Source organism: Coregonus lavaretus, assembly GCF_964263955.1.
Source record: "Coregonus lavaretus genome assembly, chromosome: 22".
In the NCBI taxonomy this organism is placed as follows: domain Eukaryota; kingdom Metazoa; phylum Chordata; class Actinopteri; order Salmoniformes; family Salmonidae; genus Coregonus; species Coregonus lavaretus.
In genome coordinates this window covers 29,268,012-29,555,516 of record NC_140009.1, presented here as the reverse complement: position 1 = coordinate 29,555,516, position 287,505 = coordinate 29,268,012, and the positions used below count along the sequence as shown (strand labels likewise).

The 287,505-nt window shown below is 42.3% G+C and overlaps 15 protein-coding genes across 20 annotated transcripts; 8 read left to right on the top strand and 7 right to left on the bottom strand.

The window, feature by feature from the left end:
* Window positions 1–34,042: 34,042 nt before the first annotated feature.
* Window positions 34,043–44,070, bottom strand: LOC311149976 (cysteine/serine-rich nuclear protein 2-like). The gene is made up of 5 exons (XM_084187196.1): window positions 43,389–44,070; window positions 41,509–41,681; window positions 39,567–39,829; window positions 39,093–39,389; window positions 34,043–36,678 (listed from the first exon to the last, which is right to left on the bottom strand). Exons 2-5 carry the CDS (start codon window positions 41,666–41,668, stop codon window positions 35,692–35,694), a joined length of 1,707 nt encoding a protein of 568 aa, XP_084043322.1. The 5' UTR covers window positions 41,669–41,681; window positions 43,389–44,070; the 3' UTR covers window positions 34,043–35,691.
* Window positions 44,071–45,114: 1,044 nt separating this feature from the next.
* On the bottom strand, window positions 45,115–60,434 carry LOC311149429 (transcription factor CP2). Of its 3 annotated transcripts, XM_084186624.1 has the most exons (18): window positions 60,156–60,434; window positions 59,482–59,715; window positions 55,773–55,924; window positions 53,409–53,485; window positions 53,158–53,263; window positions 52,830–52,936; window positions 52,451–52,603; window positions 52,233–52,343; window positions 51,860–51,948; window positions 51,595–51,643; window positions 50,596–50,622; window positions 49,520–49,564; window positions 48,461–48,554; window positions 48,265–48,355; window positions 48,047–48,153; window positions 47,005–47,147; window positions 46,740–46,791; window positions 45,115–46,619 (listed from the first exon to the last, which is right to left on the bottom strand). In XM_084186624.1, exons 2-18 carry the CDS (start codon window positions 59,601–59,603, stop codon window positions 46,582–46,584), a joined length of 1,563 nt encoding a protein of 520 aa, XP_084042750.1. In that variant the 5' UTR covers window positions 59,604–59,715; window positions 60,156–60,434; the 3' UTR covers window positions 45,115–46,581. The 3 variants fall into 3 exon arrangements, with proteins under 3 accessions (XP_084042750.1, XP_084042751.1, XP_084042752.1); XM_084186625.1 differs by lacking the exon at window positions 50,596–50,622; XM_084186626.1 differs by lacking the exons at window positions 55,773–55,924; window positions 60,156–60,434 and having other exon boundaries at window positions 59,482–59,559.
* Window positions 60,435–63,702: 3,268 nt separating this feature from the next.
* LOC311150038 (POU domain, class 6, transcription factor 1-like) lies at window positions 63,703–74,300 on the bottom strand. The gene is made up of 11 exons (XM_084187282.1): window positions 74,055–74,300; window positions 72,856–72,951; window positions 70,367–70,580; window positions 70,079–70,224; window positions 69,721–69,952; window positions 69,368–69,579; window positions 67,707–67,826; window positions 67,212–67,454; window positions 66,900–67,035; window positions 66,333–66,501; window positions 63,703–66,063 (listed from the first exon to the last, which is right to left on the bottom strand). The coding sequence occupies exons 2-11, from the start codon at window positions 72,907–72,909 to the stop codon at window positions 65,715–65,717; spliced, it is 1,875 nt and encodes a 624-aa protein (XP_084043408.1). The 5' UTR covers window positions 72,910–72,951; window positions 74,055–74,300; the 3' UTR covers window positions 63,703–65,714.
* A 1,163-nt stretch (window positions 74,301–75,463) lies between these two features.
* Window positions 75,464–79,848, top strand: LOC311149336 (DAZ-associated protein 2-like). Its single transcript, XM_084186492.1, has 4 exons — window positions 75,464–75,662; window positions 76,305–76,423; window positions 76,554–76,796; window positions 77,171–79,848. Exons 1-4 carry the CDS (start codon window positions 75,650–75,652, stop codon window positions 77,297–77,299), a joined length of 504 nt encoding a protein of 167 aa, XP_084042618.1. The 5' UTR covers window positions 75,464–75,649; the 3' UTR covers window positions 77,300–79,848.
* A 4,549-nt stretch (window positions 79,849–84,397) lies between these two features.
* Window positions 84,398–94,236, bottom strand: LOC311149795 (bridging integrator 2-like). Its single transcript, XM_084187022.1, has 13 exons — window positions 94,178–94,236; window positions 88,234–88,369; window positions 88,013–88,093; window positions 87,806–87,860; window positions 87,274–87,368; window positions 87,065–87,160; window positions 86,861–86,968; window positions 86,674–86,759; window positions 86,466–86,541; window positions 86,196–86,278; window positions 85,356–86,004; window positions 85,081–85,155; window positions 84,398–84,974 (listed from the first exon to the last, which is right to left on the bottom strand). The coding sequence occupies exons 2-12, from the start codon at window positions 88,315–88,317 to the stop codon at window positions 85,102–85,104; spliced, it is 1,467 nt and encodes a 488-aa protein (XP_084043148.1). The 5' UTR covers window positions 88,318–88,369; window positions 94,178–94,236; the 3' UTR covers window positions 84,398–84,974; window positions 85,081–85,101.
* LOC311149797 (uncharacterized protein) lies at window positions 93,153–96,724 on the top strand. The gene is made up of 5 exons (XM_084187024.1): window positions 93,153–93,331; window positions 94,473–94,578; window positions 94,881–94,987; window positions 95,380–95,552; window positions 95,777–96,724. The coding sequence occupies exons 1-5, from the start codon at window positions 93,184–93,186 to the stop codon at window positions 96,053–96,055; spliced, it is 813 nt and encodes a 270-aa protein (XP_084043150.1). The 5' UTR covers window positions 93,153–93,183; the 3' UTR covers window positions 96,056–96,724.
* Window positions 96,725–99,282: 2,558 nt separating this feature from the next.
* Window positions 99,283–107,025, bottom strand: LOC311149777 (rac GTPase-activating protein 1-like). The gene is made up of 15 exons (XM_084187005.1): window positions 106,829–107,025; window positions 106,541–106,686; window positions 106,342–106,411; window positions 106,127–106,180; window positions 105,956–106,036; window positions 103,576–103,693; window positions 103,205–103,353; window positions 102,833–102,997; window positions 102,592–102,690; window positions 102,229–102,427; window positions 101,809–101,914; window positions 101,540–101,672; window positions 101,232–101,358; window positions 100,752–100,863; window positions 99,283–100,491 (listed from the first exon to the last, which is right to left on the bottom strand). The coding sequence occupies exons 1-15, from the start codon at window positions 107,018–107,020 to the stop codon at window positions 100,407–100,409; spliced, it is 1,836 nt and encodes a 611-aa protein (XP_084043131.1). The 5' UTR covers window positions 107,021–107,025; the 3' UTR covers window positions 99,283–100,406.
* A 19-nt stretch (window positions 107,026–107,044) lies between these two features.
* On the top strand, window positions 107,045–148,457 carry LOC311149919 (inactive dipeptidyl peptidase 10-like; the record flags this gene model as incomplete). The annotated part of the gene is made up of 26 exons (XM_084187148.1): window positions 107,045–107,056; window positions 111,359–111,442; window positions 121,094–121,208; window positions 121,940–122,035; window positions 122,334–122,428; window positions 123,142–123,213; window positions 130,736–130,788; window positions 131,405–131,486; window positions 131,873–131,993; window positions 134,194–134,348; window positions 134,475–134,572; window positions 134,701–134,824; window positions 135,141–135,182; window positions 135,293–135,397; window positions 135,709–135,800; window positions 139,691–139,738; window positions 140,770–140,888; window positions 141,006–141,053; window positions 141,252–141,350; window positions 143,774–143,840; window positions 144,141–144,335; window positions 146,005–146,059; window positions 146,195–146,294; window positions 146,383–146,441; window positions 147,200–147,272; window positions 147,416–148,457. 26 exons carry the CDS (start codon window positions 107,045–107,047, stop codon window positions 147,637–147,639), a joined length of 2,433 nt encoding a protein of 810 aa, XP_084043274.1. The 3' UTR covers window positions 147,640–148,457.
* A 565-nt stretch (window positions 148,458–149,022) lies between these two features.
* On the top strand, window positions 149,023–163,780 carry LOC311149975 (citrate synthase, mitochondrial-like). Its single transcript, XM_084187195.1, has 11 exons — window positions 149,023–149,168; window positions 153,105–153,152; window positions 153,446–153,553; window positions 155,640–155,705; window positions 156,092–156,223; window positions 156,674–156,862; window positions 157,509–157,711; window positions 159,272–159,401; window positions 159,641–159,742; window positions 160,006–160,215; window positions 160,480–163,780. Exons 1-11 carry the CDS (start codon window positions 149,112–149,114, stop codon window positions 160,651–160,653), a joined length of 1,419 nt encoding a protein of 472 aa, XP_084043321.1. The 5' UTR covers window positions 149,023–149,111; the 3' UTR covers window positions 160,654–163,780.
* A 2,564-nt stretch (window positions 163,781–166,344) lies between these two features.
* Window positions 166,345–172,008, bottom strand: LOC311149813 (coenzyme Q-binding protein COQ10 homolog A, mitochondrial-like). The gene is made up of 5 exons (XM_084187038.1): window positions 171,589–172,008; window positions 169,987–170,139; window positions 169,408–169,600; window positions 169,056–169,157; window positions 166,345–167,680 (listed from the first exon to the last, which is right to left on the bottom strand). Exons 1-5 carry the CDS (start codon window positions 171,723–171,725, stop codon window positions 167,513–167,515), a joined length of 753 nt encoding a protein of 250 aa, XP_084043164.1. The 5' UTR covers window positions 171,726–172,008; the 3' UTR covers window positions 166,345–167,512.
* A 792-nt stretch (window positions 172,009–172,800) lies between these two features.
* Window positions 172,801–195,097, top strand: LOC311149831 (serine/threonine-protein phosphatase 6 regulatory ankyrin repeat subunit C-like). 2 transcript variants are annotated; one of them, XM_084187064.1, is made up of 26 exons: window positions 172,801–172,988; window positions 173,317–173,403; window positions 175,295–175,373; window positions 175,602–175,672; window positions 175,808–176,008; window positions 176,271–176,358; window positions 178,394–178,536; window positions 178,748–178,960; window positions 179,220–179,298; window positions 179,405–179,602; window positions 179,738–179,855; window positions 179,974–180,042; window positions 180,253–180,393; window positions 180,510–180,572; window positions 180,738–180,849; window positions 180,961–181,032; window positions 181,172–181,373; window positions 184,209–184,296; window positions 184,526–184,643; window positions 184,918–185,137; window positions 186,211–186,298; window positions 187,418–187,501; window positions 187,676–187,821; window positions 187,977–188,059; window positions 188,176–188,350; window positions 189,151–195,097. In XM_084187064.1, exons 1-26 carry the CDS (start codon window positions 172,962–172,964, stop codon window positions 189,423–189,425), a joined length of 3,240 nt encoding a protein of 1,079 aa, XP_084043190.1. In that variant the 5' UTR covers window positions 172,801–172,961; the 3' UTR covers window positions 189,426–195,097. The 2 variants fall into 2 exon arrangements, with proteins under 2 accessions (XP_084043190.1, XP_084043189.1); XM_084187063.1 differs by having other exon boundaries at window positions 180,735–180,849.
* Window positions 195,098–201,606: 6,509 nt separating this feature from the next.
* LOC311149918 (zinc transporter ZIP5-like) lies at window positions 201,607–206,118 on the bottom strand (the record flags this gene model as incomplete). The annotated part of the gene is made up of 11 exons (XM_084187147.1): window positions 201,607–201,756; window positions 202,210–202,400; window positions 202,626–202,862; window positions 202,978–203,053; window positions 203,390–203,518; window positions 203,656–203,825; window positions 204,049–204,226; window positions 204,452–204,641; window positions 204,796–205,058; window positions 205,395–205,595; window positions 206,101–206,118. 11 exons carry the CDS (start codon window positions 206,116–206,118, stop codon window positions 201,607–201,609), a joined length of 1,803 nt encoding a protein of 600 aa, XP_084043273.1.
* A 3,952-nt stretch (window positions 206,119–210,070) lies between these two features.
* Window positions 210,071–217,507, top strand: LOC311149983 (E3 ubiquitin-protein ligase NRDP1-like). 3 transcript variants are annotated; one of them, XM_084187205.1, is made up of 7 exons: window positions 210,310–210,399; window positions 214,154–214,216; window positions 214,485–214,600; window positions 214,825–215,096; window positions 215,285–215,420; window positions 215,538–215,641; window positions 215,906–217,507. In XM_084187205.1, exons 3-7 carry the CDS (start codon window positions 214,511–214,513, stop codon window positions 216,258–216,260), a joined length of 957 nt encoding a protein of 318 aa, XP_084043331.1. In that variant the 5' UTR covers window positions 210,310–210,399; window positions 214,154–214,216; window positions 214,485–214,510; the 3' UTR covers window positions 216,261–217,507. The 3 variants fall into 3 exon arrangements, with proteins under 3 accessions (XP_084043332.1, XP_084043331.1, XP_084043333.1); XM_084187207.1 differs by having other exon boundaries at window positions 210,366–210,399; window positions 214,177–214,216; XM_084187206.1 differs by lacking the exon at window positions 214,154–214,216 and having other exon boundaries at window positions 210,071–210,399.
* Window positions 217,508–232,221: 14,714 nt separating this feature from the next.
* Window positions 232,222–262,517, top strand: LOC311149427 (diacylglycerol kinase alpha-like). Its single transcript, XM_084186622.1, has 23 exons — window positions 232,222–232,318; window positions 234,405–234,481; window positions 236,144–236,276; window positions 236,435–236,509; window positions 236,630–236,679; window positions 236,879–236,953; window positions 237,102–237,218; window positions 244,308–244,425; window positions 244,804–244,892; window positions 245,075–245,194; window positions 254,160–254,258; window positions 257,004–257,090; window positions 257,317–257,390; window positions 257,495–257,569; window positions 259,867–259,952; window positions 260,138–260,227; window positions 260,442–260,602; window positions 260,789–260,853; window positions 260,980–261,070; window positions 261,303–261,492; window positions 261,777–261,894; window positions 262,009–262,069; window positions 262,233–262,517. The coding sequence occupies exons 1-23, from the start codon at window positions 232,243–232,245 to the stop codon at window positions 262,308–262,310; spliced, it is 2,205 nt and encodes a 734-aa protein (XP_084042748.1). The 5' UTR covers window positions 232,222–232,242; the 3' UTR covers window positions 262,311–262,517.
* Window positions 262,518–266,288: 3,771 nt separating this feature from the next.
* Window positions 266,289–285,569, top strand: LOC311150302 (general receptor for phosphoinositides 1-associated scaffold protein-like). The gene is made up of 8 exons (XM_084187702.1): window positions 266,289–266,616; window positions 271,011–271,063; window positions 272,928–272,982; window positions 281,227–281,329; window positions 282,484–282,577; window positions 283,798–283,864; window positions 284,410–284,476; window positions 284,571–285,569. Exons 1-8 carry the CDS (start codon window positions 266,413–266,415, stop codon window positions 285,104–285,106), a joined length of 1,179 nt encoding a protein of 392 aa, XP_084043828.1. The 5' UTR covers window positions 266,289–266,412; the 3' UTR covers window positions 285,107–285,569.
* Window positions 285,570–287,505: the final 1,936 nt, after the last annotated feature.

The following is a 287,505-nucleotide window of genomic DNA, read 5'->3' as shown; positions in this document are numbered from 1 at the left end:
CCCGTCGATGAGAATGGGGGCGTACTCAGTCCTCTTTTTTTCCCTGTAGTCCACAATCATCTCCTTTGTCTTGATCACGTTAAGGGAGAGGTTGTTATCCTGGCCAGGTCTCTGACCTCCTCCCTATAGGCTGTCTCTTCATTGTCGGTGATCAGGCCTACCACTGTTGTGTCATCTGCAAACTTAATGATGGTGTTGGAGTCGTGCCTGGCCATGCGGTCATGGGTGAACAGGGAGCACAGGAAGGGACTGAGCACGCACCCCTGAGGGGCCCCCGTGTTGAGGATCAGCGTGGCAGATGTGTTGTTACCTACCCTTACCACCTGGGGGCGGCCCGTCAGGAAGTCCAGGATCCAGTTGCTGAGGGAGGTGTTTAGTCCCAGGGTCCATAGCTTAGTTATGAGCTTTGAGGGCACTACGGTGGAACGGGCACGGGCCGAGCCGGACTGGACCACTGGCTCGGCCCGTGCCCGTTCCACCACTGATCTGGTGCGAGGAGCAGGCACAGGCCGGACCGGACTAGGAACACGCACCACTGGCCTGGCGCGAGGAGCAGGAACAGGCCGGGCCGGACTGGCGACGCGCACCACAGGCTTGGTGCGAGGAGCAGGAACAGGCCGCGCCGGACTGGCAATGCGCACCACATGCTTGGTGCGAGGAGCAGGAACAGGCCGGGCCGGACTGGCGACGCGCACCACAGGCTTGGTGCGAGGAGCAGGAACGGGCAGGGCCGGACTGGCGATGCGTATCACAGGCTTGGTGCGAGGAGCAGGAACGGGCCGGGCCGGACTGGCGACGCGCACCACAGGCTTGGTGCGAGGAGCAAGAACGGGCCGGAATGGCGACGCGCACCACTGGCTTGGTGCGAGGAGCACGAACGGGCCGGGCCGGACTGGGAACACGCACCACTGGCTTGGTGCGGGGAGCAGGAACGGGCCGGACCGGACTGGCGACACGCACCACTTGCTTGGTGCGAGGAGCAGGACTGGGTTCCTTAATTAACCCCCGCTCCTTTTGCTGCCTAACCAGCTCCTCTCGCCGTGCCTCTACTTTTTCCTTCTCCCTTTTAGCCTCCTGTAGCGCCTCCCTCTGACCGAATAACTCCTGCTCCCTCTGAGCCAACAGCCCCCGTAACATGGTGGCCTCCTCTCCTAGCCTGCAGATCCGCCCTTTCACGGCCTCCTGCTGCCTCGTCGTCCACACCGTGTGCCCCCCAATTTTTTTTTCTTGGGGTTGCCTCTCGGGTCTCCGTTGTCGGCACTGTTGGTGCCGTTTCTCCTCTCCTACCTGGGCATCCTCCTTCATCGCCTTCCGATAACGGACGGCCTCCTCCTCTGTAATTCTCCCCCAACCGAGGAGGACATCTACTAATGTTACCTCCTGTTGAGTCCCAGGCGTTTGCTCCTTCTCGGCACGCTGCTTGGTCCTTGTTTGGTGGGATCTTCTGTCACGTTCGTTGAATGACGGGTCAGACCAAGGCGCAGCGTGATATGCGTACATGTTTATTGAACTATAAACACACGACAAAATAACAAAGGAAACGAAACGTGAAGTCCTAAGGTAGACACACAACTAACCTTATCAGGAACAAGATCCCACAACACACTAGTGCCAATAGGCTGCCTAAGTATGATCCCCAATCAGAGACAACGAGCGACAGCTGCCTCTGATTGGGAACCACACCGGCCAACATAGATATACACATACTAGAATAACACCACATAGAATATACGCAACAAAGAATATACACACCCTGACTCAACATATACGAGTCCCTTGAGTCAGGGCGTGACAGTCCACCACTGTTGTCCTCCGGTGCATTCAGAACCTCAACCTCTGTTTAGGGTGTCATGTTTTATTTGGCCTATTTGTCTCTCAGAATAATATGCGCTTACTGTTTTCTTATTGGGCCGGGTGTGCTGTTGGACCGGCGTGCTGTGGGACCAGGCTGGCCGTGAGGCCCTGCAGTGAAGGAATGTGGCTCTAAAGTAGTGGATGGATCTGGAGGTAGTGGGGATACAGGGAGGGAGCAGAGCAGAGCAGTGAATCAGTGACCACTGGGGAGCTAGCTAAAGGGGAATTGTTTTTCTTTCACACACACACACACACACACACACACACACACACACACACACACACACACAGGATAAACCCCTTCTCCTGGTACTGCTGTGGCTGGCAGGTAGCCTGGCGGTTAGAGCGTTGGGCCAGTAACCGAAGGATTGCTAGTTCAGAGCCAACAACGTGAAAAATCTGCCAATCTGCCCTTGAGCAAGGCACTTAACCCTAATTGCTCCAGGTTTGCCGTCAATAATGGCTGATCCCTGGCTGTGACCTCACTCACTCTCTTGTACAGGTACACACTGTGTGAAACAATACATATATAAGCACCCCTGATTTGATTTGACCTTTACCATGGCCTTAGCCAAAAACACACAGTTACACTAGGCATCACAACAAAATGTATTACATTGAGACATTTCATATATGTATATATAAACATTACTGTTGACGGAATACATGGAAAGGTATGTTTTAGTCACATATTCACAGAATATGTGTTTGTTATTCTTCTAATCTGACAAATCATTGACGTTTCTCTAGATTTGTTTTTTTAATGCCTAACAGGCATGGGAACAGGGTTTTCAATAAACCCTCAACAGCACTCTACAGCTCTCTTTCCTGTGTTGGGTAATTGCCATGTCTCCTTCTAACAAATGGCTAATGGCACTAGTAAAGCAAACAGTGTTGTGAGGAGTTGGACTCTATAAAATGATATAGTAAATACTACAAATGATCGAGGGATACTACAGTGTGTAGTATAGTATTCTAGTGTTTTTGCAGACATTACTGTACTACAGTTGGTAGTACAGGATTCTACAGTATACTACAGTTTACTACAGAATTCTATAGTAAGTACTGTAGTATTCTATAGTAAACTGTACTATTTTTTTCATGTGGGCTCTCAGTGCTTCCTTCCTGTTCATGTAGCCATGTTTATCAGCCTGTTCCATCAGCTCTGGGTATAAATCTGTCATTCAGAGGAAGTGTTTGTACATCACATACGGTAGATGCATCTACTTTGGCAGACCTTTGCAGATCTATCTACAGTGCCTTCGGAAAGTATTCAGACCCCTTGACTTTTTCCACATTTTGTTAGGTTACAGACTTATTCTAAAATTGTTTTTTCCCTCATCAATATACACACAATACCCCATAATAACAAAGCAAAAACAGGTTGTTCGAAATTGTAACAGATTTATTAAAAAAACAAAACGGAAATATCACATTTACATAAGTATTCAGACCCTTTACTCAGGTTGGATGGGGAGCGTTGCTGCACAGCTATTTTCAGGTCTCTCCAGAGATGTTTGATCGGGTTCAAGTCCAGCCTCTGGCTGGGCCACTCAAGGACATTCAGAGACTTGTCCCGAAGCCACTCCTGCGTTGTCTTGGCTGTGTGCTTAGGGTCGTGGTCCTGTTGGAAGGTGAACCTTCGCCCCAGTCTGAGGTCCTGAGCACTCTGGAGCAGGTTTTCATCAAGGATCTCTCTGTACTTTGCTCCGTTCATCTTTGCCTCGATCCTGACTAGTCTCCCAGTCCCTGCCGCTGAAAAACATCCCCACAGCATGATGCTGCCACCACCATGCTTCACCGTAGGGATGGTGCTATGTTTCCTCCAGGCTTGACACTTGACATTCAGGCAAAAGAGTTCAATCTTGGTTTCATCAGACCAGAGAATCTAGTTTCTCATGGTCTGTAAGTCTTTAAGTGCCTTTTGGCAAACTCCAAGCGAACTGTCATGTGCCTTTTACTGAGGAGTGGCTTCCATCTGGTCACTCTACCACAAAGGCCTGATTGGTGGAGTGCTGCAGAGATGGTTGTCCTTCTGGAAGGTTCTCCCATCTCCACAGAGGAATTCTAGAGTTCTGTCAGAGTGACCATCAGGTTCTTGGTCACCTCCCTGACCCGAGACCCTTCTCCACCAATTGCTCAGTTTGGCCGGGCGGCCAGCTATAGGAAGAGTCTTGGTGGTTTCAAACTTCTTCCATTTAAGAATGATGGAGGCCACTGTGTTCTTGGGGACATTCAATGCTGCAGACATTTTTTGGTACCCTTCCCCAGATCTGTGCCTCGACACAATCCTGTCTCGGAGCTCTACGGACAATTCATTCGACCTCATGGTTTGGTTTTTGCTCTGACATGCACTGTCAACTGTGGGACCTTATATAGACAGATGTGTGCCTTTCCAAATCATGTAATATCAATTGAATTTACCACAAGTGGACTCCAATCAAGTTGTAGAAACATCTCAAGGATGATCAATGGAAACAGGATGCACCTGAGCTAAATTTCGAGTCTCATAGCAAAGGGTCTGAATACTTATGTAAATAAAGTATTTCAGTTTTTTATTTTTAATACATTTGTAAACATTTGTAAAAACCTGTTTTATTTTTGTCATTATGGGGTATTGTGTGTAGATTGCTGAGGATTTTTAAAAAATGTAATCCATTTTAGAATACGGCTGTAACGTAACAAAATGTGGAAAAGGTCAAGGGGTCTGAATACTTTCCTAAGGCACTGTATCTACGTTCAGCTGAGTGTGTGATTTCAACCACAGATTTACACAGCTAAATGTATGTATACCAAGTAAGTATGAGAACAGTCTTTTAAGGTTGTCTGTGCATGATGAACAGTGGTTGCAGATACAATTGCTGCCATTTTTACATTGTTACAATAAAAAACATTAATGACTGTCCCTGCTTTGTCATCTGTAGCCTTAGTTCCCGACCAGAACACAACCCCCCATGTCTTTGACCAGAGTCTTTCTGATTGTTCAAACCTCGCTCCTATCACACATCTAACCGTCTGCAGCATTGTTTTCTACATCCTGTCCAGACTGTGTTTACCCCTGGCTGATGGATGACAGTATGGCTAGAAGAATGCTCCAGAATGAAGTATGCAGGGGTTTGTTCTAAGAATGTACTCCATCATCTGAGTCCACACGTGTCACAATGACTATGTCACAATGACTGTCCCCAGGCCTCTAAGTGAAAAACAATGTTTAGGATGGTGAGTCATGATACTTCCCATTAAAACAAGGTTACATGTACTGCCTCTAATCCCAGCAACAGGCTCCTCCTTATAAGCTAATGTTGATGTTCATGCTCTTCAGACCACCAAGGTGTCACACTGAGCCACACAGCCTTATATAGAAGCCATATTGAATGCTTCTTCTGTGATCAGTGCATTAGGGTAACTAACACTGATAGGGTATGGGTTAGCTGACTGTATGAGCTTATATAGAGAGTGGCTGGTGAGTTCAGTTCAGTCATCCTGTCTGAGTGTGCCTGAGACTAATGCTGGAGTCACTGGAGGGTCTGAGAAGTTTAGAAACTGATAGCCTTTAGTGTGAGTGTCTTTCGATTCCCATAAAGCCACGACAGGGGGGCCTGAATGATTGCCGTTGTAATATCAGTTTGTGTGGTGCAGGGGTATAGAGAACAGGAAACTTTACATGTCCCATGTCCTGTCTGAAGGTACAGTTACATCTCAAACAAACTGGTGCATTGTTTCACAAGCAAACAGCAGAGGGGATGAAATGTATGTTCCAATAAAGAGGAAGAGAGACGGCAGATCTATTATGGTTCAAGTTTTTTTTCTCTCTTTTTTTCTTTCTCCGGTTGAAATTCGACACACCCTGGTCCTAATAACGTTTATCAAACCTCCCATATCCCAGGCCCACACAGAGACCTCCTCTACCTGCTCTCAGGGCTTGCCTGGGCCTGGACACCTTCTGGTCAGAGAGGGGTGAGATTACAATATCATCACAGTTTTGAACAGTTGAGAGTGAGATGGGAAGAGAGAGAGAGAGAGAGAGAGAGAGAGAGAGAGAGAGAGAGAGAGAGAGAGAGAGAGAGAGAGAGAGAGAGAGAGAGAGAGAGAGAGAGAGAGAGAGAGAGAGAGAGAGAGAGAGAGAGAGAGAGAGAGAGAGAGAGAGAGAGAGAGAGAGAGAGAGAGAGAGATTAAAGCGGGGGAGAAGAGGACAGGTGACTGAAGTGAGGAGTACTTTTGGGCTCATTCAGCTCCAACCGGCTCTGTGTGAGAATCAAACAGCCAATGCGTAGAAAGAAAGAAGTCAGTCAGGCCTTTTTACTAGGGAGCTGGGACTTGCTCTGGGACCTGGGACATGTTTGTGGAAAATGTTTCGCTTGGCCTGTTAGCTTTTGGACAATACTTAATGCTGAAATGGTGACAGCTTATAAGACTTCTCTGCTGGCTTTCAGAACGCCATAATTCAAACAGCCTGTTCCAAACTAAAAACATTCAATCACTCTTTTTTATTAAACTATTAATTTTTCTCAGGAAAGACAGGGCAGGTTCACGTATCCACTCTCAAGTGACAAAAACATTATGGAAAAAGCATGTGGTTTTAACATTAACAGACGCATGTTGTATAGACAGACACACGCACATAGAAAAGACAGATGAGATGTTGCAAACATATGCAGTAAATCTATAACACCATTATTGCCAGATAGTTTTGGTCACTTGTTTAAGAACTTGGCATCACAGTTTGTTGAATATAACTATCCCGCTCCAACAGGAAGGACACCGAGTCCAAAGCATACCCCTTCTGCACAGATGCCCCCTTGATTGAATAACTTTAGCATGTGATAATGGGGTAGATCAACAAAAAAAATGGGATTGTGCCATGTCTTCTCAGCCAAAGCACTGTGGTGTGTAAGTTACCACGTGAGGGAAGCAAACAAGCCCTTTCTTCCTGTCTTTGTCCCTTTGGAACGTGGTGTGTTTCAGCCTGGCCTCAGAGCCATACGAAATATACTTTATGTATTTATGAGCACCTCCAAGACGTATGATATCTACTAATGGTCTAGTTACTTTAGACAGAAACAAAGTAGGGAGGTTAGTCGGGGAGGATGAGAGAGAGCATCGTTTCACTGCTGACTTACTGGCACTTGTTATTGAGACAATTGTGTTGACAACTCTGAAGCCGACACGACAAGCTTGTGTGGTGCGGAATGAAGTGTGCTAGTTAGAGTCCATGCCATATGGCTGCTTTAGAATGTGTCAATGATGAATAATGTTTAATTCGCAATGTTTGAATGCTCTTTGTGGGTTAGGAAAAGTTATCCCACACAAGATCTTTTGTACTTTCTCTCTGCTTTCTCTGTCTCTCAGGTCGTTTCAGGGCGACGGATACCATATGTGGGGATATCAAATGGATCAAACATCTGTCAATGGGAATAGGACTTCTTTCACCTATTTTTGCACTCACAGACAGGTCCTTATGCTCACCTGTTACAGCCGTATTGCACTGGTCACTCAAACAATACCACTATGAGGAAGATAAACATAATAATGTACTGGCTTACGTTATAGAGCTGAAGGACCACCTGGACACTTGTGAAACAGTTGCAGTTATTCTGCAGGGAAAACAAGGAAGAGAGAACCATGTTTACCCAATGAGAGACAGCTCTTCTTTCAGCAGGTGTTCTAAAAATACACACTTTGGACCAATCCTACCTCATCTGTTCCTTTTCTAATGATCGAGACATAGTGGAACACCCAGGTAGACAATTGGTATAGCTAATCATAAAACCACCACAGGGAGTAAAGGAGGTGTCAGCCACACATATATTACTGGTTCTAAGGAGACAAGGACACAGATGGTTCCTCTCTGAAGCCAGGGGATGTGTGTTCACCTGTCTTCATCCTGAATCCTAATGGCCAAATCCCCTTCCTTTTGATTGTGTCCAGTCTGCTGTGACCCAGCTGTTTCTGGCTGAAATGATAAACACTATGTTCTTCCCAATTTCAAGTGGTGAATAAAGTTAGTTTAGACAAATTTAGTAAATTGTTAGTACCTTTTCCTCAGACTCATGCGTTGGTGAGTGGACCTTCAGGAAATGATACAGCTTGCTGTGTAGACTAATGAGTGATTCATACCTCTGTTTACCATCATATGAATATCTTCACTCCAAACAAACAGAACGGACCATTAAAGGCGATAACTACAGTATCATGACAAATCCCCAAAGATAAACAGTGATATTAGATTGTTCGTACCAAGACCTTGATTCATACCACTATTAACGTTCTCCTAAAAGAGTCTTAGTGATGACGTACATTATGACTCACCATGTTCTCCTCTCTGTCTATGATTCTAAAAAAAGGCAGGGAATTTCTCAATACGGTTTATCAGCGCCCTGCCCTTCCCAGTCACTAGCACTAAGTGTTCCTGCTGCTATCCCGTGCTCTGAGCTCTGGCACAAGGGCGTGTAGAGCCTAACATGGACCCTCTGTTCCCCCTCTGGATGCCTCACACATGACCACCATCAAACTCTTCCAGGAGAGGAGGGGAGGAGAGGGGGAGGAACTGCCCTGAGGTCTCTTGGAAACATCATGAGTCACATAATTATGTTTATGAATCATCTGATCCTATGTCCCAAAGTCCCAAACTACATTTGGACTCCAACTTCTCTCAACTCCAACTCTCTCTCTCTCTCTCTCTCTCTCTCTCTCTCTCTCTCTCTCTCTCTCTCTCTCTCTCTCTCTCTCTCTCTCTCTCTCACTACCTCTATTCCATATGCGCTCAGGTTCACGCACCAACACCTAGACATCATTTTCGCACATTCTCACTTTCTCCTGTTTTCCCTTTTACATCCCCTCTGTTGCCTTCCTAACAGTACGTTTACATGCACACTAATATTTTGATATTAAACTGATCATGGCAGTAGGCCGAGTATGGCATTAGTCATGTGAACATTTTACTCTGCTTATCTTAATTGGCGTAAGGTAAAAATCGAAGTAAGCGTACAGCAATTGAAACACCTGGTTTTCTGAACAATCGTTAGAAATTATTAGGAGATGCAAACAGCTTAATCGGCGTTCCAGCTGTGTGTTTGATCTGCGCGTGTGCCAGCGTGTGGTAGCGCAAACCTCCCTCTTATGCGCAAATGAACTGAGTTCTGAAAAACGGAATATGCATCTTAGAAATTGTTTTCACATACAAACTTTATGTCCGAATTCCCAATAATTACATGTTCGCTGTGGTAGAACGTTTATTTTTATTGTCCTATCATGTAGCCTGATTTCAGATGTGTCCATGTAAACAGGATTATTAGGGAAATCATTATTCTTGCAGAGCATGTAAACGTTTTAAACGGAATATTATATGAATCTGACTATCCACAATAATCATATTATTGTGCGCATGTAACCGTGCTCAGTAGTCACTATAGATTTAGGAAGTGATTAAACAGTGTGTGTGTGTGTGTCTGTGTGTGTGTGTGTGCTTGTGTGTGTGCGTGTGCATGTGTACTTGTTTCTTCATAAGCCAGTGATAGTGATAAGGTTGAAATAGAGTTCAATCGGGATATGCACAGAGCACCATCTAACACTATCTAACACCATCTAACCAGCCACATAGGCAGTGGGCCTACTTCCAAAGAGATACCTCACTGTGTTATGTTGGCTGACGTTCTATCAATCTGCTTTAACTCATCTTGACAGGGGAGAGGACTTTCCTCTCTGAAACCTCTATGGACCATGTCCCAGTCAAACAACTAGAGGGCAGAGGAACATACTAAAAATGACGGGCAGGCAGCAACTGTTCCAAATGTTGTGATCCAGTCTCTCTGAATGGGGCAAAGTAACAACCAGCAGTAAAGGTTGCCTGAGCCCTGACACTGTGACATCTGATAGAACTGGTGAGAGAGGCGTTGCTGTCACGTTCGTTGATAGACGGGTCAGACCAAGGCGCAGCGTGATATGCATACATGTTTATTTAAAGGTAAATAAACAACCAACAAAACAACAAAACGAAACGTGAAGTCCAAGGCAGCACAACACAACATACCTTAACTGGAACAAAATTCCACAACCCACTAGTGCCAATAGGCTGCCTAAGTATGGTCCCCAATCAGAGACAACGAGCGACAGATGCCTCTGATTGGTAACCACACAGGCCAACATAGATCTATACATACTAGAATGTACAACATAAAACAAACACAGCAAGGAAAATACACACCCTGACTCAACATACAAGCGTCCTCTGAGTCAGGGAGTGACAGTTGCGACCTGAAACGTCCTCCTTCCTCTCCTCCTCTACTTTCCCCCACTATTCTTCTATTTCTCCTCCTAAATTCTCCACCAACGATCCCCTCTGGAGTTGTGTTGTGCAGTGAAAACCACTCTCCTCATTTGCTACAACTCTGGTTTCTTTTAACGAATTGGCACGGGCCTCTGCATGTGTTTTGCCTGGCCACGGGAGCTGTCATTGCCTAGTCCCCAACCCTCCCCCCATCACAACCCCCCCACCCACCCCTGCTCTACCCAGGGATTGGAACAGCCCGGAACATCTGAGTGAGTCCACCAAGAGGCTTGTGGTGTGTATGTGCGAGCAATCTGGGTTGCCATGGGTAACAAAGCATGGTGTTGGAATCTCAGAGGATCTGTCACCATGGGTACGTCCGGGTGTGTGTGGACCCAGGAACTCATCATGTTCTGGCTCTGCAGACAGGGCCAAGTCGGTCCAATACCCAGGGAGTTAGGTAACTCTGGGTCTCTCGGAAGCACATGCCTTGTAATAACCCCTCTAACGTGAGTTGAGATGAGAGCTGGAGTGGTTACCTCAGCCTGCCTGGGCCCAGGGCCAGATGGAGGGATCTATGTACTGTATGATGTGACCGCCCAGGGAGGATCAGAGAGAGAGAGAGAGAGAGAGAGAGAGAGAGGTGAAGAGTCATGAGATCTCATCATCTGGATGGAGAAATGAAGATGGATTTAGATTTAGAAAGTGGGTTCACATCCAAGTACAATAGCTATATCTTCTTCAATATAGCCACAAATATTTTTCTTCCACCATAATACTGTCGCGGATTGCTGCCTCCATAATTCGAATTCCCAGTTCTACAGAACTCCCCTGCTCTGAATGTTCTAGAAGAAATCACTGATCAAATAAATAATTGATCAATGTCCTGGCAGTCAGACTGAGAAAGCAGAGAGAGCTTTGATTCCCATGGTGTGCTCTGATTTGACTTCAGCCTCCTTAAACGTTCACGTGCATCTCTTCCTTCAAATGTAATTGCTTCCATCTCTCTCAGTTTTGGTGCAGGCCATGCTTACTGTGTCGGAATGGGATGAGAAGAGAAGGCTTAGGATGAGGGCTGGGTAAGGAGAGGAGAGGAGAGGAGAGGAGAGGAGGGAGAGGAGAGGAGAGGAGAGGAGAGGAGAGGAGAGGAGAGGAGAGGAGAGGAGAGGAGAGGAGAGGAGAGGAGAGGAGAGGAGAGGAGAGGAGAGGAGAGGAGAGGAGAGGAGAGGAGAGGAGAGGAGAGGAGAGGAGAGGAGAGGAGAGGAGCGAGGGAGGGGTCACTTCTCTCTTTTTTGTGGATATGTCCCCCTACCAGCTCTCAAAGCACATGAATGAGACTGCTGTGGAGAGAGACCTCATACTGTGAACTGAAAACGCCCTCTCTCTCACTGTGAGTATGAGTAAGGCTTTCCTTTTGGTTCCCTTAAGGAAATACACTTCTCTATTTCCATGGCTACACCAACAGAGTTGAGGGATGTCCCAAGCACGTTATATACCACAACCTTTTTAAATGCAGTGAAACTAACCGCCAAATACTGAGGTTGACAAAAAATAAATATACAAAGTAAATGAAACGTGTGAGAAGAGAAGCTGAGACAGTTTCTCAAATGTTCTGTAAGGGGCCTTCAGATGTGAAAGGGAGAGTGTTTGATTCAAAACATATTGCAGGGGATTACGTAAATCATGCTCTCTGCTATAAAATGTTTGGGGAGGTTCTTCCTCATCTTGATCTGGAGAAACATTCTGTGAACATTTGCGGGGGCATATGAAAATGATATATACAGTGCCTTGCAAAGGTATTAATCCCCCTTCGCGTTTTTCCTATTTTGTTGCATTACAACCTGTAATTTAAATTGATTTTTATTTGGATTTCATGTAATGGACATACACAAAATAGTCCAAATTGGTGAAGTGAAATGAAAAAAAGAACTTTATAAAAAAAATTTTGCCATATGTATTCACCCCCTTTGCTATGAAGCCCCTAAATAAGATCTGGTGTAACCAATTACCTTCAGAAGTCACATAATTAGTTAAATAAAGTCCATGTGTGCAATCTAAGTGTCACATGATCTCAGTATATATACACCTGTTCTGAAAGGCCCCAGAGTCTGCAACACCACTAAGCAAGTGGCACCACCAAGCAAGCGGCACCATGAAGACCAAGGAGCTCTCCAAACAGGTCAGGGACAAAGTTGTGGAGAAGTACAGATCAGGGTTGGGTTATAAAAAAATATCTGAAACTTTGAACATCCCACGGAGCATCATTAAATCCATTATTAAAAAATGGAAAGAATATGGCACCACAACAAACCTGCCAAGAGAGGGCCGCCCACCGCCCAACTCACGGACCAGGCAAGGAGGGCATTAATCAGAGAGGCAATAAAGAGACCAAAGATAACCCTGAAGGAGCTGCAAAGCTCCACAGCGGAGATTGGAGTATCTGTCCATAGGACCACTTTAAGCCATACACTCCACAGAGCTGGGCTTTAAGGAAGAGGGGCCAGAAAAAAGCCATCGCTTAAAGAAAAAAATTGGCAAATATATTTGGTGTTCACCAAAAGGCATGTGGGAGACTCCCCAAACATATGGAAGAAGGCACTCTGGTCAGATGAGACTAAAATTGAGCTTTTTGGCCATCAAGGAAAACACTATGTCTGGCGCAAACCCAACACCTCTCATCACCCTGAGAACACCATCCCCACAGTGAAGCATGGTGGTGGCAGCATCATGCTGTGGGGACTGGGAAACTGGTCAGAATTGAAGGAATGATGGATGGTGCTAAATACAGGGAAATTCTTGAGGGAAACCTGTTTCAGTCTTCCAGAGATTTGAGACTGGGACGGAGGTTCACCTTCCAGCAGGACAATGATCCTAAGCATACTGCTAAAGCAACACTTGAGTGGTTTAAGGGGAAACATTTAAATGTCTTGGAATGGCCTAGTCAAAGGCCAGACCACAATCCAATTGAGAATCTGTGGTATGACTTAAAGATTGCTGTACACCAGCGGAACCCATCCAACTTGAAGGAGCTGGAGCAGTTTTGCCTTGAAGAATGGGCAAAGATCCCAGTGGCTAGATGTGCCAAGCTTATAGAGACATACCCCAAGAGACTTGCAGCTGTAATTGCTGCAAAAGTTGGCTCTACAAAGTATTGACTTGGAGGGGGGGGGGGAAAGTTATACATGCTCAAGTTTTCTGTTTTTTTGTCTTATTTGTTGTTTGTTTCACCCCAAAAAATATTTTGCATCTTCAAAGTGGTAGGCATGTTGTGTCAATCAAATGATACAATCCCCCCAAAAATCTATTTTAATTAATGGTTGTAAGGCAACAAAATAGGAAAAATGCCAAGTGGGTTGAATACTTTCACAAGCCACTGTATTTTTGCTCTAATTCTTTAACACTTGTCCACTCTTAGAAAAAAGGGTTCCAAAAAGGTTATTTGCGGAGGGATAGGGTTCTACCAAGAACCGCTTTCATCTGAAGAACCCTTTTTGGTTCTTTGTAAGGCAAAGTGTTCTACCTAGAATCTGAATAAGCTTTTTTCTTGTAATTTGTTTTAATAATCTGATCAATTTAAAAATATGTTTTAAAATGTACCAACTGTATATTGTGCAACGATTCTCTTAATCATTCTTAATCATTCTACATACACAGTACGACGTCAACCACGAAGATTCCATCTGCTAGCCCCGGCCCGCTAGCACACGCTAGCCGTGGCCTCTTGCTCGCTAGTGCTTTAGCAGCCCCCGAACTACCTCCGAACTATCCTATTGCTGTTCACCGGACTTTATGATAACTCAGCTATACAGTTGATGTCTGCTGGACTGTTCCTTTTTACGGTACTGCATCCTGTTTATGTTTAGCCTCAGCCCAAACTGTGTCGTCATTACAAGCTGTTGTCTTAGCTGCAAAATCTGGACCCCTACAAATCAGCTGGGCTAGACAATCTGGACCCTTTCTTTCTAAAACTAGCCGCCGAAATTGTCGCAACCCCTATTACTAGCCTGTTCAACCTCTCTTTCGTAACGTCTGAGATCCCCAGAGATTGGAAAGCTGCCGCGGTCATCCCCCTCTTCAAAGGGGGTGACACTCTAGATCCAAACTGTTACAGACCTATATCCATCCTGCCCTGCCTTTCGAAAGTATTTGAAAGCCAAGTTAACAAACAGATCACCGACCATTTCTAATCCCACCGTACCTTCTCCGCTGTGCAATCCGGTTTCCGAGCTGGTCATGGGTGCACTTCAGCCACGCTCAAGGTCCTATACGATATTATAACCGCGATCGATAATAGACAGTACTGTGCAGCCGTCTTCATCGACCTGGCCAAGGCTTTCGACTCTGTCAACCACCGCATTCTTATTGGCAGACTAAATAGCCTTGGTTTCTCAAATGACTGCCTCGCCTGGTTCACCAACTACTTCTCAGATAGAGTTCAATGTGTCAAATTGGAGGGCCTGTTGTCTGGACCTATGGCAGTCTCTATGGGGGTGCCACAGGGTTCAATTATTGGGCCGACTCTTTTCTCCGTGTATATCAATGATGTCGCTCTTGCTGCTGGTGACTCTCAGATCCACCTCTACGCAGACGACACCATTTTGTATACATCTGGCCCTTCATTGGACACTGTGTTAACAATCCTCCAAACGAGCTTCAATGCCATACAACACTCCTTCAGTAGCCTCCAACTGCTCTTAAACACTAGTAAAACTAAATGCATGCTCTTCAATCGAACGCTGCTGGCACCCGCCCACCCGACTAGAATCACCACTCTCGACGGGTCTGACCTAGAGTATGTGGACAACTACAAATACCTAGGTGTCTGGTTAGACTGTAAACTCTCCTTCCAGACTCACATTAAGAATCTCCAATCCAAAGTTAAATCTAGAATCAGCTTCCTATTTCGCAACAAAGCCTCCTTCACTCATGCTGCCAAACATGCCCTCGTAAAACGGACTATCCTACCGATCCTTGACTTTGGCGATGTCATTTACAAAATAGCCTCCAACACTCTACTCAGCAAATTGGATGTAGTCTATCACAGTGCCATCCGTTTTGTCTCCAAAGCCCCATACACTACCCACCACTGTGACCTGTACGCTCTTGTTGGCTGGTCCTCACTACATGTTCGCCGTCAAACCCACTGGTTCCAGGCCATCTATAAATCACTGCTAGGCAAATCCCCGCCTTATCTTAGCTCATTGGTCACCATAGCAGCACCCACCCGTAGTCTGCGCTCCAGCAGGTATATCTCACTGGTCATTCCCAAAGCCAACACCTCCTTTGGCCGCCATTCCTTCCAGTTCTCTGCTGCCAATGACTGGAACGAATTGCAAAAATCTCTGAAGCTGGAGACTCTTATCTCCCTCACTAACTTTAAGCATCAGTTGTCAGAGCACCTTACCGATCACTGCACCTGTACACAGCCCATCTGAAATTAGCCCACCCAACTACCTCATCCCTATATTGTTATTTATTTTGCTCTTTTGCACCCCAGTATCTCTATTTGCACATAATCTCTTGCACATCTAGCATTCCAGTGTTAATACTATTTGTAATTACTTTGCACTATAGCCTATTTATTGCCTTACCTCCATAACTTGCTACATTTGCACACACTGTATATATATTTTCTGTTGTATTTTTTGACTTTATGTTTTTTTACCCCATATGTAACTCTGTGTTGTTGTTTTTATCGCACTGCTTTGCTTTATCTTGGCCAGGTCGCAGTTGTAAATGAGAACTTGTTCTCAACTGGCTTACCTGGTTAAATAAAGGTGAAATAAAAAATAAAAAATAAATAAATAGTTGATATCTTTGCCATGATTTCTGTCTTTCAAATAAGTATAGAAGGGAGTATGAGTGAACATCAGTGTTGGTGTTAATAACCCGAGTTGAGTGTGATTGTGTCATTTTTACTCTATGTAGAGTAAAACACTCAAAACCACGCCCATCATTTCCAAACTAATCTAATCTGTTAGGAGTTGGCCTAATTGCACCCGTTACTGAGATAGCTGTTCCAGTTTAGATGATTTAGGCAGTCTCATTTGTCATTCTGAATGCAGGTTGCAGGTTATTCAAGTTCCAATTGCAGGCCTGATGTGGCCTGTAAACCAGGAGTTTCCTAACACCACTGTGTTAGGGTATAACTAGGCCCTCAAACAAAGGCCTTATGATATATTAATGTATTGTCATAAAGAGTTTAATTTTAAAGGCTAATAAGGCTGGTGCGACCATTCATTGAGGGTTCTAGGAAGAACCTTTCAAAGATAAAAGGGTTATTGGTAGAACCATTCATAGAGGGTTCTAGGTAGAACCATTTACAGGGGGTTCTATGAAGAACCCTACATAGAGGGTTCTAGGTAGCTAGAACCCTCTGCAAAGGGTTCTACCTAGCACCAAAAAGGGTTCCCCTGTGGAGACAAACTGAAGAGCCCTGGTTCTAAATAGCACCTTTTTTTCTAAGAGTATAGTGCTGAAGCCTCAAATGTAATGAAATAATAAGTAGTCAGAACTACAGTATCTCACAAAAGTGAGTACACCCTTCACATTTTTGTAAATATTTGAGTATATCTTTTCATGTGACAACACTGAAGAAATGACACTTTGCTACAATGTAAAGTAGTGAGTGTACAGCTTCTATAACAGTGTACATTTGCTGTCCCCTCAAAATAACACAACACACAGCCATTAATGTCTAAACCGCTGGCAACAAAAGTGAGTACACCCCTAAGTGAAAATGTCCAAATTGGGCCCAAAGTGTCAATATTTTGTGTGGCCACCATCATTTTCCAGCACTGACTTAACCCTTTTGGGCATGGAGTTCACCAGAGCTTCACAGGTTGCCACTGGAGTCCTCTTCCACTCCTCCATGACAACATCACGGAGCTGGTGAATGTTAAAGACCTTGCACTCCTCCACCTTCCGTTTGAGGATGCCCCACAGATGCTCAATAGGGTTTAGGTCTGGAGACATGCTTGGCCAGTCCATCACCTTTACCCTCAGCTTCTTTAGCAAGGCAGTGGTCGTCTTGGAGGTGTGTTTGGGGTCGTTATCATGTTGGAATACTGCCCTGCGGCCCAGCCTCCGAAGGGAGGGGATCATGCTCTGCTTCAGTATGTCACAGTATGTTGGCATTCATGGTTCCCTCAATGAACTGTAGCTCCCCAGTGCCGGCAGCACTCATGCAGCCCGAGACCATGACACTCCCACCACCATGCTTGACTGTAGGCAAGACACACCTGGTTGCCGCCACACACGCTTGACACCATCTGAACCAAATAAGTTTATCTTGGTCTCATCAAACCACAGGACATGGTTCCAGTAATCCATGTCCTTAGTCTGCTTGTCTTCAGCAAACTGTTTGCAGGCTTTCTTGTGCATCATCTTTAGAAGAGACTTCCTTCTGGGACGACAGCCATGCAGACCAATTTGATGCAGTGTGCGGCGTATGGTCTGAGCACTGACAGGCTGACCCCCCACCCCTTCAACCTCTGCAGCAATGCTGGCCGCACTCATACGTCTATTTCCCAAAGACAACCTCTGGATATGATGCTGAGCACGTGCACTCAACTTCTTTGGTCGACCATGGCGAGGCCTGTTCTGAGTGGAACCTGTCCTGGCCACCATGCTGCAACTCAGTTTCAGGGTCTTGGCAATCTTCTTATAGCCCAGGCCATCTTTATGTAGAGCAACAATTCTTTTTTTCAGATCCTCAGAGAGTTCTCTGCCATGAGGTGCCATGTTGAACTTCCAGTGACCAGTATGAGGGAGTGTGAGAGCGATGACACCAAATTTAACAAACCTGCTCCCCATTCACACCTGAGACCTTGTAACACTAACGAGTCACATGACACCGGGGAGGGAAAATGGCTAACTGGGCCCAATTTGGAAATGTTCACTTAGGGGTGTACTCACTTTTGTTGCCAGCGGTTTAGACATTAATGGCTGTGTGTTGAGTTATTTTGAGGGGACAGCAAATTTACACTGTTATACAAGCTGTACACACACTACTTTACATTGTAGCAAAGTGTCATTTCTTCAGTGTTGTCACATGAAAAGATATACTCAAATATTTACAAAAATACTTGTATGTCAAAGAGAAGATGACAGACAGACAGAGAGAGGGGAAGGGACAAACAGACAGAACATAATGGTATGCCGTTTAGCAGACATTTTTATCCAAAGTAACTTACAGTCATGCATGCACATCTTTTACGTACAGGTGGTCCCGGGACTCGAACCCACTTTCCTGGCTCCATGCTCTACCAACAAAGCTACAGACAGACAGACAGACATAGATGGAGAGAGTGAAAGAGAGTACTCTGTGTACAGACTATCAGGTGCTCTTAAACCTCCATTCACCAACAGCAGACAGGTGAGAAGTCTCAGTCTGAATTCCACAGGTGCTCTGTACTGACTGTGCTGACCTCTGTCTGTCTGTCTGTCTGTCTGTCTGTCTGTCTGTCTGTCTGTGTACCAGGTGTTCCTGCCCATCCCTCAGATCAAATCAGATCTCTTTGATATGGCAGAGAAGAGGTGATACAAGGACGGCCATGGAGAAGGAATCCATGTGGAGAATTTATTCTTGAGGAGCAAAGTAAAAACCTACTGACAGCCGCTATGATTTACATAGTCTCTAACCCCAGTATGATACGAGTTATCATGCACTCGTTGACTGGGTTTGATCCCGACTGAGCTAGGCCTACCTCCGAGTCACATGACTGACTGGTGACTGGCACAAAATTCCTACCTCTTGGTGAAAAGTAGAGCGTTTGTTTGTGAGCAGACCACATGAATTTCACCATGGATGTCTGGTGTTGGTTGCATTGTTACAGTAAAGGGTTTGAGTCATAGAGAGGATGCACAGAGTTCTTCTTCCAATGTCTGGGGGGGGGGGGGGGGGGGTGATGGCTACTTATTTAACTATACTCAAGGACATATTGTATCAGTGATCATACAACTCGTAGTAGTCTCCATGTGTATGTCCACTGTAATCAGCAGCCAGAGAAACCACACTGTTGCTGAAAATATTTACAGCTCTCACAGCTTTCACAGCTGTCCAGCTGCAGTGACTCATGGGAGAGGAGAACCACTACTTACACAGCTCTGCAGTGAGACAAGACAGGAAAAGCCATGTTGTAGATGCCTAGAGACAAGCTGCATTGCAACACCTTCACTCACAAAAATAGTTTTGAGAAACAAGCAAGACCTCCACCTCTTTTGTTTTATGATGAAACTCCACAACATTTGAGGTGGTACGGTAAAGTGACAAAAAAGCCATTCACTATTCAGAGAGTAACATGTTTGGGTTAAACTGTGAAATACCTCAGCTGACCCCTTGGCATCTTATGTGAATTGATATCTTTGCAATTGTCAATCTTGGTCATTATGACATTGTTTATATTGGGAGGCGGGCTCTGAGGAGGATAAAAGAGTAGAAGATGAAGAGTTCTGGATGAATGGAATCCCCCACTTCCGTGATGTATGGTAAACACACATAGACAAATGTAGGAAATAAGAGAGAGACCTCTAACTCACTAACACATCATTGAATCATGTGTAGGCTACATTGTCTCCAACAAAGACCAGGCCCAGGATGAAACGATTTCATTACTTAGGACCAGAACCACCATTCAACTACCAAGGGTTCCCGCCACATGCTCCACGAGAGAGCACCCATGCTGTGGAGAGGCTATGCCTATGCCCCACTCATTAACACAGCATGTGTCTGTAACTGTATTCCCCTCCATTATTCTCCAATAAAAGACACACCCTGCCCCCTAGACTACCTACAATTCCACCACTACCCCCTCCTCACCCTGACCTCTTTGTGATATCTTTATTCCACCTTTTACTAACTTTTAAATGAGTTTTGGTCAAATATAGAACAACCAGACTGAAGCAAAAAGGTAAAGCGTTTTCCCTTTTTCAACAGAAAACATGAGTATCTGATTACACAACAACAGCACACACACGACCACTCCAACTACCACAATAACATATACAAAAAACGTTCCTTAGAGTAGTATTCTCTCCACGATGGCAAAGAAAACAGTGAGGAGGTAACGAATGAGAGGCAGCTGCTACCTCCAGCCCTCCACACTAACAAAGAGAAGCTCTGAATCACTGGTGTCTCCATTGGGAAAGCAAGCCACTAATCAGTAAATGAGGGATCCAGGGGGGAAAGACTTCAGGTGGCTCAACAAAGAGTGCGTTGATTCACCTGCCTGTGGAGGTCAGTTAGGTGGGGTGGGGAGGGGGCTGCTTGCTGGGTCGGGGTGGCTAGGGAGGGAGGGAGGGATGGGGAGAGAGGAAGGCTGTTAGAGAGAGAGGGTCTGTGATTAGAGAGGGCTGTGAGATGACCTCTCCTCCCTGGGTGAGTGGACACACTCTGCAGGGGCCTAATGAAGGGCCAGAAACACAGGAGGGAGAACACCCAACACCCTCAGGGGCAGACACCTGTATCTAAGTATCTAAGAGTCCTCTAATCTGGTGATCCGGTGACACCCTACACAAGGTGCACTGGCCCTGGACGTGTATTATCTGAAAAAGTGGACTCACATTCAGCACACTCCCCTGTCCCCATTTAAATCACAGAGCATGATTTACTATTCCACAATTACCCTACTAGCATGCTCTTTCTAGCCTAAGTGAATATTAGAGGGACCTCTTCAAGCACACATGAATGATGTCATCATTTTGAATGCAAGGCAACTGAGGTCTGCTGGTCTAATGGAAAAGGTGTCTGGCCATTAGAGACCTGAGGTATGGTGGAATACAGGAATTACCCATGAACTAACTGGACCTTCTGCCATCCCGGCTGTTGAGAGAAACGGGTGGGAGTGGGGCGAGAGTGCATCCGCTCTCATAGCCAAAACATCCCCAAGAGGTCTGTGGTGCCCACCTCCTCCTAAACCGTCTTAATTAAGTCCTCCACCAGTAAATGGAAGCAGGAGGCACCAAAGACAATGCTTTTCCTGACTGCTAATTGAATCCATTTTTAACCTATGCACCTCAACAAGAAACAATAACTTTCATCATTAATGTTGTCCAGCCTCTGGGAATCAGGTTGTGCCTGCAGTGTGGACTTCATAACAGACGTGGTGTAGGGGAGAGAGAGAGAGAAACAGAGAGAGCGAGAAAGAGAGGGAGAGTGAGAAAGAGAAAGAGAGAGAGAGAGGGGTGCCGTACATGCCCAAGAATGTATGGCACTTTGGATCCCCCACCACTCCCTCTAATCTGAGATTGATCCCAGGGACAGGAGTATAGGGTTACACTTCAAATTATTTTATCAGCGGCCCTGGAAATAATCCAAGAAGGGATTGATGTAAAATGAGTGAGATATGAGATCTGTCCTCTCCGAAGTTCTCAGAAATTCCTTGTCAGACATAGTTTTTAAAATCCAGATAAATGAAGACCCTGTACTATGTGATCTCCTCCCTTTGAGGCTCATTGGGAAAACCGCGGCACCACGGGATGGGAAGTGCTGAGCCGGAAACGCTCTAGACAGCTCTGGAACGCTCTGGAACGAAACAGCTGGTACAGACTGGCAGTTAAAAGAAGAGAAGAAGAGGGGGATCAAGAAGAAGGAGACAGGGCAGCGTGACACCCTAAATCTCCACCAGAATGCGGCAGTAAATCACCCAGTCCCAGATCAGTGGGCTCAGATGACCCCAGAGTCCAGTACATCCATCCTCAACCCCTCAACCCTGTCTCCTACTGTTACTGAGAATGGGGTACCGCTTGATTAACAGAGCAATGCAAGACAAATATGATACATACTGTACATACATGCACCAGACAGATTATTTACAGCGGTAATAGTTTCCTTATGGAAAACACATTTATTTAATTTTTTATCTTTATGACTGATTTGCTTTACTCTACATTCTCTAAATTCTACACATTACTCTACAACTCTACATGCCAGAGTACTGTATCTCTCTTTTTAGTGGCTGGATTGACCTCTTGTCATCTGGTGATTAATAATAGAGGAAAACAACTCTGAAATGTAGACCCACACACTGATACACAAGAGGAAGCCTAAAGGCAGCTAAACAGGGCATGCACACATCTCACATCGCTTGGCAGTAAAATATCAGTTTAGAAGAAGAATTGTTACTCACTTTTCTTCTTAGAGTGGAGAAGAGTTCTGGATACTTCAATTCTCAATGAGGAGATCCCCTTTCTCTCTTAAGTGAGACCCAAGCTTTTTTTCTAAGAGATACATCTGGGTTTTAAGGAGATTAACTATGTAGTGTTTGACATGGGTTTAGGACCTGTTGCATTTTTACACAGGGTTAAAGCCCCTGGAACCCTGGAAAGGAGATATAAATAACCCAGTGATGTCATCACAAATGGTCATTAATGTGAGTCGTAGTTCCCTGGTGAAGAGGAGCCTGGGGTATTATGACAGCTAGCCCCCTCCTTCCATCTCTCCTTCCACCCCTCCATCACCTGTTGGACTCCTGCTAGTTCTGTTTTCCCAGCAGTAATCTGAGATAGGGTTTTAGGGGAGTAGAGTGCGTGGCCAGGAATAACAGAGATACCAGACAAAACAGTGCTTTAAAGGAAGATAAAAGGCATCTGGTGTCTTACTTTCGTCCATCTTATGAACCTGTTTATGTCAAAGTTCCTTTGAATGAATTCCCCTCATTAGCTGTACATTATCTCCCCACCCAAGCAGATCACTCCAAAACAGGAACCACATTTTATTATGACATCAGACCCCTGTGGTGACACCGCCCAAGCAGATCATTCAGAAACAAGTTAACGGATGGGAAATTGAATCAGTCTACTACTGACAGGATGGGCTGATTTACAACCTCCTATGTACAAGCTCACAGTGGGAGCAATTACACAAGAAACAAATGACATGGGGGAACTCCCTCCCTCTAAAAAGGTATCCTACAAGAGATAATTATCAAGTGGAATCTTTCCAATAAATAGTCAAAACACATAAACAAGGTAGTCCTCATTGACATACAGCAGCTTACAGTATATGCTCTTATCCAAACATATGATAAAGAAAAACAACCTTCTACATTGCCCTGCTTCAACCCTACCCCTCCCCGATTATTCCACTAGTGGAAAGAACCCCCTCTTATACCAAAAGGCCTGCATCAAGATACACATTTCCATGACACCAACAGAGAAAAAAGCCAAGCACAGTGTGTGGAAACTCAGTGGAGGAGAAAGACAGGGCAAAGCTTTGTTTACACAGGTAGCCTCTTGTGCCACTGTGTAACACGAAATTGTGTTATCAAAAAGTAGAAACAGGGATCAATAAATGTGACTGCTACTGAAACCTCCATAAACAGGATTTCAGTTTGTCCCCTGCTGGGTCACATTAGTCCTTTCAAATGTGCAAGACAGAAATATAAATAAATAAAATAATGAACAACAGTAAATGGTTTCAATGAACTTGTGAATTCAACTGGCCAGCAGGCGCAAAGTTTGAGATTAGCCATAAACAGGAACTTTTGCATCTGATGATGATTGACTTATTCAGTAGGGAATAGGATACTCAGAAAGGAAGTGTTCGTCCTTCCTTTCCCAGCTTTACAATCACATACGCCCCCTCAGATTTCCACCACTGTGTAATAAAATGTAAACCTCTTCCTCCTCCTCACTCACGCTCTCAAGAGTCCCTCTTGACTTTTCGGGGTCCAGGGCAGGGTCAAGGTCAGGAACAATATGAAGTGGCAAAATATGCAGTGGGAGCGAAGCAGCAGTGTAGAGGGTATAGAAAGTTGTGGGAGAAAGTGGGAAAAAGCAGCTGGCAAGAGTCTAGAGAGGCCAGTAAATGGCAGTGTTGGCAAGAGAAGGCAGCATCCAGTGGCAATGGCCACAAGAGGCACATGGAGAGAAGAGGCAAGAGTAGTGTAAGGATAGGAATTGGATGTTAGTGATTGATTAGTAATGCCTTACGAGTCCCTATAAATTGGTGTGTGTCACGTGAGATAATTGAGATGCTGGTTGCCTGTCAAGAATGAAGTCACGTCTTGTAGAGCTCCTGTATACTGCCTCTGTCTGGTCTTAACTTTCATTATAGTTGATGTTCCACTCTCTGAACATTCTGAACGTGTGGAGCACAGCACAGTCCAGCAGCAATGGACACAACAGGAGATGCAGAAAGAGCATGGTTTTGAAAGAAAACAAGGAGAAACCAAAATTGGGTAACTCCTTTGCACATCACAGCAGCCAATTCTGAAGGCAGTGGTACATCATAGAGATTAAGAACCTTTTACAGAATGAGTCATTTGTCTCACCAGTTCAATAGTTCAAGGTTTTCCTCATCTGATGAGTGTGACTGACATGAGACCAGGTTGCGAAAATGTGAATGACTTCTTTTTTGGTTTTGAGTCTGTTTCTCGTCATGGATTCACACCCTTCAAAAAAGTCCAGATACAGAATCAGAGTGATGACCTGAATGAGTGAGAGATCAGTCTCAGTCATACCTTGAATACCTTGAGAACACTTGCATACTGTGTCGGAATCCTCTGTGGAATTGGTAGATAATTATATTACAGTAATAATACTGTGCTTTTCATGTACATCTCAAATTCGCTGTGGGTTCTTTCTATTTCACGTTCGAATGCTCGATGTGATTATTAAGATTGAGGTCATTGTTATGACTTCAGTAACTCTGTCATTATAATGCAATGGCATAATGCTACAATATGAGGGTGATGATTTTACCAGCCAACCATTAGCATCAGCATCACCAGCCCACATTACATTACCATTATCTGGTATAAGTCATCCCAGACATGACCTTTGATACTGAAGAGCCCTTTGTCTGGATCCGCCGTGTCCAATCACAGCAAAGGAAACATGGGAATATCCCAAAACCATGTAAATCGTAATTTTACACCAAAGGTCAATTTTGTTAAAGTAAAGTCTGAAGTGAAATTCTACTTGTTCACATTCAGCAAATGTATCAGCATATAATGGCTTTAGACCAAACAGTCAATGTACAAACCATTGCCACATGCCCCCACATCCACTTTCCCCAGACAACTGTGGTATTAAGTCACTTGTCTTGTGTACGATAGAGGTGATCCCTGATTGTTGTAAAGAAACTACGTAAGCCTATAGACATTCAAACATCCACCTTCTTAGAGGGAACTTGGCATAGAGCCAACTGCTTAGCTAATGGTCTGGATGGTCATATTGCAGAAGCAGACACTTACTTGATAGAAACAAGAACTGAGTAGTAACAATATGTATGATTAAAAAACACAGGAAAAACAACAGGGACATTTCTATCCGAACAGTTTTTCTATGTTGTGTATGTTCCAGAAACAGACTGCATGGCGACTGCAGCCCGTTGTTAGGGAAGTTGGATGTTAGAGTTGACGAAGTTCCCCATAGGGACAGAGTCAGAACAGGGAAAGCAGCTCCCCAGGACATAGCTTGGCAACGCTGTCATGTTTTTGCTTTTGTTTAGTTCCCTTCTTTTCACTTATTTTTGCATCGTCGTTCCTTATACCTTGAGTAGATGACATAGTCGAAATCATCTGGTTTTGGCCCAGTTGTGACAAAATAGCAGCCCCTAACTGTCAGAAGAGTTATAGATCGAATAATGGAAGAGTGGGAGGGTGGATGGGTGAGTGAGTGGGTGGGTGATTGTGGGTGTGGGTGGGTGGAGAGGGGGGGGGGGGGGGGGGGTTATTATACTGGCCTAAAAAGGCAAAACGCAGTAACTACACTTTTGGTCAAAATGTAGTTAAGACTGAAATCAGACGTTGTAGTATCTGTTTTATCTTGTGACAAAGTGTCCTGGTTCAATTAAAAATCAAGGCAAACAGCAGTAACTGAAGTTACTGCACTTTGGCTTTGTTCCACCATGTTATGACTGCAGCTACCCGCTCTGCCTTACATAGGCAAAAAGCAGTGACTACGCAAACAGTGAAACTGACAAAAATTGATTTAAAGTTTATTTGCTGTTGTAGGTAGATAAATGATAATGGACTGATGTATCATCTTATTATGAAGTAATTTTTTATGCATATCAACCATGACCACTGATTTGACCTATGACCCCTAAGTCAAATAAATGACTATACAAAGTCAGACAGAAAAACAACAAGAAAGTTGTATAAACACATTTAGATTGTAGATACTGCACAAAGTCAAATATTATTTTTAAGTAAAAACATTCTGTGAGATGGCGAAGAAATGCTTGAGGGTTACTACAATACAACATTCAATACATGAAAACATTACTATATAAAACCATTAAATACAGTTGGAATGTAGTTAGAACTCTCAAATGTTACATCAAACAGAAAAACAACAATACATTTGGATAAACACATTAAGATTGGAGATACTGCACTTTGCCTTTGCATTACCCATATACAGTGAGGGAAAAAAGTATTTGATCCCCTGCTGATTTTGTACGTTTGCCCACTGACAAAGACATGATCAGTCTATAATATTTTTTTTTTTTTTTGAACAGTGAGAGACAGAATAACAACAAAAAAATCCAGAAAAACCCATTTCAAAAATGTCATAGTACTTGGTGGCAAAACCCTTGTTGGCAATCACAGAGGTCAGACGTTTCTTGTAGTTGGCCACGAGGTTTGCACACATCTCAGGAGGGATTTTGTCCCACTCCTCTTTGCAGATCTTCTCCAAGTCATTAAGGTTTCGAGGCTGACGTTTGGCAACTAGAGCCTTCAGCTCCCTCCACAGATTTTCTATGGGATTAAGGTCTGGAGACTGGCTAGGCCACTCCAGGACCTTCATGTGCTTCTTCTTGAGCCACTCCTTTGTTGCCTTGGCCATGTGTTTTAGGTCATTGTCAAGCTGGAATACCCATCCACAACCCATTTTCAATGCCCTGGCTGAGGTTCTCACCCAAGATTTGACGGTACATGGCCCCGTCCATCGTCCCTTTGATGCGGTGAAGTTGTCCTGTCCCCTTAGCAGAAAAACACCACCAAAGCATAATGTTTCCACCTCCATGTTTGACGGTGGGGATGGTGTACTTGGGGTCATAGGCAGCATTCCTCCTCCTCCAAACACGGCGAGTTGAGTTGATGCCAAAGAGCTCGATTTTGGTCTCATCTGACCACAACACTTTCACCCAGTTCTCCTCTGAATCATTCAGATGTTCATTGGCAAACTTCAGACGGGCCTGTATATGTGCTTTCTTGAGCAGGGGGATCTTGCGGGCGCTGTAGGATTACAGTCCTTCACGGCGTAGTGTGTTACCAATTGTTTTCTTGGTGACTATGGTCCCAGCTGCCTTGAGATCATTGACAAGATCCTCCCGTGTAGTTCTGGGCTGATTCCTCACTGTTCTCATGATCATTGCAACTCCACAAGGTGAGATCTTGCATGGAGCCCCAGGCCGAGGGAGATTGACAGTTATTTTGTGTTTCTTCCATTTGCGAATAATCGCACCAACTGTTGTCACCTTCTCACCAAGCTGCTTGGCAATGGTCTTGTAGCCCATTCCAGCCTTGTGTAGGTCTACAATCTTGTCCCTGACATCCTTGGAGAGCTCTTTGGTCTTGGCCATGGTGGAGAGTTTGAAATCTGATTGATTGATTGCTTCTGTGGACAGGTGTCTTTTATACTGGTAACAAACTGAGATTAGGAGCACTCCCTTTAAGAGTGTGCTCCTAATCTCAGCTCGTTACCTGTATAAAAGACACCTGGGAGCCATACATCTTTCTGATTGAGAAGGGGTCAAATACTTATTTCCCTCATTAAAATGCAAATCAATTTATAACATTTTTGACATGCGTTTTTCTGGATTTTTTTGTTGTTATTCTGTCTCTCACTGTTCAAATAAACCTACCATAAAAATTATAGACTGATAATTTCTTTGTCAGTGGGCAAACCTACGAAATCATCAGGGGATCAAATATTTTTTTCCCTCACTGTAGTTGTTGAAGGTCAAACAAAGACAGACTGCAGTATCTGCATTTTAGGGATCATAGGTCAAATCAGTGGTCATGGTTGATATGCATAAACATTCATTCATAATAAGATGATACATCAGTGGATTATCACTTATCTACCTACAACATATTTGGCTAGCTAGCAAAAATACTTTCAAGCCATTTTTCTCAGTTTGTAGGGCAGTATAGTTTAATGCTATTGCTCAACAGAGTTTGTGAGCAATGGAAAATGGGTTATCCTCGGTTGAAGTTAAGTGTGTGTTATTAAACTGGAACCCAAGATACTGTACCTACAGCAGTCTGACTCTGAGTATCACTGAAAGGGGACTGTATTGTGAAATGTAGGGCCCAGGCAGAAAAAAAGTCAATGGACTTTTTGAGTATGTTTGAGGTACTTGAATGGTATATCTATGGCTTTTGGCTCACTCACTTTTGGCACAGGGGAAATAGCTGCTGTCATACAAATAGAATGATGTCCAACATTAACACACACACACACACAGAGAGAGAGAAACATACAGTATGTTTTCTCTGATGTTATTTGTTTTTTCAGCTGCTGTAGAAGGCAGTGGCGTACCACAGTTTCACAGGGCCCCTGCAAGGTCCAAGCAAAGCATTTTGAAAATTCCAATAACAAATATTTTCCCTTATAAAATTCCCCTAAATGTACATTTTAAGCTCAAATAATGCAACAAAATATTTTTTCTTTACTATAAAAATACAGTTTTCCTGCTGGACAAGGATTGTCCCGACTTTCAAGAATCTCTGAACTAATTTCCTGCTATTCTACATATTTTGCCATGAGGCTGAGAGAAAATGGTGCCTTTTTAAAGCACATTTCCTGTCATTCTAAACATTTTTTTAATGGGTTATGATGTGTTCATACGCTATCTGGGGGGACCGACCTCCGGGGGGACCCCAAAGCTTGTGGGTTGGGGGCCCCCAAAACGTGTGGGCCCCCCACCTTGGGGGGGGGGGGGGGGGGGGGGGGGGGGGTGTTACGCCAGTGGTAGAAGGTCCATGTTGTTCTCTTCTCACTGTATTCCCCATTGTTCTGGGTATGACTGGCAGATGAGTGAGTGTGATATGAAAACCAATTACTTTTAACCTTTTAAAGTGACTAAAGACTCTTTATTCCCTAGGTTGTGGTTTACACACTAATCATATTCTCCACGTCAGATATCGTCACCACATTGCCTCATTGTCTTTCTTTCTTCCAGGCCTCTTGGGAGGCATCTGAGTCTGCTGCTGTCAACTGAACTACCAGAGTCTTAACTCAATGGTGGAGGGTCTGGATATTATTCTATAACTCTCAGTTCCACCAGCATGTGAGAGAGGACGGAAATAGCCATGGGCAACTTTTATGAATAGTACCATTTAAGAGGGATTGAGCTCAATGAAACCCTAATGATGGCATAGCACTGACGTCACTCACAGAGGGAGCACATTCTTTCCAGGCCCTGAAGCACAGTTTGCAGATTGGTGGAATGGAGCTATGTGGTGTGGCACCCCTCCACTCAGTTCTCTCCAGCTCTCTGACCATTACAGTTTCTTCAGAAAGTATTCACACCCATTTTTACATTTACATTTTAGTCATTTAGCAGACGCTCTTATCCAGAGCGACTTACAGTTAGTGAGTGCATACATTTTCATACTGGCCCCCCGTGGGAAACGAACCCACAACCCTGGCGTTGCAAGCGCCATGCTCTACCAACTGAGCTATACAGGGCCCCTTGACCTTTTCCACATTTTGTTGTGTTACAGCCTGAATTTAAAATGGATTCAATTGAGATTTTGTGTCACTGGCCTACACACAATACCCCATAATGTCAAAGTGGAATTATGTTTTTAGACATTTTTACAAATTAATAAAAAATGAAAAGCTAGAATATCCTTGGTCAATAAGTATTCAACCCCTTTGTTATGGTAAGCCTAAATAAGTTTAGGAGTAAAGATTTGCTTAACAAGTCACACAATAAGTTGCATGGACTCACTCTGTGTGCAATAATAGTGTTTTACATGATTTTTGAATGACTACCTCATATCTGCACCCCACACATAAAATTATATGTAAGGTCCCTATGTCGAGCAGTGAATTTCAAACACAGATTCAACCACAAAGACCAGGGAGGTTTTCCAATGCCTCGCAAAGAAGGGCACCTATTGGTGGATGGGTTAAAAAAAAAATCCCTTTGAGCATGGTGAAGTTATTAATTACACTTTGGATGGTGTATCAATAAACCCAGTCATTACAAAGATACAGGCGTCCTTCCTAACTCAGTTGCCGGAGAGGAAGAAAACCACTCAGGGATTTCACCATGAGGCCAATGGTGGCTTTAAACAGTTACATAGTTTAATGGCTGTGATAGGAGAAAACTGAGGATGGATCAACAACATTGTAGTTACTCCACAATACTAACCTAAATGACAGAGTGAAAAGAAGGAAGGCTGTATATAATAAAAATATTACAAAACATGCTTCCTGTTCGCAATAAGGCACTAAAGTACAACTGCAAAAAATGTGGCAAAGAAATGAACTTTATGTCCTGAATACAAAGCGTTATGTTTGGGGCAAATCCAACACAACACATCACTGAGTACTACTCTTCGCTTTTCAAGCATGGTGGTGGCTGCATCATGTTATGGCTATGATCGTCATCAGCAAGGACTAGGATTTTTTTTAGGATACAAATAAACAGAATAGAGCTAAGCACAGGCTAAATCCTAGAGGAAAACCTGGTTCAGTCTGCTTTCAAACATGGCTGTTTAGCAATGATCAACAACCAACTTGACAGAGCTTGAAGAATTTAAAAAATAATAATGTGCAAATATTGTACAATCCAGGTGTGCAAAGCTCTTAGAAACGTACCTAGAAGACTCTCCACTGTAATCGCTGCCAAAGGTGATTCTAACAAGTATTGACTCAGGGGTGTGAATATTGTACTTACGTAAATTAGATATTTCTGTATTTAATTTTCAATACATTTGTTAACATTTCAAAAAAATATGTTTTCACTTTGTTATTATGGGGTATTGTGTGTAGATGGGTGAGATTTATTTAATTTTTCATCAATTTTGAATTCAAGCTGTAACTAAATGTGGAATAAGTCAACGGGTATGAATACTTTCTGAAGTCACTGTACTTACAGTACACTGTAAAAAAAGGCTGCCAGTAAGTTACTGTCAAAATTTTACAAATACAGTGTGTTACCGTAAATTCCAGAAAAACTTTGGTTTAACAGTACATTACTGATTGTCCTTCCTGACCACCTTCGGAGGTAGTCAGGCACTCCTTGTGTCTGGATATCAATCAATTGTAAATAGATCTGGATGGTCAAACCATTTAAATTAATATACCAGCCTCTAAAATCATTGACAGGTAGGTAGCACCATTGATTTATGGCATCAGTAATTGTCTTTAAAATAAATAAATATTATTTTTAATTTGCATACAGAGAGGCACAAGCTAATCTGGTCAAAATGCATACACAGTGGATGGATAAGAGACACATGTGACACAATGTGTAGACGGCACAAACCTTGATCAGATAGTGATTGGATGACGAAACTCACATGTTAGCGCATAGTGTAAACAAGGCTTCTGTTTGCATCCTGATCCTGGAACTCATTGCAAGCTGAGAACGCCAATGTCTGTTATTTGCCTGCATTGGCAGCAAGCGTCAACTGACAGAAAGTCACTTCTACCCAGTGGCACTCATGGGAAAGAGAGGAGAGACATTGTGTGACTTTTCCCAGCAAGTAGCTTCCTGCCATTGAAGTGAAAGGGAAAATATGATGAGTTTCCCAAGCAAAAGCATTTAGCCTAAGTATTTGGCATTACTGAAGGGTAGAACTTCTGTCGAATTGTTCTTAGAAAAGGGAAAGAGTAGGAGTATGTGCTTGTCCAGAGATAGACATAAGATGGTTGAAGTTGACATAGTTAATTGCCTTATGATGAGTTTATGTTAGAGAGGGTGAGTTATCAGCCAGGGCTTTGGTCTGATGGTAGCTGAGGGTTGTTCTCCCAGTGTGTCTGATGTATAAGTAAACTATAGGGAGGTCCTGTTGCAGTAGACTGTATCAATATACCTAGTCTTTTTGGTACTCCATCAAATTGCGAAGGAGACCCTTGGAAGAGAAGTGGCTTCACAGCACATACTGATGATAAACACAGAGAAAGGTAGGGCTTTCTCAAATCTGCAGATTTATCTCTGGGTCCAAAGGAAAATAGGGGTGAGAGGAGAGAGACTTGTAAAAACAAAAACATAGATATAATATGTATAAATTGTCGGTTCAAAACAAAAGGTTGTGTTCAACCCAAAATATAGACTGCCTTTTGACATGGGCAGCCAGGGGTAGTCCACACTGCAGAGCGACACTTTAAAACTGAATCAATGCTGCATTCTAGTGGCCATATAATATAAGGTGGTAACCCATGATTATAATGACGATGACTTGTACAAGTGGTAGAACTCTCTTCTCACATATGGGGTCAGTTTAGAGCTGAAATGGCATTGAGTGAACCTACTCATTTTTGGAAAGAATTGGTCGTACTTAACTTTATCCAAATTCAGATGTGTCCCTTTGGCACTGGAGAGATCATCAATAGATTAAACTAACTTTTTCCAAAAGTATCATCTACATTTCAGTTTATATGTGGCAGTGCTTCTTAACTCTCCAATTTGGTGCTAGCCAGCCACTGCACAAAGTCTTCAGCCTGGATGTTATCCAGGTCACAGAGTGAAATCTCTAGTGAATGGCTTCGGAAGTTGTTGATGACATTTTGTCCTTTTTACAGCTCATGTACGCCACCTGGGAAAGACAAGGAGTGAGTAATGTTAACCACACAACAAATAGAGTCAAGGAGAAAAGTAGTACATCATAGAATCAAAACAGGAGTTTGTGTTTTATTTTTTTAATGTATGTTTTAATTGACTTTTTGTTGTTGTATAAAACATTTTTGTCCACTTTAGGCAACAGTTAGCATAAGAGTAATTATCACAGCTTTGAGATGAAGTCCAACCAAACCTCAGTCCATCTTTTCAGTCACACACACACCTCTGCTCTCACACACAGACACATACAAACATAATAATCATATAATCACATAGTGGGTTGGAGCTCATTTAGTGCAGTGGTCCCAAACCTAAATCTATTCATAGGAAGCCAAAGACGAAGACTCAACAATAGGCAGCTATTCAGTTTCACTCACCAATTACTTAGAGGCTGGAACTGTGTCAAGGTAAGCAATGGTGGAAAATACATCTATTTGAATGAGAAGATCACCACAAGTCTTCAGAATGAATCAGAGCTGGGGTCTCCTATAAAATCTTCTAGAAACTGGTGGATGAAGACAGCAACGAATCAGGTTTGAAACCACTGCTTTGGTGCAACTCTTAAGCATTATTATATTGTTAATACAACAAATGAAGGCAAAAAGACATATCAGAAACCTCATGCACAGCATCTCATCCTGTGTTAGTTAGGCCCATATACAGTACATGATACACTGGGCAAGATGTCTACAAGCTTTAAAATAGATCAGTCAAGCGAAGATGAAGACTGTGCATGATGAGTCAGCACACTCACATACATAGGCCAGCACAAACACACAGCACAAAAATACATTTAAAAGACCAAAATATGTTATAGGATGTTATAGGATTGCATTTACATATACTGACAACCTATACAGTATGTCATTCAAAGCAATTATCATAATTCGCAGACAGTGCAATAGTCATTGCATCCCTGTGTCAGAGGGTTTAATGTAATGCTTCCCTCGCCACAGAAATGGTTGGTTACAATGCCATTTCTGTGGATTTCAGATCAAACTTTCAATCAGAAACGTTCATGATTCAACGTCCATCAAGATACATGTAGTTCTTGAAATTATATATTTCTCATAATGTCAGGAAAAAGTAAAAAATGTTTTAACCTATAACAGCACCTTTTAGGAAATATGACTAATTGTATGCACCCCCCCCCCCCCCCCAACACACTCAAAGACACAATCGAACAACGTGCACACACATTCATACACACCCAACAAAACGAATGCAATTCAGGTTTTGTCATATCCTCTTTACATAATTTAGCAACATCATATAATTATTCTGTATTTCTGTATTACTACTTCAAACAGCTTTAGGCTTTCAGTTTCTTTTAACTCGTTAAATAAAAAATAACGTCGTATAACGTAAAATAGCTGTGTTTCATAGAGAATCCTGGAACTCTCCCCCTATAGACTCATTATATGAGGTGAAGATGTGACGGCTAAGGGAGGTCTATTTTGTCCCTTCAGCATTACATGGTCACAGCTTCACATGGACTCTGACCACCTGTAGAATGATCTGACATGCTAACTAAAAAACAAAGACAGGTTTCTTTCATTCATTGATTAAACAGAGATCACAGAGACTTCTGTTGTTGCTCAATATCAACAGCATCCCAATTTTACAAAGACACATTGTTAAAAGAAGTGTAATAACGTCATAACATTGTAATGGTCACTATTATAGGTAAACTTGTCTTTTAATAAATAAACTGTGTTTGCATGAGAGGTCTAAGGTAGGTAGATCTGGAGAGACGCTATTTAGAAAGAGGAGCCGGTGCAAACCTTCTGATCTTTACAAATGTTTTACCATTTTGCCCCAATGCAGCGAGGGGCACATCCCACCCTGTCCTTAGACAGACCACAACATACACATAGATCAAACAAGCAGCTCTTTCAGCTCTGCCATGCCCATTTCAAACACTTATACAGTACACCAAAAACAAGTATTTCCAGGATTGTTTGTTAGGTCTATTCTCAGTCGGGGGGGGGGGGGGGGGGGGGGGGGGGGGAGATGATTAGTACTGCCAGTGGCCCTAATTTGGCTTCAAAGTTTACAGCTAAACAGCTGGAAAATGTGTACCAGACCAGTGTGACATTTACAATGCTAGCCAATTAGTCAAACTTATTCAACTGGTGTTTATTATATCGCTCTACGGTATACAACAGGGCACATATTCTTCTTAACCCCACCGTCCTGTTTTAATCAAGCCATTGGAATCCACTGAATGATTCTGAAATGCTCCCTTGACCAATGTCTCCAAGAGCAAATGTTAACACTCACACCACCACATCATCTCTTTGTGGTGCCGGGAACTAAAAACAATAATACTTAGTTCTCAATTACTGAGTTACACCTCCCACAGAAATATGCGTGCTTCTGGAGTCATTTCTTTCGTTAAGGCCAACAAGGCTTCGTCCCAAATGGCACCGTATTCCCTACATAGTGCACTACTTTTGACCAGAGTCCTATGGGCCTTGGACAAAAGTAGTGCACTATATAGGGAATAGGGTGCCATTTGGGGCAGGTCCCATTATCTCCACCCCCGTTAGAATAAGAGCATTTCATTGACTTACAACTGAACTGACAGTTCTACTGCAGGGGAAAGATCTGTGTGTGCTTTCAGGATGATTTCCCCTCCTTCACTTTATTTTAATGGACATGCTCATTTCTTCCAAATAGATTTTTGTAGTAATGACAGTTACTAATATGAATTCTAACCTGTAACATCATAGTCATTGTCTATCCATGTAGTGTAGGCTTTATTCAGCGCAAAATGAAGCTATTGTGCAAAACATCTGCAGAGGTGCTAGTACTAAACCTCAGGGGGCAGTGGTGGGTACAACTCTCCTTCTGTGGCCAGACAGGCCTCCTCCTGACACTGCCCTTCTAAGGAGCTTTGCTGGGGGCTGAATGGTAACTCCTTAGCCCCCATGCCATTCTCTGAGCACAGAGCCACCGGTGGCGAAAACTCGGCCTCATCCTGCCCGCAGGTATTACCTCTATCCTCATCCCTCCCTCGCTGCTCTCCTCCCCCTGGTTCTCTCTCTACACACGCCTCCTCCTGCCCAGGCAGAGACTTGTGAAATGTCTCGTTCTCCATGGGACCTATCTGGTAGTAGAGCAGGGAGGAGGCCGGGTCTTTGAGGCCACCACAGGGGTTGTCCCCTTCCCCCTCCCCATCTCCCTCCTGGTTCTCTGTGATGCAGAGCAGGGTAGCCCCAGTGGGGAACGGGCCCTGGAGGAGGGAGATCGGGACCCCCTCCACCCCAACCCCCACCCCTGTGTCCCCACACATCTCCCCCTGCAGGGCCCCAGGCAGGAGGCACAAAGCCTGCTCCCCCAGGCCCCCTCCTCCCCCCCTGCCCCGCTTTGCCTCCTCCTCCTCCTCTTCCTCCCTCATCCTCTCCTGCTCCTCTGCACTTTGCAGGTGGAGCACAGCGGTCTCGTTCTCCCGCTCCAGGCAGGCCTGGTCAGTCAGGAGGTCCTGAGCCTCTAAGACCATCTGGACCTCTCTCTCCTCTGTCTCTAACTCAGAGTCCAGGCCATGGGCCCCTGTGGACAGGTGAAGGTCTGGGGAGGGAGGCCTGGTGGAGGAGGGGGAGGAGAGCAGGTCAGACTCTGCATACTGTTCCCCCCCGACCCCCGCCTTCTGCCCCATCAGCCTCCTCTTCTCCAGGTCCAGCTTCATGATGGTATGCATGTAGTGTGTTCGCACGCGGAGAGGATTGAACTCGATGCGGCCTGCCGAGTTCCCACAGCCATCCCGAGAGCAGCCACAGGGAAAAGACATCCTGTCCACCTAGAAAGAGAACAACATTTGAGAGAATATACACAGTCATAAAATATTCAGCAAAGGCAATTTGTCTGTAAGACATTGATTTGCTGTTTATCTTTATACTAATTCTGCCAAATGTTTTAGGGAAGGGACGCAATACTCGTTAGTATCGTGGTTAAGGAAACAAAACACGAAGCGGATGTAACCTCTTTAGGAAAACAGCCCTAATGTTGGAAACATCCAGAGTCACAGTTATTTATTTTCCAAGCTATAGCACACAATATTTTACATACAGCAGGTTTTTAAAGGACCAAAGAGTTTGGTCTTCTTCGTGTTTTCATTTTTGCCATGGAAAAAAATATTGTGATACTGGTATCATTACAGCCCTAATATGTACTGAGTGCTGCACGGATACAGTACCTCTCAACTCTATAGCCTTCTGTTATAATCTCCTTATTACGCACAAACACACACTACATTGACACTCCCACACAAAACCCACACACATTCACATACACTATATATGCACACAAACACACACACATACAGTACCAGTCAAAGGTTTGGACACATCTACTCATTCCAGGGTTTTTCTTTATTTTTACTATTTTCTACATTGTAGAATAATAGTGAAGACATCAAAACTATGAAATAACACATATGGAATCATGTAGTAACCAAAAAAAGTGTTAAACAAATCAAAATATATTTTATATTTGAGATTCTTCAAATAGCCACCCTTTGCCTTGATTACAGCTTTGCACACTCTTGGCATTCTCTCAACCAGCTTCACCTGGAATGCTTTTCCAACTGTCTTGAAGGAGTTCCCACATATGCTGAGCACTTGTTGGCTGCTTTTCCTTCACTCTGCAGTCCAACTCATCCCAAACCATCTCAATTGGGTTGAGGTCGTGGGGTTGTGGAGGCCAGGTCATCTGATGCAGCATTCCAATCACTCTCCTTCTTGGTAAAATAACCCTTACACAGCCTGGAGGTGTGTTGGGTCATTGTCCTGTTGAAAAACAAATGATAGTTCCACTAAGCCCAAACCAGATGGGATGGCATATCGCTGCAGAATGCTGTGGTAGCCATGCAGGTTAAGTGTGCCTTGAATTCTAAATGAATCACAGACAGTGTAAACAGCAAAGCACCCCCACACCATAACACCTCCTCCTCCATGATTTACGGTGGGAACCACACATGCAGAGATCCTCCGTTCACCCACACCGCATCTCGCAAAAAACACGGCGGTTGTAACCAAAAATCTCCAATTTGGACTCCAGACCAAAGGACACATTTCCACCAGTCTAATGTCCATTGCTCGTGTTTCTTGGCCCGAGCAAGTCTCTTCTTCTTGATGTTCTTTAGTAGTGTTTTCTTTGCAGCAATTCGACCATGAAGTCCTGATTCACACAGTCTCCTATGAACAGTTGATGTTGAGATGTGTCTGTTACTTGAACTCTGTGAAGCATTTATTTGGGCTGCAATTTCTGAGGCTGGTAAGTCTAATGAACTTATCCTCTGCAGAGGTAACTCTGGGTCTTCCATTCCTGTGGCGGTCCTCATGAGAGCCAGTTTCATCATAGCGCTTGATGGTTTTTGCGACTGCACCTGAAGAAACTTTCAAAGTTCTTTACATTTTCCGTATTGACTGATCTTCATGTCTTAAAGTAATGATGGACTGTCATTTCACTTTGCTTATTTGCGCTGTTCTTGCCATAATATGGACTTGGTCTTTTATCAAATAGGGCTGTCTTCTGTATACCCCACCTACCTTGTCACAACACAACTGATTGGCTCAAACGCATTAAGAAGGAAAGAAATTCCACAAATTAACTTTTAACAAGGCACACCTGTTAATTGAAATGCATTCCAGGTGACTACCTCGTGAAGCTGGTTGAGAGAATGCCAAGAGTGTGCAAAGCTGTCATCAAGGCAAAGGGTGGCTACTTTGAAGAATCTCAAATATAAAATATATTTGGATTTGTATAACACTTTTTTAGTTACTACATGATTCCATATGTGTTATTTCATAGTTTTTATGTCTTCACTATTATTCTACAATGTAGAAAATAGTAAAAATAAAGAAAAACCCTTGAATGAGTAGGTGTGTCCAAACTTTTGACTGGTAGTGTACATATTACACACACACGCACACTCACACACATACACTTTTACACTCATAATTTGCTGCTGCTACTCTGTTCTTTATTTTACTCTTATTATTATCTATCCTGATGCCTAGTCACTTTACCCTGCCTTCTTGTACATATCTACCTCAAATACCTCATACCTCTGCACATTGATCTGGTATTGATACTCCCTGTATATAGCTCCATTCTTGTGTATTTTATTTTGTGTGTTACTATTTATTTATTTGTTTACTCTGCATCGTTGGGAAGGGCTCATTTGCAAGCATTTCATTTGATTTAACACACCTGGCACTTGATGCCAGCCTGGCTGCAGCCACAGTGGCGGGGGTCACAGTAGAAGCGGCAGTCGCAGCCACACTCCTCCCTGGAAAGCCTGATGGTCCGTAACTCAGCCTTCTCCCGGGCATCTATACGGGCGATGCCAGAGGCCCTGAGCAGTGCCCGACGCCGTTTGGTGGGCAGCGGCTGCAGGAAGAAGCAGTCGTCCACCTCCACCCCCTCTATGTCCAGGTCGTCGTCTGACACGTCCTCCAGGGTCAGCAGGTCGGCCTGGGCACACTCCACCGTACCGTTACGCGTCAGCTAGAGAGGAGGGGTGGAAGTTAGACGTATATGTTCCTCACTAAAACCTGAATATTAACTTAAGATATGCTTGTGTAACTAGTGCAGAACATGGATTCCCCTATTTAAACCTCAGGAGGTCCTTAAATTAAAACCATAACTTTCAGGTCTCTCTGAATGACCAATGCTTGACCTCACCTTTATTTTGCGAGCGTTGAGCTTCTCCTGGCGGAGGTGTTGGCGCAGGGCGTGGCGGTGACTGGTCTCCTGCTCGAGGACGAACTCTCCCAGTGTGTATCGACGGATGGAGCAGTGGTGGCGTGCCATGCCTAGGGAGCTGCCCCCCTGGCTGGGCACGCTGGTAAAGCCCTGCCGCCTGGGGAAGTAGTACACCGTCACCACATCGAACCGCACCTGCTTCCGGCCTGGAGAGGGCTTGTGCCGTCTTAGGATGGAGGTCGCTGGAGAGGGAGGTGGAGGAAAGAGCGGGGAAGAGAAAGGGGTAAGAATGGGTGAACAGTTTCCATAGACTGGTTATTACCACAGATAATATAAGGGTTATTATAGAGTAATAATCCATCATACACTTTAAAACCAAGCCTATTTTTTGACGGACTTGAAATTGTCCTTTTATTTCACTAACGATCTGCCTAGAGTAGTCATGCATCAGTCTAATTGGTGAGAACCTTAGCCAACAAGTAATGCCGGTTGTACTGTACACTCTTAAAAATAAAGGTGCAAATTGGAACCAAATAAGGTTCTTGAGAGCGATCTGAAGAACCAAAAATGGTATGGTTCTTTGAAGAACCATACAAAAATGCCAAACCAGAAATGTTTCGGGCCTCCAGAACAGGAATTGAAAAGCCCTGCTGTAAGGTTTTAAGCATTATTTGCATATTTCACGGGGTTCCTTTCGAGATAATTTTAGAGTTACCAGTACCACCCATGACTGTGTTTGCTAGTGACAGAGACATGGTTGTTGCATTCATCCATTTTCTGTCCTGTGGCATTCACCAAGTGAGATCCTATGTGATCCTAAGTATGTTGTCATAAGGTAAATATTTTAACTCTGGCGGCAAGTCCCGTCTACCTTGGCAGCTGACGGCATTCACCGCCAGCCTCAACAGCATTTTACCGCCGTGCTCTCATTGAAAACAATGACACCCGGTTTGCCGTCTACCGTCTACCTCGTACCATCTAAACACAGCATAAGATACAGTATGAGACTACCTTAAACATCTAAACTGGAACAACCATTTCAGTAACGGTGGCAATAAGTCCAAGTAACAGATTGGAATAGTTTAGAAAATGTATGTTATTTATATTTGAGTAGCATAAGCTTTATTAATCAATTAAACATTGATATTGAAACAAACAATTCTAAAAAACTACTTGCATTAGAGCATGCTGAGAAATATGGCACTGATGGGCGTGGTTTTGGTTCAACTCTGGTTATTAACACCAACACTGGAGTTATTTTACAACACTGAGTGTTAATTTAACTCTTTACAGTGTTAATTTAACTCATGAATCAACAATATAAATTTTACATTGAAATATCAACACTAGTTAACACTGGGCAATTTGCTGTGTGCTATGAAAGGGACACATCTGCAGGCTTCCAAACATTTCAAGAACCTTTTAGAATTCTGAAGAACTTTAGATGCCACGTCAAGAACCCTCCACTCAGTATTTATGCATAGTCACTTTAACTCTACCCACATGTACATATTACCTCAACTACCTCAACTAGCCGGTGCCCCCGCACATTGACTATGCAACGGTACCCCCCTGTATATATAGCCTCCCTACTGTCACTTTATTCTATTGTATATATAGCCTCCCTACTGTCACTTTATTTTTTACTTCTGCTCTTTTTTTCTCAACACTTTTTTGTTGTTGTTTTATTCTTACTTTTTTGTTTAAAATGAATGCACTGTTGGTTAAGGGCTGTAAGTAAGCATTTCACTGTAATGTCTGCACCTGTTGTATTCGGCGCATGTGACCAATAAAATTTGATTTGATTTGATTTGATTTGATCAAAGGTTCTTTATCAGGCAAGAGTTCTCCAAGGAACCTTAAGAGCTGAGGAAGAACCATTTAAAAACTTTCAATTTTTTCAGTGTAGCTAAGCCCTTACGTGTTAGTGCAGTGCTGGAGGGGGGGTTGAGGCTATCACAGCTGTCAGCACTGTCACTGCTGGAGATTTCATCGTCCGAGTCCTTTGGTGTAGAGTATGGAGAGCCACTGTCCACCTCCTCAAATCTTCGCTTGAGGCTGAGAGACGAAACTGCCTCCATGGAAACTTGGTGTCTGAAGGTGGAGAATCAGACAAATTATGTTCAGAGACAGACAGATGGTCGGCAGTCGTCACAGACAGAGATAGAGTATCAGTCTGGCACAAATGCGTAGGTACACAATTGGAATTAATTAATTAATACAGAAGGCCAGGGAAGCATATCTAGACATTTTACATAAAAATGAACTTTCATCAAGCCAAGGTATGAGAATAAAACACAGTAGGCATAGTAATAATAAATATATCTTATGCTCCCATCTGAATAACAAAACATTATATTATTCCACTGTAACTGTTTATAAACATATCTTCATTAAATCAAATCTGGACCGATTCCTGATACCACAATGAGTTGACATCACCTTTTTGCTATAGCCTTACTCTCCTTTCATCAGTATTCCTAACCCATCACTCCCTCTCCTTCTGTCTCGCATGAAAATCCTGCTCCAAAATCATCGAGTCTGGGAAACGTCACCATGGCAACTAGGAAAGCAGCCAGGGGTTTATATGAATGGCTTAGGAAAAACAAACTGTTCTGTAGATAGATAGCCTTATGTCCCTTTAGCTTTTCCTTTCAAAACAAAGAGCAGGACCCTTCAATAACAGGGGATTTGGATGCCAGAGACAGGTCAAATAAGGGCCAAGCTGAGACATTTGAATAGACTCCCTCTCCATACCCCTGTGTAGGCCTACTGTAGGCCATATTTGTGCCCCTTCATGGTTTCAATGAACTTCACATCCATATAAATAGCATCCCATCCCACGATGTGAAACCAACCTTCAGAATTCAAATGTGATCCTATAGCCCTATGGAAAATAAGGGACTGCAACTTATTGCTTCTCTGTTGAAGTTTCACTAGAATCTAGCCTATTTATTATTACTATAGAGATTGCATAGCAAGTAAATATGTCTCCATTTGTTTTTTACAGTGGAAAAGTATGATATGCATGATGCACATTACGTATGACACTTGTTACAGAATGACCTTTCATGAGGCAGCACCAATCTCTTACACAAAACATAGTGGAGTTATTGCAGAAAGTTCCTAAACATCACTAAAAGATTTGACTGACACGATTACAAGCATGCAGGTTCATCATGTGATACTGTCCACAACCAACAGGCCCAGACAGCCAAAATCAGTTAATGACTAGCCTATTACATACAAAGGACAATGTATCAGACCTTGATTCTCATACTGTGAGCTGGTAGGCTTTGTAGAATACAAAATCTGTTACATTTCTATATTCTTCAGCAAGGCATTAGACATTACAAATGGCTATCAGAAGAACCCAATGAAACACATCCCATGATGATGACCTAATTCAGTTGAAACAAATGAGAGTAGCCAGTATCCTATACTATGTTATTAGAATGGCAATACTGTACATAGGCTGGACTCTATATTATACATTTACAATAGAGTAAAGGAGGACAATACTGTATGGCAATCAGAGGAGCAGTCCTAAAACTACGCAGAGTGTAGGCTTCTTGCTTATAATAAACCTTTCAACGACGGAGTGCCTCAAACCGCCGCAAACGACAACAAACTAGATTTCGTGAAAGGATCGAATGACTGGGTGCAGTAGGAAATGATGTAAATCTAACTGCCAGACACAGGAGCCTCGACCGGCCCCGTCTCTCAAGCGTACCATGTCACCCCCCTTGACAATGGCAAACTGCCATGTTAAACGTTAATAAACCCCCAAGGGCCCCTTACCTTCGGCAGAAAAAGGACCCTCTTCTCACGATCAAATCGCTGAACGTTCCTTTTATTCACCGAGGATTGTTCATGGATCTTGTAACGCCCTATTTAGATTTTTGCCGATTATTTTTTTTTACAGTAAAACTGATTGTTCATTTGTTCAGTATGAATACCTATTTCTGTAATAGTCAGCCTACTAATGCAGAAATAGTGTAAGGAACTAACTGTTACACCGACTTCAAGCAGATCTGCTTGGACTACATGAAGGAAATGTATTTTATGGTCGCTTCCAGGAGTGCATGTTCCATTTAACTTTGACGTAGCAATCCTAAAGCCGGGGCAGGCGGTGGGAAAGAAGGACGTCAAACAGTTTAGTTGAAATTTATTAGGCTACTGACATTATCCGTTTCGGCTAAGATGTTAAAATTTGAGATAACTGCTGGATGACTTATCTTCCTGGTTTGAGCGTTTAAATGCTTGTATTGGAAGAGCAATCCGCTGACGTCTGTTTCGTTTATCCTTTCTTTGCAATGGTGGTTTCAATCGGCTCAATGTCGTTTTTCTTCAAGTATAATGACCGTTATGTTCTTCGCCTTGTTTGCTACAGTAATATCAAAATGTTACGGAATTGTAGGCAGATTGACGTCCTCCTTTTCCTAGCCTCTGCCCCGGTTTGTTACAAAGTAACAATAGAGTAAGGAATGCTACAGTGTAACCGTATACTCATTGTGACATCACAAACGTACCATGCGCCACGTATGCTGGGAAGTGTAGTCATTATGAGCTCTTTGTCCATTCTCTGCGATCATGCATTCCATAAATCCAATTCACATTTTGTAATGATAAGCAATACACAATATTACGGATAACGCGCGAATGACTAGATTTTTTAGATCATAGTTTAAGAGTTTGAAATATATGCCTTATATTTCACACCTTCCTCTCAAGGTGTTTCTAATATAAAGAGGCATTCAAGGGAATCTGCCTTTGAATCTTGCCATCATCCATTTTTAGACTTTTAATTTAATATATACCCATTGATTCTTGAAGAATATAGGCTACTGGTAACTTCTAGATGCCTCATGAGCGTAGTTTAACTGTCTTACCCCATCAGAACCCAAAATATAAGCTTCTTTTACACATTTGTAAACAAAGTAAATGTAAAACAATGTATATCATGATATCATGGATGGTCAGTCCCTGTATGCACAGCTCTGTCCATGAGTGGTCACATTTCTCCAGCCCCATCCCTCAACTGTTTAACAACTCCGTAATATCTTGTGGAAACATTACCTAAATCAAGCATCTGACCAAATGATGTGAGATTTTAGTTCTGGGTTAACCAAGATTACCAAATCAGTGGCAGGGCCATTGATTTGTTAATGTTCGAAGCACAGATTGCCTCTAACTCTGCAATTCTTTACAGGCTGAAAATAACTGCTTATAGAGAACAGTAAAGCTTTAGGGATAAAGGAATACAAAACATTCTAAAACATTTTCTCAAAGCTAGGCATCAGAGGAAAATACAAACGGGCAATGTTTGGGTAAGTAGTTTAATCGTTCTGATGACTTGGACAAGGGGCAAAGGTGGGCAACATCTAGCGTTCAGTAGAACCTTATTGAATGAGAACCAACTCTAGCTTTCCACATGCAGCTTCGGCATACAGTAAACAACCCACTACTATATTATATATATATATATATATATATATATATATATATATATATATATATATATATATATATATATATATATATATTTCATAGTGGTAATATCCCAAAACAATGCAGACTGCTTTTCCCTAAATAAGGTAGGAACACAAGTCTGTTTATGTTTATAAAACAGTCAAAGTAAAACATGATTCAAAATTCATACCTTCTAAACAACTATCTACTCAAAAGTTTGTGAACTGTCCAAATCCATCGTAATGACACTGTAAACTGATACAGTACAATGATAAATAGGGATAGCGGGCAAGACAGAGACTAGTAGGTTGTTGGGGTTGCCACGGTGTGTGGTCAAAGTGTGTCAATCAGATTAATGAATAAGGGGAGGGCCATATCATGATGAACAGAACAGTATACTGATGCGGTCTTGACAGTGTTGAAAGGCCTAGAAAAGCTGCACAGATGGACAGAGGATGACACAGGTACAACTTGACAGACTGTGGGCTTTCACAGGAGCACAGCACTCACTGGGAGAACAGAGGGGTTTTCATAGATGCTGCTGGTGTCCCTTTCATTATCCATTATGACATCATTAAGATTTTAGGTTGAAGATATCCAGGTTAGGACAATGTAATAATTCCAAATAAACAAATTCATGGGACCAGCGCCATTGTTGGATTCCACAGTATTAGCATTGAAAACTTGACCAGCGGTCAGGTAATCAAGTAATGGCTGTAGATAATTTGTAAAACCTATAAATGAATAAAACGGCAGTAAAACAGTTATGCTATGTGCTTGCTGAGTAGTTAGCCTAAATTCCCTACGATTGTGTTTATTTTCCACTTTAATGGCGAACTTTCTGTACTGCCGCCAGTCATTTTCGCTCACAATTGCTGGTCCCGTTGTCTAGAATGCTTCCGCATTTATGCAAAGAGTTACGGGATATTAGAACCCTTTTGTCTTAACCTAGGTTATCTTTAACCCAGTTAAGATTGTATTTCCTGTGCAAGCTTCGTTGCTGTAGCTACTTAACCATGACCACGGTCCTCACCACGGTCCTCACAAAATGGCTCCTTGGTGTCCAGCAGCCTAGTAGTAGGAGATGAAGACTGGAGACCACTGGCACCCTGTATACGCACTCTGCATCGCTTGTTGTGTATCCCTTTCCATGCAAGACTGAATTCTAAAAACAGTACAGCAAAGTCGTTGATTCTGAAGCAGTGGCAGGGTGTCTTCCATTCTCTTTTTCAAACACATGAGCAACAAAGCAGGAAAATTCAACCATTTAAAAGGGTTTCTATTAGGGGAGGAGTCTGGAGAGTTGCATCAATATGGCAGCTGAAAGTGTCAATCCTTTAAAATAAAGACAATAAGGTATCGAGGATGGGCAAGGTGCTTCAGTCAAATGTTCCCCGTAGCGAGCAGCCCCTAGAGAATCGTTGAGTGAAACGATCGGGTCATCTTCAGCATGGTCCAGGAACATCAGGGGCTGGCAGGGTGTAAGGAGAGAGCGGGGGCTAGGCAATCCCCCAGAGAGTCTTCATTTCAGGATGATGTGGTAGCCGTCGTTTGTCTCGGCTGACGATAAAGAAAGAGCCTATGTCATGAAGGGTGATTTTACAAGCGTAGCTACAACACACACACACTTCTCCACCCTACAATATTTATGGTAAAAGAAAATGATTGAATGGCACTCACCTTTCATTGTGTCCAAAACAAAACATACTTCATCCTGGAAGTTCTGAATCATCTGTGAGAAACGAGATATTCCATCTTAGAGGCCAGGAACGTTGTATACATTAGGAGAGCCTTAAGGCAGACTGAGCCTGAGACAAAGGCTGCGTCTCAAATTAGACCCTATTGTGTAGTGCACCACTTTTGGGAGTCTGAGCAAAACTAGGGCACAACATAGGAATAGGGTGCCTTTTCGGACACACAAAAGGTAGACTAAAGACAGCCTTACCTCATCACTGACCAGGACATGTATACCAGTGGGTCCCTGTTTAAAGATCTGACTGATCTGTCTGGATGAGATGTTGAATAGCTGAGCGATCTTCTCGGTCAGCTCAACTGCTGTCAAGTCCTCCAGGTAGATGGCATGGTACACTGCAGAAGACGACAGGTGTACAGGAATATATTGTCAATAATTATCATAGCACCTTGCCCCCCAATCCCCCCTTCCCCAAAACATGTAAATATTGGACTATAAATTGTGCCTGTATTATACTTATGCTAAAATGTTTATTCTATTCTACTGAGCCATTTACTTTATGTTCGTATTCTTATCTTTTATTATTTCTTATTGTTGCATTGTCGAGAAGGAACCTGCAAGTATGCAGTTAGTTGGACGGTGTATACCATGTGTATTCTGTACATATAACTAATACAACTTGAAACAGTGTGGTATGCCCTAACAGAGAGCTAGCATTATGCCAAATGACACATTGCACCGCCATCAGCAAGTAGGTAAGCATGCGTTATGAATGCTTTATACACTGAGTATACAAAACATTAAGAACACCTGCTCTTTCCATGACAGACTGACCAGGTGAAAGATATGACCCCTTATTGATGTCCACTTCAAATCAGTGTAGATGAAGGGGAGGAGACAGGTTAAATAATGATTTTTAAGCCTTGAGACAATTGAGACATGGATTTTGTATGTGTGCCATTCAGTGGGTCAATGGGCAAGACATAATATTTAAGTGACTTTGAACGGAGTATGGTAGTAGGTGCCAGGCGCACCAGTTTGTGTCAAGAACTGCAACACTGCTGGGTTTTTCACGCTCAACAGTTTCCCGTGTGTACCAAGAAAGGTCCAACCCCCAAAGGACATCCAGACAACTTGACACAACTGTGGGAAGCATTGAGTCAACATAGGCCAGCATCCCTGTGGAATGCATTCAATACAGTGTCGAGTCCATGCCCCAACAAATTGAGGCTCAATATTAGGAAGGTGTTCTTAATGTTTAGTATACTCAGATAACACACACACACACGCATACCGAAAAAAGTGCTGCTAGCTGCGTCTCTGTTCTCGTGTTTCTGCTGCTGTTCCCGAGCCTGCTGGGATTCCTGGCACACATACACTGTCAGCCTGGGACGTACCACCCTGCACACACACACACACACACACACCGAAATAAGAAACAACAGTATTTATTAAATTCAATAGGCATTTGAATGCTGCAATACGGAAGTAGTGGTAAGGAAGAAGACTTACCGTCCTTTCAATGCGTTGAAGAGCCTAATACCATCTGCCGGCCCACAGATCTGAATGACATCTTCCCTGGTCAGCTTCAACAGATCAGCCCCTGGAACACAGAACAATCAGCATACTTTTAGACTGACTTCCATGACATGACAACAATGTTGAGAATATAAATTCACTGCAATAAATTACATATTGACCTTCCTACCAGAGAAATTTGTGAAGAGCCGACAGAACGGTGAAAAGCGGCTTCTATGGAGCCACTGCTGTGCATCCTGTGGTGTTGCCGCGGGTAACAGGTTCTGTTTATTCCAAAAGAGAGAGACAGGTGGAGCAAAAACCATCAAAATGATGTGAATTCACTTTAGATTGGTTTTAAAAGTGTACAATCAATTCCACTTTAAGGTCAGATATATACAGCCAGGTATGAGCAGTTTCTCTAAGCTAACCCATCCCAGAACATGCTACATGGAGGAATACAGACCCATTACAATGTCAGAGTAGATAGAATACAACTTCAAAGAAGTTTACAGTACACACTCAAATTCTCATAGACCACGGTAGGAGTCATCCACTTTTGCACAAAAACACACAAAGATGATATTGTTTTGTCGTTGTTCAATTGTTCTACACACACACAAACATATATGCTGGGAGCCTGTTCAGAGAAGATGTATGTGCAATGTACAGGTAACTGCCAAAATACCGGAAACACGTGAGTAAATGAGGGATAGAAAGTATATTGAATGCAGGTGCTTCCACACAGGTGTGGTTCCTGAGTTAATTACGCAATTAACATCCCATCATGCTTAGGGTGATGTATAAAAATGCCCAGATGTCCATTACTTTGGCTACCATGTCTAGAAGAAGAGATCTCACTATGAAAGAGGGGTCTCAAAGGAATATAAGGGGTTTAAAGGGTGTGTGTGCGTGTCTCAGTCACCAGATTTGAACTCAATTGAACACTTATGGGAGATTCAGGAGCGGCGCCTGAGAGCGTTTTCCACCACCATCAACAAAACGCATCACATGATGAAATTTCTCATGGAAGAAGTGTCGCATCCCTCCAATAGAGTTCCAGACACTTGTAGAAACTATGCCAAGGTGCACTGAAGCTGTTCTAGCTTGTGGTGGCACAATGCCCTATTAAGACGCTGTAGGTTGGCGTTTCCTTTATTTTGGCAGTTACCTGAATATCCCACTTTTGCTTTGAAAGGCAAAAAAAATGACATTCAAACTAGAAACCATCAAATAAATTAATATATACCTGATGGATACTGTCACCGTCTCTTGTAAGTAGATGGGACGACAACTGTAAGGCAGAATGTCTCAATTTTAAAATTGTATTGTATCATCATATTTCAAAACCTCCCCAAACCCCCCCAAAAACGTTGCTAATGTATTTCTGTCTATAATGGGGGTAAAACACAAGGGGTGATATTTGGACAGTGCAAACAGCGACATTATTGTCAAAATACAGTGCATTCAGAAAGTATTCAGACCCCTTGACTTACACCACATTTTGTTATGTTACAGCTTTATTCTAAAATTGATTAAATATAATAATTTTTTCCCTCATCAATCTACACACAATACCCCATAATGACAAAGCAAAAACATTACACAACTGAAATATCACATTTACATAAGTATTCAGACCCTTTAGTCAGTACTTTGTTAAAGCACCTTTGGCAGGGATTCCAGCCCTGAGTCTGTGCCCTGTGTGTAGATTGATGAGGGGAAAAACCATTTAGAATAAGGCTGTAACGTAACAAAATGTGGAAATGGTCTGAATACTTTCCGAATGCACTGCACATCCTATCGCTATATACACTTGGCGCTGCATTTATTTCAAAACTACTTTGAAATGCAATGGTTACATGACTATTACGTACATCATGTAGAGGCATTGTAATAAATGCTGGTACAAGTATTGGGAGTATTACAGCAGCCTGGTTCCAGATCTGTTTGTGCTCTAGCCAACTGAATGAATGACTAGGAGTTTGCATGATGGCACAAACAGACTGGCACTCAGGCAAATATTACATTCGTTTGACACAAACACCACTTATTTATGTAAAAAATTCAAGCAGGCCTTAGGGAGAGTTAAGGTAGATGTTGCTGCCTACAAATTATTACAAACTACCCAAAACAACTGGATACATACTTATCATATTATCAGACGGCAAGTAATAGGGTTAATAAGTGCAATCAATAATTTAAAGTTGATATATTATACATCAGTGAATATTGCACATTCCCACATTCTGTTTGAGTCGGTCTAAACCGTGAAGTCTGCATCTTAAATCAGAGTCAGACGTTTAGAAAATGTTGGAAACTTACAATTGTATCAGTCAGACAGCTTTCAATCTATATTGGATAATAATGCAGGAAAAAGAAGGGAGAAAAGGTGCACACACCCTTTATAAAACTGAACCGATATGTCCAGGGACATGGCTATCTAGGCTTATTTCAAGGTCTGTTTCCATCCATCCACCATATTAATAATTGGGGATGCATGTGATACAGATTATGGAGGACAGTCTACTACAGTAGTTGAATGGTTGCTTTGATGGACCCCCCAAAAAAAGGGCATGTTTTATCCATGTATTAATAACTGGGTTTCTATGTATCCATTAATGGGAAAACAGAGGGAGTCACAAGAGAAGAACAATTCAATAAGAGCACTGCACTAATTCACAATGTTTGCACTAAATAATATAACTGTTGAAAGCAAATGGACCTATCCACATTTCTTTTAAATGACATTTCTCATTCTGCAGGTTCTTATACATTTGTCAGGTATTCTAAATCAAATCTTCTTATCAATGCATAGCCTTTGCTTTTCCCAACTGTTGTCAATCATTTCAGACAGAAAACCAATTAAGCAAAGTACAAAACAGTTTTGTCATATATATTCATTATTTTGTTAATGTTATGTTCGACTACATGCAAATGTGATCAATGGTGAACGAGTAAAATAAATGACACCTATCATGTGAAAACAGGATGATGTAAAGTGTGTGCTGCTTTGAAAATAAAATAACGTACTGATTGCAAAGTAAGTTACACAGCCAGTCTTCCTCAGCCCTCATTCTTTCACTTTAGTTTAAATAGCCCACTAGATATTTTCCTACAGTATTTCACTAGTGCTGCTGCCAAAAGCAAAGGCCAAATGTGAACTTAAAGCATGACCACAATGTGCCAACTTCAGTTATGTGAAAAAAGCTGGACTTTAAACATGTAGATGTGGGGGTTGATGACAAGGGAAGGGATGGCGTAGGAGACTATGATCCATAGGTGGGTTTAGGACACACAAAGGGAAGGGACACAGGTAATTACATCTGCCACCTGAACAACTGGCTCTGGCTGGTGACTGGGGGATCCATTCCTGGGAGGGACAGAGAACAGGAATGAGAAAAGGTTGGGATGGACATTCTGGGAATAGAAGGAAAACCGACAGAAATTCCCAAAGAGAACAAAGAACAGGTGTATTAGACATTGCATCCTCCATCTTTTATAAATGTACATATAAAACAAAATAAACTATTTGTAATGCAAGCAGTGTGGTTCAGTGCAGGCTGAATGTTTATGTCCTGATCCCTACCCCTCTGCCACTGGAAAACTGTTGTGTGGGCTGTTGAAGCCAGGCGATGGAGAGTTATTTACATAGGTGACCTCTGGCCAGGGAGAGCACTGCAAGAGAACATTTATGTTATTCTAGTAGGGAGGGAACTAGGCTCTTTACATAATCCAGCTCTCCAGACGTAAGTTTTTACTTCAGAAAGAAATCCTGTGTTGTACAGAATTTCTATGCATTATGATGGAATTACTGACACAAATATTAAATTAAGCATAATTTTTGTTCATGTTTCTTCATTCCTTAGACTTCATACTGACTGCTGCCACATCTTTCTCTCCATATCCTCTTATATCCAACATTTTCCTCCATCCCATTCACTCAACACACTGACTCTAACCTCTGTTAGGATGGTGGTTTCGTACGAGGGCTGGTATTTCTCCTTCTCCTGAGGCGCTCTCTTTTCCATCTTCTCTCGGTCTGTCTTCTGCTTCCTGTCTGCACCTTTAGGCTGCCACAGGTGAGGTAAAGATATGTTTATAATAGATAGTACCGTGACCAGGATCAAATGACTTTTTATGGCAACAGTAAATGTCTTTGGTCAGACTTTCCTCTCACCTTGAAGACTTTGACCTGACAGCTGGCAGAATGCAGGTGCTCTGTATACTCTTCGCCATCGTTCTCTTTGAAAGTGTCAATCTGGATGCGGAAAGGCACGCCCTTCTCTCCCCCGTGCTTCCGCATGGTGAACTCTGTGCTGATGCAGTGAACCTAAAACAAGGAATTGGCAGGACTATTTGAAAACTGGAGGATTTTGCTAAAGTTGTCATATAGTACAACACTATTAATTGTTTTATTCAGTACAAACACAGAGCGAACTCTATTTGGCTTGAAAACCATTTGTTTCCATTCCATTCAGATAGCCTTGGACTGATGTTAGAAGATAAGCTACGACCAGCATTATGAAAAAACCATGTGGTTGTGTTTATCATGCTACCTGGATAAAAACCGAGGTTCTTTTTGAAGGGTCCCACAGGAACTCCACAGTGTTAAGCTGAGTAGGGTTAGCCCTGGGGTCGACCATGCCAACTGACATGGGGATATCTACAATGGAGCAACATAAGACAAGTTATCAGAAGGATTGTGTGAGCACTCAGTCTATGTTATGCAGCCTGTTGTCAACCATCATTTCTTTCACTTAAGATCCAACTCAGTGTTAAATTTAAGCTATGTCAGTGCCACAGCAGATAAAGTCTTAAAAGCAGCCCCATCCTATCCTTCTTCATTCAGAGAAGGCCACCACCCATCCCAGACAGAGAGCTTACCCAGGTCGAGGATGCGGTCCCCAGGCCTGTTCCAGCGCCAGCCCTCCAGCTGCTGGTGCTCTGTGTACTGAAGACGCCGGTCATGGAAGACTACTCGGATTATGCTCTGGGGACACACAGAAACATCACTGAGGAACCAGGAAGTACCTGCACTACTGATAGACCACATGGGAAATTGTCATTGGAACAGGCCAATGCAATCACTCACTCTCATGCCTATGGTCATGACTCAGTGTTCTTGTTAATCTTACCTTCACCATTTTGCCAGTGATTTCTGGGAGTTCACCCAATTTCCGATTGTCAAGCATTCGAATTTCATAAGACTGTCCTGAAATCGAAACATAATCTTTAGATAGATAGGATAGGACACACACAGTGCCTTCAGAAAGTATTCACACCCTTTGACTTCCCACATTTTGTTGTGTTACAGCCTGAATTTAAAATGGATTCAATTTAGATTTTGTCGTCACTGGCCTACACACAATACCACATCATGTCAAAGTGAAATTAAACATTTTTACAAATTAATTTAAAATGAAAAGCTGAAATGTCTTGAGTCAATAAGTATTCAACCCCTTTGTTATGGCAAGCCTAAATAAGTTCAGGAGTAAACATGTGCTTAACAAGTCACATAAGTTGCATAGACTCACTGTGTGTGCAATAATAGTGTTTAACATGATTTCTTTTATGACTACCGCATCTCTGTACCCCACACATACAATTATCTGTAAGGTCCCTCAGTCGAGCAGTGAATTTCAAGCAAAGATTAAACCACAAAGACCAGGGAGGTTTTCCAATGCCTCGCAAAGAAGGGCACCTATTGGTAGATGGGTAAAAAAAAAAGCAGACACTGAAAATCCCTTTGAGCATGGTGAAGTTATTACACTTTGGATGGGGTATCAATACACCCTGTCACTACAAGGATACAGGCATCCTTCATAACTGTAACTGTTGCCACAACCCAACTGATTGGCTCAAACGCATTAAGAAGGAAAGAAATTCCACAAATTAACTTTTAATTGAAATGCATTCCAGGTAACTACCTCATGAAGCTGGTTGAGAGAATGCCAAGAGTGTGCAAAGCCATCATCAAGACAAACGGTGGCTATTTGAAGAATCTCAAATATATTTTGATTTGTTTAACACTTTTTTGGTTACTACATGAGTCCATATTGGCATTCTCTCAACCAGCTTCATGAGGTAGTCACCTGGAATGCATTTCAATTAACTAGTGTTCCTACTTAAAAGTTCATTTGTGGAATTTCTTTCCTTCTTAATGCGTTTGAGCCAATCAGTTGTGTTGTGACAAGGTAGGGGTGGAATACAGAAGATAGCCCTATTTGGTAAAAGACCAAGTCCATATTATGGCAAGAACAGCTCAAATAAGCAAAGTGAAACGACAGTCCATCATTACTTTAAGACATGAAGGTCAGTCAATCTGGAAAATTTCAAGAACTTTGAAAGTTTCTTCAAGTGCAGTCGCAAAAACCATCAAGCGCTATGATGAAACTAATAGACCCAGAGTTACCTCTGCTGCAGAGGATAAGTTAATTAGAGTTAACTGCACCTCAGATTGCAGCCCAAATAAATGTTTCACAGAGTTAAAGTAACAGACACATCTCAACATCAACTGTTCAGAGGAGACTGCGTGAATCAGGCCTTCATGGTGAAATTGCTGCAAAGAAACCACTACTAAAGGACACCAATAAGAAGAGACTTGCTTGGGCCAAGAAACATGAGCAAAGGACATTAGGCCGCTGGAAATGTGTCCTTTGGTCTGATGAGTCCAAATTTGACATTTCTGGTTCCAACTGCTGTGTCTTTGTGAGACGCAGAGTAGGTGAACGGATGATCTCCGCATGTGTGGTTCCCACCGTGAATCATGGAGGAGGAGGTGTGATGGTGTGGGGGTGCTTTGCTGGTGACACTGTCTGTGATTTATTTAGAATTCAAGGCACACTTAACCAGCATGGCTACCACAGCATTCTGCAGTGATACGCCATCCCATCTGGTTTGCGCTTAGTGGGACTATCATTTGTTTTTCAACAGGACAATGACCCAAAACACACCCCCAGTCTGTGTAAGGGCTATTTGACCAAGAAGGAGAGTGATGGAGTACTGCATCAGATGACCTGGCCTCCACAATCACCCAACCTCAACCCAATTGAGATGGTTTGGGATGAGTCAGACCGCAGAGTGAAGGAAAAGCAGCGAACAAGTGCTCAGCATATGTGGGAACTCCTTCAAGACTGTTAGAAAAGCATTCCGGGTGAAGCTTGTTGAGAGAATGCCAAGAGTGTGCAAAGCTGTCATCAAGGCAAAGGGTGGCTACTTTGAAGAATCTAAAATATATTTTGATTTGTTTAACACTTTTTTGGTTACTACATGATTCCATATGTGTTATTTCATAGTTTCATTGTCTTCACTATTATTCTACAAATGTAGAAAATAGTAAAAATAAAGAAAAACCCTTGAATGAGTAGGTGTGTCCAAACTTGACTGGTACTGTATGTACATACACATATACACACAATCGTCTGGCTATTTCTTTTAAATTAGCATCAAATTCACAAGAAAAGCATGTAATGGAAATGGAAAAACAGACAGATGCTAACCTTGGTTGAGGTAGGTAAGTGTTTCATCATGCAGTTTGATAGCAGGCGAGGTAGCTGCACACAGAACATACTGGAAAGGAAGAATCTTGTTCTCACTGTCAGGCGGCAGGTTAGACTCCTCCTGCTTAAAAATAGGGAGGGCCAGCACGTCGCTGGAGAAAGAACCGCAAGACAACATGGTCAATGAACTGGCAAGCCACGGTCCTTTACAAGCACCTGACATTGGCATAGTATCAAGAACTGTCTGAAACAACAACTCAACAGAACGTGTACCTCCAGAATACAAGACAGACTGAGAAGGTGAGCTCAACTCATAAAATAGAAAAAAAAAATCCAAATCAAATTAAAACGTGAGGAAATTCTGTACCCACCCAATAAATGTAATGAAATTAATATTTCACTAGGAGCCACTGGAAAAGGACAAGTGATTTATAACACTCTTTCTTCACAGTTCATTACAAATGATAGTAAAAACCTGTGCCAAACAATCAACTACCTTGGTACAGTGCCTTGCAAAAGTATTCACCCCCCTTGGCGTTTTTCCTATTTTGTTGCATTACAACCTGTAATTTAAATTGATTTTTATTTGGATTTCATGTAATGGACATACACAAAATAGTCCAAATTGGTGAAGTGGAATGAAAAAAATAACTTGTTTAAAAAAAGTCTAAAGAATAAATAACGGAAAAGTGGTGCGTGCATATGTATTCACCCCCTTTGCTATGAAGCCCCTAAATAAGATCTGGTGCAACCAATTACCTTTAGAAGTCACATAATTAGTTAAATAAAGTCCACCTGTGTGCAATCTAAGTGTCACATGATCTGTCACATGAGCTCAGTATATATACACACCTGTTCTGAAAGGCCCCAGAGTCTACAACACCACTAAGCAAAGGGCACCACCAAGCAAGCGGCACCATGAAGACCAAGGAGCTCTCCAAACAGGTCAGGGACAAAGTTGTGGAGAAGTACAGATCAGGGTTGGGTTATAAAAAAAATATCTGAAACTTTGAACATCCCACAGAGCACCATTAAATCCATTATTAAAAAATTGAAAGAATATGGCACCACAACAAACCTGCCAAGAGATGGCCGCCCACCAAAACTCACGGACCAGGCAAGGAGGGCATTAATCAGAGAGGCAACAAAGAGACCAAAGATAACCCTGAAGGAGCTGCAAAGCTCCACAGCGGAGATTGGAGAATCTGTCCATAGGACCACTTTAAGCCATACACTCCACAGAACTGGGCTTTACGGAAGAGGGGCCAGAAAAAAGCCATTGCTTAAAGACAAAAATAAGCAAACACGTTTGGCATTTGCCAAAAGGCATGTGGGAGACTCCCGAAACATATGGAAGAAGGTACTCTGGTCAGATGAGACTAAAATTGAGCTTTTTGGCCATCAAGGAAAACACTGTCTGGCGTAAACCCAACACCTCTCATCACCCCGAGAACACCATCCTGTGGTCCTCTGTAGCTCAATTGGTAGAGCATGGCGCTTGTAACGCCAGGGTAGTGGGTTCGATCCCCGGGACCACCCATACGTAAAAAATGTATGCACACATGACTAAGTCGCTTTGAATAAAAGCGTCTGCTAAATGGCATATTATTATTAATATTATCATCCCCACAGTGAAGCATGGTGGTGGCAGCATCATGCTGTGGGAATGTTTTTCCATCGGCAGGGACTGGGAAACTGGTCAGAATTGAAGGAATGATGGATGCCGCTAAATACAGGGAAATTCTTGAGGGAAACCTGTTTCAGTCTTCCAGAGATTTGAGACTGGGACGGAGGTTCACCTTCCAGCAGGACCCTAAGCATACTGCTAAAGCAACACTTGAGTGGTTTAAGGGGAAACATTTAAATGTCTTGGAATGGCCTAGTCAAAGCCCAGACCACAATCCAATTGAGAATCTGTGGTATGACTTAAAGATTTCTGTACACCAGCGGAACCCATCCAACTTGAAGGAGCTGGAGCAGTTTTGCCTTGAAGAATGGGCAAAAGTCCCAGTGGCTAGATGTGCCAAGCTTATAGAGACATACCCCAAGAGACTTGCAGCTGTAATTGCTGCAAAAGGTGGCTCTACAAAGTATTGACTTTGGGGGGGGGGGGGGGGTGAATAGTTATGCATGCTCAAGTTCTGTTTTTTTGTCTTATTTCACAATAAAAAAATATTTTGCGTCTTCAAAGTGGTAGGCATGTTGTGTAAATCAAATGATACAAACCCCCCAAAAAATCCATTTTAATTCCAGGTTGTAAGGCAACAAAATAGGAAAAATGCCAAGGGGGATGAATACTTATGCAGCCTGGGTATCTCATCCTCCCTCAACATAAGAATTACACTGACAATGAGGCACTTTTCAGGCACTTTAGTATCATGTAACAGAACACTTACAATACTGACAAAAGAGCAGTCTGAAAGAGAGGGATGTATCCCTTACACAAAAACTGTTCCTGACGCAGGAAGAATCCCAAGACTGACAGATTAAGGCCTCCTCTTTTCTGGCATAAGAACAACCCTCAAGAGAGAACTGATGGAAGGTTAGGCCTATGCTAGCCCAATAATGGACTAAAGGAGCCTAACTTTACAGATTATAGTCCAAGGACCTTGTTCTGTTTAGAGGCGAATTGGGTCTGGCAACCAAAACAGGCAAATACTACATCTAAACGTGAATCGAAGCTCAATTGCAGTACGGTTTTAGAACCATAAAGCCCTTTACTTTCATATCACATCAAAATTATTTACACTTACTGTCCAGTGTTTTAACCGGTTTTAACACTTAAAGCCAACAGTATTTTCCAGTGACAACACGTTCATGGTGTCCGTCTTCTGTTTACACACAGGTGTTCGGAGACAGATGGCTAATTAGCACAGGTAGTCGACTGTCTTCCGTCTGTTCTCCGTTAAAAAAACACTAACATGAAAATATGGCCGTGTGGGAACCCTAACCCTACAAAGGTGTGTAGTAATTGAATATTTTTAAAATGTTTAGTCTTATTTCTCCCTGATATGAAAGATTGATTCCTTATGTTCCTTATGTACAAGCGATGCGTGTTAACGTTTAGAGCAAGCGTCGGGGCTCTTAATAAAACTCCCCCGGCCAGAAGATACTATCGTCAATAGGTGCTAATGGTAGTCTATGAACGGGCAAACTCATGAATTTGTGGCAAAAAAAAAGCTTTTTCTGTAAAACACTACAAAATGTGTGTGTGATGTGTTTAAAAAAAACAAACACAAAAAACTAACTGCATTTGACATACACAGTATTTTGAGATGCTGTCCTATCCACCAACACAAATAGTAGGCAAACGGTAAACTATAGTGTAGGAGAGACAATTTAGCAACATTGAGAATAGGATCAATTCTAAATGCATTCCATGTGTTCTATAACACACAGTACTTTACAGCTTCACTATTCATAGGTTCCTTTGCTGACGCTCTCGCTGAACTGAAAACACACACTCCTGACAATTAAAGCAGCACCACCCGACACCATGCAAAATGCCAAATTACTAGAGAGCAACGGCCACCAACTCATTATAGGCTAACTGATACAGATGATAGGGTCTACTCTTGAATAGGCTACTCCTCAAGACAAATAATGCAGTTTTTTTTTTTTTTCACTGACAGACAGATTTCTATGAAAGTTCAAAGTAGTATGTCTTGCCATTTTAACATTTCAATAGACTTCCAATTATGATTCATACCTCATACTGTACGCGCCAGCTCCAAGCTCTTGTCCAATGCCAGAGAGACTGGCATCAAAGTCCTGGACCAGACCTGATTCAATCACCTCATCAGTGAGCGGCAACTTCAGAGCCCAAGCCATGACGAAGCGTGGATCTGATTGCAGTCGAACTTGTCTCAAATTCTAGATCCCTAGCCTCAAAATTCCAAACTGCAAATTTCTTACAGCCTGGCAGATGTCTTCTGCTACCAAACTGGAAGAGAAACGCCATGAGACATACACAGTTCAGTATCAGTGTAAAGACTATTGGTTTAACATAGGCCTAGCAAACGAATTGACAGATATAGAGATTCCAGATTGTATGGACCACAAAATGTCATCACACAGCTGGCAGGTATTGCACTATACCACATTAAAGATATTGAAGCTAGAATGACTGCTAACTTATATGTTGTGTGTAACGTTAGTTGCTAGCGAATGTACAAAATGAAAAGTTTTGCTATGCACATATGGCATAATGTTACTGTCCTAACGTTAACTACTTGCTAACTCACTACTGTAACGTAGCTACCTGGCGAACTTGACTGATTGTGAATGAATGTTTTAGCTAGTTAACGTTACAGCTCAACGGAGTTCGTCGTGTTAAATTATGAACGCACTTCTAGCTAGTACTTAGATAGCTATCGAACTTACCTTTGAAACCAAGTAAGTTGGCTAGCTAACCCTGCGACCATTGCATGCCATGTTGCTCCCTCGTTCTCGCCATATCGAGATAACCAACGTTAGCTAGCTAGCTATCTCCAACATGAGCTAACTACTCTTCGGGGAAACAGCGCTGTGGACACTGATTATTTGAATTTAACAACATGAGCACTAATTGAGTCGTATATGGTAGTTAATTAAATCTGCATTAATCGTTATACAAACCAAATAATATGTTTGTTTATCTACTCGGCTAGAAAAGCTGCTGCTACTTCGTCTTCTTCTTCTATGAAATTATGGCGGTCCGCAAACAAACGTTTAAGGTGTATGCCGCCACCTACTGTGCTAGTCTGCCTAATTCTATACCACTAAGAATTTAAATAAGAATAATAATTAATATAATAATAATTAATATTTGTTATAAATAAAAACCCTTCCAAGCCCCCCAACCCATTAAACTGTATCTATACTGAACAAAATTATAAATGCAACATGCTACAATTTCTATGATTTTACTGAGTTACAGTTCGTATAAGGAAATCAGTCAATTTAAATAAATAAATTAGGGCCTAATCTATAGATTTCCACTGGGGAGCTCAGTTTCATCAGCTGTCGGGGTGGCTGGTCTCAGACCATCCCGCAGGTGAAGAAGCCGGATGTGGAGGTCCTGGGCTGGCGTGGTTACACGTGGTCTGCGGTTGTGAGGCTGGTTGGACGTACTGCCAAATTCTCTAAAACGACATTGGAGGCAGCTTATGGTAGAGAAATGAACATTCAATTCTCTGCCAACAGCTCTGGTGGACATTCCTGCAGTCAGCATCCTATTTGCACACTCCCTCAAAACAGACATCTGTGGCATTGTGTTGTGAGACAAAACTGCACATTCTAGTGGCCTTTTATTGTCCCCAACACAAGGTGCACCTGTGTAATGATCATGCTCTTTAATCAGCTTCTTGATATGCCATACCTGTCAGGTGGATGGATTACCTTGGCAAAGGAGAAATGCTCACTCACAGGGATGTAAACTAATTTGTGCACAAAATTTGAAAGAAATAAGCTTTTTGTGCATATGGAACATTTCTGGGATATTTTATTTCAGCTCATGAAACATGGGACCAACACTTTACATGTTGCATTTATATTTTTGTTGAGTGAATCATTGGTTTATACACATAATTGGCGCTCACAGACGCCATAATTGGACGTCTATGCGGACGACACCATTTTGTATACATCTGGCCCTTCATTGGACACTGTGTTAACAAACCTCCAAACGAGCTTCAACGCCATACAACACTCCTTCCGTAGCCTCCAACTGCTCTTAAACACTAGTAAAACTAAATGCATGCTCTTCAACCGAACGCTGCTTGCACCCGCCCACCCGACTAGAATCACTACTCTCGGCGGGTCTGACCTAGAGTATGTGGACAACTACAAATACATAGGTGTCTGGTTAGACTGTAAACTCTCCTTCCATACTCACATTAAGCATCTCCAATCAAAAGTTAGATCTAGAATCGGCTTCCTATTTCGCAACAAAGCCTCCTTCACTCATGCTGCCAAACATGCCCTCGTAAAACTGACTATCCTACCGATCCTTGACTTCGGCGATGTCATTTACAAAATAGCCTCCAACACTCTACTCAGCAAATTGGATGTAGTCTATCACAGTGCCATCCGTTTTGTCACCAAAGCCCCATATACTACCCACCATTGTGACCTGTACGCTCTTGTTGGCTGGCCCTCACTACATATTCGTCGCCAAACCCACTGGCTCCAGGTCATCTATAAATCACTGCTAGGCAAATCCCCGTCTTATTTTAGCTCACTGGTCACCATAGCAACACCCACCCGTAGTCTGCGCTCCAGCAGGTACAGTGCTATGAAAAAGTATTTGCCCCCTTTCTAATTTTCTCTACTTTTGCATATTTGTGATACTGAATGTTATCAGATCTTCAACCAAAACCTAATGTTAGATAAAGGGAACATAAGTGAACAAATAACAGAAAAATTACATGGTTCCAGTAATGCCTGGCGAAAACCAAACTCTGCATTCCACAGTAAGAACATCATACCAAAGGTCAAGCATGGTGGTGGTGGTGTGATGGTTTGGGGATGCTTTGCTGCCTCAGGACCTGGACGACTTGCCTTAATAGAAGGAACCATTAATTCTGCTCTGTATCAGAAAATTCTACAGGAGAATGTCAGACCATCCGTCTGTGAGCTGAAGCTGAAGCGCAGCTGGGTCATGCAGCAAGACAATGATCCAAAACACACGATCAAGTCTACATGAAAATTGCTAAAAAGCAACAAATTGGAAGTTTTGGAATGGCCTAGTCAAAGTCCAGACCTAATCCCAATTGAGATGTTGTGGCAGGACTTGAAACGAGCAGTTCCTGCTTGAAAACCCACACGTCACTGAGTTAAAGCAGTTCTGCATGGAAGAGTGGGCCAAAATTCCTCCACAGCGACGTGAGAGACTGATCAACAACTACAGGAAGCATTTGGTTGGAGTCATTGCAGCTAAAGGTGGCACAACCAGTTATTGAGTGTAAGGTGGCAATTACTTTTTCACACAGGGGAATTGGGTGTTGCATAACTTTGTTTATGAAATAAATGAAATAAATATGTAATTGTTGTGTTATTTGTCCACTTATGTTCCCTTTATCTAATATTATGTTTTGGTTGAAGATCTGATAACATTCAGTATCACAAATATGCAAAAGTAGAGAAAATTAGAAAGGGGCAAATACTTTTTCATAGCACTGTATATCTCATTGGTCATCCCCAAAGCCAACACCTCCTTTGGCTGCCATTCCTTCCAGTTCTCTGCTGCCAATGACTGGAACGAACTGCAAAAATCTCTGAAGCTGGAGACTCTTATCTCCCTCACTAACTTTAGGCATCAGTTGTCAGAGCAGCTTACCGATCACTGCACCTGTACACAGCCCATCTGTAATTAGCCCATCCAACTACCTCATCCCATATTGTTATTTATTTTGCTCATTTGCACCCCAGTATCTCTATTTGCACATCATCTTTTGCACATCTATCATTCCAGTGTTAATACGAAATTGTAACTATTTTGCACTATGGCCTATTTATTGCCTTACCTCCATAATTTACTACATTCGCACACTGTATATATATATATTTTCTGTTGTATTTTTGACTTTATGTTTTGTTTACCCCATATGTAACTCTGTGTTGTTGTTTTTATCGCACTGCTTTGCTTTATCTTGGCCAGGTCGCAGTTGTAAATGAGAACTTGTTCTCAACTGGCTTACCTGGTTAAATAAAGGTTAAATAAAAAATAAAAAAAATAAAAAGAAGAGTCCTTTATCATTCTCTATGGCATTTGTGGATCTGAAGAGACTGGATATGTGTGAAATATGACAGAATCCCTTTGGAAGCCACAAATAATCTTTACTAGAGATGTCATAAGCAAGGGGTTAAGGTCTAGAGAAAGGACAAGGGATTGTTAGTGTGATTTAGACCTATTTTTTAAGTCAGAAGTCAAGACAATAAAAGACTCAGGCAGTGTTCAGTAAGCCTTTATTTGGCAGAGAATGTCCAGATACAAAATAACATAATAGTCACTCTCATGACCTCATCTCACACATAATCTATTCAGATGTATTACTGGTTTTATACTGCACACCTTATACAACAAGTGTAAATAATATTTGTTATGCCCAACATCAACAAAATGTGTGATATAATTAGTTAAAATCGGAAAACAACACTATTAAACTGTGTTCACCTTGGATTTTCATTTGCATTCTGTCATCTCAAAATTATTCAGACAAAAGACAATTCACTGGGGAGAATCCTAAAAAAGTTTTAGGTTATAGATACCTCTGAAATGGCAGTTGTGTAACATAACACATGATTCATATAGCAATTATTTTCTTCCTTTCTGAAAACATATTATCAATCTTAAAAGGCAATTATGGGGAACAAATTAAATTAATTACACGGTTCAGCATGGCATATCACAGACATAGACAAACATCAGAATATGAATTATATCAATTTGGGACCACAAACGACCAAGTATTGTAGTTTATTCTCATTCAGTCATGTACCACACTGGCTAAAGATAACCTTACAAAATTGATGCTCATTAGGCATTGAAGTCTGACCATTAAAAAATGTTTGCGTCTGTATGTCAAGCAAAACATGATCAACCACTTAAATATGCTGGGTAACCAGTTGTCATTTGCTACATTTTCAAATATGTTGGATAGACCAGACATAAAAACCAATGAAGATTCAACATTTTCTAGAACAATAAAAATGATAGATTTCCAAATATAATAAACTTAATTTAGCGTTCGCCAACCTACAAAGCTGCATCCCTCTTCATCTGCAATCAAGGCTTTTCAGAAGTTATCTCTAAAGTGCAAACAATTACGAGGTTATAGAAAAGGGCGGGGAAGCCATTAGGTACTTCAATTTTGTTTGTCCCTAAAATACCATTCCTTTTAGCTGAGAATCTGTATTTCATATACATTAATAATAACAATCAATTCATTCACATAGTCAAGTTGTTTTATTCAATCAATTTGATTAATTAGATAATTCTTTATGTCACGTAAGTATTCTCAATATACAGTACACATTAAACCGCACTGACGCCTGACTCACTTGAGACAGGCTGTGTTTTAAACTCTTGACTCTGTGATATCTGCGGATGGACCATGCAAGGCTGACATCTGTTAACTATTTGAAATAATGTACAAGTGGCTTTTACAGATGAACTAATCCAAAATGACAACCTTTACCATGGTAAACAAAGGGGCATTGCTTTTGGATGCATTTGCTGTTTGTGTTGTGTTTGTGTGTTGTGGTTGTGTTTCAAATTATTTTGTGCCGAATAGAAATTAATGCTAAAAAATGTATTGTGTCATTTTGGAGTCATTTTTATTGTAAATAAGAATATAATATGTTTCTAAACACTTCTACATTAATGTGGATGCTACCATGATTACTGATAATCCTGAATGAATCGTGAATAATGATGAGTGAGAAAGTTAGACGCACAAATATTGTACATACCAGTTCCAAACCTATTTTGGTGGCACCAGCATAATATCAGAACAGATTGATCAGATGTTGTACAACTGTAACCAAATATCTTTAGAGGCTATTGCCACAAAATTCATAGACAGCCACTTGCAAAACTGTATTGTATGTGTATAAAACCAGGTGTATCAAAATTCCAGCCATTGCTTTACAAACGGCATTATATCAATAAATGAAAGAGGTTGTCAAACTGACAATAGAGGGTCTGTGAACATTAACCCAATCACGTTTCACATGCAATGTCTTTCTTTCTCTCCCACACACACACATCAAAACATATGGAGATAACTGAGTATTCTATGTCCATATAGTAAGACTCAGTTCGTGTCATTCAGTGTCCATATAATTTTTTACTTACTAAGGTTGACTGTGTTACGGTCTTTACAAAATGTTTTTCTTTAGCTGATTATGCGGTCCTTCCAACTTACCTACTAGTCAATGGCCAATTACTACTGCACAGGCTTACGGCTGCACTTGAAACACATTGATCTTGCTGGTGTTTTTCAGTGTCTGCCGCCTGTTGCAGAACCATACACGCACAACCTCACGGTCGTAGTTGAGCTCCTTAGCGATTTCCGTAATCTCCTGGCCCGTTGGCAGGGCATTCTTCTCAAAGTAGGTGTTGAGCACTTCGATGGCCTGCGGGGTGAAGCTGGTGCGACGCTTGCGTTTCTTGGATGGCTCACCACCCACAAACTCCATCAAATTCTGCTGACCCTTCTGGTTCCACAGCTCTGCTTCAGCCAGCCACCGCTCCAGCACAGGCTTCAGCTTCTGAGCACTCTTGGGTGTAATGTCCAGCTTCTCAAACCTGCAAGAAGCAACAACTTATAAACTAATAACACAATAGCCTCTGATCAACCAGAGTACCTGACCCCATTTAATCTTTATTTAACTGTCAGAGCTACTATCCTGTGACATTCCTACTATAGTATCAAGACTTCCAAAATATAACCCTAGAACTACAATGTCCATAGCATACAAACATACACTATTTATCATATTTGATAGAAAGGATTTCAGAAACCTTGTACTGTGCTGCCTGCAACCACCCCCACCCAGTAGGCCAGAGGAGTTTACCTGCAGATGGCAGACTGGCTGTAGGCCGGTCCCTCTGTAGCCGTAAGGGCCTGTCCCACTTGTGTCTGCGTCAGCCCCAGGGACAGCCGGCGGATCTTGAAGTTCTTGGCAAACTCTCGAATCTCTTCCAGATTAATGCCCTCCTCATCTGTGCACCCTTGCTGTGGCTCTAAAGAGGGGAATAGACGAACCAGATATAAATATCTACCTACTTGTAAAAATATCTCTGATTGTAGAGAAGATGGGGATGTAGCTCAGTTGGTAGAGCATGGCGTTTGCAACGCCAGGGTTGTGGGTTCGATTCCCACAGGGGGCCAGTATGAAAATAAAAAAATATATATATATAAAAAAATATAAATAATAATAATAATAATGTATGCACTCACTAACTGTAAGTCGCTCTGGATAAGAGCGTCTGCTAAATGACTAAAATGTAAAAAAATGTAAGATGCTGCTTTTTCTTGGCCCGGCTACCTTGAAAAATATGTAAATCTCAAATGTGACTTCCCTGGTTAAATATACGATCAAATTAAATTAATAATAAATAAATAAAAGTGAACCACGTACTGCTGACGAGCTGGCCCACAGTGGGTGTCTCCCCACAGGTGATAGGGACTGAGGAGGAGATTGGAGTGACTGTCTTCATTGCAGACGGTTGTGGGGCGATGACCACAGGTGACTGCGTAACAGTTGTTACCTGAGCCTGAGGGGAAATTTCTGTCAGCAATGGATTAATGGTAACATCCAAAAGGCAATAACAAAGACTCACCATTCTCACTTTAAACCAATTTCGACCAACACCCCATAAAAACAGCATTTACAATTTTTCTGAAATTCTGATGGAGCACTCATAAGGACAAAATTGGTGGAGAAGGGTACCTGGGTGCTGGGCTTCGAGAATGTCACAGGAACATTAGGCTTGGGAATAACCGCAGCAGAAGTGGGGACTGTAGCAGGTCCATTCCCTATGGTGGCAATGATCTGGCCCTGGTTGTTCAGAACCAGCTGTGGCTGGACTGTCTGGACCTGCAGGCCTTGAAATCCCTGGAGATTCAGAGCCTGAGTAGCAGCCCCTCCTGTCAGTGAGGCAGGGTTCAGCATCAGGGGGATGGTTCCAATCACCTGGATGCCACATTTAAAGAATTAGGGCATATACTTATTAGTAACACTATACAAAAGGATTTATAAATAGTTTATAAGTTGTTTATTAACTGATTATCATAATACTATAACCTTTATAGATAAATACAAGTTTATAAATCTATAATAACAACATAGTCATAAGACATTAGTTGAAATTGTGTGATTCTTACTATGATCCTTGAAAAATAGTGAGCATGTTTGCTTGGTGGTTATGTTTGTCCTGTAACCCACCTGTCCCTGTGCGTTGGTGATGATCTGGCTGGTGATTCCAGACATGGCACTGGTGATGATGGGAGTGGATGTAAGGGAGCTGATGAACTGAGGCTGAGCCCCTAGAGATGCAGCACTGATCTGAGAGGATTGAAACGGAGGCATCCAGAACATATTGTTCTACTATCGATAATGTCATCATTTTGAATATAAGGTACACTATATTCAAGAGTGTGGATGAACAACAAGGCAATGTTAAACCATCTGCTCAAGTTATGCAGACTTATGTCCAAACTTTAAAGTTAAAAACATGAAAAACAAATACACGCACATCACATTAACCCTTTACACTCGTACCTGTATACAGGTTGGAAATGGCAGATTTGAAATTAGAACGCAGTAGCTGTACAGTAATATGCTATACATTAAGTCAGAGTTCAGGCTCTGCGCTTCACAGCTCTCTATGGGTTTTGACTGATAGCCATTCTGAACTTGAGCACCGCATGCGACAAGAAGTTTATTTATTTATTTTTTATTTAACTAGGCAAGTCAGTTAAGAACAAATTCTTATTTACAATGACGGCCTACCGTTGCCCCGATCCACCCGCTAATTGGGCAACTTTTGCAATTTTTTTGTTGTCAGAGTGAGAGAAACGCTGTGAATTAAGAGGACTCAATGTATTTTGAAAGATGAGACGTTGAGGATTATAATAAATACCACTTTGATGTCATACAAGCAAGCCAAACACCCATGAGTCCAAATGAGCACTTCACATTTCCATATCATACACTCCTAGAAAAGGGTTCCAAAAGGGTTCATCGGCTGTCCCCATAGAACACTTTTTGGTTCCAGGTAGAAGCATTTTGGGTTGCATGTAGAACCCTCTGTAGAAAGGGATCTACATGGAACCAAAAAGGTTATACCTGCAACCAAAAAGGGTTCTTCAAAGGGTTTTCTTCCAAGCACCTTTTCTTCTAAGAGTGTAAAACTCATGTCATATACAGTGTCAACTGTTATGTTTGATGTACAGTCACAAGATGACATGGCGTCATACCCTGGGTTCTTCTGAACAGAATGAGCCTGTTTGTCTATTGTGAAGAAAATTTGCTGCAGAACACACACCTGAATGCACACGACTCCTTTCTATGAGCACCAAAATTACGATCCGTTTCTCTGAATTGCCCTGTGAAAGCCTTACACTGTAAGATCGTATTTTATAACTTAGTCATGTTGGCAATAGAACAAGCTTTCGAATGATGCCCACCTGACCCAGATTGCGATTTATAATGGTCTGTCTTTGGATTGTGTAAAGAACAACGGTGATGGCGGGGATGCAGGGTTGTGTTCCAAACAAAACAAGTATGCTTGCTCTAGTTCCTCAACGGCACAGCTAGGAACGATTTTTAAAAAGCACCTTATAGTTGAAGACTATGTCCTGAAAGTGCATTGAAATTACTTAGGAAATGCACATAAAATCAACAGTGTAGTGTTTGAATTCAGTCTTGTGTCAGGTGAACTGTTGTGTCCTCAACTTTGGTCTACAAATTGTCCCATGCTTATGCTTTTCATATTTATTCTTGAAGAAACATTTAAATGTAGCCCTATCCATATACTGTAGGCCAATTTCCACGAGTGTAAAAGGTTAACTCACATACACGACAATACAGAAACACATTCTTACAATGGCAGGGTTGATGGAGAGGCCTGCAGAATGGAGTGTTGCCACAGACACACTGGGCTGAGAGACGGCTGGCATGGCCCGGGCCAGTTGGGCTGCGGTCACCTGCGTGTTCTGCTGAGCCTGCTGCATAGCTGCCTGGACCTGCTGTAGTGATGCTGTCTGAGACTGGAAAACCGTCTGCTGGGCCTGGACAGGGTTTAGCACAGTGGCTGCTGGGAAAGAAGAGCACAAACACATACAGATAAAGCCTCACTGTCCCCATGTGGTAGCCAAAAAACGATTGACTGTTGATTCAATGTGGATTAATGCAGAGATACATATTCTGTGAGGTGTGTATCTCTGCCATGTCTTACTTTGCAAGCCTTGTAAGCCGGCAAAGGGTAGTTTGAGGAGGCCTCCGGACTGGCTGGCAGCTGAAAGGCCAGGGAGTGTGGCTACGTTGCTGGTGGGGAAGGTGAGGACAGCCAGGCCTTGGCCCCCCATGGACCCTGCCATGCTGAGGGGGATGAGCAGGGGCTGGCCCAGGGAGCCTGTCTGGGCCATCATCCCTGTCATCAGAGTGGCCAGACCATCCTGGGTCAGGACCTACAGGGAAGGAGGAGGGGGTTATTAGGAAGAGGGGTGACAAATAAACAGGATAAAAATTATTGGCAGATGAAGGAACCACACATTACACAAAAAAAGTATGTATTTTAGTTTAATTGTTCTCACCTGTTGACAGCCCTGCAAGCTCTGCACAGTGATGGGCATGGTGGCCTGTGGCTGCGACAGGGATACACTGATGGGAACTGCAGTCTGAGCAAGATTCTGGACAGCAGAGGCTGCAGAATCCACAGCCACCACCTGCTCCCCCAGCACTGACAGCACAGAGAGAGAACACACTGTTTGTCTACCATCAGCACACACCCCACATCACTCTTAAAACATTTGTGAAACATTTTTACACTGCAGCATTAAACAAGATGCAGTTTAACCTGTATTGCATGGAGTCTAACCTACCGTATCGGTATCCTACAAAGGGCTCACCTACTCCCCCAGTGTTGTGGGGTGCTGGCGGGCTGTCCTGTGTTCCTGCCTCAGGTTGCATAGCCTGATTACTCACATCCTCACCCCCCAAACCAGTCCTCCCATCAGGCACTGAGGATGGAAGAGAGGCTTGATCTACCTCCACTTCCAAGACACGGATGGTCTCATGACCAGACATCACTATCACCTGTGCAGCAGTGGGGAGCACAAGACAAGGGCTCATATTCAAAAAGTGTCTCAGAGTAGGGGTGCTGATCTAGGATCCGTTTTGCCTTTTAGATCATATGAATAAGACTACATGGAAATGAGAGACCTGGTCCTAGACCAGCACTCCTACTGAGAGAAGCTTAATTGGAATACAAGCACAAGTCACGCAACTACACAATAAATGACTCATCATCTATTCTCAGCAGCGTAAATGTTTTTGTTCCGAGCCATGACCAGGAATATAGGTCATCATGTAGTAATTATATAATTATAAGGCATATACATCCAGGCTAGGCTCAGTGTTACTCCATTAAAATTATCTAAATGTTGCCATACCATTCGGTCTCGATCTACTGAGACAACCCAGGTAGAGGACAATGTCTATTGGTTACTTGTGGAACAGAGTAACAGCAGTAATTAGCCTTATCCTAATTATCCTATTTGTATATTATTAGTAAATATAACAAAGCAAAGACATGATGCATGCGTGGATGCAGCCATGAAAGGTGTAAAGGAGAGGCACAGAAAACCTGAGCTGGAGGGCAAGGTGCAGACAGAGAGACAGTGCAATGCAGGAAAGACTGAAAGCATACCTGGTTGTTTTTGGTAGGGAATTTCAAAGTGCAGGAACCTAATGGCTGAAAAAATATGTCTGCAGTCAGACAGTGAATGGCTAAGGAGAACAACAGAGAGGCCAAGCACACACGTTAGGACACAATGAACCAAAACAAAAGCACACAAATGAAAAAAAAACATTAGTTCAACAAAACTACAACAAAGAGTGTCAGCCAACAAGCAGCTCAAGCGATGCTTTCTGAGAGCTCCTCTCATAATTCAAGAAATAAATTGCTTTAGTTTGCTGACTATGAGTGTAAAGGACACAGCCGGAGTGAACATACACAATTAATCAATAAGCATGAAAGAGTATAGCGCAAACTCAGAAGTGTTACGGAAGCGGTATTAATTGATGACATATTAAGTGGCAAACTACACTACATGGCCAAAAGTATGTGGACACCTGCTCGTCAAACATCTAATTCCAAAATCATGGGCATTCATATGGAGTTGGTCCCCACTTTGCTGCTATAACAGCCTCCACTCTTCTGGGAAGGCTTTCCACTAGATGTTGGAACATTGCTGCGGGGACTTGCTTCTATTCAGCCACGAGAGCATTACTGAGGTCGGGCACTGATGTTGGGCGATTAGGCCTGGCTCGCAGTCGGTTTTCCAATTCATCCCAAAGGTGTTCGATGGGGTTGAGGTCAGGGCTCTGTGCAGGCCAGTCAAGTTCATCCACACTGATCTCGACAAACCATTTCGGTATGGACCTCGCTTTGTGCACGGGGGCATTGTCATGCTGAAACAGGAAAGGGCCTTCCCCAAATTGCCACAATGTTGGAAGCACAGAATCGTCTAGAATGTCATTGTATGCTGTAGCGTTAAGATTTCCCTTCACTGGAACTAAGGGGCCTAGCCCGAACCATGAAAAACAGACCCAGACCATTATTCCTCCTCCACCAAAATGTAAGGTTGGCACCATGCATTCGGGCAGGTAGCGTTCTCCTGGCATCCGCCAAACCCAAATTAATCAGTCGGACTGCCAGATGGTGAAGCGTGATTCATCACCCCAGAGAATGCTTTCTACTGCTCCAGAGTCCAATGGCGGCGAGCTTTACACCACTCCAGCTGACGCTTGGCATTGCGCATGGTGATCTTAGGCTTGCGCTTTAGCACTCGGTGGTCCCGTTCTGTGAGTTTGTGTGGCCTACCACTTCGCGGCTGAGCCGTTGTTGTCCCTAGACGTTTCCACTTCACAATAACAGCACTTACAGTTGACCGAGGCAGCTCTAGCATGGCAGAAATCTGATGAACTGACTTGTTGGAAAGGTGGCATCCTATGCCGGTGCCACGTTGAAAGTCACTGAGCTCTTCAGTAAGGCCATTCTACTGCCAATGTTTGTCTATGGAGATTGCATGGCTGTGTGCTCGACTTTATACACCTGTCAGCAACGGGTGTGGCTGAAATAGCCAAATCCACTCATTTGAAGGGGTGTCCACATACTTTTTATATAGTGTGTATGTCAACCTCAAGATGACTGTGTGGGGTTAATCATTCCAAATATATGGTGACATGGAGGTGGCAACAGTTCATGACAGAAGACTATAAAGCAGAGGCAACATAGATTTTGGAAAGTTGGGCAGGGGTGTGTTACTAACATGATATCAGGTAGTGTTGACAGAGAGGTTAGTGGTACCTGTTCATTGACAGTGAGGGGTGTGTCAGCAGCAGGGAGATCCTGAGGGTCCATGGTTCAGTGCTCTCACCACCAAGCAGTCACTGTCTTGATATTCTAAGTAAGGCGGGAGAATACTGTACCATCAAAACTACCAGGTATTAAGCTAGCCTATGTGAATTGTGTTTTCCATCTATGTGGTGTGCTGATACTTTTTCTATATACTCTATGAAATAAAGGTTGTAGACATTAGTGCTACTAAAAACGACTGTTCAATAGCAAATAGTTCAAATAACCCTCCTACATTTAGTGTCTGATAGGCTTATCTAATAAAATGGTGGTCAGATGTGCAGGCAGGCAGCTGTAGCCATGACAATTTGGTTTATAGTAGTAGTTAAAGCAGGGATGGGCAACTGGCGGACCCCTTTTGTAGGCCCGCGGATAAATTTCCACAAGAACCAAAATATATATGTATCTTTTAGTGGCCCACACTCCCATCAAAGTTGCCCATCACTAAGTTAAAGGGTATAAAAACAACTAATCAAATGATGGCTCAAAAGTGAGAGCACTAGAAATAGAAGTCACAACTAGGAGATTTAGTCCGGACAGTGTAGGCCTACTTGTACTGGGGACTACAGGGGTGCACGCTCACACACAGTAATAATAGACTGTATGACTTGATTTTTCATAAAGGCAAAGTCTTTATGTCAAATTAAACATATGAATAATGCACCATGAATAGGCAGCTTCTTGATCATAAGTGGCCTAGCCCTAGAAAATAGGCCCGCCTGCGTCTCCCCAAACATCTAGCTTTCTAGAACGATAACAGCTGAAAAAAACTATTCGAGATTCTAATATTTTAACGTAACGTCAAAAAGATAAGTGGCGCGCAGCACACCCCAACACAGAAATTATAGATCTGTCAAAACTTCGGCAGGTGTTGATCCCCATACACCACCCCCAACCTAGCCGCAATAAAAGTATCGCCGTGTACTTATTTGAGGACACGATGTTACCCATTAAACATGCTGCGACCAAAATCACCCGCCATTCCATGCCTGGGGACTGTATTTTATGTGTTTCCCTCTCTTTATCATAAATATATAAATTATGCTAATTAAGAGCATTGCATATTAACAAAAAAACGAATTTCCTCTCGCCATTTCGTCGCGCTATAGCGGATGGGAGTCTTAAACTGAAAGCAAAGCAAAGCAACTTACCGTAAATGTGTCTTATTTTCTGAGGTTCTCCCCTTTTTTTAAATCTTTGCCACAGTTTGTTTTAGTCACACATAATTAAAAATCCATCTCACCGCTCCAGACAGGAGCTGTGGCTGCACACAAAAGAGTCATTTGCATTGATAAGGAGGGTTGGGATCCTTTTTTTCTTAATATTTAATGACGGTCCCTTCGGTACTACAATTCAGATTACCTATATTCCTCAAGATACCATCTAAAATCGATTTCTGCTGTAAAGACCAATGGAAAATACCACTAAAATTACAACAAATCTGGCCTTTTGCACTACGTCATGAGCATAATTTATGCAAGTAAAATCTTGCATTGAAAAATGTCTGCCTCGACTTGAGAGGAGCCATGGCTGCCTTAAAGGGAAAGTGCATCTTTAAAAGGACAGTTTAGCACTTTGGCAAAGGTGAATAGGGATCAGTTGCTTATTATCTTTTAAAAAAATATATGTGGTACAGAATAGAATGTAGCAGCAAAGAGACTCCGTGGAACTTTTCCCTCTGGAGGTCAAAAGGGGTCCTCTGGCCTAGAAATACTGTCCAGAAGTAATTACTTCATTGGACAGATAGGGCACACCCATGAGCATAAATTGTTTCCCTAAATACTAAGGATTTGTGTTTTCATTACATAATTGTAACATGTTGTCACATTTCACATGCACCGTTGGTACAGAGTATTGATTGATTATATATGACCTACTAGCACCATATTTCACTGCATTTCTCTTGGAGGAATAGTCCTTGGTGTGTTTTCTCTCCATTTTCTTGCCAGCTGGCAGACACTGGCATTTGCATGCATTTGTAGTGTATTGCCATGGAGCTCAAAGGGAGAGCTGAGATGTTTGAATCTTTAATTAGCCCCATGGCAAGTGCTCTCTACTGTCTGTTCAATCACAATGTCCTCTATCATCGAAGCTGAAATATTCCTGCCAAGAATTTACTAACTGTCACTTAATGATCAGAATAGTGTATTAAAATATTTTGAATAAAATTGCTATATCATCCTCCATATCATCACCCTGATGGGCATTAGTGATGATGTGGTGATGTACCCCCAATTGTTTTCTTATGGATCAAAAAAGTAACCAATAATTTTTTTATAATGATCAACGTCAAATAGGTTTTTAGACTAGGAAGTATTTGAAGACTAGCAGAATAAATAGCAGGAAACGTAAAGCAAATATATATATATACATTTTAATTATCTTGAATGTTATCCAACAGTTTATGTCTAGGTCTGGTTGAGCACCTTCAGTGCCCACTTTTCCCATGCCATGGAACATTTATTAAATATAAAGAAAACTACAAAGTAAATTGAGCCAGTTAGGTAATGTAAAATAATTTACACAGCGCACGCACTTTCACCCGTAGAATGGGAGTGGCGAAGCACATATGACGTAACTGCATCCACCGTCACAACACAAATCTAGAGAAAAACAAGGAAGTGAACGGTCACGTAACTCTGAACTGTTATCTCAATTTTTAGTTTTCAAACGGTCCTTATATAAAATACTTTTAGCTTCAGAATAATCGTATTCGACGCATTAAACCGCACACCAATTCAGGACAATGAACAACAAAGGTAATTTAGCTAACGTCCACAACCATTGTATTAGCTCACATGCTAGCTATCTAACAACAGCGGCTAAGGGTTAGTTAGCTAGATAGCTAACAATCGAGACTAAAAGGTCTACTTGACCGAAGTCTTTTCTGTTTCCATTATAAATTAGCCCAACCACTAAGGTAGATACTGGTGTCTAAATCGTAATAGAGTCGACATGTAAGTAGCCAGCTAGCTTTCTAGGTAGCTAACGTTAATGTTGCCCAATACGTAACATTAGAAAGCTTGCTGTAGTTACTACATGCTAATTAGCTTGTAGCCGCATACTCTGACCTCAATATCACTATCCAGCTAGCTTTTGCAGTTAGCTCTAGGACCTGTCATAGTCACTATTATGTCAGTTGGGTAAGTGTTTTGTTGTGACAATATTAACTTAGCTAGCTAACGTTAACTAATTATTATTGATGAAAGAAGTATTTTCTGCATGTTATGTTAGCTAGCTATACGTTTCTTAAATTAGACCGGTTGGTAGTAGATTCCAAACTACGTTAGCCCTGAATAATGTTTTGCTATTGTGTGAAGATTGAGTAAAACAGAGAAATGTGGGTATTGATAATAGTATAATATTATGTATCAATAATAGTATAATATTGTGTATCACAGGTTCCTATCCCCAGCAAGCTGTGTACCCTCAGCAGAGTAGTGCACCCATCTACCCACCTGCGATGCAAGTGTCTCCCCAGGCACCCCCTTACTCAGACGCACCACCTGCATACTCTGAGGTAACAAGTTTATTCCAAATATAAATGTCTATCTACTTTTGTGAAGAGTATTACCAATCATATCAATACAAACACACTGACCGACTGACTCTAACTCTCCCCTTTTCATATTTTCTCCATTACGCCAAAGATCTATCAGCCCAGGTATGTGCACCCATCTCAGGCTGGCCAGCTACAGCAAATGTCCCAGTACCCTGGCACTCAGATGTACATGCAACTGCCCCAGTCCATGGCTGTTGGACCAATGGGCCACAACGTCCCAATGGCATACTACCCCATGGGAGCCATGTATCCCCCTGGCTCCACTGTGCTAGTGGAGGGAGGATATGATGCTGGTGCTCGCTTTGGTCAAAGCAACAGTGCTTCCATCCCGGTGAGTATCCTCAAAACGCCTAGGATATATCCTGGGTGTCAAACTCAATACCTGGATGACTGTGAATTTGCTGTTTTTTGTTATTTCCTTTTAACAAGTGTCCAATTAAAGACCTAGACAACCTGATGAGGGGAAGTAATCAATTACCTTAATAAGTACAAGGGAGGAGTGAAAGCCTGACAACACTCGGCCTCCCAGTAATTGAGTTTGACACCCCAGGCTTATATGTTACTCAACGTCATGTGGTTCTATCATAAATCAATGTTCATATTGTACTGGAGCCAAATATATATCCTGTGTAATTGATAACAGATATTGGTAAAGTTACTCATGTATGTGACTATTTCTTTCCCCCTCACCTAAACACATCACAGCCCCCACCTCCTGGCCACATGCCTAATGCAGCTCAGCTGGCCGCCATGCAGGGTGCCAACGTCATGATGACACAGCGCAAGAACAACTTCTTCGTGGGTGGCTCCAATGGCGGGTACACCATCTGGTAACAGCCAGTGTTTTCCGCAACCTCTCCCCATTCTCCTCTCCCTCATTCAAAATGATGACTCCTTCTCCTGGCCCATCCGCCAACCCCTTCCGGGATACTGATATCACCTAACGGAATGTAATATTTTAGAGCCCTGATAAAAGGTACAGTACTCCACTTCCGATCCCAAAGCAAAACAGTCCTAATTACTGATTCATAATTTGGGCTGCTGAACTGGTTCCCTGACCTTACAATGATAGTGCTGCTGTCTTAAGTCAAAACACATCTCACTGGTTATATTTTCTTTTTTTAATGCATGACATCAATCTACACTCTTAACACTGTCATCATTTTGTACTTGATAACTTCTGTTCATGTTTATAAACACTCATTGGACTTGGCCTAATGTCTTCCTCACAAAGAGTGCTACTGATCCAAGTAGAGCATCATATGTACTTTAGTTTTCACTGTTGCATGGCATGTTGAATATGCCCAGTAGGCCTATCTAAAATCAGTTCCTGCGACCACTGGATTAATTTGAATCTGATCAAATAGATGTGTGTTGTAGTATAATAAATACTAGTATGTTAAACAAGAACCCAAACAAGAATGGATTACAAAATGATTACCAGATTATAACATGCCATGGTGGTTTACTGTACCTTCTTGGGCAACTGTAGATTAACATCATCGGGTGCCAAAGAGCACCGTGACTTAAATAAAAGTAAATTGACTTAAAATACTTCAAGAATGAAGTTGAGATTTGGATAATCGAAAGGGTTGGTTGGCTTTACATTTGCGCAGTTATTGGTTTTAATTTTTGCCGGGGTTTTTTCTTCCCTAAATTGGATACCCAGAGTTGTACAGCATCCCAGTGTTTGGTTTCCTTAAGTAAAACAATGGCACCCACCTGTTCTTAAACACTTAAAAGCACTGTCATGTAAACTAGAATAATCTACTAAAATCAGGGGGTTATTAAGAGTTAAACACTTTTTACTTTAATCCTTCGTTATAAGGACTGTGAGGGTTCAATTACAATGTAACCAGTTTGTTTCTTTTCAGTATTTATCACTTTCGGGCACATCTTAAAGTGATTTGTTATAATTAATTATTAGTTAATGTTAGTATAACCAATTAGCTGGTTGTACCAAAGAAATGGTCTAGACTGCACTAGTAAATATTTGGTTGTGACTTATAATTATAGTAATTGAAATATGGCACATTTTGAAAAGCAAACATCAGATTTAAGGAACAGTGATGAGTTTGATGGTACTTAAGACCTTCGATCTGGCATTGCTGTTGCTGTATTTTTTAATGGGGTGCTTAAATGTTTAATGTAATTGTGACTAGGTGGTTCTGCATGCTTTTTTGCACTTTTGCTTTGTACAATTTTGATTTTTGTAAAGATGTATCATTGCTAATTTTTTATAGAAATACCACAAGCATTGATTTATGTGCACTGCTGGAAATTAGATTTTGCTACTTGTTTTTAGTACAAATGCTAATAACCTGCAAATACAGTGCTATGCATGTTACTCTTTCCTGTCCAACTTTTTTAGAATTAATTTAAATGTACTTTCACTCCAAAAGGGGTGTTGGGTGTTCCTAAATGTTTTAGGACTGCAGAAAATCACGTGCATATGGTTCCCGATTTGTTTAATATAGTGTTAAGCCACATTATTTCTGAATACATTTTCTTATAAATAAAAATATGCATTGCATCAGTGGAGCTTACAACTGTTGACAACTGTTTATTTTCCAATACACTTCTGTGCTGCTAATTAAACTACTGGATAAACTTTAAGTAATAAATATCTAACACTAGGTTTGATCTAGTTTGTGAGACCATGTCTGCATTCAAGAATTTGATATTTTGGTTGAAACATAACATGGTTCCTTGCTGTTTTTATTTTTCCTCATGTAACGTCTTGCATGTTCTGATAAGTCACTGGGGTTTCCGACATAATAGCCTAGATTTGATAGCTGTAGACCTCATGGAAACAGAAGTAGTCTTCACTGAAATGTGAATTCCAGGTCACTTTGGTCAGTAAGTTGTCTGGTAACCTACTAGCCTAGCATGCAACCTATTTGCACATGTATTATCAGACTGCAGCTGTTCTTGGTAACACTGATCACATGACCAGCTTCCATTCCAAACATGGTTATCATGTCACTCATATTTAGCGCGGCTGTAAATGTGTATCCCATTCCCAAACACACATTGATGCTTCATACCGTTTAAAAAGGGGTCACAGCTTTCAAAATGTAAACAAAAAATCTATTCCTTCAAACACTGTGTAATTTTTTGTTTTCTTTCTGTCCAAGGCCTGACAATATTGTTTAATGCAGCAAAATAATCGTGGCTTAGACCTAGCAATATGATGTACTGTAATGCAGCAACATAATGGTGGCTTAGACCCAGCAATATGATTTACTGTAATGCTTACCAGTAGATGCCATGCCAACCACAGCCAGTGTGGAGTAAACATTGAAGGATTTATGGACATTTATAGTTCAGGGATTCTCTAACATTTTTATAATATGGATATGTATTAAAGTGATTTGATGGACTATGGTACACTTTATTTTAAGATTAAGGAGATGAGTTACTTTGGTTTGCTGAAACATGCATCTGGAAGAAAGAACTCTGCAAAGGAACTTTGGAGCACAACGTTTTTTTATAAACGTAAAATATAACAACAATTTAGAATAAAGGATATTTTGGACAATTGAAATGCTACCTGTTCCGAGTTCTTTTCCGTCATTTTGAAAAATGTTTGTGACATGCATCAGGACTCTCAAGCAGCTCAAGTGGCCCTGTATGAATCGTAAGAGTTGAGGAAATGTTTACAGTGCATAGATGCCTTCCCTGTGATGAAAATGAACAACTCCAGCCTTATATGAAATACACATTGCGGGGTGCGAGAATGATTCTCTTCAATGTTCTGTCCACCTATCACTTATAGCTGTAAGGACATTCAACAATGAGTGAAAAAAGGAAAAAGCTTTATTGCCATATCTGACCTGCCGTCTTGAGGTCTGTCATGTCACTTACTACCTTTGGCAGATACTTCAATAAGATCATACAATCTCTAGCTGGTAATAGTAACAGATACAATACATTTTCCATTTAGCTGCCCAGATAGACAATAGTAAAATCCTTATCGTTTTGCCCAACTTGTAAAGTATGGATAATGGCATAAGAATAATACAATTTAATCAGTGCCTTCTACTGATCACCAAATCAAATTCCCCATTTAGCACCCCAGGATACTCATTCATTAAATACAGAAAATGTTAAAGTAAAACATAAAATTAAAAGCCTTCAGAGCTGACATGGGGAGCAGATATATAACTGAATTGTGATGACACTGAAATGGAGGCATATTTATGATGTCATCTTAAGACATTTACCCGCAAGAATCTCATAAAGTCTTCCATCCACCAGTGTTTCACAACGATCTTTTATGTGCACACAACTGTTACGTTGCAAGTCCCTTCAGTGTGCGCACACACACACACCTCTTTTACTAATGCATCTCATCTCCTGCCCAGCTTATGTGCCTATAAGTGAGTGTTTTCTTGGGTTAAATCTATGTAGGTCTTCCCCAAAACCGTGGAAATCCCGTAGATGGCCATCAAAGATGGTTGTCATTTTCCTGTTTCCTCTCAGTTTGGCAGATAACATTTTGTTAACACCCACCCACAGTTCTCCTCGCATTCCTCCTTTTCATCCTTCCATCATGTTCAAATGAAGTACTCCTTCTTTTCGTCAGTTACAATGTTACCGTGGGCCTGATCAGGGTCTTCCACCGGGGAAGGTTCTCCTGTGGTTGTGTAGGCACCCTTGTTGTGGCACAAGTACCGGTACAGAAGGAAACCCAGGCCAGCTAGCATCAGCAGTACAACTACGATGACCACTGGGGAGAGAGAGAGTCAACTGCTTTTAGAATAGGGACTGTGAAGTTTAGCTAATGATAGATAACTGGCAAAACACAGTTTTAAGGTATCTATTTTTATTTTCTTTGTCATAGTGAAGTAAAAAGAAAATAGTCCAAATAAATTAGGCCTACCTCCAATGACAGTAGAGGAGTCTGTATGTGTGGGAAGTGGCGTTGTAGTACTCATCTCTGTCGCTGAAGACAAAGCATTGACACAAACAATCCGTTTAATACTGTAGGCTGTGCTAGTATAAACTTGTGAAACTGCAATCTGAACTGTGTTATAACACAGTAATATGTTTATGAACGGCTACACTGAAACATGCCAGAACCTCAGGTCATGCTGAAGTTTAATTTCTGAATCTATATGACATTACGCAATGTCTTAATAATCAGAGGTAAACAACAGAGCCATCATGAAAAGGGTTGGGCATCATCAACTCTAAAGGAAAATATGGCTACAGTATTTTATTGACAAGCTGACTTTAAATAACATCAAACGTATTTTGTCTTTGAGAAATAAGTGCCACATAAAAGGGCAAATCTCTAGCACAAAAATGACATGTCCCACTTACCTGTCATGGGTGGAATAGTCATGGTGATTGATGTCAGATTCACAAGCTATAGAACAAATGAAAAGTATACTGATTAGTACAGTCATTGTTTACACAACACACAAACTCATAAGTAAAAAGCCCTTTATTCCCAACCAACAGTACTAAATGCAGGTAACATTACAATAATTCAGGGTAGAGAGTTGTAGAAAAAAGTAATCATGTTTGAATCCTGTAGGCTATTTACAGTGGTAGAGGTTATAGCTGAGGCCAGAAATTGGGCTACTTTGAAAACGATGTTGTGGGTGAAAGTGTATTGGTTGCAGGTTTTTGGGCTACTTCTAAATTGCACCACATCTCTTTAAAAAATGTTTTATTAATTTCACTGTGACCTGCTACTGCTGACTATCAGTCAGTGATGCAGGCTGTTGCTGAGTGAGTGGTGGGGAGGGCAGAAGGTGTGTGTGTGTGTGTGTTGAGCACAGTCAGTGGTGTTGAGAGAGCGCTGCAGCAGGCAGTCATGACAAGTGATGTGAGAACAATGAACTAATTAAGTAGCACTAACTAGCTACAACATTTAGCTTTTGGGTGGAGTTTCCCTTTAAGAATGGGAAGCATAGAAATAGAGCACATAGAACATATCTACCGCTTCTTAAAATTTCTTTCAATGAGAATGAGATCTATAACACACATTTCTATGTGAATTTGTCAGGTTGGCCAAAAATGTAAATATTGCCACTTTAAATATTATTCCAATGTTGGCTTTTTTTAGAGGCAAGAAATGTTTTATGTGAATTTCTGGCTCAGTTGAGAGCCCCATTTATCTATTTCAGTAGTAGGCTACTCTTATTAGACTTTTAAATCACTGTGAATGACCTAGGTCCTATGAGTAGACCCATGTTGGCATATCAAAACATATATATATTAATTTGGGACGGTTCATCTTCACTTTGGGACGATTCTGGACGGTGATGAAAAAAGTTAGTCTCGAGCCCTGTATGCAGCACGCTAGCTAGCTAACATTGGCCAGAAAGTTGAAGTCAGAGGAGAGAGAGCGGCGCGCAGTGGCACAGAGAGGAACCGATTAACTCCATTACTGACTATCAAATTATAATAATAATAATAGTAGCAATTGATTGATTAACAGTAGAATAAAACTATTGATGTACTGGACTCATGATGGATCTCCTTTCTCTGTCATTTCCATCTTGCTCCAGAGGGATGGATTACTGGGACATCAGGCTGCAACATGAATTTACATTTTTGTGAAATAAAATAAGCAAAAAAAGTAAACTTTCGGGGCTTTTCGATTTTTATACTCCAGTTGAAAATATGATTATTTTAGAGCAATGTGACTTCTATTAACACTGTTTCAAAATGTTTAACATTGTGTTAACACCATTTCACAATAATGTTGTGGGCAGGTTTTGAATGGGCATTGGGCTAGAAATGTACTTAGACCTGGCAAGCGTGGAAACCAGTCTCCCTAAATATCTAGTCCCCACTCACTTCCTCATAATAACAGGCTTCACTGAAACCTATTTTGTCTTTTATTATGTAAATTAGTAAAATATAAAACCAAAGTTTATTGCAAAGATTAGAAACTCATTCAATGATCCTGGGTTATCAGGACATATGAATAATGGATGCAAATACAGAAATGCAATGAGAGTCATCTAGTGATGTAGTAAATTGATTTAGCTACCGCCGTAGCTGGGCAATAAAAAATACAATAAAGGGTAGTAAATTCGTATCATTTCTGAATATCAATCATTGAGGTATTTAATCAAGATGTCGCCTGGAATAGCATGTTTACTGGCTAGGTGGGTACATCACACTTTCAATGCTGCCATTGTTCATCACGCAGCTGCGTACTTAAACTAGGATTCAATTGGGTCCGTGTTATCCAGAATGCTTGGGACATCCCTACCCTAAACCTTAGCTAACCCGTAACCATTTAAATGGTCAACTTCAATGGGGTAGACATCAAAAGGATCCTTCATAGCATGAACCCAATTGAATCTGTTTACATAGTACGAGCAAAAAGTCGGTTTTATTCGCTTAATTATTTTTATTTTTTAAATGATTTTCAGCAACCCGTGGAATGACCGCTATTGTACAGGACACACATAGGCACAGGAAAGCGTTTTCAGATGTGAAATTTTTACAAGAATCGACTGATAGCGACACAATGTTCTTTCTAGCATATCCCTCGACCAGTCATCAAAACTCAACTCTGCCTCGATATAAGACAAAGGAGTTGAGGGTTCCCCAACTACTTTACCTGAGGAAGTAGAGATATCTGCTGAGAGCGATATTTGCTTGCTGGTCACCTTGCTTCAGACACAACTTTTCTTATAACAACAACAACAAAAAAGGTTCGAAATACAGTATTTTAAGCGAGCTAGCTTTAGTAAGCCAGCAACGAACAAGAAAACACAAAAAATAGACAGGTGTGCTCACTGCTCAAACTTTCCTGTAATGCCTTGAACGCTGCGTTCATGAGACGCATGTGTGCTCGCTCCCGTGAAATTGCAACAATAGCTATTGGGAGGTTTGATGTTGCAGCAACATTGTTGCAGATCTAAAATATTTACAGTACTGACAAATAAAGACACTAGGGGCAGAGATGTTATCACTTTAATGAGAAATTGTATAGAAATACAAAATTCATCAAAAGATACCTCTAGGTTTCCTTTGATTTACATTCAGTCATTTGAGATTTTCAATTACAGCAGTATCACTCAACAAGCCATTATAAAAATACATTAGTTTAATCAATAACCAAGTTCTTCATGTACAATTTAGCACACACAGAAAATAAATTGTTGTTTTCTATGGATTTTTATTACATTTTCTATACAATTTTGCAAAGCTGAATTTCAATTCAAGTCAATTACAGTTTAGTGAACTTGCTGTTTCTCTACAATTAAATTAAAAGAGAATTGGGTGACACAGTTATTGGATTATTGGCACAAACCTATGCAAAGCACAAACACGCATACCATTCATTTTATTAATAAAAACAAAACAGCTATATTGAAAATATATTGTCCACAAGCAAGAGCTTTCAGATCTTAGGCAGCTGGTGGAAACAGCAGATATTCTTATTTCCCGACTGTAATATTGAGAAGGCTCTTCATTTTTATCCTATTTCCCTTGTGCAGTATTCAGCCCCTCTCCCTTATTACTACAACTAGTTCTGTGAACAAACACAAAACATTTTGACAGTTAACAAATAAGAAAAGCAGCCTTATCCATAACTCATAACTTATCCATAATTATAGTTACTTCAAACAGGAACCAACCTTTTCTTCAGAGATCCTTCATTAAACCACAGTGTTTTTCACATCCTCTGGCTCCTGGATATATAATTTTTCTGCCTAAAAGTAAAAGAAAATACCAAAGTAACAAGTTATAGACCAGTAGATCAAAAGGTCTAGCAGCAGTCGATGGCATCCCGTTATTATACTGCCTGTCTTGATTAGAGTAGACCGGCATGTAAATCAAATGTACCACATACGAAAGGCCATAAAAGGTTGCGTCTGTATTTTTACAGTGAGATCTCATCCTGACAACTCACCTTTTGGACAAGCCCAGTGGCCTCTATGTCAGAATCAGAGCCATCAGTAGCCGCTCCGTTCTGCACACCATGGGCCCCAGAGTCCTCACGGGCCACAGAGCTCTCTAAGGTCAGCTGGGGGGTGTCTATGGCCGAGAGCTGGAGCTCAACACTCTCTGAGTCATGTGAGTTTGTCACTTCGGAGGTACTCTCAGTTAATGCAGCAGGGCGTTCTACTTCTCCTTTCTTATCTGTGGTGGAGTGCTGGTCGGAAGAAGGCTCAGACGCTCTCTTTTTAACGCCTTTTTCTTCCTCCGCCAGTTTCTCTTCCCCTGACTTTTGACCACTGCCGGAGGCCCCTTCTTTGGTGGTGTCATCCCTGCTTTCAGACCCAGGTTTCTTCTCTGCAGTAGGACCCTCACTACGGGTGGAGTCTGCATCCAGGTCTCTGGCCTCTGAGGAGGGCTCTTCAATAGGTAGGGGCCGTGAGGAGACTGCAGGGGTGCTGGTGAGTGACTCATCATAGCGAGGACTACTAGGGGATCTGAAGCTGGACCTGTCTCTAGTCAGGGTGCCTGACTTGCCTGGACTATAACTCTGATGGAAGTCAGAGAAGCTGGCCTTCCATGACTTGGGGGACATGAGAGATCGCCTATTCAGAGAGCCAGTCCTGAAAGATATGTGAGAGGGGGGATATGACTACATGTTGATACACTTACTTTTGCTTTGATTACTGTTATGCTTTATAATACACTCTCTGTTTAGTTCATCCCAAACCACAACCCATTGATAGACTCAAATGGATGGAAAGTTAATAAAGAAAGAATAAAATGTTCTGGTGAGAGATCCTTACCAACTTACCGATTCAACCCCTTGATGACAAATACCTTGTCTGGATGCTGATCCTTCAGATCCTTCATCACATTCTGCAAATCACTGTTGAACTGAAAGAGAGGAAGTTACACCAGTTCAAGAATAGATATAAACCGAAAGAGCTACGACTTTTGTTACCTAAATGCAGACAAAACAGTTCCGTTCATTTGTATAAACCAAAGCAAAGCCCCACATGACTGTTATTTTTGGATGTGTATTCCCACCCCAGTTATTGAGCATAATATGAACTGCACATACCGTTGTCATTTCCTTAAAGAAGGTGTCCCGCAAATTTGTGATGGCTGTGAAGACTGACACATAGCATCCAATTCGGCTTCAGGAACAAAAGAAAAGAAAAAAACATTATTCATATAAATAGTTTATTAGACACTTGACCTGATTATGTATGTATTTGAATGGTATATCATTCTGCTATCTGGTTCTGTGCTAACTTCTGACTCCTTACCTGTCATAGAGAGCAGGGAGCTCATCCCTCAGCTCTCTGTTGATGCACTCAAATACACTCTGGGCTATGTTCACCTCATCAGCTGCCTGTACAGAGAGAACCACCATGATAAGATGAGTTTTGCAGCTTAGCTTAAATGATAATTGCTGTGCAAATTAAGTAGACAGGGGTATTTTGTCTGTCTGACCTTGGCTATTTTGACATCATCTTTCTTTTTAGCATTCTGCATCGCCTCCAAGTGGTGACGGGAGGAATCATAGTCAACCAGCTTCCTGCCTCGTTTGGCCACCCTCTCCTGGGGATTTAGAGGAGAGGAAGGATGCACTTGAAAGATAACATACTGTATTTAGGAAGTGTGTGTGTGTGCCGCCCGTGCATTTTCCACCCTTACCCTGATATCTGGGAACTGGCTCATATAAGACTCCATGGTACGAAGTGCCTGGTCTAACAGCTTCGCCTCATAATCATTCCACAAGAGGTCTTCACCCTGTTGGCACAGGATCATGTTTATTTTAATTTTTTTACAAAAATGTGCATTATAATAACCAACGGAGAGGTCATGCATGTCATCCTTAATAATACAGCGGAGCTATGACTGACCTCTACAATGGCCCCCAGGTCCTCTTCTCCATCCCAGTCCGGCTCATAGACATCATACAGAGACTGGGAAAGCCGTTTTGAAGCTTCCCGCATTTCTGTGAAAAAGTGGACAACATGGATCACATTTTATCAGGCTCTGGGCACCACTGATGGTAAAGCTATAGAAAACCATGCAATTAAGGGACAACATCATACATGTCACATCATCATACATCATGTTTTTAAATGTATGTCAACTGTAAAGTATTTTGTCTGTAATGTCTTTTTCGTTATGTGTCGGACTCCAGTAAGACTGACGGTTGCCATATGCGGCAGGTAGCTTAGTGGTTAAGAGCATTGTGCCAGTAACCGAAAGGTTGCTGGTTCTAATCCCAGAGCCGACTAGGTGAAAAATCTGTCGATGTGCCCTTGAGCAAGGCACTTAAGCTCTGGATAAGAGCGTCTGCTAAATGACCTATTTATTTATTTATATGCGTCGGCTAATGGGGATCCTAATTAATCAAATAAAATATCAGACAGAACAAATGTTTACCTTTGACAGAACTAAGGTAATGCTTTAGATCTTTGTATAACCGGTTCCCATCAATCTGCAAAACAGAGGTTATAGAGTCGTCTGTAGGCTATACATACATTTGGGGCATTTACAGGCGCAGATTTACATGCCTTTGCTAAATCATAAAATATCTGTTAATATTTGTTATTGGTTCATGCATGGAGACTGACTGCCCATGGAGACTACCTGTTGGTCAGTGAGATTTAGGAGGCATTGCTCAAATCTTTCATCTTTGGTCTCCACTGTCTTTCCAAACTTCTGCAAGACCTAAAACGTTGGGAACAAAATACATGTACACATGTCAAGCTACCTCTAATGGCTTGAACCTTTATTCTTTTCTTCTAAAGTTAGATTGAGAGGCATTGGGAGATCATGCTGTGCATTTTATTGAGAAAGTTAAAGCATACTTTCTCCTTGCCCCTGCTCAGTTGCCTTTGGACTTTTTTGGCAAAGACCCCAGCACCTCCTTTTGGACTGTGGCCTTCTGACATACTTTCCCCTTTTCTTTTCTTGCTTTTCCCTGTTGAGTTTTTTTCTTTATCCCTGGGAATGTAGAGATAGGTGAAAGAACAGATTACAAACATGAATCTGTCTGTATAGAATTGAGAGTTCTCATTTGGCAACCTAAAAGTAGTTGATTAGAATATGGTGGGACATATATACTGTCATCAAGTTTGCAGTCATTTACAAAGGGTTCAGTAAGTGCATCATGTCAAAAGTGCATCATGTCTAAAGTGTATTACTTCTTTCACATAGGATTCACGGTATGTTGCCTGTAAAAACATCACTACATTTAAACAGCACTATCTTTACATCGCATTCACCTTTTATATAGCCATTACTTATGCGGCAACTGAGCAAAAATAAGGAATAACGAGGAATAACCTGACGAAGATCCTTGCAGGGCAGATCGAAACGTTGTTTGTGTATAAAGGTACGTGTTGGCGCTTATGAGTGTGCGGGCTCTATTTATTTTATGGCAACTGAGCAAGAAACATTCAACTTTGACCTTTGTTGTTACGACCGTTGTCATGGTAACAGACCTTCTAAATTCCTCCAATTGGACAGATTGCAATGCACTGCTTCCATTTCTTCACATTCACAAACAGTAAGTTGGCAGCTCGCCATACTTGTAGAAAATTGGTAAATAATGACCATGTAATGTGATAATTTTCCTGTTATGGTGAATAAAAAGTTGGCTACAGTTCAACTCGAAACGTTGTCAGATATGTTCTCGTAATAATGAGCTGGCTAGCCAGCTACAGCTATTTAAATTAGCTAGCTTACAAGCTAGCAACAAACCAAAACTTAATTGGCTAGAAAGTAGCTTTTAGTTGCCTGGCTTTCTAGATTTACATATCCCAAATAGCCAGATTTACATATCCTAAATAGCCACATTTTAAAACGAATGGGTTTTTTGGTGCAAAGAATTTAGCAGGTAATATTTGCCGGACCAGGATGTTGGCTGCATGCAGACTACTGTTTTGTTTATACTTTTTCATATGAATGACAATTACACATTTTTTGATGTCGGAGAACAATAATAGATTGTTGATGAGTGCCAAAGCCAGTAAGATGATGAGGTTATACTGTCTGAGGGGTTGGCGGGACTTTTAAACATTACAGCAATCGTGAGTCATGACCAATGATGTGTGCATATACGTCATTGGTCATGGCGAGGGTCGGACGGCGGAAATAAAAGTACAGGCTCGTGTCGCGTACAAACCAACTGGGAACTCGGAAAAATACGACGTCAAATCATGACGTCAGTGATCGTTAGGTCGGAAAATCGGAGCTCTAGAAAGAGGCCTTCCCGAGTTGGAATTCCTAGTTGGATGACAGTTGAAATTGATGTTTCCCAGTAGGAGCTCGTTTTTTTCCCGAGTCCCCAGTTGTTTTGAATGCGGCATTTGTTGCCGGCAATACCTTTCAGATATATCTATATTGTAATGGAGCAGGTCTCGAACCCTCAACCTTCTAGCCCGAAGTCCCAACGCGTCATCGACTGTGCCCCAAAAGCATGCTCGCGTGGCAGAGTCGATATCCGCGTTTATAAACCCAGGGTCGTTACAATATATATACAAAAAGTTGGCGGCATGCTAAAGTGTAGCTAGGTAAGACAGTTTTATGACTACAATTCCCAGTCTTCTTAGCGCGCCTATCAGGTCTTTCCAAGTCAAGCCACTCCTAAATACTATTATGGAATTATATAGTCAAGAAGGTACAGGAAGCAATTGATGAGGTAGAGCGGTGAGCATTAATGTGGTTATTCAGGTTCTCTGTAGAGAAAATTCAAACAGTGTTCTTTACCAGGAGGAAGGTGGGAGATGAGGTACACTTGAGGTTATATGGGAGAAACTTGGAGAGGGTGGGGGCCATCAGGTTCCTTGGGGTGTACTTTGACACTAGGCTGACCTGGGCAGAACACATGGAGAGAGTGGTGGGAAAGTGTAAGAAGGTGCTAAATGTGATGCGCTGTCTGACAGGGAATGAGTGGGTGGCGTTCCTCATTGAGGACCATGTATGTTGCATTGATCCAATCTGTAATAGACAATGGTATTATAGCGTATGGTTCGGCAGCCCGGACCTCATTGGAAAGTCTAGATGTCATACAGGGGCAAGGACTCAGAATATGTAGTGGGGCGTTTCAGACCTCCCCAGTGTCTGCACTACAGGTGGAGATGGGGGATATGCCACTGCACATTAGGAGACAGCAGCTGGCAATTAATTATTGGGTCAACCTACAGGGACATGGGGTGTCTCATCCTGCGAAAGGGATTTTACAGGCATGCTGGGAACATGAGCGAGGACAGAACACAAGCTTTGGGTGGGTGGGGAATACCCAGGCGATGGGACTGTATGGAAGAGAGTTTATTCCAACAGTAGCTATTCCTGTAAACCCACCATGGCTACTCCCGCCTCCAGTAGTTGATCTAGAAGTGTTGGAGAGACTACGGAAAGATAGGCAGTGTGTTGATCCATCTGATTTGTTTAAAAGACGTCTGGATACTGTGTATCAGGATTTTGTAGCCATTTACACAGATGGTTCAAAAGATCCAAGGACAGGACGTGCTGGGTCAGCATTTTTGCAGTGCAGGAATGTGGGGTGGCAGTCAGGAAACGTATTACAGATAATCTGGCTGTATATACGGCGGAGCTGATGGCCATACTGTCGGCCTTGCAGTGGGTGGAGGAAGTCAAGCCAGACAGAGTAGTTACAGTATTTGCTCTGATTCATGTGCAGTGTTAATGAGTCTGCAGTCCTTTAGCTCACGTAGCAGACAAGACCTGCTTTATGAGGTGCTACAAACCCATGGCAGGATTAGACAGATGGGTATACAGATAAGATTTACTTGGGTCCCAGCCCATGTGGGGGTGGAGGGGAACGAAGCAGTTGATGTTCTGGCTAAACAAGCACTTAGTAGTGGGGATGTTGATGTTGTAGTTTCAATGAGCAAGGCAGAGGTTTGGACAGTGATGGTGCAGAGATGGCAGGAGCAGTGGAATAGAGATACTAAGGGCAGGCATTTATTTCAAGTACAGAGGAAAGTCGGGGAGGGGAGGACGACAGGAAGAGACAGAAGAGAGGAGGCTATTTTTACAAGATTAAGGGTGGGACACAGCCAGTTGAATAAGACCTTAAATGTGATAGGAAAGCATCCATCAGGAAAGTGTGATTATTGCCAGGAAACAGAGACAGTGGAGCATGTATTGATACAGTGTGGGCAGTATGAGAGGGAAAGAGAGAGGCTGAGGTCTAGTATGATGGAGAAGGGGATACAGGACATTTGTTTAAATAGTATATTAAGTAGAACATCGTTAGATATAGTCTCAAATATATATATTTTTTTTAAAAAGAGAAACGAGGCTGGCAGGTAGGATTTAGTTTCTCCCAGTCTCTGGCCCACACTACAGTACAGTAGGTGGCGGTAATGCACCATAACGTTGGATGCCAACCGCCGATAAACCCCACCGAATAAGAAGTACTGTAATGGAAGAAGTTAACTTTAGCTGGAAGCGGAAAAAGATGGCGGAAGCGGACGATGAATTGTATTCTGAATCCAATGGCGGTAGAATCAAGGAGAAATTGAGTATTGTCCAAAATAATGAAAAACGGATCAAAGTAGTGTACAGTGATGAGAATGTCCCTTCGTATCTAGGAGGAGTATGGTTTGTTAATGAGGAGCAGCTGAGCAGAGTACCAATCTTGAAGAAACCATTTGAGATATCCAAACTGGTGTAGAGAGCGCTGGGTAAAGTGAAGGCTGTGAGGATCACGAGAGGCGGGCTTGTTTAGATTTTTTGTGCTTCTGCGGATCAGAAGGAACGTGCGTTGCGTCTCACCCAATTTTATACGTTTGAAGTGTTGTGTGTGTCTCTTCGGAACAGGGCACCCCTCAAGGGGGTTACATCTGGCGTCTCGTGGGAAGTCGATTTTGAAGAGATTAAAAATATTCCTGGAGTGATTGATGCACGTCGGATGAATCGTGTGGTCAATGGTGTAAAAGTGAAGAGTCTATCTGTTATTTTGTTTTCTGATATGGAGTCTCTCCCTACTCAAGTGCAGTTGGGGTATATAAACTACAGAGTCAGAGCATTTATCCCAAGACCAATGCAGTGTGATCATTGTAAAGCTTTTGGTCATGTTTCAAGTGAGGAAAACGTGACATGTTGCAATTGTGGTAGGAACCATGAACCTACATCTTTCGATTGCCCGACCAGGTGAAAGAGAATGAGGTGGCCAAAGTCAGGGCTGGCCAGAGCATTTCATATGCAGCAGCTGTTAAAAGGGTTGAGGGTTTGGATGGTGCTCCTGAGAGTCCATGGTGGTGGATAGACCTTCACTGCAGGCTGCAGGGGTTGCCTTTCACCAGCAGGATCCTAACATTTTAAAGGTTAAGAAGGTGGACTTTGTGGCCTTTATAGCTATGGTGATGAATGGCACTGCCAAGGTGGAGAGAAGGTCCAGGAAGATAGATATCATTGTGGATGCGGCGGAGCGGTTCCTGGGTCTGAAAGATTTCTCGGCGGAGGAGTTACAGCCTGAGAAGGGAGATGTGGAGATTTTAAAGAAGGAAGAGGTGGGAGTTTTGTTTTGGTCAATGTACTTTTTATTTTATTTAACTAGGCAAGTCAGTTAAGAACAAATTCTTATTTACAATGACGGCCAATTTGGGTTGATTAAGTTAGTTTCCCTATCACATATGGATTTTCTTTTTACCTTGTTTTGGTTTTTCAACACGTCCAGTTGGTGGCGGCAATACACCTTTTTGGGTTGTAGTCCGCCATAAAACCCACAGAAGAAGAAGAAGTGACCTTTATACAGGATTGTTTTTGAAAAAAGTGGGGGTGGTCCGATGTTGGAATACCAGTTGTTTCAGATTTTACTGGACATGATCATGGGCAGTACGATAGTGAAATGTGCAGCTACAGACCTGGGAATCCAGTGGGCTGGATGGGCCATAGCAGCAGCTCTCAAAACCGAGAAGTTCTATGACTTAGCAGGTAATAACACTTGATTTAAGCCTACAGGTATGTTAATTCTCGCCGAAGCGTTTTGTTTGTTTTGTGAATCGCTGTGATTTCATATTGTAAATGGTTGATTAAATCACCCAGTGTATTCGGTTTTGTCATAAAATGTAAACATTCGTTCGGTCAAACCAAACGTATGCATTGGAATCAGGCAGTGTTTTTCATTAAAGTATAGCATGTATCTGATGAATATCAATGTTACAAAACCACTGTTATCTAAATGGCTGTGTTGTAAAACAACTCGAGGACTCCTCCCTCATTCATAGTTAAGCTTGTTAGTAGCCTCCGGAAATCGGCTTAGTTCATCATTACGACCAACTGACTTCAGTTTTACAAGCCTCCACAAAAGGGTTACAATAAGGCCAGATAATGCTGAAACAATCATCGATTAACTGAGCTTCGAGCGCACCAGATGATTTGACACATGTTCACATTTTAGCGCGAGATTGGTGTTAATTGTGTAGGACTATCGCGAGATGTTTGTCACATTGTTAGGTTGTAGTTCGCGCGACTGCAATTGGTGCAGTAGTCCCAACTCCGGTCCTCGAGTACCCCGTTTTATTGTAGCCCGTCTTTGTCGATCTTCCGACAATAGCAATGGTAAACCAAATAAAGCATTAGTTATGTAAGTCCATGCATTTGAAGCATTGAGTGAGGTAATTGTTGTAGGGTTTTGCATTAGTACAGTATAATAGTGTCGACATCTATATATGAACTGTCAAAGTTCAATGGGCAAGTCAAAACTTATTGGACAGTATGTGCCATTCAGAAATAACATTATTTACTTCACCGTTAGTTATGTAAAACACTGCAACTTACCTGTAGACACTGATGAATGGGCATTCCTTGTCAATGCAACAAATTCAGTACATTTCTTGACAAGCTTCTTAACTTGCCTTCTTGTGCCGCTCCTCTGTGATCTGTCTGTGCTCTTGGAAAGTTTTACCCTTGTACTTTGGAGCCGATTGTCACTCCATCTGTAGGCTCCTGGGTAAAATATTCATTGAACACGCCTTACTGTGCAACTTATGTGTGATAGGGGTGGGCAGAGCCATGTACCATGCCCAAAGGGACAAGTATTGTGCTGATGAACCTTGATGATTGTATTTTTTAGGGTCTGGCACATTTATATTACTCGCCCACCTGAGTCGCTATTGGGGAGGGACTCATCATTTGAGGCAAAATGTGCAGACTGGATTGGTGACAGCATGGGGAGTAAGGTAAGCTTGACAGGGTGACAGCAGGGTCTCCAATCTAATGATACCTGCTATGCCCAACAATGTATTCCCATCCTAACAATGGAGAAGAACAAAAAGCTATAAACACCTGCAGAGCTTTAGTGTTCTCTAACCATTTACTTTTCATTCAACAAAGTGTTGTATCAGTTTAGTAGTCTTATCCAAGGCTGAGGTTTGGCCCTTCCCAGTTGCAGAACCCTCTAAGGATGTGACTCATTAAAGTTGAGTTAATGAATAATGGCAGGGTTAATGTGAAACTAATGCCTATGTTCTAACTTCTGCAGGCTTGGAACATTCCTCTTCATGCGGATCTTGAAGGACGGCCAGGATCGCAGGTTTAACAATGTCAGAGACAGCCCAGGGACATTCTTTGTGTACTGGAGTGTTCAAGGTACTTTGAGTCATTATGGTCGCCGGCTTTTCTTTTTCTCACTCAGCCACCACAGCAGTTATTTTCTATCATCCTTGAGCAATCCACTTTAATTCACTGCTCAGTCTTTTCGCTCTTTAGAAATGTATGAAACCAGATTAGAAAAGCCACTGATATCAGGGTATTGTGCCCAAAGGGAGAAAACATAAATGAGGGTTACCATTGGACACTGACCGTACAGTACTCTTTTGAAAATGTTTTCAATTTTGGACCCAGGTGAATGTCTTCTTGAGAGTAGGAGCATTATCTTGACAACATGTATGCAAGTATTATTTATAGATTGGTAGAATAGGCCATTTCTGTGGACTATTCTACCATTGGTTCAGTACATAATTTCTTCCTCTTTATTTCAGCTGTTTGGGTGTTCATGACCCTCCTGCCTACCCTCATCCTGAACAGTGAGCAGCGAGATGAGCCATTGGGCCTGAGGGACTACCTGGGCTGGGGGATATGGGGCCTTGGCTTTGCCACGGAAGCCATTGCTGACCAGCAGAAGTGGTTCTTCAAAGGAGACCCAGATAATGCTGTGAGTGAGCTTGGTGGGCTTCTTTGTTTAGGGGACGTTGAACTTTTATAATTGTCATGGACGCAGTTGGGTAGTTGCAAAGTATTCATCACTACAACATGCTGTCATGCAAACACGACCACTCTCAAACCATTGAAAATAAACGTCCTGTATTTGCATATTAGTTTAAAGTATATTTATTTACCCAGAGAATAGCCTCAACCCAGCCTTTCCATTCTCTCCAGGGAAAGTTCATCCAGAGCGGGCTGTGGGGCTACAGCCGTCACCCTAACTACCTTGGCGAGATACTGCAGTGGTCTGGACTCTTCCTCTCCGCCTCGTCAGTGATGAAGGGTCCCCAGTATGCCAGTGTGCTATCTCCTCTGTTTGTCTGGTTCCTGCTGCGTCACGTCAGTGGCATTCCCATCTTGGAGAAGCAGGCCATGAAGAAGTGGGGCTCAGACCCTGCTTTCCAAAACTACGTCAAGAACACTCCTCTCCTTTGGCCAATTCCCAAGTTCTGATGTGTTACATACTTTCTAATAGGGTGTTCTGGCACAAGGGGAACTTACTGAACAGGACCACTGTAATCATCAAGTACCCAATTTGCTGGTTGTCTTTGATATTCTCATATCGAAGTACACATACACACACAGAAACTTCAAGTTTTAACTTTATGGTGTGACACAAGTCACCCAGATAAAACACCCAGAAATTCTGACAGACATGAATGTTGTACTTGCACAAATGTTTTGATAAACAGGTTTATTTATATGCAATTGCTGCCATACTGTTGCATATGTTTACATCTGATACATTTGTGCTCTTCTGTTTCTCAAATCCACGATTTTAACTACCCCACCCTTTTCAGTTATGTCAAAAGTCCAGTGGTGTAAAGTACTACATAGTTTTTTTGGGTATTTGTACTTTACTATTTATATTTTTGACAACTTTTACTTCACTACATCCCTAAAGAATGTACTTTTTACTCACATTTTCCCTGACACCCAAAAGTACCTGCTTAGCAGGACAGGAAAATGGTCCAATTCACACACTTATCAAGAGAACATCCCTGGTCATCCCTGCTGCCTCTGATCTGGAGGACTCACTAAACACAAATGCTTTGTTTGTAAATGATGTCTGAGTGTTGGAGTGTGCCCCTGCCTATCCGTAAAAAAAATAACTAGAAAATCGTGCCGTCTGGTTTTCTTAATAAGGAATGTGAAATTATTTATACTTTTACTTTTGATACTTAAGTATATTTCAGCAATTACATTTACTTTTGATACTTAAGTACACTGCTCAAAAAAATAAAGGGAACACTAAAATAACACATCCTAGATCTGAATGAATGAAATAATCTTATTAAATACTTTTTTCTTTACATAGTTGAATGTGCTGACAACAAAATCACACAAAAATTATCAATGGAAATCAAATTTATCAACCCATGGAGGTCTGGATTTGGAGTCACCCTCAAAATTAAAGTGGAAAACCACACTACAGGCTGATTCAACTTTGATATAATGTCCTTAAAACAAGTCAAAATGAGGCTCAGTAGTGTGTGTGGCCTCCACGTGCCTGTATGACCTCCCTACAACGCCTGAGCATGCTCCTGATGAGGTGGCGGATGGTCTCCTGAGGGATCTCCTCCCAGACGTGGACTAAAGCATCCGCCAACTCCTGGACAGTCTGTGGTGCAACTTTGGTGGATGGAGCGAGACATGATGTCCCAGATGTGCTCAATTGGATTCAGGTCTGGGGAACAGGCGGGCCAGTCCATAGCATCAATGCCTTCCTCTTGCAGGAACTGCTGACACACTCCATCCACATGAGGTCTAGCATTGTCTTGCATTAGGAGGAACCCAGGGCCAACCGCACCAGCATATGGTCTCACAAGGGGTCTGAGGATCTCATCTCGGTACCTAATGGCAGTCAGGCTACCTCTGGCGAGAACATGGAGGGCTGTGCAGCCCCCCAAAGAAATGCCACCCCACACCATGACTGACCCACCACCAAACCGGTCATGCTGGAGGATGTTGCAGGCAGCAGAACGTTCTCCACGGCGTCTCCAGACTCTGTCACGTATGTCACGTGCTCAGTGTGAGCCTGCTTTCATCTGTGAAGAGCACAGGGCGCCAGTGGCGAATTTGCCAATCTTGGTGTTCTCTGGCAAATGCCAAATGTCCTGCACGGTGTTGGGCTGTAAGCACAACCCCCACCTGTGGACGTCGGGCCCTCATACCACCCTCATGGAGTCTGTTTCTGACCGTTTGAGCAGACACATGCACATTTGTGGCCTGCTGGAGGCCACAATGCAGGGCTCTGGCAGTGCTCCTCCTGCTCCTCCTTGCACAAAGGCGGAGGTAGCAGTCCTGCTGCTGGGTTGTTGCCCTCCTACGGCCTCCTCCACGTCTCCTGATGTACTGGCCTGTCTCCTGGTAGCGCCTCCAAGCTCTGGACACTACGCTGACAGACACAGCAAACCTTCTTGCCACAGCTCGCATTGATGTGCCATCCTGGATGAGCTGCACTACCTGAGCCACTTGTGTGGGTTGTAGACTACGTCTCATGCTACCACTAGTGTGAAAGCACCGCCAGCATTCGAAAGTGACCAAAACATCAGCCAGGAAGCATAGGAACTGAGAAGTGGTCTGTGGTCACCACCTGCATAACCACTCCTTTATTGGGGGTGTCTTGCTAATTGCCTATAATTTCCACCTGTTGTCTATTCCATTTGCACAACAGCATGTGAAATTTGTCAATCAGTGTTGCTTCCTAAGTGGACAGTTTGATTTCACAGAAGTGTGATTGACTTGGAGTTACATTGTGTTGTTTAAGTGTTCCCTTTATTTTTTTTGAGCAGTGTATATTTAAAACCAGACTTAAGTAGTATTTTACTGAGTCACTTTTACTTGAGTCATTTTCTATTAAGGTATCTTTACTTTTACTCAAGTATGACGATTGGGTATTTTTCCACTGCAAAAGTCAGTTGATGTAGTAGACCTACTTGTATCAGTGCTATTCTCTCTAGTCTGCTTTGGATGATATGCAAGGACTGTTATTCCTTACACCATTGGAAGTTTTTTACATTTCTGAGTAAAAATGCAAAATAAACCATGTAGAGAGGAATAGTGAGAACACGGAAACTGTGGAGTAATGACCTGACCGACTGCAGTAGCATTCTGAATTATCTACATTCTGCTACATGTAACTGCCAAAATAAAGGAAACACCAACATAGTGTCTTTAAAAAAATAGGGTGTTGTGCCACCACAGCTTCAATACAGCTTGGCATAGATTCTACAAGTGTCTGGAACTCTATTGGAGGGAGGCGACGCCATTCTTCCACGAGAAATTCCCTAATTTGGTGTGTCATTGATGGTGGTGGAAAGCGCCGTCTCAGGCACTGCTCCAGAATCTCCCATAAATGGGTAGATATCTGCTGGCTGATATGGCTATGGCATATGGGTTACATTGTTTTCATACTCATCAAACTATTCAGTGACCACTCGTGCCCTGTGGATGAGGGCATTGTCATCCTATAGGGGCATAGCCATGGTAGCCAAAATAACAGCATGCCCAGCATTTTTATACATGATGGGATATTAATTGCTTAATTAACTCAAGAACCACACCTATCTGGAAGCACCTGCTTTCAATACCTTGTATCCCTCATTTGAGCAAGCGTTTCCATTATTTTGGCAGTTACCTGTATTTTCTCAAGTTAGTACCGCAACACAACAAAAGGCAATGAGAAAGACCAGTTTAAATGTACTGTATACCGTTTTTACAAATCACAGATCATACAGCATGTACTTGAACAAAACAACTGGACCAGAAAGCGCTTTGATCAAAGCAAATTTGACATTCTTGTGGAAATGCCACCATTTCTACACACGGGTTCTCTGATGCAGCATTCTATGCCGTTAGGCGTGCAGAACATTATAGCCAGAACCAACCTTCCATTGTGCAAACAAAATGGTCATAAAGAGAAAGTCAAACTGAAGTAATCAATGTCCGAGGACCACTTGGAGTGTAAGCTATATTATACAACACTCAGGAAAGGAAACAGGTGAAGTTTTGTAAGTAAGATGAATATGATTCTTCAATGGCAAAATGTACTGGACTCACCACGCATACAGCTACTTGGTTATCTCTATGTTAGATAATTATAGCTAAAGAACACTGTAGACTTATGATGCTGCATCTTATCGTATTAAGAGTATGTAAAAAAAGAAAAGAAATGGAGTTAAACATGTACGATCAAACTGCTAAAGCATGTAGACATTTCAAAGGTGATTATACAAAGAGACAGGAAAATATATCAAAACAGAAATATAATGCCACCCGCAATAACTCAGTTCAAGCCCGTCTTAAAAAGCTCTATGCAAAGTTGTTTTCTAACCGGTGATGCGCAAATTGCATGTTAGATATATTAATATAAGATCAATCTTTTTTCACCTGCCTAAATTCAGACACGCACATTCTCAACCAATGTTCAAATGTTTCTTTGTAAATATATCACAGGAGGATACTGAAGAAAACCTTAAATTGTATCTACAAACCTAGTACATATCACTGCCTGAGGTTATGAGAAGTCAATGGAAAGCATCTTGATTCGGAGCCAACTTTTAAAAAACATCTGAGCTCCAAAAGAGACCTTCCCTTTTGATTAGAAATATATATTTTTTTTTACACACGTAAAAACACTAATCTTACCATTTAGATATATAAAAACACATAACAAAGCATCTGTGGATGCATTACTGTCTCAGTCTTGTGTAAAATTGTGTAAAATAAAACAAGTAAAAATCTATCTATTGCTAGGTATTGAACATTAGTTAACAGAGAGATGCTCTGCAGCTGCTTTGGATTACTTGAGGAGCGGAGACGCAAAGAAGTTTCCCGGGCGACTGTTGAATCCCACTCCCACGACAGACTTGCTCTTACTCCCAAATCTGAAAATTACAACACAAAAAACAGATTAGCATTAGTCAATAGAAGCCAAAGTTAAAAGGGAGCAAATTAAGAACTTGGTGAAAGTACTTATTCAGAGGTCATCTACATGAACTCAAGTCTGTCTGTTTTGTTGAACAATGGCGTTTGCATTGAGACTAGTGACAACCCAAGTCCTTCAGGCAGGATCTACATACACATTGCAGTGACCTACAACACAAATGCTGAATAAGTAAAATGCATGACAGGACAGAGTGCTTACTTGGGTGTAGTCTTACTCAGGGTGGACCTCATGCGTTGACCCAGAGAGCTGGAGGACGGGGTTTTGTTCATCTGGTGGTGCTCTGGAGTGGTGAGAGGACCCAGCATGCTCACTGGAACAATATCAATACACAGTCAACATTAGTCAGATAATATAATAATAATAATAATAATAATAATATGCCATTTAGCAGACGCTTTTATCCAAAGTGACTTACAGTCATGTGTGCATACATTTTTACGTATGGGTGGTCCCGGGGATCGAACCCACTACCCTGGCGTTACAAGCGCCATGCTCTACCAATTGAGCTACAGAGGACCAGATTACCAACCTGTACATTTGCATTCGTTTTTAAATATAACATATTTTCATAAATCTTCAATATAATAACACATGAACCTAATCGAGGAGCTGGCCAGAGGCCAGCACTCACATGAGATTTGGTACTGGGTTGCTGAGATAAGGCTTGACTAGGCTCACCTTTGTGGTCAGGGGTATAACAGTTATTGTTCTCGATAATCATGTGATCAGGGTGCGGCTGGTCATGGTCCACCATCATGAACTGGCTCCAGTATTCCACCGGCAGGCCCAGCAGACGCTCAATAACCTGGGTAATAATAGATAACCATTAGCTTCTATTTTTTCCTTAGGAATTACAGCATATGTCTCATCTTCTGCAGGGGCTAGACAGATCAAACAACTTCCAAGACTTAAAATAATTACACATTAATTGTAACCATGGTATTTTTACTGCAAGTTAAACCAAGACTGTTGTTGTAATGAGTTACCTTGGGCTGGCGTTTGGTGTCCTGCAGTATTGCCATGGGCTCTGGGTCAGGCACTGCATGGCCAACGATGGTTGGCCCAAACACCCGAGCCAGGTTGGTGATGTCCATCTTAGTGTCCAGGCTTTGTGCAACCCTGAAAGAGAATGAATGTTGTTCAATAAGGAGACCATTTATGGAGGGGGAACACAGGCAATAGAGCTCAAAGGGTCAGATAGGGAGCAACAATTAAATATAAAATGAATAAGGAGAGCTTCACAGCAGATGCTAACCTCTGAAGATGAATGGCCAAGAAGGCCAGGGTGTCCCTGTTAGCCTGTGGCAGGTCACTGATGGTCTGGTACATCAGGGCAATGCTGTTATCCTCATCCGCAAGCTCTGAGGACAAAGTGAAATGTCAGTAGAGAGCACAGAAGTTGAGTTGTAGACATTTTGATTATTATTTGTTTTACTCCAGAGGAAGAATTGAACATTGCAGGGACTTAGTAACTACATTTATTGGTGACTAAGAATATCATGAAGGAACACAACCACATTTGACTGTATTACTAACCAAAACATTCAGTGTGCCCAAGGACAAAATGGCTATGCAAAGAAACTAAGACACATTTATCCAGTCTACTAGTCAACCACTGGCCGAACCAACCACAGATAAAGTTGTATTGTTTTATCCCAATAGGGCCAACACCCACCTGCAGCCTCCATGAAGGTGCGGTTGAGGCGGAAGGTGAGGAGGGGCTCTTTGAGGTTTCTGAGGAAGTCCTTGAGGAGCCCAGTGATGCAGTTGATATCATCCACCTTGCTGAGCAGCGGGACAGTCTTCCCACGCAGGAACTTCTCCTTCAGTTCCTTGACCGTGCGGTCAGAACCGGACAGCCGATAGAGGCCGGTCTGGGAGAGAAAAGAGCACGGGGAAACTGGGTTCAATCATAGATAAAGCGTTCTCGAAGCTATATTACTACTGTATAAACTAAGCTGTAAAAAACACAGACTTATTCAGCCCAGTGGGAGGCGGTCTGGACAAAAATGTTGACAGACTGGAGACAACAACTCACCTCATGTAGGCCTCTCTGCTCAATCTCATTGACGCAGTGCACCACTAAAGAGGGAATCATTGGAGATTGGACTTGGGAGACGTAGTCTGTAAGCGTGCCCTGGGATGGTCATAAATGTAAGAGAGAGAATGGTTATCCCATTAGAGGACACTGAAATCATGAGATATTGCATGTATCAGAATTAACGTATTGTTTAAGTATTAAAATACAAGTCGAGAATTTATAAGAAACACCCCCGTACCTGTCCAATTTTGACAGGAGTGCCACCCAGGCATGGGATGCATGGCAGGGGACAGCGTTCACGACACTCTGGATGGGTGACCACTCTGCAGTCACGGCACTTCAGGGAGATTTTTCCAAACTTGATCCTCTTGCCACAAGGCACACACGACTCTGGCTTGATTACCTGAGCATGAGGTAAAACAAAGCTTGGTTGATACAATTTCACACAAACCATAAATGTGTTGTCATTTTAACCCAAAAATAAGAACCAAAGCAACATACATTTTTATCACAAAAGCTAATTCAATAAAAGCTTTTTCTGCCTTGCTAAATTCATCTCAAGTCACCCATGTAATAACCCCCTCTGCCTGAAAACAAATGACATTTCTACCGTTTTGGAGACAAACTCGTGAAGACGGACACCCCCGTTGCCCTGGGGCGTGCTGGGTTCCTGGGGCCTGCTGTCTCTCTCTGGCCGGCTGGACTGTTTGAACATGACATCCTCAGACTTTACTGACTCAGAGTCCCACTCCTGTGTAGCTGAACAGGAGGAAGAGAGAAAGAGGTCAAATACTGCTCTGACAATGCAGCTATGATGAGTTATGAACATTTGTCACATTGTCAAGGATAAACTAATGTAGTCCAGCTGCATTCTGCTTCCCAAATAAATATCCTAACATGCTTCAACATAAAAACACAAAAAAATACCATCTTCTATTTTAAAGCTGATCAAATCCACAGTAAATGAGTAAGAGCTGTTACCAGTCTTTCTCCTGCTCCGAGTCCAGTAGGGAACAGCCTCAATAGTAGAGACGGCTTCGATGGGTCCTCCGTCAGCAGGCACGGTCACTGTAGTCTTGGCCACAAGAGACTCATTTCCCTACGACCATTAAACATAACATCAGTCAAGTCACTGTAAACCTCAACAGTATATTGAGTAACCGCTCACAGTTATCTATATTTTAGTCATTTAGCAGATGCTCTTATCCAGAGTGACTTACAGTTAGTGCACTCATCTTAATGGGAAATGTCATCATTTTTCAACTTCATATTAATAATCTCTATCACTACCCCAACATCAACTTATGTGAAAATGGCACATTTCTATGTTTTGTAGTAAAAAAATAGTTTACAATTACATCATGTGATTTTAACCAATGAGTAAGCATTGCCTTATAAATTGCCTACTAATTGGTTGATGTCATTGGAAACACATTTTTTAATACAAAACATAGAAACGCGCCATTTTCACATATGTTGATGCTCGGGTGGTGCTAGAGATTATTAATATGAAGTTGAAAATGATGTCATTTCCCTTTAAGATGGCTAGGTGAGACAACCACAGTCGTAGTAAGTGCATTTTTTCTCAAAAAATAATTTATCAGCAAAGTCAAGACAAGGAAAAGACAAGTGCATTAAAAGTGTGTGGGGATACAGTGGGGAAAAAAAGTATTTAGTCAGCCACCAATTGTGCAAGTTCTCCCACTTAAAAAGATGAGAGAGGCCTGTAATTTTCCTCATGGGTACACGTCAACTATGACAGACAAATTGAGAAAAAAAAATCCAGAAAATCACATTGTAGGATTTTTAATGAATTTATTTGCAAATTATGGTGGAAAATAAGTATTTGGTCAATAACAAAAGTTTCTCAATACTTTGTTATATACCCTTTGTTGGTAATGACACAGGCCAAACGTTTTCTGTAAGTCTTCACAAGGTTTTCACACACTGTTGCTGGTATTTTGGCCCATTCCTCCATGCAGATCTCCTCTAGAGCAGTGATGTTTTGGGGCTGTCGCTGGGCAACACGGACTTTCAACTCCCTCCAAAGATTTTCTATGGGGTTGAGATCTGGAGACTGGCTAGGCCACTCCAGGACCTTGAAATGCTTCTCTCGAAGCCACTCCTTCGTTGCCCGGGCGGTGTGTTTGGGATCATTGTCATGCTGAAAGACCCAGCCACGTTTCATCTTCAATGCCCTTGCTGATGGAAGGAGGTTTTCACTCAAAATCTCACGATACATGGCCCCATTCATTCTTTCCTTTACACGGATCAGTCGTCCTGGTCCCTTTGCAGAAAAACAGCCCCAAAGCATGATGTTTCCACCCCCATGCTTCACAGTAGGTATGGTGTTCTTTGGATGCAACTCAGCATTCTTTGTCCTCCAAACACGACGAGTTGAGTTTTTACCAAAAAGTTATATTTTGGTTTCATCTGACCATATGACATTCTCCCAATCCTCTTCTGGATCATCCAAATGCACTCTAGCAAACTTCAGACGGGCCTGGACATGTACTGGCTTAAGCAGGGGGACACGTCTGCACTGCAGGATTTGAGTCCCTGGCGGCGTAGTGTGTTACTGATGGTAGGCTTTGTTACTTTGGTCCCAGCTCTCTGCAGGTCATTCACTAGTTCCCCCCGTGTGGTTCTGGGATTTTTGCTCACCGTTCTTGTGATCATTTTGACCCCATGGGGTGAGATCTTGCGTGGAGCCCCAGATCGAGGGAGATTACCAGTGGTCTTGTATGTCTTCCATTTCCTAATAATTGCTCCCACAGTTGATTTCTTCAAACCAAGCTGCTTACCTATTGCAGATTCAGTCTTCCCAGCCTGGTGCAGGTCTACAATTTTGTTTCTGGTGTCCTTTGACAGCTCTTTGGTCTTGGCCATAGTGGAGTTTGGAGTGTGACTGTTTGAGGTTGTGGACAGGTGTCTTTTATACCGATAACAAGTTCAAACAGGTGCCATTAATACAGGTAACGAGTGGAGGACAGAGGAGCCTCTTAAAGAAGAAGTTACAGGTCTGTGAGAGCCAGAAATCATGCTTGTTTGTAGGTGACCAAATACTTATTTTCCACCATAATTTGCAAATAAATTCATAAAAAATCCTACAATGTGATTTTCTGGATATTTTTTTCTAAATTTGTCTGTCATAGTTGACGTGTACCTATGATGAAAATTACAGGCCTCTCTCATCTTTTTAAGTGGGAGAACTTGCACAATTGGTGGATGACTAAATACTTTTTTTCCCCACTGTATAAGACAGATGTCTTATTTAAGATACCCTTTAAAGAGGTAGGGTTTCAGATTTTTTCGGACGATGGGCATATTTATAGAAATTAAATGAAACTAAAACCTTTACCTTCTCAGAAGTTCTGCCTGTTGATCGTGACCTTTTGGAAGCACATGGGGGACCATCAATGAAATTCCTGGATGCAGAGCGCTGTAATGAAGATGCCAAACATGTTAATAACAAATACAATCCCCCCCCTTCATTCACACATTCAATAAATAATTCCAATGAACTGCTTACCCTCTTTTCACGTTTCTTCAGTCGCACAGTTCTCACGATGGATGAATCCCAGTCCTGGAATGGTTTATCAAACTAACATTATTGCAAAATATTCCAACTTATCATCTCAATGATATTATGTATTGGTTGCTTTAGCTCCATACTAATGGTTTGGATATGAGTGATATACTTGATTCAGAGGCTTAAGCATTTAGACATGACAAAGATAAACTTACCAGAGAGTCATCCGTTTTGTCATAGCTGATGTCTGATAAAATGGAGGCAGACTCATCTATGGTCTTCAATCTATGGAAAATAGCTAAATTAAATGCTGTAACTTCAGTAACCCTTCAGATGTTGATATGTTAATAGAAAAGGCGTTGGTAAGCTTTCCAACTCATGATCAGGAGCAAGGCACTAGCAGTGGGTCCTTACCTTCGGCTGGTGTTAAGGTTGGCTCGTGCCGCCTGAGAACGAGCGTTAAGGAAGGCCAGAGCTGAACGCTGCTCTTCATTCAGCTGGATGCTGTTGCTGGAGCCCTCAGTGATTAGAAGCTCCCGAATCAACTGGATCTGGCGGTCCTGTAACACAGCAGAACACAGGGAGAGGAGTTGTATGAAGCCATTCAACAGTTTATTGGGAGAAGAGTGAACCAGTCTGAGGGTGCCAGTGAAGAGAAGAAAATCAAATATTAAGATATAGACTTTGTCTGTGCATACACACCAACTTATCACAGTCAGCTTCTGCCTTCTGGCGGCGGCGGATCTCCACGTCGACTTGATTTCGAGCATGCTTGAGTTTGACTTCCAGGGCTCCCCTCTCCGTTTCTGCCTTGGCAAGCACTTCCTTGCAGGATCCCAGGTCCTGCTCAACCCTGAGCCATTTACGACGGCAGTTCTCAAAGTTGAGGGCCATCTGGATGAACTCTGATAAGAGAAGATGGACAATAAGGTGTGATAGCTTTAAATACATCTTGTCCATCGTCTATATTATTAATCTCCATGTCAAATCAAATTAAACCGAATGACTTACGGGGCTCAATGCTCTCATTGAGTATGTCTACATGAGACCGCAGATTGCCAAACAAGCTGTGTAGGTTCAGCACAGCAGTGTCCATCTTCTGAAAAAAAATAAAGGCCACATAGAAACCAATACTGATAATGAACTTCTATGAGGCTTTTAAAAATAAGTTTGCTAAATGTCAATATTGAATAACATCCCCAGGCTAATTGCTAGGGCAGAAGTGTCTGGTGGCGAACCCTAATCATAGAGCTCGCCACCTTGTAGTCCTATAAACCGGAAATGAGTTACTTCTGGTTCGTTCAGCCATTCTTATGGGGAAAGAATAGGGTTTTGGATAATCTCCTAAAATAAGGTTAACACAGGTTTAGAGGATCTTATACGTTTTGTTTTATGAGATAATATCAGTCAGTTAAAATGACCTTTATGAATTATGAAGCCTTTGTGCTTTTTTTTATTACATAAAATCTTCAAAATTCACAAAAAGTGAGGTTAGATTAAGATAATATCAAAACAAAACGTATAAAATCTCCTAAACCTGTGTTTACCACAGACCTTATTTTCGGCGTTTATCCAAAAACTCCATTAATTTTCTCATAGGCTTTGTCCAACGAACCATGGCGGAGTTAGTGCCTACAAAAAGACGACATTACTCTGTACTCTATTTATTATAGTAATCTAACTAACGTTCAAGATGTGACTAAACAGTCTGATTGTCCTAACGCTGATAAAAATAAATGTTAACTTGCACATACAAAACATTTAGCTAGTTCCTAAGCAACAGTAGATTTAGCTAGGCTAGCTAGCCAACATTGTTGGTGATGTAGCTATGATTCAAAAAACTACAGCTAGCCAACAGTTAACGTTAGCTAGCTAGCATGCTAACTGCTAACGTTAATAGAAGAACTAACGTTACATTTACATACCGTTTATTGAAGCCACCACTCTGAGTAATGAAATAAGGCAGGCAAAACCTTTTCACAATCAAATGTTTTGGCACTGGATGAGCAAGTGTGTTGTGTTATTCATTTGTTTGGGTCACCTCACGCTCAGCTCCTGGAAGTGTGTATTCAAGCAAAACAGGCGCGTTCCATTTCAAATTTACACACTAACCAATGATTATCAACTGACGTTCTTTACGCAACTGTACGTCAACGCGCACAGGGGCCAGCCGCCCCATAAAAAAGGGTGCCTCTTAGCTCTGATCCAGGATCAGACAGTCCTGTCAAAATCTAATTAAATTGTATTTGTCACATACACGTTTAGCAGATGTTATTGCGGGTGTAGCGAAATGCTTGTGTTACTAGCTCCAACAGTGTAGTATATCTAACAATTCACAACAATACACACAATACACACAACCTAAAAGTAAAATAATGGAATTAAGGAATATATAAATATTAGAAATATTAGGATGAGCAATGTCGGAGTGGCATAGACTAAAATACATTATAATAGAATACAGTATATACATATGAGATGAGTAAAGCAAAAATATGTAAACATTATTAGAGTGACTAGTGTTCCATTATTAAAGTGGCCAGTGTCCTCCACATAGAGCAGTTTTATAAGAAAAATCAGTTCATACTGAATACATTAATTCCCTCCAGTGGAATTTTTTTTTTTTGGGGGGGGCTTGCCTGTTTTGCATGTTATTTTTCCATTAATACTTGTCACATATCAGTTTGCAAACAATGTAAAAAATAAAAAGAGATATCATTGAGTTAATAAAGCTGCATACAAACATGGTGTTTCAGCCTAGCTCAGTGCTTTCTGTGGTGGTGGGGCAAACCAGCAGAAAATACGGAGCGTTGCGCCGTGATTGCCTTAGTGTTCTGTCATCGCCAAGTCTAAGGGTAGACTTAGAAAATTCAAGCCCCTTGGTTGCTGCCATAGAGTTACAGTAGAAGTGCCCTTCCAAGAAGGTTCAAGGTCATTGGCCATAGATATAATGACGTCAAATCACGTTATATGTACAGTAGCTTTGATTGGATTGATCATGTCAACATCTTACTTTCAAAATCTTAGCTAGCAGTCATCATCATGAATCAAGTCGACAATCTACTGGCAAATCCTTTTTAATCCTTGTCATTTGAAGAGAAATAATGAAGAGAAATTATAAATAAAACGTATCGGTGCTCATCAGCCATTGTACATAAACATTACACAACAAGTTGGAAATCGCAAATTCAACAATGAGTGGTTTGGAAGTAATCGCTGACAGTGGCTAACTGCAAGCATTGCAACTGGGAAGTTGGGAATAAACGAGCTCCAACTGGGAAAATACGTTTTGAACGGTCATCCAACTCGGAATTGTAAATCCGGCCTCATTCTCTTTCTTTGATGACAAAATTTGCCCACGAAGGACCACCCTGCCATCTTCCTGTTCAAGTGAGCACAGTACAACAAGGTGAATCCAAAAATGTATTGTATGCTGCTGCATAAATGATGTAATATGCCAGGGAGATATGTATGCTGTAACTAAGAAAGTAAACATAAGTGTATGTTGTGTAGTAAGATGTTAGTAGCCCATGTGCCTCACCCTAATAATTTGGTCTATTTACCCCTCTTAATTTTGCCTACTGTTATGACTTGGTGGTGCACATGTAGCCTATAACCTGTTATAGAGAAATGTAATAATTTAATATTGTAAGAGCTTTCATTGTCTGCTTATATGCCCTCTTTATTTATCCTTCGGTTCTGACTTGGTGTACAGGGAGAACACTAAGAACGGCCCATGTTCTGAATTCTGTCCCTTTACATTTAAAAAGTGCTAAACAAATAGTTATATTGACTACGTCTGTCCTAGCTCGCTCATTAATATCTTATTCGAAATTACGCTGGTTGTCTCCTTATGCCATAGTTTGTACATCTCAATTGTCATTAGAAACCGCATTTGTTTAAGCAAGTCAGCCATATCAGCTATGTTTTTTTATAAGGCAGTAAATGAGGCTGAATGAACTGTTTCGCTGCCAAACTAGGCTCCGCTGATAGCCAGGTGTAGCAGTGGTAAGCTGTTGGGACAGCTGTTGGGACAGCTTTATGTAGGCCCTAACAGTTTGTGGGCACCGTTTATCACCGTTATAGTGCAATTAATGTATTGTTTAGTGTTGTGTTGTGTTGTGGCTTTGCTGGCATGCATCCCACTTTTTTTTTGCCCCACCAAGATTTACATGCTAAAATCTCCACTGATCCCCTCTATATCGGCTCCCGAGTGGCGCAGCGGTCTAAGGCACTGCATCTCAGTGCTTGAGGCGTCACTACAGAATTCGATTCCAGGCTGTATCACAACCGGCCATGATTGGGAGTCCCATAGGGCGGCGCACAATTGGCCCAGCGTCGTCCGGGTTTGGCCGGTGTAGGCCGTCATTGTAAATAAGAATTTGTTCTTAACTGACTTGCCTAGTTAAATAACGGTACAATTAAAATAAACACAAAATATGCATTATTGTAAATTGGTGCAATTGATTCCCCCAATATTTGAATAATCAGGCGATGCCAGCACAAATCAGCTCAAAATGCAGCATGCAACAGTAGCCTAAATAAAATGGGGGAAAATATGAATGCACAGTTGGGAAAATCTAGAATAATCCATATTACGTTTTAATGGTGATTATTATTATGATAGTTATTAAGTGTTAGTATTAATTAACATACATTCGTATTTATTCTTCTTATTATATCATATTGATTATTGTGATGTTATATTTATTTTGTCATCATTATTAGGCTATTTGAATTCAGTAGCTGTTTAGTGCTGATGTGTTGCCCCAGTAAGACCAGCAGCCCAGCCTTCAGCCCCACAACTACTTACCCACTGGGCACAGACGTCAATTCAACGTCTATTCCACGTTGATTTAACATAATTTCATTGAAATGAGGTGGAAACAATGTTGATTCAACCAGTGTGTGCCCAGTGGGTATGACCATGAAACGTTGCTGAGACAGAGGTAATGACCCGTGTCTTGATTAATTTCTGAGCTAATCAGTGGTATGGATTGAAAAGCAATGAAGAATTGACAAATGACCATATACAGAACAACACACACACACACACACACACACACACACACACACATAAAATCTCCATCCCGCAGAGACAGAGGATAGAGAGAGAGAGAGAGAGAGAGAGAGAGAGAGAGAGAGAGAGAGAGAGAGAGAGAGAGAGAGAGATCAATGTTTTCACTTGGACAACTTGCGAACAACGCATGCTTGCAAACCAGGTGCTAAAAGGAGCACGTTTTAATTATAGGAAGACGCTTGTTGAAGACAGCAAAGATGATTGCCACTACTCAACAGAACATGACCACGGACCTGGTAAATGGCTTGCTGAATAGTTTAATTATTTTAACGTTGCTTCCACGATTTGTTTTTGTTGTAAAATATAATTGAGCTGTATCTGCGTAAATATTATTGATGCAGCTCTCTGATAAGCATGCATAAACATTGAAGTCGCAGAGGTTTGTGTTTGTGTGTTTGTGCGGGTGTGCGTGAATATGCGCATATGCGCTTGTAGGCTACTGTTGTAAATGCGCCTGTATGTATTTCTCTGTTGTGACCAGTCAGCATTTTTTTCATTTAAATCAACATGATTTGATTATCGATAAGTATCTATCTTTACGTTGTACTCTTTCATTCTTACTTTATATATCTAATTAATACAGCCATTTCTTGAACAAGCTTCTGTGTTCTGACTGCACTGACTGCGGTGGTCGTGCATTGTAGCCCCAGTAACATATCAGCATTCGTCTCTTCAACCACAAACTGATTTAATGTGGTGACTTTTTGTTCAACTGACTCAGTCAAATTTTGTAGATTTGAATACACCTCATGCATTCCCGTTGCTGTTATCACAATTGAAAAATGTCTCTTTGTTTTATGAATAGATCTGACATGCCTGTTCAGTTGTAGCATAATCTGTAGTGAAATCATGGCCAGATTACCAATGCCAAAGGGGCTGATCTTACTTTATTATATATTTATACAGCATGCTGATAGAGAGGGATCTGCAATCACATAGTGTGAATAAGCAGGTGATGGATGGACAATCCATTTTATTCTGTTGCCTAATTGTATAAAGTGTATAAGCAATCTACCCACTCAATTAAGTTGATGTCAAATCTGAATATCAAAATAGCCAATTATTTAACACCAGACTTAATTTTTTCCAGCATTTTACACTTCACACTTTTTTGCCACAGATTTGAATGTCATATTTCTTTGCCCCCTTGTAATGAATTATGCCCACTGCATACTCATTCAGCAGTTCTGTGAGCCTATCCAAACAGAGAAGTAAGAAGTTGCAACAGTGTTTTCATGTTATGTACAGTAGCTCTACTTACAGGCTGTCAATAGGTTGCAGAATTGCTGACACCAAGAAATGTCTTAGTGACTAAATGTGACTGTAGTTGGTTGCATCTTTGTGGACAGTTGCTGATCGCTGCAAACATTGTTTTTAAATGAATTCTCTGAGAATTACATTTCCCCTGGAGATGAGTTAGTTTGTTGCTATATGCTTTCCATATCCAGTACAGCAATACTTTACAGCCTTTCCAAATGATCTAATTAAGAATACACATCACCCATCACCTTCTCAGTAACAGCAACAATTCAACCATGGCAGCATTTCAGTTCAGAGCTGCACTAATGCATGGCTGACAAAACATGTGTCAGTGCTGTATTAGGTTGCATTGGTATTTTTTATAGTGTGCGAAATTGTAAATAACTGAAAATAGATTATATGTCTTTAATGTCTGAAGTGGCCAGTTGGGAATGTTTTACATATCCCCTCAATTTAGAATGAATCTCTTCAATTTTGTAGGTTAAACAAGGAAGCCACAAACACTAGTCAGCGTATCCGTATCCCTTATCGTTTCCCAGGCAAATGTCTCTCTGTGTTATGGCCCAGTCCCAATCAATGCCTTTTATTTTACACAGCCAAGCAATTCATGTAGCTACTGCACCTCAGTGCTTGGTTATGTCTCCACAGATTTCAAGCTTCTGTAGACTGATAGGGAGCTCTTATATGTGATGGGGTTGGTGAACCAGAAGAGTCTGTGCTTTAAAAGGCTGTATTTATCAGTCGTGTGTGCCTGTATCTGAAAGGACGTGTACATCTCTCTCATATCTCATGTACCTCTCCTCTCCCCCATGCTTTACAGTGGCATCACACCCCATTCTCCCCAAGGCATACACGACTATGAGGGGAGTGGGAAAGGTTAAGGAGGACTGGATGTGTGGCGGGGGCAGCAGTCATACAATACCCACCCAGAGCCCTTTTGTAAAGTCATTTGCTAATGCTTGGTGGGATGCATGAAAGGGAAAGGAAAATGCCTTGCAGCAGAGAAGGCTAAAGCTGTGGGTCTGTTCCATGTGACTGAGGCAAGTGCTACATTATGTGGCCCGCCAGAAAGCATATGATAGCAAAATGTGTAGAATTGCAGGAAATTAGCTATAAAACAGCGAATCTTTCTCTATGACCCACCAACATGTGTTGGGAATAATCTGTCCCCCCCTCTACTCACTGTACTGTATTGTACTGTATTCTACTGTGCTCTACTCACTGTACTGTACTGAACTGTACTGTGCTATCCAAACTATGATAGGTTCAGATTTGGTCAAGTCCAGTCCGTTTGTGGACGTTAACATGAAGGCCAGGGTGCAATGACCAAATTTCAACTCTCCCAGTAAGAGCTGGGAGAGTTGACATTAACTGGAGAGTGAGAGGCAGAGAGAGAGTGAGAGGGGAAGAGAGAGGGAGGGGTTTTCCAGATATCAGAAAGACAAAGAAAACAGTTCTGAGCTGAACATAACAGTGTGCCAGTGGAAGGGAGGGCAGTAGCAGGTGACCCAACTGTGGTTTGTGACTATTATGATTTCCCATTGTAGCCAATTCAGTTGCAATAATTTAGTTACTGATATTTTGGTAATTCTGTTACCAATTTCATTTAATAATTCATAAAGAAATTAATATCAGTGAAAAAACTATAACTAATTGGTAGGTCTACAATTAGTTGTTACTTCTGTGAACTTTCATTATCCTCCCTGTCACGACTTCCGCCGAAGCTGCCTCATCTCCTTGTTCGGGCAGGCTTCGGCGTTTGTCGTCACCGGCCTTCTAGCCACTGCCACTCCTCTTTTCATCATTCCATTTGTTTTGTCTTGTTTTCACACACACCTGGTACATATCCCCACATCAGTGTCTGTATAAGTATTCCCTCTGCTCCCCATGTCTTTGTGTGTTATTGTTTCCAGGTGGAGGTTTCGCTAGCTCAGTGGAGCATATTGTACTTCATCGCTGGGATATTCACCCGTGTGTTTTGTTTTTTCCTAGTGCGCCATTAAGTCGCACTGTAGTTGTTTTACGCATTGCTGCGAACCGCTGTATTGGCCGAATAAACCATTATTCTGTGATTTACACCTCCTGTGCCTGACTCCGTCCAAATCACCCACTACACACTCTCTTCATGAGAAAGTGAAATGTGAAAATATCTTAAAGATATGAGGGGTTTTGGTAATGGAATTACAAGGCACAAGGCACTATTTGTTAAACTTACAGAAGGTAAACAATTTCTCCAAAACGAAATATAAGCATCTTTACGTCAATATTATTGTGTTTTGATGTATTTCTTATACCTTTTAAGACTTTTCCTGGTAGATGTTTTCTAAGGCCCCTTTTCCATCTGTTTATCCAGAAACCAAAGCCTTTACTTATGCCTATTTTTGGAGGGATGGAAAATGGTTGAAAAATGAATCTATGCCTTAATTTCCCCAAAATATACATTCTTAGCTTCCATTTTACACCCAATTTGATATGCTAGTATGAACTTCACATGTTGGTGCTCATGGGTCCTTTTCAATGGAAATGCCCATATGTAGATGAGAGTCAGCACGTGTCAACAGTAGCTTCACTAGCGGTGTGATTCTGCTTCAGATGATTTATTGTGGTATTTCCACCGCCTGTTCCAAAGACAGACAGACAAGGAGTTAAGGAGATCCCCAGAGTCTAATTTATGAATTGTTAACAGCCCTATGGAATCTCTCACCAGCTAGCTCTGGTGCATTGGGAGCAAATTGAGTAATTCATTGTATTTTGTGTGGTTTCCCTTATTGTGTCTGTAGCCAATCAATACAATTAATTTGATTACAGTGTACATACAGCATGTGTTTAATTTAAAGAAGAGGCTGTTATCTGTACTCGTTAGTTGAGTTTCTCAGTGAAGAAGGGGTCAGGGTATAGGTCCAGGGATTCCACAAGGTGTCATATTTTGCGGGGAGGGACGCTCTCCAGTGGCCCGTCCATCTAAAAGTCCCCTTTACGGGCTGCTCTCCTTCTATGAATTGCTTCCCACTGGACCTTATTCAGCTGCACACTGTATCAATCATCTCATTTTGTTGAGGCGTTTTGTATCTTTGCCATGTTGGGAGTGGAGCTCTGTTACCTCTTACTGATGCAATGAACTCAGTGAGCACTGCAAATGTTTGTGGAGGTCTCTCACAAGGTGCTCTCCCCAAGAGATCCATGGTTGGTTGCCCATACAAATCTCAATTTTGCATAGCTATAGACTGCCTGTGTGTTGGTTTGACTGACAGCTTCATCAAAGCTTTATCATAGGCTCCTCTCAACTCTCTTTTGGATGGATGGCTCACTGAGGAGTGTATTACACATTATTGATTTTATTTTCATTTTATGATGATCTTTTCTGGGTCAGCAGAACGTGTGCGCTAACATCAAACTCCTAGAAGCAGGTTTCTCACTGACAGGACCTAATCCCTCATCTGTCCACCTCTTCTGGCAGCCAGTGCTGTGTTGGGGTCTCAATTCCTCAGATGTAGTGTCACCATCACTGAAACCCACCCAGACTGTGGTGGCTTTGTGTATCCACACTTGGGATTCTCTTCCTGTCTCCTGTCTCCTGTATCTGTGTCTCTTTTGCAACTTTGACAAAACTCCCTCTTCTCCCAGCCAGCATGCACAGTGTTCACCCTCTCTATCTTCTTACAACGGTGCATGCGACCTTAATTGGAAGTGTAGTCTAATTTCTGTTCTCTGGGGAGCGGTGGAATCTGATTTTAGCAGAGTGTTGTATGCAGTAATTAGGGAAGGACTTTGAAATCAAAACATTGTCTATGGTAGATTCATCAGAGCAAAGGAATTAGATGAACCATGTGTCTCTGCTAGGTTCTACACGTGTTTGTGTGTGTGTGTGCGTGTGTGTCTGCTTTAGATTAGATTCATTTTTTTGTCACATGCACAGGGTCGCAGATGTAATCGTAGGGTACAGTGACATTCTTATGCTCTGAGCTCCAAAAGTGCAGGTAAAAAGAACTGAAGGGAATGAGATAACAATAGTAATAATAATATATACACATTTACAACTGTAGCAATGATAAATGTCCATTTGGGGGGTGGGGACAGGGTAAATGTAGAATACCCATGGGGGAGCAGCAATGGGGGAGGGGTAGGAAGTCCAGGGGGCAAGAGGGGGACAGAGGTAGCAGTTAGCTGCCTAGTGGCTATTCAACAGCCTGATGGTCTGGGGGTAGAAGCTATTGGCCAGTCTGACAGTTTTTGCCATGATGCTCCTATACTGCCCGGAAGAAGCAAGGCAAGCACAGTAGATGAGGTTGGGAGGATCTTGCCTGCACATCAATTGGTTTGGTATCTCTCTGGACCGCGGTGGGGGTGAAACATAACTTTGTGGTTGTCCCTACTGGCCCAGCAGGATGATCTAATAAAGATAAGACATTGGCTGTGTGTCCATGTATGCTGATGATTCAACCCTATACGTGTCAGCAACCACAGCTAGTGAAATCACTGCAACCATAAACAAAGAGTTGCAGTCAGTTTTAGAATGGGGAGCCAGTAATAAACATTAATAAACTGGTCCTGAACATCTGTAAAACTAAGAGCATTTTATTTAGTACAAATCATTTCCTAAGTTCCAGACTTAGGAAATTATTTGAATCTGGCATTGAATGGTGTCGCTGTTGAACAAGTTGAGGAAAGTAAATTACTTGGTCTTACCTTAGATTGCAAACTGTCATGGTCAAAACATATTGATTTAAATGCTTGTAAAGATGGGGAGAGGTCTGTCCGTGTTAATGAGATGCTTGCTTTTTTGACAGCACACTCCACAAAGCAAGTCCTGCAGGCTCTAGCTTTATCTTATCTTGATTATTGTCCAGTCATATGGTCAAGTGCTGCAAAGAAAAACCTAGTTAAGCTGCAGCTGGCCCAGAACAGAGCAGCACATCTGTCACACCCTGGCTCTGGGGACTCTATATGTTGAGCCAGGGTGTGTAGTTTCTATGTGTTCTTGTTCTATGTCAGTATTCTATGTGTTCTATTTCTATGTTGGCCAGTGTGGTTCTCAATCAGAGGCAACGAGTGTCAGCTGTGGCTGGTTGTCTCTGATTGGGAACCACATTTAAACAGGCTGTTTTCCCACAGTAGTGGTGGGATCTTGTTCCGTTTGGTTTGTTCCGTGTTGGTTGTTTAACCTAGGACGTCACGTTGTTCGTTTATTGTTTTGTTCTTGTTATCACTAAAGATAATAAAGTATGTTCGCTCATCACGCTGCGCCTTGGTCTACTCCGTTCAACGATCGTGACAGAAGATCCCACCATACCAGGACCAAGCAGCGTGTCCAGGAGCAGGCAGCCTGGACATGGGAGGAAGCGCCGGGTAAGGAGCTGGAGAGGTTGGCGATGGCCCAGGTGGGCCAGTTGTGGTCCTGGGAGGACATGCTCGGGGGAAAAGGGCCATGGGCTAAGGTTAAGGCCCTGGCGAGAGAGGAGCAACGGCGTCAACAGTGTCGTCGTCGGACGGACGAGAGGCAACCCCAAAAAAATGTTAGGGGGGGGCACACGGCATGGGCGACTGGGCAGCAGGAGGCTGCCACAGGGCGAATCGGGAGATTAGGAGAGGAGGCCACCGGGTTTGGGGGGCCAGAAGGCAGGTTGGCGGAGCCTGGATGGAGAGCAGAGCCAACTCCCCGTACTCAGGCATGGCAGCATGAGACTGGGCAGGTTCCGGGGTATGCGGAGCTGCGTACTGTGCCACGAGTGGTCCGGCATAGTCCGGTATGTCCTGTGCGAGCACCCCGCACGTGTCGTGCGAAGGTGGGCATGCAGCCAGGACGGAGTGTGCCGGCTCAGCGCTCGTGGCCTCCAGTGCCTCTCCTCGGTCCCGGATATCCTGCGCCAGTGTCACATGCTGTTATGCCAGTACGGGTACACAGCCCTGTACGTCCTGTGCTGATGCCTCACACAGAGTGTGTGAAGGTAGGCATTCAGCCAGGACGGGTTGTGGCAGCTCTTCACTCCAGGCCTCCTATCCGTCTCCACAGCCCGGCCCGGCCTGTTCCTGCTCCTCGCACCAAGCCTACGGTGCGCGTCGCCAGCCCGGCCCGGCCTGTTCCTGCCACTCGCACCAAGCCTACGGTGCGCGTCGCCAGCCCGGCCCGGCCTGTTCCTGCCACTCGCACCAAGCCTACGGTGCGCGTCGCCAGCCCGGTACGGCCCGTTCCTGCTCCACGCACCAAGCCAGGGGTGCACATCGTCAGCCCGGTCCGGCCCGTTCCTGCTCCACGCACCAAGCCAGGGGTGCGCATCGTCAGCCCGGTCCGGCCCGTTGCTGCTCCACGCACCAAGCCAGGGGTGCGCGTCGTCAGTCCGGCACAACCCGTGCCTGGGTCACCGGTGCCTGGTCAGGTACCGGTCAGCTGCTCCACACCGGAGCTTAAGCAATCCGCTCCTACGATGTCCAGTCCAGCTCCAGCCAGCGGGGCCAGACCGGACCAGGGGCGCTACGGGGGGATTATTGGAGGGTGGTGGGCAAGCACGGAGCCGGAACCACCTCCGAGGAGGAATGCCCACCCAGCCCTCCCCTGTTTGGTTTATGTTAAGGCGCTGTCGCAGTCCGCGCCTTTGGGGGGGGTACTGTCACACCCTGGCTCTGGGGACTCTATATGTTGAGCCAGGGTGTGTAGTTTCTATGTGTTCTTGTTCTATGTCAGTATTCTATGTGTTCTATTTCTATGTTGGCCAGTGTGGTTCTCAATCAGAGGCAACGAGTTTCAGCTGTGGCTGGTTGTCTCTGATTGGGAACCACATTTAAACAGGCTGTTTTCCCACAGTAGTGGTGGGATCTTGTTCCGTTTGGTTTGTTCCGTGTTGGTTGTTTAACCTAGGACGTCACGTTGTTCGTTTATTGTTTTGTTCTTGTTATCACTAAAGATAATAAAGTATGTTCGCTCATCACGCTGCGCCTTGGTCTACTCCGTTCAACGATCGTGACAACATCTTGCTCTTCATTGTAATCAGAGGGCTAATATTAATACTATGCATGCCAGTCTCTCTTGGCTAAGACTTGAGGAAAGACTGATTACATCACTTCTTGTTTTTATAAGAAACATTAATGTGTTGGAAATTCCAAATTGTTTGCATAGTCAACTTACCCACAGCCCTGACACACACACTTACCCCACCAGACATGCCACCAGGGGTCTTTTCACAGTCCCCAGGTCCAGAACAAATTCAAGGTAATGTACAGAGCCATGATTGCATGGAACTCCCTTCCATCTCATATAGCGCAAGTGAAAAGCAAACCTGGTATAAAAAAACAAATAAAGCAACACCTCACGGCACAAAGCCTCTCCCCCATGTGACCTACTTGTTGTGTGTATGTACTGACATGTACTGTATGTGTAACTGATAGATGCACACAGACTACATGTTAATGTTTTTTCGTTATGTGTCAGACCCCAGTAAGACTAGCTGTCGCCATTGGCATCGGCTAATGGGTATCCTAATAAAATTAAATCTATGCTGGCAACCAGTCAAGATATAGGAGTTGTCTCCTCGTTGCCTCCCCATGGGGAGACATTTCACACAAGTTTTGAGTATGCGGACAGGTTCTGAGTATGTTTGACCAAGATTGGGGATTGAGAAATTAGTGTGTGTGTGTGAGTGCAACAGTGGCTGTATAGTGGCGGTTCAGAGACGGGGCTGGATGGAGGATCAGCAATCTGTCAACCAGCGATCCGCATGGCTGTTTCCAGGCCCCATCAAGGCCTGGAGGAAGGTGATGGTGATGGGAGACAGCAGCCCGGCCGTGGCTCTGTGGCTCCGAGGACAAGGCCAGGCTACAGAGGCAAGCGGCCATAATGAAGGCTGAGCTTTATGGCTGCTCTGTGATTGAGCTCTCACACATCATTGAGCATGGGGCTCCAGCGTCCTGTCAAAGACAGCCAGACACTCTGAGGGATCACAGAGCAGCTCATCTGCCATTGTCTTTAATTGTGACTGATACTGTGGCTCCCTCTTTCCATCAGAGCTCTGAGGAGCATCTGAGGAGAATATACAGACATAATATTCATACGGCAGCTGTTTCTTGTACTGTAATGCCCCATCTTATTTATGTTTTGCCTTGTGTTCTTAAACTTTGTGTTCAACTCCCGTCAAGTCTGTTTGATTTATCATGTTGCTCCACAGACTTCTATGCAGATGTTTCCAACAAATGCTTTTCTTGCAGAATGTCTTCTGGTCTTCTAGTTTTCATGGAAAGTGCGCCTCTCCCCCTCCCAACCCCTACCATATGCCCCATTAAAGCTGTAACAGGTGAAATGAGGCGACAGTAGCGAGAAATTATACCATGACAGAAAATAGTAGTCTGCAATTAATTTCAAGGTTTTCACAGGCAAACTCTTTAGCTCTGCTTTAAGGAGAATCACTCTAAATCACACAGATTGCTGTCATAGTGAGAGGCTGTGAGTAGCTATTATTCCCCCAGAGTCTCAATGTAGCCTGAAACCACCGATCCGCCTGTCTGAGAGAGAAACCCCCACTGTGAGGCTGTGGAAATGAAGCAGCACTAATGTTCTCTCCCTCAGCTGTGTGTGTGGACACAACGTTCATCACTGTGTATGTGCGTGTGTGTGTATGTGTGTGTGTTTCTCTTGGCAGGACATGCATGGTTCGACTGGTCCACCACGGAATTGGAAGGGCATTGCGATCGCCATGGTGGTGATTGTGGGTGTTCTTTCACTGGTCATCCTCTCAGTCATCATGCTCACACCTGGTAAGAAGAAACACGGAGAGAGAGAGGGAAGAGAAGGAATGGGGAGGGAAAGAAAGGTGTAGAGGTAAAAAAGAAAGAGAGAAAATGAACGCAGGAGGGTTAGAGGAAGGGAATAAAGGCAAGGGATGGAGTGAAGGGGGAGAGTGGAAGAATAGAGGAAGTAAGCGAGAGGGAGGGAGAGAGAGAGAAGGAGAGAGGATGCAGTGGGAGGAGGAGTGGGAACGGATACACAAGACTTTCCATCAGACAAACATATTAACAATAACATTACCAATAGGACAAAACAAACCAACACTGACAAATACAAAGTTCCCCTACATTGAAAAGATACTCAGACAAAAGCGGAGACTCCAGTGCTATGCTAAGAACAGGCTGAGCCCCAGCAACAGCTGTGCCTTGGCTCTGTGTGAATAGAGCAAGCTTCATGTTCATTCCTGGGTGGAAATGGTGTACACAAACAGAGTGTTTATACCTATTTGCTTTCTCCCACTTTCCCATTCCTTCTCTCTCTCTCTCTCTCTCTCTCTCTCTCAATTCAATTCAAAGGGCTTTATTGCCATGGGAAACATATGTTTACATTGCCAAAGCAAGTGAAATAGATAATAAACAAAAGTGAAATAAATCAACAGTAAATATTACACTCACACAAGTTAAAGATTTCACTGTCATATTATGTCTCTCTCTCTCTCTCTCTCTCTCTCTCTCTCTCTCTCTCTCTCTCTCTCTGGAAGATGAGTCTCACTTGTTACTGCAATCCCATCTCACCATGGAGGATCTAGTGAGCGAGAAGTATACAATTCACAACCCCTGTGTGACCTGGTTGAATGGTAAGAGCTTCTAGCTCTAGCTGAGCTAACCCAGATTAGCCTGCTGCCTCTGTTTGATATCTGATAGTATAGCTGGTTCATGTCAGTATCAGGAGATTTAGTGAGGTATTACTGAGTCCATGTCAAACGTAAGAACAAATAACCGACAGTTATGTACCGGATAAACCTTGATACCCCGAAGGAGGGGAACAAGATACAACATGTATGGGGAAGCCTATGCAAACTTCCATTCATGTGGTAATCGAGTGAACCAACTGAAAGGTTCACATTTCCCTTGGACCTGTGTTGTCTCTTCCAGAGAATGAGGTTGCTCTCAGAACCAGAGAGGGTCACGTCCTGTCTTACAACCTCCACTCCAACCTCACAGCTACACTGCTGGACAACAGCTCCCTGGTGAGTAACGGCCCCGTAACGGCCCCGGGGCCCCACAGGAGAGGAGACTCATTCCATTATTGATTGGCTCATTTACAGAGACAGCCAAACAAATGGACCGTTCAATAGAGACTGAGAGGGCCTCCCAGATGGAGAGAGAATATAGAATGACTGTTAAAACTTTTGTAGTTTTAGAAAAAATTGAGAGCAGTAGTAACTTTCACTGGAATATAGCTATGCAGAGGAGGTGACAGTTTAAGCTTTTTGGGGTCTATTTGGTTCCATCACTGTTCAACTGAAGCCCTCAACATATGGCTTCAAAGAGATTTTTCTAGCAATGGCCTAATTTTGAAGAGTGCCTGGTTTGGCAAAGCGACACTGGAAAACGTATCTGGGTCATTGCCTAGGAGCTAAGCGGGGTTCTGTTGTCAAGATGGGAAGATGTCTCCTCTGGCTCTCACCAGTTTATCATCTCTGTTGCTATATCAATCCCACACTGTAGCTGTTAGCCTACAACATTATTTAGCATTTGGTGGATGATATAGGCAGGGATACTGTACCTAGGGCCATGGCTTTCCAAGTGCCATCCCTGACTTTATCCATATAAGCCCCTAGGCGATGTTGTTCTTGAAGGTTAAGGCTCTTATGAGATCTAAGTAATTTGCTGACATGTGTCTCTTGTAATGTTAGGAGATAAGCATGTTGTTGATATGTTGTTCATTCCATGTTTTCAGGACCTGACTACCACAAAGTTCCATGTGTCTGCAGACAAGAGGTTTGTCCTGTTGGCATACAACATTCAGCCGGTGAGTGATGCTTGTTCTGACCAAGTAACATGCTCATAGCTTGCTCTTTCCATCTTCTTTACTGTGTCAATCATTCTGATCAATTATCATACTCACAGCCATAGCAATCCCCAATGACACCAAAGATGACTTGAATGCAATGTGGTTTCCTACTCACTCACACACCGTTTTGCACAGCAGCGCCACAAACTTATTCCAGACCATCATAGAAAATCAGTTGAGTCAAATCTGTTTCTGTTTGCGACTAACGACAGGTCTATTTCCACACTGCATTGTGGCTGTAGTACAACAATGCCATGCATTCTAATCCAGCCTTTACAGTCAGTGGAATGAACGAGGGGGAGGAAAGTCCCTTATGAAACAGTTAGAGAGACACAGAAAGAGAGCGTGAGAGAGAGCGTGAGAGAGAGAGCGTGAGAGAGAGAGAGAGAGAGAGAGAGAGAGAGAGAGAGAGAGAGAGAGAGAGAGAGAGAGAGAGAGAGAGAGAGAGAGAGAGAGAGAGAGAGAGAGAGAGAGAGAGAGAGAGAGAGAGAGAGAGAGAGAGAGAGAGAGAGAGAAAACTAGTGATGCTACTACAGTACTGCAGCAGTCTGCATGCTATTCAGACACAGCCAATAGTCACATCACTGGCAAAATGTATGGGGTATATTCAGACTGGGTGATTATGGGGGAAGGGGTGTAGAAGGATGGAGGGAATTGGATGGCTGAGAGAGATGGATCAGTTTGATGTAGATAGCAGTGTGTGGGGAGGGGGAGGCAGAGATGTGATGAGGGAGATGGGGTGGTAAAGTTGGAGCTGCATGCAGTAATGAAATCGCCCTGCTGGTTTGGTGGGGAATGTTAATGAGGAGCTTATACGAGAGTCTAATGTATAATGCACAATTGCAGGTGGTTCGAGGCAAACCCCAGCATAACAAACAACTCTAATAACACATGTATTTTCCCATCTCTCTTTCCCTTGTAATAGCTTTCCCTGTTTCCCCCGCTGACCCTCTCCTTCTGTAAATAACCGCTCGCTTAATAAATAGCTTCCTGTGTCCCCAAAGGAGGGAGCAAGAGGTGTAATATACGGGTAATGGGGGGGGGGGGGGGGGTGCCTTCAGCACAATTTTCACCTTATTAAAGAGCCCAGAACAGATATGTGAATAGGATCTGCTCTCTCTCTCCCTCTCTCCCTCTCTCTCTCTCTCTCTCTCTCTCTCTCTCTCTCTCTCTCTCTCTCTCTCCCTCCCTCTCCCTCCTCCTTTCTCTCTGCTCTAGGATCTGCTCTCCTAATTTTTCTCATTTAGTAGTTGATGATCATATACCTTTGTAGGGCGGCCCAGCTCCCGAAGTGACTCTTTACACTGTATGCAAGGATTTCCTTTGTGTTGTCTTAGGAATTCAGCCTTCTTTGTGTTGCTCTCCAACCCTCTCTTGTGTCACCTTTAAGAAGCAGATGTTCTATTGTCTTTACGTCCTGTAGGTCTGATATCTGATTGGAGGTTCACTTTACAGTAATACTATTGGTCAACCACTCAGATTTTGAATCCGAACAACTCAGATGTTATAAAGCGGTCTCAGATTCATTGTTTTTGTCTTCTTTGTTCCTGACCAGCACTGGTGAGATACTCTCTCCGCCCCATGGACTCTTGAGGCATGGCCTTTCAGGCTATGACTTCCCTCTCTCCCTCTTTGAGCATGCTTAGAATAATGCCTTGTAATGCTTTGTAACTTAAGCATTATGCCTTGTATAATGTTATCATTCATTTTACAAAAGTATTAAATAATACTTTTTGCGTTCGCTTCTCGTTACCATTTCTTGATCTTAGTCAGCTAAACGCATAATATTTGATTGCACATGGTTTTACTCTAATATTAAATGGAGTAAGATCAGTCTTTCCCTCTCGTTTGCTCTCTTTCTGCTTTGCCTGTCTCTCACTCCCTCACTCTTTCTATATATCTCTACCTCACTTTTTTTTCTCTCTATCTCTGGGGGTTTTCTGCTGACAATAGCCTTTTGCCGCAAGCACCGGCTTTCTTATTGGGGAGAGGAGCGGTGTGCTGCTGAGAATGGCAGAGTGAGACAGAGAGGCAGAGTGAGACAGAGAGGTAGAGGGAGAGATGCAATAGCAATAGGGGGAGAACAAATATCTGATACACACCATTTGCCTTTAGATCACCCTGTCCAATCGAAATCAATCAGAAGGGGTGTAAAAGAATGAGTGGGATGCATGCTTAGAGGAGAGGGCTGCACTGGTGGGAAATGGATGAGTGGGCTGTATGGTAAGTTGAAAGGCTTATCCCCTGGATTTCATATTAGCTGTGAGGCTTTGGGGAGGTTTGTGCCTAGTGGGCGAAGATAAATGGATTTTGGGGGGGGGATAGTTAGATGTAGGGGTGGCGGGGGGAGGCGGGGGGAGGGGGGGGGGCATATGGGAGAGAAGGAATTCACACCTCCTTTGTAGCAGAGGTTTCAATCTCTCCTCAAAATCCCCAATAGTCTGATAAGTGTGTGTGTTTGCGTGCGTGGGTGCGTGCGTGTGTGTGTGTGTGTGTGCGTCAGTGCTTGTGAGAGTTGTTCCGTTTGTTTGACACAAAAAGAGGGGAAGGAGAAGATGGATGGAGATAGAGTGGAAAAGATGAGGAAATGCAGCCAGAGCCAGACAGGTGGAAACTGCCAAGACTGTGCCATTTAGAAAGAAACAAATCACAAATGGAGAGTTGGGTCTGCTCTGCAGTTACAGACAATGAGGTGCTTGAATCAAAGACAGCATATTGAGGCACTACCAGAGAGAAATGCAGGTTTAGCACTAACAATGGGCTGGGGGAAGAAATCTAGTATCCTTATATTGTGTGTACTGGGTCGTTCCACGAAATGAGTCCCTTTTGCTTCCCTTTGATGTTTAAAGTAGAAATTGTGCACCAATATTGCATTTTAAAAGCCTGTTATATTAAATGAATTCCCCTTTTAATATAGACCACATGGAGAATTCAATAAATCTTTTTTTATGAATGCAGCATTTTGACATGACCCTCTGTGAACCCTCTGTGACTTCTAGGAAGATTTTAACCCACTTAACCCCAAGATTTCTCCAAGTTTTCACCATCATTGTAAAGCCCTATTATTCTGTTGTTTTAAGAAAGTCATTTCTGAAGATTATTATTTATTTAATGTGATAAGTGATTCACTTACGTCTATCTGTCACGATCGTCGTAAGAGACGGACCAAGGCGCAGCGTGATATGCGTACATCTTTTAATGAGTACTTTAAACAATTAACAAAACAATACGTGAAGTCCTAAGGTTAACAAAACACAAACCTCTCCGGAACAAGATCCCACAAATGACAAGTGCAAAACATGCTGCCTAAGTATGGTTCCCAATCAGAGACAACAAGCCACAGCTGCCTCTGATTGGGAACCACCCCGGCCAACATAGAAACACATGAACTAGAACATGAACATAGAACACTAAACATAGAAACTAACACCCTGGCTCAACATATAATAGTCCCCAGAGCCAGGGCGTGACAGTACCCCCCCCCCCCCCCCCCCCCCCAAAGGCGCGGACTGCGACCACCAAACACCACAGGGGAGGGGCCGGGTGGGCATTCCGCCTCGGAGGCGGATCCGGCTCCGGGCGTGACCACCCCTCTCTCTCTCGCCCTCGTGGTCTGGCCCTGCTGACCGGAGCTGGACTGAACACCGGTGGAGCGGATTGATCTGGCTCCGGCGTGGAGCAGCTGACCGGTGCCGGACCAGGCACTGGTGGAACAGGCACGGACCGTCCCTGACTGACGACGCGCACCACTGGCTTGGTGCGGGGAGCGGGAACGGGCCGGACCGGGCTGACGACGCGCACCACTGGCTTGGTGCGGGGAGCAGGAACGGGCCGGACCGGGCTGACGACGCGCACCACTGGCTTGGTGCGGGGAGCAGGAACGGGCCGGACCGGGCTGACGACGCGCACCACTGGCTTGGTGCGGGGAGCAGGAACGGGCCGGACCGGGCTGACGACGCGCACCACTGGCTTGGTGCGGGGAGCAGGAACGGGCCGGACCGGGCTGACGACGCGCACCACTGGCTTGGTGCGGGGAGCAGGAACGGGCCGGGCCGGGCTGGCGACGCGCACCACAGGCTTGGTGCGGGGAGCAGTACCTCTCGCTGTGCCTCTACACTCTCCTTCCCCCTCATGACCAATAGCCCCTGTAACCTGGTGGCCTCCTCTCGTAGTCCACAAACTCGCCCTGTAGCTGCCTCCAGCAGCCCCGTCGTCCATGCCGTGTGCCCCCCCAACATTTTTTATTGGGGTTGCCTCTCGCCTGTCCGACGACGGCACGGTTGGCGCCGTACCTCCTCTCTCGCCAGGGCTTTAACTTTTGCACATGGCCCTTTGCCCACGAACATGTCCTCCCAAGACCACCATTCGCCCACCTGGGACATCGCCAACTTCTCCAGTTCCTTTCCCGGTGTTTGCTCCTGAACACGCTGCTTGGTCCTTCTTTGGTGGGATCTTCTGTCATGATCGTCATAAGAGACGGACCAAGGCGCAGCGTGATATGCGTACATCTTTTAATGAGTACTTTACAAATATACAAAACAACAAAATGATACATGAAGTCCTAAGGTTAACAAAACACAAACCTCTCCGGAACAAGATCCCACAAATGACAAGTGCAAAACAGGCTGCCTAAGTATGGTTCCCAATCAGAGACAACAAGCCACATTTGCCTCTGATTGGGAACCACCCCGGCCAACATAGAAACACATGAACTAGAACATGAACATAGAACACTAAACATAGAAACTAACACCCTGGCTCAACATATAATAGTCCCCAGAGCCAGGGCGTGACACTATCCCTCATTTAAATCCTGTTATGTGAACTGAATTCTCATTTTAATATGGTGAAACTATTCCTTCAACAACAAAAAACATCTAAAGAAACATTGAACATCTAATAGTCAAATCATATTGTAAAAGCAGGTGAGCTAGTTCTGCTCTTTTTGGTCATTTTCATTTTTGTGGTGGAAAACTGAGTGGGTCGAGCATAACACGTCAACCCTGTTACCAATAGATAGACAGGCTAGAAATGTTTTAACAATCATATTTTGGGGTGAAGCTTGCATTCAATGTTCACACCCTGTTGCACACAACAAGCTTCCATTCCCCATCACAAGGGGATTTATGGTTGATCTAAGATGAAATTCTCTACCCTGTAATGGTCAACCCTGTTATGGTCAACCCTGTTACTTTATTTGGCACTTAATAGGCACTTACTATACTATAGTATTTTTTTTGTCCCACGGTAATGCCAGCACGTTTTGGAATTCTAACCCCATTTAAACATTGTGCGTTTGAGCAACAGACCGCTGGGTTGCATTGGATTCGTCTATATCTGCTGCATCCGCTGATACATTGCGCTACACCCGCAATAACATCTGCTAAATACGTGTATTTAACATGTTATTTTATTTGATTAGTTGGTGTGATTAACGGGTGCTGAGATAGAGCGCTGTTTATGAGACAAGGGCAGATCCCGAAAACGGGTTTTCTCACAAAAATGTCTGTAAAGTGAGAACAGTTTGAGCTACAAACTATTATGACCTATCTATGAAAAGCTGCGACTCTCACGAACATGCACATATTTTGCTCTATGACGATCCAAAGCAACACAAGAGTCGTTAGAAGGTAAAGTGCTTCTTCTACATAGAAAATCATAGGAAATCGCTGTACATAGTGTCTATAATACTGTAATAAGCTCACATAGTTGCTGTCACAAACTCCAAACTCCACACAGTTGACACTGACTAGTTGGATATTAATTTCCCACTGAGCAAACATTGTTCTACTTACAGCATTCATATAAATTCATTTTCTATCAGGTTTTTGCTTGTCAGACATTTATCAATAAAACGTTTGCATGCACTGTTTATGTCAAATTGTTTTGTGTTCTACTTGCAGCCCTGGTTGTCCTGAAAACACTTCAGTGTGAGGCTAAATATGAGGGCAGAGCAAACTTGTTTTGCTGTGGGATGCCTGGTTCCCATGGAGTTAAAAGGGGGGAAATGTGTTTTTCATGGCTGCACATGTGCTCTCCATGACAAAATGTTAAAATTAGGTAAAATTGAACTTTTTTAAAATCAAGTTACACTTCTCAAAAGGCACCTAATTTGTGGAACGACCCTACTGCACCGCAACAACACCTACCAATATCTCGCCTCATACACGGACTGTTGTAATCTTATTACTGTCCCATTGTCGCCAGGTCCCACGTGAGCACACACACACTGGTCTGGTCTGTTTACAGTGTTGCTCCTCCATTTGGGGTAAAGTCATGGGGAGGAAGCAGAACAATCTGGTGGAACACTGGGGAAAGATTTATGACTTAAGTACTTAGCGGCCACATTAGAATTAATTCCCTTTCTCTTAGACACGCATACAAGGGTGAGCACAGATACATGCACGCATGCACGCACGCACACACACACCCACGAACACACACAGAAACTGTAACACACACGCATGCATGCTACGCACGCTCTCAGACATGCACACATACACATAGTTATGCGCACACACACACACACACACACACACACACACACACACACACACACACACACACACACACACACACACACACACACACACACACACACATACTGAGACTCGTTACTCTGCCACCACACTGCTCACTCTGTGACCTGTTAAATAGCCGTGAACTCCTCTGGCTCAGACCCTCATCCTTTACCCTGGTGCCTCAGTTTTCTTCAGATCTAACTGTTTTCTGTTGTTATTGTGTTTTGTTTTGGGTGCAGTGCCCTTTTCCTCAGAAGCAATGTCCCGCTGGTAAGAAAGTGACCTTTCTCTCTCAGGGTGACATTTTCTGGTGTGAAACATAGCCCTTCTTTTTATAGTCCTGCTCCTTTGCCTCTCTGTATTTCTCAGTTTAGAGGACTAACAACATGGGAAGAAATCCAATTGTACTGTTAAGTATGCTATTGGAAACTTGACATTCAATTACATTAGGGACACGCTTTCCAAAGCTTTTCCTTTGGCTTCTTTAAGAAGCTAGTGGGCAAACAAAACACTTCAAGTCTTTGTTTTAGAAATGGAGTGTCCTCTTCAACATGCCTAGCTGATCACTGGTCAGGATGAGTTGCCACTCTGGATCTTTTTCAATCTGAGGGATATTGGCTGTAATTATGTTACTTACGGAGTATGTCTTTCTCTAACCCCTCTCTCTCAAATCCACACATGACATCATTCCTCTAATGTCTCCTATTCTCTGTTAGGAGAGACTGGGTTATCATTGTTTGAGCTGTTTGATTGGATAATTGGAATTTATGTTTACGACAATGCAATGTGATTGATTGAATTGCTGGCTGTTCATTTGCTTAATTGGATTGTCCTATGGTCTAATTGTAGTGCGTGTGTCTGTGCGTGCGTACGTGTGTGTGTGTGTGTATGTTTGAGATTGAGTGTGTTCTTGAGTAACTCTGGACCACTGTGCCCATCATGTCCTCTACCTCCTACAGGTGTTCTCTCAGTCCTTTACAGCATCCTATGCCATCTACAATGTAGCTAATGGGTAGGTACTGTAGATCCATGAATGCTAATGCATGGGCTGCACTGGGCATGTACATTGCCAACGCAAGCGGGCCCTGGCCTCGACTGACCAAGCACCTCCAAGTGTGTCTCTTTTCATCTGAACGTTATCTGTTATGTCAGACATATTCATTACTCTTAACATTGTCCTCTCTGACTATAGTTAACTATCAGAGTAAGTTGGGAAATTGACAGCCAGAGATTCCTACTACCTGCTGGCCCACCAGTAAAGAAGAGCTCCCCTGTATCTTTGGATGAAAGCCTGGGCTTTGTGAGGAGCATCAATGCCTCTCAGAGAAATTCAGAAGGATCTGCTCGTCTTACAAAAAATGAAATGTCTGGTTTTGTCTTGTAGCAAGATGCCTGCCTGTGTTTAGGAGGAACATAGTGTTGTTCCAATGCATTAAGAGGTACTGATCCATTGCATGAACCGACCTCAATCTCTGTATGGTTTTGCATTTGCATCTTGTATTTTTACGATATCTCTCAAGTGCTTATGAACAGGTATGGACGGATCTACTTTCTACTCCGTTAACCACTAGTGGCTTTAGAGAGGCCATTTGTTCCTAATGGAGGGATTCTGTCTGTGTTTGTCTCAGGGATCTGCTGGAGCTGAACTCTCCAGCGGGGGAGAAGGCAGTGATACAGTACGCAGCCTGGGGACCACAGGGGAACCAGCTGGTAAAAGGCAGCAGCTCTCACTCATTCTGCATTCCACCTCAACAGTGTCTGGTGGGCTAGAAATGCATTTAAGACCACAAATCTATAATGCCTCTATTTAGCTGAGTTATAATGATAAAAATAAAAATAATAATTTGAGTGTTTGTTGCAGATTAATATTGGATTATGTGTTTTGAATGCAAAGTGTTTTCAGTGCAATGTTTGTGTTCCAATGGCACTTCAACACATTCAGTCAGTGGCAAGTTGAGATGTAATGGGCTGTAACTTGGCTGGCTGATGCATTCCCACTTGGAGCCAATAGAACGTTTGATTCAGCCAGCCAACACTGAGCTCTCTATCTGCCTTGCTTTGATAATGGATTAGTACCGTCTCTCTGTTGCTGCCAGGCCTATGTGTTTGAAGGAGATATCTACTACCAGCCAGCCATGACCAGTAAGCCCCTACGCCTTACATCCACAGGCAGAGAGGGGCTGGTGGTCAATGGGCTATCTGACTGGATGTATGAGGGTAAGAGATACTGTAGCTACATCCACTAACGTCTTAGAGGAAAATTCCACACAAAAACTATATTTTGGTATTCGTTTCATTAGTCCATTGTTGACATAGTTTCAAAATGTTTTGCTTGCCAGCACTCAAGTTTTCAAGATATGTAACTTTCAAAATACAGAAATCATCCCCGTATGATACATTTTGCATCATATGATGCTGCGTTTTGCATCATATGATGCAACATACAGAAATTATTTCTGTATTTTGAAAGTTACATATCTTAAAAATTGAGTGCTGACCATTAAAACATTTTGGGACTATGACAACAATGGACAAATACCAAAATATAGTTTTTGGGTGAGTTTTCCTTTAACATATCTCTATCACATAGCCATTGATTGCCAACTGTTGCCAACTGTTCCAAAATTGCCAACTGTTTGCAAAATTAGGTCTGTCATATTGAAAGCTGTTCCCTGAGATGTATGGTATTGCAGATAGTATACAGTGGGGAAAAAAAGTATTTAGTCAGCCACCAATTGTGCAAGTTCTCCCACTTAAAAAGATGAGAGAGGCCTGTAATGTTAATCATAGGTACACGTCAACTATGACAGACAAAATGAGAAAAAAAAATCCAGAAAATCACATTGTAGGATTTTTAATGAATTTATTTGCAAATTATGGTGGAAAATAAGTATTTGGTCAATAACAAAAGTTTCTCAATACTTTGTTATATACCCTTTGTTGGCAATGACACAGGTCAAACGTTTTCTGTAAGTCTTCACAAGGTTTTCACACACTGTTGCTGGTATTTTGGCCCATTCCTGCATGCAGATCTCCTCTAGAGCAGTGATGTTTTGGGGCTGTCGCTGGGCAACACGGACTTTCAACTCCCTCCAAAGATTTTCTATGGGGTTGAGATCTGGAGACTGGCTAGGCCACTCCAGGACCTTGAAATGCTTCTTACGAAGCCACTCCTTCGTTGCCCGGGCGGTGTGTTTGGGATCATTGTCATGCTGAAAGACCCAACCACGTTTCATCTTCAATGCCCTTGCTGATGGAAGGAGGTTTTCACTCAAAATCTCATGATACATGGCCCCATTCATTCTTTCCTTTACACGGATCAGTCGTCCTGGTCCCTTTGCAGAAAAACAGCCCCAAAGCATGATGTTTCCACCCCCATGCTTCACAGTAGGTATGGTGTTCTTTGGATGCAACTCAGCATTCTTTGTCCTCCAAACACGACGAGTTGAGTTTTTACCAAAAAGTTCTATTTTGGTTTCATCTGACCATATGACATTCTCCCAATCCTCTTCTGGATCATCCAAATGCACTCTAGCAAACTTTACACAGGCCTGGACATGTACTGGCTTAAGCAGGGGGACACGTCTGGCACTGCAGGATTTGAGTCCCTGGCGGCGTAGTGGGTTACTGATGGTAGGCTTTGTTACTTTGGTCCCAGCTCTCTGCAGGTCATTCACTAGGTCCCCCTGTGTGGTTCTGGGATTTTTGCTCACCGTTCTTGTGATCATTTTGACCCCACGGGGTGAGATCTTGCGTAGAGCCCCAGATCGAGGGAGATTATCAGTGGTCTTGTATGTCTTCCATTTCCTAATAATTGCTCCCACAGTTGATTTCTTAAAACCAAGCTGCTTACCTATTGCAGATTCAGTCTTCCCAGCCTGGTGCAGGTCTACAATTTTGTTTCTGGTGTCCTTTGACAGCTCTTTGGTCTTGGCCATAGTGGAGTTTGGAGTGTGACTGTTTGAGGTTGTGGACAGGTGTCTTTTATACTGATAACAAGTTCAAACAGGTGCCATTAATACAGGTAACGAGTGGAGGACAGAGGAGCCTCTTAAATAAGAAGTTACAGGTCTGTGAGAGCCAGAAATCTTGCTTGTTTGTAGGTGACCAAATACTTATTTTCCACCATAATTTGCAAATAAATTCATTAAAAATCTTACAATGTGATTTTCTGGAGAAAAAAAATCTCAATTTGTCTGTCATAGTTGACGTGTACCTATGATGAAAATTACAGGCCTCTCTCATTTTTTTAAGTGGGAGAACTTGCACAATTGGTGGCTGACTAAATACTTTTTTCCCCCACTGTATGACTTTGATACATTGTTTGCACTATTGGCAATGTGTAACAATTGGAACACCATGAATAACAAATGTGTATTGAAATTGATTGCGTTGTTCTCTTGTCAAATGTTTACAGAGGAAGTGCTCTTGACTTACCCTGCCCACTGGTGGTCCAAAGATGGCGCTCGCTTGGCATACTTCACCATCAACAACTCTGCCACACCCCTAATGGAGATACCTTATTTCCTGGGTGGAGTCTATCCCTCCAATGTTTTCTTTCCTTACCCCAAAGTAAACACTGATTTTAAAATATATAATTAACCAATAATGTAATGTGTAAAAGCTCCAAGACTGTCATGTCATCTAACTAATGTAATACTAATGTAATAGTCTGAACCTGTGTGTCTGTGTGAATAGGCTGGCTCTACTATCCCCACAGTCAGCCTGTTTGTGGTGAATCTCTATGGTCCAGCTCACACTCTAGAGATGATCCCTCCAGACTCTCTCAGGGCCAGGTACTACCTCCAAAATATAACTTCATACTGTAGCTCAACTAAGGACTAATGTTGTTAACGTTGATATTTTATTTTACTGTCCAAGAAACCTTCTCTTTCTATCTTTTTTTCTTCAAACGTCTCCCTAGAGACAGCTACATCTCCATGGTGAAGTGGATCAGCAGCACTCGTCTGGTGGTGCGTTGGTTGAACCGGGCCCAGAACCAATCAGAGCTCTGTGTGTGTGAGGCCACCACAGGGGCATGCTCAGAGGTGAGAGGTAAAAGGTTATTTCAAAGTAATCCAATAGGATCTCCTCGCTCTGCTGCCATGCATTACTTTTATAGCATTTTCATCTCCTTTACACTCTGGTGGATTTGGATTGATTTCCTTAAGCCACCATATATGTTCCTTCCAGTTTAAATAAGGTCAATTATACTGCCTGTGATGAATTTCCAATGATCTGCTGCAGCATTTCTCTGCCATCTCTCTCCAACCAGTCCTTATGGATTCATTACAATATTAACTTTGGCTGCTTAATTATGTTGATATATTTTCTTTATTTTGTATCTCTGTTTTAATTCTACAGAAACACACAATGGTCATGGACTTAATGCAAAACCAACGACAGGTAGGCATCACTCATTTCCCCAAATCTGCTACTCATTGAAACTGGTATACCCACCTGTGATATTTCCTGGATTGTAATTGTTGACCACGCCTGTCTCATTTGTCCAACAGGAGGTGCCATTGTTTTCATCCGATGGCTCTTGGTTTTATTTGACACTGCCAGCGAAGCAGGGTGCCCGAGGGGAGTTCCGCCACATTGCCAGTCTCCCTGCCCAGGTCAGTGTGAGGGCAATAATGTTTTATACCCCTGCGTCATCCTCCAATGGTTTAATGCCAGACTGCTTGTTAAGTCTTCAACAGGGTGACATGCAACAGTATATGATTATACAGATCTTAATAGCAGAGACCTGAAGTCTTGTCTTGGCAGTGATTATTTTAGGTATCTGTGACTGTGTATCTGAATTGTATGTGTCTGAATAACTCTACATTTCTCTGACAATGTTATTCTCTGCATCTCCTCTCCACTGGCAGTCTGTCTGTTTCTGTATTCATCCCCCTCTCTTTCTCTCTCATTCAATGTGACACAGCCTGCCATCCCCACTGTCCCTCCTCGTTTTCTGACATCCGGTAATTGGGATGTCACTGTGCTGTGTGCCCTGGACGAGGACAACGGGAAAATGTATGTGAGAGCCTCTGTGTTTGATGCTATATAGAATAAAATGTATGCAAGAGCCTCTGTGTGTGATGCTAGAATCCCCCCACAGCTCTTTAAGATTTTATACAGGCATAGTTAAAGGCTGGGGCAAAGTATTCCAGCAGGAGAAATTATCATTAAAATGATCATGGGCTTATATTTATTTGCTTTGCATGATGAGAAGTGAGAAGTAGGCAGGGTTGGGGAGTAACTGATTGCATGTTGTCAGTTACAGTAATCCTATAAATAAATAAATGTAACTGTAATCAGTTACGTTACCAGCAAATATGTTGGTTAGGTAACTAGCTAGTAACTGTAATGGATTACATTTAGAAAGTAACCTACCCAACCCTGCAAGTAGGCTACTGTCGTAGAACGATGATTAGGACAGAAAAACACATACAGGTATTATTGCCCTTTTAAATAACTAGCCCATGATCCCTAACAGTTCATGGATCTAAATTAAAGAGAACATGTAGTATTCACTTAAAACAGATCTGGCTTTGACTTCGCTCAGGGCAAGTCAGCTGAAACGGAACAAGACAGAATTAGATGCTCTTAGACTGAGCAGTCCACTGTTTTATTCTGTCAGTACCAGGCTCGAGGCACAAGTCCTTCATGCTTAGACAAATTGATGTGTACTGTGTGTGTGTGTGTGTGTGTGTGCGCTAGCATCATCCTCATAGAGCATGATGGGAACCGGAGGTGTAGCCAGATGGTTGCACAATGTCCCAACCCAGCTAGCACATAACATTCTGAGAACCATTTGTTTCTTAGAGCTTGGTGAGAGCATGGTTGTCCTATGGTTATTTAGCATACAACCTTCCCACAACTTTCTGTGAATGGTGCATAATAGTTGCTTGACTGTAGAACATTTCCTGCACATTTAATGAACTTTATATTTTGGTATTTCATTTACTTTAACAGAATGTTTCCTAAAAGTTCAAACATGATTACATTTCATTTCAATTTTGGTAATGTTCATAGAACTTTAAGAAACAACGTTCTTCTGTGGAAATTTCAGTATTTCAGCATAACTTTTCCTACAGATTTCCTAATGGTTCTATTAAAGTAATGTTCTCAATTTGTTCCGGGAACGTTATACATTCTGGGAAGGTACATAAAAAAAATATATATATCTACACTACAGTTCAAAGGTTTGGGATCACTTAGAAATGTCCTTGTTTTTGAAAGAAAAGCTATTTTGTAGTCCATTAAAATAACATCACATTTATCAGAAATACAGTGTAGACATTGTTAATGTTGTAAATGGCTATTGTAGCTGGAAACGGCAGATTTTTTATGGAATATCTACATAGGCATACAGAGGCCCATTATCAGCAACCATCAGTCCTGTGTTCCAATGGCACGTTGTGTTTGCTAATCCAAGTTGATCATTTTAAAAGGCTAATTGATCATTAGAAAACCCTTTTGCAATTATTTTAGCACAGCTGAAAACTGTTGTGCTGATTAAAGAAGCAATAAAACTGGCCTTCTTGAGACTAGTTGAGTATCTGGAGCATCAGCAATTGTGGGTTCGAATACAGGCTCAAAATGGCCAGAAACAAATAACTTTCCTCTGAAACTCGTCAGTCTATTTTTGTTCTGAGAAATTAAGGCTATTCCATGCGAGAAATTGCAAAGAAACTGAAGATCTCGTACAACGCTGTGTACTACTCCCTTCACAGAACAGTGCAAACTGGCTCTAACCAGAATAGAAAGAGGAGTGGGAGGCCCCGGTGCACAACTGAGCAAGAGGACAAATACATTAGAGTGTCTAGTTTGAGAAAGAGATGCCTCACAGGTCCTCAACTGGCAGCTTCATTAAATGGTACCCGCAAAACACCAGTCTCAACGTCAACAGTGAAGAGGCAACTCCGGGATGCTGACCTTCTAGGCAAAAAAAAAAAAAAGCCAGATCTCAGACTGGCCAATAAAAAGAAAAGATTAAGATGGGCAAAAGAACACAGACACTGGACAGAGGAAGATTGGAAAAAAGTGTTATGGACAGACGAATCGAAGTTTGAGGTGTTCGGATCACAAAGAAGAACATTTGTGAGACACAGACCAAATTAAAAGATGCTGGAGGAGTGCTTGATGCCATCTGTTAAGCATGGTGGAGGCAATGTGAAGGTCTGGGGTGCTTTGGTGGTGGTAAAGTGGGAGATTTGTACAGGGTAAAAGGGATCTTGAAGAGGAAGGCTATCACTCCATTTTGCAACGCCATGCCATACCCTGTGCACAGCGCTTGATTGGAGCCAATTTCGTCCTACAACAGGACAATGACCCAAAGCACAGCTCCAAACTATGCAAGAACTATTTAGGGAAGAAGCAGTCAGCTGGTATTCTGTCTATAATGGAGTGGCCAGCACAGTCACCAGATCTCAACCCTATTGAGCTGTTGTGGGAGCAGCTTGACCGTATGGTACGTAAGAAGTGCCCATCAAGCCAATCCAACTTGTGGGAGGTGCTTCAAGAAGCATGGGGTGAAATCGCTTCAGATTACCTCAACAAAGGTTGTAATTGCTGCAAATGGAGGATTCATTGACGAAAGGAAAGTTTGAAGGGCACAAGTATTATTTCAATTAAAAAATCATTATTTCTAACCTTGTCAATGACTACATTTCATATGCATTTTGCTATATTTCCTATTCAAACTAATTTCATGTATGTTTTCATGGAAAACAAGGAAATGTCTAAGTGACCCCAAACTTTTGAACGGTAGTGTATATATTGTACACATTCACGTTCATAAGCTCTAAATTCCGTTCTCATAACATGAAGAAAAATGTCCATAAAAACCACAAGAAAACTTTAGTAACATTCAGAGAACGTTCTAAGAATGTAATTAAAAAACATAAACATTCCATTCTCAGCATCAACAAAATTCTCTCTATCCTCTATCTTGTTAAGTGTGTTCAGGTGTGTTGGCTACGCCCACTAATTGGCCACACCTGATCTTAATGAGTGCTTGTTTCCTTTGAAAAGGGGTCTGTTTGAATAGACTAAAATGAACAGCTTTGTATACGTTAAAAAAAATGGCACACTAGCTCCATTCTGGTGGTGCGGTGGACTAATTCCATGCATAGAGAACATAAGATCATAGGTTCAAATCTCACTGATGCTGTGTCACAATAAAAAATAAATGTGTTTGCATGATTAATGCCTAAGGAAATGAATTTCCATATGTGCTTGGAGTTCAAAAAGTTAATGCAAATAAGCTAGCAGTGTTATTAAAAGTCTTATTGAAATAGTTTTAAGGAAGTAATTCGAAAACCACCAAATAACCTATAATTTCCATTCTTATAGCATTAATAAAACCTCCCAGGAAGACTTTCAGGGAGCCAGAGTAAAACATTCTCAGAACCTCCCTGCAACCTAAAAATATATGTTCCCAGAACAGGCGAAAGGTTCACTTCTCTTCTCAGAACATTTTTAAAATGTTCAGTTTTACCGGTCAGGAAACTCATAGCTTCGTTCCCACAACCAATGTGAAACCAAAAACATACGTTCCCACAACTTCCAAGGAATCAAATGTGCTAGCCGGGAATTGCCCGTGTGGTGGCTGGCACGGCTGTTTGCCTCCAAGCAAGACACTCATACTGCATAGCATTCATATACTATACTTTCTGCTGTATAGACAATGGATTCAAAGTCAGACTCAAATCACTGGGCATGTTCTGTAATTCACCCTTATCGAGAGTGTCTGCGAATCAACTGATACTAGGAAGTTGTTGAGTGAAGTGTGTAAATCATAAATATCATAGAGTCCAGATGGACTAACATACAGTATCTCCACATTCAGCGGTCCTGGAATGTGGGAGTTGATTGACTGTCTCCTATTGACTGCATCACTATGTCCTCTCTGTTTGCAGCTACTTCCTCAGCACAGAAGAATCCAGACAGAGCAGACACCTGTACAGGTGAGGCCATCCCCTGTCAAAAACTACTTGATCCAGAATTTCCTCCTTCGAAGGCGTGCTGGCTTTGACTGATTAAGTGAAATTTGTTTATATCCCAAATCAATACATTTTAGTTATTAAAACATGCCCTTGTTTTACTGAATGTAATTTCTTATTTTTAAGACAAAATATATTAGTTTAGCAGCCAATGAAACAAAACTAGTTACTTGAAATTCAAGTCAAAGTAATGGTGGCTCAACAACTTTTGGGTTTCATGAGAAGGTAGATGGTGAGAGAAGTGAGCTTTGAGCTGAAGGGTTATATTGTGCAGCAGCTGAAGCCATTCCTCTCCAGTGCGCTTTAGGCAGACTGCCCACCTAACACATTTATCAGAGAGGGGACCAAGCCAACTCAGTGGATGGGATGGTGCTGTGGTAGAGAATGCATCACTAGGACGTAAAGGCTGCGTCCCAAAGTCCCAAATGGCTCCTTATTCCCTATATAGTGCACTACTTTTGACCAGGGCCCTGGTCAAAAGTAGTGTGCTATATAGGGAATAGGGTGCCATTTGGGACGCAGACGTAAAGACTGATCCACAACCTGTGATTAATGTACTCAGCCCCCCAGGTCATTCACCTTATATGTTTTATATAGTTTTTGTATTACTCTGCTTTGGGCCTCGCCAGATGATAGAGTAGAGGGAGAGAAAGGTGTCTGGTTTAAAGTGGGTTTTCTGGGGAAGGTGTATGCATTCTTTTTTGGTACTTCCCTTGGAGAGAGATAGTTATTGAGAGGTTTGAAATATAGTTTTTATTTAAAAAGTTGCCTTTATTTTCAACCTTGAAGAGTCGTATTCTTGTTTGAGAAGTCAGTCGTATTCTTGTTTGAGAAGTCAACTCAGTAATTCATTTTAGCATTGCTATCATTGTATTATTGTTTAATGAAGGTGTAATTTACAACCTTAATAAGGTATTGATTGGGACAGCTGAATAGTTTCAGATCCACTAGTTCTTTAAGGTGTGTTTGGTCACTGTTCTCTTCCTCTCTCTCAGTGCGGACCTCGAAGGGATCTTTCAACGGCAGTGTCTGACCTGCTACCTTCTAGATGGTTGCAGCTTTTTCAAAGCAGAGTTCAGCCCCAATCAGAAATATTTCACACTTTATTGCCTAGGTAGGTGCTCCACACACACATGCGTGCACACGCACACCCTCCTGCTTGAATTAAAACCGCATTTCAAGGATAATCAAATATGTACATTTTCTTTGTCTTTGATCCATGTTTCCCCAGGCCCCGGAGTCCCCAAGGTGACAGTTCACAGCACGAAGGACCCTTCCAGTGAGTTAGAGTCTGGTTCCTCTGACTAGCCTGCGCCACTTTTTCTACCATCAGACACTTTTGACAGTGGCCAGTAAAGGGCAGTATGTGCAAACAAACATAACCTATAGTTTAAAGCAGTTTCAGAAACTGGGTAGTAGGGAGTAGCTATGAATAGACTGTATAAATGTCAATATATTTTTGTATGATCTCCTTTAGGATACATAGTTCTGGAGGACAACACACCACTCTCTGAGGCCCTACATGGGAAGAGACTCCCAGAGACTGTCTTTAAGACCCTCACAGCAGACAACCATGGTAGGCATGTGATACCACTCTGGGCCCATACTCACAGAGTCTAAAATGATCATTCACATGAACTGACATAACAAAACAGACTGTTTTAGGTTCAAATGGTCACAGAACAGACTGGTTCCACTTATCTCAGGCCTCTAAATAACAAGCCAAATATAGCAGCATACCCATCAAGAAAATACTTTATTTAATTAGCTGATTAGGTATCCATGGGAGCGAGAGCCTGATTCATGCTCTCCCTTTGCGGTGAGGACAGTGTGTGCGTGTGCGGATGTGTGTGTGTGTGTGGGTGTGTGCACTGTAAACATACTCAATTAACTAACTCATTGTTATAATGACACACAGGACTCAGGGGTGTTCATTTACTGGTGCTTTAGTTTAGTGCCCATAGGTTTCAGGGGGAGAATACTGATGAGCTCTGCTACAATGTTCCGTAAAACTTCAGTTAAACGCTGAGTCTTGAATAGCAGCCTGTCCCTTTTGATTGCCAGGCATCACCACACATTTCAGCAAATAAACGCTGGGTCTAAATGAATTGTTTATGAGTACCATAAACATTTTACAATAGAAGATAAAGGAGAGCAACATCATTGCCATGCATGAAACAGCAGTGTGGCTTGGCATGGTCGGCTCATATGCCAACAAGATTTCACGGTCTCACTTCAGTATTCAATGTTTGGGTGAAGTGAAAATAGGTTAGAGTTAATGTTGTTAAAAAAGAAAAAAATTGGATGGTTATGAATAAAGTAATACGTGCTCACATTGCCCCTAGTGGACGGTATTGAAGGCGTCTCCCGACAGGATAAGTGTTGAATACTGAAGTCTATCTGCTGTGATCTCACTGCAACTACAGGGGATACAAAGCACAACAAGGTGCAACAAGTGAAAGTATGGTGCTGAAGCATGAAATTGGGGGTGAATGATGGGCAGCCTTTGCAAGTCTGATCTGCGACTGCTATGGATTTGTTATAATGTTTATACTGGTCATACTGGTCACAATAAAGTGTGGTAGTCTTTTTATTGAGCAAAAGCTTTGTGCATTAAGGAAACAGACGCCTGACTCAAATAGAAGCCTGTCTCTAATAAGCACCGATTGTGTTCAGTGATTGAAGCATAAAAACGCCCGGGCTATTAATTGAAGTTTTACCAAATATCTCTGTATACACTACTTGTCCAAAACTATGTGGACACCTTCTCATTGAACATCTCATTCCAAAATCATGGGCATTAATATTGAGTTGGTCCCCCCTTTGCTGCTATAACAGCCTCCACTCATCTGGGAAGGCTTTTACTAGAACATTTCTGCGGGGACTTGCTTCCATTCAGCCACAAGAGCATTAGTGAGTTTGGGCACTGATGTTGGGCGATTAGGCCTGGCTCGCGGTCGGCTTTCCAATTCATCCCAAAGGTGTTTGATGGGGTTGAGGTCAGGGCTCTGTGCAGGCCAGTCAAGTTCTTCCACACCGATCTCGACAAACCATTTCTGTATGGACCTTGCTTTGTGCACGGGGACAATGTCATGCTGAAACAGGAAAGGGCTTTCCCCAAACTGTTGCCACAAAGTTGGAAGCACAGAATCTTCTAAAATCTCATTGTATGCTGTAGTGTTAAGATTACCCTTCACTGAAGCTAAAGGGCCTAGCCCGAACCATGAAAAACAGCCCCAGACCATTATTCCTCCTCCACCCAACTTTACAGTTGACACTAAGCATTGGGGCAGGTAGCGTTCTCCTGGCATTTGCCAAACCCAGATTAGTCTGTGGGATGCCAGATGGTGAAGCATGACTCATCACTCCAGAGAATGCGTTTCTACTGCTCCAGAGTCCAATGGCGGTGAGCTTTACACCACTCCAGCCGACACTTGGCATTGCGCATGGTGATCTTAGGCTTGTGTGCAGCTGCTCGGCCATGGAAACCCATTTCATGAAGCTCCCGACAAACAGTTATTGGGCTGACGTTGCTTCCAGAGGCAGTTTGGAACTCGGTAATGAGTGTTGCAACTGAGGACAGACAATTTTTATGTGCTGCGTGCTTCAGCACTCGGCAGTCCCATTCTGTGAGCTTGTGTTGCCTACCACTTCACCGCTGAGCAGTTGTTGCTCTGAGACGTTTCAATAACAGCACTTACTGTTGACCGGGGCAGCTCTAGCAGGACAGAAATTTGATGAACAGACATGTTTGGAAGGTGGTATCCTATAACGGTTCCACATTGAAAGTCACTGAGCTCTTCAGTAAGGCCATTCTACTGTCAGTGTTTGTCTATTGAGATTGCATGGCTGTGTGCTCGATTTCATACACCTGTCAGCAACGGGTGTGGCTGAAATATCAGAATCCACTAATTTGAAGGGGTGTCCACATACTTTTGTATATATAGTGTATCTCAGCTGAGACTGTGTGTGGGCCCACCTTTGTTTATTTTCATTTAGATCTGCACCTGAAGCTGTCTATGCCCCAGAGGTATGAGGCCAAGCTGCTCCCTCTCCTCATCATTGTGTAAGTTAGAATGCATTATACACTAAGCTCATCAATGGTGTTATAACATGCTAATGACATTGTATTAAGCCTCATAACATGAGCCAATATCAAGGATTCACTTTTATAGTTTTACGGCCTATTACATAACATTTAACAGACATTGATTTCCCCATAGTTGACCAACAGGCTAAAGCACAAGTTCACTTGTTTGGCTTCCACATCCCATTTACAACCTCTAACCCCTGCCCTTTGCTCAGTCCCTCCAAATTGACATTTTTGTCCAAACCGGCTCACCCTGTTCCTCTTGTTGTGACGCAGGGACGGAGTTCCAGGCAGTCAGTCGGTGACAGAGGAGTTTGCTATGGGATGGCCTGAGGTGCTCGCTAGTACTCATGACGTGGCCTTAGCCTGGGTGGATGGAAGGAGTGGGGTCGGCTGGGGGCAGAAGATCAGTAGTGTGGATCCCCGCAAGCTCAGCTCCCTCAGAGTCAAAGATCAACTAGGAGTTGTGGAGTTAGTTTCCAACCTACAATGTTATGGGCCATGATTACATAGACTAAAAAAGTTTCCATAATGTACAGTCGTGGTCAAAAGTTTTGAGAATGACACAAATATTAATTTTCACAAAGTCTGCTGCCTCAGTTTTTATGATGGCAATTTGCGTATACTCCAGAATGTTATGAAGAGTGATCAGATGAATTGCAATTAATTCCAAAGTCCCTCTTTGCCATGAAAATGAACTTAATCCCAAAAAACATTTCCACTGCATTTCAGCCCTGCCACAAAAGGACCAGCTGACATCATGTCAGTGATTCTCTCGTTAACACAGGTGAGAGTGTTGACGAGGACAAGGCTGGAGATCACTCTGTCATGCTGATTGAGTTAGAATAACATACTGGAAGCTTTAAAAGGAGGGTGGTGCTTGAAATCATTGTTCTTCCTCTGTTAACCATGGTTACCTGCAAGGAAACACGTGCCGTCATCATTGCTTTGCACAAAAAGTGCTTCACAGGCAAGGATATTGCTGCTAGTAAGATTGCAGCTAAATCAACCATTTATCGGATCATCAAGAACTTCAAGAAGAGAGGTTCAAATGTTGTGAAGAAGGCTTCAGGGCGCCCAAGAAAGTCCAGCAAGCGCCAGGACCGTCTCCTAAAGTTGATTCAGCTGCGGGATCGGGGCACCACCAGTGCAGCACTTGCTCAGGAATGGCAGCAGGCAGGTGTGAGTGCATCTGCACGCACAGTGAGGTGAAGACTTTTGGAGGATGGCCTGGTGTCAAGAAGGGCAGCGAGGAAGCCACTTCTCTCCAGGAAAAACATCAGGGACAGATTGATATTCTGCAAAAGGTATAGGGATTGGACTGCTGAGGACTGAGGTAAAGTCATTTTCTCTGATGAATCCCCTTTCCGATTGTTTGGGGCATCCGGAAAAAAGCTTGTCCGGAGAAGACAAGGTGAGTGCTACCATCAGTCCTGTGTCATGCCAACAGTAAAGCATCCTGAGACCATTCATGTGTGGGGTTGCTTCTCAGCCAAGGGAGTGGGCTCACTCACAATTTTGCCTAAGAACACAGCCATGAATAAAGAATGGTACCAACACATCCTCCGAGAGCAACTTCTCCCACCATCCAAGAACAGTTTGGTGATGAACAATGCCTTTTCCAGCATGATGGAGCACCTTGCCATAAGGCAAAGGTGATAACTAAGTGGCTCGGGGAACAAAACATCGAAATTGTGGGTCCATGGCCAGGAATCTCCCCAGACCTTAATCCCATTGAGAACTTGTGGTCAATCCTCAAGAGGTGGGTGGACAAACAAAAACCCACAAATTCTGACAAACTCCAAGCATTGGTTATGCAAGAATGGGCTGCCATCAGTCAGGATGTGGCCCATAAGTTAATTGACAGCATGCCAGGGTGGATTGCAGAGGTCTTGAAAAAGAAGGGTCAACACTGCAAATATTGACCCTTTGCATAAACTTAATGTAATTGTCAATAAAAGCCTTTGACACTTATGGAATGCTTGTAATTATACTTCAGTATACCATAGTAACATCTGACAAATAAATCTAAAAACACTGAAGCAGCAAACTTTGTGAAGACCAATACTTGTGTCATTCTCAAAACTTTTGACCACGACTGTATATATTAACTATGATGTATTTTGTTTGGCCCCCACAGGTGGTTGATGCAATTGCCTTACATTGATGATCGGCGGATTGCCCTGTATGGCAAGGTTACTTTGTTTACTAAGAAAACGTTTAACCAATATTATCTGGTCATCTGGACACATGAGTTCCAAATACATCATGTTGCAAAAGCATAAATCATAAATATTTTTGTTTTATGTCGCTCATGTCTTTCTCTACAGGCATTTGGTGGTTATTTATCCCTCAAGATGCTAGCTGCGACTAACCGGCTGTTTAAATGTGCAGCCGCTGTGGCTCCCATAACAGACTTCAAACTTTACAGTAAGTGAAGACCATATCATTAATAGTGTCAAACTTACTAGGACACAACAGCCATTAAGTCTTATCACAATTGTTCTACCATTTATAGGTGCTGCCTTCTCAGAGAGGTATCTAGGTCCCCCAGCTAAGGAGGAGCACACATACTTGGTGAGGATCATCTTTACCCACAAACACCATATGTTCAAATCAAATCAGATTGCATTTGTCACATGCGCCGAATACAACAGGTGTAGACCTTACCATGAAATGCTTACTTACAAGCCCTTAACCAACAATGCAGTTTTAAGAAAATAGAGTTAAGAAAATATTTACTAAATAAACTAAAGTAAAACGTATAAAATTTAAAATAATAACACAATAAAATAACATTAATGAGGCTATATACAGGGGGTACCGGTACCGAGTCAGTCACATGTTAGTCGAGTTAATTTGTACATGTAGGTAGGGGTAAAGTGACTATGCATAGATAATAAACAACGAGTAGCAGTAGTGTAAAAACAAAGGGGGGTGGCAGGAAGCTTGGCCCCAGTTATATACTGGGACGTACGCACTACCCTCTGTAGCACCTTACGGTCAGATGCAGAGCAGTTGCCATACCAGGCGTTGATGCAACCGGTCAGGATGCTCTCGATGGTGCAGCTGTAGAACTTTTCGAGGATCTGGGGGACCCATTCCAAATCTTTTCAGTCTCCTGAGGGGAAAAGGGCGTTGTCATGCCCTCTTCACGACTTTCTTGGTGTGTTTGGACCATGATAGTTTGTTGGTGATGTGGACACCAAGGAACTTGAAACTCTCAACCCGCTCCACTACAGCCCCATCGATGTGAATGGGGGCGTGTTCTTCCCTCCGTTATGATATCTATTATATGTTATAATGTCCTTCCTGTCTCTGTTGTGACCCCTCAGACGGCCTCTGTATTGGAAGATGTTCACAAGCTTAAAGATGAGAACTTCCTCTTACTACATGGGACTGCAGACGGTGAGACTTTGCTTTGCTTTTAACATCTACATTTGTCCATGTTTTTTCAGAAATATGAAATTCTACTGATGAATAACTGAATGCTTACTTGATCATTTGTGTTATTGTGTCTTGTGTGTTTGTTTGTGGCTTTGGGCATGCAGCACGGGTTCACTTCCAGCACAGTGCGGAGCTCCTGAGCCGTCTGGTGAAGGTGGAGGCCAACTACTCCCTGCAGCTGTACCCAGACGAGGGCCACACCCTGAGGGAGCAGCGCAGCATCCAGCACTTTCAAAAGACCCTGGTGCACTACCTCCAGACCTGCCTGAGACACAACCCCCTCCTGGCCTCCATAGAGGAGCCAGATGAGGATGAGGAGGACGACTGAGAACTCCCACCTCTGAGGAGATACAGAGAAGTGAGGACTACCCTCCTATGCATTGCCCCAAGTCAGACTACTACTAGACACTAGTCTCTTCCCATAGCAAGATCACCAGAGTGGGAACGGACCAAGAATATCAGATCACAGCCTTTCCTACTGTACCACTTCAGAGTAACTTTGGGATCTATACCATTTATTTTGTTTGTGCTGTTTGAATTGAGTCTGCCCTGATTTTTTACACTGTGTGGATCTATTATCAAAGAAGTGACCGTGGCCAGGTCTTAATGTTGATTCTACGTAATGTTTACAAAATAGTCTAAACATGCATGTCGTAATGGCTGCATGAAGTCATAAAGTGGTTTACCATTCTTCAATGTTTTGTAATCAGGCAGATCCTAATTTGGTTCAATTTATTATAGTTAAAATCAGCCTGTTATGCTGTTATGTAATGTACATACAGAATGGGCCTACTGTCAGTCTGCTTTTTGCATGATTCTTTTCAACAGTTCCATGTGGTATTTGATCACTTTGGATGGATACAATCAGAATGAACAAACCCAACAAAATATAACTTGATAAAAGCACATTTCTTGGAAGTCTATTTCAGAATTTAGTTATGTTTTTCTTTATTTCATTTGATAGTCATGTATACTTTGTTGTTCATTGTAATGTGAACTGCAAATGTTTAACACCTCCCAATCAAAGCCATGGAACATCCATGGTGCACTGCATGTAGTCTGTTTGCAATTGAATGCCCAACTTGAAATGTTTCCTTTTTTTTGTTTTACTAAATCCTTACAATAAAGAATAAAGTCCTTGTTTGCAATATTATTTAGTGTGTTCCCTGGAAAAGCTCCCCATCACTGGCTGCTTTGGAGAACACAAGTGGAGCCTCAGCCAAAGTACCAGGTTTGAAATACTGAATGAATAACTAACTGTCTGTTGTGTCAAGCAGAATTTCTTGAAACTGTCTCATTGGGGTCAGGTGCTTTTACCCTACTCTCCCTAGACCCCAACAGCCGGAACCCATAGATTTGGCAAGAATATGGCTGTGTATTTTCACCATATTGCTGATATGTATCCAATTCTTTCAGATCTACACCTGGACGTTATATGGTCCTGTCCAGAAACATCCCCTGACCATACTTGAATGATAGTTTTACCACAGAGTTTCTCTACCATCTTTGGTTTTACTCTGACTCAATTAATTTCAATTGCGTGACAGACTGAAACGGAAACGTGTTCTTAAATATACCCCAGTTGTCCGTCTGCCTTAGCCAATCGTTTCGATTGATAGAGACACACGAGTCTCAACTGGCCAATCAGGTTAGATTTCGCTGCAACCACCATCCAATCAACGATACGTCTACTTGCGGGCCCCAATCCCTCTTCAACCTTCAGTAGTGCTTTTTCTGTAGGGGCACCTTCAACCAGAGACTTTCACAAATAGAATAAACTATATTTTCTCCACAGACACCATGTCCTTTCTGACTACCGGTATCAGCAGGCTAGTGCCAAGACTCCTTAATTCAAAGGTAAGCCGAAGCAAAGAACATCTCCCAAGTAGAGTGGATGTCAGTGTTAGCTGTAGCTAAATAGTTTGCTAGCAAGTAAACTTCTACTAACGTTAGATAGCTAAAAGTTACAGGCTTGCACGCTCGCCAGGAAAAATGTAGGTTGTTGTTTTCAAGCACATTCATGTACGCTACACATCGCCAAACAGTTTTGGAACTTGGCAACGATGGTCCTCTTTCTTGTAAACTATTTTTGTGTTGGCACTGGCGCGTTTCGTAAGTTTGTTAAGGTTAACTGCGAGCTAGTCATCTGACATAGGAGATGGCAGGCTAGTTAGTTACTGTTAGATAGCCAGAGGAGGGTGATGTTTGACTGTTAGGTATCCATCCTCTCACGTGGAATTAAGTTAAACTGGTTGCTTGAATAATCAAAATCGTTCCTATTTCTTATAGCTAGCTATTATTACTGTCAGCAGTAGCAAGTTAACATGCTCGTCCACATCTCCTTATTCCCCTCATTTGACCTTCAGTGCTAACATTTCCTTCATAGCTAAATGCCATAGCTACTAGCCAACACAACAGCAACTATCTAGGTTTGTTCATTTTCAGGTGTTGTGTTGTTGCCAAGTCTCTCCATCTTGCTAGCTATGTAGCAAGAATGGCAAAAATGGTATCCACGAGTTCATCCGATTCTGGGGAAGTAGATTAAGGGCCTCATGGCCAAAATCATGTAGTGTCCCTTTAATTTAGCGATCCAATTATGTAATAGGTCAATGCATATGTCATACTTAAGAACACACATTGATTTGCATTCTGTCTTGTGTCTATCTATTTCAAGCGTTTCATATAGGTCAGTATTGATTCCAGGGTGCCACTGCTACCTTCCTGGTCAGGAGTCAGACTGTAACTAGATTGTAACCTACAGTACTGACTAATCAATTAGCCTCCTGCGCAGATCATTCTATTTCTATTGACCAGACAGCTGACACATCACAATAATCATTTTATTTGTGCCATCTTCTTTGAAGGACTGTGCACCTTCAACTTCTCAGACAGAGATGAAGGCACAGGGGTTTGCTTCTCTGAACTTTGTACAAAGTGGTAATTCCTTGTCAGTTCTCTGAGCATTGCAGTTAGGAATCTGTGAAATGTCTTTGTTTTACCAGAACTACCAACCTTACACAATTATATCAGCTAGAATTTGATGTTCAGGGACTGTCATTTTTGAGGGAATTTGTAGAATATTTCAGTATGCCTCCCTGTAGGCCTATCCAAGGGGATATATCATCCATTAAAACAGACTACTTCAAATGTGACATGTTGAATTAGACGGATGCATAGTGATTTAGGACAGTGCTTGCCCATTCAGAAACTTGGTTGCATTTCTTCCTAGTTCCTTTATGTCAGCATTGTCTTGCAAGAAACCTTCTATACATATTTGCCCATTGTAGAAGAGTTCATGAAGTAACTTTTTGGACCTGAATGCCAAAACATTCGAGATAAAGGTGCTCAAAGTTTAGCTACCTATTTTGCATACTCCTCCATACCATGTACATCCTTGTATTCATCACTTGAAAAGATAAATGGTTGAGATTGGTATGATTCAAAAGCATACAAACAGGGTTGTCAAACGGTTTAGGGTTTTTTTGTGTAAAAAAAAAAAAAAAGACGACAACCTCAGATGATGTAAAATAGGGTCTAAGCTACAATGTGAGAATATGAAGAAAAAAATCTGAGTTGACGCATTTTGAGAGAAATTATGTTAACCTCTTAAGGATCGGACCCTTTTTTTCAATTTTCGCCTAAAATGACATACCCAAATCTAACTGCCTGTAGCTCAGGACCTGAAGCAAGGATATGCATATTCTTGATACCATTTGAAAGGAAACACTTAGAAGTTTGTGGAAATGTGAAATTAATGTAGGAGAATATAACACATTAGATCTGGTGAAAGATAATACAAACAAAAAAACATTCGTTTTCTATTTATTTTTTTGTTCCATCATCTTTGAAATGCAAGAGAAAGGCCGCAATATAATATTGCAGTTTAGGCGCAATTTAGATGTTGGCCACTAGATGGAAGCAGTGTGTGCAAAGTTTCAGATTGATCCAGTGAAACATTGCAATACTGGTCTATTTTGTACAAAGTCTGCCCAAATGTGCTGAATTGGTCAATTGATACATTTTCAAGTACATAACTATAGAGAACATACAAAAATGATATGGTAAAGTATGAAAAATGTATGCACTCACTAATTGTAAGTCGCTCTGGATAAGAGCGTCTGCTAAATGACTAAAATGTAATACAAAATGTAAGTTTACTCACTCCCAGGAATGTCATACATGATGGATCATTAACTTATACACTAACTTTCACATCTAGATGGCCGGGCGGGGTGTGTGTGGAGCCAGAGACAGCAGGGGTTCAAACTATAACCCAGTTCCTACATTTGAAAATAAAAATTGATTTTATCAAACAAAACTATGCTACATTTTATCTCTGGGACCCTTAGGATGACAAATCAGAGCAAGATTACTGAATGTAATTACATTATTTACCTTCAGAGGTGAATGTATGAAACCAGTTGCCATGATAAGTTTTTTGTTGTTGTGCACTCTCCTCAAACAATAGCATGGTATTTTTTTCACTGTAATAGTCACTGTAAATTGGACAGTGCAGTTAGATTAACAAGAATTTAAGCTTTCTGTCCATATAAGACATGTCTATGTCCTGGAAAGTTTGCTGTTACTTACAACAGTCTTACTAATCACATTAGCACACGTTAGCTCAACCATCCCGTATACGGGTCACTGATCCATAGGGGGTTAAAGGTAAAAAAAAATAATCCGTAATTGTCATTAAAAAAAAATTTAAATCAAGAAATTATTACATTGTTTGACAACCCTGTTTGTAAGCTTTTAAATGGGATCAAACTCAACTGTTTATCTTTCCAGCGATGAAGATATTGATGTCTCATGGTATGGTGGGGTGTGCAAAATGGGTCAATTTTGAGCACCTTTATCTCCTGAATGTTTTGGCATTCAGGTCCAAAGTCACTTTCTGACCACTTCTTCAATGGGCAAACATGTATGGAAGGTTTGTTTAAATCAAAAGGGATGCTGTCAAAAAGTGATTTAATTAAAATTGATTATACCCAGAATTAACTGGGTTTGCCTTTGCAGTCTGTCTGCACTACAGCAGTAGTGTCAGGTTTATTTGTTCTTGGTGGAATGAAAATGACATACATTATGGTTCATTGAAATTGTGAGAAATATTGCTATGTTTTTGCTCTAAGCCCTGTAGGCTCATTCTCATTCATTATTAGAAGCTGGTATCCTGTCTCATTATATCAGCTGCCCCCCATTTACCTCTGACAACATAATGGTCTCCCTCTGTCAACTCTGTCGTGGATGTTGTGAGTCTGTGGGGTTGGATACCTAGGCCAGGGATCATCAACTACATTCAGTGGCAGGCCGATTTATTATTGTTCTCGAGAGGATGGTCAGGGGGCCGGAACATAATTACATATATCTCTCTATTATACGTGGAAATACTTTGGAACAGATTTCCCTAATTAAAATAACTTGGAGCTGATTAGCAGGTGTTTTTACAGTCTTTTATGTCCAACAATAAAAATATTAAAAAAATTGGCTCTGAACTTGGAGGGGCCAAATAAAATCACTTGCGACCCAAATTCGGCCCATGGGCCGACAGTTGGAGAACCCTGATCATGGCTAACTGAGGAGCAGCAAGCAATCAGGAGTTCATGATACTGTCAGCTCAATGATTCAATTAGGCCTAGTTCTAGTAGTTGCAAGTATTACAGTTTAGAAATTGGAAAGCAGAGTGCAGTTGTGCTTTGAAGCTTCTCTAATTCCTCGTTTACACTCGGGGCTAAACAACGCTGGTTTTCGACCACATACACTGTTTTCTGATACTTGCATTTTCCTCTGCAGAATGCCACCTGCGTTCTTGTGGCGTCCAGACATGCCAGCTCCTCAACAGTAAGTACTCTGACTACCTCATCAAGGGAACTCATCAATTTGCTCTTTATTATCATCATTGTTAGTTAAACATAATGTTAATAGGAATTGACAAAAATAGATGGTTTCCCTCTCTGTTCTCTCTGCCATTATGGACCATGCCAGTGTTTTTCAAGCTATTGTTTTGGATCTAATGTTTGTTTGACTAACACAGAGGTTCACTAGGTTCTCTGTAGTTGTCTTTTATATAGGCTGTTTTTGAATTGATGTGATTTCGACTGAGCTTTTAGTGAGACATGGCTGTGTTTTTGCAGAATCTAAAGGATGTTCTATCAGACCTTATTCCAAAAGAACAAAGTAGGATCAAGAGCTTCAAACAGCAGTTTGGAAAAACCAAGATTGGATCGATCACTGTTGATATGGTAAGTAACTGACCCATATTCAGTAACTCAGAACCTGATGTTAGTAAAACCATACAAGAGAATCAGAAAGGCTTTTGATGTAGAAATAAACCACATATACAGTACCAGTCAAACGTTTGGACACACCTACTCATTCAAGGGTTTTTCTTTATTTGTATATATTTTTTTTTACATTGTAGAATAATAAAGACATCAAAACTATGAAATAACACACATGGAATCATGTAGTAACCAAAAAAGTGTTCAACAAATCAAAATATATTTGAGATTCTTCGAATAGCCACCCTTTGCCTTGATGACAGCTTTGCACACTCTTGGCATTCTCTCAACCAGCTTCACCTGGAATGCTTTTCCAACTGTCTTGAAGGAGTTCCCACATATGCTGAGCACTTGTTGGCTGCTTTTCCTTCACTCTGCGATCTGACTCCTCCCAAACCATCTCAATTGGGTTGAGGTCGGGGGATTGTGGAGGCCAGGTCATCTGATGCAGCACTCCATCACTCTCCTTCTTGGTAAATAGCCCTTACACAGCCTGGAGGTGTGTTGGGTCATTGTCCTTTTGAAAAACAAATGACAGTCCCACTAAGCCCAAACCAGATGGGATGGCGTATCGCTGCAGAATGCTGTGGTAGCCATGCTGGTTAAGTGTGCCTTGAATTCGAAATAAATCACAGACAGTGTCGCCAGCAAAGCACCCCACACCATAACACCACCTCCTCCATGCTTTACGGTGGGATCATCCGTTCACCTGCACCGCGTCTCACAAAGACACAGCGGTTTGAACCAAAAATCTCAAATTTGGACTCCAGACCAAAGGACAGATTGCCACCGGTCTAATGTCCATTGCTTGTGTTTCTTGGCCCAAGCAGGTCTCTTCTTATTATTGGTGTCCTTTAGTAGTGGCTTCTTTGCAACAATTCAACCATGAAGGCCTGATTCACACAGTCCCCTCTGAACAGTTGATGTTGAGATGTGTCTGTTACTTGCACTCTGTGAAGCATTTATTTGGGCTGCAATTTCTGAGGCTGGTAACTCTAATGAACTTATCCTCTGCAGCAGAGGTAACTCTGGGTCTTCCATTCCTGTGGCGGTCCTCATGAGAGCCAGTTTCATCATAGCACTTAATGGTTTTTGCAGCTGCACTTGAAGAAACTTTCAAAGTTCTTGAAATGTTCCGTATTGACTGACCTTCATGTCTTAAAGTAATGATGGACTGTCGTTTCTCTTTGCTTATTTGAGCTGTTCTTGCCATAATATGGACTTGGTCTTTTACTAAATAGGGCTGTCTTCTGTATACCCCCCCTATCTTGTCACAACACAACTGATTGGCTCAAACGCATTAAGAAGGAAATAAATTCCACAAATTAACTTTTAAGAAGGCACACCTATTAATTGAAATGCATTCCAGGTGACTACCTCATGAGGCTGGTTGAGAGAATGCCAAGAGTGTGCAAAGCTGTCATCAAGGCAAAAGGTGGCAATTTGAAGAACATCAAATATATTTTGATTTAACACTTTTTTTCCCATTGCTACGTGATTCCATATGTTTTATTTCATAGTTTTGATGTCTTCACTATTATTCTATAATGTAAAGATTAAGAAAAACCCTTGAATGAGTAGGTGTGTCCAAACTTTTGACTGGTAGTGTAGATCAGAGAAACCATGGTAAAATATTTTTCTAAATTCCACCAAATTGGGTCTGATGTTGCCTTGAAGCCATCTCCCTTTTAGTATACTAGAGGTAATGTGATGTCACATGTCTAAGCCAGTTCCCTGCCAGCTGAGCACAGTCATAGCTGAGTCACAGCTCTTGCCTCACACCATTTATCACAGCAGGCTCACTCCAGGGTCACACACACACCTCAGCTTTGACTGTGTCATCCACACATGTTTATCATTCACATGATCTCTTCACCCTTATTATGGCTATGAATAATGCAGATGGATTAGGGTCATGGTTCATCTGATTCCTTACGCATTTGATTTTAGACACACATGCTATTTCTGGACTGATCAAAGAGCAAATGAGTCTAGCCTTAATTGAGCTTTCTGTTCAGAATGTAATTTGTGTTTGTGTGTTTCACAGGTCTATGGTGGGATGAGGGGCATGAAGGGTCTTGTGTACGAGACCTCAGTGCTGGATCCTGATGAGGTGTGTTTCCTGTCCTCACAACACACACAATCCATTAAACAGTAACACCCACAGAATGATTGCTGTGTCGAGGCTGAGCACCGTTGGCCCTTGTGTATAAGCCATACAGGCACTTATCTAAATTGCATCCACTTACATAAATTGAATTGTAAAATAAATCCGTGTCAATGGAAGTGTCACTGGTCCTCCAGTAACCTCAGCTGGTGGCAGTTAAGAATCCTAGAATGTTAAGATTTTCCAAATAATTCTGTTGATAAAGCTGCATTTACAGTAACTACTCCCCCTTTGTTGTGGTTTGTTGTGCCAGCATTTTAGACAATGCTCATTTGCAATATATGATGACTATATTAAGCATTACTCCTTGTATGTCCTGTTACTTTCTTTAGGGCATCCGTTTCCGGGGCTACAGCATTCCGGAGTGTCAGCAGCTGTTGCCCAAGGCTCCAGGAGGTCAGGAGCCACTGCCTGAGGGCCTCTTTTGGCTGCTGGTCACAGGACAGGTCCCCACAGAGGAACAGGTGAGAAGGGGCTAGAACGGGAGGATTCAGTCTGCTCAAGTTAAAAAGGAGGTTAAGAAAAAAGGTTTATTACGCATCTTTGTATATTTGCCTTCTTGTAATGAAACTGAAAACTGTATTCAGAAAAACTACCAGAAGTAGTGTTTGCTGCAGCACTGTCTTGAAGCCACCTCAAGATGAGGTCTAATTGGACCCTCATATGGCTCAGCTAGAGGAATTTCCTATGTTATTGCATACTACAAGCAAGTTATTTTATGGTTTAGGAGGAAGGCATTGCAACAATCGAGTTTTACTTTTTGTTCCTGATGACTCACATTGAAGTTCTACAACTGTAGCCATGTGGTGGGGATTTATAGTGTTTGAGATTAAATAACATTTCTGTTCTGACTTGTGGCATTTTTATTGTCCCTATTTAAACTCACCAATCCTATTTGCATCTCATCTTTTCAGGTGAGCTGGTTGTCCAAAGAATGGGCTAAGAGGGCAGCACTCCCCTCCCACGTGGTCACCATGCTAGATAACTTCCCTACCAACCTGCACCCCATGTCCCAGTTCAGCGCTGCCATCACAGCTCTGAACAGCGAGAGCAGCTTTGCACGGGCCTACTCTGAGGGCGTTAACAAGGCCAAGTACTGGGAGGTGAGTCTCACACACACAGACAGATTCTTCACAGACCTAGTATTTGAAATCTTTCAAGTACTTTGGCTGTGTTTGATTGAGCTTGCCTGGCAAAATGAAACAAACAGAATAGTTCCAAAGGTGTAAACCTTGCGCATCTGGCTCTCCAGGCAGGCTAAAGCCAACGATCAAAGTATTTGAAAAATGTAAAATACCATTTGAACCCAGGTCTGTAGTCATTACACTACAATGCAATACAGTCAGGTGTGGGTAAATGCATTAAAGCAGAGGGCGATGCTGGATGGATGAGTCATCCTCACTAAACCTTGACAGATTAAAGTGCTTTTCAAGTGTCTGTTCATTCTTTTTAATGGTGAATGTTAACATGCACACCAGGTCTCCCTTGAAAAAGAGCATATTAATATGTTCCTAGACTTCCTGGTTAGAATAAGATTAGGCTCAAATAAATAAATACCACCACACTGTTTTCTGGCGGGGTGCAGGGAATTACAGCCCCAGAATTCGACAGACCAAAGCGTGAACAGAAAATAAACTATACTTGCAGGGGTAATTGTGTGTGTGTGGGGTTTATCATGTAGTTCAGTTAGATCCTGTGGGAGACAGTCTACTGCCTGTTGATTAAACCACCTACCATACTCTATTTCAGTTCATCTATGAGGACTCCATGGACTTGATTGCCAAGTTGCCGTGTGTTGCTGCTAAGATCTACCGTAACCTGTACCGTGAGGGCAGCAGCATTGGCGCCATCGACTCCAACCTGGACTGGTCCGCTAACTTTGCCAACATGCTGGGCTACAGTGACTCTGCTGAGTTCACTGAACTTATGAGGCTCTACCTTACCATCCACAGGTATTGTACTATGGGCCAGTTTCAGATTAAGCGGAAGAATTTCCATTTAAGTAGCTTTTTTTCAGGACTAGGTTTAAACTGTCTGGGAAACCAACCTTAAAGGATGTACATTTCAACCATTATTACCGTTTAGGTGTATTTGGGTCATTGGCAGGGCATAACATTTTGGCATTGTCGGGTAAGATGTCTATTTCACGAGCCACGTTGGAGGGTGGTGTGGTCAGGGTTCCACAGTGCAAGCATTTCACTTGCATTTGTGAATAAAAAGAGTTAGAAGTCAAGTATGAGCACATTTAGGTGTTTCTGTCATTTTGTTTCATAGCTGGTAGCTGATCCTATAATATATATTCCCACCTCACGCAGCAACACTGCCTGGCTGGGAAGCTGTGCGCACTGAAGATGAATTTTTAGAAGAGCTGCTCACAGGCATAAAAGTTGGTCTAATTTACTAAAGTCTACTAAAGGGTGTGTTTCTTGGCTATTTACATTGTTTAGTTCACAAGCAAGGTTGTTTTCAATGTTTGAGTTTGCTTCAACTGCTAGCGAAGACACATCGGCTACTAGTCTCCTGAGTGGCGCAGTGGTCTAAGGCACTGCATCGCAGTGCTAACTGTGCCACTAGAGATCCTGGTTCGAATCCAGGCTCTGTCGCAGCCGGCCGCGACCGGGAGACTCATGGGCGGCGCACAATTGGCCCAGCGTCGTCCAGGGTAGGGGAGGGAATGGCCGGCAGGGATGTAGCTCAGTTGATAGAGCATGGCGTTTGCAACGCCAGGGTTGTGGGTTCGTTTCCCACGGGGGGCCAGTATAAAAAAATATATATTCACTAACTGTAAGTCGCTCTGGATAAGAGCGTCTGCTAAATGACTTAAATGTAAATGTAGTCAGATTGTCTATCTCACAGGCACACTGTCTCTGACGACTCGAGGGGGGGGGGGAGAAGCTTTTTTTTTTTTTGTATAGATTTCGGTTAAAAGACTCGGGTCACTTCTTACTAGTAATACATTTTATTGTTTTAGAAACATTACAAAGCATGTTCACCATTTTTATTTATATATTTGTTGGTGTAATTATGGCAACAACAACAAAAAATTGGCTGGTAAAATTTTTTAGTGGCTGGTGGATTTTTAAATCTACCTGCCACAGTGCCTGGTGAACCAAAACGTTAGTTTCAGGCCCTGGTCATTGAAACGCGCTATACAAAACCCTTGTATTCATATTATTATTAACCATTATGTCATTGATTTATTTGACTTTTGGGGGGGCAGCCATTTTGTCTATTTTTGGCTGTAGCTCCTTCCCCTTCCCTTGCCATTAAATTCTGACATTGCAGGATAGCGAATTGTGAAACCCTCAAAAATGAATATTCTCTGCCCTCTAGTGTTCATAAACTGCACTTGATAGTAAACAAATTCTATGTTAGACACAATTGAAAATTGTGTCTTGGATAGATCTGTATTTGAATATAGATCTGTATAAATGTTAGTAATCATTTACTGTCAATTCCAATTTTGTGATGAATAACATAGTAACCAACTGTCTCTGGGGTTCCTGTTTTAGTGACCACGAGGGAGGTAATGTCAGTGCCCACGCCAGTCACCTGGTGGGCAGTGCTCTCTCTGACCCTTACCTCTCCTTCAGTGCTGCTCTGAACGGGCTGGCTGGACCTCTACATGGGCTGGCCAACCAGGTCTGTCAAGCCTGTCCTCTGCTCTGCACTGTGCCACTAGGATTGACATCCTCTTGACTCACTGACCTGCTCTCTCCCAGAGTCATTAGTGGATGGATAGATATACATGATCCTTATAAACATCATAAGCACAACAACAGTCACTGAGAAGTGTTATAATAGTATTTCTGTTTTAGCCTTGCTGAGGTTGATATTATAGTATGTTGCTGATGTGATGTGTTTCTCTGTATGCCCTGCAGGAGGTGCTGATGTGGCTGACGGCCCTGCAGAAGGAGATGGGAGGGGAGGTGTCTGATGAGAAGATGAGGGATTACATCTGGAACACACTCAAGTCTGGCAGGGTAAGAGATGGCTGAAAACATCTGGGATGCATCTTCACTACTACGACGCATCTTACCTTACCCACCAGTGACCGTGACAGCCTTAGGGGGCCATATGGCATCATTAGCGTGGTTTCCAGTTCCATAAAGTATTTACAAGAAGTAATCCCATGTTGTGCCTCTCGGTTTCAAACATCTCTTGCGTTAACAAGAACCAGTTAACCCAGAGAGAAGTGGAAACCTTGCTAATCACCCCTCACACCCTCTCTCTCTCACCCCCATAGGTGGTGCCAGGCTATGGGCATGCTGTCCTGAGGAAGACTGACCCCAGGTACCAATGCCAGCAGGAGTTTGCCTTCAAGCACCTGCCCAACGATCCCATGTTCAAACTGGTGCACCAGCTCTACAAGATCGTGCCCCCAGTACTGCTGGAGCAGGGCAAGGCCAAGAACCCCTGGCCCAACGTAGACGCCCACAGTGGAGTGCTGTTGCAGGTAAAGGATAAGAGGTGTAGTGTTCTACTTAACAATGTCCTATTGTACTGCACACATTGTCATGTAATACAGATCTGTTTTTTGAACCACTTTGAATTTGTAAGTGGGCTTTTTGACTGGTCAGCATTGTTAGCCAGATGTGTTTCAATCAAAAGCATCACAGCACCTGTGAGTTTAGCCTTTCAATCATCACTGACCTCTGCAATAAACAACATTTGACCTCTCCCTGACCTTCCTCCTGACCTCTCTCCTTCTCCACTACAGTACTATGGGATGACAGAGATGAACTACTACACTGTGCTGTTTGGCGTGTCCCGAGCCCTGGGGGTGCTGGCCCAACTTATCTGGAGCCGAGCCCTGGGCTTCCCTCTAGAGCGCCCCAAGTCCATGAGCACGGACGGACTCATGACCCTGGTGGGGGCCAATAAGTCCGGCTGAAGAAGATGAGGGGGAGGAAATAACGTGTGCAAGTGACCTGTTCCTAAATCATACTTCCGTGTTCATGTCCCTGGTCTTTTGAATGGGCTTCAAGATTTATATTGTCAAATTCATGAAAACGACCATTGTGCTACGTTTTTGCCCATTTGAAGACCATTCAAAAAGCCTAGAAAAGTTCAAAAACTAATAGGCTACTTGTCACGTCACTTGCATGGCGTATTCAAATAAAAGCTGACCTCACCCCCATCCCCATGGAAGAGATTCAAAGAGACAGTACACATTTTAAATTAATCCAAAAAGGGCTTTTAATATTTACATTATTTAGTGCAGGCACGTGCACAGATAGGAGTCAATATATACCCAGCACCTGCCCCTTGGCCCTCCCACTTGCCAAGTGCCCTTTTGGGTGGTGGTATAATTAGAATTTTTTGTATAAAGTTTTGTTGTTGTTCTGAACCGATTACCCGCAAGTCGTCGTGACGTTGTCAAGTTCACCCACCCCGTCCATTGGTTGCCCCTGATGGTCTGCCGTGTACAGAGCTCACGCGTGCCAGGTTGCGCTTTTTTCCCGGACTACCCTGTACTGAGATTGCGCACGCTGGTATCCAAACCCTGCATGGCTTGAGATGCGGTCACCGGTCGTGTGTGTGTGTGTGTAAATGTCAACAGTACTACCGCAGCAGAATAACATTTGATTAACACTTGATTATCATCAATATTCGGTCTGGTTGGCTGATACGTGCAGCAGAGAGAGTCAGTAAGACCGAGAGGAGCTGGTGCATCAACGACCCTTGCTCCGACCCAACTCCATCCAGTCCTCAGTCGGAAGCAACCCAGGCAGTCTAGACGCTAGCTAACCACCATATACAAAAATATCCACAAAAGCCACTAGCCAGCCAGCCTTATATCTTGAGTTAGAAGATTATGAATATTATATTATGAAGTTATTATTTAAGAGCACTGAAGATAAATCCCAATCAGTAAAAACAATCGAGCTAGCTAACTAGCAGATTTACATCAATCATCAACATCAATGATCAGCTGATAGCCCACCCTCTATTCCTGATGTCAATCATGTCTTTAGGAGGCACCGTAACTAGCTTCCTTACAATTTGTGATGAGTGAGTGTGTTGTTGCAAAAATTAATGTCTATGCTCACATTTGTTTTTGTTTTTCACTACAGAGGCAGTTGGTATGTTATGAATTTTAAGATGTGAATTATGAGTCGTTTTTTTCAGTACAGTAGGCCAATGCAGTCTGCTGGCATCTCATCAGCCTCCCCCATGTGCCTGTGAGGACTGGGCTGCACCAACTGATTGAAGATGGCATGGGGCTTAAAAAGTAGTATGCAATCCAAACTGCTATGCTCTGTTTTACCATTGTTTCACTCTGAGCAGTTTGGTTTCCAGGCTACGTAAAAATGTAATTATGTGGGGAATTACAGAGCAATCCCAAATGGTCATCAATTGAGATTTCACTTTTAGTAATTTCTTATATCTATTTAACTTGAGTGGTAGTTTGACATCAAGATGAAACCTTTTACAAAGTTAGCAAACTTAGTAAGGATGCAAGTAACTTTTAATTTGAGTCACATTTTGCTGCTGATGTTTGCTGAAGCTTCGATATTGTCTGGAAAGTCTTGCCTAATCTAAGCCAACAGGGAAATGTATTTTTTTGTTGTTGCCTGAAACCCTCACCACATTTCTCTATGCAATTTCTCCCTGACCATACTCTACCTACACTCCAGTAAAGGAAAAAGGTCCTTCCTTGTAAAAGTATCTAACTTCTATTGAAGATGTTCAATCTATCCAAGGAAGAATGCAAATCAGTAAAAAATACAGAATTAAACAGTACTGCCCCTTTACATCTATCTTTCTGTCTCACCAGATTCCCTGACTTCAATGGATTTAACCTTGAACATACCTCTATGATCAAAATAACCTGGTTTGTTTTGTCATTCAATATTGTTCTACATTCTTTCCTTTCATTTTCTGTCTATGCATCTTTTGTAATGTAGGATTGACTTGTGTAGGTAGGAGCATATGATCGAAGAGCTTTGGTTGTAGCCTGGAGCACCCAAAGGCCTGATAGTAATGGCATAGACTTGTATATTTGAAGGATTGAGAGAAGGACAAGGTCTTCTGCTTTTAGTATGTGCTTGAGAGCAAGCTTGAACATAAGTATGCAGCCAAGAGGGGCTTTTTATCTTTTGGGGTTCCTGTCTTATTTTGGTTTATAATGTATGTTGTTAATTATGCCCCAGAAGAGCGCTTCAGTGAGCTGCTACTCCAAAATGAGCACTTGCTAGTTTGGAATCCCTTCTTCTTAGCAATAGGAAAACCCCTATTTTGATTTTGTGTCCTTTTTATTAGAGGTTTTGGGTGTTGAATGAATAACCATGTAATGTATAGAGAGGATAATCCTATTGTGGATACAGCATTTGTGGTTTTATTTATGCGTTGTGTAAATAGTTATAAATATATATGTTTCGCTTGAATATATATGAGCTCTACACAACCATATTGCTCAGTCATATAGCTGTGTGACTTCCAACCTCACTCATCACCATATTTCAGTTTTACATGTTTTGAAAGTTACTCTTACAATGAAGTAGATGTACGTACTCTGGCTGTCTTGTAAATAAATATATTGCCCATTTCTATGGGCTTCTTCTGCTGTTAAGGGGATGTTTGCTTTGACTGATTCAAGCTTGCTCACAGGCCATAGCAGCAGTTGGTCCGAGGCCCATAGCAGCTTTCCTTGTCTGCTTTAATATAGGGTTATCAACACTCCGTTTTGTGTAGCATCAGTGGGACCCTGCTCACTTGAACAACTAAATAATCATTAAATGTTTCAGACTTCCCTTCAATCCCCTCAGATTTTATAAGCCTTGCATTTGTCTCTCTTTTGGGTTTCATATTTGTCTGTGTTTTTATTCTTAGTTTGTCTTGTGGAACATCTGGTTGTTTCTGATCAAATCAGGTGTAGGATACTGTGAAACCAGGGAAGAGCCATTGAAGTTTGATGCATTTGGGAAACTATAGCGGGATGGGGCTGGATAGGTCAAATGGGAGAAAGGAGCTAAGGAGAACAAAAAATGGAAAACCAATAAATGTTTTCAATAACACTTGGTGTCATGTGTTTGTTTTTACTTGTGGTGTGTAAAGAGGTTGGAAACTGACAAGCTTTATTCAATAACAAATGGAAAATTCCAAAATCACTGGTAATCTATTCCTGGCAGATCAGCCTCCTGTCTCATTTACATTTACATTTACGTCATTTAGCAGACGCTCTTATCCAGAGCGACTTACAAATAGGTGCATTCACCCTATAGCCAGTGGGATAACCACTTTACAATATCTTTTTTTTTTTAGGGGGGGGGTGTAGAAGGATTACTTTATCCTATCCCAGGTATTCCTTAAAGAGGTGGGGTTTCAAATGTCCTGGATGACTACATTATAGGATTTTGATAGTCTGGGATTTCTAGGTGTTGAAATTAAGGTACTGTGCATGTATAAGTACACACAACCAGGTTCCCATAGGGGAAGTGTCAAATCTGCCCAGCAATCCCTGTCTCAGCTCTGCCTGTCTTGTTTCTGGCTCTGTGGAGAACTGCTGTCATGAGACCAGCCAGAGGATAATGTTACACACACTGAAACAACCAATTAGTCTCAACCACTGTTGCATAAGCCCCAACTGTAGTCACGGTTTTTGTGAATCCACCAGGCATGAGGCTCTGCAACAGGCCAAGCTTGTTTCTGTATACAGGGCTAGACAGCTGAATGATTAACAAGGAAGTGGGGCTTTGTTTAGTGAACTTTATTTAATGTCCAACAATCAATTGATATTGTTCTGGTTAGGTACTTATTTTGTGATTTGATTGTCATGGATATGGTGGTGTATGGGAGATTTGTGTAATCATAGTAATAATACGCAAATAGTCAAAGGACCCATCTCCTCTCTGCTGTTATTAATAACTGGCCCAGATACCAACACCCTGCTCTCGTTTCTTGTGCTTTGGTTGCCCTTTGAAAAGGCTGCATCCCACCCACCCCGTCACGTCACTTGCTGCATAGCGACAAACCCACCACCACTCACACTTTTCCCATTAGCACACTTCAGCTTTCGTCAGTGACACGCTACAGAAGGAGACGACTAAGCTCATCTAGTGGGACCAAGGCATTATCTTAGCAAGAGTCCCCACAGCTCTACTCCACCTGCCAAATTGTTCTACCTTGAGCAAATCCCGAAGGTGAGCTGTACAGCTTGCTACATTACACAACTTCTGAAAGCAGTGATTTATCTCAAAAAGTATATCAGCAGAACAATCACATTAAAACATTTTTACATCAACAACTCATTCACGAGTGATGGAAATATGTCTTTGGCTCTATAAATAAGACTACATTGCATGCACACATATTCCCAATATTCCATTCCATTGATAACTAATTTTGTAGTGAGTAGTGACCAGCTGCTCATGGTCAAAACCAGAATGTGACATTTTGCAGAATTTCGAATGGAAAAGAAAAGGAGCGATACCATGGCTACAGGTGGAAATGCATACACACTAAAGTATGATTAACAGGTCAAACAAATTTGATCTGCATGCAAAACTCAAACAACATAATATGCTCATACACTGTATGTGTTTTCAACACCCATCTGTGCATTATTGCTAACTTAGAACTAACTGAAAGAATAAGTAAAGGTAGGCCTAATTAGGAATACAGTAACATGATTCATTCTACCTCCTCCATCTTCATTTACAATACACAAAGCATGCACACAAATGTAATTGCCTTATATCAACACACTTAATTGTTTCATTTTCCATATCCAGTCTACTACAGCTCACTGATAAGAAAGGACTGGGTAAATGAATGCAATATGGCATCAACACCTAGCTTTATGGCTTTTTTTTTTTTTTTTTACTATATTTATTTTACTTGTCAGGTGCTATTTGATTCAAAAGCAGTACTACTACATGTGTTTGTTGATGCCAGAGACTGGATAAAGACAGGAAGTTGCTTTGAAGTACTGAGACATTGCTTATGAATCTGGGATTCTTGCTTTTATAACAAATGAATAGTCTTGAATCTAAAAGACGTACACTTGCTTCCTATGTTCACCTTTCATGACCCCTGAGAGTAAATGCCACCATCATAGCAGAGGGCAAATACATACCGGTACATTAAACACAATCTGTTTGACTTTGCTGAGCCCTTTCTGTTATTACACATTAACTAAAATGTAATTCAAATGTCTTTCCATTAAAACGAAGGCAAAACAAACAAATGCAATTCAAAATAAAATATCCTACACAAGTAGCCATATCTTTCATGCATAAATAATTGCAATACTTTGTCTTGTTTCATTTATGAACTCGCTAGGCAGCCTGTGTTGACACACTTTATAGAATTTTCACAGCTCCTGTTCTCCACATTTACATAAAGCTTAACACTGAAGACAATATCATGTGCTTAATGGGTGTAAGGCGTAAATGACCAATGATTGTTTTAATCCACGACAAATGAAGCACTTGAACAACATTCTCTCTGCACACACACCAAAGTGAAGGAAAGCAGTTTACTTGCTATTAAAAAAAAGTATATATATATATATATATATATATATATATATATATATATCAATAACTTAATAACAATTTTTTTTTAAAGCACTTCTTGGTATAAACAATACAGTATATTTAAAATATCTTTAAAGGGGCAATCTGCAGTTGCTGCATCCATTTTGGACTTATAAATTAATTATATGTATCATTTGATTCTTAACGAATAACTTATAAATGCCTCATGAGCTTAGTTCAACTGTAATACCCCATCAGAAACCAAAATAAGCTTGTTTTACTACCAATGTTTGTAAACAAAGCAAATGTAAACAAAAAAACAAAAACACTGTATAGCCTCAATATATATTTTAACATCAGCATGGTTAAAACTATAATTTTGATATCATGGATGGTCAGTCCTTGTATCCATAGCTCTGACCATGAATTTGAGAGTAGCTACATTTCTCTAGCCCCATCCCTCAGCTTTTTACCGAAACAGTGGTGGGGAGAATGCTTAAGTTGTTATTGTTTCAACTATGGATTGCCCCTTTAAGATACATTAATTTTGCATGATTGGACGACTAGAATGTAGCAGGTAAGTGGAGTGCACCTGCACCCACTCTACAGCAAACTAAAGTGTCTCCAGCAGTCACATACTAAGACAGACTCAAAATGGTCCATGTCATTCGTTCACTCAATATTGTGTCCTGCTCACTCATGATTACACAGGAATAAATTCAATCTATTCCGATTTGTGTAGTGGCTTTTTTGTTTTACAATTAGATTTAGAAGAAGGATTCTTCTTTTTAAATTGCGCACACACGTCAATTCAACAAGGGGCCTGTGCTGAAGAGTAACCCTTGTGAGGAGGTAGATGGCAGCTTTTTACAAGACAATGATACAGGCTAAGATATGGGACTTTCAAGTCAACTTGTTGTGTAGGGTGATAAGCCGGGCTGAAGCCCACACTGATTGGTCCTTACTCTATAATGTGAGGAGGATGCACTAGTGGCAGCTTAGCCTGGTCCCAGATCTGCTGTCACAGATACTCCAAGATCTCAGAAGTGCTGTCTGTCATGCCATTGTGACCATAGGAGTTGGCAAGACAGCACAAACAGACCTGGGACCAAGCCAATGGCATCTGGGCCTCGTGGTAACGGAGACTGGAGGCGGTTGATGGGGGCTGGTTGGTGTAGTGTCATGCTGCTCCAGCTAGGAGATACAGGGGACTGCCAGGGTTAAGGTGCAGGCTGGTTTGGGGCAAGGACACACAATGGCAGATGGACCTCACGTTTGGTGTACCTCATGGAACATTAACTCCCGTGGGACGCAAGTCTGTGGGCCGTAGAGCGTGCCGGCCCGAAGCTCAAAGGCAGACACATTCTTCTTTACCACCTCGTCAAAAAACACACTTGCTAACTGGGAGTGGAGCAAGGAGCGGAACTCAAACGAGATCTGTATGGCAGAAAGGAAGGAGAGGGTAGAATATCAGTCAGAGAAGACATACAAAACAGAGAAAGGAAAAAAAGGAGAAGTAAGAGGAAATACACTACATGACCAAAAGTATGTGGACACCTGCTAGTAAAATTCTCATTTCAAAATCATATATGGAGTAGGTCCCCCCTTTGCTGCCATAACAAGCTTTCCACTAGATGTTGGAACATTGCTGTGGGGACTTGCTTCCATTCAGCCACAAGAGCATCAGTGAGGTCGGGCACTGATGTTGGGCGATTAGGAATGGCTCGCAGTCGGCATTCCAATTCATCCCAAAGGTGTTCGATGGGGTTGAGGTCAGGGCTCTGTGCAGGCCAGTCAAGTTCTTCCACACCGATCTTGACAAACCATTTCTGTATGGACCTCGCTTTGTTCACAGGGGCATTGTCATGCTGAAACAGGAAAGGGCCTTCCCCCCTGTTGCCACAATCGTCTAGAATGTAATTGTATGCTGTAGCGTTAAGGTTTCCCTGGAACTAAGGGGCCTAGCCCGAACCATAAAGAACAGCCCCAGACCATTATTCCTCCTCCACCAAACTTTACAGTTGGCAATATGCATTCGGGCAGGTAGCGTTCTCCTGGCATCCGCCAAACCCAGATTCATCCATTGGACTGCCAGATGGTGAAGCATGATTAATCACTCCAGAGAACGTGTTTCCACTGCTCCAGAGTCCAACGGCGGTGAGCTTTACACCACTCCAGCCGACGCTTGGCATTGCGCATGGTGATTTTAGGCTTATGTGCGGCTGCTCGGCGACGGAAACCCATTTCATGAAGCTCCCGACGAACAGTTATTGTGCTGACGTTGCTTCCAGAGGCAGTTTGGAACTCGGTAGTGAGTGTTGCAACCGAGGACAGACGTTTTTACGCGCTGCATGTTTCAGCACTCGATGGTCCCGTTCTGTGAGCTTGTGTGACCTACCACTTCGTGCTGAGAGGTTGTTACTCCTAGATGTTTCCAATTCATAATAACAGCACTTACAGTTGACCGGGACAGCTCTAGCAGGGCAGAAATTTCACGAACTGACTTGTTGGAAAGGTGACATCCTATGACGGTGCCACGTTCAAAGTCACTGAGCTCTTCAGTAAGGCCATTCTACTGCCAATGTTTGTCTATGGAGATTGCATGGCTGTGTGCTCGATTTTATACACCTGTCAGCAACGGGTGTGGCTGAAATAGCCAAATCCACTAATTTGAAGGGGTGTACACATACTTTTGTATATATAGTGTAACTTAGTCAGTCTATTCACATGCAAAGGGTGTACGCACAAACAGAGAGCAAGATTACACGAGAGGTGGGCAGCATAAGATAAAGACAAGGGCTGTCATATTCACCGAAACGTCCACAGTGCAGGTGCGGGGATAACCAGGGATGCCAGGACTGAAGCGCCATATTGTCTCCAGGTGGTTGAAAAGTGTTCCATCTGTGCACACTGCCTATCACCAAACAAACAATGATCATCATAATTCATGAAACCACAATTAAGCGGGACTAAGTAGGGTTGCAAAAATCCGGGAACTTTCCAAAGAATCCCAGGTTTTCCAGAAATCCTGGTTGGAAGATTCCTGGAATCAGGAGGGAATAAGCAAGAAATCTGGAATACTCCAACCAAGATCTCTGGAAAACCTGGGAATTTAGGGAAAGTTACCAGAATTTTCAATCCTTAATTAAGCAGGAGGAACTTACTTTGACCATGTGTGGTCGCACCACGCTGATCATGGATGTGTATCGCTCTACGATGGGTGGGAACCCCACCTCCAGCTGAGCTTTGGAGTGGCCTGCCCTCTTCATGATGGTCTGGGACTTCTTACACCAGGGGACAAAGAGTTTGTAGTCATCCACGTTGGCTACCACATCATACATCTCCAGCATAGAGTACCTGAAGCAGCATCGTAGGAGGAGTTTGAAAACAACATTAAATAACTTAATAACCCCTTCCACTTCCATGTTGTGTTTCAAAACAGAAAAAGCCCTATTTTTTTTACTTTAATATGAAACCTTTCCATGACTTCTTTCTATCCCCGTGTAGCTCAGTTGGTAGAGCATGGCGCTTGCAACGCCAGGGTTGTGGGTTCGATTCCCACGGGGGCCAGTATGAAAAAAATATATATATGTATGCACTCACTAACTGTAAGTCGCTCTGGATAAGAGCGTCTGCTAAATGACTAAAATGTAAAATGTATGCATTCAAGCTCTCGTTTACCCTGTACATACGGAAATATAGTCCTACAATATATTTTATTTCATGGTGTGGTACCATCTTACCCCAGTATCCTCCGCTCTGAGTACTCCTTTCTCTTATTGGTGAACCCCATGAAAGTTCTGCTGTGGGGAACTGATGTCATCATGTCCCAATCCTGCTGGTGGCAAAGCACTCTGGGAGTCCTGGTCATTACAATACCGCATGATGACAAGTGTCTGATAGGGAAGGGCGAGAAAGAGTGGAAATGTTAAAAATAGCACATCTCTAACAAACACCCTTTTCCAGGCAGGCTTCCTGCCATTAAAGTCAGGGAAGAAATAACATATTGCCAGAAGGGGTAAAGGTTGTCAGTAGTATCCTATCCGGCAATGTTCAGGACAAACTAATAGGCTATATTCTGAGTAAACACGTGAATTAAACTATATGTAATGCAATCCCACAGCCTTGCTGCTTCACTCAGTCAGGGGTGTATTTATTAGTTGGATTCCGTTGCAAAACTTTGTCTGTTGCAAAACGTTTTGCAACTGAAACTGTTTACTCCAAACTGAAAAGGTTTTGCAAGGAAAATTTGAGTTTCTATTGGACAAATTAAGGTAGGTCCCTCCCCGTTTGCTCCCGTTTGGTTCCTAGAGTAATAATAATAATAATAATATGCCATTTAGCAGACGCTTTTATCCAAAGCGACTTACAGTCATGCGTGCATACATTTTTTGTGTATGGGTGGTCCCGGGGATCGAACCCACTACCTTGGCGTTACAAGCGCCGTGCTCTACCAGCTGAGCTACAGAGGACCACGAGTAAACAGTAAACGGTTTCCATTGCAAAACGTTTTGCAACTGACCAAACGTTTTGCAACGGAACTCGGCTAATGAATACACCCCAGGGGTGCTCGGTTCATTAAGTCTTGCAAAGGAAACTGTTTACCGTTTAAGAACCAAATGGAAGCAAACCGAGCAAACGGAACTAAACGGGGAGAGACTTACCCAAATTTGTCCAATAGCAACTCTAATATTCGTTGCAAAACGTCTTCCGTTTGGAGTAAACAGTTTCTGTTTCAAAACGTTTTGCAACAGACAAACGTTTTGCAACAGAATCGGCATAATGAATACACCCCAGGTGCTCACTACAAATAACTGTGACACTCATAAATAGAATTTGTCAGAAATAGAATTACAAAGAGCAAGGCAACTACTTACAAAGTGAAACCAAAATGAAGGATAACACAATATGCATAGCCTATGACGTGATTGGCACTGCATCTTTGTGCTTGAAGCGTCACTACAGACCCCCTGGTTCGATTCCAGGCTGTATCACAACCGGCCATGATTGGGAGTCCTGTAGGGCGGCGCACAATTGGCCCAGCTTCGTCCGGGTTTGGCCGGTGTAGGCTGTCATTGTAAATAAGAATTTGTTCTTAACTGACTTGCCTAGTTAAATAAAGGTAAAATAAAATAAAAGGGAATGTTTTAGTCCTAAATGCAAATTAGATGATTAACAGGAAGCACAACACGTATTGTTCTTCAGTGTGGACCTTCATTATTTCAACCAGTGCTTGGCTGGAACAAAAACCTGCCACATAGGGGATTCAAAGAGATGCAAAATGCGCATGCACTGCACTGATTGGTTCACGCTGTCACTCAAAGTTATACATTTATTCATCTCACCTGATGGTTTGTCTCATATGTTCTCTTGACCCCGCCGTGTGACAAGGTGAGCGACTTGAGCCTACAGCCATCTCCAGAAATTCACTGAATGTCCGCACACCCATCGGCATTCGCCGGGCAGTTGCTGAGGCTGCCATTATATTTTATGTGGGTTCTTTTATCACAACCTCAAGTAGAACAACGGATCACTGGATCTGTAGGTTACTGCTGAAAACACTGATCTTCGTCCACTTCGGATTGGCTATTTGAAGCAGTTCACTTATCCAAGTAGGCCTAGACGCAACCAAAAAAGCTGCGTTTAGCCTATATTATAAAAACGTTAATGAAGTCGTTTATTTATTCCAAGCTCGATGTCCTGGGTCACTGAGGGTGCATAAATTATGCTTTCGGGTTTTACCTATACCACGACAACCCCTTGAAATCTCGTCCTTCTCTGTACTCAGTAAAGTAAACAAATACCGGTCTGTCAGGCCATGGACAAACCTTACCAGAGAGGACGAGGCGAAACGAGAGGGTTTACTCTGCCCAAAATCTTTCCACGAAAATAAGATCACGGATGAGGAATTTTTGTATGAGTGTCGAATTTGGTCAAACAAATTCATAAAAAAGGCTAATTTGCTACTCGAGGCTTATTTGATCGAATATAAGTTTCGTAATGGTTAAAGTGTTACGAATGCACTGATATATAGATGCACGTGGCATTTTGCCCCCCAATTAAAAAAAAAAACTTTCAAAAAAAAAACTTTATATGGGATATGTGCGTGTTCACACGCGTATGTGCCCTCTCATTGGCTAGAATGGTCCCACCTGATCTCGCCTCATCACGCCTGCCTTCCATCTTTTGAGGACATTATCTTATCAATAGATGTTCTTTGACCATACTGATTTTGGACAAACTGATGTTAAACAGAGCAACTGCCCCACGGATGCATTGCTGCCACCAACTGGGTCGGAGGTAGCCTACAATATCAGCCGTCCTGCTCCCGAATAACATTTTTGGGAGTAAACCATGATTCCTTACATGTTAATCTAGTGCCATTTAAAAATTACGAGATTATTTTGAATTGCAATTAGTAGTATGTAATTGCCGTTCCCCTTGAAAAGAAAGAGGCCCTCGCACTGTCTGGGAGAGCAAAACCACTGAGATAAAATAAGAACGAGCAAAGCGGGAGGGGCGTGGAACTGCGCATGTGCAGAAAGCCGAAGCAACAAACAAACATAAAGCAGAGACGGACAGCAACACAGATCAAGAGTTATCTTACAGATGGCTAGCTACATGGGTCAACTTTGAAAAATGAAAATCAAAACTATCGTTTAATATACCTTGCAGTTCCACCCTAATGAAGGAGCTCCGTCCTGGCTGATTTTGGGAGATGGGAGTACTCAACATTACAGACCAGGTGAGCTAGCAAGTAGCTAGCGTGCTATCTAACGGTAGTTGAAAAGCCAGTCTGGCTATTTGGCTGGGTAGCTGATAGACTGTCGGTTAGCTAGCTAATCTAGTGTTTTGATAGCAATTTCCTGAAAGTTGACCAGTTCAATAACGTTTGATGCAAGGATCTGTCTGAAAAAAATGTGTCGTAGGATTGCTAGCTAGCTAACGTTAGCTAAACCTCGGCGCGGCCCAAGTGACGCTGATTGCTGTATGCAAACTGTTCACTTGACTTCCCTAACTAGCTACCATTCCTTGCTAACCACAGCGTGACATTCTCCTGTTCTTATCCCCAGCCTCCACTGGTCCAAGCGGTTTTCAATCGGAATGTCGATGAAATTCAACAACTATTGCACAACAAGAACGAGGATGTCAATGCACTGGTATGCTTGTGGTGGCAGACAGTGCTACAGCACTGGCTCGGGTTTATGGCTTTGATATTTAACTATCTCCAGTTTTTGCAAGTAGAGGGGTGCCGTGTGGATCCTTTACCCAGTTCATGTGATGAGTTTATTTTGTATTTCCCTGAAACCACACATATATCTGGAAAAAATTAAGAGACCACTGCAAAAATATAAGTTTATTTTGGTTTTACTTTTTATAGGTATGTGTTTGGGTGAAATTAACATTTTTGTTTTATTCTATAAACTACTGAAAACATTTCTCCCAAATTCCAAATAAAAATATTGTCATATAGAGCATTTATTTGCAGAAATTGACAACTGGTCAAAATAACAAAAAAGATGCAGTGTTGTCAGTCCTCGAATAATGCAAAGAAAATAAGTTCATGTTCATTTTTAAACAACACAATAGTAATGTTTTAACTTAGGAAGAGTCAATATTTGGTGGAATAACCCTGATTTTTCAATCACAGCATTCATGCTCTTGGCATGCTCTCCACCAGACTTTCACATTGATTGGTGACTTTATGCCACTCCTGGCGCAAAAATTCAAGCAGCTCAGCTTTGTTTGATGGCTTGTGATCTTCCTCTTGATCACATTCCAGAAGTTTTCAATGGGGTTCAGGTCTGGAGATTGGGCTGGCCATGACAGGGTCTTGATCTGGTGGTCCTCCATCCACACCTTGATTGACCTGGCTGTGTGGCATGGCGCATTGTCCTGCTGGAAAAACCAATCTTCAGAGTTGGGGAACAATGTCAGAGCAAAAGGAAGCAAGTTTTCTTCCAGGACAACCTTGTACGTGGCTTGATTCATGCATCTTTCACAAAGACAAATCTGCCCGATTCTAGCCTTGCTGAAGCACCCCCAGATCATCACCGATCCTCCACCAAATTTCACAGTGGGTGCGAGACACTGTGGCTTGTAGGCCTCTCCAGGTCTCCGTCTAACCATTAGACGACCAGGTGTTGGGCAAAGCTGAAAATTGGACTCATCAGAGAAGATGACCTTACTCCAGTCCTCTACGGTCCAATCCTTATGGTCTTTTGCAAACCTCAGCCTGGCTCTTCTTTGCTTCTCATTGATGAAGGGCTTTTTTCTCGCTTTGCATGACTTCAGCCCTGCCCGTTTCGAACCGTCCTCGCCGTGCACTTCACCCCAGCTGCTGTTTGCCATTCTTTTTGTAGGTCACTTGATGTCATCCTACAGTTGTTGAGTGACTTTCGAATGAGTTGGCGGTCATCGCGGTCAGTAGAGTCGTTTTCGCCCTCTGCCGGTCTGTAGCTTTGTCTCCAATGTCTGCTGCTTGACCTTGTTCTTATGAACCGCCGTCTTTGGAATTTTAAGGATGGAAGCAACCTGACGCTCACTGTATCCTTCTGCCAGTAAAGCCAGAATTGAACCCTTATTTTCCTCACTCAAAACTTTCCTTTTCAACTCTTTTGGCATGGTCAATAGTTTATTTTTTGATTAATATTACTTTTGAGGTACTATTAGCACTGTTTTTGCCATCCAGCTGGGCCTATTGCAAGAGGATAGTGATGACCACAGCAGTGGTTTTTATACTTTTCCTTGTTAAATAAGATTTGGTTCAGGTGATCACCTAATCAGTACCTAATTCAGTAGAATGAGGTGTGCCTGTGTTGGAATTCAACAGACACTGGAATGGAATGGCTGTCATACATGTAGAGAAAAAAAGAAACATTTGCAGTGGTCTCTTTAATTTTTTCCAGAGCTGTATATATAAAACAGTACAAAGTCAACAGAAGGCCTAAATGTAAATAATTTTCAGCAATATTTCACTAGTATGCTTATTGGTCGCTGCCAGGGCAAGAGGGAGAGATGGTTAGTTTGTGTCTTACTTCAATCCCACAGGACCAAGAGCGCCGTACGCCGCTACATGCTGCTGCTTGTTTGGGGGATGTTCATATAATGGACCTCTTCATCAATGCAGGTAATTGGGACCAAAATTGACCAACCACTGGTACTTATTTTCACTAAACAGAACCGCCCCCGCCTGACCTTCTAATGTGTGTGCAATGAAAAGGTGGTTTTGGTCTACTTGCAGTTGTAGTAAAACTGTAGTGTCTGTTCATTGGTATGACTGCAACTTGAAATAAATGACTCTACTGTACTTGTCATGGCCCTCTAATAATGCTCCTTGTCTTGTACACTCTCATAGGTGCAAATGTAAATGCTAAGGACAATGTGTGGTTAACTCCATTGCACAGGGCAGCTGCCTCCCGGAATGAAGTAAGCAATGTTGATCATCTCTGTCATGTTAAGATTTATATAGCACTGTATCCATGTTTGAAACAGTTTGGTACCATGTTTTGGTGTTGTCAAGAAGTGTTTTCTCAAGTCCTGTTTGATTCCTTCTCTCTCCAGAGGGCAGTGGGACTACTTCTGCGGCAGGGAGCTGAGGCCAATGCACGGGACAAGTTCTGGCAGACACCACTGCATGTTGCAGCTGCCAATAGAGCCACACGCTGTGCAGAGGCCCTGCTACCCCAACTGAGCAATCTGAACATGGCAGACCGTACTGGCAGGACCGCCTTGCACCATGCTGCTCAGAGCGGATACATGGAGGTGAGAAGAGAGGGCTTGAAATATTGTTTATACTTTGAACAGGGCCATTTTCACAAACCATTTCAGAGTAGGAGTGTTGATCTAGGATCAGGTCTCCCATCTTATTCATTATGATTTGGAAAAAAAAATAAAGGTGATCATATATCAGCATGCCTACTCTGAGACGATTTTGGGAATACGGACCCAGGTTAGCAGGTTTATAAATAATGAAAATTATTTATATGTATATAATATATTTTTGATTAACTTTGTCTGTCCTTAGATGGTGAAGTTGCTGCTGAATAAAGGGGCCAACTTGAGTGCCAATGATAAGAGAGAGAGACAGCCTATCCACTGGGCAGCGTACTTGGGTGAGCTGGTCTCTGCCCTGGGAAACTCTTCAAGGGACAATCTCCAGTTGCTACATTCATTATTGGATTGATGATATTTACCCATTGATTCTTGAAGAATGTAACTTATAAATGCCTCATGAGCTTAGTCATATAGCTGTCATATCCCATCAGAATCCAAAATACAAACTCGTTTTTTATTTATTTAACCTTTATTTAACTAGGCAAGTCAGTTAAGAACAAATTCTTATTTACAATGACGGTCTACACCGGCCAAACCCGGACGATGCTGGGCCAATTTGTGCGCCGCCCTATGGGACTCCCAATCACGGCCGGTTGTGATACAGCCTGGAATCGAACCAGGGGGTCTGTAGTGACGCCTCAAGCACTGAGATGCAGTGCCTTAGACCGCTGCGCCACTCGGGAGCCCACTTTATAAACAAAGTAAATGTAAACAAACACTGTATAGCCTCAAAACATGGTTCAAACTATCATTTTTATATAATGGATGGTCATTCCTTGCATCCATAACGCTCTAAGTTTGAATGGTTACATTTCTCCAGCCCCATCCCTCAGCCTTTGACTGAAACAGTGGCGCGAAGAGTGCTTTGTTATTGTTTTAACTGCTGATTGCCCCAACTTTTTTTTTTACATCAGAATTTCATAAACTTGCCGTGAATGGCAGGTGATGAGAATATGAAGTGTTTCTCCATAAGTCCTGTTTTAAGTTGGATGAACAGCAGACCTGGGCAGAACATGGTTGTATTTTGTTGTTTAGTTGAAAATACAAACTTTTCAAATACTCTAAGTAGTCAAATATATAGTTTATATAGAATTTCAACTAAAAGGCAACTCTTTTATTTGATATTCAAATACAGGTCTCAGAAAAACAAATAATAGTTGAATATATGCTAGTTATTTGCCTAAAGCCTAGAATGAAACACATGAGGGACATGGAATCACCTCAACATTAGAGTAGACCACTTTTACAACTTCAAAATGACTAACAAATATATTTTCAGAATGAGTGAGACACGGTAGTACAGTAACACTTGGCATCAAGTTCTTATACATTTATAGTAACTTTGACTATTACAATAGCGCCATTGTGTTACATAGGACTTTGGAAATTGCTTTATAATTGCATAATAGTTATTACAAAAGTGGTGTATAGAACAGTCACTATTCCTCTAGTGTGCAGTGGTTACAAAAACTCTGCTCATTGCTATGCAATTACCAAAGTATAATGTAACAACATGCTAATTAAATGTTGCTCCAAAAGTAATGACAGTTTTATTACACAGGCACAAGAAGTGTTACTGAGAATGATAACAGTAAAAAAAAAGATAGCTATTAAGTTTAGAAAGGAAACTAAATATCCCCAAACTTCCTTCTTGAATCGACTACAGCCAGGTAGGTGGACAATCATGTTAATTTGTATTCTGAGTGAACTATCCCTTGTGTGTTTGAAACAAGAACATTTGAAAGTAATTGAGATATTGAAAATAGTATTTGAACCCAGGTCTGAAACAATGGCAACACTGCCATGTTGATCTGAGCCTTGCTGTTGGAAAACCACATTAGTTTTAGTTTACTATAATAACCGTGATGTATTTTGTAGATCAAATATGACTGTCAGACAGATTGGAATAGTATAGGAGATTGTGTGTGCTCTATTAATTCATTCTATCTTTAACATGCAGTTCCAGATACAGCCCTGCCATCAGTTGAAGGCAGTCTATCCAATAGTTTCAGAGATCTGTATTCAAATAGTTTTGGAAAGTAGTCACTTTCTGAGACCTTTATTTAAATAGATTTAGGAAGTAGTCATTTTTTGGGATCTGTTATTCAAATAGTTGTAGTCACCTCCAAAGTAACTATTTGTTCCCCTGGGAAAAAGTTAATTTCCACAAACCATAGTTAAAACTACAGTTATCCCCGTTCTGATGAACAGTATGAATGTACTCTTCACTAGAGGGTGACATTAAAACAGGACTCCTGCAGGACCCACAGGACACACTCTTCTCACACAATGCCTCTCCCATATGTCTTATAGGGCATCTGGAGGTGGTGAAGCTGCTAGTGTCTCGGAGTGCAAACAAGGGCTGCAAGGACAAGCAGGGCTACACCCCTCTGCACGCTGCAGCTGCCAGCGGACACATTGACATCGTCAAGTACCTTCTGAGGCTCGGGGCAGAGGTGAGTGTGGAGTTCAAGTGGGTAAACGGACTCTCAAGATAGCCATAGCAAGTAATACTTGTTACGAACCATAGTCTGATGAACCATAGTCATGATCAGAAGAGCCAGAGGATTATCTCTGATTACAATGAAATTATGTTTCATCTTCTTATTTTTGGACCTTTTGTTGCTTAGCTAACTCCTCATGTCTTGTGTGTTGGTGCTCTTTTAGCTGGATGAGCCCAATGCCTTTGGGAACACTGCGCTGCATGTGGCCTGCTACACAGGCCAGGAGGCTGTGGCCAACGAGCTGGTGAACCACGGAGCTAACGTCAACCAGCCCAACAGGAGTGGCTACACCCCACTGCACCTGGCCGCTGTATCCACCAACGGGGCCCTCTGCTTGGAGCTGCTGGTCAACAACGGGGCTGACGTTAACCAGCAGGTTTGGGGCCCAATTCTATTAAAAAAGGGTCTCTGAGTACGATTGCTGATCTCAGATCCCTTCCCTCCTGTCCAGATAATCAAATTCATTATGCTCTAAAAGGCTTAACTCATCCTAGTTCCATACTCCTTCTTTAAGACTAACTAATGCCATCCCTAGCAGCATTTCACCCTGAACGGTTGTTTTATTGTGTGGTGATTTAAAGGATCATTTGTTGTCTGCAAGACTAGTAAGACATCATTTTTTTTTTCATCTCCAGAGTAAAGAAGGGAAGAGCCCCCTGCACATGGCAGCCATTCACGGACGCTTTACCCGCTCTCAGATCCTCATCCAAAACGGTAACCATGACAACCCCTCTGACTGACCTGTGAGGATGCTTTAAATGACTCTTGTCCCACTGGTTCTCTATTCATTCTTCTCTTCCTGTTGGTTTGTTTTTCCCAGGTGGAGAGATTGACAGTGTGGATAAATATGGCAATACCCCCCTCCATGTTGCTGCTAAATACGGTCATGAGCTGCTGATCAGCACTCTGATGACCAACGGTGCAGATACTGCCAGACAAGGGATTCATGGGATGTTCCCGCTGCACCTGGCTGTGCTCTATGGGTTTTCAGACTGTTGTCGCAAGCTACTCTCCTCTGGTTGGTACTTATATACATTATATCATTCATTCACACCTGTTGGATTTTATTTCACAAGGTCTATACACTGGAGGAGCTGTGACTGACAAGTGTCATGGGTTGGATGTTATTTCTAGTTGCCTCTTCTCCCCTCAGGTCAGCTGTACAGTATTGTTTCATCAATGAGTAAGGAGCACGTTCTATCAGCCGGGTTTGACATAAACATCCCAGACAACTTTGGAAGGACCTGTCTACACGCTGCTGCCTCTGGAGGGTAAGACACAGAATCGCACTCCAAAACTGGACCTATTCTGAACCATTGTATTGGTTAATACAATCTAATGAGTCAGTCATTCTCATCATGGTATTCCTCACTTCTCCTCTTCTGACAGAAATGTTGAATGTCTGAACATGCTCTTAAGCAGTGGTACCGACTTGAATCAGAGGGACAAGTCAGGAAGGTGAGTTTTTGCCACTGATTATTTGCTTTCTGTTTATACTCATGCTGGTGTGGGTATGCGATAATGTTCGGTGGAAAAGTCAGTGATTTAAGGTTGTTGGTTCACTGTAAAAGCTTTGGGACAACGGCTGATGTAAATAGTGCTTTATAAATGCATTTGATTAATGGACTGATAATGATTCTGTGGACCTTCTCTCTCTCTCTCGCTCAGGACTCCGTTGCATTATGCAGCTGCTAATGGGAGGTACCAGTGCACCGTGACCTTAGTGAGCGCTGGCGCTGAGGTCAACGAGCCTGACCGTACAGGCTGTACTCCGCTGCACTACTCTGCTGCCTCCCAGGCCTTCTGCAGGTAGGAACTCACGCTTGCACTCCATCGCAACATACACTGACACATGACAACACGCGTTCAGGAAACATGGCTATGTGTTGAATTTGTCATTAAATGTGTTAATTCTGCACTTCCAGAATGGACCGACATTTCCCTGGGACTCTTCAAAGGGAGGAGGATGGAGCGAAGGAGTCCTATTTGTGAGTTTGCAACCATTTTATTTTGTATAGCGTCTACAGTCCAGAATAATATATAAAAAAAAAAAAAATGCTAATTCAAGATCTGCTTAAAGGACTCCAAAGAGATTTTGTTTATTTCATGACAACTACTTGACTGTTGTTGCTTTTTTCTGTCTTTGTAAGTAGTTGCTTGGAGCATCTGTTGGACAACGGTGCCGACCCATCCCTGGTCAACTCTAAAGGTTACAGTGCTGTTCACTATGCTGCTTCCCACGGCAACAAGCAGAACCTTGAACTGGTGAGTCCTTCTGTTTGTGTTCAATACCCTACCAAGCTAAACAGGTGAATTGTTTTTCATCATGACCTTGCTGTGTGTGTGGACAGTAATGCATCATGACTGTTCTTTTAGCTCCTGGAAATGTCGTTTAACGCATTGGGAGACATTGAGAGCAGTATTCCAGTGAGTCCATTGCATTTAGCTGTAAGTGCGCCTTTCCTAAAATCCTCTCTGATACATCATAGCTTGAGACTGAGTATGTGTGGAGAAGATGCCATGTTCATATAGATTAGCCAAAAACATGACTGTTCCCTGTTGTATCCCATCTCCTCTCCCCCTTCAGGCTGATAATGGCCACTGGCAGGCGCTGCGTGTGCTGACGGAGACTGCTGCATACGTGGACGTGCAGGATGCTTCGGGCCGCTCTGTGCTTTACCTGGCCTCCCAGAGAGGTTACGCTCGCTGTGTAGAGGTCCTGCTGGCCCAGGGGGCCTCCTGCCTCCTCAACGAGAACAGACACATGTGGACCCCTCTACATGTCGCAGGTACGGATCACTCCATGCCTCTCTAACCCCCCCCCTCCTCCTAGAATTGGATGTGGGATGCATTTTTGCAAAGCATGCTAATCAAATTAGTTTGTTTATTTGCCAGGTGTAATGAATACATTGGATATCTTACTTGCAAGCATGTGTTGCTGCGTATTGTTCGATATTGTCTGTTTTAGGTACTACAGTGCCTTGCAACAGTATTCATCCTCCTTGGTGTTTTTCCTATTTTGTTGCATTACAACCTGTAATTTAAATGGATTTTTATTTGGATTTTATGTAATGGACATACACAAAATAGTCAAAATTGGTGAAGTGAAATGAAAAAAATAACTTGTTTCAAAAAATTCTAAAAAATAAATAACGGAAAAGTGGTGCATGCATACAGTGGGGAGAACAAGTATTTGATACACTGCCGATTTTGCAGGTTTTCCTACTTACAAAGCATGTAGAGGTCTGTCATTTTTATCATAGGTACACTTCAACTGTGAGAGACGGAATCTAAAACAACAATCCAGAAAATCACATTGTATGATTTTTAAGTAATTCATTTGCATTTTATTGCATGACATAAGTATTTGATCACCTACCAACCAGTAAGAATTCCGGCTCTCACAGACCTGTTAGTTTTTCTTTAAGAAGCCCTCCTGTTCTCCACTCATTACCTGTATTAACTGCACCTGTTTGAACTCGTTACCTGTATAAAAGACACCTGTCCACACACTCAATCAAACAGACTCCAACCTCTCCACAATGGCCAAGACCAGAGAGCTGTGTAAGGACATCAGGGATAAAATTGTAGACCTGCACAAGGCTGGGATGGGCTACAGGACAATAGGCAAGCAGCTTGGTGAGAAGGCAACAACTGTTGGCGCAATTATTAGAAAATGGAAGAAGTTCAAGATGACGGTCAATCACCTTCGGTCTGGGGCTCCATGCAAGATCTCACCTTCAATGATCATGAGGAAGGTGAGGGATCAGCCCAGAACTACACGGCAGGACCTGGTCAATGACCTGAAGAGAGCTGGGACCACAGTCTCAAAGAAAACCATTAGTAACACACTATGCCGTCATGGATTAAAATCCTGCAGCGCACGCAAGGTCCCCCTGCTCAAGCCAGCGCATGTCCAGGCCCGTCTGAAGTTTGCCAATGACCATCTGGATGATCCAGAGGAGGAATGGGAGAAGGTCATGTGGTCTGATGAGACAAAAATAGAGCTTTTTGGTCTAAACTCCACTCGCCGTGTTTGGAGGAAGAAGAAGGATGAGTACAACCCCAAGAACACCATCCCAACTGTGAAGCATGGAGGTGGAAACATCATTCTTTGGGGATGCTTTTCTGCAAAGGGGACAGGACGACTGCACCGTATTGAGGGGAGGATGGATGGGGCCATGTATCATGAGATCTTGGCCAACAACCTCCTTCCCTCAGTAAGAGCATTGAAGATGGGTCGTGGCTGGGTCTTCCAGCATGACAACGACCCGAAACACACAGCCAGGGCAACTAAGGAGTGGCTCCGTAAGAAGCATCTCAAGCTCCTGGAGTGGCCTAGCCAGTCTCCAGACCTGAACCCAATAGAAAATCTTTGGAGGGAGCTCAAAGTCCGTATTGCCCAGCGACAGCCCTGAAACCTGAAGGATCTGGAGAAGGTCTGTATGGAGGAGTGGGCCAAAATCCCTGCTGCAGTGTGTGAAAACCTGGTCAAGACCTACAGGAAACGTATGATCTCTGTAATTGCAAACAAAGGTTTCTGTACCAAATATTAAGTTCTGCTTTTCTGATGTATCAAATACTTATGTCATGCAATAAAATGCAAATTAATTATTTAAAATCATACAATGTGATTTTCTGGATTTTTGTTTTAGATTCCGTCTCTCACAGTTGAAGTGTACCTATGATAAAAATGACAGACCTCTACATGCTTTGTAAGTAGTAAAACCTGCAAAATCGGCAGTGTATCAAATACTTGTTCTCCCCACTGTATACACACACAAAAGGCATGTGGGAGACTCCCCAAACATATGGAAGAAGGTACTCTGGTCAGATGAGACTAAAATTGAGCTTTTTGGCCATCAAGGAAAACACCATGTCTGGCGCAAACCCAACACCTCTCATCACCCTGAGAACACCATCCCCACAGTGAAGCATGGTGGTGGAAGCATCATGCTGTGGGGATGTTTTTCATCGGCAGGGACTGGGAAACTGGTCAGAATTGAAGGAATGATGGGATGGCGCTAAATACAGGGAAACCTGTTTCAGTCTTCCGGAGATTTGAGACTGGGATGGAGGTTCACCTTCCAGCAGGACAATGAACCTAAGCATACTGCTAAAGCAACACTTGAGTGGTTTAAGGGGAAACATTTAAATGTCTTGGAATGTCCTAGTCAAAGCCCAGACCTCAATCCAATTGAGAATCTGTGGTATGACTTAAAGATTGCTGTACACAAGCAGAACCCATCCAACTTGAAGGAGCTGGAGCAGTTTTGCCTTGAAGAATGGGCAAAAATCCCAGTGGCTAGATGTGCCAAGCTTATAGAGACATACCCCAAGAGACTTGCAGCTGTAATGTACGCTCAAGTTTTCTGTTTTTTTGTCTTATTCTTGTTTGTTTCACACAAAAAAATATTTTGAATCTTCAAAGTGGTAGGCATGTTGTGTAAATCAAATGATACAAACCCTCAAAAAATCCATTTTAATTCCAGGTTGTAAGGCAACAAAATAGGAAAAATGCCAAGGGGGTTGAGTGCTTTCGCAAGCCACTGTACGTAATAGGTTAAAACAAAAGCAGTCAAGATTGAATGTGTAATTAAATTATATTTGTCATTTCATATCAGCTGCCAACGGCCACACTGAATGTCTGCAAATGCTGGTGGACAGTGGGGAGGAGGCAGACCTTACCAACATCACAGACACACAGGAACAGTGAGTGGTCTGTTTCTCACTGCCTGCCGGGAAGCTTTGTTGACGTTCTCTTTGGTTGCGATGTCAATTATTATGTTATTTATTTTTAGTATAGATCCAGAGTCAAGAGTACTGTTTAGGCTGTTTACTGAAGATTTGCAGAATCACACGTTCTGCCTGCTAGGAAGCGTTATTGTTGACGTCGGCTTTTATTTTAATGTAAATGACTGTGTAGGGTCCTCCTCCTCAGGACTCCTCTGATGCTGGCCATCCTGGGTGGCCATACAGACTGTGTCCACCTGCTGTTGGAGAAGGGGGCCTGGCCTGACGCCAAAGACAAGAGGGGCAGCACTGCCCTGCACAGAGGGGTGAGTCAAACTCCTATAGGCTTTTCACACTACTGAGCGAAAAAGTACTGGGCTGGTTACTCATCCATTACACTTACTGAAACTGTGTCATATTGTACAGCCCTACACCTAGTCTGGCTGGTTCAGTTATGTGATAGAGAGGAACACTAACATTAGTTTAGTAAAGGAACACTACAGCATTAGTTTGAAATAATTATTAAAGCACAGTAAAAGTTTAGGAAATCTAGCTGTGAAAAGAACAGCATCTTCCTCCCTGTGTGTCCCTGTCCTGTAGGCTGTGTTAGGCCGTGACGACTGTGTCACAGCCATGCTGGACCACAAGGCATCTGCACTGTGTCGGGACGGCCAGGGTCGTACCCCCCTGCACTACGCTGCCTCCCGCGGCCACACTGACATCCTCGCCAGTCTGCTGCGTGCCGCCATGCGCTCCAACCCTCTGGACTCCCTATTGGACCAGGAAGAGTACACGCCATCACACTGGGCTGCTTACCAAGGTCAGCATTCAGTAAGGGTGTACAGAGCCTTTCGAAAGTATTCATACCCGTTGACTTATTCCACATTTTGTTGTGTTACAGCCTGAATTCAAAATGGATTTAAGTTGATTTTACACACAATAACCCATAATGACAAAGTGAAAACATGTTTTTTGAATTTTTAGCGAATGTATTGAAAAAGAAATACAGATGTATCTAATTTACGTAAGTATTCAAACCCCTAAGTCAATTCATGTAAGAATCACCTTTGGCAGCGATAATAACTGAGTTGTTTTGGGTAAGTGTCTTAACAGCTTTGCACACCTGGATTGTACAATATTCCTTCTTTTCACTCTGTCGTTTAGGTTAGTATTGTGGAGTAACTACAAGGTTGTTGATCCATCCTCAGTTTTCTCCTATCACAGCCATTAAACTCTAACAGTTTTTTAAAGTCACCATTGGCCTCATGGTGAAATCCCTAAGCGGTTTCCTTCCTCTCTGCCAATTTAGTTAGGAAGGACGCTTGTATCTTTGTAGTGACTGGGTGTATTGATACACCATCCAAAGTGTAATTAACTTCACCATGCTCAAAGGGGATTCAATATCTGCTTTTAAAAAACATTTACCCATCAACCAATGGGTGCCCTTTTTTGCGAGGCATTGGAAAACCTCCCTGGTCTTTGTGGTTGAATCTGTTTTGAAATTCACTACTCGACTGAGAGTCCATGTGACTTATTAAGCAAATGATTACTCTTGAACTTATTTAGGCTTGCCATAACGAAGGGGCTGTTTACTTATTGACTCAAGACGTTTCAGCTTTTAATTTTTTTCTTATTTGTTAAAAACAATTCTAAAAACATAGTTCCACTTTGACATTATGGGGTATTTATTGTGTGTAGACCAGTGACACACAAGCTCATTTTAAATGCAGGCTGTAACACAACAAAATCTGAAGGCACTGCATATGAAATGTACGTATAAATAGAATGTGATGAGAAACCTATTTCCGTTTTGTAGTGTGACTGTTCGTTATCCAAATGAAATGGCTACCAGTATGCAACTTTGAAACACACTTTTCTTCTTTCTCCTATAAGGGCATGAAGACTGTTTGGAGGTTTTACTTGAACACAAAACTTGTAGTATCCAGGAGGGAAACTCCTTTACCCCATTGCACTGTGCTCTGTGAGTGTTCTCTAATCAATGTTTTAAACATGATTATACAGGTAACTGCCAAAAGAAGGGAAAACTTGAGTAAATGAGGGATACAAAGTATATTGAAAACAGGTGCTTCCACACAGGTGTAGTTCCTGAGTTAATTAAGCAATTAACATCCCATCATGCTTAGGGTCATGTATAAAATGCTAGGCAGGCCATTATTTTCAAGTATCGGTAACTGCATACGTGGAGTGTCTAAGTGGGCGTTGCAAAACAAGTGGGAGGATAAATACCAGTGGGTGTGTCAACCTAACAGCTAATTGGGGAGGTTGGTTGTCCCTCAAGACTGTTTTACGTGGCTGCTTCCTTGTTGCATTTTAGCTAGGCAGGTTAGGATCATTAACGTGGCAGGTTAGGATAACTAACATAGCAGGTTAGGAGAATTGACGTGGCAGGTTAGGAGAATGAGGATAAGGTTGGGAAAAGGGTTAGGCTTAGCTAAAATGCTACAAGGAAGCAGAAGGCAGCCACACAACTGTATTGAGTGACAACCAATCTTCCCAATTAGCTGTTAGGTTTCCATACACCCACTTGTGTTGATCCTCTCACTTTCAGACAGACTCTACGTATGTTACCCATGACTCATTATTTTGTCTACCATGGCTATGCCCCACTAGGGTGACAATGACCCCATCCACAGGGCATGAGTGGTCACTGAATGGTTTGATGAGCATGAAAATGACAAACCATATGCATGGCCGTCTGTCACCAGATCTCAACCCAATTGAATACTTATGGGAGATTCTGGAGCGGCGCCTGAGACAGCGTTTTCCACCACCATTAACAAAATTATGGAATTTCTCGTGGAAGAATGGTGTTGCATCCCCCCCAATAGAGTTCCAGACACTTGTAGAATCTATGCCAAGGCGCATTGAAGCTGTTCTCGTGGCTCGTGGTGGCCCAACGCCCAATTAAGACACTTTATGTTGGTGTTTCCTTTATTTTGTCAGTTACCTGTACATTATTACGACAATGTCTGTAAAACAGTGTTTGGGAAAGGATCATTGATAATGGGTTTGATGTTTTATCACTGTGGTCATGTTTCCTATGAGTTGGTGGTTATCTTTGATTTATGTGACATTGCAGAATGAATGGCCATAGTGGAGCTGCAGAGATGCTGTTGGAATCTGCTGGCATACAGATGGTTAACACCAGGGATACTAAAGAAAGGTAGGTCTGTTGAGAGCAAGGTGCCATTATCTTACTAAATGTTTACTTGGGTGTCTCCTGTGTCATTGGTATGCCTTTAAAGCTGTACCTCTGCACTTAATGTGTTTCATCCAGTTTTAACTTCTGTTTCATTGTTATGCAATACTGAGCTCACCAATGTTGGGCTGTCTGTAGGACCCCTCTTCACGCCGCAGCGTGTGCTGAGGATGTGGCGGGGCTGCAGCTTGTCCTACGCCACGGAGCTGAGATCAACGCCGTGGACCACACCGGACGCTCTGCTCTCATGGTCGCCGCCGACAACGGACAGAGTGGCACCGTGGGTAAGTCTACAGAGCACCTTTTCATTGATGTTTTGCAAAAGGATAAGAGTTCAGCATGGTCTCTCCCTTCATCTAAGTCCTATGAAGAACAATGAACTAACACTTGATTGGAGTGAATGCATTATCTGTTGGGATGAATCCTGTGTAATTTCCAGCTATCCTCCTGCACCGAGCCAAGGCTGACCTTACACTGCTGGACGACAATGGAAATACTGCCCTGCATCTGGCCTGCAGCAAGGTAAGGTAACTCCTCACAACATCATCAGCGCCTCTCTCATGTCCTGAGATGAAGGAACAAGTGCATGTATTGATGATGATGGTTAATGTAAGCATGTTTTTGTATCTGTATCACAGGCTCATGAGATGTGTGCCCTGCTGATTCTGGGGGAGATCCATAACCCTACCCTCATCAATGCAACCAACGCTGCACTGCAAATGCCGCTGCATCTAGCAGCACGCAACGGTCTGGCCACTGTGGTCCAGGCACTGCTGAGTCGAGGAGCCACAGTGCTGGCAGTGGATGAGGAGGGTAAGAGAGACACTATTCCACTTTATCCTTTCCCCAAACCTCATCTTCATTTTAACATCTTAAAGTCCTACACCGTGTAGCCTAATGCTATGGGCTTGGGCTCGAGAAATGATTTGTAATTGATTTCAGATTTTTTTGTTACTTACTTAATGTAAAGCTTCAATTAATGTTTATTCGTTTATTTGCTTCAATCACTGAACACAACAGGTGCTTATTATAGACTGGCTTCTATTTGAGCCAGGCGTCTATTTCCTTAATGCATAGTTAATTCGAGCATTTTAATAAATTGTTTTATTTCCTGTACTAATGTGTTATCATTTACACGCTGTCCCATTTTTATATTGTCTTAGAATGCCTCTAAAAAATATAAAAAACACTTTTCGCATTTTCAGCAGTTCTTACTTTTTGGCTGATTTTTCTAGGGGTCTGTTTGTGTTTGCCAGTTAGCTAGCTGTTCTCAGCTGTTAGCAGCCAATGGCTAGCAGTTTCTTACTGGCGATAGAAACGCATGATTGCTATGATTTGTTTGAGTCATTACTGAATTATTTAATGTAACAAATCAAACATTAAACCTCGTAAACAATTTATTTAGACCCAACTTTTATTTAAAATAGGCGTTTATTTGCTGAAATGTGCCGTTGCCAGGCAATTAAAAGGGACAGGCGGCTATTTGACACAGCGTTTAATTGAAGTTTTACGGTTCTTACTTATTTAGGTATTTTAATCTTCCTTGAGCATAGGCCATAGACAACAGCTTTCCAGTGTATCCAGTCTGATTGTGCGTTTATGTTGTCGACAAGGCCACACTCCAGCCCTGGCCTGTGCCCCCAACAAGGATGTAGCTGACTGCCTGGCTCTGATCCTCTCCACCATGAAGCCTTTCCCTCCTCTGGACCCTTCCTCCTGCCCCTGCTCCTCTTCCTCCGTCTCTGTCTCCCCCGGTCTCAACCTACTGAAGCATTGCGGCATCACTGCTGCCTGCACGCCGCTGCCCAACGGAGGCCTCCACCATCACCACGGCTACGTCAAGGACCGCCATGCCGCTGTCGGCCTGGACGGGTGCCTTTCTGAGTGAAGTCATCCTATATCTACGGTCTGACACCACTACTACCACCACCACAGGGTGGCCTGTGTGTGTGTGTGTGTGAGCGTGCGTGTGTGATCTTCTCTTGAAGTGCAGTCAAACCTATAATGCAAATGGGGCCCACAGCATCTATCTATCCCAACTCTGTAGTAGTTAGTGCTTAACACTGAGACTGATTGTTCTTTCTGTAAGGTCACTGGAATACTGCTTTGTCCCAAAATGGTTGCTATTAACATCCACAAAATCCCTAAATCATCAATCCCTTTAAATAATGTCCCGCAAATAGGTACTCGTCATTACAGAAAAATGACTGTCAGCTAAAAGCACTGTTTATCCTCTTTTTATGTTGTCTTTTGTTGAGTCACTTTTTTCTCTTCATATCATTCAGTATTTAACATCCTATGATGTGCTGGCCTTGTAGAGAAATGCACAGACTTCCTAAAATGAGAACGATACAACGGGTTATAGTAGAGGACTTGATGAAGGAACCATACAAAGTCCTGCCCAAAAGTGCAATGCTAAAATATGATTCTGACTTTTTTTTAAAGGATTATAATATGTACCTTCTGTAGTAACCTATATTTAAACTTTTGTCAATTTTTCAGGGGCATTTTCATAGAGAATTTCATAGTGCTGCTAAAGTTTGAAAGATCAATATGTAAGCATGTCTCCTTGCAAAGGAGAACAATGCTCAGGTTGGCATTTTAGCATAAATTTACTCTCAATGCTGAAGTATTATCTAGAACACCATTTTGTCTTTACTACGTGAGAATTTGGTTTGAAGCATATACATTACGACCAAAGTTGATCACTGCTATGGCTGAAAAAATATTTATTTTAGAAATATTTACAGAGAAACATAGATGTTGAGATACCTCTAAGTCATTTTGCAGCTGCTGAATGGCTAGACAGGGAGAGTAGTAGCAATGAGGCCTTGGTTATTTATTCGAAGTCTTTGGGAGCGGGCTCGCCCCATTTGCACTTCAGCAAAGCCTCTTGTTTTCTGATCACATTCTCTTGAAATTCTAAGATTACTGCTCAGTGATAATCTTACAAGCCATTTCAATTGTTTTCCCAGTTTTCTTTTCTTATGTCATTCCCAAAACGTTTTGGTACATTGAATTAGAATTGCCTTCAGAGAGGAATCGTATTTGTATTATTTCCCAAAATGTTGTCATTGGTCAATCTAAAATGTTACTTCAGCCATTTTAGAGCTGGAGCAATACCACTGTTCCTCTCTATCAAAAAGCTTGTATCTTGTCTAGTACGATGGTCAGTTCTGGTATGAGATTGAAACGCTGGACTGACAGTGCTCTTCCGTTTAGTTTTTGTTGAACTTAAGCAATATTTAATTTCTGGCCTTTTGAACGTTATCAAAAAGACAATCATAGTCTCAAGGGCTTTTGTTTCCTTGGAAATCTTGTTTGACGTTCACTTCATTTGTTTGAATACTGATACTAGCAACATGGAAATTATCTATTCTAGACTAATGGCTGAAGTCTGCGTCCAAGGCATTTTTTGCTCGGTGCCTAGGAAAAAATGCAATTGATTGCCTCCATGGCATCCCATTAAATGCCTTCAGATCCATATGACATCATGGCAGTAAGGATTCAGGATGGCATGATATGACGAACCCTAGGGTCTCATCCACTTGGTAGCAGAGAAGCATTGGATCCTAGTCAGACCTGTTCATCTGGTGAGAATATGATTCCTTGGTTGGGCTTGATTGTTCATGTCTCCGGACAGAATTCATGACTAACAAGAGACTTGAAAGCCTAGTAGGTATGTAGGGTTACTTACTGTAGGAAGGAACTGAGAGGAAACTAATGGCCAATAGTAGTACTTGTGTTTTTAGTAAAGCCGAAAAGTGTGAAATTCCTTTTTTGGTATGTTGTATTGTTTTTATGTGTGTATCTTGTCTGGTGGTACTACATACATTGTAGATGATTGTATCAGACCACTGGAGCTCTTTGCCTGACGTAATTTAAATATTTTAACATGACCATTTCTATTACATCATCAGAGGATCAATACATTTCAGTGATTCACTGGGACTCATTTACATTTTCAATTAATACTTCACCACAACATTATCTCTTGATGAATGCTAAATGACATGCATTAGTTCTGGATGAGAAAGATGAGGAACTAATATCATAATGATACCAGAGTAGCAAGTCATGTTGTGCCCAATAGTCAGTGTTGTCTGGGGGAGAGGAGGAGCAAAGGTTAGTGTATAGTCTTTGGTGTCATAATGTGTAAAGGGGGAATAGTCTTGGGCTGTGTGGAACAAGGAACCAAATTACATGGATTGATAACAAACAGGAAAATCATATTGGCATTATTTTGTTGTATGCATACTACAATGCAGTTCCATTCAGCCCTGATCCAAGGCACTTATTGAGATAGTTAAGCACTTTAACACATTCAGCATATTTGTGTGCATAGTCTGAATACATGCATATGTATAGTTACATACATATGTGTTGTAGCTAAAGTGCAAAAGACAGGAAAAGATTGCAAGGATTGTATACGCTGCTTCATTGACTGAGATTTAACTTCAAAACTCTAAAGCTAAAAAGATCTCATGGTCCAAAATGGTCAGTCCACACAACATGGTCCAAAATGGTCAGTCCACACAACATGGTCCAAAATGGTCAGTCCATACAACATGGTCCAAAATCCAGTTATCACAATGGGGTTTGATCGATGCCAGTCCAGGGTCCACTACTAGTCCTTATGGTTAGTCCAGTGATTTAGCTAGGCTTACTTTCACCATGCTTGCATCCTCAGGCTCCTCACATAACTCCACACTGAGCAGATGTATGTTGTTCAATAGAGACACTGATTACCTCAATCATCCAACCGCAGGTGTGTCTGGCTAGCAGGTCAGGTTCATGTTCCCCTGCTCAGACACTGCATACATCAACCAATGGTTGCGTGCCACGTCATCGACTGTGCCGTCGGGCACCAGATTGCTATAACATAGTGATGTGGTTAGCTGATAGGTATTTTACATATCTGGCATGCGTCAGCAACGTCTGAGCAGAGGAACACGACCCAGATCTGTTTTTCTTTCAATCTCCCTTACTTGTCCAGCATATATCCCATCTGGAACTATCCCTATCTTTGTTCCGTTGGTAGACAGAGAACTCATTGTGAAGGAGCTTGAGATCATAATTCTGACTTTAAAGAAACAAGTAAAATATGGACATATAGTTCCCTAGGGTTTAATATTAGGAAGCAATGAAAGGATTATTTGTAGCATTAGGGACTGAAAGACGTGTGCAACACAACTATTGCACTGCCTTCTACTGTGTTTAGGCCAATCCAACAAAGCATTTCATAGATGCCAATTGAAGATTTGCGTGAGTAGTCGTGACATGAGAATCTTAGGTCACAGTTAGGGCGTTATTTGCCAAAGTACATTTAAAAAATACAAATAAAAAAGAGAAAAAAAGCATGCGTTCGAGCAATGTACAGACTGAATATAAATCTGAGCCATGAATTGACTGAAATGAATCTAGGGTCAAATTGGAACAAGACCATTTGCTTTCTCCTGACTTTTGAACTATTACACTGCGTTTCTCTGGCATTCATGAAATGATACAAGTAGCAGCATGAAATAATTGTCTTCCTGTTATGGGTCTTTCTTGAATGTGTTTAATCTATACCTAGGCCCCTATGTTTGTCATAACCATGTATTGACAATGGAGACCGAAGGTTGGAGGGTTTGAACATTCATCTCTATTAACACCATTGAGATTGCCTTACAATATATTCTGAACAGGACATTTAACTACGCTGTAATTGCTTTCATTTTTTACATTAATTGATAGCCTGTTTTTGAAAATGAAAGTGCACCTAGCTAGCTACATCCATTTAGTGCCATAGAAACCTTTATTTGCCTTTAAGCATAATAGACATACTGTACTTGGTCAGTAAAAAAAATAGTGTGTTTGGACTCATTTACTGTGGTAGCCATGGTTAGAATTATATATATATTTTTCTCATGATTATTAAGCTTTGCTGGCACAGATACAGGTCATGATGTCAGTGGTGACTAATGGTTTGCACCACTTAGTACTGATCGTAGGGTGGAAAGTAGGAAGTGGAAAGCAATCATAGAACAGAGTTGGTGGTAGTCTGGAGAAAAGAAATGGATGGTAGATTTGTTTAAAATATTTATAATTGGACAGACTATTTGTGTGGGCAAAAAGGGATAATAATGAATGGTAATTTCGTTGTAAGAGGTGCCTGTGATTTGTAATTATTATAAGAAGCGTTTTTGATGTTGGCAGATGTATGCTTAACAGGGAATAGATTTACCTCGTCCTCGATGGATGCCCCCATTCTTACTTGAAGTATCTGTCATAGAAGGCAAATGTAAAACTTTCATTCACAGCAGAGCCTTACCTTTAAAGGCAAAGGAACAAGTATCTTGCAGTACCTACTAAGTTATAACACCTAACGTCTTGCTGGTTATGTTTCTGTGGGACTGCTAAAATCTGTTTTGCTATTATAGGGTGCGTCCCAAATGGCACCCTATGCCCTACATAGTGCACTACTGTTGACCAGAGTCCTATGGGGGGCTCTGGTCAAAAGTAGTGCACTATAAAGGGAACGGGGTGTCATTTCGGCCGCACACAGAGATCCTTGGGTATAGAAGCACATGCATCCATGTTGGTGGCACACTGCTCAAGGTTGCCATGTGATTGTTTTTGGGATTTTGCCATATTTGCTACTGTGAGTGAAAAATTGGGATTTCACTTATTACCGGTCTTGTCAGCTCGACTGTAATCTCCAAAACCAAATAACGCTGTTAATGAAGTACCTCAATACCGGATAGAGAATAGAAAGGAAGAAAATACAAGTCTGCCTTGTTATAAAGTCAATGTGATTCTAATGACCAAATTATGAGAGTTCTGGTATGTGAAGGGCAGAATAATCTGTAATTCAATGAAGGTCATGAGGATAAGTAGTGTGAAAACACATTCTAAAATGTGGGGAGTGCTATGCAGTAATGATTTACCCCCTCAAGTTAGTGAATGTAGGTTAATGAATATGGGAGGTTTTGTCGAGTATCACTGATGCTACCTTTTCCCCTGCTTGTGGTCTCATCATACACTGCTCAAAAAAATAAAGGGAACACTTAAACAACACATCCTAGATCTGAATGAATGAAATAATCTTATTAAATACTTTTTTCTTTACATAGTTGAATGTGCTGACAAACAAAATTACACAAAAAGTATCAATGGAAATCAAATGTATCAACCCATGGAGGTCTGGATTTGGAGTCACCCTCAAAATTAAAGTGGAAAACCACACTACAGGCTGATCCAACTTTGATGTAAAGTCCTTAAAACAAGTCAAAATCAAATCAAATCAAATTTTATTGGTCACATGCGCCGAATACAACAGGTGCAGACATCACAGTGAAATGCTTACTTACAGCCCTTAACCAACAGTGCATTTATTTTAAACAAAAAAAGTAAAAATAAAACAACAACAAAAAAAAGTGTTGAGAAAAAAAGAGCAGAAGTAAAAATAAAGTGACAGTAGGGAGGCTATATATACAGGGGGGTACCGTTGCAGAGTCAATGTGCGGGGGGCACCGGCTAGTTGAGGTAGTTGAGGTAATATGTACATGTGGGTAGAGTTAAAGTGACACATGCATAAATACTTAACAGAGTAGCAGCAGCGTAAAAAGGATGGGGTGGGGGGGCAGTGCAAATAGTCCGGGTAGCCATGATTTAGCTGTTCAGGAGTCGTATGGCTTGGGGGTAGAAGCTGTTGAGAAGTCTTTTGGACCTAGACTTGGCACTCCGGTACCGCTTGCCGTGCGGTAGCAGAGAGAACAGTCTATGACTAGGGTGGCTGGAGTCTTTGACAATTTTGAGGGCCTTCCTCTGACACCGCCTGGTATAGAGGTCCTGGATGGCAGGAAGCTTTGCCCCAGTGATGTACTGGGCCGTACGCACTACCCTCTGTAGTGCCTTGCGGTAGGAGGCCAAGCAGTTGCCATACCAGGCGGTGATGCAACCAGTCAGGATGCTCTCGATGGTGCAGCTGTAGAATTTTTTTGAGGATCTGAGGACCCATGCCAAATCTTTTTAGTCTCCTGAGGGGGAGGCTCAGTAGTGTGTGTGTGTGGCCTCCACGTGCCTGTATGACCTCCCTACAACGCCTGGGCATGCTCCTGATGAGGTGGCGGATGGTCTCCTGAGGGATCTCCTCCCAGACCTGGACTAAAGCATCCGCCAACTCCTGGACAGTCTGTGGTGCAACGTGGCGTTGGTGGATGGAGCGAGACATGATGTCCCAGATGTGCTCAATTGGATTCAGGTCTGGGGAACGGGCAGGCCAGTCCATAGCATCAATGCCTTCCTCTTGCAGGAACTGCTGACACACTCCAGCCACATGAGGTCTAGCATTGTCTTGCATTAGGAGGAATCCAGGGCCAACCGCACCAGCATATGGTCTCACAAGGGGTCTGAGGATCTCATCTCGGTACCTAATGGCAGTCAGGCTACCTCTGGCGAGCTGTGCGGCCCCCCCAAAGAAATACCACCCCACACCATGACTGACCCACCGCCAAACCGGTCATGCTGGAGGATGTTGCAGGCAGCAGAACGTTCTCTACGGCGTCTCCAGACTCTGTCACATGTGCTCAGTGTGAACCTGCTTTCATCTGTGAAGAGCACAGGGCGCCAGTGGCGAATTTGCCAAGCTTGGTGTTCTCTGGCAAATGCCAAACGTCCTGCACGGTGTTGGGCTGTAAGCACAACCCCCACCTGTGGACGTCGGGCCCTCATACCACCCTCATGGAGTCTGTTTCTGACCGTTTGAGCAGACACATGCACATTTGTGGCCTGCTGGAGGTCATTTTGCAGGGCTCTGGCAGTGTTCCTCCTGCTCCTCCTTGCACAAAGGCGGAGGTAGCGGTCCTGCTGCTGGGTTGTTGCCCTCCTACGGCCTCCTCCACGTCTCCTGATGTACTGGCCTGTCTCCTGGTAGCGCCTCCATGCTCTGGACACTACGCTGACAGACACAGCAAACCTTCTTGCCACAGCTCGCATTGATGTGCCATCCTGGATGAGCTGCACTACCTGAGCCACTTGTGTGGGTTGTAGACTCCGTCTCATGCTACCACTAGAGTGAAAGCACCGCCAGCATTCAAAAGTGACAAACATCAGCCAGGAAGCATAGGAACTGAGAAGTGGGCTGTGGTCACCACCTGCAGAACCACTTCTTTATTGGGGGTGTCTTGCTAATTGCCTATAATTTCCACCTGTTGTCTATTCCATTTGCACAACAGCATGTGCAATTTATTGTCAATCAGTGTTGCTTCCTAAGTGGACAGTTTGATTTCACAGAAGTGTGATTGACTTGGAGTTACATTGTGTTGTTTAAGTGTTCCCTTTAATTTTTTTGAGCAGTGTATTTTCCTCCATCCTTGCTTGGTAGTTTTCCTCCATCATTTGAACCTGTGTGATAACCAGCTCAGAGGTGGTGTGGTGCCTTTTTATGTGTTTAAATGAATACTCTATGTATGGCATGGTCTTCCATTTATTGCTCCCGGAAGCTTTAAGAATGACAGGTAAAGGAATAGAAGGGCACATCTCTCTGAAAATAACATTCTCAACCTAAAGTATGTGATGTGAGCTATAATAAGCAACTCCTGTTTACGTTCTTGGCCGATTCTGTGTGCATGCTATGGATCTCTGAACTTGTGTCATATGGTGACAGTGTACTATCTGAACAATATCCTACCTGATATTGAATACACCAATATTGAAGTAACTTTTGAAAGCACAAATCCAAAGATGGAACCATATTCTTTAATGTCACCTCAAGGATGGCTCTCTCAATGCTGTGGCGGTTAGAGCCAAGAAGAGTTAGAGAGAGGGGGTCATGGAGATGAGGAAAGCATGGGGTTGGATGGTCAGTACCAGTACTGTAGTTTCTCAGAAGTCTGAGCATATCAATTCAGATTGTTTCAATTGTATGTATTTCTAATTAGACTCGCTAGCTATGGAGAATATATAAAGTTGTGAAAATCCTATTGGGGTACAGTAATAATGATAATATATTGGTTGTAATTGTGTGGAGTGTTTTTGTATTAGACTGATTGAAAGTAGGAGTTTCTTAGTAGCGGTGTGTAGTGTTAATAGTGTGACCATGCTGTTGGAAGTGCTGTAATATAACATGCGTTGTCTGATGTTAGCATTAGGGCGTGGTGGATCATCCTCTTTATACTTACCTCTGAAATGGAGAAAGAAGACGAGTGCAATAAACCTCTTATTTATCATTTGCTTCCTCAAGTAAAAGAACATGTCCTCTGTTTTCAAGGCCAAAAACAAAAGACTTTCTGTAGCTGGCAGTAGGATTGGAACCTCTCCTTGCTGCTCGGCGTCCAGAGATGTGGCACTTGTTAGAGTCTAAAATGTGGAATTGCATTCTTAGGACTGTGATTTTGATATTTAAGTATCAAAGCTGCTTGCTCATAAGGGAGACCATGCACAAGATGATTTGACTGATAGATTAACAGTGTATGTTTTTGTTCTAGCATTTGGATGGCATTTTATGGAGTGAATCTCCTTGAATCTGAAATGTTTTGCTTGCATGTGTAGGTGTGTGTGTATGTATGCATCATCCTCCGTATCAAATTATGGTTTTTTTGGCCGTAAATTAAGTGGTTTAAAGGAATTATGAAATGCCTTATCTTGTTTTCAGAAGAAACATTAAGGGAGACCTCCCATTCAACCCCCCCCCCCCCCTCACTAAACAGGGGTGTGCATCTTTCACAATCTTACTACTTGCTTGGTGTGTGAAACTTGTACAGTTCAGGAAATTGTCTCAACTTTTTAAAGCTGTTCTGATCTTCACTGTACATGTATAATGTTGTTTGGGGGGGGCGTGTTTTAAAATGGTGACCCAATCATATTAAGAAAACGATGTAAGACTTCTGTAGGAATTCTTAAACATTACAAGCAACAATATTTAAAAGATAAATGCTTTTATAGTGTTCTACGTGTGTTTTTGTTAGTTGAAGCAAGTAAGCAGACAATGGAAATGAAAAGGTAGCTAATAAATAGTGTAGCAGTATCGTATGAACAGCTCAGTGCCTAGGGTAGGACGTGTATACCTGCTGTACACACCCCTTTGACATGTTGGAGGCCCTTTGACACACCCTTTTGACATGTACTATGTTGGAAGCCCATACGATATTGGTTGTAGAATAACGTTACCCTTGAAATGACCCTTTTTAACCAGTAGAGGAAGGAAATATTTGAAAACCATGTTTGCCATTACAGCAGTCATTTGCTGTAAAAGCAATTTAGACTTACTCTTAGAATAAGCACAGGGTCAATATCATATCCTGAGCCATACAATGGCAATTGTTAGCTCACTGGAGTGTAGACTGCTATTGGGAATTGCCTTCAGATGTGTGGTCACCATCTCCATAATGGTGACTCACCTAGAGCTCAATGATTACGACATTATCAGTTGGAGGTACACTATGGCTTGTGTGCTCCCTGAGCAATACATGGGAAAAGGATGTATTCATTGGGTATATCCTGTGACATTTGTTGGCACCTCTGCTGTTTAGTTCTTTCTTCTGCAGCATCCTAACTGAATGTGAACTGATAAAGACAGATTAGGGGTTAGTTGCCTGTTTTACTCAGTGGCTTATCTGTTGTAAATACCTTTTGAGTGGACCCCATACCAGGAGAGTGGGAGGAGTCAGAATCAGGGCACATGATTAGTTACAATCAAATGGTTTCTCAATGCACCTTTTTAAAATTAGATTTGTTTTTTGCAAGCTTTGCTGTTGGGTAACACATTCTAAACTGCTTTGCTGGTGAATGGTAGTATCTTTGACACCTGACAGGCCTACATGTTGCTGTATTTTTTCCAGCGGAAGGAACGATTTCCTATTTAACTCTTGATTACCTCATTTACAAATCTTCAAATACTATTCTACTGTGAGTAGAAAATGCCATCACCAGCATGTGCTCTAGACCTGTGATGACAATGACACTAGGACCAATGACGTAGCTCCATTTCAAAATTAATGAATTCAAACATGGACAGTCAAGGAATATAAACATGCCTCTCACTTACTACAAATTATATAAGGTTGGTACATATAATGGTATTATCCATGTAAATAAACTTGTTTGCATTTCTTGCGGTTTTCAGTAGTAGCATTTTTCCTACCTCCTATAAGTTGTAGCGTTGAGTTAATCTCCACCTGTTTTGACATACAAATACACAGTAGCCTATGAGAACTTTAGAATTTTACCATGAACAATTATAATTCAACATGAAGTGTGCTTGATTGTATGTATAATTGTGTGTTCAACATGAAAGTATTTATGAAAAACATGTATACAACAAAATACCACTGGGATGTGAAGCCAGACTGTGGTATGATGCTGTTAACGATTGTCTTCTACCCACTCTAAGATGGTGTAGACATTCATTTTGACTGATGTGCTCCTTGCATAGCAAAACCCCTTATTTTGGGGATGAATTACATAAATGAGTACATTTGGCTTTTTATTTTTTTGTCTTGAACAACCCCCATCTCCTTTCTCGATTCCTCTGCAGATGTACAAATGTTTTCATGTTGTACTCTACATCTTAAAGTTTACAGCTTCCTGGAATGTGAATGTTTGTTGGGTTAGTTATTGCATACGTACGTACAGCTGATTTTGGTACTATCATAATATATATTTTTAACAGGTTGTCATGGGGGAGTCAGGTTATATGCACATTATTATATTCTGTACGAGGGTGAGTTTTGTTCCCCTCACGCCATATGCCTTCAAGAACACTAATCCACTCCAAACCACCATAATCTCTGTGTAGCTGCTTTAATTCCATGGGAATAGGGGACAAGGTGAGAGGTCATATTTCTAACCAGACAGACCCTCGCCCTGCCCCTCATTCCCATCCACCTCTCTACCCACTATCCCTCCAAAACCTCAAGCCATTTCTTTATTTGACAATGCAATTGATCCTGAAAGCACTTTGCCTTGTTATTCTATTGTGTGGACAATGTAAATGGTAATTTGTTACAAAATGTTATGTTAAAGATCATTCACAATTTTGGAAGAATCTGCATCGGTCTTTCTGACACTAAAATAATTTTAAAGGATTTAAACATTTAACCTAAATCTCTTTTATACAATGTTTGCTGCAGCCAGTTGGTCTTGTCATTCAGTATTGTGGCTTAGGGTTGGTTGTATGTTGAAATAAAGTGCTATTGCTAAATATTCGATGCAACGTGTTTGATTTGATTCCTAGATGTATAACCAGTGAGAAGTGCTCTAGAGTCATGTTCAGATATAAAAAAGGCCACATTTATTGGTGAATTGCTGACATGGTTATACAGTATTCAAGATTTTAAAAACAAGACATTTCATTGGATATTGAAACTTCATATGCTTTACATTCTTCTATTCCTGCCTGTGTGGTTCAACCACTGCAAATCATTCTGAAATAATAGGATTGACTCCCATTGATTTATTATGGAAATCAATGTTCATATAGAAACAGTAAAAAACAAGTAGCATAGTACATTAAAAAAATTAAAGGTTCAGCAGAGTATCATCTCATCTAGTCCTGCAAGGCTGACTTCCACGTGTGGTTTACATTAACCATCATCCTGTGTGGCTCAGTTAGTAGAGCATGGTGCTTTCAACGCCAGGATTGTGGGTTCAATTCCCACGGGGGACAAACAAGAAATGTAAGTCACTCTGGCTAAGAGCATTTGCTAAATGTAAAATATCATGCCTCAGAGGATGTTTACACAGACCAATTCTGATATTTTTCCACTAATTGGTCTTTTGGCCAATCAGATCAGATCTTTTCCCAATAATTGGGCAAAAGATCAGAATTGGGCTGTCGGCGTAAACACGTCCAGAGTGCTCTGAAAGCGAAGCTGGTACTTATTGAGGTCATCTTAAATCATGTTTTTCAGCCTTTAGTAGTAAAGTAATGTAAATTACCTCCTGGACCGAAGTCTACTCTGATAAGAAGTCATTTGGTATTGGCCATTTGCACTTCAGTTGAAAGAGTATCCAATCCAGTGGTTTACAATCACCATCAGAACCTCAGGTGATTTAGAATCTGATCCACTCATATCCTTCCCATTGAATCAGACGTCACCCAGGTTGAAGGCGATATGGTCCTCAAACAGAGCGATACACAGCATGATCGCACCCCCTGCCAACAAGCCTAGGTTCTGTAGCAGGAAGCGAGTCCAGGGTCCCATCGGGCCAGGATCACCATGAAGCATCTCGGGCAACTATTGAGCAAGAGGAGAAAATATGACAAATGCAACATTATTAAACTGAACAAATTAATAGACTTGTCTGTAAAATGCCTTTTACATTTACATTTTACATTTTAGTCATTTAGCAGACGCTCTTATCCAGAGCGACTTACAGGAGCAATTAGGGTTAAGTGCCTTGCTTAAGGGCACATCGACAGATTTTTCACCTAGTCGGCTCGGGGATTAGAACCAGCGACCTTTCGGTTACTGGCACAACGCTCTTACCCACTAAGCTACCTGCCGCCCCTTTTCACACTACTATGCTGTGCTGGCCTGGTTACGCAACCACTATAGTTGCTGGAACCATGCTGGAAAGGAAGATGTGAAAAGGAAATATCCGAGCCAGCACAGTGCGGTTCAGGTTGGCCCGATAATGTGAAAAGGGTACAAGTGTGGAACTCCTTCCACTGTAGACTAGTGACTCACCATGTCAGCGAGGGCCACATAGAGGAAGACCCCAGCGGTGAGGGTGAGGATCCAGGGGGAGATGTGGGCTGACTGGTGGCCCAGGACAGAGCCAGTTAGCAAGCCCATGAAGCCCAGTAGGGCTGACACAGCACTGAAGAGAACCAGTCTGCGAACAGGCCACCCTGCTCCCAGCAGCACTGCCAGGTCACCTGCACAGATAGACAACACAATGCATCCATTTGATAGTCTCATACTCATTACAGAGCAGAAGTCTGCTAAATGGCATATTATTATTATTATTAAGTCTACCTGAAACGTTCTAGTACCAGGCTTAAACTTTTGAAGGGCATGTCGATGTGCAATGCTTTTATGTGTTGCACCCATCTGTTTTTACATGCACATCACAGAAAGGTGAGATGTTCGTGTATACCTACCTAGCTCGTGAGGAAGCTCATGGCAGAACACAGCTACAGTGGTGCTGAGACCTCCAGCCAGACTCTGAGAGAATGCTGCACCAATGGCCAGTCCGTCAGTAAGGTTGTGGACCCCATCTCCCATAACCACCATCCACACCAAGCTTCCTATCCCAACCTGCTCCTGGCCAGGCGGGCCGTGTGAATGACCATGACTGTGCTGCTCAGAGGGATGTGTCTGCTCAGGAATGGTGGGGCCTGAAGAACAGGGGAGAGATGAGAAAGATGTTTTACAATGCAACGGTTCAACTTTGCCAATACAGACATAAATGTGCTTATAAAGTTACATAAGTATTACATTCCACCAACTCACTCTGCAGAGCAGTAAGCTCCCTCTCTGGGTCAGGATTTAGACTGGTGTTCTGCTGCATCCTCTTCCTCTTAGCCTTCTGATGACAAAAACAATTTAAACAGTCCATGTGAGTGAAACATTTACATCAGGAATACAAGACTAAACTATAACCTCTTTTCCATCAGATAATATGACTTAGGGAGAATCTCAATTGCATACACCTCGCATCCTCAACCTCTTCAAAACCCATTGGAGAAGGTCAGAGGGTCGGGACCTCTGGCTTTCTCATCCAATGGGTTTTGAGAAGGAGGTGAGGAGAGAGGAGGACCGAAGAAGTATGCAATTGAGAATCTCCCAATGACTGCTATGCACAGTGTATCATAAAACAGTGACAACTTCAGACTCTCCCATTTATTCTCTAAATCCAGCTAACCTTATAATGGGTCCTCAGTCCTAGAAGGCTCTCAAAGATGAAGAGGAGGTAGCACCCTCCCAGCACACAAAGGCCCTTCAGTATGGAGTCCTGTTCTTCAGAGTGGCTTGAGAGTGGCCCAGTCTTGGCCTGCAGGACACAGATACAACGTGTTTAATTTTAGACTTACATTTACTACTAGATTTTACAACTTAACCCTCCATGACTAAACAGAGACAGTAGCACTGGTATGCATGTAGTGTTTGACAGTTTGGAAGGGTGTTTACATGAGGCAGGAGATGCAGCATGGCATCGCCACACAGCGTCCCCACAGCCAAGGCTGTCATTGGGCAGAGGAAGGAGCGTAGGCGGGCAGGGGGCAGAAGGGGAACCAGGCTCAAAGACAGCAGAGACGGCAGGCTGATCACAGCCAGAGCTAAGGAGCTCCATCCCAAAGCTGCGAAAAAAAAAAAATATATTATATTAATTTTGATGATGTATTAATTCTGCTTAAACAATAGGGTATTGTAGTTTCCAGGGTTCTGTTAAGTCTTAGTGTATCCTAACTGTTAAGTTACGCCCCTGTGCTCCAAGTTGTAAAGAGCTACATTGCCTTTTGAAACATCCTATATCGATAAATCATTCCCTCTCATTGCTGGTATGTAGTTTCATAAATGCACCTTTGAGGAAAGTCACACTCCTTTCTGACTCTGCCCCATCAGTCTCTGGGTGGCGTAGACAAACACCACTTTCAATCTGGTACAGCAGAGCTGGGCACAAGAGGGTGAAGTGGGCAGGAGTGATGTGGGATGCCTTTCCCAGACCGAAATTCCACAAGAGCTGAGTAACGTTCAGACACTGAAAAGGAAAGGGTTAAAAGTATTCAATGTCCACAGAAACTGTTTATATAAGGGGAATGTTTTAATAGTGGATTTTCTCATTAACTCCCTTTAAATAACAATGTCAAATAAAAACCTGAGAGGATAACATTTTGCCAAGAACAGTAAGCAGAATTGAATTGTAAACTTTGTGCGTTTGGCACAAAACATTAACCAGATCAATTGTCTTTTATTAACTACTCACGTTCCCATGAAGATGCCTCTGAGTGGGGTGATTTGACACAAGGGAGTCAAACATTCCTTGGACAGGAATAGTGTGTGCAATAGGGGATGACCACGGAAGGACCTCTTCCTTAATCACGTGATCAGAGGATAATGTGTTGCCCTCTTTAGACCTAGATCCAGCAGACCCCGATATCCCAGGGTGTGGGGTTCTTTCAGAGGGGGTTAAGAAGAGGCAGCACAGTTTATTCAGGTGACATTGCGTAACTAACTATTCATAACCTGATGATGAAACTTCAGTACTTCAAAAGCGGCTGTATATCTAACAATCATGGGACCAAATCAGTTGTAATATCTGTCTCTGACCTGGCTGCGTTTGCAGAGGGGGATGGTTGAATAGGCCTCCTTGGACTGGGGGTGTCTGTTTCCTGATCGTCATGGTCATGAGATTGTGTATTTGGAGGGGGAGGTGGTGTCAGAGTGTTATGGTTGTGCCTCGACCCTCGGTGGCTGATCTCCAACACACTGACCTGCCCTAGTCCCAGGCTGCCCAATAACTTCTGCAGGCCCTTATAGGACAGGGTCCCGTTTTCTCCATAATGATGGAACAGACGCTGCAAGTAGAAGACCTGGAAAAAAAGACAGGTATTGACAAGAGTAAATGGACAGCTGAAATGATTGGCAAGTGCGATAATCATCAGTGGTAATAATACTGAAATTATTAAACTATTAGAATAGCTAGGCTACTTTATATTTTTACCAATGCACAAAATAGATTTAGTGTTGTTGACAGCAGTGTCTCAAAGGTTAACTTGTGAACTTATCAACGCTAAATTACATAATCTTCATAATATTGCTGTAATGTGAAGTTGTTGTAACACTGATCTATTGAGGCCAAATTCAGATATTTCAGAGACGTGGAGACAATACAAACTGGCATAGGCTGTCTTCCACAATGTTCTCACCTGCTCTTCAAAAGCCTCATCTAAATGTTCAGATGTCGATCCCTCTTGTCGGCTTCCATTTGATATCCTGTCTGTCATATTCCATGGTGTTCTCACTGTGCCACTGAGAGACAGTCGCGCCCCTGCCCCAAATTCCAGCAGAGGCAGACATACAAATAGTCCTAGCGCGAGCGTCAGTAGCGGTGACATCCTATAAATTAACTGCAAAAAGGAATATGAAGAGGCAAGTTTATTAAAGTCACGTACCGTGTAAAGCCTTAATAAGTCCTAAATGAATGTTGCCAGTTTGTTCATCATTTAGTCCGCAAAATTGAAACTGTTCAGTTGCTGAATGCCAAACATTTTACAGTCCCCGAACCTACAAATTCTTTAAAAAATGTAGGCCTATAGGCTACTCACGTGGGTTGTTCGTTGTTGTTTTCCCCAGTCTCGAAATACATATTATTTTGCCCTGCTGCTTAGAGGATTGAAGAGCCTGGGGGAAGTCTTTTGTTTTTCTGAGTTAATATTATAACAACTCGTTCATTTACAGCCGAGTCATGAAATAGATAAGGGAGGCCGCAAAGCATTGATAACGCCAATTGACCTACCTTCTCCAATGCCCAAGCTCACGGCACGTGAGAAATGTTCCTAACCTCAATATATCCATGTCCTGGCTAGAACATAGTTGCAATAAAGAGAATGGCGTCTTTTTGTAGCCACTGACAGTGGCTAACACTGCCATGTCTCGTTGGCCAAAGCATATGGGGAAATGAATGGGGGTTTTGTATAAACGCCAAAGGTCTGTGGTAAACACAGGTTTAGGAGATCATATACGTTTTGTTCTATGAGTTAATCTTCATCAGCTGTACATTTTGAAGTATTTATGTAATCAAAACAAGCACATAAAAGCTTCATAATTCATAAAGGTAATGTTAACTGACTGATATTATCTCAGAACAAAACGTATAACATATCCTAAGCCTGTGCATGTTAACCTCAGACCTTAACCACACTGCTAACCATATGCCTAACCATACCCTTAAAATTAAGACCAATGGACCAGAGGTTGAAAATACTAACTAATTTCCGTTTTTTAGGACTACAAGCTTGTAGTCCTAAAATACGGAAACGAGTTTCCTCTTGGTTGTTCAGCCATTCCTATGGGGGGAAAGAATTGAGTTTTGGGATAAACGCCGAAAAATAACGTCTGAGGTTAACACAGGTTTAGGAGATCGTATACATTTTGAGAAGATTATCTCATAGAACAAAACCTATACGTTTCAAGTTTTATTAGTCGTATGTACGGGATACACATGGTATACCCCGTCCAATGAAATGCTTACTTGTAGGTTCCTTCTCGACAATGCAAAAACAATACAAAATAAGAAAAGATACAAATACGAACATAAAGTAAATGGCTCAGAATAATATAATAAACATTTTAGCATAAGTATAATACAGGAAGGCACAATTTATAGTCCAATATTTGCATGTGTTTGGGGGAAGGGGGGAAGGGGGATTGGGGGTCAAGAGTTTAAATTGTGCAGTATTTAGCAATCATAATAAGAGCCTTGTAGCAGCAGTTGTGATGTGTGTGTAGCATGAACTTATGTGTGTGTGGGTGTGTGCATGAGTGAGTGCATGTGTGCTTAGGTGCGGAGAATCAGAGCAGGTGGTCAGTCCAGTTCAAGTGTTCAGCAGTCTGATGGCTTGTAGATAGAAACTGTTGGTATCAGACCTCATGTTCCGGTAACATCTGCCTGACGGTAAGGGAGTGAACAACTTGTTGCTGGGGTTTGTGGGGTCCTTGATGATGCTGTCTTCACGCACCGTTTCGAGTAGATGTCCTGGATGGGTGGGAGCACAGTCCCAGTGATGTACTGGGCCGTCTTCACTTCCCGCTGGAGGGCCTTGCAGTCATGGACAGAGCAATTCTCATACCAGGCCGTGATGCTACCGGTTAGGATGCTCTCGATGATGCAGCGGTAGTATTTGGAGAGGACCCGGGGTGGCATGCCAAATTTCTTCAGCCGCCTTAGGAAGTAGAGACGCTGTTGCGCCCTCTTGACAAGAGTGGTGATGTTGTTGGCCAAGTTCTCGGTGATGTGGGCCTCCTGTAGCTCAGTTGGTAGAGCATGGCGCTTGCAACGCCAGGGTTGTGGGTTCGATTCCCACGGGGGGCCAGTATGAGGAAAAATTGAGAAAAAAAATGTATGCACTCACTAACTGTAAGTCGCTCTGGATAAGAGCGTCTGCTAAATGACTAAAATGTAATGTGGACGCAGAGGAACTTAAAACTGCTTACTCTCTTTACTGCAGTCCAGTTGATGTGGATCAGGGCATGTTCCCTCGTCTGCTTCCTGAAGTCAACAATCAACTATTTTGTTTTGCTGACGTTGAGGGAGAGGTTGGTGTCCTGGCACCACAATGCCAGTTCACTTACCTCCTCCCTATAGGCTGACTTGTCATTTATGTTTATCAGGCCAACAACCGTGGGGTCGTCTGCAAACTTGATAATGGAGTTGGTGTCGTGCAAAGACATGCAGTCGTGGGTGAACAGGGAGTACAGCAGAAGGCTGAGGCCACACCCCTGGGGGTGTCCTGTGTTAACAGTCAGTGTGGAGGAGGTGTTGTTGGCCATCCTCACAGCCTGTGGTCTGTCCGTCAGGAAGTCCAGGATCCAGTTGCAGAGGGAGGTGTCCAGACCCAGGGCTCTGAGCTTGGTGTCGAGCTTGGAAGGAACAATAGTGTTGAATGCTGAACTGTAGTCAATGAACACCATTCTTACATGGGTGTTCCTCTTGTGCAGATGTGTTACGGCCGTGTGAATAGCAATGGAAATGGCATCTTCCGTGGATCTGTTGGAGTGGTAGGCAAATTTGAGTGGGTCCAGTGTGCCTGGTATGCTGGCCTTTATGTGGGCCATGACCAGCATCTCAAAGCACTTCATGATGACCAGGGTGAGTGTGGTGGGGCGGTCATCATGAAGTGCTTTGAGAGAATGGACATGGCCCAGAGGGCCAGATGGTGGTAGGTCTGATCACCGACGACAGTGAGACAGCCTATAGGGAGGAGGTCAGGGACCTGGCATTGTGGTGCCACGACAACAACCTCTTCCTCACCGTCAGCAAGACAAAGGAGCTGATCGTGGACTACAGGAAACGGAGGGCCGGGTTGTAGTGGACCAGGTTGAGAGCTTTAAGTTCCTCGGTGTTCATATCACTAAGGATCTATCATGGCCCAAACATACCAACAAAGTTGTGAAGAGGGCTAGACAACGCCTCTACCCCCTCAGGAGGCTGAAAGGATTTGGCATGGGCCCTCAGATCCTCAAAAAGTTATACAGTTGCAACATTGAGAGCATATTGACTGGCTGCATCACCGCTTGCTATGGCAACTGCATCTGACCGCAAGGCACTACAGAGGGTAGTGCAGATGGCCCAGTACATCACTGGGGCCGAGCTCCCTGCCATCCAGGACATCTATACCAGGCGGTGTCAGATGAAGGCCCTACAAATTGTCAAAGAGTCCAGCCACCCAAGTTACAGACTGTTCTCTCTGCTACCGCAGGGCAAGAGGTACCGATGCACCAAGTCTGGAACCAACAGGACCCTGAACAGCTTCTACCTCCAAACATACGACTGCTAAATAGTTAGTTAAAAAGTCACATACGCTGCTGCTACTGTTTACTATCTGTCACTTTATTCCTAGTTATATGTACATATCTACCTCAATTACCTCATACCCCTGCACATCGATACTGATTGTGTATCTATCATTACTTTTACTATTTAGTGTTTTACTTTTCAATTATTTCTCTATTTTCTTTCTCTCTGCATTGTTGGGAAGGGCCTGTAAGTAAGCATTTCACTGTTAGTCTACACCTGTTGTTTACGACGCATGTAACAAATAAAATGTGATTTGATTTGACAAGTGTTGAATTGATTGAATTTCCACAAAAAGAATAGCCTAATTATCTCAACCTTTCTGGTGATAGGACTACTGTATGCAAGTTGTTATCACTTAAATGTTGAAGAATACATTACAGGTAAATAGTAAAATCTCACGTAAAATTTCTTAATGAAAGACAAGGATGAGTAGGCCTAATGGGATAATAGATTATGAGTCTGACTATGACAGTCAGAAAAGTCCAGAGGAGAATTCTCTCTTGAACCCCAGAGCCAGCTTTGCTGGTTCATCTATGGCCCCTGGGATCCAAAATATGATGGTGGTCTAGACCCAGGCCTGACAAGAGGCATAGTCACCCTCACAAAAAAAAAAGAGAACGCAGAGGACAGTGATCAGTACAGAGGACAATGCCCCCAAGTGGGTAGTCTCCCAAAGCACCCTAGGAGTCAGCCACTTCCACAGGAAGCAGGAGGCCCCGAAGGGCACCAAGCTTGAGGGCCCACATCCAATGACACATGTTGAATTACAAACCAGATTTAGTGATTATTGCCTCTCAAAATGAAATTGTGGGACTGTGGATCTGTCTCCGTCCCCATTCGTTTGTGTGTTAGTCACACGCGATATTTCAGACAGTACTGGCCCGATTTGGAAGAAACTTGGGTGAGTGATGCGTCTTGCAATAGCGATCCTGCATTTACAAAATAGCAATGATTGGCCCAATTCCGGAGCTATATAGTAGTTAACTGAAATGTGTTAGTCACACGCGATATCTCAATTGGCTCAAGGGGGGGCGCTGCATCATTGGTGGGGGACGACATGTTTACTGTTGCCTTGTTTTTATTTTCAATTATATCAACATAAAAATGTAAAGACAATTATTTTTATCTTACATTTTTTAAATATAATTTGATTTCAATCATCTCTGACACCCCCCTCTCCGGTTGAGGAGGCGTATGAGTGGCTTGCTTGCTAAACCAGCAACCACCTACTTAGGCTAGCTGATGTGGCTGGAGGCTATCTAGCTAATCAGCAGAGGTCTGAAATTACGGAAATTGTCGCAATCGTTCTGAAATTACGGAAATTGTCGCAATCGTTTTGCTTGCTCTTCGAGGACGTAAGTGTTTATTCGGATAACATATTTTATTTTATTTGAAAAGGGATTACAGTAAGAACGTTAGCAAGTCAACAAGAACATGCTGATATAGCCAACAGTTGGCTAGCTAGCTAGCCAGCGTTAGCTTGGTAGCTAGCTAATCAAACTATCTAGCTAGTTGGCTTTACTTATTTTCTAAACTAACGTTGACTCTCTTTGATGGCAGCTTGTTAACTAGCTAGCTAACGAACGTTAGTATAACTCACATTTATAAGATGCTGCATTGCAGGTCTAACCGTTAGATTGCTAACCAACTAGTTTGAGCTGGCTAGCTATCGAATTTCATTAAAGCCACAGTCTGTAAAATGTCGTATAATTTCAGCTAGATATAAGAAAATGATATCTTATTTAACCATCCCTCCCCAGTCTGCTGTGTAGTGTTGCTGCTTGCCATACTGAAAATAGGTCAGAAGTCAGCTGGGAGTGGGACAACAAGAGCCTCCACTCAAATATGGGAGGCTAGACAGTTGGCATACAGATTAGGCAGCAAGGGTTTAAAGCAGAGATGTTCTCCATTTGATTGTTTAGGCTACAGTCTATCATCTATCGTAGCTACCTGTGATTACACTATTGTGTTAATCAGCATGCTCTTAGTCACCACCCAGAAAACAGGCCGTAGCCAGATCAAACGATGTAATGCCCTGTATCTTCATCCTCAGTATGCCAAAGCAGCAGCTGCAACCAGGGTTGGAAATGAACACCCGCCAAATGCGGGTACATTTTGTCATTGGCGGGGTAATAATGTCTAAACACAGTGCATTTGGGAAGTTTTTTAAATCCAAAACCCACATGTAGAAGTTAGTCGATTTGACAAGAAATACTACTAAAGTGTGACTTTGTCCTCGTGTTTCTTGGCCAGTTACATCGTTTTGTTCACACGTTAGGTTGTTTTTCAGTATTAGTTTGAGTTTGCTGCAACTGTCTGCTGCTAGGAAGACGTCGCAGTTGGAGATTTTTTTTCGTCACAGACAAGCGAGTGCTCAAGTTACCACGGTAACGGCCCGTCCCTTAAAGGGGCAGCTAAAATGTTTCGTCTCACCTAATGATTGAGCATGGATAACTCCCGTTTAGTCTTGTCTTATCATTAAAACACTCAAATACTTTAATCGTTCTCCTAGATTTATTTGCGTGCTTCTACAGTGCATTCGGAAAGTATTCAGACCCCTTGACTTTTTCCCCATTTTGTTACGTTACAGCCTTATTCAAAAATGTATCAAATATTATTTTTTTGTCATTAATCTACACACAATACCCCATAATGACAAAGCGATAACAGGTTTTTAGAAATGTTTGCATAATTATTACAAATAAAAAACAGAAATACCTTATTTACATAAGTATTCAGACCTTTTGCTATGAGACTCGAAATTGAGCTCCGCTGCATCCTGTTTCCATTGATCATCCTTGAGATGTTTCTACAACTTGATTGGAGTCCACCTGTGGTAAATTTAGTTGATTGGACATTATTTGGCAAGGCACACACCTGTCTATATAAGGTCCCACAGTTGACACTGCATGTCAGAGCAAAAACCAAGCCGTGAGGTCGAAGGAATTGTCCGTAGAGCTCCGAGACGAGATTGTGTCAAGGCGCAGATCTGGGGAAGGGTACCAAAACATTTCTGCAGCATTGAAGGTCCCCAAGAACACAGTGGCCTCCATCATTCAGAAATGATTGAGATTGAAACCACCAAGACTCTTCCTAGATCTGCCCGCCTGGACAAACTGAGTAATCGGGGTAGAAGGGCCTTGGTCAGGGAGGTGACCAAGGCCCTTCTACCCCAATGGTCACTCTGACAGAGCTCCAGAGTTCCTCTGTGGAGATAGGAGAACCTTCCAGAAGGACAATCATCGCTGCAGCACTCCACTAATCAGGCTTTTATGGTAGAGTGGCCAGACGGAAGCCATTCCTCAGTAAAAGGCACATGACAGCCCGCTTGGAGTTTGCCAAAAAGGCACCTAAAGACTCAGACCATCAGAAACAAGATTCTCTGGTCTGATGAAACCAAGATTGAACTCTTTGGCATGAATGCCAAGCGTCACGTCTGGAGGAAACCTGGCACCATCCCTTAATTGAAGCATGGTGGTGGCAGCATCATGCTGTGGGGATGTTTTTCAACGGCAGGGACTGGGAGACTAGTCAGGATAGAGGGAAAGATGAATGGAGCAAAGTACAGAGAGATCCTTGGTGAAAACCTGCTCCAGAGCGCTCAGGACCTCCGACTGGGGCGAAGGTTCACCTTCCAACAGGACAACAACCCTAAGCACACAGCCAAGACAAGGCAGGAGTGGCTTCGGGACAAGTCTCTGAATGTCCTTGAGTGGCCCAGCCAGAACCCGGACTTGAACCCGATTGAACATCTCTGGAGAGACCGGAAAATAGCTGTGTGGTGACGCCCCCCATCCAACCTGACAGAGCTTGAGAGGATCTGCAGAGAAGAATGGGAGTAAGTCCCCAAATACAGGTGTGCCAAGCTTGTAGCGTCATACCCAAGAAGACTTGAGGCTGTAATCGCTGCCAAAGGTGTTTCATCAAAGTACTGAGTAAAGGGTCTGAATACTTATGTAAATATAAAATTTCAGTATTGTTATTTTTTGCAAAAATTTCTAAAAACCTGTTTTTGCTTTGTCATTATGGGGTATTGTGTGTAGATTCATGAATGGGGGGAAAAACAATTTAATCCATTTTAGAAAAAGGCTGTAACGTAACAAAATATGAAAAAAGTCAAGGGGTCTGAATACATTCCGAATGCACTGTATATGTTTACATAGGAGCACATCAGGTACTCCTTGTAAAAAAATGTCAGCATAGAGCCCTGAACTATAATAATACATAAGTTGTATCACTCAGCTGTTTGTGGCAGTGCAGGCACTTTGTTCATTTGTATAACTATTTTTACTGTTGGATCTTTTTTTGTACAATTTTATTAGATTAAATTTTTTTACAAAACATCCACTTACAAATGACAACAGACAGACGCACACAAACATCCACAACATAACTCCTGGCCAGATCCTCGTGCTCACACCCCTATATCCAGCGCCTGCATCATTCTCTGCCACATGGCCTCAAACGGCACCATTTTGTTTCTCTCTATTGCCCACACACTTTCAACATTAAGATAATAAAGCATTTGACCTTTCCATTGTGTTAAAGTGGAAGACTGGTTGATTTCCATTCTTTAAGTACATGTTTTTTCAATGTGATTGACAAGAAAAGTATCGTCCAACCCATAGCTCACTGCACCCTCATATGCCAGGTCTTGAAATATGCAGACAGATGGATTAAAAGTACATTTACATTGTACTAAATTATTTATTTTAATGTACATTGGTTAAAAGACACAGGTCACAAAAATGAAATGAAATGAAGCAATATATCCCATTACTTTTTATTAGTAATACATGTATTGTTATAGAAACAATAGAACGCATGCTCATACATTTTTTTGTAGTGATTTTTGGTGTAATTATGGTGAAAATAATATTTTGGCTGGTAAAAAAATCTGAGTTCCACAGTGGCTGGTGGACCAAAAGGTTAATTTCCCACTCTGGCTGCAGTCCCAAGGATAGTAATCGCAGAGTTTCTAACCATACTGTACTGTCTTTGGTTTAAGTACTGTTGTAATTACCATGATACCATTTCTAAGTAAATGCCTAGAAAGTTAGGCTTATGTGTCTGATTGTGTCTGTCTCCCAATACAATGTCTCATCAAAGCCACTCCATGTGACCTTTGACAGTCCTGCTGAATGGGAGAAATGAGGGCCATTTGTGAGTGAGGTAATGGCACTGCTTTTCTGTTTTCTCACTAGTTCTCAAGCTACTGGTTTGAGCCACTAGCATGATGATATAGCTGTGGTTGTTTACGATGCAAAAAATATGGTAACAAGGCTTGACCTTGAAGTTATGTTCATTGCACAGGAAAGGGTATGTTAATTTTGCTGCATTGCTTTTGCAGATATGCCATAAACAGTCCTCTGGCCAGGTTTGCATTGTGAAATGGATTTTCTCCAGGCAGTGACTCACCTACCCTGCTTGTATTCTGCAGAAACTTGTGTGTCTCAGTGATGTGCCATGGGGTATGACGTCACCAGGTTCCAAGGGGAGGTGGATGAAGACTTGCTGTGTCCCATTTGCAGCATGGTGTTGGAGGAGCCAGTTCAGGTTAGTGCGCTACATTTCCCTCTTCCCTTCTCAGCCAGACCTATTGCAAGGAATTGTTAATTAATCCCTTTTATCAATTTAATTATTATTTTTATTACAAAAAAAATCAAACTTTCCTCTCAGCCAGCCACCTATTGCTGGGATAAAGACCTACTGATTTAATTCTTATTTCCCCCTACCGCTTTACCCTTCTCTATCTCCTCATTATTTTCTCTCACATGTAGGCCCCGCACTGTGAGCATGCCTTCTGCAATGCCTGCATCTCCCAGTGGTTCAACCAGCAGCAGATCTGTCCTGTGGACCGCAGCGTGGTGACACTGGCTCACCTCCGGCCCGTGCCCCGCATCATGCGCAACATGCTCTCCAAACTCCAGATCGCTTGTGACAACGCTGGCTTCGGCTGCACAGCCACACTGCGGCTAGATCAACTGCAGTCTCACCTGAAGGACTGTGAGCACAACCCCAAAAGGCCCATCAACTGTGAGGAGGGCTGTGGGTGAGTGACCTTAGAGCACATTACACAGCAGAGTAGACCAGACCGGCCAGAATGAAAAACATGGCTATGACTTTTGAGTTCCTGGGCATGTCGCACCACCACTGCAGAATGTGACAGTATCTAGTCTTGTAGTGGTCTCTAGAGTGATCTAGTGGCTTTAATTTCATAATGTCACAATTGCTCTACAGGTTGGAGATGCCTAAAGATGAGATGTGCAACCACAACTGCATCAAGCACTTACGTGGCGTGGTACAGCAGCAGCACACCAAGATCTCTGAACTGGAGAAGAATGCTGCAGAGCACAAGCACCAGCTGGGGGAACAAGTAAGCAGACACACTCACACAAACTGCATACAAACATATGCAAATGCATAATTCATAAAAATCCATTAGTGCTCTGTTCCTCAAAGGTCAGGGATCTGATGTGTCTTTCTCTGTTAGAAACGGGACATCCAGCTGCTAAAAGCCTACATGAGAGCAATACGCAGTGCCAACCCCAACATGCAGAACCTGGAGGAGAGCATTGAATACAACGAGATCCTCGAGTGAGTTTACTCTCCTGTCTCCCTGGCCGTGTCCTTTACGATATTTTGACATAGTTTCAGCATTTTATTTCAGCAAGCCTCATCTATTTACTGTGTTTTGGATATTATTTGTTTAAAGTATGAGTGTGTACAATCACTTAAATCACCCTAAACTTAATCAAATTTAATAAAGCCCTTTTTACATCAGCAGTATTGTCACAAAGTGCTTTAGAGCTAAAAAAAATCCCTATTCCCCATCTCGCCTGTTCATCTCCTGCCCAACAGATGGGTCAATTCTCTCCTACCTGCGCGGGTGACACGCTGGGGCGGGATGATCTCCACGCCAGACGCAGTTCTCCAGGCGGTCATCAAGCGGTCACTCATCGACAGCGGCTGTCCTCTATCCATTGTTAACGACCTGATTGAGAATGCCCACGAGCGCAACTGGCCGCAGGGCCTGGCCACGCTGGAGACACGACAGATGAACCGGCGCTACTACGAGAACTACGTTGCCAAGCGGATCCCTGGGAAACAGGCAGTGGTGTTGATGGCCTGTGAGAATCAACACATGGGAGAGGACATGATCCTAGAGCCTGGCCTGGTCATGATCTTTGCCCATGGGGTGGAGGAGATCTTATAAGAACCCATGGAGGGGAGGAGATCTTATAAGAACCCATGGAGGGGAGGAGATCTTATAAGAACCCATGGGGTGGAGGAGATCTTATAAGAACCCATGGGGTGGAGGAGATGTTATAAGGAGATTTTACAAGAAACTAGCCAACATTAGGAGGATGTCTAGTGTAGTTTGGCAGAGAGGAGTGCAGACATTTCTATCAGGGATTTATTCCTCTCTAAAAAAAAATAACACTCCTCTCTAAAAACATACAAATTATGGGTCTATTTCCTGATGGAAAAAAATATATAAAAATACACACATCCAACTTATCAGGTGCAGGACAGAAGAAAGTATCAAATAAAAAAAGAAATAGTATGATTCCATGGTGATTTAATCAGACGCTCAAAAAAGACAATGTTTCGGTCCACGAAGATCTAACTCGGATCGAAACGTTGGGAGCATACCAGAGTTGCGGACATTTCTTATTTTTCTTCTATTTCACAATGACAATGGATATGTAAATGTTTGAATGGCTCCTAAAATGACCAGAAGAGGAGTATTATTTACATATGAGCTTAATATATTTGCCTTAAAAGGACATTTCCAAAAATACACCTGGAAAAAGAGAACATAACTGATAATACCCAGGATATTCTAAGATGGAATGTTTACAAGAGTCACATAATGTGCTATTAAAAGCTATGTCTGATCTTCTTCTAAGCTTCGCTAGATTCCCCCATCCTACGCCTTCTATTGTGTAAATAAATGAGTATAAAAAAGAATTTAAATACAAATATTATATTGAAAATATATACACATTCGCTAGCTATTCTTCTTATACAGTAATTAGACAATGTGATTTTTGTCCGTTGGCATCCATCTGCGTTCACAAAGGAAGCTCAATTCAAAAAATTTCTCCACTAATTGGTCTTTTGGCCAATCAGATCTTTTCACATCAGATCATTTTCAGAGCTGATCTGATTGGTCAAAAGACTAATTAGTGAAAAAAGATCAGAATTGGGCTGCCTCTGGACATGTTTTGCTTGCTCCAGCATTATGTTTTAGTGAGTATGTCATGATGGGTTGTATGTCATGATGATGTTTAGCTTATTTCTTTGTGCCATGTATTTTATTTATTGATTTTGAAGACTATGCTTGAAGATGTTTTTGTGTTATGTAAATACAATTAAGCTCATAATTGTCCTTTTGCTTCTGTTGTACATAGTTAACATGAAATTGGGTCCAACTGACATTAAACGTTTGGGATGTAACATTGTGTAGCCTAATCTGTTTTATTTCAATAATGATTGAAGCTTGTTTGTGTTTATGTTAATAGATTATATATATTTTTTTACAAAACTATTATCTAAAGGCTTTGAATGACACTAACTAACAAACGAAAGGGACTTGATCTAAAGACATGCAGTCGAAAACAACCATCAATGGTGGAAAAAGTACTTAATTGTCATACTTTAGTAAAAGTAAAGATACAGTACCTTTAATAGAAAATAACTCAAGTAAAAGTGAAACTCACCCATCAAAATACTACTAAAATTATCTGGTTTAAAATGTACTTAATTACAGTGATGGAAAAACGACTCAATTTTCATACTTGAGTAAATGTAAATGATATACATCAAATTCCTTGTATTGAGCAAACCAGACGGCCCAATTTCCTTTTTTAAAATGTATTTACAGACAGCCAGGTGCACACTCCAACACTGACATAATTTACAAACGCAGTATTTGCATTTGGTGAGTCCGCCAGATCAGAAGCAGTAGAAATGATAACGCGTTATATTGATAGGTGTGTTAATTACACCATATTTCTGTCCTGCCTGAGCATTCGAAATGAAGTGAGTACTTTTGGGTGTCAGGGAAAATGTATGGGAGTATAAAGTACATATTTTCTTTAGAAATGTAGTGGAGTAAAAGTTGTCAAAAATATAAATAGTTAAGTACATATAACCCCAAAAACTACTTAAGTAGTACTTCAAAGTATTTTTACTTAGTTACTTTACACCACTGACAAACATTTGGAAATCTAACTTCATGTCACCATAATGTCAATCAATCAATCAATCAATCAATTTTATTTTATATAGCCCTTCTTACATCAGCTAATATCTCGAAGTGCTGTACAGAAACCCAGCCTAAAACCCCAAACAGCTAGTAATGCAGGTGTAGAAGCACGGTGGCTAGGAAAAACTCCCTAGAAAGGCGAAAACCTAGGAAGAAACCTAGAGAGGAACCAGGCTATGAGGGGTGGCCAGTCCTCTTCTGGCTGTGCCGGGTGGAGATTATAACAGAACCATGCCAAGATGTTCAAAAATGTTCATAAGTGACAAGCATGGTCAAATAATAATCAGGAATAAATCTCAGTTGGCTTTTCATAGCCGATCATTAAGAGTTGAAAACAGCAGGTCTGGGACAGGTAGGGGTTCCATAACCGCAGGCAGAACAGTTTAAACTGGAATAGCAGCAAGGCCAGGCGGACTGGGGACAGCAAGGAGTCACCACGGCCGGTAGTCCCGACGTATGGTCCTAGGGCTCAGGTCTCTCAGTTGGCTTTTCATAGCCGATCATTAAGAGTTGAAAACAGCAGGTCTGGGACAGGTAGGGGTTTCGTAGCCGCAGGCAGAACAGTTGAAACTGGAATAGCAGCAAGGCCAGGCGGACTGGGGACAGCAAGGTGTCATCATGCCCGGTAGTCCTGACGTATGGTCCTAGGGCTCAGGTTCTCAGAGAGAAAGAGAGAACGAGAGAATTAGAGAGAGCATACTTAAATTCACACAGGACACTGGATAAGACAGGAGAAGTACTCCAGGTATAACCAACTAACCCCAGCCCCCCGACACATAAACTACTGCAGCATAAATACTGGAGGCTGAGACAGGAGCGGTCCGGAGACACTGTGGCCCCATCCGAAGAAACCCCCGGACAGGGCCAAACAGGAAGGATATAACCCCACCCACTCCGCCAAAGCACAGCCCCCGCACCACTAGAGGGATATCCCCAACCACCAACTTACAATCCTGAGACAAGGCCGAGTATAGCCCACAGAGGTCTCCACCACAGCACAAACCAAGGGGGGGGCGCCAACCCAGACAGGAAGATCACGTCAGTAACTCAACCCACTCAAGTGACGCACCCCTCCCAGGGACGGCATGAAAGAGCACCAGCAAGCCAGTGACTCAGCCCCTGCAACAGGGTTAGAGGCAGAGAACCCCAGTGGAGAGGGGAACCGGCCTGGCAGAGACAGCAAGGGCTGTTCGTTGCTCCAGCCTTTCCGTTCACCTTCACACTCCTGGGCCAGACTACCAAATGTACCAAAATGTTAATTAAATGAAGATCCATTTGGATTGTGAATCTTTGTATGCTTGTGTCTTTGTTTTGTATCCTGTCTTTTTTTCCTGTCATTCTGTCATTTTTTATGTTTTGTGTCATTTAATATTTTGTGCTGTGGGGTGTACAGACAATAAATAAATACAATTGCAATTGTGATACTCATCATGGTACTGTTGTATGGCTTTTTTCTTATGGTATCAAGTCATTCCTATTTACACGCAGGGCCTCCATACAGCATGGTTTCTGATTATTAGGGGTCTAAGCAGCAGCCTATCTGGCAGCTCTCGGTCTGTCTACCCACACAATCACCCACATGGTCAGTACGGTCATCATTGTCTACAGTATGTCTACAGCAGCAGTGTCTGCTGAGCTCTTGCCAGCAGCCCATACTCTCTATTGAGGACGTTCATTTTAAATCCTTCCCTTTGTTGTGAATGGTTGGAATGCCATGTGCTTTGCCAAATGGCATGTTTTTGTTATTGTGCCTGGAAATCCTATGATTCATTATCTGGTATTCAATGATCTAATGCAGCGGTTCCCAAACTTTTTCACTCAGGCCCCCCTTCCAGCATTGGGGAACATCTTGCGCAGGTTTAAAGCTTATTTCCTGCAATTCTACACATTTTGTCATGGAGCGGTGAACATTTTGCAGTTTTAAAGCTCATTTTCTTGCAATTCTATACATTTTGCCATGTCTAATGTGTGTTCATGTGATATTTAAGTGGCTCAAGCATTACAACAAAATCTATGGGCTACAAAACCTAGCTAAAAAACGTTAGCTGACATGGGCTTGTTGATCTGGACATTTCTGACAAGTTATAAATAGTGCTCTAAGTTATATAATGACTGACAGGACAAGAGGAAAACTGATTATACACTACCCAATTTCTACTATTACAACTTTCAAGAGTAAGTTGAATGTAAGTTGGACCCCCGCGCGCCCCCTGCCGACCCCTCAGTTTGGGAACCACTGATCTAATGGATTGAGACACCTTTTACCTATATGCCAATACAATTGAATTTTTGGACCAGACTTTACAATGCACATCTGTTTGTTCAGTGATTTAACCTAATAAGTTCAAGCCCTCAAAAGGACAATAGTTAGGCAAAATCAATAGTTAGGCTACTGTCAATCCATCATTGCCTCAACAACACCCTGTTAAGGTACTGATATCTGTCACACTGGAATAATTTTGCATTATAGGCTACTGTAACAAGGCAGTTGGGAGCTCGGTAAGCCTACTAACGATCTTGCTGTTGCTGTTGTTAGAGAGCTCATCCACCTGTGCCAAACTGGTCCAGACCGCTTGGCTGAAGATGTAGTGCGCTATAGGCTCACAGTGCTTTGAAAATAAAATATAGGCAAAAGGGAAGTCATCGACTGCAACTGGATTTGTCCATTGCTGCTCCATAGCGGAGCCCACATAAATGATAAAAGAAGAAGGCACACCCATTCACTACACTAGAGTAAACAGGGCAAGCCCAATGTTCATCATCACCGCGTCGGTCAAAGTGCGCGCAGATGACAGTTATAGGCTGTGCTTTCAGGCTATGCGTTATTGCTCGGGAGGGGGACATTGCTGAGTCGGGCGTGGGAGTCAGCCAATCTTTCCTATTCTATCTGGGTAAATGAAAGCTGACAACTAGACTACTTTATTGCAGCGTCCACCACAGACAGTCTCGGGCGTCTTGCTGCGTCTAAAACTTTGAATTGTGCCTCCTCGCTGAGGAAATAGCCTATGGGCGAACAGCACTTTAACCCGCTCGAAGAACGACGGACGGACAACGCGCATCATCGCGAAATATAGGTAATTAACGCTCAAAACATCCCTCATTCAGTCACCCTGGCTGAAGTTCAATCAATCGTCTATGGCCGTTTACAACTTTGCATACAGATTGCCTGTGAATGATTCGTTGCGCCGCTGCCAAGTTTGGGTAAGATACATATTTCAAGAGAGAGATTACACTATCCCTCGCCCAACTGATCTCAGCTGGTTCCCTCGGTGGGCAAAACCTAGGCTACTTTTTGAGTGGTAGCCTAGTCTGATACTAGGCTACATCTGCAGCTTCATGGTCCCAGTGGTACGTTTCTCCCCTTAGCCTATAACCTAACCTTTAGACATGCTCCCCTAGCCTAGAGGTTACATAGGAAATGTGGTATTGGCTAACCTACTAAAAAAATAAGTTGGATATATAAGTAGGTTTACACTACTATAATATAGAGGTGTTAAACTGTCACCTCTATATTATGGCTCAATATTGTAGACCAGACCTGTTTCTTTTTATACCTGTCTGCAGATAATGTTATCCCTCTATGTGACTCCTGATGCAGGGAGCCTTGTGTTGATAGAACATGTTGATATCCTTGTAAATATTTCTCAATGCAGGATAATTGGTGGAAAAATACAATTTGTCTCTTGAATTTACTTTCTAGTTGTTAAGCCTAGTTGTCACCTAAAACAGCTGACAAACCAACACATTGCTCAGCACACAACATAATCACACTTGCTTCATTTAGAATTATGACTACTGGTGCTTGTACCTTCTGATATATTTTCTTAGCTGCATTAAATATTTATGGGTAATGAAACCACAAACAGTCAACTTTCAATTTAGTCATTTTTTTTATTAAAATGTTTTAATAGTTAATTATTTTATTGTAAAGCAATTCAAAATATATAACATAGAAAAACAGAGTATACAAGCATTACAAACAAGTCAGGGGAATAAAGACAATACATTATATAAAAACCTTGTAAAAATTACAAATATTAAAGTTTTGATTGCTTTTTTGTTGTGAGAAGAAGAACGTGTTCAATTTCATTATCAAAAATAATAGAGGTTTTTGACTCAAATGTACATTTATGAAATTGAATTTAGCTAAAATAACAATGAGGTTGATTTAAGAAGAAAGGCTTTGCACAGACTTTGCTATACTTTGTATTTCAGTGTAATTTCAGCATTTTCATTCAAGTCAAGTGAGGTCATCAGTTCGTGTTAAAACTTTACCATTTCCTGGTTTCCCTCAACATTGAAGGAGAGGAAGACCAAAGAACATTCTGGAAATACTGCCTAGTCTCTTATTCAAGTCATACCTATTAGATCATGCTGCACATGTAAATAATCACAGGGAAACATCAAGAGAGGCATTCCTGGTCAGGTCAACCTATTGGTTAATAAGCAAACAAACAATCTCTACAGAGTACAGATGCATCAGGAAGTGGGTTACACTGGGAAAGGATCTTCTCTGTCTGTTGTTGCAGAGAAATTAAATGAATCTAATGGGGTTCAATAGAGCTAGAGAGAGAGAGAGAGAGAGAGAGAGTGTGTGTGTAGGCCCTGCCCCCAACTTATGGTCTCTGTCACCTGTGGCTGCATGGCAAATGGCCCATGAACACAAGGACACTTCTCAAGGACCAGTTTGGTTTCAATTAAGACCTAGACAACCAGGTGAGGGGAGTTCTTTACAAATTAGTGACCTTAATAAATCAGTCAAGTACAAGGGAGAAGCGAAAACCCGCAGACACTCGGCCCTCCGTGGAATTAGTTTGACACGTGGTCTACAGTATCCAGAGGACTGACAATTGAAATGTGTTAAATACCAAACATGAATCTATCTGAAAGTTGATATCTAAAAAATAACTTTGGTGCCATCTAAATGGATGTAATGATGTTTAGTAAATCTCTGTGGTAATTTGTACTACTGTGTTCAGAGTGAACATCTCTGTTGTACACAGCCCACCCCCTTAGGTCATCACACCTAGGTGTGATCCCCTTTCTAGAGGATGTTGGCTGGTTCTATCTGATTGGATATATTAGGTGTATTACTTTTGGTTTGGTCTATGTTTGGCCAACAATTGATTTAGAATATAAACAAGTCAGATCTAGTATAAATGGAATGAAGGTCTTTTGTTGTCTCTTGCCCTGCTATCACCCTACGGAACGTGTCAAACTCATTCCATGGGGGGCCGAGTGTCTGCAGGTTTTCGCTCCTCCCTTGTGCTTGATTGATAAATTAAAGTCACTGATTAGTAAGGAATTCCCCTCACCTGGTTGTCTAGGTCTTAATTTAAAGGACAAAAACAAAAATCAGCAGACTCTAGGCCCTCCATGGAATGAGTTTGACACCCCTGCCCTACAGCAAAGGTTGTATGAAAATGCTCCTCTTATAGGCTGCTTGGCCTGAGCAGGTCTGTTAAGTTCATGCTTTGTCTTATACCTTTTAAGATCTACATGCCTATAATGATGTTTTTGCCAGTAATGCCTTGTAACTCATGGTTTCGCCTTGTATTATGGAACTCGTTCATCCTACGATCTTAATTAAATACTTGCGTTGATATTCACTTCGATATTCACTTCTCATGTGCATTTCTTGATCTTAGTCAGCTAAATTAAAAAGACTTGATTGCACATTGTTTAACTATAATATTAAATGGAGTGATAATCAGATTTATTAAATGTAGATTGTTAAATATGAGTTATCCCTGTGTGTGTTTTGTTTTTCCAATTGACAGCGTGATTAGTAAACAATAAAAAAACATATAATTTGCTCCCTATGCACACATAGTACATTTCAATGGTTTTATAATGGCAGGCCTACAGTAACAGAGGAAGAAATGTCCTCCAAACACGTGCCAACACTCAGAGTGAAACTGGCGTAGTTACAGAAGGTAAGGGTGCACCCTCACAAGTCCAGGCGGGGTTTGTGTTTTGTCTGTATTCAAAGCACCACGGTGTGCCGCAGGATTGCCTCCACCCACAGCCTGTTGCATACGTGTATTATTGATGTCAAAAGAGTGATGGGCCATACACTCATTGTTTGGTGAAAAAATAAATAAATGGCAACAAGCTGTGTCTCACACACATTTTCCAGAAATGTGTGATTCATGTATTGGAGCTGTTTTTCCACTCAGACAAACCCTGCCTGTCATCTGACATTTGTTGTTTACGTCTCAAATATAATTCAATGTCTAAAAATGTAATAACTTCATTAGTTATCTGATCTGACATTAGAAATTGCACTCAATTCAGATAATATACAAGAAAGATACTGTCAGGGCAATAGGAAGACTAACCAAGTAAAGGTTGAAGTTCCAGTGATGCAAACTTAATTATCAAGAATTTTCACTCCAGCTCTGTGGTCAACACTCAACTTAATTTTTTTTATTTTTTTTTGCAAAACTCATGTCATAGGCTTTGTTTTATTTGAGATTAAACCTGAGAAGTGTCCTCCTGAGTAAGGGTCCATTTTTAGAGAGAGGGAGTATTCCCCGTTCACAGAATGAGTCACAGTACTAGCATCTGCATGTGGAATGCAATCTAGTCTGTGTGACCTTTTTTAGTTTCGAGGGGTAGAGCTGAGTAGCGTGGGAGGAGAGGTGGGGGCGCAGGGGAACACTCGGCTGGCTAGCTGGGCTGAGGGCTCCCCCCGCCCTCCCTCCCTGCTCCACTCCTGTCAGTCACCCATGGAAATGCGCTGACGGACCGCAGCTGTAGTAGGGAAACACTTTCCATAGCAACCAAGCATGCCCTTCCTTCCCTCTGTTAACACACCTGATGGAATCTCTATAGATCATCTAGGTCAGTGCCGAAAATATTTTGGTTTCCATTGAAAAACAACTAGCTGTGACAGTATGAGGCATGCTGTCACTGTGCAAAGCAAATTACTGTTTTTCACCTGCAAAATGTAAAAAAAAATTGAAGATTGGTTGTTGCGCTCTAGCCTAACTGTTACAAAACAGCAGATTTCCTTGACGCAAGGCGTGGGCGTCTCGACAGCATGCACAGATATTAGCCCGCATGGAAAAAGGTCATCCCCACAGCTATACCTTGAAACTAACCTTGTAAGGATGAACTGTCTGTATGTAAACTGTAGGTTATATATGCTGTAGTTAAGAAGAATAATTAGGATATCTACTGCACTGCAATATGGTAAACAAATGATATGTAGTTTTATAGATCTATACCTGCACAGAGGAAATGAAATGTACACTGATCCTCTCCTCAACTCCCTTATGACTTCCTCTGCTTGTGTCACAAAATTAAATGTTCTGTGGGGAAAAAAAGTATTTAGTCAGCCACCAATTGTGCAAGTTCTCCCACTTAAAAAGATGAGAGGCCTGTAATTTTCATCATAGGTACACGTCAACTATGACAGACAAATTGAGAAATGTTTTCTCCAGAAAATCACATTGTAGGATTTTTAATGAATTTATTTGCAAATTATGGTGGAAAATAAGTATTTGGTCACCTACAAACAAGCAAGATTTCTGGCTCTCACAGACCTGTAACTTCTTCTTTAAGAGGCTCCTCTGTCCTCCACTCGTTACCTGTATTAATGGCACCTGTTTGAACTTGTTATCAGTATAAAAGACACCTGTCCACAACCTCAAACAGTCACACTCCAAACTCCACTATGGCCAAGACCAAAGAGCTGTCAAAGGACACCAGAAACAAAATTGTAGACCTGCACCAGGCTGGGAAGACTGAATCTGCAATAGGTAAGCAGCTTGGTTTGAAGAAATCAACTGTGGGAGCAATTATTAGGAAATGGAAGACATACAAGACCACTGATAATCTCCCTCGATCTGGGGCTCCACGCAAGATCTCACCCCGTGGGGTCAAAATGATCACAAGAACGGTGAGCAAAAATCCCAGAACCACATGGGGGGACCTAGTGAATGACCTGCAGAGAGCTGGGACCAAAGTAACAAAGCCAACCATCAGTAACACACTACGCCGCCAGGGACTCAAATCCTGCAGTGCCAGACGTGTCCCCCTGCTTAAGCCAGTACATGTCCAGGCCCGTCTGAAGTTTGCTAGAGTGCATTTGGATGATCCAGAAGAGGATTGGTAGAATGTCATATGGTCAGATGAAACCAAAATATAACTTTTTGGTAAAAACTCAACTCGTCGTGTTTGGAGGACAAAGAATGCTGAGTTGCATCCAAAGAACACCATACCTACTGTGAAGCATGGGGGTGGAAACATCATGTTTTGGGGCTGTTTTTCTGCAAAGGGACCAGGACGACTGATCCGTGTAAAGGAAAGAATGAATGGGGCCATGTATCGTGAGATTTTGAGTGAACCTCCTTCCATCAGCAAGGGCATTGAAGATGAAACGTGGCTGGGTCTTTCAGCATGACAATGATCCCAAACACACCGCCCGGGCAACGAAGGAGTGGCTTCGTAAGAAGCATTTCAAGGTCCTGGAGTGGCTTAGCCAGTCTCCAGATCTCAACCCCATAGAAAATCTTCGGAGGGAGTTGAAAGTCTGTGTTGCCCAGCGACAGCCCCAAAACATCACTGCTCTAGAGGAGATCTGCATGGAGGAATGGGTCAAAATACCAGCAACAGTGTGTGAAAACCTTGTGAAGACTTACAGAAAACGTTTGACCTGTGTCATTGCCAACAAAGGGTATATAACAAAGTATTGAGAAACTTTTGTTATTGACCAAATACTTATTTTCCACCATAATTTGCAAATAAATTCATTAAAAAATCCTACAATGTGATTTTCTGGATTTTTTTTTCTCATTTTGTCTGTCATAGTTGACGTGTACCTATGATAAAAATTACAGGCCTCTCATCTTTTTAAGTGGGAGAACTTGCACAATTGGTGGCTGACTAAATACTTTTTTCCCCCACTGTATCTTTCCAAGTACAGATTAATAATCGATAATGTTGTATGGGAAAATGTACCAAATAATGGCCTAGCCCAGGAAGGGACAGGTGGCTGCTTGTATACAAGGGAGTATAAAGAACACAGGGTCATTCCATTTTATTTAAGCAAGCCATGACACCCACCATCTCAGATTGTTCTGAAATGGTTTCTGTAGTTAAAAACAGATAAGCATTCCTGCAACATTCTTTTGTTGAAAGATAATTTGAACTAATTGATTGCACCCAAATTGGCCATTTCAATTTATAGGATTCATATGATATTCAACAAATATAGTACCCAACATCCGATTTGGACCAAACGTCTTCTTAACAATGATTAATTATGATTAAATTGTCAAAAGCCACCCACGAACACCCCCAAACTCCACACCAAGCCCACCCCCAATGTCCAGAATACAGTATCCATTCTCTGTTTGAAAAGTAGTATGAAGCTGCGGCTTGGAGTATTGTTTATTGATACTATAATGTATTCTCAGTGAATTTGGTGATGTTCTTTCCCCCTCTATTCAAAGAAATTAGCCATTGAAGAAGCTTGCATTTTTCCCCATAAAGTACTGTGAAAGTACCAGGTTTTGCCCAATAGATGCTGATTTTCCTGCTACTGCCACACCATTTGTGTTTACTAAATGATCACAACATTTTTATTGAAACTTTGAGTTAAAAAAAAAAAAAAAGCTTTTGCTCGTTATAAAAATAAATGGTGTGCTCACAATTCAAGCCAATCCTCCATGAAAGCAATTCCGTTGGTTCTTCTCTTATGCTTAATCTGTGTCCAGGAAACGACCCTGTGTGTGTGGTTTATTCCCTTTAAAAAAAATCTGGATTAGGCCATTCCTGGTGAACAAGCAAACCATTAGGCTACAGCAGTGCTAATGGTTTCAATGTTATGTTCTCTAGCTAAGGGTCTTCAATGGTAAAATTCACAAACATGGTGTTTTGCAATGGTAATGGTATTGGGTTAGAAATAATGGTAAATGTCACTAATCACACAACATATAAAGATGTTTTCCAATAATTGTATTTAAAAACATGAATGCCATGAAATGGTTTATAATTGTATTATATTGTTAGGGTTGGCACAACAGTCACTAGCCCATTTCTCCATAACATTTTTCAGTCTTCATATGAGAATTGCACCATAGGGATAAACCTCTCAGAGCTTCTATTTGTTGGACTATTCAAGGAAGAATACTCCAAGCCGCAGCTTCATACTACTTGACCAACATAGAGAACTGATACTGTATACCGGCTATTGGAGTGGGCTTGGTGTGGAGTTTGGGGGTTCCATGGGTGGCTTTTGACAATTTATTTGGATTCCTCACATCTTAATCATTGTTAAGAAGAGGTTTTGTCCAAATCAGATGTTGGGTACTATATTTATTGAATATTATATGAATCCTCTAAGTTGAATTGGCCAATTTGGGTGCAATTAGCTAAATTTCAAATTCAAATAATATTTAAGCAAAATAAGGTTTCAGGCTTGCCAATCTTATGTTTCCAACTACAGAAACAATTTCAGCACAATCTGAGATAGTGGGTGTCTAAATCCACTTTCTTGTGCTTTTTGAGTTGGAATGACTCCACGGGCAGATAAGAACCTGCTGAGGTTTCTGTTGTGCCTGGATAGATGGTTGCCTGTATCTCCCCCTTTCAGCCCTACCAATCTACTCCCATGTTCATCACAATCAGCACAATCCTGACCTGTAGGTGTGTGTAGGGGTGAGGTAAGGTTGGGATGGGGGATGGGAGGGCTCATGAGGGGGGCCAATTTTGACTTCCAGTGCCTTTTTATATATAGCACATATTGTTCTGTCTGTTAGTGATTTCCAGTCTGCATGTAAAACTCCTGAATGCAAATATAATATCTGATCAGGAAGTAGTGAATCAGATTTTACCCAGGTTGCCCTGACCTAAATCATGTCAGACAAGGATGGTACACCATCTGTCCGACATGAGGGAATAGAGACATGCATATGTCAGCGTATTGCTTTGAAGGGCATGCAGAACTGCCATCTGCCATGTTGCCACAGGCAAGGCAAGAGAACTCATCTAGAAGTAGCCTAAAACTGGATTTCCCATGTGTTGTTTAGAAGCACTTCTTTAGTATGCTCTTTGAGATGTTTTGATTTTCTGCTTTCAAATTAGCAGAAATTAGCAATTCAGATTATATTTGATAGGGCCTTACTATACAGTTCAAATAATCTAACTGGAATCTAAAACATTGCATGATGTGCAGTATAAAATAAGTTATTGTCGTTCTTTTAAAAGCCTATCAAATCAACAAATGGCACTTTCCTGTCAATTCTCTCAACTGATTGGCTACCTAAACAAAACTGCTAGGCAACGCTGCTAACCTTTTTGAGGGGAATTAAGAAGGGACAGCGTGACCCTTTGTTAGCGCAGAGAGATTGTGGTTCCACGTCACATTGAAAGTGGGCATTTAGGAGTTTATTATTTTGCTTTTCTCAGTACTACTACATGACTGACTGACTTTTGACTGCTGTAGATATAATACTGACTGTCTGACCTATACTTCCGTAGTGGTATTAGGTACTGGGACAATAACCCATTTTAAAATGGAGATGATTTATTACATTATTTTATGATTTGATCCAAAAACGGCTATTTTTTGGCTGATAAGAAGAGGGGAATTGTGGATAGAGAGATACAAAGATGAAAAGGTTGACACTTGCCAGACTATTTCAGGAAGAGGTGTTGGATTTTACAGAGAAAAGCATGCAAATTGATGAATGAATAAAAAACTGGGTCAGACAACACAAAAAGCTTTGGGGAGCCTAAAACTCTTGAGACAGATAATGTCTCTGGTGTGTCTGTGGCATGATGCTGCTTATGCAGCGCTTGTATTGGGGCCAGGGTGCGTTCTAAAGTACATTGGTGTGAAATGCTGCTTAAAGCTGCTTATGCTTGTCAATTTAGGACTGGTCTACTGTGCATTATTTTGTTCGTTGTTACATCAACAATGTAATTTGAAACATGGGAGTGGAAAGAGGGGCGTTTGTGAAACATTTGCTCTGAACCCTATTAACAGCATGACTGGAGATGACTAAAGGACACTGAGGGTATTTGCATGCCAATGCTGGTGTTGAACTACAGTGCCTTCGGAAAGTATTCAGACCCCTTGACTTTTTCCACATTTTGTTATGTTACAGCCTTATTCTAAAATGGATTAAATAAATAAAAAATCCACAGGAATCTACACACAATACCCCATAATGACAAAGCGAGCGAAAACAGGTTTTGAGACATTTTTGCAAATTTATTTTAAAAAATAATCAGAAATACTATTAGTATTCAGATCTTTTGCTATGAGACTCGAAATTGAGCTCAGGTGCATACTGTTTCCATTGATCATCCTTGAGATGTTTCTACAACTTGATTGGAGTCCACCTGTGGTAAATTCATTTGATTGGACATGATTTGGAAAGGCACACACCTGTCTATATATGGTCCCACAGTTTGCAGTGCATGTCAGAGCAAAAACCAAGCCATGAGGTCGAAGGAATTGTCCATTGAGCTCTGAGACAGGATTGTTTCGAGGCACAGATCTGGGGAAGGGTACCAACAAATGTCTGCAGCATTGAAGGTCCCCAAGAACACAGTGGCCTCCATCATTCTTAAATGGAAGAAGTTTGGAACCACCAAGACTCTTCCTAGAGCTCGCCGCCTGGCCAAACTGAGCAATCGGGGGAGAAGGGCCTTGGTCAGAGAGGTGACCAAGAACCTGATGGTCACTCTGACAGAGCTCTAGAGTTCCTCTGTGGAGATAGGAGAACCTTCCAGAAGGACAACTATCTCTGCAGCACTCCACCAATCAGGCCTTTATGGTAGAGAGGCCAGATGGAAGCCACTCCTCAGTAAAAGGCACATGACAGCCCGCTTGGAGTTTGCCAAAAGGCATCTAAGGACTTTCAGACCAGACAAGATTCTATGGTCTGATGAAACCAAGATTGAACTCTTTGGCCTGAATGCCAAGCATCACGTCTGGAGGAAACCTGGCACCATCCCTACAGTGAAGCATTGTGGTGGCAGCATCATGCTGTGGGGATGTATTTCAGCGGCAGGGACTGGGAGACTAGTCAGGATCGAGGCAAAGATGAACGGAGCAAAGTACAGAGAGATCCTTGATGAAAACCTGCTCCAGCGCGCTCATGACCGCTGACTGGGGCGAAGGTTCACCTTCCAACAGGACAATGACCCTAAGCACACAGCCAAGACAGCACAGGAGTGGCATTGGGACACGTCTCTGAATGTCCTTGAGTGGCCCAGCCAGAGCCTGGACTTGAACCCAATCGAGTATCTCTGGAGAGACCTGAAAATAGCTGTTCAGCGACGCTCCCCATCCAACCTGACAGAGCTTGAGAGGATCTGCAGAGGAGAATGGGAGAAACTCCCCAAATACATGTATGCCAAGTTTGTAGCATCATACTCAAGAAGACTTGAGGCTGTAATCGCTGCCAAAGGTGCTTCAACAAAGTACTGAGTAAAGGGTCTGAATACTTTATTTTTTATAAATTAGCTAAATCTAAAAGGCTGTTTTTGCTTTGTCATTATCGGTACTGTGTGTAGATTGATGAGAAAAAAAAACAATTTAATCTATTTTAGAATAAGGCTGTAATGTAACAAAATGTGGAAAAAGTAAAGGGGTCTGAAAACTTTCCGAATGCACTGTATGTGGTTCATGCCAATTTGAAGATGTACATTTAGTGGGTTTTAACAGGCCTTTGCTAACCTGTTTGCATGGTGTTATGATCTGAAGCGTCTTGTGAATTTCTTTCTAAACAAAGCCTTGCCTTGTGAGTTACTATCTAGCACTGTTATGTTCAGTTTACAATTCTGGTTTGATGTCTGAGCCGCCTCCATTTCACATTCACAGAAGACTGATGTAACTCATTTTCCTCCTCCTCCTCTCTTCTCACCCTTTTCTGCACAGGCGGTTTGTGCAGACGCAGGCAGCATGTCCGCCCCCACAGACCCAGAGGTGAAGGAGCTGAACCCAGTCGACTTCATCCAGCTACAGCAGTACATTGACTGTGAGTACATGCAGGCAGGAAGCCTCCTCAGCTCTGCATCGCCTTCCCCTTTACACCCACACGCTTTCATATATGGAAGTGGTGGTGGCTGTCTCTTACTATGTATCTGCAAAATGTGGCAGAATTGCGCCCACAATTTTTCTTGGTAGATCTCTGGATTCAGACATTTTGTGAACATCAATGTTAAGGAACATTTAAGAGTAGAAAACTGGATTTCTTATCATAGTGTCCGTTATCCATTTGAATTCCAATGCCATAATACACCTGTCATGTAATACAGCTGTCATGTTGCTATGTAGAACATGATATAATATATTTGTTGATTTCCGCCTACAGTGCCTTCAGAAAGTATTCATACCCCTTGACTTATTCCACATTTTGTTGTGACAGACGGAATTCAAAATAGATTAAATATTTTTTTTCTCACCCATCAACACACAATAATACCCAATAATGACAAAGTGAAAACATGTTTTTTGAAATTTCTGCATATTTATTGAAAATGAAATATCTAATTAATATACAGTAAATATTCACACCCCTGAGTCAATACTTTGTAGAAGCACCTTTTTTGGCAATTATAGCTTTGCGCCATCTTGGGTATGTCTGTATCAGCTTTGCACATCTGGATTTGGGGATTTTCTCCCATTCTTCCTTGCAAATTTTCTCAAGCTCTATTAAGTTAGATGGGGAGCGGTGGTGAACAGCAATCTTCAAGTCTCTCCACAGATTTAAATGGGATTCAAGTCTGGGCTTTGGCTGAGCCACTCAAGGACTTTCACATTCTTGTTCTGAAGCCATTCCAGCATTGCTTTGGCTGTATGCTTGGTGTCATTGTCCCGTTGGAATGTAAATCTTTGCCCCCAGTCTAAGGTTGTTTGCACTCTGAAGCAGGTTCTCAACAAGGATTTGCCTATGTTTGGCTCCATTTATTGTTCCCTCTATCCTTACCAGTCTCCCAGTCCCTGCCGCTGAAAAGCATCCCCATAGCATGATGCTGCCACCACCATGCTTCATGGTAGGGATGATGTTAGACAGGTGATGAGCTGTGCCTAGTTTTTTTCAGACATAGCGCTTTGCATTCAGGCCAAAGTGTTACATTATTGTCTCAACAGACCACATAATCTTTTGCCTTATGCTCTGTCTTTCACGTGCCTTTTTGCAAACTCCAGGCGTGCTGTCATGTGACTTTTTCTCAGGAGTGGCTTCCATCTGGCCACTCTCCCATAAAGGCCAGGTTGGTGAAGTGCTGTAGAGACTGTTGTACTTCTGGCAGGTTCTCCCATCTCAGCCAAGGAATTCTGTAGTTCTGTCAGAGTGGTCATTGGGTCTTGGTCACCTCCCTGACCAAGGTCCTTCTTGCCTGGTTGCTCAGTTTGGACGAACGGCCAGTTCTAGGGTAACTCCATATGTTTTCCATTTCCCAATGATGGAGACCACTGTGCTCTTGGAAAATTTCAACACTCTAGAAATTGTTTTATACCCTTCCCCAGATATCGACCTCATCATAATTCTATCTCGGAGATCTACGGACGGTTCCTTGGACTTCATGGTATAGTTTCTGCTCTGACATGCACCATCAACTGTGGGACCTTATATAGACAGGTGTGTTTTTATTTCTAAATTTCCAAACAATTGAATTGGCCACAGTTGGACTCCAATCAAGTTGTAGTGACGTCTCAAGGATGATCAAAATAAATTGGATGCACCTGAGCTCAATTTGGAGTGTCATAGCAAAGGGGTGTGAATACTTATGTAAATGAGATATATCTGTATTTCATTTTCAATAAATTTGCAAACATTTCTAAAAACACGTTTTCACTTTGTCATTATGGGGTATTGTATATAGATGGGTGAGAAATCTATTTAATCCATTTTTAATTCAGGCTGTAACACAACAAAATGTGGAATACGTCAAGGTGTATGCATACTATCTTATAGTAATACTTATAGTTTCTGATTTATAGTTTCTGATTCTATACTCATTCTCTGTAAGAATCATTACTTAAACATTCATGTTGGTAGTACTCTAAAATAAGAGTTTGTGTGTGTGTGTATATGACAAGTGTGTCTCTTCTCCTCCCAGACTGCAGGCTGAAGGTTAAAGATGTGCTGAGGGAATTTGATGCAGATGGCAGTCTGGCCCAGCACAGACATGGAGAGGTGAGAGGAAACAATGGCCAGGTTGATATCGACCCCACCACAACTCATGTCCGCTCTCAGTCCCTCTTGAAAAATGTCTGGGGTACATTACTACACAGTTTGCCGTGACATGTGAGAGTGATTGTTATGCTCATGTGATACCCATTGGTTTTCTTTTTAGTAAATCTAATCTAATTTAAACATTAATCCGAGAACTGCAATATAAATCTAATAAAATAGGAGAGAAATGTCTTCAGGGGTTAATGAATTTGCAAACAGCTGAAGTTATTAATGGAATAACCCAGACTATTTGCATTGTTACCCCCCCCCCCCCTCTTTTACGCTGCTGCTACTCTTTGTTCATTATCTATGCATAGTAACTTTAACTCCACCTACATGTACATGTTACCTCAATTACCTCTACTAACCTGTGCCCCCGCACATTGTCTCTGTACCGGTACCCCCTGTATATAGCCTCCCTACTGTTATTTTACTGCTGCTATTTTTATTTTTTATTTTTTAATTATCTATTTTTTACTTAACACTTATTTTTCTTAACTGCATTGTTGGTTAAGGGCTTGTAAGTAAGCATTTCACTGTAAGGTCTACACCTGTTGTATTCGGCGCATGTGACAAATATAATTTGATTTGATTTTAAATGACCTCTTCAAATCATGCCAATTCTGCAAGTTCTCTGACTGATGTTGTGCTGGCATCATGCAGAGTAAGCCATTAGGTGATTTTAACAGGACAGGTTTTCCAATATTGCCGATGTCAGCAGTTGGATTTGCCAAATAATTAGGGTAAATCCAATCTTCTCTCATAAGATGGATAAAAACAACACATAGCAACTAGGACTTATGGACTTGAGCTAGGGGTAACAATGGGTTACAGAACATAAAGACTGATATTTCTCAATGAGGATGATGACAAAGAAGCCGCACCTCTCGAAGTAGAGTAATTAAATGGAAAATCTGACTAAAAGCATTGATCAGTCAGAATCTCCTTTCTCTCCTTCTCTACCCAAGTCTTCTTAGCATTGAGGTTGAGCTGCCTTGCGGTGTCATCATGTATTACTGGGGCAGTTCTGTAGCGTATCACCTAGGGAAAAGCAACTACGACCAGAAATGGGTTTGTGGTTCAGTATTCCAGCGGGAGTTCTGATTTGTAGCCCTTAAGCAAATTACTCCCCCTAAATTATTCCAGGAATATCAGGCGGCACAAATGGATGAAATGTGATTTCCTTGGGTATCTACCAACCTGTTATAGTCTGAGATACAGACAAACTTCTCAGATGGAGTTTGTGGTTAAGAACAGGTAGCCTAGCCGTTAAGTGCATTGGGCCAGAAATCAAAAGGTTGCTGGTTCGAATCCCCGAGCCGACTAGGTGAAAAAAAATATGTTGGTGCCGTTGACCAAGGCACTTAACCCCAATTGCTCCTGTAAGTCACTCTGGATAAGAGCGTCTGCTAAATGACTAATAAAAAACAGTTAAACATAACACACCAAATCCTCTCATCATTGTAATGTCTAGGAATTATTATTATTAGCACCCAAATCACTCTGCCCTAAATCAGAATGTTTTGATAAGAATAATGAGATCTCTGTCATCCTCCCATTTGATTGATTGATCGATCATTTGAATCATTGATTGATTGATTGATCTCCCATCCTCTGCTGCAGTGTATCAATGAGGAGGGCTTCCGTCTCTTCCTGAAGACTTATCTGGAGGTGGAGGACTTCCCTAAGGATCTCTGCCAGCGCCTGTTTCAATCCTTCCAGAGCGGAACTGAACCTGATGGGCAGGACAATGCTAGTACGTTTATTTACCATCGTGTAGACGCATATTATTGTCTGACTATACTCAGCAGTTTCACTATTCTCTGTTCTAATTAATTTATCAAAGTCCACAGACATGAATATGTGTGCTCTATGTGTTAACTTCACCCTCGTCCTTCACCTCCTCTCTCATAGAAGAGGTATTTTTGAAGGACGTTTCGTGTTACTTCTCACTGTTGGAGGATGGCCAGCCCAGAGACAAGCTGGAGTGTGAGTCTTGATCTTGTTTTCTGCAACATGCAGCAGCTCCATACTGCAGTCTCTTTTTATAGATATTTTGTTTGATGGCTTTGTCCAAGATTTTTATATGCCCATTTCTCCCTCTTTCAGTTGCTTTCAAACTGTACGACAGAGATGGCAATGGAGTCCTTGACAGCTCTGTAAGGCAATTAGTCATATTTTTTATGAACTACATAGAAATGGGTAATGGGTTTTGTACCAGATTACCCATTTCAGTGTAATAACATGTAATGACTGGCTGTTGTTGAAGGAGATATCACCTTATACCCTTTCATTTCACAAGGTATATCAGGTCTTCTGCTAACAATAACTGACGCTCTCCTTTCTGTATGAACCCAGGAGGTGGACCGGATCATTGCTCAGATGATGCACGCTGCAGATTACCTTGGCTGGGATGTGTCTGAGCTGAGACCAGTAAGTGTGGTCAAATATGGGATTTGTAACAATATCATTTTAATAGAGGGGAAAATACCTCAAGTCTTGTGCAAATATCTGCTGCACAAACACCCACTCAAGAATGCTCATTTAGATACTTAGTTATAAGGCACTTTCGTTTGTTCAGGTGCTGAAGGACATGATGATGGCTATTGACGCAGACAGCAGTGGCACGGTCTCTCTGGATGAGTGGGTGGAGGGAGGAATGAACAATGTCCCCCTGCTGGTGTTACTGGGTCTGAAGGTGGGTGAACCATGTTCCCCTGCTGGTTCGTGTTCATTAGGGACAAAATGGAAGAAAACTAGCTGATACAGGGAGGAACTACCTGAACTTGTCCAATAATAAGAAATGCATTTTTTCCCCATTGCAAAACATTTTGCTACGGTGTGCCTTAATGAACACGACTCTTGTGTTACTGGGACTGAAAGTAATCGGACCATCCATCACTCATTCCTCTTTATTGCGTCAGCAGGTTTTTTGTGGCGCCTGGGCTGGGAGGAGTACACATGATACATCCTCTTGATCTTATTTCCTAATGCATGTTTATACTGCTAATGTACTGTTTTTCTACCAGAGCTTCAGCAATATGCCACCGCCTCCACCAGTCTCTGGAGTTTATCTTTCATCTATCTCTCTCTCTCTCTCTCTCTCTCTCTCTCTCTCCCACTCTCTCCTTCTGCGCCACCCTTCTGCTGACTCAGTGCTGCAGGCCTGCTAATGTCGTCTCTTTCACATATACACTACCGGTCAAAAGTTTGGACACACCTACTCATTCAAGGGCTTTTCTTTTCTTTTTACTATGTTCTACATTGTAGAATAATAGTGAAGACATCAAAACTATGAAATAACACATATGGAATCATGTAGTAACCCAAAAAGTGTTAAACAAATCAAATTATATTTTATATTTGAGATTCTTCAAATAGCCACCCTTTGCCTTGACAGCTTTGCACACTCTTGGCATTCTCTCAACCAGCTTCATGAGGTAATCAACTGGAATGCATTTCAATTAACAGGTGTGCCTTGTTAAAAGTTAATTTGTGGAATTTCTTTCCTTCTTAATGCGTTTGAGCCAATCAGTTGTGACAAGGTAGGGGTGGTATACAGAAGATAGCCCTATTTGGTAAAATACCAAGTCCATATTATGGCAAGAACAGCTCAAATAAGCAAAGAGAAACGACAGTCTATCATTACTTTAAGACATGAAGGTCAGTCAATATGGAAAATGTCAAGAGCTTTGAAAGATAATTCAAGTGCAGTCACAAAAACCATAAAGTGCTATGATTAAACTGGCTCTCATGAGGACCGCCACAGGAAAAGAAGACCCAGAGTTACCTCTGCTGCAGAGGATAAGTTCAGTAGAGTTAACTGCACCTCAGATTGCAGCCCAAATAAATGCTTCACAGAGTTCAAGTAACAGACACATCTCAACATCAACTGTTCAGAGGAGACTGTGTGAATCAGGCCTTCATGGTCGAATTGCTGCATAGAAACCACTACTAAAGGACACCAATATAAAGAAGAGACCTGCTTGGGCCAAGAAACGTGAGCAATGGACATTAGACCGGTGGAAATGTGTCCTTTGGTCTGGAGTCCAAATTTTAGATTTTTGGTTCCAACCGCCGTGTCTTTGTGAGATGCAGAGAAGGTGGACGGATAATCTCTGCATGTGTGGTTCCCACCGTGAAGCATGGAGGAGGAGGTGTGGGGGTGCTTTGCTGGTGACACTGTCAGTGATTTATTTAGAATTCAAGTCACACTTAACCAGCATGGCTACCACAGCATTCTGAAGCAATACGCCATCCCATCTGGTTTGCGCTTAGTGGGACTATCATTTTGTTTTCCACACAATCAATGACCCAAAACACACCTCCAGGCTATGTAAGGGCAATTTTACCAAGAAGGAGAGTGATGGAGTGCTGTCTGGCCTCCACAATCACCCGACCTCAACCCAATTGAGATGGTTTGGGATGAGTTGGACCGCAGAGGGAAGGAAAAGTAGCCAACATGTGCTCAGCATATGTGGGAACACCTTCAAGACTGGTGGAAAGCATTCCTCATGAAGCTGGTTGAGAGAATGCCAAGAGTGTGCAAAGCTGTCATCAAGGCAAAGGGTGGCTATTTGAAGAATCTGAAATATAAAATATATTTTGATTTAACACTTTTTTGGTTACTACATGATTCCAAATGTCATAGTTGTGATGTCTTCACTATTATTATACAATGTAGAAAATAGTTTTAAAAAATAAAGAAAAACCCTTCAATGAGTAGGTGTTCTTAAACTTTTGACCGGTAGTGTACATATACTGCATCTCTGCACCACCAGCAGAGTGAGTTAGGCTTTTTCCATTTGAGCTATTACTTTCGACCACAACTCCATCTAGCATCATCCTCTGCATCAATTAGTAGTAACTACAACGCAAAGGAAGGAAATAAACATTGATTGTTACAGTATAAAGAGGAAGTGATTTATGTTTGAATCAAACTAATTGGGGTGCCACTGCCACTCTGATCTCCCAAGTGCTGATAGACTGTGTCTGGAAATACTAGTATCTGAGTAAATATCTCGGTATAGTGGGTAGGCCTACTTATTGATAATGCAGTTTGCTTCTGGGTCTGTTAGTTGACTGCCTGGCAAAGTGGACTGTCTGGCTAGCTGACTGTGAAGGTCTGAACTGTAAACTGGTCTCTCTCGCGCCCCTACAACAATGCCAGGGACTTCCCCTCAGGCTATTTCAGGCCACCAATGAGAGTCAGAGCACTCTCACTTTGCTGAGTTTAGGGGCTATGCTTCATACACTGACTGAAAGTCTGGCTTTGAGCTGAGGCACCATGAGTCATTTAAAAAACGTTTGTAAAAGCATTTGTTACTGTCGATTTCTGTCTAATCTGGATAAGAGCATACAGTGGGGAACATTTTTATTTAGTCAGCCACCAATTGTGCAAGTTCTCCCACTTAAAAAGATGAGAGAGGCCTGTAATTTTCATCATAGGTACACGTCAACTATGACAGACAAAATGAGGGAAAGAAATCCAGAAAAACACATTGTAGGATTTTTAATGAATTTATTTACAAATTATGGTGGAAAATAAGTGATTGGTCTATAACAAAAGTTTCTCAATACTTTGTTATATACCCTTTGTTGGCAATGACATAGGTCAAACGTTTTCTGTAAGTCTTCACAAGGTTTTCACACACTGTTGCTGGTATTTTGGCCCATTCCTCCATGCAGATCTCCTCTAGAGCAGTGATGTTTTGGCGGTGTGTTTGGAATCATTGTCATGCTGAAAGACCCAGCCACGTTTCATCTTCAATGCCCTTGCTGATGGAAGGAGGTTTTCACTCAAAATCTCACGATACATGGCCCCATTCATTCTTTCCTTTACACGGATCAGTCGTCCTGGTCCCTTTGCAGAAAAACAGCCCCAAAGCATGATGTTTCCACCCCCATGCTTCACACTAGGTATGGTGTTCTTTGGATGCAACTCAGCATTCTTTGTCCTCCAAACACGACGAGTTGAGTTTTTACCAAAAAGTTATATTTTGGTTTCATCTGACCATATGACATTCTCCCAATCCTCTTCTGGATCATCCAAATGCACTCTAGCAAACTTCAGACGGGCCTGGACATGTACTGGCTTAAGCAGGGGGACACGTCTGGCACTGCAGGATTTGAGTCCCTGGCGGCGTAGTGTGTTACTGATGGTAGGCTTTGTTACTTTGGTCCCAGCTCTCTGCAGGTCATTCACTAGGTCCCCCCGTGTGGTTCTGGGATTTTTGCTCACCGTTCTTGTGATCATTTTGACCCCACGGGTTGAGATCTTGCGTGGAGCCCCAGATCGAGGGAGATTATCAGTGTCACACTCCATGTCTTCCATTTCCTAATAATTGCTCCCACAGTTGATTTCTTCAAACCAAGCTGCTTACCTATTGCAGATTCAGTCTTCCCAGCCTGGTGCAGGTCTACAATTTTGTTTCTGGTGTCCTTTGACAGCTCTTTGGTCTTGGCCATAGTGGAGTTTGGAGTGTGACTGTTTGAGGTTGTGGACAGGTGTCTTTTATACTGATAACAAGTTCAAACAGGTGCCATTAATACAGGTAACGAGTGGAGGACAGAGGAGCCTCTTAAAGAAGAAGTTACAGGTCTGTGAGAGCCAGAAATCTTGCTTGTTTGTAGGTGACCAAATACTTATTTTCCACCATAATTTGCAAATAAATTCATTAAAAATCCTACAATGTGATTTTCTAGAAAAAAAATCTCAATTTGTCTGTCATAGTTGACGTGTACCTATGATGAAAATTACAGGCCTCTCTCATCTTTTTAAGTGGGAGAACTTGCACAATTGGTGGCTGACTAAATACTTTTTTCCCCCACTGTATAAAATCTGTGACCTTGTTACTGTGTTATTTAAAAACATTCATTCCATTCTCAGAACATTAAAACGTTCCATATAAACCACAAGAACTTTAGTAATGTTCAGAAAACGTTCTAAGAATGTTATTTAAAAACATACAGAACCTTATGAAAGTATTCATGCCCCTCAACTTATTCTAAAAGATTTTGTTACAGCCTGAATTGAAAATGGATTTAAAAAAATAAAATAAATTACACCCATCTAAACTCAATACCCCATAATAACAAAGTGAATACATGTTTAGAAATTGTTGATAATTTATTGAAAATTAAATACAGAAATATCTCATTTACATAAGTATTCACATGCCTGAGTCAAGACTTTGTAGAAGCATCCCTTGGTGGCGAGTACAGCTTTGAGTCATCTTGGGTATGTCTGTATCAACTTTGCAAATCTGGATTTGGGGATTTTCTCAAGCTCTGTTAAGTGGGGAGTGGCGGTGAATAGCAATCTTCAAGTGCTGTTCACCGCCTCCTTTTTCTCAGGAGTGGCTTCCGTCATGCCACTCTTTCATAAAGCCCAGATTGGTGAAGTGCTGTAGAGACTTCTGGGAGGTTCTCCCATATAGCCAAGGAACTCTGTAGTTCTGTCAGTGGTCACCTCCCTGACCAAGGTTCCTCTTGCCCGGTTGCTCAATTTGGTCAGCTCTAGGCAGTGTCTGGGTAGTTCCATATTTTTTCAATTTCCAATGGAGACCACTGTGCTCTTGGAAACTTTGAACACTCTAGAAATTGTTTTATACCCTTCCCCAGATATAGACCTCATCACAATTCTATTTCGGAGATAAACTGACAGTTCCTTGGACTTCATGGTATAGTTTCTGCTCTGACGTGCACTGTCAACTGTGGGACCTTTATATAGACAGGTGTGTTTCTTTCTAAATCATGTCCAAACAATTAAATTGGCCACAGGTGGACTCCAAGTTGTAGTAATGTCTCAAGGATGATCAAAGGAAATTGGATGCACATGAGCTCAATTTTCAGTGTCATAGCAAAGGGCTGCGAATACTTATGTAAATTAGATATTTATACATTTCAATGAATTTGCTAAAATTTCTAAAAACATGTTTCACTTTGTCATCATAGGGTATTGTGTGTAGACGGGTAAGATAATTGTTTTATTTAATCCATTTTTAATTCAGGCTGTAACACAACAAAATGTGGAATAAGTCAAGGGGTATGAATACTTTCTGAAGGCAATGTATACATTCATTTCTCAACGTCAATAAAATTCTCCCTATCACATTTTTCTCCCCAATTGGTAGTTAGTGTTGTCACATCGCTGCAACTCCCCTACGGACTCGGAAGAGCCATGCGTCCTCCGAAACACAACCTTGCCAAGCCGCACTGCTTCTTGACACACTGCTCGCTTAACCAGGAAGCCAGCCGCACCAATGTGTCAGAGGAAACACCGTCCAGCTGGCGACCGAAGTCAGCATGCAGGTGCCCGGCCTGCCACAAGGAGTCGCTAGAGCGTGGTGGGACAAGGAAATCCCGGCCTGCCCTAACGACGCTGGGCCAATTGTGCGCCACCTCATGGGTCTCCTGTTCACGGCCGGCTGTGACACAGCCTGGGATCGAACCTGGGTCTGTAGTGACGCCTCAAGCACTGTGATGCAGTGCCTTAGACAACTGTGCCATTCGGGAGGCTCTCTCTATCTTGTTTATGTGTGTTGGCTGTGCCCACTAATTGGCCACACCTGATCTTAATGAGTGCTTGTTTCCTTTGAAATGGGGTCTGTTTGAATAAACTAAAATGAACAGCTTTGTATGCGTAAAAAGGCCTGGCATGCTAGCTCTACCCTGGTGGCGCAGTAGACTAATTCCATGGACAGAGAATAGAAGATAATAGGTTCAAATTTCACTGATGCTGCGTCACAATAGAAAATAAAATGTTCCAAGCAAATGAATTTCTATTTGTACTTGCAGTGTCATTAAATGCCTTATTGAAACATTCACTAAAGGTTTTAAGGAAGTTATTTTAAAAACATCTGAATAACCTTTACATTTCGTTCTTAATGTTAAGAAAACGTTTAATAATAACCATAAGAGAATGTTCTCAGAATGTTATTTAATTAGCTTCAAATAACCTATAATTTCCGTTCTAAGAGCGTTAATAAAATCTCCCAGGAAAACATCCAAGGAACTTGAGTAAAAGGTTCTCAGAACCTCCATGCAACCTAAAAACAAATGTTCCCAGGACAGTCTTACCGGTCAGAAAATATAGTTCCCGGAACCAATCTGAAAACCAAAAACACACTACACACGTTCCCACAACTTCCAAGGAACCAACCCACTGGGCACACACTGGTTGAATCAATGTTGTTTCCACGTCAATGACGTTGAACCAACATGGAATAGACGTTCAATTGACATCTGTGCCCAATGGGAAATGTGCTAGCTGGGTTAGGATTGGTGTTGCTTAAGAGACGCATCAAAAGGGCTTATATTTACCCAAGGAGATTCCATGGAAATACGGTAGACATGTACATTCCATTCCTCATTTAATGTTCAGGTCTACTATGAAGCATAGTTTCTTCTCAGGCATCATGGCACGCTAAGGCCATATGATTCAAAAGCCAACTGTAAAAACCAACACAACTGTCATTCTGGGAGTGTCAACTCACAGAGACGATTATTTTTGCTGCTAACAGAATCACTAATAGCAAATGGCACCACAATTTCCAACCATGAGACAATATTAGAATGAGATGTGTATCAATGCTTGCATTGCTTACATAGTGTTTTCCAAATATGAGATCAGATTCAGACATTTTAACCTGAGATTCAGTGTTTGTTCTAGAAGTGTGCAGAAATGGTCAACAAACTTGTTTTTGACATAAAGATTCAAAAGCACATGCTTTATATATTTCATTGATGATAACATAAGATGTATTTTCTCCCCCTCCACCCCCAGATGACTCAGAAGGATGGGCAGCACCTATGGAGGATGAAGCATTTCAACAAGCCTGTCTACTGCAATGTGTGTCAGAGCATGCTGCTAGGACTGGGGAAACAGGGGCTTTGCTGCACCTGTGAGTGACACTGTCTGGTCTCACCACCAGAGGGCAATACAACTTAACTTTCTCAATCCACTCAAAGCAGAAAGACGTCAATCCTGATCATGCAATTAAAAGCAAATTAGTGAAATCTCACTCTCATAACCGGATTACGCTAAAATGTACGCTAAAATATGTCATAATGATCTATGACATCCCTGCGTTGCAGTATATTTCCAAACAATTTTCATAGAAAAACAATTAAGTGGCAATATTTATTGCCTACTTAATCGTCAGCCTCGTTTCTAGTCTTGATTTAACATGATTAATTAAATCATTAAACAAGAGAGAATAACAATAATAGTTCAACAATGGAGACACATAATGCATTCTTCACTTGTCTTTGTTTTCAAGGCTGTAAATACACGGTCCATGGACGCTGTGCCAACAGAAACCCAGCTCCCTGTACCAGGACCTATGTCAAGTCTAAGAAAGACACAGGGGTATGAGTGTTTTTTTCCCCAAACAACTGCAAATTCCATTGTAAAATGTTATCTTAATATTTCCAATTCCTCTTCATTCTTAGTGGATGTTGTAATTTGAATGTCTGAGCCATTCTCTTTGTCCCTGTGTATGTACAGTATGTCTGTCTTGCATCTTACTGGGCCTGTGTCTCCTGCCTCAGGTTCCAACCCATGACTGGGTCAGTGGGAACTGTGACTCTGGGAAGTGTGACAAGTGTCAGAAGAAGATAAAGAGTTATCACGGACTGACGGGCAAACACTGTGTCTGGTGCCACTCCCTGGTGAGGAGGGAGGGCTCCTGAGTAGCCCTGTGGTGGGGAGAGTCAGGCCCCTTACAATTACATTTACATTTTAGTCATTTAGCAGACGCTCTTATCCAGAGCGACTTACAGTTAGTGATTACATATATATATATATATATATATATATTTTTTTTTTATACTGGCCCCCCATGGGAATCGAACCCACAACCCTGGCGTTGCAAACGCCATGCTCTATCAACTGAGCTACATCCCTGCCGGCCATTCCCTCCCCTACCCTGGACGACGCTGGGCCAATTGTGCGCCGCCCATGAGTCTCCCGGTCGCGGCCGGCTGCGACAGAGCCTGGATTCGAACCAGGATCTCTAGTGGCACAGTTAGCACTGCGATGCAGTGCCTTAGACCACTGCGCCACTCAGTGGTCTAAGGCCAGATGTTTTCTTCCAAGCAGAGGATTTACATTAGTCTGTTCATGGAGTGGTCTTGCAAGAGCTACGTCTGGAACTACGTACTTTAATAATTAAGCACTGGGGTGGTGGATGGGTTAAGTTATTTTTGTTTTTTTAATAAAAAGAATAGACTCACAGCTGTAGAAATAATGAAATTGTTATATACAGTGGGGGAAAAAAGTATTTAGTCAGCCACCAATTGTGCAAGTTCTCCCACTTAAAAAGATGAGAGAGGCCTGTAATTTTCATTATAGGTACACGTCAACTATGACAGACAAATTGAGAAACAAATATCCAGAAAATCACATTGTAGGATTTTTAATGAATTTATTTGCAAATTATGGTGGAAAATAAGTATTTGGTCACCTACAAACAAGCAAGATTTCTGGCTCTCACAGACCTGTAACTTCTTCTTTAAGAGGCTCCTCTGTCCTCCACTCGTTACCTGTATTAATGGCACCTGTTTGAACTTGTTATCAGTATAAAAGACACCTGTCCACAACCTCAAACTGTCACACTCCAAACTCCACTATGGCCAAGACCAAAGAGCTGTCAAAGGACACCAGAAACAAAATTGTAGACCTGCACCAGGCTGGGAAGACTGAATCTGCAATAGGTAAGCAGCTTGGTTTGAAGAAATCAACTGTGGGAGCAATTATTAGGAAATGGAAGACATGGAGTGTGACACTGATAATCTCCCTCGATCTGGGGCTCCACGCAAGATCTCAACCCGTGGGGTCAAAATGATCACAAGAACGGTGAGCAAAAATCCCAGAACCACACGGGGGGACCTAGTGAATGACCTGCAGAGAGCTGGGACAAAAGTAACAAAGCCTACCATCAGTAACACAATACGCCGCCAGGGACTAAAATCCTGCAGTGCCAGACGTGTCCCCCTGCTTAAGCCAGTACATGTCCAGGCCCGTCTGAAGTTTGCTAGAGTGCATTTGGATGATCCAGAAGAGGATTGGGAGAAAGTCATATGGTCGGATGAAACCAAAATAGAACTTTTTGGTAAAAACTCAACTCGTCGTGTTTGGAGGACAAAGAATGCTGAGTTGCATCCAAAGAACACCATACCTACTGTGAAGCATGGGGGTGGAAACATCATGCTTTGGGGCTGTTTTTCTGCAAAGGGACCAGGACGACTGATCCGTGTAAAGGAAAGAATGAATGGGGCCATGTATCGTGAGATTTTGAGTGAAAACCTCCTTCCATCAGCAAGGGCATTGAAGATGAAACGTGGCTGGGTCTTTCAGCATGACAATGATCCCAAACACACCACCCGGGCAACGAAGGAGTGGCTTCGTAAGAAGCATTTCAAGGTCCTGGAGTGGCCTAGCCAGTCTCCAGATCTCAACCCCATAGAAAATCTTTGGAGGGAGTTGAAAGTCTGTGTTGCCCAGCGACAGCCCCAAAACATCACTGCTCTAGAGGAGATCTGCATGGAGGAATGGGCCAAAATACCAGCAACAGTGTGTGAAAACCTTGTGAAGACTTACAGAAAACGTTTGACCTGTGTCATTGCCAACGTGTACCTATGATGAAAATTACAGGCCTCTCTCATCTTTTTGCACAATTGGTGGCTGACTAAATACTTTTTTTCCCCACTGTGTATATATATATATACACACAGTTCCAGGCAAAAGTTTGGACACACCTACTCATTCAAGAGTTTTTCTTTATTTTTACTATTTTCTACATTGTGGAGTATGGAAAAAGCCTAACTCACTCTGCTGGTGGTGCAGAGATGCAGTATATGTACACTATCGGTCAAAAGTTTTAGAACACCTACTCATTGAAGGGTTTTTCTTTATTTTTTAAAACTATTTTCTACATTGTATAATAATAGTGAAGACATCAAAACTATAAAATAGCACATTTGGAATCATCTAGTAACCAAAAAAGTGTTAAATCAAAATATATTTTATATTTGAGATTCTTCAAAGTAGCCTACTTTGCCTTGATGACAGCGTTTGGCATTCTCTCAACCAGCTTCATGAGGAATGCTTTTCCAACAGTCTTGAAGGAGTTCCCACATATGCTGAGCACTTGTTGGCTGCTTTTCCTTCACTCTGTGATCCAACTCATCCCAAACCATCTCAATTGGGTTGAGGATGGGTGATTGTGGAGGCCAGGTCATCTGATGCAGCATTCCATCACTCTCCTTCTTGGTCAAATAGCCCTTACACAGCCTGGAGGTGTGTTTTGGGTTATTGATTGTGTGGAAAACAAATGATAGTCCCACTTTTTTGGTTACATGATTCCATATGTGTTATTTCATAGTTTTGAAGTTAGTAATTTACTGTATAGAAATTAGTAAAAATAAAGAAAAGGTAGGTGTGGCCAAACTTTTGACTAGGAATGTGTGTGTGTGTGTATGTACAGTGGGGGAAAAAAGTATTTAGTCAGCCACCAATTGTGCAAGTTCTCCCACTTAAAAAGATGAGAGAGGCCTGTAATTTTCATCATAGGTACACGTCAACTATGACAGACAAAATGAGAAAGAAAATTCCAGAAAAACACATTGTAGGATTTTTTATGAATTTATTTGCAAATTATGGTGGAAAATAAGTATTTGGTCAATAACAAAAGTTTCTCAATACTTTGTTATATACCCTTTGTTGGCAATGACACAGGTCAAACGTTTTCTGTAAGTCTTCACAAGGTTTTCACACACTGTTGCTGGTATTTTGGCCCATTCCTCCATGCAGATCTCCTCTAGAGCAGTGATGTTTTGGGGCTGTCGCTGGGCAACACGGACTTTCAACTCCCTCCAAAGATTTTCTATGGGGTTGAGATCTGGAGACTGGCTAAGCCACTCCAGGACCTTGAAATGCTTCTTACGAAGCCACTCCTTCGTTGCCCGGGCGGTGTGTTTGGAATCATTGTCATGCTGAAAGACCCAGCCACGTTTCATCTTCAATGCCCTTGCTGATGGAAGGAGGTTTTCACTCAAAATCTCACGATACATGGCCCCATTCATTCTTTCCTTTACACGGATCAGTCGTCCTGGTCCCTTTGCAGAAAAACAGCCCCAAAGCATGATGTTTCCACCCCCATGCTTCACAGTGGGTATGGTGTTCTTTGGATGCAACTCAGCATTCTTTGTCCTCCAAACACGATGAGTTGAGTTTTTACCAAAAAGTTCTATTTTGGTTTCATCTGACCATATGACATTCTCCCAATCCTCTTCTGGATCATCCAAATGCACTCTAGCAAACTTCAGACGGGCCTGGACATGTACTGGCTTAAGCAGGGGGACACGTCTGGCACTGCAGGTTTTGAGTCCCTGGCGGCGTAGTGTGTTACTGATGGTAAGCTTTGTTACTTTGGTCCCAGCTCTCTGCAGGTCATTCACTAGGTCCCCCCGTGTGGTTCTGGGATTTTTGCTCACCGTTCTTGTGATCATTTTGACCCCACGGGGTGAGATCTTGCGTGGAGCCCCAGATCGAGGGAGATTATCAGTGGTCTTGTATGTCTTCCATTTCCTAATAATTGCTCCCACAGTTGATTTCTTCAAACCAAGCTGCTTACCTATTGCAGATTCAGTCTTCCCAGCCTGGTGCAGGTCTACAATTTTGTTTCTGGTGTCCTTTGACAGCTCTTTGGTCTTGGCCATAGTGGAGTTTGGAGTGTGACTGTTTGAGGTTGTGGACAGGTGTCTTTTATACTGATAACAAGTTCAAACAGGTGCCATTAATACAGGTAAAGAGTGGAGGACAGAGGAGCCTCTTAAAGAAGAAGTTACAGGTCTGTGAGAGCCAGAAATCTTGCTTGTTCGTAGGTGACCAAATACTTATTTTCCACCATAATTTGCAAATAAATTCATTAAAAATCCTCCAATGTGATTTTCTGGATTTTTTTCTTCTCAATTTGTCTGTCATAGTTGACGTGTACCTATGATGAAAATTACAGGCCTCTGTCATCTTTTTAAGTGGGAGAACATGCACAATTGGTGGCTGACTAAATACTTTTTTCCCCCACTCTATGTGTGTATATATGTATGTATGTATGTATATACAAAGCCATATCTCAGACTGCCCATCTTAATCTTGTATTTGTATTGGCCAGTCTGAGATATGGCTTTTTCTTTGCAGCTCTGCCTAGAAGGTCAGCATCCCGGAGTAACCTCTTCAATGTTGACGTTGAGACTGGTGTTTTGCGGGTACCATTTAATGAAGCTGCCAGTTGAGGACCTGTGAGGCATCTGTTTCTCAAACTAGACACTAATGTATTTGTCCTCTTGCTCAGTTGTGCACCCGGGCCTCCCACTCCTCTTTCTATTCTGGTTAGAGCCAGTTTGCGCTGTTCTGTGAAGGGAGTAGTACACAGCATTGTACAAGATCTTCAGTTTCTTGGCAATTTCTCACATGGAATAGCCTTCATTTCTCAGAACAAGAATAGACTGACGAGTTTCAGAAGAAAGTTATTTGTTTCTGGCCATTGTAATCGAACCCACAATTGCTGATGCTCCAGATACTCAACTAGTCTCAAGAAGGCCAGTTTTATTGCTTCTTTAACCAGCACAACAGTTTTCAGCTTGCTAACATAATTGCAAAAGGGTTTTCTAATGACCAATTAGCCTTTTTAAATGATCAACTTGGATTAGCAAACACAACGTGCCATTGGAACACATGACTGATGGTTGCTGATAATGGGCCTATGTATGCCTATGTAGATATTCCATTAAAAATCAGCCGTTTCCAGCTACAATAGCCATTTACAACATTAACAATGTCTACACTGTATTTCTGATCAATTTTATGTTATTTTAATGGACAAAAAAATGGCCTTTCTTTCGAAAACAAGGACATTTCTAAGTGACCCCAAACTTTTGAACGGTAGTATATGTGTGTGTGTGTGTACAGTCGAGGTCATACGTTTTGAGAATGACACAAGTATTGGTCTTCACAAAGTTTGCTGCTTCAGTGTTTTTAGATATTTTTGTCAGATGTTACTATGGTATACTGAAGTATAATTACAAGCATTCCATACAGTGAGGGAAAAATTTATTTGATCCCCTGCTGATTTTGTACGTTTGCCCACTGACAGAGACATGATCAGTCTATAATTGTAATGGTAGGTTTATTTGAACAGTGAGAGACAGAATAACAACAAAAAAATCCAGAAAAACGCATGTCAAAAATGTTATAAATTGATTTGCATTTTAATGAGGGAAATAAGTATTTGACCCCTCAATCAGAAAGATTTCTGGCTCCCAGGTGTCTTTTATACAGGTAACGAGCTGAGATTAGGAGCACACTCTTAAAGGGAGTGCTCCTAATCTCCGTTTGTTACCTGTATAAAAGACACCTGTCCACAGAAGCAATCAATCAATCAGATTCCAAACTCTCCACCATGGCCAAGACCAAAGAGCTCTCCAAGGATCTCAGGGACAAGATTGTAGACCTACACAAGGCTGGAATGGGCTACAAGACCATCGCCAAGCAGCTTGGTGAGAAGGTGACAACAGTTGGTGCGATTATTCGCAAATGGAAGAAACACAAAAGAACTGTCAATCTCCCTCGGCCTGGGGCTCCATGCAAGATCTCACCTCGTGGAGTTGCAATGATCATGAGAACGGTGAGGAATCAGCCCAGAACTACACGGGAGGATCTTGTCAATGGTCTCAAGGCAGCTGGGACCATAGTCACCAAGAAAACAATTGGTAACACACTACGCCGTGAAGGACTGAAATCCTGCAGCGCCCGCAAGGTCCCCCTGCTCAAGAAAGCACATATACATGCCCGTCTGAAGTTTGCCAATGAACATCTGAATGATTCAGAGGAGAACTGGGTGAAAGTGTTGTGGTCAGATGAGACAAATGTAGCTCTTTGGCATCAACTCAACTCGCCGTGTTTGGAGGAGGAGGAATGCTGCCTATGACCCCAAGAACACCATCCCCACCGTCAAACATGGAGGTGGAAACATTATGCTTTGGGGGTGTTTTTCTGCTAAGGGGACAGGACAACTTCACCGCATCAAAGGGACGATGGATGGGGCCATGTACTGTCAAATCTTGGGTGAGAACCTCCTTCCCTCAGCCAGGGCATTGAAAATGGGTTGTGGATGGGTATTCCAGCATGACAATGACCCAAAACACACGGCCAAGGCAACAAAGGAGTGGCTCAAGAAGAAGCACATTAAGGTCCTGGAGTGGCCTAGCCAGTCTCCAGACCTTAATCCCATAGAAAATCTGTGGAGGGAGCTGAAGGTTCGAGTTGCCAAACGTCGGCCTCGAAACCTTAATGATTTGGAGAAGATCTGCAAAGAGGAGTGGGACAAAATCCCTCCTGAGATGTGTGCAAACCTGGTGGCCAACTACAAGAAACGTCTGACCTATGTGATTGCCAACAAGGGTTTTGCCACCAAGTACTAAGTCATGTTTTGCAGAGGGGTGAAATACTTATTTCCCTCATTGAAATGCAAATTAATTTATAACATTTTTGACATGCGTTATTCTGTCTCTCACTGTTCAAATAAACCTACCATTAAAATTATAGACTGATCATTTCTTTGTCAGTGGGAAAACGTACAAAATCAGCAGGGGATCAAATACTTTTTTTCCTCACTGTACTACCGTTCAGAAGTTTGGGGCCACTTAGAAATGTGTGTGTGTGTATGTGTATGTGTGTGTGTATATATATACAGTGGGGAAAAAAAGTATTTAGTCAGCCACCAATTGTGCAAGTTCTCCCACTTAAAAAGATGAGAGAGGCCTGTAATTTTCATCATAGGTACACTTCAACTATGACAGACAAAATGAGAAAAAAAAATCCAGAAAATCACATTGTAGGATTTTTAATGAATTTATTTGCAAATTATGGTGGAAAATAAGTATTTGGTCAATAACAAAAGTTTCTCAATACTTTGTTATATACACTTTGTTGGCAATGACACAGGTCAAACGTTTTCTGTAAGTCTTCACAAGGTTTTCACACACTGTTGCTGGTATTTTGGCCCATTCCTCCATGCAGATCTCCCCTAGAGCAGTGATGTTTTGGGGCTGTTGCTGGGCAACACGGACTTTCAACTCCCTCCAAAGATTTTCTATGGGGTTGAGATCTGGAGACTGGCTAGGCCACTCCAGGACCTTGAAATGCTTCTTACGAAGCCACTCCTTCGTTGCCCGGGCGGTGTGTTTGGGATCATTGTCATGCTGAAAGACCCAGCCACGTTTCATCTTCAATGCCCTTGCTGATGGAAGGAGGTTTTCACTCAAAATCTCACGATACATGGCCCCATTCATTCTTTCCTTTACACGGATCAGTCGTCCTGGTCCCTTTGCAGAAAAACAGCCCCAAAGCATGATGTTTCCACTCCCATGCTTCACAGTAGGTATGGTGTTCTTTGGATGCAACTCAGCATTCTTTGTCCTCCAAACACGACGAGTTGAGTTTTTACCAAAAAGTCATCTGACCATATCACATTCTCCCAATCCTCTTCTGGATCATCCAAATGCACTCTAGCAAACTTCAGACGGGCCTGGACATGTACTGGCTTAAGCAGGGGGACACGTCTGGCACTGCATGATTTGAGTCCCTGGCGGCGTAGTGTGTTACTGATGGTAGGCTTTGTTACTTTGGTCCCAGCTCTCTGCAGGTCATTCACTAGGTCCCCCCGTGTGTTTCTGGGATTTTTGCTCACCGTTCTTGTGATCATTTTGACCCCACGGGGTGAGATCTTGTATGGAGCCCCAGATCGAGGGAGATTATCAGTGGTCTTGTATGTCTTCCATTTCCTAATAATTGCTCCCACAGTTGATTTATTCAAACCAAGCTGCTTACCTATTGCAGATTCAGTCTTCCCAGCCTGGTGCAGGTCTACAATTTTGTTTCTGGTGTCCTTTGACAGCTCTTTGGTCTTGGCCATAGTGGAGTTTGGAGTGTGACTGCTTGAGGTTGTGGACAGGTGTATTTTATACTGATAACAAGTTCAAACAGGTGCCATTAATACAGGTAACGAGTGGAGGACAGAGGAGCCTCTTAAAGAAGTTGTTACAGGTCTGTGAGAGCCAGAAATCTTGCTTGTTTGTAGGTGACCAAATACTTATTTTCCACCATAATTTGCAAATAAATTCATTAAAAATCCTACAATGTGATTTTCTGGAAAAATTATTCTCAATTTGTCTGTCATAGTTGACGTGTATCTATGATGAAAATTACAGGCCTCTCTCATCTTTTTAAGTGGGAGAACTTGCACAATTGGTGGCTGACTAAATACATTTTTTCCCCACTGTATATATATATATATATATATATATTGTAATAAAACCGGCAGGAAGCAGGTATCGAACCTTCTAGCCCGAAGTCCTAGCTAGGTGTGTCCAAACTTTTGACTGGAACTATATATATATATATATATATATATATATATATATATATATATATATATATATATATATATATATATATATATAAGCACTTTGTCTACTGTTGATGTAAAAAAGGGTTTTATAAATAAAATGTAATTGGCTTTATAAATTAATAATTTGATAAGAGCTAGCTATATCACTGGCTGCTACTGTGTTCCAGCGCCATGATGACTGTCTCTCCCAGGAGCCCTCTGACTGTAACTGCGGAACTCTCAGAGACCATATCCTCCCCCCCTGGGCCATCTACCCTGTTATAAAGGTACAGGATCACCTACTGCCCTATTACAGTTGTCCAACACTGTAAAATGGCATTTACTTTATAAAGCTCACATAAAGATAATGTTAAGGAACCTCTACTGTGCGAAATAACTTTTTTCTTCTCTTAAAAACAACATTCACTCGCATGCAATGGTAATAGTAGGATATAATGACCACCCATTATATCAAAATTAGAGTTTTAAAGCGTTTGTTTACATTTTCTTTGTTTACAAACATTGGAGAAAAACAAGCTTATATTTTGGATTCTGATGGGGTACGACAGTTGAACTAAGTTCATGAGGCATTTATAAGATATATAATTAATTTATAAGTCCAAAAATGTATGTAGCAACTGCTGATTTCCCCCTTTTGAAAGTATAATTGAGAAATAATTAATTCAAATTGGAACATTTGTGACATTTTGGCCTTACCCAGGCCTCCTTTAAGACTCCATAATATTGAATCTGTAGGTGCTACAAAAATTGGTGTCATATGAAGCTTTACCACTTGCTCTGTAATATGAGTAGTATTTTGATTTCAATAACAATTTTCTTACATTAATTAATGAATATTGAAATATATAAACATTAATATTGAAAAGATGCCATTTTAGATTTGGCATTTTTTTCAATATATCATTGAACATGACAATACTCTACAGGCATATCAAAGTTCCAAAGTGGGATCTCTGCTAGTTTTATAAGTTATGGCCTTTTTTAAAGGGGCAATATATAACTTTTTGGGCGACCTGACCAAATTCACATAGAAATGTGAGTTAAAGATCTGTCATCCTCATTGAAAGCAAGTCTAAGAAGTGGTATATCTGTTCTATGTTTGCAAATTTCTATGCTTCCAGTTCGTAAGTTTGCATTTTGCATCTTTAACTTTCGGTTTTGTACACTAGCTGAAAATACAATATTTTTTGTTATGTAAAATATTTCACAGCGGTTTAGATGGTACAATGATTCTCTACACTATACTTGCTTGTTTTGTCACAAACTAAAATTAGGCAACTATTAGAATTTTAGCAACCTGTAAATGGCGGAGCGATTTCTGTATAGTGCACCTTTAAACAGAGAAATTGGCATAGTAACCAATCACACGCCTCCTTTTACTTGTATCATTGCACATTCTGCAAATCACCAGCAGAGGTCAACCATTATGAATCAATTTTCACATTCACTCTGGTGGTAATGCTTACAAATTGGATCATAACTCTAAAAGTAGCAGAGATCCAACTCTGGAACTGTGATATGCCCGTAGGCCAGTGGAGGCTGCTGAGGGGAGGACCGCTCATAATAATGGCTGGAACGGAGTCAATAGAATGGCATCAAACATGTGGAAACCATGTGTTTGATGTATTTCCACTGATTATGCTCCAGCCATTACCACAAGCCCATCCTCCCCAATTAAGGTGCCACCAACCTCATGTTCCGTAGACATATAGTATAATTATGTTTAACAAGATATTGAACATCTTGCCAAATAAAAAATTATATATTTTCTATATTCATAAATAGATATAAGAAAATTGTTATCGAAATCAAAATACTACTCATAGGCCTCCCGAGTGGCGCAGCGGTCTAAGGCACTGCATCGCAGTGCTTGAGGCGTCACTACAGACCCGGGTTCGTTCCCAGGCGTATCACAACCGGCCGTGACCGGGAGTCCCATAGGGCGGCACACAATTGGCCCAGCGTTGTCCGGGTAAGGGGAGGGTTTGGCTGGGGGGGCTTTACTTGGCTTAACCAGCCGCACCAATGTGTTAGAGGAAACACTGTTCAACCGGGCGTCTGCAGGCTGACTTCGCTCGTCAGTTAAACAGTGTTTCCTCTGACACATTGGTGCGGCTGGTTAAGCGGGCGGGTGTTAAGAAGCGCGGTTTGGCGGGTCATGTTTCAGAGTACGCAAGACTCGACCTTCGCCTCTCCCGAGCCCGTTGGGGAGTTGCAGCGATGAGACAACATCGTAATTGGATCGCAATTGGATATCACGAAATTGGGGAGAAAAAGGGGGGTAAAAATACAATTTTTTTTAAATACTACTCATATATTACAGAGCAAGCTTTCTAGCACATACAGATGAAACTTATTATGGAGTCTTAAAGAAGTCCTGAATGTCAGAAATATTCCAACTTCAATTAATTCTTTCTCAATTGTTTAAAGATACAAATGTCAAATATATACTGAGTGTACAAAACTTTAGGAACATTAGCACTGTACTTTCCATGACATAGACTGACCAGGTGAATCGAGGTGAAAGCTATGAGCCCTTATTGATGTCACTTGAGGGTGAATTGGCAAGACAAAATATTTAAGTGCCTTTGAACGGGGTATGGCAGTAGGTGCCAGCCGCACTGGTTTGAGTGTGTCAAGAACTGCAACGCTGCTGGGTTTTTCATGCTCAACAATTTCTTGTGTGTATCAAGAATGGTCCACCACCCAAAGGACATCCAGCCAACTTGATACAACTGTGGGAAGCATTGTCCAGCATCCCTGTGGAACACTTTTGACACCTTGCAGAGTCCATGCCCTGACGAATTCAGGCTGTTCTGGAGGCAAAAGGGGGTGCAACTCAATATTAGGAAGTTGTTCCTTATGTTTTGTACACTCAGTGTATGTCAATAATCCTTCCTCCAAAGGACCCTTATATGAATTAAATGTTGTTTTTTGTTCTAGTTTTGTGAGGAATCACCCCTCTTGGTCTTTGCTCACTTGCCTGTCCATTCTCTGTTTACCCCCATAAGGAGAGGCCAAACAGCATGAAGAGCTGCTCCTCGAGCTCAGCCGACGACAGTGACCCCAACACCACTCCTGATGGACAGGTGCTTCAGGTACGTGTTAGTACCCTGTCTAGGCCTTTCCCTGTTACAGGACCTCTGGATAGTACTTGGTGTGAGCACATGAACAACAGTGTCTAACTATTTTACCTTGTTTAGAGTTTGTCACTAGGAAGTTCCTCACAGCCATATTCCATCTGAATACACTGACAATGTAGACATCGTGTCTCCATTTGTGAAACTGCTGTAACCTTTTGATGAACTATTTATCCCTGAACAGATTAATCCGGTCCCAGACACTCATCCTCTGCTAGTGTTTGTGAACCCTAAAAGTGGAGGCAAGCAGGGAGAAAGGTGAGGCTACTTGTGAGCACTCCTACACAAATGGGCATTTATTGTTTATTTACTAACCATGTCAATCTTCATATTTTACAATGACAAGCCCTATTTTATTTCAGAGTTCTGCGTAAATTTCAGTATTTGCTGAATCCACGGCAGGTGTATAACCTCTCCAATGGTGGACCTGGACCAGGGTAAGGTTTCCCATATGGATAACTGCATATGGTATAGACCACTATTAGAATAAAATGGAAAACGACTCTGTTCTGCTGCATCACTAATTGGACAACTCTGCTATATTTAGCTACTTTGAATCTCAAAAAATTACATTTAAGAGGTTTACATTTTAGGGAGTATGATTGTGTGTGAGCCTCAACTTTAATGTTTCTGGTAATGAAATTATATTATCTTATTGTTTGAATATGCAACGGTTTTGAGACGTTCTAAAGCGAAAGTTTGTATCAAAATGATAGAACAGCTCTGCTAATTTTTTTAACAGTAGGGTAGTCTAGTGGATTATTTGAAACGTTGTAGAACGCTTTGCATTCTGAACACACCCTTGGTTCTACGCGTCTTCAAACTTTTCACAGTAGAAGTCCTTTAAGTTTTCAAACCACGAAAATTATAGTAAACTGCTCAAATGACCGCAGTTTATATAAAAGTCACCTTATTGCTGTGTAAGCCATTATAATATTATATAAATGCATAAAATGTTATACAATTTAATTTTAAATACGTTTTTAGGTGAATACTTTTATTTTGAAACTTTGGGGCACTATAGAGGATTTACCTAGCTAGCAACTTGCTATCGCGTTCAGAATTGTGCGAATGAATACATTCCTCAACAAATTCGATGGATTTGGATCAAATTAGGCTCAGTCACAGGCTATAAACTATGCGAGGCCAGGGAGCTCTGCGTGTTCAAACGAAAGCAGACAAACACAGACGAAAAAAGAATTTCAGCGAAAGAGAGATACAAGTGTTGAACAAGGAGGTCATGCGCCACGAAAATATCTTACGCATGGGAAATAAACGGAGTGGTGAATGGCAGCGAATTTGGGACAGTATTACATGGGAAATCAATGCAGTGGGGGGCGCGAGGCGAACAGTAAGCGACGTGAAGCATAGGTGGCGAGACGACAGGCTCAGAGCTAGAAAGAATAAAGGAGTATTGAATAATGCTGTACTGCACTGTACTGCTGTAGGACATGCAGTTGTAGACATTTTGAAGGATCAGATACCATCACAGATTGAGGCTGAGCAGCAACAGTCAATCACTGTGAAAACAGAGGAAGAGGAATGCACCTTCGTAAGAGAAACATCAGTCACTGTTGTGAAATCGGAGGGTGAGTTGTGTTAAAAACATGACTTTAGTTTAATTACATTAGATATGGGATTTTGCATTTAGTTAACTTTATGCTTCATCTTCACTTTCAGAGGGGGCGCCTCCATCTCTTGGAGGTTCTTTGGTTACTCCTGTACCTCCAGTCCTATTGACACTACCTCTGGATGGTGCTTCAGTCACACCACCTTTGGGCCCCAGCATTAGTGCAACGTTTCCCCTCAACTTGGAGAATAATGGCCCCTATCAGAATGCAACCTCACACAAAGAAAACACAAAGTATCATGATCCACTCCCTCCTTCTGGGAAGCTGACAACACTACAGTCAATGTGCCAAGGGCTAGCCAGATGCTCCAGCCTGCTCAGTACAGTCAGTGACATGGCCTTGACCGTTAATGACATGATGCAGCATCAGGTTGAACACAGTCAGAATATGATGAGTGTCCTGGAGAGAATAGCAACAGCTGTAGAAATGGGAAATGCTGGTCTACCTCCTAACTCTCAACAGAAATGAAACCACTGCAGTCTCCAGAAAACCAAGGCACATCTGTCTTCGGTGCTGACTTCAACAACTGGAATAAACTGGGAGAACAGAGATCATTCTCTGTACAGTAAAGTCACTGTAAACTAAAGTTTAAACAGCAGTGTTTTGATGTCTTAAAATGTGATGTGCTGCTGTAGGCATATGGTCTAGGCACTAATATCAATAAGGATCTGAGAAAGATATCCAGGTCCCAAATTGAGCAATACTACCGATATCACTGATCTTCCCAAAATTGTACTATGATAGATGATTTTGGATACAATACTGTCATTGTTAATTTAGTTATCTTCTACCTCAAATTTAGTCATCTTCTGTGATCTTGGTGTCTGATATAAACTTGGTGTCTTGCACATATAACCGTGATGTTAATCATGGGTTATCTCAATGTTTTGATGACTTTGTTAAGCATTTTCTATCTGATTTATTTTCATATCTTTTGTTTTTTATAAGTTTTGTTTAGAAATCACCCCAAAAAATAAAAAATAAAATTCAGCTCTTTGTTGACTTGAATGGCTTATATCTGTCTGAGATGCCATAACCATCAGTGAATGTCACTTTTAGGTCCTGTCCTGCACCCACAACATAATATTACATCTGTGTTTCAGGCTGTGCTTCTTCAGAAATCTGAAGGATTACAGGATCTTGGTTTGCGGAGGGGACGGCACTGTGGGCTGGATACTTGATGCCATAGGTGGGGTCAAGTACACAATGTTGGTAAACCATGTGGTGTACATGCCAGTAGACAAATCAACTTCAGTGTATGAGTACAAACTATGAATTTCCTAACCAAACACTCATACATGTTACAGAAATGGCATCCCATGTAGTAGACATGAGTAATATTGATCTCTCTTGCTCCCCTTCTGGTTCAATCAGACAAAGCCAATCTTCAAGTGCGGCCACCTGTGGCTGTGTTACCCCTGGGCACAGGAAATGACCTTGCGCGTTGTCTTAGATGGGGAGGAGGTGAGCACAGGGTTGTCCTTCTTTCATTATACCTGTTGTGTGTTCACAGATCATATTTCCTGTATCGGCTGTCCATAGTTCTACTGTATGTGATGAATGAATCACTGTCTCTGGGTGTTCATCTTAGTTTCTTCTTTTATGTTTTTGTACTTGTGTGTGGGACCGTTGGTAGCACATAATTATCCCTTATAGTGTACCTCTGTGGTCTGTGTAGGTTATGATGGGACAGATCTGTGTCGGATCCTGAAGGAGATCGAGGTCAGCACCCCGGTGCTGATGGACCGCTGGAATGTAGAGGTGATCCTAGAGGACCCCCAGGAGACGGGAGACCCTGTGCCTTATGAGATCATCAACAACTACTTCTCCATCGGAGTGGTGAGTTAGGAACAAGGGGACTTAAATTCTAGCCTGGTCCCAGGTCTGTTTGTGCTATCTTGCCAACTCCTATGGCTATTTTCACATTGAAGACAGCAAAAACTGATTTGTGACCAGGCTACATACTTACGACACACACCAGAATGCTTTGTTATGAACTTTTCAGAACTTGTTGTGTGTTGACAGGATGCCTCTATTGCCCACCGTTTTCATACGATGAGAGAGAAACACCCCCAGAAATTCAACAGCAGGTAAGCACATTTGAATAACCAGGCCAGAGTCATATAGTCCACACATAGTACATGTGGGGACTAGCCTTTTAGGGGTAGTCACCTTGTGCATGGCGTAAATGACCCTACGTTAATCCAATATTTCAGAATGAAGAACAAGTTGTGGTACTTTGAGTTTGCCACCTCGGAGACCATCTCTGCTTCATGCAAGAAACTGAATGAATGTCTTACAATTGAGGTGAGGATGCTTTGCGTCAGCACATATAAACACAGTAGCTTTCTAAAAGAAAACGTGTATCTTAACACATACCTCAACAGTCTGCAAACAAGCACATATTTTTAGCATGCAGAATTACATCGAGGTTGTGGTTAACACAGGTGACCTGATAGTTCTGTGGTATGCCTTATGTTTATCTCATTATGGCATCTCATTAAGTTGCTATGTCTGTCTGATGTTGTACGTCCCTCAGTGCTGCAGCACCCCATTGGACCTGAGTGGCCTTTCTATGGAGGGGATCGCTGTCCTCAACATTCCCAGCATGCACGGTGGATCCAACCTGTGGGGAGAAGCCAAGAAGAGTGAATGCAAGTGCTTGAGGAATCCTCAGGAAATGCCTATGGTTATTGTTGACCCTGAAGTCCTGAAAGTCAGTGGACAAGGTACAGCGATATCCCTTGGCATTAACCAAGATTTCAAAATGTTAAAGGGTGTTTCTGGTAAATGATATTGTTAGGATATCATGTGAGATGTTATAGAGTATCCATTTCAAGAGGTCAGTTCTCATGTCACAGCTGTTAAAAGAGAAACATAATTTTTATTGGAAGAGGCCCTTGACCCTGGATGGGTCGTGAAGTAGGTTTGAATCTTAACAGCTGGTCTCAGACTGAAAACTACTGCCTCTCTGTGTGAATTGCATGTTCAGTGTTTCCGTCTTCCATAACAGACCTCAGTGACCGGCGTTTGGAGGTGGTTGGCCTTGAAGGGGCCATGGAGATGGGACAGATATATACAGGACTCAAGAGTGCTATACGACTAGCAAAAACCTCCCAGATCACAATCAGGTGAGTATTTGTGACATGTTGAGACGTGTACAGACTGGATGAGATATAAAATGCACCTTAAAAAAAACATTCCATCCCCACTACTTATCTCGCTTATCTCTGTCCATCTCTCAGGACTAAGAAACCTTTACCAATGCAGATAGACGGAGAGCCCTGGATGCAGCCACCCTGTACGGTGAGTGCTAGGAACACAGTTTGCCAAGCAGAGTTCAGTTGCTAGAGACCATTGGACTTGATGCTAATAATATGTTGTTAATATAACATGGTAACATGTTGGTATCATGGTAGTAACATGGTCATTTGAGTAAATCAACCTTTTTCTCATATTCCCGCTTTAGATTCACATCACACACAAGAACCAGGCCAGTATGCTGATGGCTCCCCAGGGCCGGTCCAGCTTCTTCAGCTCAAAGTAGTAGCCTGCTCCCTGGCTACAAACTGTGACATGGCTGGCCTGTATGCACTTGCTTATTATTATACATTTTGTTAAAGGCCCAGTGCAGTCAAATGTAATTTTCCTGTGTTTTATATATATTTCCTCACTGAGGTTGGAATAATATTGTGAAAATTATTATAATGTCCTTTTAGTTTAAGAGCTGTTTGAAGAGACTGCCTGCAATTTCAGCCTGTTTTGGTGTGATGGAGTTTTGGCCATCCATGGTGACATCACCATGCGGTAAATTAGTGAATAGACCGATAAGAAAGAGTTCCAAACCTCTCTGTCAGTGCCAATAGATGTGGTAAAGAGGTCAATGGAAGTTGACCAAAACAAGAGAAATGCCATGGAAACACGTGGGGGGAAAGATCCCGACTCTCCCCATTGCCCCCCCAGCAAAATTACCCTACATTTAGGTTATTGTTTATATGTGTATTTCACACTATGTTGAGGTAGAAATCGGCGTATAATGCTTGTATGGATGTCAACCCCAATACATGTTCATGTCACCAATCAACTGCATTATAGTTGAAAACAACTTTGATTACCACCACCAATTTCTGTATGCTAGCTATACTTCCAGCTTATACCAACGGGAGTTAGCATTTAGCAGTCACTTCTTCTAAACCTGAAAAGGCACAACTTATTGATGTTATGTAGCTAAAACTTATCAAAATCAGACTTCAGTAAACACATTGTGTGTAGGGTGAGTTCCAAGCTGCCTCTGGAAGCAACGTCAGAACAATAACTGTTCGTCAGGAGCTTCATGAAATGGGTTTCCATGGCCGAGCAGCCTCACACAAGCCTAAGATAACCATGTGCAATGCCAAGCGTCGGCTGGAATGGTGTAAAGCTCGCTGCCATTGGAGCAGTGGAAACGTGTTCTCTGGCGTGATGAATCACGCTTCACCATCTGGCAGTTCGACGGATGAATTTGGGTTTGGCAGATGCCAGGAGAACGCTACCTGCCCGACTGCATAGTGCCAACTGTAAAGTTTGGTGGAGGAGGAATAATGGTCAGTGGCTGTTCTTCATGGTTCGGACTAGGCCCCTTAGTTCCAGTGAAGGGAAATCTTAACGCTACAGCATACAATGACATTCTTTACGATTCTGTGCTTCCAACTTTGTGGCAACAGTTTGGGAAAGGTATTTTCCTGTTTCAGCATGACAATGCCTCTGTGCACAAAGCGAGGTCCATACAGAAATGGTTTGTCGAGATCAGTGTGGAAGAACTTGACTGGCATGTACAGAGAGGCCTGACCTCAACCCCAACAAACACCTTTGGGATGAATTGGAACACCGACTGCGAGCCAGGCCTAATCAATGCCCAACCTCACTAATGCTCTTGTGGCTGAATGGAAGCAAGTCCCCACAGCAGTGTTCCAACATCTAGTGGAAAGCCTTCCCAGAAGAGTGGAGGCTGTTATAGCAGCAAAGGGGGAACAACTCCATATTAATGCCCAGAATTTTGGAATGAGATGTTTGACGAGCAGGTTTCCACATACTTTTGGTCATTACATTTTAGTCATTTAGCAGACGCTCTTATCCAGAGCGACTTACAGTTAGTGAGTTCATACATTATTTATTTGTTCATACTGGCCCCCCGTGGGAATCAAACCCACAACCCTGGCGTTGCAAGCGTTGCAATTGAGCTACACAGGGCCCATGGTCATGTTGTCTATGTTATGAATTGCAATTCATATTTGGAAAGGAAAGGGGGGATACCTAGTCAGTTGTACAGCTGAATGCATTCAACTGAAATGTGTCTAACGCATTTAACCCAACCCTTCTGAATCAGAGATGTGCGGGGGGCTGCCTTAATCCACATCCACGTTATCGGCGCACGGAGAACAGTGGGTTAACTGCCTTGCTCGGGCAGAACAACATATTTTTACCTTGTCAGCTTGGGGATTCGTGTATGTTTATGGGCTTCCCCTGTAGCTCAGTTGGTAGAGCATGGTGCTTGCAACGCCAGGGTTGTGGGTTAGTTTCCCACGGGGGGCCAGTATGAAAATGTATGCACTGACTGTAAGTCGCTCTGGATAAGAGTGTCTACTAAATGACCTAAAATGTAAATGTATGTATATATAGAAAGTCTAGAATTTCCTAGGATTGATTAAGTTATGAAATATTTAGAAGTGCATAAAGCTTGTGGTAATATACCCACAAGTCGTAATTAATGCAGATGTTATATGAAATTATGCGCTCGTTAGTGCTTCTGTATGTAAGCAGGAAACCTTTTGCTCCAATGTTCTATGGCCAAACCACATTTTAATTGTTTTAAAAGCAGAACTAAAATGTCCTTTTTAAATAAACCTTTAGTTTTAATATATTGAGTGACAGTTTGGATTGAAAACTAATTGTTTACATCTGTCTCAATGCAAGGCCTTAGTTTCTCGTATTCAGTATCTCTAATTGGAGGTTAGCCATATCTTAAATCCTGAGAATGTAAAAAATATTTCAAATGATGCTGTATATATTTCAATAAACCATCATGACATTATGTAATGTGGTGTGGTTATTATCGAATGAATAGGTAACCATTTTATGATTTGTTTCTTTATTAGTTAGGGCTAAGAAATGTCAAGGTATTGTATTTTGGTCTCACCAACTCTGTTTGGTTTGACCAAAATATATGCATGATCACAGGGGGGCGCCACTTGCTCCGTTTCAGCAGTCGGTTCTGTGTGGGCCTCATTGGCAGGGCCCTGTGACTTTATACCTATGTTGATAGGCTACATTCACAGATGGATTATTAAAAGCAATTTATACAATGGGTGGTTTGGAATTCCCATTGTTAGAGTCTATCTGCCCATGATATACTAGACAGCATACACATGGCCAGTACATTCATAAAAAGTGCCATCATTTGTGGTTACCTAGCAACGCACTACTACTACTTTTGCAGATCCACTGTCTGTCTCATCTGCACAGCCATGCGATTTATAAACTTGATCTCCACTAAAAAGCATCTAGACATTATCCGACATTTGCAATATTGTAGCAATATTAAAATTCAATCTCCACTGTGTCCCATAATAATGAACGAGTCGGGACCAGACAGAAGGGAAGATTTTCTCAGCCAGTCGAATCATGAAAACAGGTCAAACGAAACGAAATGCAGCTAGTTTGCGGACTTTCCAGCTTCAGTCTGAAGTGATTGTGTTAGCTGTAAAGTTGGATAGCTAGCAAGGGGGAAGAGCCTACATAGCAACCACTTTTGTTTGCCATAGTAACCTGCAAAGTTCTGGAACTATCAACCAGTGGTTGGGTAGTTTTACTTTACATGGCAGTCAATACGAATAGAACTAATGACCAGAGCGCCTAAAAGTGCACATGACAACCAGTTTTAGTGAATGTAGCATTACGTTTTGTTGAAAAATATATGGTTTGGGAAATAATCTTGCCTTTTAATGCTGGTAACCCTTTGTTCCCAACTAATCTGATAATTGTATAATTTAAACAGCTGTAGCCTATCTTAAACCGAGACTATTGTTATTTTTAAAATGTAGGCCTTATTGCTTAGATTTTAGAGAATGTAGGCCATATCTCACAAGTGGCGCAGTGGTCTAAGGCACTGCATCGCAGTGCTATTAGCTGTGCCACTAGAAATCCTGGTTCGAATCCAGGCTCTGTCGTAGCAGGCCGCGACAATGGGGCGGCGCACAATTGGCCCAGCGTCGTCAATTGGTAGAGCATGGCGTTTGCAACGCCAGGGTTGTGGGTTTGATTCCCACGGGGGGCCAGTATGAAAAAAATTATAATGTATAAATGACTAAAATGTATATAGGCAATGGATTTCTCAGACACGTGAGACTTTTTCACACTGCACAAATTGCTCATTTCTTGGCCCATTGGTTTTTGTCAACGTGCACAAAGTCCCGATCGCCAAACAAATGAAAACACAACCGTCCAATTGTGTCATGTGCATCACAGCAGGGACCGCCTTCTGGGCAATGTGCATGCTGCCTGGACAGAAGCATCGTTGGCTGTGCTAGAGTAGCGGGAGCGATATTGTGGACATTTTACTCAGACATTTTCTGTTTATCTTAGCTTTTTTTTAAAAAATCACATCACATAATATGAAGAATATGACTCTCCGAAGGCTTAAAAAAGTAAACTCCTGTGATCCAGCTAGTGGACTTTCGAGCCAGGACGATATTTACTTTCCGTCCTCAAAGTCCGACAGTTTTAAAACTATGGATTTACCAACTAATTCCTCGGAGGTGTATAATTACAAGACTTTGGCATACTCTGGTGGAACGTTGCCAAGGAACTACAGAAAGGTATGTATTCTGTGTTACAGTGATGGTAACTTTCTTACATTGTAACTTGCACTTGCTCCTTCAATTAATGTCGCGTTCATGTTCTATTCGGAAGTAGGATACTCGGAAATGTCCGACCTGCTAATGCGTTGAACGTGGAACGTGAATAACTAGAACAAGTTAGTAAATCAGAAATGTCCTAGTTCCGACCAGCACGTGAACGCGGCAGAAGAAGTTTACTAAACATACCAATGAAAGCAGAAGCGTCATGCCTATAGGTGGCACGTGCCCACTTAGATTTGTCCTGTTAAATTTGTTGTTGTTGTTGTTGTTGTTGTTTCTCTGTAATACTGCAAGCCAAGCACCTAGCAATTTTATGAAGTTGGCTTTAGCTAGCCCAGATAGTTTCCCAATCTCAACTAGGTACACTCTTATGGAAAAACAAAAAAAAGTGCTATTTAGAACCTAAACAGGTTATTCGGCTGTCCCTATAGGACAACCCCGTTTTGGTTCCAGGTATAACTCTTTTGGGTTCCATGTAGAACCCTTTTCACAGAGGGTTCTACATTTGACAGAGGGAACTAAAAAGGGTTCTCCTATGGGGACAGCCGAAGAACCCTTATGGAACCCTTTTTTCTAAGAGTGAACTAAGAAGCCATGTCAGGCTGTCAATCAAATTAGAGTAGCTAGCTTGTCTAACTATCTTAGCTGGCATGCCTGCTGGCAAGGTTGGTAGACTTTAGAAAAGCAAGCAATTACTAAATGTACTGAATATGACTCACATTCCTTTCAATCTTTACCCAAATTTTAGCAGAGATGTTGAGAAGCATATTTAGTTTCTTTAAAAAAGAACCACCAGTCAGTAAACCATATATTTTTGACATAGAATTAAAAGTAAGCATAATGAATATGGCTCTAAATTGCAGGAAAAAGCTGTTTCATGTGTTTGAAAAATGCAAAATTCTCCAACTTCCACCCCCCCAGCCATCCTCACCTACATTTACATTTAAGTCATTTAGCAGACACTCTTATCCAGAGCCACTTACAAATTGGTGCATTCAATTTAGGATAGCCAGTGGGACAACCAAACTTTTTTTTATGGGGGGTGTAGAAGGACCTATATTGTGCCCCCTCAGATTTTTGGGATGCATGATGCCCCTGAATGAAAGCACATGGCAGTGTCACTTTTAGCTACAGAGGCCAGCTTGGATACGCTCAATAATACGCTAAATATTTGAAGTTGGATGTAAAGTTTCTTCTCTTCTCATGGCTTCTCACACGCACAGATATTGAGCACATACATGTATGTCTGGTGTTCATAATGAGTCTGAAGGCATTCATTTTCTTAGAAATAGCAGTGTGAATATTTTTATGACACTTTATTGTCTGAGCCCAATATGGATGGCCTGTTGCTGTTTTACGCACCAAGCGACAGTTTCCTATTTCGATATAAGCTTTGTATAAAAGTTGACACACACTCAAGCAAGAACACAAATGGTGTTCACTTGTCACATACTAAAGCTTTCCTCTTTCCTGACCACAGGTCCACCCACACATGATGTTTCATGAGTGCCACACTCCCTCTTGATTCAGTGCAATCCAACCATTTCATAATATCTTTGCAGTTTTGAAGCACAACAGATTACGCTTTGTGATCAAATTAGCTTCGCATCAAATTAGTATTTCTAAGCATGCAGATAGAATGTACTGAGGTGGAACGGCCTTACAGGGAACAGTGGTGGCTTTACCAGTGAATTAACATGGCCCAGCATCATAATCTGGGAATTTACTGTGATGTAGACTGGCAAAACGGATTTCTTGGGAAAGCTGAAGCAGTTTGTGTGTGTGTATGTTTGACACAACAGCATTGGTTGTCCCAGTTCTGTAGATGTACTGTATTAGGAGGCCAGCCAGAGTTATGCACAGGCCTCCTTCCTACATCTCTCACCATCATCTGGAGCCTGGGGCAACAACAGGGCATTGTGCAGGGCACCCAGCTCCTGCTCTGCACCTACCACCCCCAGGAGTCTCTCTCTTGGTATTTGGGAATAAGTTAAGTCATTGAGAGGGGCCCGGGACATTTCTGGGAGTGTTGGAAAATAAAGAAAGCAACATTTTTTTATACCCAAAGAGGCGGTGACAAAAAAGTGCCCTTTCATTGGGTCAACACTTAGGATCATTGAGGTAGAACAGAGGTGAATTATTTGTAGTGTAGGCGAAATACAGTACGTTATGTAGTATAAGAGATACAGTGGGGAAAAAAAGTATTTAGTCAGCCACCAATTGTGCAAGTTCTCCCACTTAAAAAGATGAGAGAGGCCTGTAATTTTCATCATAGGTACACGTCAACTGTGACAGACAAAATGAGAAAAAAAAATCCAGAAAATCACATTGTAGGATTTTTAATGAATTTATTTGCAAATTATGGTGGAAAATAAGTATTTGGTCAATAACAAAAGTTTCTCAATACTTTGTTATATACCCTTTGTTGGCAATGACACAGGTCAAACGTTTTCTGTAAGTCTTCACAAGGTTTTCACACACTGTTGCTGGTATTTTGGCCCATTCCTCCATGCAGATCTCCTCTAGAGTAGTGATGTTTTGGGGCTGTCGCTGGGCAACACAGACTTTCAACTCCCTCCAAAGATTTTCTATGGGGTTGAGATCTGGAGACTGGCTAGGCCACTCCAGGACCTTGAAATGCTTCTTACGAAGCCACTCCTTCGTTGCCCGGGCGGTGTGTTTGGGATCATTGTCATGCTGAAAGACCCAGCCACGTTTCATCTTCAATGCCCTTGCTGATGGAAGGAGGTTTTCACTCAAAATCTCACGATACATGGCCCCATTCATTCTTTCCTTTACACGGATCAGTCGTCCTGGTCCCTTTGCAGAAAAACAGCCCCAAAGCATGATGTTTCCACCCCCATGCTTCACAGTAGGTATGGTGTTCTTTGAATGCAAATCAGCATTTTTGTCCTCCAAACACGACGAGTTGAGTTTTTACCAAAGTGTTCTATTTTTGTTTCATCTGACCATATGACATTCTCCCAATCCTCTTCTGGATCATCCAAATGCACTCTAGCAAACTTCAGACGGGCCTGGACATGTACTGGCTTAAGCAGGGGGACACGTCTAGCACTGCTGGATTTGAGTCCCTGGCGGCGTAGTGTGTTACTGATGGTAGGCTTTGTTACTTTGGTCCCAGCTCTCTGCAGGTCATTCACTAGGTCCCCCCGTGTGGTTCTGGGATTTTTGCTCACCGTTCTTGTGATAATTTTGACCCCACGGGGTGAGATCTTGCGTGGAGCCCCAGATCGAGGGAGATTATCAGTGGTCTTGTATGTCTTCCATTTCCTAATAATTGCTCCCACAGTTGATTTCTTCAAACCAAGCTGCTTACCTATTGCAGATTCAGTCTTCCCAGCCTGGTGCAGGTCTACAATTTTGTTTCTGGTGTCCTTTGACAGCTCTTTTGTCTTGGCCATAGTGGAGTTTGGAGTTTGATTGTTTGAGGTTGTGGACAGGTGTCTTTTATACTGATAACAAGTTCAAACAGGTGCCATTAATACAGGTAACGAGTGGAGGACAGAGGAGCCTCTTAAAGAAGAAGTTACAAGTCTGTGAGAGCCAGAAATCTTGCTTGTTTGTAGGTGACCAAATACTTATTTTCCACCATAATTTGCAAATAAATTCATTAAAAATCCTACAATGTGATTTTCTGGAAAAAATATTCTCAATTTGTCTGTCATAGTTGACGTGTACCTATGATGAAAATTACAGGCCTCTCTCATCTTTTTAAGTGGGAGAACTTGCACAATTGGTGGCTGACTAAATACTTTTCTTCCCCACTGTACTTGTAGTTTACACTAAGTAAAGTGGAGGTTGGGTCCCAATTTGGCTTGGGTTTTCCCTCAATGCAGTGATTGTTGCAAGAGGACCAAGACTCCAGTCCACACACACATCTGGTTTGTCTACAGTATGAGTATAACCTGTACAAATAGGGAGATATTTTAGATCGGTATCGGAAGAAGAAGAAAACCCACACAGTTTGGTGTATCAGCAGTCTGGGCATCACAAGACAGTGGACTCAGCGTAGAGCTAAATATAGGAACCAAAACGTCTGCTCTGACGTAGGGCGTTAAACAGGGAGCAGACAGACACGCATTTCTGGTTCTGTCTGTAATAGTTTCTTACCCGTGTTTTGGCTCAGTAGCTTAAAAACACACACTGTACACACATGACATGCCTCAGGAGGACTTGATGGACAAGAAGATACATGAGCGAGAGATTGAGGTGTATACTGAACCTGGCCTACGTACGTAGGAGAGAAATCCCCTTGTGTGGTTTCTGTTCTAACCCAAAAAACCCAGTTTTTGGTTGTTATATTTAATGTCCATTATGTTTTCTCTTCACAGAGTGGTGGGTTGCAGAAATGGAAGCCCCTCACACAAACACCAGAGCCACAGAGGTAAGCCCAACAGTCATCTCACCCCCTCCATCAGGCAGATGTGTCCTGAAACTATCTGTCATTTTCTCACTCTTACTGTGGTTGAGAGAAGTACGTCATACACAGACTGTCAGAACAGACCCAATCAGCCTTACTAAACCCTTTCATTCACAACAGACCCAAATTATGCGTGTTAACTAAATTACAGTAGGCTGCTTTCAGAGTAATTTGAGTATTTCAGAGGCCTCTGGGTTTGACGCTTGGGAAAATTGAATGTAATGAGTTACAGAAATTCAGCAGTACAGTAACCTTTTGTATTTGTGGTTATTACTATTTGACATTCTAATGTATTATGCATTTTTATCTAATCTATGGATGATATTATGATGTTAAGTGGACATTGCCGTACACACTGCCCAGTTAGACCTTTGGACATTTTTACTTTTGGGATGACGCAAAGAGGCTTTTGGAAACAAAAGAATGCTTGTCACGTTTTGTCAACAGAAATATCTTGTCATGCAATTTAGATAAGAACATGCAAGAGAGATGTATTTGTCATTTTACTGTAGCTGTACTGTAGTTACTTTCTTAGTAGTGTACTTTGTGGATGGTTTATAATGCAATTTTGAATAGTTAATTCTGTAAGATATCACATTTTATTTGTCACATGCGCCGAATACAAACGGCGTAAACTTTACAGTGAAATTAATACTTACGAGCCCTTTCCCAACAATGCAGAATTAAAAAGTACGAACAATTTGCTAAATAGAAATAGTAACACAATAAAAACAATAACGAGGCTATATACAAGGAGTACCAGTACTGAGTCAATGTGCAGTGGTACGAGGTAGTTCAGATAATTGAGGCAATATGTACTTGTAAGTAGGGGTAAAAATGACTAGGCAATCAGGATACATAATAAACAGAGTAGCAGCAGCATTTGTGTGTGTGTGTTTGTTGGAGTGTCAGTGTAGTGTGTGTGAGTGTGTGGGTAGAGTCCAGTGAGTGTGCATAGAGCCAGTGCAAGATAATCAGTAAAACAAAAAAAAGGCCTTCAATGCAAATAGTCAGGGTAGCCATTTGATTAACTCTTCAGCAGTCTTAAGACTTATCGTCTAGTCCATCAAGTCCTCCTGAGGAATGTTGTGTGTGTGTATATAGTGTATGTTTGTTCTTTAGCATCACTTCCTAAAATAAACAACCTTTTCACTATTTCATTAGTTTTCTTTGCTTCAAACATGAGCCATTTTAAAGTTCAGTTTAACCATGAGTGTATTACACAGCTAGGTATCATGATGTTCATCATCCATGTATTTAAAAAATAAATAATAATAATCCTAGAGCATATGTAAAGGGAATTCCACGTGAAACAAAAAGGAGAGCGTCGTTGATAAAGTCAATCAAAAATCTCTGTTTTAATACAAGTTGCAACAGGGAGACACCTCCATCACAGAAGCAGAGCAGATGTCTCCCGAGCCTTCTCTGAGCAGGCCCTTGTATCCTAACTACATACGTTCTGTAAACACATAACAAAAGACATAACACAAGGCAGTGAATCAGACAGCCTCACAGAATACAATAATAACCAGTGTCCTCGGAACTGGCACCTTTAGACTAGTGCCAACACTATCAGCAGTCCATAACATTCAAGTCTAGTGACCATCAACCTTGCACAAACAGAATCATGTGTATTACAGAAAGGAAAACTATAATACATTGTGTTAATCACTTAACTGAATATTAACTTTATTCATCTTAGATGTCCCTTTACAGCAGATAACCCATAAAGGTATTTTCTGGAGGTGGTGATGTCACTCACCCGTCACAATTGGATCATGGCTCAATACTATATATCAAGTAATCATATCCACCTTTTTCATTTTAGGAAAGTCGTTGTCCTGGAGAAGAAGGAGGAGGAGACCTTTGGCTTTGAGATCCAGGTAAGTGGATTACAGATTACATCTCATTCCAAAATCATGGGTATTAATATTGACTTGGTCCCCCCTTTGCTGCTATAACAGCCTCCACTCTTCTGGGAAGGCTTTCCACTAGATGTTGGTACATTGCTGCGGGGACTTGGTATATTATTAGGATCCCCATTAGCTGTTGCAAAAGCAGCAGCTACTCTTCTTGGGGTCCACACAAAACATGAAAAATGACATAATACAGAACATTAATAGACAACAGCTCGAGGACAGAAGTACATAATGTTTTTGTTTTTTTACAAAAGGTACACGTAGCCTACATATCAATATATAAAAACAAACTATCTAGGCCAAATAGGGGAGAGGCGTTGTGCCGTGAGGTGTTGCTTTATCTGTTGTTTGAAACCAGGTTTGCTGTTCATTTGAGCAATATGAGATGGAAGGGAGCTCCATGCAATAATGGCTCTGTATAATACTGTACGCTTTCTTGAATTTGTTCTGGATTTGGGGACTATGAAAAGACCCCTGGTGGCATGTCTGGTGGGGTAAGTGTGTGTGTCAGAGCTGTGCGTAAGTTGACTATGCAAACAATTTAGAATTTTCAACACATTAATATTTCTTATAAAAAGAAGAAGTGATGCAGTCAGTCTCTCCTCAACTCTTAACCAAGAGAGACTGGCATGCATAGTATTTATATCAGCCCTCTGAATACAATGAAGAGCAAGACGTGCCGCTCTGTTCTGGTCCAGCTGCAGCTTAACTAGGTCTTTCCTTGCAGCACTCGACAACACGACTGGACAATCAAGATAAGACAAACTAGAGCCTGCAGGACTTGCTTTTTGGAGTGTGGTGTCAAAAAAGCAGAGCATCTCTTTATTACGGACAGACCTCTCTCCATCTTTACAACCATTGAATCTATATGTTTTGACCATGACAGTTTACAATCTAAGGTAACACCAAGTAATTTAGTCTCCTCAACTTGTTCAAAAGCCATACCATTCATTATACAGATTCAACTGTGGTCTAGAACTTAGGGAATGATTTATACCAAATACAATGCTCTTAGTTTTAGAGGTGTTCAGGACCAGTTTATTACTGGCCACCCTTTCCAAAACAGACTGCAACTCTTTGTTAAGGGTTTCAGTGACTTCATTAGCTGTGTTTGCTGATGTGTATATGGTTGAATCATCAGCATACATGGACACACATGCTTTGTTTAATGCCAGTGGCAGGTCATTGGTAAAAATAGAAAAGAGTAGAGGGCCTAGAGAGCTGCGCTGCGGTACACCACACTTTACATGTTTGACATTAGAGAAGCTTCCATGAAAGAAAACCCTTTAAGTTCTATTAGATAGGTAGCTCTGAATTCACGATATGGCAGAGGTTGAAAAGCTATAACACATACGTTTTTTCAGCAACAGGTTATGGTCAATAATATCAAAGGCTGCACTGAAATCTAACAGTACAGCTCTCACAATCTTCTTATTATCAATTTCTTTCAACCAATCATCAGTAATTTGTGTCAGTGCAGTACATGTTGAGTGTCCTTCTCTATAAGCATGCTGAAAGTCTGTTGTTAATTTGTTTACAGAGAAATGTCATTGTATTCGGTCAAACACAATTCTTTCCAACAGTTTGCTAAGAGCTGGCAGCAAGCTTATAGATCTGCTGTTAGAACCAGTAAAGGCCACTTTACCACTCTTGGGTAGCGGAATTACTTTGGCTTCCCTCCAGGCCTGAGGACAAATACTTTCCTCTAGACTCAGATTAAAGATATGACGGATAGGAGTGGCTATAGAGTCAGCTACCATCCTCAGTAGCTTTCCATCTAAGTTGTCGATGCCAGGAGGTTTGTCATTATTGATCGATAACAAAAAAAAATCCACCTCTCCCACACTAAGTTTACAAAGTTAAAACTGGCAATGCTTTTCTTTCATTATTTGTTTTTTTATGTATGGCTCACTGTTCGTTGTTGGCATTTCCTGGCATTTCCTTTTTTTTTTGGGGGGGGGGGGGGGGGGGGTAGAAGGATTACTTTATCCTATCCCAGGTATTCCTTAAAGAGGTGGGGTTTCAAATGTCTCCGGAAGGTGGTGAGTGACTCCGCTGTCCTGGCGTCGTGAGGGAGCTTGTTCCACCATTGGGGTGCCAGAGCACCCCAATACACAATTCCTCATCAATACATGGAGCCTTAACAGTTCTAACAGTCAGTTTCTTAACAGGTGCATGTTTATCAATAATTGGAAGAAGCAATTTCATAAATTAATCAAGTGCAATGTCTGGATGCTCCTTATTAATCACATCAGACCAACACATATTTTTTACATAATCCACATAAGAGTCACAGTAAAATCTTTTGTATGATCTCTTATACACTATTTTAGGGCCAGCTTTTGGAACTTTGGCTTTCCTGGATATAGCATCCGATGGGTACGGATACAACTTTAGAACAAAGTTCTACAGTATTAGTAAAAATGTGATCGATACTTGTGGATGATCTTGTTCCTGTAGTGTTTGTTAATAACCTGAACCAGATTACAGGCACTGGTTACAGTGAGAAGCTTCCTCTTCAGCGGACAGTTTGATGAAAACCAGTCAATATTCAGGTCCCCAAGAAAGTAGACCTCTGTTTACACCACATACACTATCAAGCATTTCACACATATTATTTAGATACTGACTGTTAGCACTTGGTGGCCTATAGCAACACTCCAAAATAAATGTAGATGTGCCAAGTGAACCTGCAACCACAACACTTCAATAATATTTGACATAATATCTTCTCTAAGCATAACAGGGATATGACTCTGAATACACAGTACCAGTCAAAAGTTTGGACACCTATTCATTCAAGGGTTTTTCTTTATATTTACAATTTTCTACCTTGTAGAATAATAGTGAAGACATCAAAACTATGAAATAACACACATGGAATCATGTAGTATCCATAAAAGTGTTACAAAAATCAAAATATATTGTAGATTCTTAGTAGCCACCCTTTGCCTTGATGACAGCTTTGCACACTCTTGGCATTCTCTCAACCAGCTTCACCTGGAATACTTTTCCAACAGTCTTGAAGGAGTTCCCACATATGCTGAGCATTTGTTGGCTGCTTTTCCTTCACTCTGAGGTCCAACTCATCCCAAACCATCTCAATTGGTTAGAGGTCAGGTGATTGTGGAGGCCAGGTCATCTGATGCAGCACTCCATCACTCTCCTTCTTGGTAAAATAGCCCTTACACAGCCTTGAAGTGTGTTGGGTCATTGTCCTGTTGAAAAACAAATGATAGTCCCACTAAGCCCAAACCAGATGGGATGGTGTATCGCTGCAGAATGCTGTGGTAGCCATGCAAGTGTAAGGGCAAGTTATTGATTGAATTAACCTTGAATTCTAAATAAATCACAGACAGTGTCACCAGCAAAGTACCCCCACACCATAACACCACCTCCTCCATGCTTTATGGTGGGATCATCCGTTCACCCGCACCGCGTCTTACAAAGACACAGCGGTTTGAACCAAAAATCTCCAATTTGGACTCCAGACCAAAGGACAGATTTCCACCGGTCTAATGTCCATTGCTCGTGTTTCTTGGCCCAAGCAGGTCTCTTATTATTATTGGTGTCCTTTAGTAGTGGCTTCTTTGCAGCAATTAGACAATTACGGCCTGATTCACATAGTCCCCTCTGAACAGTTGATGTTGAGATGTGTCTGTTACTTGCAGTCTGTGAAACATTTATTTGGGCTGCAATTTCTGAGGCTAGTAACTCTAATGAATTTATCCTCTGCAGCAGCGGTAACTCTGGGTCTTCCTTTCCTGTGCCGGTCCTCATGAGAGCCCGTTTCATCATAGCGCTTGATGGTTTTTGCGACTGCACTTGAAGAAACTTTCAAAGTTCTTGAAATGTTCCGTATTGACTGACCTTCGTGTCTTAAAGTAATGATGGACTGTCATTTCTCTTTGCTTATTTAAGCTGTTCTTGCCATAATATGGACTTGGTCTTTTACCAAATAGGGCTATCTTCTGTATACCCCCACTACCTTGTCACAACACAACTGATTGGCTCAAACGCATTAAGAAGGAAGGAAATTCCACAAATTAACAAGGCACACCTGTTAATTGAAATGCATTCCAGCAGACTACCTCATGAAGCTGGTTGAGAGAATTTCAAGAGTGTGCAAAGTTGTCATCAAGGCAAAGGGTGGCTACTTTGAAGAAACTCAAATATAAAATATATTTTTATTTGTATAACACTTGTTTGGTTACTACATGATTCCATATGTGTTATTTCATAGTTTTGATGTCTTCAATGTAGAAAATTGTTAAAATAAAGAAAGACCCTGGAATGAGTAGTTGTGTCCAAACTTTTGACTGGTACGGTATGTATACAGCAACACCTCCCCCATAAGCATTTCTGTCTCTTCTATAGATGTTATATCCTTGTATTGCTACTCTGCTGTATCATCAAATGAATTATCTAAGTGAGTTTCAGAAATGGCTAATATATTAATGTTATCTGATGTTAGCAAGTTATTGATTGAATTACCCTTATTTCTAAGGCTACATATATTAATATGGGCTATTTTCAGCCCTTTCCTGGGTAATTTATCAGAGATAGACATAATATGGAAAAGAGCAAACAATACATTCAGCAGTCCATTAATCAATTGGTGTGTGTGCTGTGGGGTTGACGCTACGAACCCATAGGTTTGGCGCTCTCATCCCTTCCAGGATTCTGGGAGGGAGGATGGACAATGAGCCTGTCATAGCAGATGTAAGCAATGTCCCCACGCGCTCTGGCAGCTTTCATGGCTGGGATAAGTTCTTTCCTCTTCTGGCGCACAGCTTCAGGATAGTCCTCGTTGAGGAAGATGTACGTTCCGCTCAAGTTCTTGGCTCTTTTCAGAACAATTACCTAGTCCTTGAACCTCAGGAACTTGACCACTATCGGGCCTGACACCTGGGCCGTTGGTGGGTTTTCCAGTCTTGTGGGCGCGCTCCACCTCAATCTTCCTGTGGTCCATCTTCAATTTCTCAGAGATAATTTCCCTCACTTTGTCCTCAGACTCCGTCCAGGTCTCATGTCGAGATTCTGCAATTCCGTCCACAACCATGTTATTCCGCCTTGATTGTCCCTCGAGATAATCTGATTTATCCGTCATTGTTATCATGGATTCACACAGAACTGATGAAATGACTTACAATGACTTACAGATTGCTGTCATCTTGCTGTTCTCCTGTTTCAACTCATCGAGCTGACCCTGGGAGAACTGCAAGCTGTTCTTCAGGTCCTTAACCTCTCTGGTCAGGTCGTCCATTCTTTTATTAGTTGAAACCAGTATGTGGACAAAACACTTGAAGCTATTTTCTTGTTGCTGCTTGTGGAACGTAGGTTACGCTGTTACTCTTCGCAGTTCCAGACAGGGCAGGTCACAGGGAAGATTTAAAACAACAAACCGCAGGGATATAGACAGCCACAAACACGGGTCAATCTGCGGTCCCTGCCACAATGGCTAACCGCGTCACGGGATGCGTTCAAGAAACCCCGCTAGCTTGATAGGCTAGCTGCTACGCCAAATAGCTCCTCAGACAGAGAGTAGCAGTCCCAGCAACTGATGCCAACTGCGTCGCGGGATCCAAACTAAAAAGTTAGCTAGCTACTAAGAAATTTTCCAATACACTTTTAAAACAACAAACTTTTCCAAAACAACAAACCGAGCTCTCCCTCGTTCCGCATTCAACAGGAAGTGCTTCCACTCAGCATTAGTGAGGTCGGGCACTGATGTTGGGCGATTAGGCCTGGCTCACAGTCGGCGTTCCAATTCATCCCAAAGGTGTTGGATGTGGTTGAGGTCAGGGCTCTGTGCAGGCCAGTCAAGTTCTTCCACACCGATCTCGACAAACCTATTTCTGTATGGACCTCGCTTTGTGCACGGGGGCATTGTCATGCTGAAACAGGAAAGGGCCTTCCCCAAACTGTTGCCACAAAGTTGGAAGCACAGAATCGTCTAGAATGTCATTGTATGCTATAGCGTTAAGATTTCCCTTCACTGGAACTAAGGGGCCTAGCCCAAACCATGAAAAACAGCCCCAGTCCATTATTCCTCCTCCACCAAACTTTACAGTTGGCACTATGCATTCGGGCAGGTATCATTCTCCTGGAATCCGCCAAACCCAGATTTGTCCATCGGACTGCCAGAAGCGTGAAGCATCACTCCAGAGAACGCGTTTCTACTGCTCCAGAGTCCAATGACGGCAAGCTTTACACCACTCCAGCCAACGCTTGGCATTGCGCTTGGTGACCTTAGACATGTGTGCGGCTGCTCGGCCATGGAAACCCATTTCATGAAGCTTCCGACTAACAGTTATTGTGCTGACGTTGCTTCCAGAGGCAGTTTGGAACTTGCTAGTGAATGTTGCAGCCGAGGGCAGACGATTTTTACGCGCTTCAGCACTCGGCTGTCCCGTTCTGTGCGCTTGTGTGGCCTACCACTTCGTGGCTGAGTCGTTGTTGCTCCTATTCACAATAACAGCACTTACAGTTGACCGGGGCAGCTCTAGCAGGGCAGAAATTTGACAAACTGACTTGTTGGAAAGGTCGCATCCTATGACGGTGCCATGTTGAAAGTCACTGAGCTCTTCAGTAAGGCCATTCTACTGCCAATGTTTGTCTATGGAGATTGCATGGCTGTGTACTCGATTTTATACACCAGTCAGCAACGGGTGTGGCTGAAATAGCCTAAATCCACTATTTGGAATGGGTGTCCACATACTTTTTTGTGTGTATATATATATATATATATATAATATATATATATATATAGTGTACTTTAAGAAATGTACTCTCAATATAAGGGTCTGATGTATCCCATCCCATGACTGGAGACAAGGAGGCGTTTTTAAAAATTGTTTTCTCTCGAGTCTATTTTCAAAGCGGTGTGGTTTTGTAAAATCTTCTCTCACACTCCTGCGTGTCGTGTCAGACTTACTATATTCCTATCCCTCGAGGACACTGTAAACACTCTGACTTCTGCACACAGGCCCTCTTCATCTGTCAGAGCTCCCCCCTCTCTGTCCCCACAGCGATTCCTCACAATGCACCATTTGTTGTCAGCCTCACCTCTAAAGAGAAGACGGCGCCCAATGTAAGGGCCGTGAAAATCATAAATGCCATGGAGCAGTACTATGTTCACAACACGGTTTTGTTTATAATTATTCCAGATAGATGGTTATATTTAGGGTTCGGATGGAGTTCCCTCCTTTCCTGCCTCGCCCTGTTCTTTAGGAAGTGAGGTCAAAGCCCAGAGATGGGAGAGATGGATTTACATAAGTATTCAGACCCTTTACTCAGTACTTTGTTGAAGCACATTTTGCAGCGACTACAGCCTCATGTCTTCTTGGGTATGACGCTACAAGCTTGGCACACCTGTATTTGGGGAGTTTCTCCCATTCTTCTCTGCAGATCCTCTCAAGCTCTGTCAGGTTGGATGGGGAGCGTCACTGCACAGCTATTTTCAGGTCTCCAGAGATGTTCAAGACCGGGCTCTGGCTGGGCCACTCAAGGACACTCAGAGACTTGTCGCGAAGCCACTCCTGAGTTGTCTTGGCTATATTCTTAGGGTTGTTGTCCTGTTGGAAGGTGAACCTTCACCCCAGTCTGAGGTCCTGAGCGCTCTGGAGCAGGTTTTCATCAAGGATCTCTGTACTTTGCTCCATTAATCTTTCCCTCTATCCTGACTAGTCTCCCAGTCCCTGCCACTGAAAAACATCCCCACAGCATGATGCTGCCACCACCATGCTTCACCGTAGGGATGGTGCCAGGTTTCCCCCAGACGTGACGCTTGGCATTCAGGCCAAAGAGTTCAATCTTGGTTTCATCAGACCAGAGAATCTTGTTTCTCATGGTCTGAGAGTCCTTTAGGTGCCTTTTGGCAAACTCCAAGCGGGCTGTCATGTGCCCTTTACTGAGGAGTGGCTTCCGTCTGGCCACTACCATAAAGGCCTGATTGGTGGAGTGCTGCAGAGATGGTTGTCCTTCTGGAAGGTTCTCCCATCTCCACAGAGGAACTCTGGAGCTCTGTCAGAGTGACCATTGGGTTCTTGGTCATTTGTGAAGGGAAATTACCAATGATTTTGAACATGATGCAATTATATATCCATGCCTTGCATCTAATTGTTCCTAAGAATACATTTATTTGAATGAAAAGCTGTCAACCAAAAAGTATAATTCTAACTCATTATCCTCCCTCCCTTCTTCCAGACATATGGGCTGCACCACCAGGACGAGAACTCTGTGGAGATGTGCACATTTGTGTGCAAGGTTCACGACGACAGCCCCGCCCAACAAGCTGGACTCAAAGTCGGTAAGTGAAACTGAAAACCCCTGTTCAATAGGGATCTTTTTTTACAGTATTTAACGGCATGACCTGCCTTTACTGAAAATAGACCTCAGGGGAAGAAGGGATAGAGACCCGCCCCTTTCTTGTTTGCCAGCCAGGAGTCTAGTAGTCCCTAAGTAAACGCAAGCACAAATGCGTTAGGGAAGTACAAATATTACAGTGTGCCTACTTATTTTCCAGTCAACAAACACTATAGGGAGAGATTAATTTACCGAACACCATACGAGTCAACTCCCTTGTCTCCATTGCCGCCTTGCCGGATACAATAACTCTGTCAAACACATACAATAACTCGGCCATGTCTATTTTAATTATGTTTTTTGTATTTATTGAAAAAATAGCATTCTTGAATAGACATGCTCTATTTCCTCTCTAGTCTGAAACATAATTTCTCTAAATATCTCAGACAGAAGCCATTGCCAATCCTTGTAAAAAGGTTATCATCCATTTGATCACAAACAATAGGAGAAGGGAATGAAGAAATTGTATATTCTCACATGTATTTTCGCAAAACCTCATAAACCAGAGAGAAGGAGCGCTAGAGGCCCCTTCACACTACACGTCACATCAGACATGCAAGTGTCAGTTTCACTTCCTATATTCCCTACATGCCTTGTTTATTGTTCCCTCCCAGTGTTTTTCTCTAAACTGAAGCGTTAGGACTTTATCTCACTGGGGAGAGAAGGCTGTGGTGTGGTCCTCCAGAGGGGAACAGCCATTGTGTTTCAGCTTGCAACTCGAACCAGGCCGAGTCAGAATCATCTGAAATCAATAAAACATAATCTAATAGGCTTGCCATACTTTGACAATAACAGATGGAGTAACACCAAAATCTTTGATCAATATTTTTCAGGCTGTCTTATTAGGAAAAGTGGGTAACAACAGCTTGTGTGCCAAGTCGCCTGCCATGACCACACATCCAGGGTTTAGACGAGAGCGTCTGTATCACACATGGGCTGCAGGAGCACCAGCCAACCAAGTGCTTCTTATTGCTCCACTAACCACAGACGCTAGTGGGATCAAACTAGTCTCAGTAGAACCACAGCCATGATAAAGAAAAACTGGAATTAACTGCGTCCGCTGCCGTTTTGTTAACATGCATGTTGTTTTGTGCACAGGGGACACCATCACTAGCGTGCATGAGACCACTGTGGACGGATTTCAACACAAGGAGATTGTTCAGCTAATCAGGGCCTCTGGGAACTCCATTAGGTAAGCAGATCAGATATCAATGGTAAAGGGAACTGGCAAGGGGATTGGGGACTGGTTGTGGATGGTAACAGAACTTAAATGTTCCACTTTTTGTATAGGTCCTAGTCAAATCGGTTCTTATAAAGAGTTTGTCAATGCTTTCTAGTGTCGTTTTCATACTGATACATCTTGAACCTTCTTTCTTGAGCAATGTTGCAGTCCAAAGTATAGAATCACACAGAATCGATAATGAAGTCTATCTATTGAATGAGAATGGGAATACTCATTAATGGCGCACTCTGTAAATCTTGTCTAGTGGCACCTGAAAGATATTCTGGAGAAATGTAATATATTTTAAATGATTACCATACAATCAATGTGACATGGACGTACTCTAAACCGTTCTGTTCATGTTTACACACCAAAGTTGCCTAGAAGCAAGCCATTACCGTTTTTAATATGCAGAATTAACTTGCTGTGTTAAATTGGAACCACACTCTCGCTCTCTTTGTCTGCTTGTAAAAGATGAAAGGCCTATTAGAATCGGGCCCCATTTTATAAACTCGGAAGGCAACTGCATAAGCAGTGAAGTTAACCACATGAGAGGCCCAGTGCAGGCCTCTTGTCTTACAATAGACTTCATCAAATTATTCTCGCCTCTAGTAAACAAATAGACCTGCTGAACCATTAACAGAGAGCTTGTATCAGCCCAGTAAAAACAACACACCCCCCTCAGATGCTGAACCATTAACAGAGAGCTTGTATCAGCCCAGTAAAAACAACACACCCCCTCAGATGCTGAACCATTAACAGAGAGCTTGTATCAATCAGCCCAGTAAAAACAAGAAACCCCCTCAGATGCTGAACCATTAACAGAGAGCTTGTATCAATCAGCCCAGTAAAAACAAGAAACCCCCTCAGATGCTGAACCATTAACAGAGAGCTTGTATCAATCAGCCCAGTAAAAACAACACACCCCCTCAGATGTGCACCTGTTGCTACAGTCGAGTGGGTGTCTTGAAACGTGATACCATTCTGAAGCTTTTCCCCCTACTTGTAAACTGTTGAGCCTAGACTCTAGCATGTTAGGGTCTCCTATATAAGAGCCTTTACATGTCTACTTCTGAAGTTCCTCTCTGTTCTTAATTGGGCCCAGAGAATGCTGTGAATACTTACTCTCTTTTTGTGTGGCTCTCTGGCCTTCTTGTGTCTGAATTAACATTACTCTGTCTTTACCATAGGCTGGAAACAGTGTACAGCAACTCCATTCGAAAAGCAGAACTGGAGGCAAGGCTTCAGTATCTGAAGGTGAATCTCTCTCCCTCTTCCCCTGTGTAGCAAATCTGTGGTTCTGCTTGCTTCTACAGTTCAACAGAAATTGGGTATCCAGTGGGGTGTGAGACAATGACCATAGGAATTGACTATACAGCACAAACAGATCTGGGACCAGGCTAGTGTGTGACTGGGATCAGTCTGACAGTGTAGTGAAAAGCCTATAGCAAGCAGACACAAAATCCAGCTCTCTCACCATGCAGCATGCTAGATTTAGACCAATCCCTTTCCCACCTGTTTTTCCCCTCTGTTCCCACCTGTTTCATGACTAGCGGCTGCAATGCTCTCCAGCATGCTTACAGAAGGCTGTGTGAGCACAGTGAATGAGAGTAGACACATAGTTACATGCTTACGTTACACTTGGCTGGTAAAAATTACCTTTTTTGTGTCTGAAGACAAGTGGCTTTTCTCAAGATGACAGCTGCTGTCCCCAAGCTCATCCATCAGGCTCACAGGTGGAAATCACAAAAAATGTTACCTTTTTGACTGCTTTCTAATATTGCTGTATTTTCTTTTATCAGCAAACCGTACATGAGAAATGGGATGAATACAGATCTTTGATGATGCAAGAGCAGAGGCTGGTTCATGGTAAGTCATTCATTTATGTTGATGCATATGATCTCAGGTAAATTAATTTGAAGTCAATTTAAGATGTATAACACTCTTTCCCTGTGTCCTCTAGGCATAGTGATGAGTGATGCTGCTATCTATGAGTCCCTGGAGTCTGCAGGGGTGTACGGTAGTCTGGGCACCCCGAGCCCGGCCGCCATGCGTGCCCTTCGCTGCACCGGCAGCACCAGCAGCAGCGCCAGCCACCTGAGTGCCACCACGGAGGAGGACCCGCTCTACCAGACCTGTCTGTACCAGGGGCAGGGTGACCGCCTCAACGACGCCAACGGTGACCTCACCAAAACCACCAGCAGCACAGAGAAAGACAAACAGGAACAGGAGAAGCCACCCAAGGGTAAGCAGCGAATGATCCGTCCCGCCAGCGAGCTCTTCACCTCAGCAAAGACCCACCTGACCCGCAGCGCCAGCACACGCAGCTACATGAGGGGCTCCAACAACAACTCTTCGTCAGCACCAGGGGAGAAAGAGCAATCGGGAGGGTTCAGCTCGCTACAGAGGAAACCCAAACAGAAGAGTTTGCGCCGACACCTCCTCAAGTTCATCCCTGGACTGAACAGAGCCATGGAGGAGGAGGAGAGCAAGCTCTGAGGACTAAACAGACTAAACACCCAAAGAACTAGAGACTCTTTCTGACCCAAAGACTTAACATTGCCTCTGACTCTCAAAAACGAACTACCAAAGATTTCAAAAATAGTGCCAAATCTATCCAGTCATACTTTTATACTTGTTCACATTACATTTGGTCCAGTAGGACCAATGGTTCTTTGAGTTCTAAAGCACACTCTATTTTCAGGACATACTGTACCTTGGTTACTGGTTTTATATTTCATAAGTTATTTATTTATTTTTGACTTGTAAGACCTATGTACAGAAGGAAGATTTTTTGTGTTTATTTTGGTTTTGTCATCATGACAGTTAAAAACAAATGCCTCATAGAACATGATACTTTTTATAAGAGACACATTTGTTACTGTTTTACTGCCTTTTTGTACCAGACTGATCCTTTGTTCTTTGCCAAAAATATCTAAAAATAAATCAAAAAACATTTTCATTTGCCTGGCTTGTTTTTTAATCCAGTATGTATGAAGACTGTTTCCTGGAGTACATTGACTGTCTATTCCACAGCTGATCTAAGTAGTTGTAGATGACCCAGCACCTTAACATTAATACACAATTTATAACCAAAAACACCAGATGTATCACTCTAGACTGTAAACAGTCACACACTAATAGTGCAAAGATATCTTATTCTGAGATACTTGTAGTATCTATCCCCTTCATGTGCTTTCATAACACTTTTGGCCCTTTAAAAAATGTTATGGCCTCAAGGTTGGGGATGAGGGATGGGTGGAGGAAGGTTTTGGTGGTTGATCATTCTTCCGATTCTAAAGCTGTGATTGTCGGAGAGGAATAATCCAGAAAGGAGACCATTGTATTTTGTCTGTCAGTCAGTCAGTTGTCGGGAGAACGCTGCGGAATGTATGAGGAAAAGAATGGCCTAACATTCCAAAACCCGACTGCCCTCCTTGCAGGCAAATGCTGAGCGCTCTTGGTTCCACGCTCACTACATTCCCATGGTTTGCCGAGTGCTCAGATGGTCGGCCGAGGGGGTAAGAGGGGGGTTGTGGGTCACAGCTGACCCATGAGGTCATGATGGTCCCTCTCTCCTTTTGCGTCCTAATCCCTTTGTCCTCTGCTCAGTCATTTACAATTGCGTGAAGAGGGGCTGTGGACACTGTGATGGCATTTAAACACGTTTCAGACATTCAGAGCCAGGACCACTTCAGTCCCTGGCCCTTTTGTTGTTTTAAGCGGAGGAGGAGGAAGGGGTAAATGAATAGAAAGCTGATGTGAGAGGGATAATTACGCAAATGTGTGGCTTGTGGCCCTAAAAATGTTAGAGAACGAATGGGCCCTTTCTTTCACTACAGTCTGAATGCATAGCCAGCAGGGAATTAGACAGGATGGTGACGACCCAAACAGAATGAATGTGTGAATGGGGCATTTAGAAAAAAGCAGCCAATTCAAAGAGCATGCAGTTGGTGCTGGGCAATTAACACAGTGGGAGGTGAGACTGGGGGGCTGCTCTGCACCCCACTGTTAATACACTGCTGTTTATTTACATTTTAGTCATTTAGCAGATGCTCTTATCCAGAGCGACTTACAGTTAGTGAGTGCATACATTTTCATACTGGCCCCCCGTGGGAATCGAACCCACAACCCTGGCGTTGCAAGCGCCATGCTCTACCAACTGGGCTACACGGGGCTATTTAAGCCAGAGTGCTGTATTTCTTGTGTGTGTACAAGGGGATGGTTGTCCAGGGTGTACTGTTAGGACGTGAACCATGAGAAGTGGCCACATCTGCCGCTTCAGAGCTGTGAGTTAAAATACCTTTCAGGCTGGCATCAGAGCTATGACCCCACCAGTTTGAGGGATTGGTGTCATATGTGGCAATACCATTGTCCCAGTGTCACAATAATAGGTATTCAAAAAATATATATACCCACAAAACGATCTGTTCCATGGATGAGTTTGCTGAAAGAGTAGTAGGCCTGTGAGAGAGAGTGATCGAGCATCTTTTTATTTTACGTAACCCTCTGTTTTCTCATATGAAGGCTTTAAACCTGTTTACCAGGAGCAGAGATATCTTATCACCCATATCTACATCTCCAAAACAGCTGACTCACTGTTGTGCTAACGTCTGCCGATTCAAGTTTCCGTTCTATAATCGTACTAGGGTGTCTTGGAACAACAGTGTTCATTTTGTCAACTGGTGTATAAATTCTTATCTAGTCAAATTTGTATTGTTACTGTAAAGCTGTTTAGTGTCTGTACTGGATCCATACTGAACAAGCCTTGAATAGAGACAGCAAAGTTTACAAGCATCAAAGCCCATGGTGTGCTGGGGTTGTGATGTGCCAATTGTTACTGTTGTTGAGTCTTGAAACATGTCTGAATATTTCCGCTTTTGGGACCCATCAAGGCA

What these genes read in the sequence shown, in the direction of transcription:
- LOC311149795 (XM_084187022.1), bottom strand. Translation starts at nt 88,317, where the DNA reads ATGTCAGAAGGCCACAGTCCAAAAGGAGGTGCTGGGGTCTTTGCCAAA. An exon ending in TTACCTTAGTTCTGTCAAAG is followed by an intron (nt 87,369 to 87,805) that starts GTAAACATTTGT and finishes ACTTTTTCACAG; the next exon opens with AAATGCGGGAAGCTTCAAAA. An exon ending in TCTTTAAGGAAATGACAACG is followed by an intron (nt 86,279 to 86,465) that starts GTATGTGCAGTT and finishes CCTCTCTTTCAG; the next exon opens with TTCAACAGTGATTTGCAGAA.
- LOC311149427 (XM_084186622.1), top strand. Translation starts at nt 232,243, where the DNA reads ATGTCCGCCCCCACAGACCCAGAGGTGAAGGAGCTGAACCCAGTCGAC. An exon ending in GCTACAGCAGTACATTGACT is followed by an intron (nt 232,319 to 234,404) that starts GTGAGTACATGC and finishes TTCTCCTCCCAG; the next exon opens with ACTGCAGGCTGAAGGTTAAA. An exon ending in TTGTCTTAGATGGGGAGGAG is followed by an intron (nt 260,228 to 260,441) that starts GTGAGCACAGGG and finishes TGGTCTGTGTAG; the next exon opens with GTTATGATGGGACAGATCTG.
- LOC311149429 (XM_084186624.1), bottom strand. Translation starts at nt 59,603, where the DNA reads ATGGCTTGGGCTCTGAAGTTGCCGCTCACTGATGAGGTGATTGAATCA. An exon ending in GGACCGCATCCTCGACCTGG is followed by an intron (nt 52,937 to 53,157) that starts GTAAGCTCTCTG and finishes GCTCCATTGTAG; the next exon opens with ATATCCCCATGTCAGTTGGC. An exon ending in ATGTCCTGGTCAGTGATGAG is followed by an intron (nt 46,792 to 47,004) that starts GTAAGGCTGTCT and finishes CGTTTCTCACAG; the next exon opens with ATGATTCAGAACTTCCAGGA.
- LOC311149777 (XM_084187005.1), bottom strand. Translation starts at nt 107,020, where the DNA reads ATGGCCCTCAACTTTGAGAACTGCCGTCGTAAATGGCTCAGGGTTGAG. An exon ending in ACAAAACGGATGACTCTCTG is followed by an intron (nt 106,181 to 106,341) that starts GTAAGTTTATCT and finishes AAACCATTCCAG; the next exon opens with GACTGGGATTCATCCATCGT. An exon ending in CACCTTCATGGAGGCTGCAG is followed by an intron (nt 101,915 to 102,228) that starts GTGGGTGTTGGC and finishes CTTTGTCCTCAG; the next exon opens with AGCTTGCGGATGAGGATAAC.
- LOC311150038 (XM_084187282.1), bottom strand. Translation starts at nt 72,909, where the DNA reads ATGGACCCTCAGGATCTCCCTGCTGCTGACACACCCCTCACTGTCAAT. An exon ending in CGGCTTACAAGGCTTGCAAA is followed by an intron (nt 69,580 to 69,720) that starts GTAAGACATGGC and finishes CTTCTTTCCCAG; the next exon opens with CAGCCACTGTGCTAAACCCT. An exon ending in TCTCGAAGCCCAGCACCCAG is followed by an intron (nt 67,036 to 67,211) that starts GTACCCTTCTCC and finishes ATTTCCCCTCAG; the next exon opens with GCTCAGGTAACAACTGTTAC.
- LOC311149983 (XM_084187206.1), top strand. Translation starts at nt 214,511, where the DNA reads ATGGGGTATGACGTCACCAGGTTCCAAGGGGAGGTGGATGAAGACTTG. An exon ending in AACTGTGAGGAGGGCTGTGG is followed by an intron (nt 215,097 to 215,284) that starts GTGAGTGACCTT and finishes ATTGCTCTACAG; the next exon opens with GTTGGAGATGCCTAAAGATG. An exon ending in GAATACAACGAGATCCTCGA is followed by an intron (nt 215,642 to 215,905) that starts GTGAGTTTACTC and finishes CCTGCCCAACAG; the next exon opens with ATGGGTCAATTCTCTCCTAC.
- LOC311149336 (XM_084186492.1), top strand. An exon ending in CACCACCTGCATACTCTGAG is followed by an intron (nt 76,424 to 76,553) that starts GTAACAAGTTTA and finishes ATTACGCCAAAG; the next exon opens with ATCTATCAGCCCAGGTATGT. An exon ending in GCAACAGTGCTTCCATCCCG is followed by an intron (nt 76,797 to 77,170) that starts GTGAGTATCCTC and finishes AACACATCACAG; the next exon opens with CCCCCACCTCCTGGCCACAT.
- LOC311149831 (XM_084187063.1), top strand. Translation starts at nt 172,962, where the DNA reads ATGGGAGTACTCAACATTACAGACCAG. An exon ending in TCGCAAGCTACTCTCCTCTG is followed by an intron (nt 179,603 to 179,737) that starts GTTGGTACTTAT and finishes TTCTCCCCTCAG; the next exon opens with GTCAGCTGTACAGTATTGTT. An exon ending in ACACTGGGCTGCTTACCAAG is followed by an intron (nt 185,138 to 186,210) that starts GTCAGCATTCAG and finishes TTCTCCTATAAG; the next exon opens with GGCATGAAGACTGTTTGGAG.
- LOC311149813 (XM_084187038.1), bottom strand. Translation starts at nt 171,725, where the DNA reads ATGGCAGCCTCAGCAACTGCCCGGCGAATGCCGATGGGTGTGCGGACA. An exon ending in TCAGAGCGGAGGATACTGGG is followed by an intron (nt 169,601 to 169,986) that starts GTAAGATGGTAC and finishes ATGCTGCTTCAG; the next exon opens with GTACTCTATGCTGGAGATGT. An exon ending in CCTGCACTGTGGACGTTTCG is followed by an intron (nt 167,681 to 169,055) that starts GTGAATATGACA and finishes TCTGCCATACAG; the next exon opens with ATCTCGTTTGAGTTCCGCTC.
- LOC311149797 (XM_084187024.1), top strand. Translation starts at nt 93,184, where the DNA reads ATGTTGGAATACCAGTTGTTTCAGATTTTACTGGACATGATCATGGGC. An exon ending in GAAGTTCTATGACTTAGCAG is followed by an intron (nt 93,332 to 94,472) that starts GTAATAACACTT and finishes TGTATTTTTTAG; the next exon opens with GGTCTGGCACATTTATATTA. An exon ending in GTGACAGCATGGGGAGTAAG is followed by an intron (nt 94,579 to 94,880) that starts GTAAGCTTGACA and finishes TAACTTCTGCAG; the next exon opens with GCTTGGAACATTCCTCTTCA.
- LOC311149976 (XM_084187196.1), bottom strand. Translation starts at nt 41,668, where the DNA reads ATGGAGGCAGTTTCGTCTCTCAGCCTCAAGCGAAGATTTGAGGAGGTG. An exon ending in CTCCAGCACTGCACTAACAC is followed by an intron (nt 39,830 to 41,508) that starts GTAAGGGCTTAG and finishes CTCCCTCTCCAG; the next exon opens with CGACCTCCATCCTAAGACGG. An exon ending in TCAACGCTCGCAAAATAAAG is followed by an intron (nt 39,390 to 39,566) that starts GTGAGGTCAAGC and finishes CCTCCTCTCTAG; the next exon opens with CTGACGCGTAACGGTACGGT.
- LOC311150302 (XM_084187702.1), top strand. Translation starts at nt 266,413, where the DNA reads ATGAAGAATATGACTCTCCGAAGGCTTAAAAAAGTAAACTCCTGTGAT. An exon ending in TGCCAAGGAACTACAGAAAG is followed by an intron (nt 266,617 to 271,010) that starts GTATGTATTCTG and finishes TTCTCTTCACAG; the next exon opens with AGTGGTGGGTTGCAGAAATG. An exon ending in CAAACACCAGAGCCACAGAG is followed by an intron (nt 271,064 to 272,927) that starts GTAAGCCCAACA and finishes TTTTCATTTTAG; the next exon opens with GAAAGTCGTTGTCCTGGAGA.
- LOC311149975 (XM_084187195.1), top strand. Translation starts at nt 149,112, where the DNA reads ATGTCCTTTCTGACTACCGGTATCAGCAGGCTAGTGCCAAGACTCCTT. An exon ending in AGGTCCCCACAGAGGAACAG is followed by an intron (nt 156,224 to 156,673) that starts GTGAGAAGGGGC and finishes TCATCTTTTCAG; the next exon opens with GTGAGCTGGTTGTCCAAAGA. An exon ending in TACATGGGCTGGCCAACCAG is followed by an intron (nt 159,402 to 159,640) that starts GTCTGTCAAGCC and finishes TATGCCCTGCAG; the next exon opens with GAGGTGCTGATGTGGCTGAC.